Source organism: Miniopterus natalensis, chromosome 4 (genome assembly GCF_054644295.1).
Source record: "Miniopterus natalensis isolate mMinNat1 chromosome 4, mMinNat1.hap1, whole genome shotgun sequence".
NCBI classification, from domain to species: domain Eukaryota; kingdom Metazoa; phylum Chordata; class Mammalia; order Chiroptera; family Miniopteridae; genus Miniopterus; species Miniopterus natalensis.
The window spans coordinates 86,618,045-86,906,402 of record NC_142084.1 but is presented as its reverse complement, the minus strand read 5'-3'; the positions used below and the strand labels follow the sequence as shown (position 1 = coordinate 86,906,402).

The window sequence follows — 288,358 nt, the reverse complement described above, 5'->3', positions numbered from 1 at the left end:
TCCTTTAGGAGAAACTCTCCTGCCCAGAGCCCTTCAAGAGTCCCCTCCTCAGACTGGCCTCCTCCCAGAGGCCCCGTGTCCCTGCCACACTGAACCAGCAGCATCAACAGTGTCCTCTCTATGTCAACCCAAGGCTGATCCTAGCACTGTCTGAAGTGTTTTCTCTCCCATTATCCGTTTCTGCAGGCCCGTCCGGCCACACAGTTCTCCTCTGATTTATTCTGTTATCTGGTGACTCTCAGCTGCCAACTCCTCATGCCCTCCACACCTTCAGAACATCGCCACTGCCCTCGTCCTAACACGTCGCATGCACCACACACCCGTTTCTTCCCAGATGTCTGGCTTCCCTCCAGCCCCTGGCAGGGACGCCAACCTCACTGATCTTCTAACCCTTCTACATTAGGGTTACCCTCTGTTTTAAACAACATAAAACTAACAATGTAACAATGTACATTTCAAAAAGGTAGAAAGTGAAAACTAAAAGCCCATACAGCTCGCAATTCGGAAAGGCAACCCCTTCAACAAGATGTTGCGTCCTTTTGGAAATTTCCTGTATATATATTTGTATGTCTCTATCTTTTTTTAACTCAAGGACAATCATACTTTACATTCCATGCTGCTACTTGCCTTTTTTGCTCTGTGTATCTTGGCCATCTTTCCATATCTGCATACACAGACCTACTTTGTTCTTATGACGGTGTCTTAGTGTGTCATTGTACCAATAAATCAGGATTTCTTTCACTAGTTTGGGGTCATCTTTGAAGCTACTCTGCCTCCATCAGATATTCAGCAAATTCCCCAAGAAGTTACTTCTTTCTCTGCAAATCCCTCCATTCTGCCCTATTTTTTTTTTTTTTTAATATGTGTTTATTGATTTCAGAGAAAGGAAGGGAGAGAGAGTTAGAAACATCAGTGATGAGAGAGTCATCAATCCGCTGTCTCTTGCACGCCCCCTACTGGGGATCGAGCCCCAAACCCGGGCATGTGCCCTGACCGGGTATCAAACAGTGGACTCCTGGTTCATGGGCGGGCTCTCTACTGCTGAGCCACACCGACCAGGCGTTTCTGCCCTATCTTGCTATCCCTTCTCATTTTCATCTACTGAGTGGACACAGACCACCAGACCTTCTCCACAGTCCCAGTCTCTGATGCTTTCTACTCCCCAATGTTCACCATGGGGTAGCAGAGGGTGTACACTCACAGATTCCCGCACCCCCCCTCAGGTCAAAGGCCTGCCAACCTGCCTTGGCCTTCGTGAGATGAGCTCCTGTAGAAATTTGATTTCTGGTCATTAAGTTCTAGTCTATGTGGACTTTTGAAAGAAATTCTGTGCTGAATCTTTTTTCAAGGAAATAATTCTCCCTTGGATGTGTGCATTTCTGTAGATGGCTTATTTACAGAGTTGCCCTGGTCAGGTTTAAGTACATGTCCTGTGCCCAAGCAGAGGGGCCATGGTAGAGGGTAGGGAGCCCTGGGCCCCGAGTCAGTAGGCCTGAGTTTCATTCCAGCTCCGACCTGGGAAAAAGGACTGACTTCATTTTTATTTACGAGCCCTGTTTTCTCTTTTGCCACATGGGGATGATAGCATCAGCATCTTAGAATTGTGGGGAGATTAACGGAGAGGGTGAACATCAAAGCTTTGAAACAAGAACACACAGTCCACACAGAGAACACACACACGGGGAGTCCCCTCCTCCTCTGGACCAGGGGCTGCACACCACCCGGGCTGTGCTTTTTAATCTCCCATCACATCTCTCCTGTTCTCACGCATTATTATTACTTTTTAAAATATCTTTATTGATTTCAGAGAGAGGAAGGGAGAGAGAGAAACATCAATAATGAGAGTCATTGATCAACTACCTCCTGCACGCCCCCTGCTGGGGATCGAGCCCACAACCCAGGCATGTGCCCTGACTGGGAATCGAACCGAGATCTCCTGGATCCTAGGTTGATGCACAACTGCTGAGCCACACCCGGCCAGGCCTCACACATTATTATTATATCAGAATAACACTGCAGTTGCTGGGTGCTTCCTGAGGGCTGGTTACTACATTAGCTCATTTAATATTATCATTACTCTATAAGGGAGGGACAGGCAATCAAAGCACTCAGGGAGGCATTCCTAAAGACCTCATATAACTCAAATTCCTGATATAATTCAAAACGCACCTGCCGAAGGAACGATGGCAGTATTTCTGTTCATGGATTCGAAAAGGGCTCTCACATGGCTACCGCATAAACACAGTCTGCAATTTATAACTCCTGCTGCCTTGCAAGGTTCTTCACAAGCTCTCACACATAAAGGGAAACCATAAATATGTTTCTATCATGCTATTTCAAATTCAAGTGATTCAAATATCACCATACAGTTTTCTCCCATTTTACAGACAAGGAAACTGAGGCTCAGAGATAACTTAGCAGAGGTCAAATAGCTAGAAAATGACTCCTAACCATCTCTTAACCACCAGATCAGCTCTGTGCTTCTTGAAAACCAGTCCTATGTTAGATCTTTAGAGTTACTCCAAATGTCTGTCAGGGCCTGGCCAGAAGTGGCTCCATGGATATCAGCAAGCCCAGGGAAGTCAAAGAAAACCTAGCCCTTTTTCCCCAACCCTTCAGAGTTCAGATTTTGTTCCCCTGCCTCAGTTCCCAGATCCTCAAATGTGGTGCCTCTGTGCCATTCTGAGGAATCGCCTAGCCCCGTTTCCTTCCCCTGCCTTCAGCACGGTCCTGGCTGCCCTTGAGAGAGAGCCTGTGTCAAAGAGAAAGAAGGGGCAGGACTTACTTCCTCTCCTGGCCACACAGGTATGCCAGGCTGGGTCCTCATTATGACCAGACACTGTGCCCTATATAAGCGACAACCACAGCTTTTCATTCCAGCATCCAGCCTCAAAGGCAGTAAAAATAGGTGACACCATTGATTGGGCATCCTTGCCAAGCTGTGGTGCCAAGTTCCAGCACACATGTCCCACGGGCCTTCTGTCACTTGAAGAGCTAAGCACTATCCCATCGACTCACCTGCCTTTATTATTCACCTGCATTATGTATGGATCGTGGTCACACCAGGTGGCTCATAGGTGTGTGGGGCCAAGACAGGGACCCCCACAACGTCCCCCAGTGTGGAATGGCTGGGCAGGAATGAAGGCCAAGCTTCCCTACAACGCTCTTTTGATAGCAACCTACAGAAACAATTCAAACTAGCTTAAGTGAAAAAGGAGAGTTTCTTCTAAGACTATAGGGCCTGCACCTGAAATGCCACAGGACTCATGGAGGGAGGTCAAGACTGGTTTTCATTAGTTCTGCCGCAGCTGGTGGTAATGACAAGGTTAAACAAGGTCTGAATTTTTGTATCAAGCTTTACTTCCAACATCCATTATGTTGCTTGATTTTCAGAAAGACAAGAAATAATGAAATAACAGTAGGTGATGCTTCTTACCATGTGCAACCCGCATTCTAGGAGCATTATGGAACCTTCTAAGGTAGACACCGCTGCCGTCGCCCCCAGGAGAGAACAAGGCTGAGGGAAAGAAGACAAGTAATTTGTAAAGGGCTGCACTGCTAGTTCGTGGGATTGCAACCCAAGCAGCTGCGCTTAGAGCCAATGCAGTAGCCGCACGTGGCTAGGGAGCACGTGAAATGTGGCCAGTCTGCATTAAGATGCGCTACAAGTGTGTAAAACACACACCGGGTTTCTAAGACTTAGTGCCAGTTAAAAAATGCGAAATACCGCATTAATAATTTTTCTATTGATTAAATGTTGAAATGGTGATGTTTGAGATATATTAGTCTAACCTACACATATTATTAAAATTAATTACACCTGCTTTTTTTTAAAAAAACAAAAACATTTTAACGTGGCAATAAGGCCATTTAAAATGATATGTGGCATTATGTCACATGTCTGTTGGACAGCACTGTTCAAACATGGTCCCCAGCCCTCTGGCCTGCTGTTTGGTGGCTGGTCCTCAGGGGAAGCTGGATACAGGCTCCTAAACAGCCTCAGGCCTCCTTACCTCCCCTCACATCTGGCACATCAGCTGCATTCTTCCCTCTCACTGCAGCGCTGGGCAGGTCCGGAGCTTGATGACTCTGGCCTCAGACACCCCAAAGCCTGACTCTGGACCGCACTGCACAAGCAGCTGAGGTCCAACGTGAAGCCCAGGGCCCAAAGGATGGGCTCGACGTCACTGCATCACGTGCCACGTTCTCTGGTTTCTTAGGATTTGGGGCATTAATGCAGTGGCCACCAGGCTGACTCCCCGTGTGCTCTCGGGAGTACCCCTGAGACAGACCCCGAGAGATCCTGGCTGCTGAGACCTCACCAGGTCATGGTTTGGCCGCGGGCCTCTTTTTCTAGACTGAGCCAGAAAAAGGGGGTGGAAAGAGAGAAAAGAGACCAGATATTTTCTGGGGCCGTTTGACAAGTAGGTCCCATGACTTTTAATGGTCTGTATTTTGACTCTGGATGCTGGAGTTTTCCAAATGGGCATTGACCTGGAGATCCCAAGAAAGGGGACCGTGGGATGAGCGCTGTGTGAGTCCCTGCAGCCGGCGCCTCTCTCCTCCAGTCGGTGTCTCAGCTCTTCAGAGAAGCTGGAGAGGGCTGTTTCCAATTTGCTTCCTGGAATTCAGGGAGGGCGAGGTGTGTTTCTCATTATAGAATTTGCACTCCCATTAAAGCCAATTTTTAAGGCATTTCATCTGCAAGCAAGCCCCGCCCCATTGCAACCACGGCCCTTCCGTTTTAAGTCCAAGCACTGGAAGGTTTGCCCAGTTGGGTCAGATTCAGGTGCCCTCCCCCACCCAGAACTAGGCCTCCCCATGAAATACTCCGGGAGCCCCTAGTGTGAGATCAGGACTGCGTGCTGTTAGCTCAGCTGCAGTTGGCAGCAATTACAATTTTAAACAAGGCTCTAACTTTTGTATCACGTTTTGCTTTCAACATCCATTATCTTGTTGGATTCTCAGAGCAGCGCTGTGAGGCAGAGGGGGTGAGTGTTATTATCTCCACTTTGTAGGTGGGGAGATGGAAGCTCCGATAAAGGAAATGATTTTTCTACAGTCACATGACCAGTGGGTTGCAGAGCTAGGACTGGGGCCCAGTCTTCTGAATCCCAGTCCAGTCATCTCATTGGGTTTCCCTCAGCAGCCAAGTGTGGCTTTGTCATCCGCACATTTACTGAAACCCTTTTGATCCTGTTGCTCTTTTATTGTAAGTGACCATTTCATTCAAGGCTGGAACAACTGTGAGTTGAGCACTTGCTAGACTCCGGTGACATCACACAGAGCAAGATGGGCAGGATCTCTGCTTTCCTGGACCTTCATCTCCAGGGGAAAGACATAGACAGTTAACAGGTCAAGAAGCAAAGAAATATAGAACCACAACTTGAGCCCTATGCTTAGAAAGGAAGGCCAGGGTGGTCTGAGCAAATAAGCAGGGTAGGCGGGCTCGTTTAGATCCTGTGCTGGGGCAGGACTCTCGGAGGAGAGGTTATTAGACTTGAGGCTTGAAGGAGGAGGCAGGCAGCTATTGGAGGGCTTTGGATGGAGGAGACTAGCATCAGGGGGCATTTTAGGCAGAGTTCTCTCCAGCCGCCGAGCGTTTACTGTGTCTCTCACTGGGCGAGAAACCCTGAGGACATTGTCTCACTATGCCTACACACACCACGAGGCAGGTATACTATTATTTCTACCGGATAGTTGAGGACACTTCCTGGCTGGGTTTCTCATGTCTCTTAAAAACCGCCCCTACCTATCAGTGCGCCACAGCCTGATCACCAACAGGTCAAATTTATTTGTACGTGATTTATGTCCTCTGATCTCCAAGATGAGATTATTCAGAACTCAGGCCTAGCAGTCTTGCTCAAGGCCCACACAAGTGTCCCCTGAGTTTCTACTGGCAGACCATGTTCAGGTAGAGTCAGCCAGAGACAGATGTCCCCATTCTGGCCTTTCTCACATCACAATCTGGGTGGAGGGCCCTTGGGAAGGAATTGGGGGGCATTTCCTGAGGGTGGGAGGAAGAGGGAGGAGAAAGGCTGCTTCCCTGACAGTCCTGGCTGGGGCCCTTTAGCCCCTAATGTTTCCCTAGAACATGTGTATTTATGAATCATTAGCTACTTAACTGAAAGATGAGTTAAGAGACTGGGCAGATTAAAACCAGACTGAAGGACTTTATCCAAGTTTAGCACCTCATGATTCTGTGTTTGGGGTTTAATCGTCCAACACTTTTTTCCCTTTAGCAGGCAGACTGTCTTGCAGCCTCCTGCAGTCAACTCACTCCAGAAAGGACAATGTGAGAACTAAGATAATTTTTTAAAGTTGAGGAAGGACCAATAGGCCGCTGCCTTGTTTTCCCTTTGCTGTGGATGTTCTCTAGGGGAGACTCTGAGTCCCAAATACTCGTTAATCAAGCAAGTACTTCTTTTTCTTTTTTTCTCCTTTTTTTCAATCCTCACCTGAGGATATTTTTTTCCATTGCTTCTTAGAGAGAGTAGAAAGGAGAGAGGGAGAGAGAGAGAGACATCAATCCGACAGAGACACATCTATTGGTCACCTTCTGCATGGGCCCCGACCAGGGCGGATATGAGCCTACAACAGAAGCTCATCCCCTTGGCAGAATCGAATCCAGGGCCCTTCAGTCCGCGGGCCCGCGCTCTAACCGCTGAGCAACCTGGCTAGGGCAAAGCAAGTATTTCTTGAACACCCATTATGTGCAAGAAAGTTGGAAGCCCCAGGGGTATAGCAGGTTAGCTGCGGTCCCCTCTCCCAAGGGGCTTCCGTTTTAATGGGAGGCACGGGGGAAATGCAACAGGCCCAGTAAGCAGGCAAGCAGGCAAATACCGTGAATAGGGGTGAGCTTGTAGAGCTGGAAAGACAAGCAAGGAGCTGGGGTCCAAAGGGAGAGCTGTGAGGAAGGCCTCGGAAGAAGTGACATTTAAGCTGAAACAGGATAAAAAGCCAGCCTGCCAAAGGGCGGGGCCCCTGGGTTTCAGAAAGAGGGGCAGCCTGGAGCTTGGTCTGAAGGAGAAGGGATGTCTGGAGGCGCAGTGAGAGGTGGGGGGAGCCGGGGTTGGGTGGTGGTAGAGGGGAGCCAGGTCATTTGGGGCCTTGTGGGCCACATCGCCAGGGGGTCTGATATTTGCAGCCAGTGGAGCAAGATCAGCCAGGAAGTGATGTGGCTGAGTTGTGCTTTTAAAAGATCCCTCTGGCTCCAGCTCGGAGAGTGCGTGCGTGGGGAGCGAGGGACCAGGGAGGAGGCTCTTGCCAGGTCCAAGCAAGAAATGAGCTGATGGCCTCCGGATGGGCTCTGTGCACCCTGGTCTTTTGCTTCAGCCCCTGAAAACACCCCATTAACACTCCAAAGAGGCTGATGGTGGGGAGTCAGAGCCCAGGAGGCTGCCTTCCCTCCCCCATCATCTTGGCTAAGCCAAGCGCAGGCCTCTTAAAGAACAGGAGGTTTTCTTCAAGCATCGATTTACTCGAGTATCCTGAGGAGAAAACGCATCACTCTTACATTTTCAAAGTCTCTGTGTGTAGTGTGTGTGTGGATGTGTGTAAAATGACAAAATACACAATATCAAAGAAACCTCTGTTGCTCTGTGTAGTTTTGCCACACACTTCAGGTCCCTCCTGTAATTTGGGACATTTGGGAGGAAAAATGAAAGAAACCCTGATATAATGGAAAGCATTTGGGCATGAGGGTCAGCCAAACCCAAGTTCAAATATAACTTCGGCCGCAAACTAGTTATGTAAACATGAGCGAACTAGCCTCTCTGAGCTTCAGTTTCCTCTTCTATAAAACAGGAAACCAATATCGGGAGAAGGGAGCAAGGTGCAGTGAATGAAGTGTGGTCTGCAGAGCCCTCGGACACGGGTTCGAATGCTGTTCCCACTGCTCCGACTATGTGACTTTGGGTAAATCGTTTGACTTCTTAGAGCCTCTGTGTCTCCCTCTGAAAAATGGAACAATGAGTTTTCCACCTTCATAGGATGTATTGTAAACTTCAAATAAAAGAATTCAAGTAAAGAGCGTCACACAGTGCCTGGGAAATTGTAGGTGTCCAGCAAAGTCAGTTTGCCTCTGTCTCTGTTTCCCTGTCAGTCACTGAAGAGGTCAGAGGAGACCAATCCTTGGGGCTTCCCCAAGTCTGGAATTCTGAATTTATTTAAAAGACCATGGAAGAGTTAAGCTGTCTGGATTCCTCAGGCCATGGCGCCCACCCCAGGTTTTCTCAGCACTTTGGTATAGAAAGTAGACTGGGGGAGGGGGGGCAACCCGGAGGGTGAGTGCACAGGCTGGGAGCAAGGCTATTTGGAGCCTTGTTTTCCTTGGAGGTGTCCTGGGGCCAAGGAGCCTCTCCTCTCCCTCCCTCTAGGTTTGGAACCAGAATCTAGTCATCCAGTCTTTATTTCCAAAACAGTTCCTGGCTCCGGCTGCGGGAACCTCCAGCTGCAGCTCTGAGAAATCCCTTGTTCCTTGTGTGTTCTAGAGCCCTGCTTCTCCGCCCTGACACTGGGCCTGCCCTGGGCGAGCTGTCACTGAGGCTGTCCCTGCTGTTCAGAGAGGCTGGTGCCGGCAGGCATGGGCTGGAGAGCAGGCCCGCCTCCCTCTTGGCCAGCGTGTGTGGCTGAGAGCGGAGGTCAGAGAGAGAGGGGATGGGTAACTGACGCCCATGGTTCCCCTCTCCCCTGCCTGTCTTCATCTAGTTGTTCACTGGACCCTCACCTGCCTGGGAAACTCACTTCCACTGCTTCCTTCCTCTCTCTCCCTCAACCAAAACTGTAACTTCCCAAACCAGTGCAAACCTGCTTGAAGAATTCGGTTTCTCTTCTGGGAGCCCAGATGTCACTGGGCCATAAGTCCTGCTGCTCCAGAGGACAATGGTGTGATGATGAGTGTGTCACCCCAAGACCCCTCCAAAGTATATCCTGGGCCCATGACTCAGCTCATCCAAATATATACTCAAGATCTGATGACAGTGTCCAGCTACTTGTATGTGAGGTAGGAGAAAGCAGGAGCGAGGAATAGAATTGCACCTCTCCCAGCTGCGTCCTCCCCCCGGATGCCTTTCTGACTGACCACCAGTCAGCTCAATGGCCGGACTCCCCTGCTCACAGCTCTCTTGCCTCCTACAGGTGACCACCATGATCCCCTGGGTGTTCTTGGCCTGTGCGCTCCCCTGTGCAGCCGACCCTCTGCTTGGTGCCTTCGTCCGCAGGGATTTCCAGAAGGGCTCCCCTCAACTTGTCTGCAGCCTACCTGGCCCCCAGGGCCCACCCGGCCCCCCAGGAGCCCCAGGGCCCTCGGGAATGGTGGGAAGGATGGGCTTTCCTGGCAAAGATGGCCAGGATGGCCAGGATGGGGACCGGGGGGACAGCGGAGAGGAAGGTAAGAGGTCCAGTGACTGCCCCTCCTGTTCCCACCTGGGGTTAATAGCATCTGGCACAGATGGGGTTTATGAAGTTACAAAAACTAGTGTTAATCCCATCTCATTATCAACCAAATTTATGTCTCTTTTAAAAAGAGCAGTGTATTCTGAAAAAAAAAAGTGAATATTAAATGTTGTGTTCCTTCCCCAGCTGCACCATTGACTTGCTGAGTGACTTTGGGCAAGTTTCCTGAAATACTATTCAGACCTCTTTTGGTTGCAAGTGGTAGAAACCCAGTTTATAGCCCGAAATGGAATTTATTGGCTCATGCAATTGGGAAGCCCAAGAGTTAAGCTTCAGGAATGACTGGATCCAGGCACTCAAATATTGTCACGGCTCTGCTTCTCTCTGTGTGTTGGTTTTGTTCTCACGAAGGCTGCAAGTTCTGAAATGGCAACTGGTAGGCTCAAGGCTTCTTCTTCATGGTTTGACCCATAGAGCAAATCTCAGGATGACTGATCCTCCATGATCACATGTCCATCCTGGATCAATCCCTTTGACCATGGAGGTGAGGTACCACCATTTGCCAGAACTGGGTCTTGTGCCCACCCCTGGGTGTGTGTGATTGGGTGGTGAGGGCAGTTGGTCACTGGGATTGACAGCCTCACTGGGATCACATGAGGTAGTGAAGGTCAGTTCCCAAAGGATGCCAGGTAGCCAGCAAACACGTTGGATACCGTCTACAGGCCCTCTCAGCCTTGACTTCACTTACATCTCTGAACTCTCACCCCAGTAACCAAATACTTTCCAGCGTCAGCAGAACCCAAAAATGTATGTTTTAAGCAGGAGGGAAATCATAACTTTTATTTGTATGGCATTTTAACACTGACAAAGCATTATCCCATTTCCTGCCAACAGTGGTAGATTCGGGTCTGGGCATGTGCTCCACACAGGACCAGCCAGAGTTTTCCCTGACTCTCACCTTAGGAGTCCTAGGGGAGGACAGATATATCTGCTGTTGACTCCCCCCTCTTGATCAAGAGCTGTGGGGATGGAGGTCTGGGGCTGCTTTGGGCCATCTCTCCTGCCATGTAGTGAATCTTTGCTGAGAATTAATCCAACACACCAAGGAATGTGATGTTGAGAGATGGAAAGCCCTGACATGTAACCAGGACAAAGCCCGGTCACCCTGGGACCAGTCCTAGTACAGGAAGACCACCAACCACCTCCCCTGACACACATGCATAACTTTATCTCCACGAAGGTCTTGAAACGTGAAGTCATCTCTTCCTGAAATTTCTCAAACAAGTAATCAAGAAGGAAGCACATCACATAACATGTGGTAGAAACTTCCCGGTAGGCTTCCTTATTTGTCTTCCCCAAACACCTTAAATCCAAAACAACTCTGCCTTTACTTCTGCTCACTCAGCCCCTTCTCCCATCCGTTTGTTTTCATTTTCTTAAAGAACAGCTTTGTGACCTTTCTTGGTTTTGTTTTTCCCCCTGTTCCTTTTATTTATTTACTTACTTATTTTTAAAGATTTTTAATTGATTTTAGAGAGAGGGAAAGGGAGAGGGAAGGAGAGAGAGAGAGAGAAACATCAATGCGAGAGCAAAACATCCATCAGCTGCCTCCTGCAAGCCCCCCACTGGCCAGCAGGCCCTCAACCCCGGACACGTGCCCTGGCCTGGAATCGAACCGGCCACCCTTTAGCGCATGTGATGACGCCCAACCAACTTACAGCTTGAGTTACACACAAATACACTGTCATTGCAATAGACTCAAACAATGCAAATACAGCAACAGTCCTCCTTAATTCCTACCCCCTTCTTGTCTTGCCCTCACCCTCCAGAGGTAAACACTGATAACTGGTTAAATATGAATCTTCCCTGGCCCTTTTCTACATACTTACATCGTGTATAATAATACCAGGCACTGCCAGGCACTTAGTATAAGCCATCTGTTCCTGAAAACTAAATGTTCAGTGAGAAGATACTATTAGGGAATCTATTTCCTTACTTACTTAGGAAACATTAAAATATATTACACTTTAACCCAAAACTCTAAAACACAGTAAAATGCCTACATATATACATATAAGAAGCAAAGTATCTTGTTAGGGTATAAAATACCTACATTACTTTCTGATCATCCAATTTTTAGTGGTTAACAAAGAGCTGACTTGTGTACAGTGATGCTAGAATGTTCTTTAGCACCAACAACCTTCAGAAGCAGGCTCCTTCATTGGCATTCAATAGGCTTTTCAAAATATCTACACCCAGTTCTACCGGTCAACCAATTGTACCAGTTGTACAATTGTGTTTGGATGTGACTCAGCTCTTTACCCTTAATATGTTTTGTTTAAAATGTTGTGTTAGCCCTGGCCAATGTGGCTTAGTTGGGTGAGCACTATCCCATGCACCAAAAGGTCGCCGGTTCGATTCTCGATCAGGGCACATAGTTGGTTGCTGGTTTAATCCCCAGTTGGAGCATGTACAGGAAGCAACTACCCAATGTTTCTCTCTCTCCCTCTCCTTTCCTCTCTCTCTAAAATCAATTTTTTTAAAAAGATAAAATGTTGTATTGAGTTTAGGAGACATGACTATAAATATTTTCTATATAATCATTGGCCAAAAATATTGTATTGAGAGAAATGCACATTTTGTGAAATGTGGTATTAAAAACCAAGAGGCATTCTACAGGAAATGTTCTGCAGGGCATGCCTAGTGTATTTAGCTCATGCTCACTATGGGCCAGGTGCTCTTCTATGCACTTAGATGAGCAGAAACAGCATTGTGGTTTCCTTTGAACAACAACAAAAAAAAAAGCAAAAAAATGGTTCTACCACCTTCTCTTTCCTCTTAACAGGATATTTTGGAGAAGTTTTCATATAGTACACATAAATCTGCCTCATTTTTAAAAAACTCCTGCATAGAATTTCATAATCTTTAATCCTTTCCCCTTGGATGGGCAGTTAGTTGTCCCCAGTGTTTGCTATTGCAAGCCATGCTGTGCTAAACACCCTTGCACACATGGGCAGGGATCTGGGAATCTCACTAAGATCAGTGTTTTGAGGTCAAGAGGCTTCTTCCAGTTCTCTTCTCAACCCTTGACCAGCACAGCCCTTCAAAGGACTGTTCGAGCAAACAAACCAGACTCTTCTTAGAAGGCAAGAAGAGAAAAGGCTATGAGTTGTTACGTTAGTTTTGCCCCGATCCACAGTGATTCTGGAAGGTAAGTATCACCATTCCCAGTTTCCAGATAGGACTGGGACACGTGCCCCGGGTTACAGCCCCAGGATTTGCACCCATTTCCAGGTAGCTCCAAAGCCCTCTGGTTCTTCCTATTACCCAAAGGCCTGTGTTCCAAAGATGGAAAGCCAAGGCCCACAGGTCTGCCCATTTCTCTGAGGCGCCCTTCATAACACCAGCTGCTCTGTCTTCCAGGTCCACCGGGCCGAACAGGCAATCGAGGAAAGCCAGGACCAAAGGGCAAAGCCGGGGCCATTGGGCAGGCTGGCCCTCGTGGCCCCAAAGGGGTGAGTGGTGCCCCAGGGAAGCATGGCACGCCGGGCAAGAAGGGGCCCAAGGGCAAGAAGGGGGAGCCCGGCCTCCCGGGCCCCTGCAGCTGCGGCAGTGGCCACGCCAAGTCGGCCTTCTCCGTGGCGGTGACCAAGAGCTACCCCCGGGAGCGGCTGCCCATCAAGTTTGACAAGATCCTGATGAACGAGGGCGGTCACTACAACGCATCCAGCGGCAAGTTCGTCTGCAGCGTGCCCGGCATCTACTACTTCACCTACGACATCACGTTGGCCAACAAGCACCTGGCCATCGGCCTGGTGCACAACGGCCAGTACCGCATCCGGACCTTCGACGCCAACACGGGCAACCACGACGTGGCCTCGGGCTCCACCATCCTGGCTCTCAAGCAAGGTGACGAGGTCTGGCTGCAGATCTTCTACTCGGAGCAGAACGGGCTCTTCTACGACCCTTACTGGACCGACAGCCTCTTCACAGGCTTTCTCATCTACGCCGACCAGGGCGACCCCAATGAGGTGTAGACAGGCCGCACTGGGTCTCCAGGGGCAGAACCCACTCCTGGACTTGGGCCTGCAGGGCGAGACCCCTAAGCTGTCTGCTGGGGCTGGGGGTCAGGAGCTTCTGGACTCAGGCCAACCTCCTCTGCCCCCTTTCCCTCCATCATTAAATCCAAGCTTTTTTTAATTCATCCTTCCATTTATCTAATTATTATTTTTTTTTAGTACCTACTGTGTGACAGGAGCTGTGCTACAGGCTGGAAGGTACCGCAGTGAATAAGACAGACAGAGGCTCTGGCCTCATGGGGCTCCCATTCTAGCGGAGATACAATGTGCAAATAAACAAATAATGTAATTATTGAGCCAGGGTGGAAATGCACACGCCATGGTCAAAAGTAATCGGAATAACAGGAGACAGGGAAGAGGTGGAAGTTTTTTTGGATTCCATCCTTTTAGGTTTACTTATACTCAGTAAAGTCTACACATCTTAATGGACAGCTCAATGGATTTTTACTTACATGCAGAGTTTGTAACCTCTGTGTAGATTAGGAACAGAGTATTTCCAGCCCCCCAACTACCCAAGGCTCTCTTAAGTCCCTTCCAAGTCAGTCCCAGAAAGAGGTTCATTTTTAAGCTGAGCACTGAAGCAGAAGAGGGAGCCATGCAGAGGGCTGGGGGAAGGGGTCTCCTGGCAGAAGGAGCTGCAAGTGGAAAGGCCTAGACATTGGAGAGATCTTGGCATAGCTGAGGAACTGACTGAAGGCCAGAGGGTTGCAGAGAAGTAACAAAGGAGCCGGGAGGCATGAGGTGCGAGGCTGGAAGATTATACAGAACCTCATAGGTTGTGGCAGAGTTCATTCCCTCAAGAAAGCTTGTCAGGATGCAAGAGTGAGCATGACATTAATATAGAAATAACCTTTTAAAAAAAATTTTTTTTATTGATTTTTAGAGAGACGGGGGAGAGAGAGACACATCGATGTGAGAACAACAAAACATCCATCTACCTCCTGCACACCCACTACTGGGGATCAAGCCTGTACTCCGGGCATGTGCCCAGACCAGGAATTAAACCAGTGACCTTTGGTGCATAGGATGGTGCCCAACCAACTGAGCTACACCAGCCAGGGCAATGTAGGGATAACCTTGAATCTGCTCCGTGCTTGAGTCAAGTCCATCTCACATTTAAGCACCTTATTGTTAGTTACAAATCATCTGCAGGCCCACTTCTCAATCAGTGAGATACACCAGGACGTCCCCAGGTAAGAAACCCAGGAAGGGGTCTGGGGCCCAAACAGATTAATGCGTAGGTCAGTCGGGGTCCTGCCTGGCACCCCTGTGGAGAGGGGCCAGCTTGTGAGTTTGAGCAGGAATCTTTGTGAACAGTTCTTTTTACTTTTCCTTTATTTAACCACTTCCTCTTCCTTCCTCCAGGGATGTAGGCATTTGAAGGCAGTGGACTTAACCCTTTGTAGCCTGGGTAATAAATCCAGCCTGAGCAAGATGAGCAGGACCCCAGAGCTCTGTGGTTGCCACATCTGGGTCTGACCGAAACCCGTGTCTTCTTGTCACCCTACCAGAGAATCCCCAGGGCAGTGGGGACAGTGGGGGGGTAGTCAGCATCCATTGTGGGGGTGGGGCAGATGGAGGCAGAACCTTGCAGGAATCGGGGCCGGGGTCTTCTCTCCCTTGGATGTGGTCCAGTGCCATTGGAGGTGGTGACGGGAGTGCTTGTGGTAGGTGGGCAGAAGCAGGTGACACAGTTCAGGGGGTCTCTCATAACCAGCTGATGGCAAGGAGGAGGGCTGGTTTATCCACTAACACTTCTGAGGGTGATTGCCTCCTTGGTGAACCACTGGAGTCCTCTGGCAAGCAGCTGATGCAGGATGGAGGCCCAAACAAGGAAGGTGTCCCAAGAAGGTGGCCTTTGCAGACACACTGGGGGACCAGCCCCATACTGTGAGCCTCAGCAGACAGGGCCTACCTTTAGGCCTTCACGTTTGCAGGCATTGGTGAAAACCCAGAACCCAATGCATCTTTGTGCAATAACATTGCCCTTGACTCCAGGGTGTTTTCTCATAAGGGATGAACTTTGAAATTCAGCCATTGTCAAAGATAAACTAAGCTCGACACTAGTTAAAGTGGTAAGGTCAGATTTTAATCAGTAATATACTATTGCAACAGTATACAGGGAATATACAATATATAAATTTTAATAATAGGGAAGCACGTATAACGTGAACTCACCTTGTACACAGGTGTCTGGGTGTTTTAAAGGGCAGATGAGGGAATAGGGAGAGGAGGGGAGGGGCACTCTGTAGAGTCAGGGAAGTGAAAACTTACGAAAAACAGGAAGATGGGACATCAGTCCATGTGAAACACACTGTGTTTGCTAACTGGCTCTTATTGAATAGGCTCCTCTCCTCCCACAGAAACTGGGAGACAGATGCTATCTTCAGATGTTGGCTAAAACAAGCAATACATTCTTTGGGCTGGCTTGAGTTTTTTCAGGCAGCCACTTTAAGGGAGGGTTGGGTCATGCCTGGGCTGCAGCCTTGAGCTGTTAGAAACTATGTGTTTGTTCAAGTCTTTATAAGCCAAGGTTGACGGGCCTGGTCAAGAAGAGGGCTCAGAGGAGCCTGGCTAGAGTTTGAGCAAGGAGAGAGTCTTTGTCATGGTCCCCTTTGGAGAAAGCCTAGAGAAGCTGCAGCTCCGGTTATTAAGCTGCACAGAGCACTAGGGCCGCTATCCTGACACACCAGCCAGACCCATGCCCAGCCTCATGGCTCATCGGACAAGTGAGGGCACCGTACATCTGGGAGGGTCTTCAGGGCTGACTGCTAGATGAGGACCATGACCGGGGAAGGCAAATGAGGCATTCACCTACTGAGTGCCAAAAACCTCAGCAATCAATGTAAGTAATATTTTAATGTAATATATATTAATACATTGAAACTAATGCAAAAAAATCTCTGTGATGATCCGGCCAGTGTGCCTCAGTGGTTGAGTGTCGACCTATGAATCAGGAGGTCATGGTTTGATTAATGACCAGGGCACATGCCAAGGATCCCCAGTGGGGGACATGCAGGAGGCAACAGACCAATGACTCTTTCTTATAATTGATGTTTCTATCTTTTTCTCTCTCTCTCTCTTTCTTCCTGTCTCTGAAATCAATAAAAACATATTTTTTTAAAAAATTTCTGTGAACAAACTATTGCAATTTTAAATAAAGAAGAGATCTGACAATGCTGGAATTAAGGCGAGATAAGACCAGCTGAGTCCTGCAGCAGCAGCCAGGCCCTCTTTCATTTCCTGACCGTCATCTTCACTTATTCCACCAGGTGGGGCACATCTACTATACAAACCTTCAGTCCTGAAGCATAGAAACTGAAAGGCATGCCCTGGTCTCTTCTCCAGACTGTTTTCTAGATTCAGAGCCAAAGACAAAAGAGAGAGACAGAGAGAGAGAGAAAGAGAGAGAGAGATTCTGGCCCATTGTTTTATACGACCATGATCTTCTGCTGGGAAAAGAAAAAGAATTACACACAAGAGCTGCACGTCTTCCTAGTACTCTCAGTTAAAGGGATTTTGGACACATTCTAAATTGCAGACATAGCTGGTGTAAGGCAGGAATATAATAGCAGTTGTCAGGGAAACAGAAAGTCTGGGTTCCAGTCCTAGTTCTGCCTTCAGATTCCTTGGGCAGGTTTGGTCAAGTCATTTCTAGACTGGGGGCCTCAGTTTCCCCATCTGTAAAATGAAGGGTTGGATCAGATGATCTCAGAATCCATTTTGGCACTAAACATTTATGTTTCTGTCTCCAAAGCAGAGCCAAGGAGAGAGCCTGGCATTCCTGAAGCATAAATTAAAACAGCTGGGTGAATCGGGCCAGTGTGCTCTGAAACACTGATCTTTGACATCCGGCCCTCTGTCTCCAACTGAAGACTTCCAACAGATTGCTGTTCTTAGGTTTCCTGAGCTAGAATAGAAATCATGACCAACTGCTACTGAACATTAGCCATATGCTGGGTTTGATGTATATTCTTTCTTTTCAGCTTCTTGACACCCCTCCTTTACAGGTGGAGAAATCTGAGTCCTAGAAAGAATGCCAGAGGTCACCTCACTGGGAAATGCATAGCTGGGATTGGAACCAGGCTTCTGAATCCCAAGGCTGCCTTTCAGCTGCACTGGCCAGGCCCTCCCTGCCCTGCTGTGTGCCCCCCACAAGAAGGCAGCCAGAGAAATGAGAAGGGCTCTGATACTGAGGCTCTCCTGAGTGGTAGGGGGTTGGACCCCAAACACTTCCCTCCCACAAAGCAGGATCCAGTCTAGTGGATGTCAGCTCAGCAGACATCTTCTAGGCATCCGTGGGGCAAGGCCGGGGAAGGCACCAGTGGTCCCAGGACAGGTGGGGAGTCAGAATCTCCCAGGGCAGGTGGGGCTGTGAAAGGGGGTGGGACAGCTCCACCTGGGCCACCCCGTCAGCTTCCGGGGTGCAGCCTGTGAGTCTGGCCCTAACAACTCCTCAGCCAGCTCCCAGCTCTAAGTACAGCCAGCTTCCCAATCCCTGGGCTGGGTGAAACCAAAAACAGGAAAGGCTCCGATTCTGCTTTTTTATGGGGGTGGGACATGTATGTGTTCCTTTTTCTTCATCTCCCCCTTTCCTGGTGGCCACAGCTGCCCTCAGGCCCAGGTGGACATGGCAAATGGAGCCCTGAGGGCGCCCTGGAAGGTAAGCTCCCAGGCCCAATTCCTCAACTGGCATCATGGGCTGGAGGGGGAAGGTTGCTCGCTCACCCCCAATAACCTCTCTGAAATTCCCGGTCATTCCCCGGTTCCAGCTTCAGAGACAGAAGCCAGAGGCTTCAAAAGAAATTCTCGGAAAGGGCCCACAGATGGCTACGGGCAAATTTTTCATCTAGTTTATCACTTTGCCTCAGGTTGGCCCTGATTAAAAACAAGAAGGAAGAACTGGTTCCATCACTGGGTTTTATTTTCTTCGCTGCCCTTGTAAGCTTGCAACGGCCAATCACCCCCCCCCCCCCCCCCCCCCCCCCCCCGCAATAAGTGTTTTTCAAGCCGAGGCTGATAATGACCCCAAACGGCCTCCTAGTGTGAAAAGTTCATATGGCACTTGGGGCTCCTTTATCCCTTAAAACTCATTAATGTATGAGCTTAATTACATGGAGATCGAGGGCCTCCGTGGTGAAAGGCTAACTAGGGCATTAAATCCTGAACCACTTTTCAGCTGCCCCATCACTTGGCAGGACTGTATGGGCAAATCGCCCTTGAAAAGCTCCCCAGCCCCTAGTTGGAGTCCGTTCCAGGCGTCCTACAACCACAACCTGTTGGGGGAAGGATGGGCAGGGTCTGGAAGAATCGTCTTCTAGAAGTAACAGAGAAGAGAGAAAAATGGGAGTCCTGAGGGTGCCTGCCCACCCATGCAGGGGGATCCTGGGGTCAAGGACGCCAGTGGCTTCGGGATGCTCTAGAGCAGCAACGTCTCAACTGGTGTGCTGCAAAGATTTTTAAAACATGCAATACCTGACTACTGAGTCAGGGGCACTGACCTCTTTTCCCTCAGATTGTCAAATTGAAAAATGACGCCCGGCTGGCTGTGGCTCAGCAGTTGAGCATCGACCTAGGATCCAGGAGACTGAGGTTCGATTCCCAGTCAGGGCACATGCCCGGGTTGCGGGCTCCATCCCCAGTCGGGGGCATGCAGGAGGCAGCTGATCAATGACTCTCTCATCACTGATGTTTCTATCTCTCTCTCTCTCTTCCTCTCTCTGAAATCAATAAAGATATATTTCTTTTAAAAGAAAAGAAAAAAATGACAAAAAAACAACACAAAAATCGTCCAGTGTGAATGAACGAAGTCTGTCTGACCCCAGAGGCTCCACTCGTAATGACTGCAGCGCCAGAAGCTGCAAGGGACCACAGCCTTCACTGGGGGGGCTAAGAAGCTTGGTACTTTTCCTCCCACTTTCTGTATTCTTCTGGCTGGGCTAATAATCAAATTAACAGAGATAGAGTAACAGGAGAAAATCAAATGTTTACAAACATGCGCATGGGGAATTCACATAAGCATAAAAGTTCCAAAGACAATGAGGCCACATTGGGTATGTAAGACATTTTGGATAAAGGAGAAAAGGAGAGGAATGGGGGGTCGTATATTTCAGAAGTAAAAATGGGTGATTTACTGGTAGTTGAGGAAGAGCTGAACATACATGGCAGGAAAAGTTGCTGGGCAACTCAGAAACAATGGGACACAGGGTGGGGAGGTATGTGGGGGTATCCAGCTAACAGGCCTGGAGTCCTCCTGACTAATGCTAGGGTGGAGATTCTTAAAGCGATCAAGCCAAGGCTCCCTTCCTAAAGCAGGTTTCTCCATCTGAATCTCTTGGGCAGGGAAGTGGGGAGGAGCAAAGGTTCTTTCTGAGTCTTATTTCTTAACAAACAGCTTAAAATCAGTATCCTAAAAAGGCAGCTTCAGGGTGGCAAAACTTTGGTTTCCTTCAGCATGTTAGAATCACTTGGGTGGGTATTAAAATTTGAAGCCACCCCCACAAGAGATTCTGATGCAATGGGCCTAGAGAGCAGCCTGGGCATTGGGGATTTTTAGAAACTCCCCAGGTGAGTCTCTTGTGCAGCCAGGTGGAGACCCACTGGCCCGAGACCCAGACAACCTCCAGGGAGGGCTGCTGTAGCAGAGAGCCATCTCTCCTGCTGGGCTCAGTGACCTCGAGTTCCCTTCCTGCTTGGATAGTCTGTGATTTTATGATTCACCAGTTGTGCTTCCAGAAGCCTTTCCTCAAGGTAACTGGCTTTCTGGAACTGACAGATGAAGGCTGAGGGACCTGGTAACATTGCACTGGCTCTAACGGCTGGGCAGGGAGAGCCAAGTCCTCAAGGCTGTGTTTCTGAGCCCTGCCAGCCACCTTCCTGCTGGCTCAGACCCAGCCTGCAGACAAGTTTCCAGGAGGAAGAGAGTGGTCAGCTGATCCTGGGAGGGCACTGCCAGAGCTGGGTGCTGCTGGCTGTTGGCACCATTACCAGGGACGGATCCACTCCTTTGAGAGCTTCTGGAGCCTTGGAAGGTTGGGGGGGAGGAGGATCCCACCAACCAGCTGCACCTGTGACTCAAGTCACAAACGCTTATCTGACCCTCTCTGAGCCCAATGGCTGCACAACCATGGGAAGTTGGAAAGAGATGGGGAAGCAGTGTGTGAAGACCAAGACCTCAGGTCTGTGGGCTGCTTTCTCCCTGTTCCAGACCCTTCTGGAGCTATTGTCTCATTTACAGACTCAGAATCTGATAGCCTCATGATGACCTCATGTGCCTTCCTCATAACAGAAATAAGAAACTTGGGGGAGGGGGCCAGAGATTTTATGGCTGGTATGAAGTCATGCAGCTTGTGAGTGGCAAGGCCTAAACTATGACTCCAGCCAATTTTGAGGCAGCTTTGTTCTCAGATAACTTTGCAAGAAGTGGGGGCGGAATCAGTACCATCAACCCATTTTACAGATGAGAAATAGGTGCAGAAATGAATCAACCTGCCCAAGGTCCCACTAGTAAACAGAAACCAGAAATTCTTACCGTTGGCCTTTCCTACCACTACACCACAGAGCCCCACTTCTGAGAGGGGCAGGGAGAAGGCAGGTGGGATGGAAATAGTGCCAGCTCACGTGAGTTCTAAGTGAAAAAGTTGCTGTTAGGACCATGGGTTCTCAATTCCTCAGAACTAGAGTGCCAGATAAGCCCAATCCCAGCCCAACTTTTTTCTTTCCTTGACCATTATGTCTCAGTCTCCTCAGTCATTAAACAAGGATAGTAACAGTCCTCACTTACATTCTAATAGAGAGATAAGCAATAACCCAGGAAAGCAGGTAAAATAGCACGCTGGATGGTCCCTGCTACTATGGAGAGGAAATAAATCAGGAAAGAGAATGGGTCACTGGTTGGGGGTGGGTCACAACTTTAGAGAGGTGTTACTGCAAAGATGACATTTAAGTGAAGACCTTGTAGAAGGTGAGATGAAAAAATGAAAAGGCCTGGGACAGCAGCTTACATGGTATATAGGGCCAGGAGGCCAGGAGGCCACCTCAGCTAGAGGCAGAAAAATAATGATGGGCATTATGGACCAGGTATGGCAGTGTAGACCATTGACCTGATGTTGGCTTTTACATGGAGATGGAGCCCCTGGAGCATTTTGAACAGAAGTTCTCCATAAATGACCTTGCATGTAAACAAGAAATAAATGAAGGCTCCAGTACCCCCTGCAGAGGTGCCAATGGGGTGGGCCAAATCTGTCCCAGTTTTAAATAGGTTTCACAGTGATTAACAAAATAAAGGCAATGGTGTGGGAAACAGCTCCAGAGAAATGCACCTCCTTGAACCTAGTTACAAATTATAGATAAGAAATAACCTCACAGAGCAGGATAGGGGTGTTTTCCCTCTTTTTTTCCTGCCGTGCACCAGGCGTTAGCTCTGATGAGGTGACATGGAATCTTGGCAGCACCCCAGACTGAGAATTACAGCCCTTCCCCCGACCCTGCCTCAACCCCAGGTGCACACTCTCCTAAAGGCTTTATGTACATCATCTCATTTTCACTCATTGAGTCCTCACACAATTTTATGAGCTGGGTCCTATCTGCTTCATTACATTTTTAATCAACACCAATAAAAAAGGAAATCTCTCCCATTTTAACTCTTTCCATTTAAAGACAAAAAGCACTACCTTTCAAATGGGTTAACTTTAAGACACTGTCTCAGTACCAGAAATGTTCAAAAGTGAATGATAAAACTAAGGAAATTCAGAGTTATCACATCCATTTTACAGATAAGAAAACTGAGGCTCCTGCAATTAGAAGTATAAAATCAGAGACTTGAACCCATAACCATTTATTTCAGCCACAACTCCCGCATTTTAGTAACTGACAACCCCATGCAGTTAGGTGCTTAGTTCAAAAATGTCAGGATCATTCCCTGAACCACAGTGTTGACACAGAGGGTTTGTCTTAATCCAAAATCAGCGGGACCTTGGCAGACAGAGCCTCCCACCGCAACCCCCATCTGTTGATTTTTTGTTCCATGGCCCAACTTCTGAATTTTGCTGATCTGTTTTAATTTTTAAGATATATGTGACTTTGACATTCTACTTATTAACATCTCTATTTTATGAACATAGAAATAAAATATTTTTCTTAGCCAATCTTTTGAATAATATTGACTCCTAAAGGAACATGGCCATGGCCTTGGGGACCCAGAACACATTGATAAAGCTGAACCATTTGGATATGTGTTTTCGGTTAGTCAACCACAGCGTGCCACTTGGCAAATATGGGTAGCAGATGAAAAGGCACTTTCTGTGTCAGGCACATTTCTGTGTCACTGAAAGCAAGCCAGTGATGATTTGTCAGATGAGAGAAAACCGCCAGATCATTAGGCTCAACTGTTTGGAGAGGTAAGCAAATCTTTTTGTATTTAAATCAAAGGATGTATTTTTTACATGCTATTCATTATAAATTCTTAGAGTTGAAAAGCAGTTATGACTGCAGAAATATGCTTCTTACTTTGTTAAACCTCAGATTCATATATATTTGTTAAGTATTATCTTTGTCTTGGATTTTATTGCTATCTCTTCAAAGCCATCTTTCTCATCCAGCTTAGATTTCATGGTCCAACATTAGGATCACTGCCTTATAAAAATGGCCTTAATGTCCTGACTCTTCTCTTCCCATCATTCTTCCCCAGCAAAACCTTACTCTGGCCAAACCCAACCCTCCCCTTTCTCCGTTCACTCATTCCCAACTGAAAGTTAAGAGATCACACAACTGTGCCAATCAGCCTACAAGTCTCAGATGGCACATAACGTAACCTGGTAATCCTACCGGCTCCCTTCCCAAACTGCCAGCGTTCTCGATGAAAAGTTCCTGAGGTGGGACCCAACATGGTTGGTTCAAGGAGCAGGGTGATTGGTGGAGGGGCAGAGTAGCAAGAGATGACATCAGAGAGGCTGCGGGTGCCCAGATCATACAGACTCTTGTAGGACATTGTTAAGGATTTGGCTCTTATGTTTGGTGAGATGGGGCACCGTGGGAGGGTTTTGAGCAGAGCAATGGCAAAGCCTAACTTAGATTTTAACAGCATCACTCCAGCTACTATTTTGAGAGTACACAGTAAGGGACAAGGGAAAATCATGGAGACAGGAGATGATTACAATTATCCAAGCACGAGATGCTGTGGCTTGGACCCAGGTGGCTGTAGGGAAAGGGGTTAGAAGTGATCTGATTTGGGCTCTCTTTGGAGATAGAGCCAAGAAGGTTTACTGATGATTTGGATGCGGGGTGTGATAATAGTGAAGGGTCAACAAGGACGGACACCAAGGTTTTGGCCTGAGCAACTGGAATTGCCCTTCACTGAGACGGGAAAGACTGCGGGAGGAGCAGGATTGGAGAGCAGGAGTGGGAGGTGAGTAAATGAAGAGCTCGTTGTTGGACGTGCTGAGTTGGAGACGCCTATTGGATATCTCTGTTAGTTTCCCAGGGCTGTTGGAACAAATTACCACAAACTTAAAACAATAGAACTAGATTTTCTCACAGTTTCCAAAGCCAGAAGTTTGAGCTCTGCATGTCAGCAGTGCCATGCTCCCTCTGAAGGCTCTAGGGAAGAATCTGTTCTTTGCTTCTTTCAGCTTCTGGTGGGTGATGGCGTCCTTGACTTGTGGCCACTGCTCCACTTTCTGCCTCCTCGGTCATGTTGCCTCTCTTCTACAGAGGTAGGAGAGAATCAAGGGACTGTTGCTGGAAGCCAAATGTTTTCGTTGATTTTGGCTTCAGTAACAAAGTACCATATAGTGGGTGTCTTATAAACAACAGAAATGTATAGCTCTCAGTTCTGGAGGCTGGACAGTCCAAGATCAAGGTGCCATCAGATTCAGTGTCTGGTGACAACCCACTTCCTGTTGTATACAGCCATCTTCTTGCTGTGTCCTCACCTGGTGGGAGGGACAAGAGAGCTCTCTGGGGCCTCTTTTACAAGGGCACTAATCCTGAATTCATGAGGGCTTCACCCTCATGACCTAATCACCTTCCAAAGGCCCCATCACCAAATACCATCCCAATGGGGATTAAGTTTCAACAAATAAATTTGGGAGGGGGCACAAAATTCAGTCTGTAGCACACCAAAGAGTTCAAGGATGTAGGGGACTTTGTTTTTGATTGGCCTGGGGTCCAGAGGGAAAAATGGCAGGCTTTAGGAGATAGGGTCAGAATAGGGGAGACTGGTGGGCCTGAGGATTTGAGCCTGTGGAATGAGGGGAGGCCTGGGGGACCTGAGCTGGAGGATTCAAGTACCTGAAAGTAGCCTCAAGGCAGATCATGATGGTGAGGCTGTGAGTGTTGGGGAGAGGGAGGGATGGGGTCTTGCCTGGAACATCTTCTTTCCACATTTGATCCCTCAGCAAGTTGATGGGCTCTAGGAAGTGCAGTAATCTAATGGTTAGAGTCTAGACTACGGAGTCGGATGATCTTGCCTCAAATCTCCACTCTCAGTGACCTTAGGTAAGTTACTCAATCTTTATCTCCATTTCTCCATCTGTAAAATGGGGCCAAGAATAGCACCCTCCTTCAAGGGATTTTATGACCAATAAGTGAGTCAATTTATGGAGGATGCCGGAAGAGTGCCCTGCATATAGTAGGCCCTATTTGTGTTTTCCACTCTTTATGAAACATGTCCCAAATCTTCTACTTTCTCTATCTCTGTTGTTCTGACACTAGTCCAAGCCAGCATCATCACCCACAGCCACTGCTGGGTGTTTTGTTTCCACTCCCCACTCTAACTCACTCTTACATATTATTTTGAAACTGCACATCAATCCATGTTACTCCTTTGCTTAAAATCTTCCTGTGAGCTCTCATCCATGGAATTTAGAATAAAGTCCCAAATCATTATTTCTGTAAAAGTCCCTCACCATCTGGCCTTCCTCTTCACCTCATTTACTTACCCACTAAATTCCCAGTTCACTCACCTTTCTCTTTGTTAAGATGCCAAGCACACTCCTGCTTTGGGCCTTTGCACCAGCTGTTCCCTCTATTCTGGATTATTCCTTCCCCTAGGGCTAGTGGTGTCCCCCACTAGAGTGTCAGCTCTTGGTGAGTGGAGACTGCCATTTCTGTTCACCCGAGAGCCCAGCGCGGAGCCTGACAGTACTATCAGTACATATTACTTGAAGGAACTTAATCCTTTCATCAACCTGGGGTAGGTGCTATTATCTTCATTTTTAGATGAGAAATTTAAGACTCAGTCTTCCTTACCTGGGTCATCCAGCTCACTGGTGATACAGCTGGAATATTAACCCAGGCAATCAGACTCTAGACTCAGGCTTTGAACTAAAATAACTTAGTTTATCAGTAGCTATGGCTACTAAGGAATAATATTAGACTCGATCATCAAATTTAGTATTGGGAGTATAATGTTTTCAGGTACTTCTTAGAAATTGCCTTACATGGCATAATGGCTTTCATGTTGTGGTAGAGTGTCATTTTTAGGATTAATAAGAATGAAAAATGGAAATATAGAAGGAGAGGAAAAATAAGATGGCAGTGTAGGTAACAGCTGCACCCGCCGCCTCCCGCAACCACATCAAAATTACAACTAAAATACAGAACCACCGTCACTCGGAGCCTCCTGAGATCTGGCTGAACAGACGCCCCACAGCCAGGGAGCTGAAGAAGCACCGAGACCAGGAGGAGGGGCGGAGACGCGGGCGGATCGGGGCTGAATCCCGGAGACGCAGCCGTGGGCTCACACCCGGCGCTGAGGTTGAAACCCGGGAGGGAATCTCGGCGGCAGAGTTTTCCTGGAGAAGGGAGGGGTCCCAGCCCCACAGCAGGCCCCCAGCCCAGGGCTCCAGGCCGGGAAGAGACGCCCCCACAGCTCTGGGCTGTGAACCCAGAGGGGACTGTCCCTGAGGGTCGCGGAGGCTGCGGGAGCCCCAGCAGCTCCCCTTAAGGGCCCGGCGCGGACTCACTCGGACGCTCCCTCTGAGCCCAGCGCCCGGCAGCAGCCGGAAAGGACCCGGGACACTCGGGGGAACTAACCTGCCTGAGATCCGGGCGAGAGGCGGAGGGCGGCTTCCTCCCGGGCAGAGGGGCTGGCGGAGGCCATGGCTCCTGTGGCGAGTCCTCCCCGCACACAGCCCGCAGGCAGGCGCCATGTTTGAGTCGCCAGCACCTGACTCGAACCCTTGGCCCCGCCCCGTGATTCCCGGAGGCCCCGCCCTCCCCACCTGCAGCTCATCCAGGCCATTTCCAGGGGCTTTTCTGTGCAAGTGGCCTCTCGAGCCCCATGCTTGGGACTTTCCTAAAATCTCTCAAACAAGCAGCAGCTGCCCCATACGGCTTGATAAGCGGCCCCAGGCCTGACACTAGCGGCAGCTGCATTGGCTCATAGCTTGGCCTCTCCTGGGCACCGCCAAGCCCAGCACAAGTAGCAGCCAACTACGGTTTGCTGTGTAGCTCATGCTGGGGGGCCCTGGGCAGGGCCCTGGCACAGGCTGACTTTGCACCTCCCGAGAGGTCCCAGAGACAGTGCACCTGGTGGTCAGACTTGACCACGCTGGATTACAACCCTACAACATCCACGAGTAACACTTAAGGGGCCCACTTGGTGAACACCAAAGCTCCACTGAAGTAAATCCTGCTCCAGAGGAGTGTCTCCAGCACAGCAGCTCTCTGGCTGTAGTTGTATCTGGTCCTCACAGCTGATTGGCCTGGGGGTCAGTTCCTCCCAGGGATGCCAACAGCAATTAAGGCTCAACTACAACAGGACAGTGCACACAGCCCACACAGGGGAGCACCTAGAAGGCCCAGCTCAGGTGACTGGGGAAGCTGAGCCACTGGTCCCTATAGGACACCTACTACACAAAGCCACTCTACAAATTCCAGGAGACATAGCAGCTCTACCTAATACATAGAAACAAACACCTGAAGCAGCCAAAATGTGGAGGCAAAGAAAGATGTCACAAAGGAAAGAACAGAAGAAATCTCTAGAAGAGGAACTAAATGAAATAGATCCAAGCAAGCTAACAGATAGAGAGTTCAGAATTTTGGTTATAAGGATGTTTAAGCAAATGGTTAGGGAAATAACTGAGAAAATTGATAACATAATAAAGTACCAATTTGAAATGAAGGCTACATGAACTGAAATGAAGAATAATTTACAGGGAATCAACAGTAGAGTAGAGGACGCTGAGAATCAAATCAGCAATTTGGAACACGAGGAAACAAAAACACCCAACCAGAAGAGCAAAAAGAAAAAAGAATCCAGAAATATGAAAATAATATAAGGAGCCTCTGGGACAACTTCAAGAGGCCAACATTCGTATTATTGGGGTGCAAGAAGGGGAAGAAACAGACCAAGGAATTGAAAACCTATTTGAAAAAATAATGACAGAAAACTTCCCCTACCTGGGGAAAGATATCGACTTATAAGTCCAGGAAGCACAGAGGGTCCCAAAGAAGAGGAACCCAAAGAGGCCCACAGCAAGACATATCATAATTAAAATGCCAAAGCTTAAAGACAAAGAGAGAACCTTAAAAGCAGCAAGAGAAAAGCAATTAGTTACCTACAAGGGAGCCCCCATACGACTGTCAGCTGATTTCTCAACAGAAACCTTGCAGGCCAGAAGGGAATGGCAAGAAATATTCAAAGTGATGAAAAACATGGAACTACAACCAAGATTGCTCTACCCAGCAAAGCTATCATTTAGAATTGAAGGTCACATAAAGAGCTTCACAGATAAGGAAAAGCTAAAAGAGTTCATCACCACCAGACCAGCACTACAGGAAATGTTGAAGGGTCTTCTTTAAGAAGAAGCTAATGAACAAAATAATCTGATGGACTAAATAGATCCAGAGACATTGACACATGCAATAGATGATCATATTTCAGAGGAAAGAGGGAAGGGGGGTGGAGGATGGGAAGAGATTAACCAAAGAAGTTATATGCATATATGCATAACCCATGGACACAGTCAATAGCGGGGTGAAGGCCTGGGGAGGGGGTGGGAGCGAAGTGGAGGGAGTCAGTTGCGGGGGGAAATGGTATACCTGTAATACTCTCAACAATAAAGATAAATTTAAAAAGTAAAAAAAAAAAGAAAGAAAGAAAGAAAAAGAATGAAAAATGCAAATGGATCAAAAGCCTTCAAGAGTAAAATAAATCCTTGCATCTGGCCAGGCTCAATCTAAGGTTCCTGGAGGAAAATGGAGAGCATGTGCCCATTGAAAGAGAGCCTCTGTAAGATATGTATTGTACACTTGAAACCTATATAATTTTATTAATCAATGTCACTCCAATACATTTAATAAATTAAAAAAATAAACATAGCCTCTATGGTGGCCCACAGTTGGTGCCTTACCGCAAGGGTCAGCAAACCTCTGTGTGTAAAGGTCCTAGGAGTGAATATGCTTATAAGCCATATAATCTCTGTGGCAGCTGCTCGCCTCTGCCATTGTAGCATGAAAGTAGCCACAGAGACTATGTAAACAAATGGACGTGGCCATGTTCCAATAAAACTTTATTTACAATAACAGGTGACAAGCTAGATTTGGCCCACTGTAGTCTGCCTTATAGGAAGGCAGTAGTCCAGATCTCCCGATTCTTCAAGAGAAGATGGAAATCAGGATTTTATGTGAAATTTCTAAATTCTGAAAACATTGTACAGGCCACCAGTTTGCACTCACTAATTTAGTGACTTGCCCTATTGCCTCAGAGGTTCGTATATTGCTGTTCAGGAAATAAAACACCAACAACCATAATACATGTGGCATGTGAAAAATACTATAGCTCAGAAGAGAAAGTTTCCTCTGAACTGGGTGGTAGTTGCTAAAACTTTATAGAGAAGGTGGTGTTAGCTGGGGTTTAAAAGTTAGGTAACGTTTTTCTGTGTAAAATTTACAGCGTGGGAGCATTCTCAGCAAAGGCAGTGGTATGAGCAAAAATATTTGGGGAAGCACAAATATTCATTTTGAAAGAGAGCAGGAGGTGATGGGCTGGAGAGCAGGGAAGGAGGTCAAGGGCTGCCAAGAGAGCTAGGGTCTGGTGCACAGACCTTGAGCAGTGCTCACAGTGCCCCTTAGCAAGGCTGATGTTAGCAATGCCCACTAAAGACTGGAGCCTGGATGCCCAGCCTATGTGACTGGGTGGTTGATGAACCAGGAGGTCATGGTTTGATTCCCTGTCAGGGCACATGCCTGGGTTGCACGATCCCCAGCAGGGGGCGTGCAAGAGGCAGCCGATCAATGACTCTCTCTCATAACTGATGTTTCTGTCTCTCTCTCCCTCTCCGTTCCTCTCTCTGAAATCAATAAAAAAAGGAAAAAGAAAGAAAGAAAGAAAGAAAGAGAGAGAGAGGGAGGGAGGGAGGGAGGGAGGGAGGGAGGGAGGGAGGAAGGAAGGAAGGAAGGAAGGAAGGAAGGAAGGAAGGAAGGAAGGAAGGAAGGAAGGAAGGAAGGAAGAGGAAGGAAAAATTGGAGCCTGGAGGGATCAAAAATGGGAGACCAATTAGGACACCACTATAGACTGAATATGTCTCCACACCCAAAATTTATATGATGGTATTTAGAGGTGGAGCCTTTGGGAGGTAACTGGGTTTGAATGGAGTCATAGGCATAGAGCCCTCATGATGGAAATGGTGCTTTTAAAAAGGTATGAAGGGACCAGAGCTTTCTCTCTCTGCCAAGCAGGGCTACAGCAAGAAGGCTGCTGTCTGAAAACCAGGAGGAGGGCCCTCTCCAAAGACCCGGCCTTGCTTGCACCCTGAGTTCAGACTTCCAGCCTCCAGAACTGTGAGAAATAAATGCTTGTTGTCTAAGTAATCCAGACCATGATAATTTGTTATAGTAGCCTGAGCTAAGACAGAGACTGTTGCAGTAGGCAGTAACAGTTTCCTGCAATGGGCTCTGAGCTCCCAGCCAAATTTTCAGCTCTAGAACTAGAATCATAGGATGCTAGAGCTGAGTGAAAGCTCAGAGGTGTAACCAGAACCCCCTCCCCCCCCCCAACGACAGATGAGGAAGCTGTGATCTGGGAGGAAATGTCTCTTGCCTGTGGCTATACATCAAACTAGGGCAGCGGTGGGCCTGCAACCTGGTTCCCAGGTGCCTTGGATGCACACAAAGGGCTCTGGAAGCACACTCTCTCGGGAAGGAAACGGAGGTGTGACTGCAGGTGTCCTGTAGGTCACAAAAAAACAACATAAAATGTAAAAATGGCAGGAAAAGCATTTGCAACAAATTCAACAAACCAAGTCTTGTTAATTTTAATGTATAACTGCTCCTCCTTTAGCAAAACTCTAACATGCCAACAGAAAGACGGCCAAAGGACAATTTGAGAAGAAATACATATAATCACACTTTTAAAATTCCAAAACGATTTTTTTTTTAATTTTAAAATGAAGTTTTAGTCTTGGAAAGCAAGCACTTTCTAACACTGTGGACAGGAATGTGTTTTGGTAGAACCTTCCAGGAAGTCAATTTATAATTCGGTTCAGAAGCCTTAAAGTGTTCATACCCTTTATCACAACAATTTCGCTTCTCGGAGTGCATCGTAAGGATATAATTGGAGAAGCATGAAGAAAGTATGTTGTCAGGATTTTCATCTCACTGTTGTTTATTATGCACAGAGTAAAACCAGAAACAACGTGAGAGTTGCTAATAGCTCTTGGTTGTATTTTAAAATATCCAATAATAAAAGACTGGTTAACTAAACGATGATTTATCTATATGATAAAATTAGGCAGCCATTACAAATATTTTTGTAAGATATGTTTAAGGTATCTCATGAAAAATGCTTATAAGGTCATTTTGAGCTTAGAAGCGGTAGGATACAAAACAATGTTTTCATATGATTACAATTTGATGATACAGTAGTTTGGGCTCACACCTATTTGGTGCCCTGTGTGAACCAGACATTATAGCATTTGATCTTCATATAACTCTATAAAAGAGGTAGTACTATTAATATCCCCCCTTCGCAAATGAGGAACCTGGCGTAAAGTTACTTGCTGAGGTCATCAACTTGGAAGAAACAAGGCCACGATCGAAGTCTGAGCACTGTCACCAAGAGCCCTGCACAGCCCAGCCTCAGTCTCCCCAGGGTGAATGGCTGCTACCTTAATGCTCAGCTATTCGGCCTTAGGTCTCTGCACACCTGGAAGCTTTGGAAGCCCTTCCTAGAAGTTGGCCTCAAGGTGTCCCGTGGTCTGAGCAAAGCAGAGCCCTGCTGCTGACAGCCAGGACCTCCTGGGCCTGAGGGTAAGGGTCCCATGGGCAGCCCCTGGCAGCCGCATCCGGTTGGTTTTTACTGTCCAGTCTCAGTTTCCTTCCTGTTCATTGTCGGAGGAGGGGAGCAGGCTCAGGGGCTTTGAAGTTAATGGCTGCTTTTATTTCCTCTTCCTGGAGTCTGGGGAGCTCTTAGGGTCTCGCTTCATTGTTCCTCCCAGAGTCCTGGTCAGGCTGGAAGGCTCCTTATCACACACCTATTCCAGAGTTCCCAGAGCAGGGCTGATGCTGAGTGTGGCCACAAGGCCTTAAAACAAGCAAACAAACAAAAGGGCAATACAGGTTTTAAAAATCAGGAGATATCTCGAATTCTTACTTGGAAATTTTAGCAATCTGGCAATAAAGGGCCCCATTTCTGAACCATGAGAGGGGAGCAGAAGTGGCTCCTCACTTTGGCTGCACCCTGAGCTCTCTGGCTGACCACAGCGCTCACCACTCCCTACTGTCCCTGGCACCTTGGCTGGGGTGGCCATTCATCACCAAACATGTGCTCACAGGCACATATGTATTTAGTTCACATAGTAACAGTGGACGTACTGCACAAAACTTATCTGTAACGACCCTATTTCCAAACAAGGTCACATTCTGACATACTGCATGTTAGACTTTCAATATATCTTGATGGAATGACCCAATTCAACACGTAACAGAAGGCAACAGCACTCTAAGAAACAGTTCATGTGGAGCGTTAAACCCAGTGCCAGGCCTTCCTACACACAGGCTGGTGCCACCACCCAGGTCCCACACCATGAAATCGCCCCTGGTAAAGGGAGATTTATTTTTAAAAAATTCTTTTATTTGTTTATTAATTTTGAGAGAGAAAGAGAGACAGACAGACACTGATTTTGTCGTTCCGCTTATTTATGCATTCATTGGTTGATTCTTGTATGTGCACTGACCAGGGATCGAACCCACAACCTTGGTGTATCCAGACAACGCTCCAACCAACTGAGCTACCCAGCCAAGGCTCCTTTTGAGCCTTTTTGATATTATACTTTTCTTTTTTAATTAAAAAAATAAAGCAATATGGGACAACTTTATAAATGTCCTAGGTTTTGAGTTCTATTTGTAAAATGCTCTTTTGTTCTTGCCTGGTCCTTAGACCTAATCAGTGGAGTTATATCTCAAGAATCTCTGGTCAAGGATCATAAAGGGCTGGGCCAATGTTCTCTTGACTGTGTAGAACACACAGGTAGAAACAGTTTAAAAGGGTTGGCTTGGTTGTTGGGTAAAGACCAGGGTGATAAACAAGGCTTATGTCTCGAAGTTTATGGCCCGGATGTCTTCCCTCTGTCCCTGTAAACAGAGCCAGCCTTCATGCCTTTGGTCCTAATGGAGCAATGCAAACCATTAAGACACTAAGGCAAGACTACTCAAAGCACATGCCTCAACTTCCCCCAACAAGCTGAGTGCTTGAAGAATTCACATCACTGACCTCCCTGTCACCTGAGATATACACTGCAGTGTGGTTATACCAGCAAAAGGCTGGAAACCACCTAAATGTCCAGCAGAAGGCTGAATTACACATATCGTGACGGAGCTGGACTCTGGGGCTCTGGGAGAACTGCGCAGCTCTGTGGGCACTGCTGTGCAACAACCAAGAGGAAAGCGCAAGCCGCAGAGGGACATGCACAGTATGCGATCGTTCGCGTAAAAAGAGAAAAGGCGAGAATGTCCAGTTGGTAAATGCATAGGTTGCTTCTGGCAGAAACACCGGGCACTTGGAGGGTAGAATGAGGCCTGGGACTAGGGTGAGAACCTGTCCGTGTCACCATGTATGTCTGTCAGGTGAGAGCTCGAATCACAGGAATAAACAGAAGAATACGGGAAGTTCAAGGGAGCAGTTGATAATATTGGATGGGCTTGTCCTCTGGGGAAGGCTGGAAAGGTCATCTTACACCTGGGAACGTTGTACATGGACGGGGTGGGTGGGTCTTGCTCTAAATCTTTCGTGCCCAAGCTGGGAGCGTCAAAGATTGGGTGATAACTGGCTCACAGTAAGCACTTGATAAAGGTTCGGTTTTCAAGAAATGAATGAAGGAATGAACAAATGATGTTTAGAATCCTTTAAAAATAGTCCCTGGGGAAAAAAGCCCAATGTTTCTGTCTCCCTCTCTTACCTACCAGAACTCCTGGAAACTGAGAACTGAAATTTAGGAAAAGCCGTCTCCAAATTAGTGAATGATAAAGGCCTGTCTTCTTCCAGTGCACCCAGCATAAGAAGATTATTGAGAAAGAAATAATACAGCTATGAAAAAAACAAAAACAAAACAATATCGTGAGTTATGTGATTCAGTGGAAGCCCACACTAGTCAAGTATATCATGTGATTATTTTCAAATAACATTTATTCTTTTTTTCTGATGATGAAAGTAATACATGTTTCTTGCAGAGAGATTAGAAAACACAGATATGCCAGAATGACAAGTAAAATAAAATTTCCCGTAATCCTACCACTCTAATTACAGTTAATATTTTTATGAATATTCTCCAGTTTCTTTTGTGTGTGAATGTAGTATAATTGGGATCATACTCTAACCATTTTCACTTACTATATTGTGAACATTTTCCCAAGTCATTCTTCATTCTCTTAAAAAATGCTTTTTTTTAAAGAGCTAAATCATTATTTAACCAGGTGCTGCTCTAATGGTTCACTATAATAAAAAAAGCACTATGATGAAGCCCCTGTAAATAAATCTTTGTACTCATCTTTTTATCTTCTTAAACCTCCAGATGAGGACTAGTTGGAGCAAATGATACATTTTTTGAGTTATATTGTTTTTCAGAAAGATATTAATCTACATTCACAAGAACATTGTATATTTGTCAACCCTGCAAATTATGTTTTTAGAAATTCTTGACAAAGATGTACCCCACTCTTTCTAATGAAAACTTTTAATGTCTTTGCTAGTGAGTATGAGCATTTTAAAAATATTTGTGTGAGCCCAGCTGGGCGTGGCTCAGCAGTTGAGCGTCAACCTAGGATCCAGGCGATCAGGGTTCGATTCCTGGTCAGGGCACATGCCCAGGTTGTGGGCTTGATCAATGACTCTCTCATCATTGAGAGAAGGTGGCTACACTGGGATGATTCACGCCCTGGGCGGGATGGAGTGGGATGGCGTGAAATTCCGTCACATTACTCAGAGCAGTGAGCAATTTAAAACTTATAAATTGTTTATTTCTGGGATTTTCCATATAATATTTTCATATCGTGGGTCACTGAAACTGTGGAAAGCAAAACCGTGGGTAAGGGGGGACTGCTGTATTGGGATCCACAAAGCGGAGGCCCCACCCGTGTCACAAATCTAAACCTGTCAGCCTGAACTTAGGGGAAACACTTGCCAAGGAAACCTAACATACACCAATCAGGATCCTCCAGCTCAGCTTTAGCTAGCTTTCCTTACCCCAGAAAATAGGACCTGCTCGCCTTACAAGGAAAGCCCAGCCTCCTAGCCAGTCGAGCGTTGCCTCTTTTAACATCCCATTAAACTGGCTTTTGCCCCAGGTCCTGCCTGTGGAGGGCTCCGTTGCTTGTGAGGCACGATGCTCCTCCAAACCATAGCTTGTTTTCCTTTGTATAAAGCACATTAAAATCTTCCTAAATTGTTTTAGTTTTGTCATTTGACAGCGTCCGATATTGATTTTGGTGCTGGTTTAAATAAATTCTTAGTTGTGTGTTTTCCTCCCAAATTGTTTTCCCCAGCCTAACTTATTGAAGAATTCATCCTTTCCCCAAGAAAGTGAAATGCCACATTTATCATACAGTTCATTTTAAATATGTTGTATATGTTTCTAAGCTTTCAATTATTCCACTGATGCTTAATCATCTAGTCTTGTATCAACGCCACACTGTTTCAGTGATAGCTTTGCAATACGTTTTAAGATTTGGTAATATAGGTCTATCCCCCCATTTTAAAAATATCTTAGCTTTTTTCACAGCCTTCCATTCGAGTGTTAGAAAGTTATGTCATCCCTTCCCCATCCACCCACCACCATCAGAATTTTATTAAAAGAGTTAATTTCAGAGAAGTTGGTAATTTCACCTTCTACTTCTTCAAGCCTTTTTTATGTTGTGACCTTTATAATTTCTTCATCAGGAGTCTGCACTTTATAGTGGGTTCATTCCTAGGTATTTCACACTTTTACAAGAGTTCATAATCTTACTTTTTTTTTTCTTTTTTTCTTTTTTTTCTTAAATGAAACTGTTAAAGCTCCCATTGAAGCTTATCAAAGCTGACTTTAAAAATGTTTCCAGATGGGTATTTGCTTGCAGGAAACCAGTCCGAACTAAAGGCCCTTTAGCAGCAGCTCTTTATGGAGTGTTTGGGTTTTACACTCCGAATGGCGATTATCCCATTACACGAGTTGTCTTTCTTAGCGATAGCTATCTCCGGCAGGTCGGTGCAATTTTTATTCCCATTTTACACACGAGGGTTCCCAGGCTTGGAGAGCGCGAGGAACTTGGCAGGAATCGGCCAGCTGGCAGGTGGATTTGAAACAGGTCTGTGACTCTCCGAGAGTATCACGAAAAACAATCGGCCAGAGGACGCCAAGGCTGTGCCACCCGACGTGCTGACTCAAAGGAGCCTTTTTTGTAGAAAACAATCAACTAAGTTAAAAAGACAATGCTTTCCACCCACCGGACCCTCCCCAAAGGCTTCTTCCTGCCCTGTGCGGGGTCGATCTGTACTTTGCGGTAGCACAATAAATACCAGCTGCTTTACTGAGCCTCCTTTGGAGTTAGGGACTCGTGCGTAATCAGGGCGGCCTTTCCGAGCTTTCAGGAGAACTGTCCGTGTGGAAATCGACCTCCCCGTCGCAGGACAGGCTCCACAAAAAAAAAAAAAAAAAGAACAAAAAAAAAAAAAAAAAGAAAAGAAAGGAAGGAAGGAAGGAAAGAGACAGAGAAAGTAAGAAAAGCAGCAAAGAACAGGTGGAAGCCGCGCACGCGGAAGACAACTTTCGGGGGCATTCTGCCTGCGCGTTTCACGCGTGGTGCGCGCAGGTGGCGCCGGGTCCCTGCGCTCCCCAAGCTCCCCGCGTAGACCCGCAGGGTGCCCAGGAGGCCACGGGGAGTCTCCGCCAAGGTGAGGGGAAGCTTTCAACCCAGGCGGGGGAGGAGGGCGGGCAGGAAGCGGAGCCAGAGCCGGCGAAAGAAAGACTCCAATTCCCAGCCCCCCGCCCCGCGGGGTGCGGGGGCTGGCAGCGCATGCGCGAGGCCCGGCCCCCAATTCCCCTAGCGAGCTAGGGAGGCCCCCGGCGGCCCGGAGGCTGCGAGCCGCGGCGGGACCCGAGCGCACGCAGGGGCGCGGCGGCGCGGGGGCGAGCGGGGCTGCGGAGGCGGCCGTCGAGAGCCGGGAGCGCGGGGAGCGCGGGGCGCGAGGGCTCAGCCGCGTGCGGGCACCCGAGGGCCCGCCGCCTCGGCCCTGGGAGGGGCCCGGCGCCCGCAACACTCCCCGCCCGGAGAGGGATGCGTGAGTTTCGCCCGGGCTCGAGGGCAGGATGTGGGAGCAGGACAAAGGCTGGGCGGCGGGGGAGGAGTTGGGAACTGCGAGCCGGTGGCCGCCGCCGGAGCCCCCGCCTCGGGCGAGCTAGCGGAGTCGGCAACTTTCCCTGCAACTTTTGCAAAAGGGGAGGTAAAAATTCTGCAAGTTGTTGCACAGCTCCAGGTCTCCCCCCCCCCCCAGGTCCCACGAACGGAGGGGAGGGGACACCGCAACCTTCCCCGGACGGGAGATGACCGCCAGCTCTGCCGAGGTGGGCAGGAGGGGGCTCGGGGCCGGGGGCGAGCGAGGATAGGGGTGCCGGGGTCGGAGCGGGGGGCGCGCTTCGGCCGCTGAGGGGCCCGTGTCCACGCAGGGGGCGCCCTGAGAGCCCGGTAGCCTCGGATCGCGGCGCTGCGGACGCGGTGATGGATGAGCCCTGGTGGGAAGGGCGCGTCGCCTCGGACGTCCACTGCGCGCTGCGCGAGAAGGTCAGTCCCTCCCCGGCCCGCAGCTCCGGGCTGAGTCCCGTCCCTTTCGCTCTCGGCTGTTTGCTCGGGTCGCCCCCGGGAGAACTGGGAGCTCTCGGTGCCTTCCTTCGCTCCTGCCCAGAGCCTTCTCCCGGAGAGTCCGGGGAGAAACGAGATGGGAGAGCTTAAGTTGTTGGTTTTTTCTAATTAGGCGCCCAGAGCTCCCCGCCAGCGAAACCGAGTCGCTCTACTCTTTAAGGTGGTATTTCCCGTAATATTGTCACACGAGGCTATTTTAAAAGGTGGATGAATGGGCTTAAACATTTTAATGTGCAATTTAAAAACGTACCTAGCAAGTTTTGCATAGGATGAACGATGCTGATTTCCCTCCCATTTACTGTCACGATGTAGCAGTTCTTGCAGGGGCCGGGTGGACAGGGCAAAGGGTGGGAAAATGGGGGACATCTGTAATAATGTCAACAATAAAAAAAAATTTTTTAAAGAAATATAATCCCAAAAAAAGAAAGTTAGTAAAAGTAGTGATTCAATATAAAGAAATATTAGATCAGGTATCATAGTTATACCCCCCTCCCATATCTCTAGGATGGCGCTGAATAAACTTTAAGAAATACTAATCTCAATGAGAGGCTATAAATCTTAGGGGATGTGAGGCGAAAACAAAACACTCCCCTGCCAGTTTGCCTCCGGTGGCAGAAGGGGGGGAGCTGAAATGTGATCCCTGGACTCCCCTCTCCTCAAAGGCAGAAGGGGCACTGACTGGGTGGAAAGTCCAGGTGGGCTGGAGGCATGGCCTGTGTGTCTTGCCTGCCGCCCCTGGGATGAAACTGGGACGCGTGGTTTGGGGAACAGGTGTGAAATAGAGCCTATGGCTTCCTAGGGCTACCATGACAAAGTAGCACAAATGAGGGCTTAAAACAGTGGGAATATGTTCTCTCACAGTTCTGGAGGCTACAAGTCCAATGGCCAGGCCATTCTAATCCTCAGCATTTTTTTTTGCTTTGTGGATGTATCACTGTAGTGTCTGAATGTCCTGTCTGTCTGTGTCTTTGTTTTCTCTGCTTAGGACACTAGTCATTGAAATAGGGTCTACTTTAAACCAGCATGAACTCGTCTTAAATTTAGTTAATTACTATACATCTGAAAAGACCTTATTTCCAAATAAGGTCACATTCTGAGTTTCCAAGTAGACATGACTTTGGGGGATACTACTCAACCCAGTACAGGGAGGGAGAGGTCTTCTCAGTGGGGTATCTGAGTCCCTACACAGACAGGTCCCACATCCAGTGCATTTGCACCCAGTGGCCATGGAATTCTGCTTAAAAAGTCACCAGCTGTTCAGGGTCTTTTCCTCATTTGGAAGTAGCTGTCTTTCAGCCAAGTTGTTTTTTCTTTTGTTCTGTACCTACTGGTCCATGTCTGTCTTGCGTTGCTTGTCCAGGCTATAACTTTCCTTTGCATCCCTTGGTCTTCTCCCTGGAGCTGAGGGGTCAAGGTGCAGCCTATTCTGGGCCTCTGGAGAAGAAATCGGGTCTCGGTGGTTTAATTAAAGAGCGGGGCAGTGGGATGGTAGACCAGGCAGTCTTGGTCTTTTTCTGGAGGTGGTGGCTAAATGGATTAGTGAGGGCTGCCGTGGAAATCGGATGTCCTTGCTTAGCATGGGCTCAGGTGGTTTTCAGTTCTGCTCATAGCTTGGGAGGAATGACTTTGACCTTATTTGCCCCTTTCCAGCAGGGCAGATTTCTAAGAACAGTATAAACTCAACCAACTCAGTTATCTGAGAATCTTTTATATGTAAGTGAGTGTTCTTATCTCTCTTCTAGCCACTCAAAGGAGCAGGGCAGGCAGATCCCATTAATTGTGCCTCACCCATGCCATAGTGCCAGATTAGTTCACTACCTCGAGGGGGGACAGGTTTGTTCAGGTTTTACAGGTTAGAAATAGAAAACTCACTCAGGGGTTGATGGTCAGGGTCACCTGTGATTTGAAGCTGGTCTTAGAGGGTAAATCCTTTGGTTGTTATGTCTTGCCTCCCCAGTATATTAACTGTTTCTCTCCTTTATTTCTTCTCCCTCTTCAAAAAGAAGATGCTTCTCGGGAAAAATTGACTTGATGGAGAGAAAAGTGAAGACCAGGGTAACTCAGTAGCCACACTAGCTTCACCTTTCTTAAGGAATGAGGGCTGGCCCTTTATTTTCCCCAGAGTAATTTTTTTATTAAACATGTACTCTAATAACACATTTCTAACACTGTGGAACAAGTTTACAAGTGCCCGGTGCACAGCAGACACTCACTGTTTGCTGAAAGTGGCCAGATGAGTACAGAGCATGTTTCCTTATTTGCTGTTGAATTGTTGTCCTGCAACCATGAGCTGTTCACCTCTCTCGACTGTGGCAGGAAGTGAGGCTGGGATCACGGAGATAGTGGGAACCCCACTTTGTGGGGTAGACATTCCAATATAACATTATACTACAGTGCGTGAAATGTATCCTTGTGGAAACGCACCTTGGTGTTGGATGCACACTAGGAATGGTGGTAAAACTGAGCTGCTCATTTAACCTCTCCAAACCTCTTTAAACCTGGCCCCCATCACTCATTCTTCTAAATAGCCGGAACTTAAGTTGTGTCACTTGCTTAAAGACCTTCAGCTGTCATCACATGGTACCTACAATAAAATTCCCAGCCCTTACCACCACCTGGAATACCACACACAGTTGGGCCCTGGTCTGCTCTCCTACCTTGTCTCCCACCTGCTCCCACACTAACCCCCTTTCTCTTCCTTGAGTAAGTCGAGCTCATTCGTGTCTCAGGGCCTTTGCACGGCTGTTCCCTGTATTTGGAGTCCACTTTTCTCTATTTCTGTTCCTCTGTGTCAGCCTATCAGATCATCCTGTTTTGTTTTCTTTATAGCATTTGCCAGCATCTGGAATTATTTTCTGTTTATTACCTTTCCCCCAGAATATCTGCCCCACAAGAATAGGCCTTGTTCAGTGCCTTATTCAGTGCCTAGAACAGAGCCTCCCCAGTGCGGAATGATGAAATAATGACTCTACCTTCGTTTCCGAGTCTGTAAACTGGAGAGAATGTTTTACAGGCTGTTAGGAGTAAGTGAGAGAACCTAACAGCTGTGTGAGAAGCGTGGCGGGGACATGACAGGTGTCTTTCCACTTACAAGCGAGGCATCTGAGGCCAGCAGCCCCTTTCACGTGCATGGTCAGGGTAAGCTTGGGGTTTGTGACCACCCTCTGAGGGGTTCACAGTTGTGACAGGCAGCCCTTATAAGAAAGACATTGTTATTCCATTGGACCATTATGGGCTTGCAGTGGGATTGAGGGTGGGAAAAGCAGCAATTTGCCAAAAGTTATACACTTGCTGAGATCTGGAACCAGGAGCTAGACCCCATCAGCAAGATCTAACCAGCCCTGATCAGGCGCCCTGACTGGCGAGGAGAGAATGTAACCCTTCCTCCACCCATACCCCTCTGGAGAAACCTCTCCCTGTCCTGCCTCTCAGGCTGCCTGTATCCCATGCTCAGCCTTAAACTTCGCCTTCGAGCATCCTTCCTGGCCCTGTTGCTTCCACTGGAGCATATGTAGAACCCCTCCTTTGACTCTCCCCCTTCTGTCCTTTCTGCTGGGGCTGGGGGTGCCAGCCAGGACAGGGGAGTCAGTTTTCTTGCCTGTCCCACCTGTGCCCTTGGACTTCTGCATTTCACATGAGGGGAGGAGCGGATCATCAGGCCGGTCGTGACAGTGAGGCTGTCGGTGATGATTTTTTGGTAAGAAGGTATGTGCCCTCGCGAATACTCAGATTAAAACCAAGAGCCACCTTTTTTATTCCCCCTGGAAAAATGCACACACCAGAGTTTAAAATGAATCGAGTCTCGAGTCCAACAACAGGTTGAGGGCCACCTTCCTTGTCCTTCAAGCCTCTCCCCTCCACCACGGCTCCTGGCCCCAACCTCATGCTCATTTTTCTCACGGTGCTTGTCACCCTGTGTAGTAACTTGTCCTGCCCACTTGACTGTGAGCTCCTTGCAGCCCTGAGGGGTGTCTCGACATTCCCAGACCAGAGTCGGGTGTGGAGAGGGGCCCAGGGGTGTCCACTGCCTCACCCGCTGCAGGTACAGCATTGGGAGAGCCCAGAAGGGAAGGACCAGGCTCAGATGGACCCTCCTGGGGCACATCGAATGGATGTGCAGGAGCGCTTCTCAGGGATCCTAGTCAGGTCTTTGGCACGTGCCAGGGGATGCCCCTGTCCTGGCTGGGCAGTGTGTGTGAATGGCTATGATGCTGGCTGTGGTGCCAGGCGCAAGACCAGGTGGGGGCTGCCTCCCTACTCTCTACAGACTTGCATCTTCTCCTCCCGGATAATTCAGGGGGAGGAGAGGAATAGGGGAAGGGGTTAGAAGTGGAATTCCCAAGAGCAGATTTACTGGCATGAACCAAAGTCCAGTGTAAGGATCTTAGAACAAGAACTACCGGTTGAGCCCAGATCACCCTCCCCCAGATTTCTTCCAGGAGGTTCTGCTTTTCTCCTGGAATTTTATCTCCTAATGAGCAGCAGAATAGATAGAATTTGGTCTGTTCTTTTGTTTTATGTCCGTCTGACATATAATTTTCACACTCTGATTAGTAGGAAGTGGTTATGTTAGGAAACAAAGAAAACGTTTAAGGACCCTCATGCTGTGATTTAAGGCTTCTTGAGGATGTGGAAGACTTTCTGCATAGGGGGATTTGGGGATGCTTCAGGGATGGGGGAAATCCTACCCTCCCAAAGCCATGTGACAAGTCCTACGTGGCATGACCTGGTAGGTTTATCTTCCTGGGCCACGGCCGCCTCCTCCCTCAGGTGTTTGCCTTCTCTCAGGACTGGAGCCACGGAAGACCTTTGGGGTCTTCTCGCCCTGCCCCAGATTTGAGATCTGCAGAGATGAATGCGCTTTTCCTACTCCTATAACGTAATTCCTTTCACACCTAGAGAACTTGAACCCTCTGAGACCACATTTCTTAAACCAGTGGACGTATAAAGGACATTTTTACTGACTTGTGACTGGACTTAGTCTTCACCCGAGGATATTTTTTCCTTTGCTTTTCAGAGAGCGTGGAAGGGGGAGAGAGAGAAGAGACATCGGTGTGAAAGAGACACATTGATTGGTTGCCTCCTGTTCTCTCTAACCGGGGCCAGGGATCGAGCCTGCAACCAAGGCACGTGCCCTTGACTGGAATCGAGCCCAGGACCCTTCTGTCTGCTGGTGGATGATCTAACCACTGAGCCAAACCGGCCAGGGCTATGACTGAATTCATACAAAGATCTTCCATAACACCACCAACAAAAAGCGACGTTGAGTGATGATAATGTGAGTGACCGCTGTTTATTGAGCATTTACTGTGTTTCAGGAAATGTGCCAAGCACAGGAATATATATTATCTCACTCGCCCTCGGTGCTGGACTTGACCCTGACTTATAGGTGGGGAACTTCAAGACTGAGAGGGTGTGAGTTTGAATGTACATTTATTTAAAAGAACATCCATTTAAGCAGAGAAGAGAAGCACAAGGCAGGGAACAACCGAGGCTCTGCCATTTGCGACACTGTAGGTCTGTATTTTAGTTTGTGTTACAAGGGTCCTACTAGAGCTAGGATCTCCCAAAACCGTCCTGGGAAGCTGCCAGCTGTGGGCTCTGGCCTTGCCGTGGGCATTGGGGAGGGCTGATTGCACGGCTTCCCTTAATTGGTCCTGGTGGGTCCTGGTGCCTCACCTGTGTGCGGTGTGTCTCACCTTGAAGTGATTTGGCCTTTGCTGTCGCCTGTCCCTGGGGTGGACGTGGTGGGCTGTTCTCACCTGCCAGAGTAAGAGGGACATCTCGGGGCCTCCCTTTGTTGCCTGAACTATTAACAGCTGGATGTGGTAGAATCTCATTCCAGCGCCATCCCTTGCCCCTGAGTAAAACCATGTCATTTTCTAGTGGCCTCTGAAGCATGCACAACCTTTATTTCTCCCAACATTAACATTTCTTCTCCTCCGCTTAAATGCCTTGAATTTCTTCCTTGTAAGGCTGAACATCTGTCTCCTTATAGAAGGTGGTGACCCAGGTCCACACTCAGCTATTTGCCTGGGTCACCCTGCATTGATTTTTCTATTCCCTTCCCCTCCTTTTGGATTTCTGCACCCCTAGGGGCAGTTTTTTGCAAATCATGAGACACGCCCAGCTCTACCCTATAAGAAAGCATTCCAGACACTGGCGACGGCACGTGTCTGCCGAGCTGAGTTCCAGGAATGTGTCATTCAGGCTTTGCAAACCCAAATCCTGGCTTTCACAAGCCCTTGCCTACTGACAGGGCTGCCTTATGCTCGTGGTGCTCAAGTGACCCTAAGCAACTGGCCCTCCAGGGCCCCTGGAGGTGAGGGTGAGGCTTAGTATAAGGAGGCGTTTCTTGCTGTCCAGCCTACAGAGGTGATCTGGGCTCTCCCCGGAGGTGGATAGAGAGGATAGGAGATTGGTAAGAAATTGGGTTGGGGGGCTGGAAGAGATGTCGGTCAGGGTGGTGTTCAGCTTGGAGACTCCCCGACCCCCATGCCTCACCTGTATTCTGTAGGAAGCTGGAGACAGAGCTGAATCAGAACTCGGCGCCCTGTCTCGAGTCCTCCAGGACTTAGAATACCAAAACGCCCGCGACACTCAGCCCAGACTTGGTCTCAGTGCTTCTTACCTATAGAAGAAGCACGTGACCTGGGAGCCTTCCTTTCATCTGCACACAGGGACAGTGCCCCGTGCTCCACCCTCCTCCAGGTGTCCCAGGAGAAAGGGGGTGTAGGAGCACTCGTCAGCCTCCGGGGCCTCTGAGTTGTGATGTGGGGAAGGGGCTTGGCGGGCACTCTGGTTGGCTGGGGGAACCTGTGCTAAGTGAGGGCAGGACATTAAAGGCTTCAAGCTGGCCCTGTGCCCTTGCCCTTGCCTTGTTCTTTGTCTTCCTAAACCACACAGCACCTTGGGTAAAGGGAGTGCAGCCAGCCATTCTCTACTGTGTCTGAGCACCTGGCAGGAGGCAGTGCCACTGTGATTCTGCTCTTTTCTCTCTTTTTCTTTCCCTTTTTATAAGTTACTATACACACATACATGACAGTGTTTTCTTCCTGGTTTGTTTAGGAAACTGCAAAAGTAAGTACCAGCAAACAGAAGAAAGTAAAATTCCCCCCACGGTCCCACCACTTAGAAGTGATCTCTGCTGGCATTTTGGTATAAGCTCTTTTGTGTGTATCATCACAATACATTTTAATTTTGGGTATTTATTTATTTATTTATTTATTTTAGTAAAACTGGAAAGTATCTTGCTCAGAACACTGTGTATTTACAGTATAACTTAAGTTTAACTGTATGTACTAAGTAGCTTTCTATGTCAGTAACTATTCTGTAGTATCATGGGTAATGTTTGAATGTGTGGATACACTATGATCCCACGAACTCATCTGCTTGTTGGATATTTAAGTGGAGCTGCTTATTATTTTAAATTGAAGTATAATCTATATATAGTGCAATGTGCAGATCTTAAGTATGCATACAGTTTAGAGTGTACAGTGAGTTTTGACAAATGTATACACTCTTGTAACTACCACCATAATCAAGATAGAGAACCTTACCATCAGATGGCTTTTATAGTAGATTTCTTCAGTCGTGGTTCAGATAAGGCCCATGCATTCCATTCTTAAAAACTTACTCTTAAGTCTTTTATACTCTAATAATCTTCCTGCCTCCCATCCCCTTAAAACACTTTTTTTTTTATCCATTGATTTTTGGAGAAAACGGGTCATTTGTCCTGATGAAGGTCCCCTACCCTTGATTTGGCCTATTATTTCTTCATGGTGCTGTTTAACTTGAGTTCACTAGTAGCAGTTGGTTTATATACATCCGTACTCTGTGGGCTTTTAGCCTGCTTGTTCTCTAGCTGACAGCTCAAGCATCACTTCCTCAGAGGTGCCTTCTCTGAGTCCCAGACAAGGTCAGGGCTGGGCCCCTGGTTATATGTTCTCAGACCACTCTGGGTTATTCCCTTAGCACTCAGCACAATTTTTAATTACTCACTTATAAATGCGATTGTTTCATTTGGATCCAGCTTCCCAGGCCTGTGAGGGGCAGGCCGGCAGGCCTGTGTCTCCGCAGGCCTAAGCATCTGCTGCAGGCAAGCCCCCCCCCCAAGTATGTACACATCACGGACGCCTTATCTGAGGTCTGTGCGTTACAGCCCACACATCACTTTCCCGGACCTCACTGTTGAAATAGTCTTGCGTGTGGGGTAGGTAGCATGGCTGCCAATAACCCCATCTTTCTGGTAGAGAAACGGCCTCCAAGGGCACAAGGACTTGGCCAGGGTCCCCCTGTTAAGTGGGAGAGCTGGAGCCTTAAAACTTTGCAATGTGCTGTCCCGAGTCTGACTTTGGACAAGCAGGGGACTTGCAGCCAGCCTTGAAGTCGGTGATGGTGTAACATGAACTTCCCCTTCAGCAGGCCGGCGCTCTGAGCGGCTACCGAGGAGGTGAGAAGGCCCGTGGGGGGTGGGGGGTGTTAGGCTGTTGACTCGGAGCTGAAATCTCTTGTTGGTCTCTCCTTTTGTGTTAACTTTCTGTTTTGAAATAATTTCAAACTTACGGAAGAGCGGCCAGCCCGGTACACAGTTGTGAACATTTTAAAACATTTGCCTTACCGTTCTTTCCCCCCATATTTCCCCCTGGAACCGAGTTGCAGACATACCCCATTTTACCTTAATACTTCAGGGTTCATTTTTGCATGGTTACTCTTAAGTCGAGCCATGAATCGGCTTTGGGGGGAATTTTTGTCAAACCACTACCAACATCTTCCCAGGTGTCAGGAGGCCTTTTTTGGAAGGAGGGAGTCAGCATTCTGGTCGTGACAATCCCTCTGTTTCTCTGCCTCTCCGCCTTCATTTCTTACTCCTGCTGGTCCTCAGACCACGTTTTGCTCCCTCCTGACAGTAAGTGTTGTGAGCCAGGGCTTATCCAGCCAGTGTCTCCTCAATTTTCAGTCAGTTTCTAATCAATCCAGCCCACATCCCTGTTCATGGAGCAGCACCGACAGCTTCGACATTCTACTTCTGACCTGTTAGAAGGAACAAGGGGAGGACTTGGGGGACAGCGTTTAGAAAGTCTGCAGTCGTGTACAGTAATGTCCTAGGCCTTCACACTCACTCACTGACTTGCCCAGAGCAACTTTCAGTCCTGCGAGCTCCACTCATGGTAAGTACACTCTACAGGTGTACATTTTTAATCCTGTATGCCGTATTTTTTCTGTATCTTTTCTGTATTTAGCTATGTTTAGATACTCAGATACTTATCAGTGTGTTACAGTTGCCTCCAGTGTTCAGTACAGTAACATGCTGTACAGACTTGTAGCCTAGAGCAATAGGCTGTACATATAGTCTAGGTGCATAATAAGAAATGGAATGATTTTTTATGCCATCTAGGTTTGTGTAAGTGCTCTGTATGACATTCACACTGACGAAATCACCTAAGAACGCGTTTCCCAGAACGTACCCTGTCATTAAGCGATGCGCGACTATAAGTGGTGAACAGAACCGAGTTCTCTACCTACACGGAGCTTATAGTCGAGCGTCAGCTGTAAAGCACAGACAGGTGCCCAGCTCCGTGCCCAGGAAGCCTGGTGCAGTAAACCAGCAAGCAGGGAATGTAGTAGGTTCCTCGGACTCCCTCAAGCTGGGTGGTTTAAAACAAAGTTTATTCTGTCACAGTTCTGGGGGCTAGAAGTTCAAAGTCAGTGCCATGCTCCCTTCAAAGGCTCTGGGGGAGGGTCCTTCCTTGCCTCTTTTAGCATGTGGTGGTTGCTGGCAATCTGTGGCATTCCTTGGCTTGTAGCTGCGTCACTCCGTTCTTCATGTGGCCACCTTTCTGTGTCACCTTTGCCTCGTCTTTCCTCTGTATGTCTGCATCTCTGTTTTCTCTTTTTATAGGGACACCAGTCATTGCATTAGGGCCCAAGCTAATCCATTAGGCCCTCATTTTAACTTGATTGTGTCTGTAAAGATCCTGTTTCCAAATAGGATGACATTCTTAGGTTCAGGGTAGACGTGAGCGTTCTTGGTGGGGAGGCACTATCCAATTCAGTACGGGGGTGGGGGAGGCTTCCGTTTTTTTTCAGTAAATTCCCAGGAGACTCCAGTGCCTGTGGTCAACTTACTGCAGTTAAAGGAATCCGGGACCACGGATCAGCAGGGGAAAGGAGTCCCAGCTGGAGCAACTAGTGGGTAGTGGTGGTGGTTGCTTTACTGACCTGTTTTGGGCTGCATATTAGCATCAGGGTGCCCAGGAGAAGCCATCAGAAGGAATCTGGAAATTGGGGATGGGAGTCGGAAGTGTGGGATAAAGGGCTTATGAGGCCACAGCTTAGGAATGGTGACCCAGGAGGAAAGGAGGGAAGATCCAAGGGGTGGACCTGTTCTAGAAAAACAGCATGGAAGGGGCATATGGAAGGTGACCCCTGCCCTAGACAACAGAAGGCATGGGAGAGAATGAGGGGCCCGCCTGGCCGAGGAGTTGCGGATGGGGTCATATTAGGGTGTTGCTGAAGTAAAGGGTGGGGAGGGTTATAAAAAGGCCACAAGTGTTGTCCATGGAGGTATTGGAAGGGCTCAGTGGCGTGGGTGGGAGGGGGACCACAGTGGGGTGGGCAGACACGTCTTTGGCCACAGTTGGATGCCTGGCAGAGCCTCTGGCTCCTGGGAATGAGGAGGTGTGTCTGGAGCCAGCCCCCCATGCCATTTTCTGAGTTTGGGGGGCTGGTGAGAGATTTGGTTGGTGGCCGGGGATGACCTTTCTCTGTCTACTGAAAGGAAGCTACAGGCCGGACGTCAGCAGGAAGGGATGTCCCTGGCATTTTTGGCTTTCTGTTGAAATAGTAGCCCACACAGATGTCGATTCTTTACTGAAAATGCCTCTTCGGGTTTATGAAGCAACAGGGCGCAGAAGGGAAGGGGAGTGATCCTCTGGCCTCGAAGGGCCTCCCAGGTCAGCCTCCTGTAGCCTCTGAACAACCAACCTACCCCCTCCCCTTTCTTTTTCCCTTTCAGTTTGCAAGTCTCCACTTCCTGTTGGTCACCTCGGTTACCCCATGGTGTGTCTTCATGTCTTGCTACGCTTTGTTCTCAGGCAGACTCAACCCCGGCAGCTGTTTCCCAAGCAGCTGGCCCAGTGCCTGGAGGCCCAGCCTCCCTCGGGAGGCAGTGGTGGGCAGCAGTGAGGATGAGCATGGCTATGGTGGGATGCGCAGAGGCGAGCAGAGTGGTTTTCTTTTGGTGGCTGGTATGGGAGAGCAGCTCAGCTCTGCTCTGCACCTTGGGCCGTTTATAAAGTGGTTGTCACGCTCAAAGCAGGGTCACACCCCTGGCCCGGCCAGCTTCTCTGATGTCCAAGTCCAGGATTTGCCACCAGCCTGCAATGTGACCTTGGCCATTGCACTTCTGTGCCTTGGTTTCCTCGATACTGGTGCTACTGCTACTTGGGCCCACCTTGAAAGGGTGTGCGTTGGGGTGGAGAGCCCAAATTGAGTCACAGCTGTGAGGGGTGATAGTTCCATGAGAGGGAAAAGTGTGTGTATTTGTGTGTGAGTGCGCACGCACGCAGAGAAACAAGACTGGAAGGGCAGATACCAAAACATGTACATACTCTTATCTCCTTCTGGTGGGATTGCTGGTGATTTTAATGTTCTTCATACTCATCTGTATTTTCTAAAATTTCTATAGTGATCAGACATTTTATAATTGGTTCACTATAACATTATTTTAGAAGGAAAAAACAAACCTAAACTATCGTGTGTGTTAAGAGCACAGAGTCAAACCCAGATTTAGATCCATCATTTATTAACCTGGTGCCTTTAAGAAGGTTGCTTAGCCTCTCTGAACCGTCCTTGTCAGGGATACTGGAAGGCTGACAATCCCCACGTCGTGGGCCTGTTGGAAGATGAGAAGACAAAATGCATGAAACACTGTGTCTGGCAAATATATATATATATACACACACACACACACACACACACACTTTCAGATTATGCAGATATATAAAGCAGAAGGTTATATAAGGTTTCATCATAATGAGCAATTCCAAATACTCATGAAGACCAGAGGGGAGGTACAGGAAGCTCAGGGAGCTGAATTCCAAGGGAAGGAGAAAGCTTTGTCCTTGCCTTGAGATGACATGTGCCTCAGTCTACCCAATAGAATCAGAGGATTATTAAGGAGGAAGCAGGTCAGTGTTTACAGAGACTTGGGAGCTTCCAAAATTATAAATACATATATTTTATATATATATATATACACACACACACATATATATATGTATATATACAATTACACATAAAAGAGAGGGCAGCCGTGAGGGATTTAACCTTGGGCCCAGTCCCTGGACACCAGCCCCCCAACAGGGCCCTCAGTACTGGGATGCCTGGGGCTTCGGGGAACTGGCATCTCCAGCCTCTCCTGCCTCTCCTCGGTTCCTGCTGTGTGGAAATTCTTACCAGGGCAGTTCTGCGGGTGGAAGCTGTGGTTTTTACTCAGAGAGCTTTTCCGTGAATCTCTCAGTTTTAGAATCATTGAATTATCAGACTTTGAGCCAGGGATTTTCGCGAGTTTCATCATGCAGATGCCCTGGGGCTCAATTTTCCCCAATGCACCAGTACCCAGCTGCCAGCACCGTAATGCACCGTTTTCCAGAACAGACTCTCTGGGATGTTCTTACTCTGTCCTCCAAAAGGGGTGTGGTGGTCATTGTCTGTGGATGGATAAATTTAACCTAGAGTTCCTCAAAACTCTGTAAGTCTTTTTTCCTGAACAAATGTTTCAGGACCTCTAATGGGCTAATATATGTTTCTTTTTAGGAAGGAGCGATGTAGTATGCAGTGTTTCCCAAACTAATGGCCCACAGAACCCTTTTCTTTACAGAGTGTATCTTGGGACTGGAGTTTCCCAATAGAACATACATTGGGAAATGTTCCGTTTTAAATGACTGAGTATAGAGTTCATAATTCATAATTCTTGAAGCTCCCAGTCCTCTGTAAACACTGACCTGTTTCTTCCTTAGTGATTCTCTGATGCTATTGGGTAGACTGAGGCACATGCCACCCCAAGGCAAGGACAAGCTTTCTCCTTCCCCTGGAATTCAGCTCCCTGAGCTTCCTGTACCTCCCTTCTGGTCTTCATGAGTATTCAGAATGGCTCACTATGATTATTAGTTTTATTCAACCTAAGATTAGGAGCAAATCATTTTTTCTTACCTTTTCAGGTATTTGCCATTCCCCAAATTTGGAGGCTTTGGTAATTATTGAGCATTTCTTTTGTGGCAGGTATTGAGGTCACAGAGATGAACAAAATAAACCTAGTCCCTGCTCTTGTGATGTTTATTGTCAAGGGGTGAAGAACAGTAAAGCAGATGGATGGATGGATGGATGGATGGATGGATGGATGGATGGATGGATGGATGGATGATGGATGGATGGAGGATGGATAGGTGGATGGATGAAAAATCCTTGATGCTTGGGGAGTGTCTGATAAGGGCATGACCAGGAAACACTCTTTTCAGAAGTGACTTTTTTTTTTTTTTAATATATCTTTATTGATTTCAGAGAGAGGAAGAGAGAGGGGGAGAGAGAGAGAGAAACATCAATGATGAGAAAGTCATTGATCGGCTGCCTCCTGCATGCCGCGCACTGGGGATCGAGCCTGCAACCCGGGCATGTGCCCTGACTGGGAATCGAACCTTGATCTCCTGGATCCTAGGTCAATGCTCAGTCGCTGAGCCACGCCCAGCCAGGCCCAGAAGTGACTTTTAAGCTGAAGGAAGAGTGGGTTAATAGTGAGGTAATTAGAAAATAACACAGTGCAGGACACCAAGGGTTAAAATGGAGACTTCCCTTCCTCCCCTAATATGACTAACCAGGGGTGACTGGCTGAACTTTTACAGTGCACGTGACCTTTAAACTCTGAGGTTAGCCTCAAAAGGCCAGCAGAGCCCATGTGTGAAGAGCATACGCTGAATTTTTTTCCCCTATCTGTTCTACAGCAGTGACAGGCCAGGGTCCTTGCCCAGCAGTCGTAGCTGTGGACTCGGGGTCTTTTTAACTGCACTTGGGCTGGCCTGGCCCATACTCCCAGGCACATCTGAGCCCAGCACAGTTGTGGAGTGTTTGCCACCTCTGCCAAGGTCAGACTGCACGGGGAGGGTCAGTGGAGAGGAGACACTCATCTGGTATCTTTGGAAGCAGGTCCAGGCAGCCCCACCCCCTCTGTCTGTAGCTGGGTTTGGGGTTTCATGTGGGTCATGATTCACTTGTCCTTTCTCAGAATGCTTTCCCTCTCAGACCACCCTCTTTCTTCTCTGGAACTCCCAGGAAGAGATCTTGGAGAGCAATAAGAGTGGTTTCTAAAGGACTCTAGCCTGTCTTGACTCCCACCACCTTCCTTTCCCCCAGAATGGCTCCTCTGGTCCCTGGAATGCCAGGCTTTCCCTCTTAGGGGGACAGTTTCCCCCACTCTGTTGGTTACCCCAGGGGAAGATGCAGGGCTAGGTAAGGGACACCTGGCGGGGGAGAGGGCATAGCAGGCCACAGACAGAGGGAGGATCCCCCAGTTGGTGTTTACTCCAGTCACACCTGTGTTCATCACGCAAGGACACTCCACTCAGATATTCAGCAGCCCGAACTGTGTGCCGGTGCGAGGATACAGCCAGGCCCTGGCGAGAGGAGGGGAGGTCACATTCTGGGGAGTGGGGAGGACAGTTAATAAACAAGCAAACACTTCAGTCAACAGTAATTGCTTACTATGGGACCATATAGGGTGCTGATGAGTGGCCTGAACAGAGACCCAGAGGAAGAGAAACGGCCCAGATGTCTAAAATGGGGGTCTGGTGAAGTCATGGCACAGCCTCGCAGTGAAACGCTAGGCAGCTGTTGAAAATGTCATTCTGATGTGTCTGAATTGGACATGGGACACCTTCGTAGTTTAAGACCCCATCTTGTAAACGTTTGCCCAGAGAAACATCTGAGGAATCCACATAAAACTTAATAGTACTTCTCTCTGCATGAGGGACTATAAATGGTATTTGTTATTTACTAGTTTTGAAAATTTGCCAGTGAACACATAATTTAGAATTGGTAAAAAGAAAAAAATTAAATTATATACTCAGTAAAATTAATAAAATAGTCACAAATAAGTTATATTAAAACAAAGTTAATACAAAAAAATAAGAAAAAGACTACTTCTGGGTGAGACCTAGGCATCTTGTGAGGATAACATGGGATATTCAACACAGTGCTGGCATGGGGATGTTATTAAAGGGTTAATCTTGTGACAGTGACGATGTGGGGTTGAAGGGAATCTCAGGGATACATTCTGAGTTGGGCCTTAATACAGTGCTTATCTAGTCCCTCTCTGTTTTTTTCCTTTCGAACAGAAACACAGTAATTGAAATAATAAAGAGGTTATACAGTGAATGTTTTTTTTAAAAATCCAGACATTGTTGAAAAGCATGAAAGTAAAAATCACATGAGGTCCCAGTGCTCTGAGATAACCAACGTTAACATTCCAGCGCATATCTAATAGTTTTTTCTAGCCTATTATTATTTTTAAAAATGAAGTAAACAACTGAGATAACAAAAGCAGGTTGTTGTAAGATGGACCCCCCCCCCCCCCCAAACTCCATCAAGGCCATCTGTCCCTATGCCCTGCCTGGTCATCTCACCTGAGAGCACATGCTCTCCTATGTGACTCAGGTGATAAAGGGCCAGCAGCCTGAGAGGGAAGTCTGGAAGCCTCTGTCTGCCCCTCCACCCCTCTTCATCTGTACCTTCCCCAAAGCCTTTCTGCTGGCCACACTGAAGCTGTCCCTGCTGAGAGGAAGGTCACCTGCCTAGAGGAAGGTCACCCTGCCTGGCCGGTTCCTGCCTCCTTTCCGCCCACTGGCTGCTGAGTGCCTGCCAAGTGCCTGCCTAATCCTGGAGAGCTTTACAGGCCGCCCGCCTGCTTGGGCTGCTCTTTTGTTTCTGGAATCCAGGCTGCTCAGCAGAAGGGGCTGCTTCATGCACCAGACACTGTGGCCTTCAAGCTGACTCGGGTCAAGAGTGCTTTGGGGGGAATGCGGCTCCTTAGAGCAAAGCCCTTGTCATGAATGCCTTTCCCCTAATTGGGTTAGGGAAGTAATCAGCCGAACTCTCCAACGAAACGGGGCCAGCACGCTGGCGTCCTACATTGTTGTTCATTTGCCAAAGAATCGCCCCCTAAGCACCAGAAAGAAGCCGAGGCTCAGAGCTCCGGATTCTATTTGGCTTGGGAGCTCTGTGGAGGGGATAGGCAGGGTTCCTGTCCTGCAAAGGTCTCCAGGCCCAGCTCTACACCCTCAGGTAGAAAGGTTGGTTCCACTGTACAAAGGGGGTCCCTCTGAGAGCCCAACAGAGGCAAAAAGCTTACCTCATGTGAGGTTGTATTGCCCAGCTTGCGGGAAAGGCCACTAATGCTTGCTGAGTGCTCCCAAATACTTCACATTTATGGCAGCATGACCCCCATTTTTCAGATGAGGACACTGGGATTTAGAATCCACTTGCCTGACTCCAGTATCTGCCAAGCTGCTCCCCCATGTGTTGGGGGAGGAATGTATTTGGTACAAGAAGCGATGTCCTGTATTCCTTTTTTTCTTTTAGTAGACTTCGTTTTTTAAGCAGTTTTAGGTTCACAGCAGTATTGAGCAGAAGTTAGAGATTTCCCATACACCCCTGCCCCCACACCTACAAAGCTCCCCCCATTATCACCGTCCCCCACCAGAGTGGTACCTGTTACAATCGATGAACCTATGTTGACACATCACTGTTACCCAAAGTCCATAGTTTACATTAGGGTTCGCTGTTGCTGTTGTACATTCTGTGGGCCTGGACAAATGACATGTACCCACCATTATAGTATCATTCAGGGAGGTATCACTCCCTAAAATCCCTCTGTGCTCTGCCTGTTTACCCTCCCTCTCTAACCCCTGGCAACCACGGATATTTTTACTGTCTCCATAGTTTCTCCCTTCTAGAATGTCCTAGTCGGGATCACAGTGTATGTAACCTTTTCGGATTGGCTTCTTTCACTTGGGAACATGCATTTACGTTTCCTTTATGCCTTTTCATGGCTATTCATTCTTTTTTCCTTGTGCCAGTATTTTCTGAGCACCTGCTTCTGTGCCAGGCACATCCCGGGCACTGGGCAAGTGGCGTAGGCAGCACAAGCATGGCCCCCGCGCCCCGGAGCTGGAGTGTAGCAGGGAGAGACAAATAAGTAACTGAATACTTGACCACGGAGACCCGCGTGCTAAGAGGGAGAACGAGGGGCTCTGATTTGGAAGATGAGGGGTCGAAAAGCCTCTCTTAGGAAGGACGTTTACTCCAGCACCTGAGGGACGAGCGGAACCGGGGATGAAGTGCATCACAGGCGGCTGCCTGGCTCTCAGAATCCTGCTTATCTTTGAGACGAGCCTTTTCCAGGAAGCCCTACCTGCTGACTCCCTGATGTGCATTGTCGCCCCTTCCAGGGGCCCATAACTTTTCCTTTTATGCACCAGTGGCTTCCTGTGAGAATCTGCTCAAGCCAGTGGACCCTTTTCCCGGGAGGTGTACGGAGGGAAGACCGACAGTGTGTTGCTTTGAGGTCTGTTCTCCCAGTTGGCACAAAGGGAAATCCAGAAGGAGTTAAGCCCGGCTGAGTTGAGCAGGGAGGGGCGTCAGGATGTTGCGTGTCTTGACGTATGTTTTGGGGCTTTGAACTGTCTTCATGAGGACAGTGCAGCTGGGCCAAAGTTCACTTGGCTAATTTCCAGTAGCTGCCGGGACAGAGCCCAGGGATCTGTGATTGTGTTGCTTCTTGTCAAGAGCCTTAAAGTCTTAGGGCTTAGAGGAAATACGCCAGCAGCCTGCAAGCTAGTGGGGGCTGCTGGACGGTGGGGAGGTAGACCGTTGTTATAGGGAGCTGCAGCCCCACATTGGTGGCTGCTACTAGCTGTCTGGCTGTAACCCAGGAGGAGCCTGGGGGAGAGATCATCATGCGTGGCCACTCTGTCCTTATGGATGCCCTGCTCTGAACCCTTCAGTGGCTCCCTATTGCCCTCAGGACAGAACAGATATCTTAGCAGGACTGACAAGCTGGGGCCCTGCCCACTCTCCTGGCCAGCTTGGTCCAGGCATGCCCCAGCCGTCTGGTTGTTAAAGCACTCTAGATTCCCAGATGGGACGCCTGTGTGGCTTTGCAGGTGCTGTTTGTCCTGCTGAGCATTCTTTCCTTCCTGCATCTTCAACAGTCAAGTCTTAGACGTCCTTCCAAAACTTGGCTAGATAGAGCTCTTTTCCTTGAAGTCCCCCCTGACTCGCCGCTCTCTACAGTTCGCCACGCCTTCCTCAGTGGGCCCAGGGCACTCTGTACTCACCACTGCACGGCAGTCCTCCTTTCCTCCCTTCCTCCCCTCCCTCCTTTCATTTCCTCACCAGTAGTTATTAGGTACCTGGGCACCTGGCTGTGGCTTAGTCACACTAGGGTGATGGGAAACCAAGGATGAGACCCCCACCCTCAAGGAGTTTAAAGTCCCATGTTGCCGAATAAACTTACAAATAATGAAGATGAAGAACACACAAGGGAGTCAACCCACGGAAGGAGAGAAAATGTTTGGAAATCATGTATTGATCAGAAGTTAAGCTGGGGGTAAAAGCTCTTCTCCAGGATAAAAAAATAAATGAATGAATAAATAAAAGGTTGAGGGGAAAAAAAGATACACCAAAAGGCTTCCAGCCTCAGATCTGTCACTAGTTAAGGAAAGCCTGCAGGAGGAGGGGAGTGTTGCTCTAAGACTATTTCAGACTCTGGTTCTTCCTATGCAAACATAAGGAGAGGAACTAATTTATTCAGGCTCTGAGCACTTTTCCATAGCAAAGCTCTGGGGCTCCCGAAAAAGCTGTGCCCTGGCCTCAGGCTCTCTGGGGGAGGCAGCCAGAAGAGGAAAGATCTCACCCAGCATGATATCTCAACCCCAGCTTCTCTTTCCCAGGGCAGACCTCCCAGCCCTCAGAGGACATAGGGGACTCCCACAGTGGTCAAAGCTTTCCTTCTTAGGATTGATCAGTTTGAAATTCTGTAATTGTCTTACTTGGTCACCATCTCTCCTGCTGCGCCCTAAATGCCTTGCGAGTGAGTGGATGGTGTGTCCATGTTATTTTCTCCTAACAGCTTTACTGAGATATTCACATACCATAAAAATCACCCTTTTAAAGTATACAGTTCAGGGCTTTTTTGTGTATGAGTATTTGGGAGTTCTTTGTACTATTATTTTAACAACTGTTTTACATTGAATTTTTATTCATTTATTTTTATTTTTTTTAAATATATCTTTATTGATTTCCGAGAGAGGAAAGGAGAGGGAGATAGAAACATTAATAATGAGAGATTCATTGATCAGCTGCCTCCTGCATGCCCCCAACTGGGGATCTGAGCCCGCAACCCGGGCATGTGCCCTGACTGGGAATCGAACCCCAATTGTCTGGATCCCAGGTCAACGCTCAACTGCTGAGCCACGCCCTTCCAGGCTACATTGAATTTTTAAAAAGTTGTGTCACAGTCCCAGCCGCAGAGGGAATTAAGCCTTGGACCCTGAGAGATAACTGTGCTGGGTGCTTCATGTCCATCTTTCATTTTACCCTCAGCTGCTGAGGAGGAAACGGATGAAGGCAGGTGGCCAGGGGGCACACCTTGGATGTGTGTCTCCTACATTCTGTGTATATCCAATAGTCAGCCTTTTCCTGGGAATGAAGCCGATTGTCCCCTTCACCTGCCCCTGTCATCGTGACGTTCCCTGACACTTTCTGAGCCTGAGCTCGGTGAGGGTGCACGGGACATGGTCCAGGAGTTTCTGGAATAGAGGGGCTGCCATCCTGGGACCCCAAGGAAAGTGAACAGCATAGGTATGGAGGGAATCGGTGCCCCCTTACCATCCAGCAGGCAGGCTCCCACCTCTTGCCTTTCTGGGGCATCCGAGGCTCTCGGGAGGCGGCCCTGACCCCCCTTCTGCCCTGCCTGTTCCAGGAACTGAAGCTGCCTGCCTTCCGAGCCCACTCCCCGCTCCTGAAGAGCCGCAGGTTCTTTGTGGACATCCTGACCCTGCTGAGCAGCCACTGCCAGCTCTGCCCCGCGGCCCGGCACCTGGCCGTCTACCTGCTGGACCACTTTCTGGATCGCTATAACATCACCACCTCCAAGCAGCTGTACGCCGTGGCCGTCTCCTGCCTCCTGCTCGCAAGTACGTGGAAACCGCCTCCTCCCCGAGGCTGCCGCCTCCCCCGGGAGCCTGGGTGCCCCCAGATCTTTGTCCATTTCCACGTCTGCACGTCTTCTGTGCTCATCCTTAACTGAGTGGGAACTAATATTATTAGTAATAATCAGCATTTTCTTTAGCATCTGTAATGTACCAGGCTAAGTAAGTGATAAGGATTTTAGCATCTTGAACTTTTAAAAAAAAAATTTTTTTTTAATCCTCCCTCAAAGATACTGGGTTTTTATTGATTTTAGAGAGAAAGGAAGGAGAGAGAGAAACGTGGATCAGTTGTCTCCTGTATGTGCTTCAACTGGGGATCGAACCCACAACCTTTTGGTGTACAGGATGGCGCTCCAGCCAACCGAGCCACCGGGCCAGGGCATTGCATCATGGACTTTTAATTAACACCCACTTCCCCACTAAACAGTGAGTTTCAGGGAGGGAAAGGAGCCTGAAACATAGTCAGACTTTAAAAAAATATATGGGATAAATGAAATGAGTGGAGCGAGAGTTTCTTTAGAGCTGGGCTTCCACACTTCACCTCGTTGCCATTACTGCAGGGAAGCGGAGTGTCCCACAGTGGCCAGCGGCCAGCATGACATTTCCTCACATTTAGTATTTTCTCCTTAAAATCCATTCAGATGTTACAGTCTCCACCACCATAGGTTATTGTCCTGTTTTATTTTATGGGCACCGCTCCCACCCTCGAGTCCTGGTGATGCTATAAGAAGACGGCACCCCTTTTCTCCCATGGCTTTGTCTGCTCCTGGCACACTGCCACCAACCCCCACAGGCACAATCACCCAGTTCCAGAAGCTTTAGGTTTTTCAAAATTCTGTCTTGTTTTCCACGCTGGCACCTTCCACCTGCTGTTATTTATAATTGCTCTGGCCGCTTTGGGTTCGCAGCCTCGCAATTTGTGATTTTCTCTACCTGGAGCCAGCTGGATTTCCCGTGTTGCAGAGAGGAGCCAGCCTGGCCGAGCCCACCCTGTTTGCTACCTCAAAGCCTCAAATCAACATGCAGCTCTCTTTGGTCTTGGGAAGAGGTGCGGGGCGTGCGAGACATCCCTGTCAGTGGAGGGCAGAATGGGCATCGCATTTCAGGCGGCCAGGAGAGGCCTGCGCCGTGGCCTTTGGCCTGCCGTTGTCTGTGATCTGTGAGCTGCGTCGAGGCTTGCCGGGGGCAGGGGACTTAGATTTCCATGGGGCCACTCAGGCTGTCCCCCAGTGTCTGTCTGGGGAGCTGGGACATGAGGCACACACTGGAGACTCCTTTGTGCTGCTGGGGCTGTGGCCGAGGGAGGGGGCCCAGCAGACAGAGAGGCAGACGCCCCCACCCACATGTCTGAGGGCAGCAGCCAGCCTCGGGTGGCAGGACGGGAGTTTTCAGGACACCTGCCATATGCTCAGAGGCCCAAGGAAAGAAAAGTTTCCATGACAGCCTGAAATCCTGTTCAGTCCTCCCTCCCCTCCCCCCAGGCGCACTGTCAGCCACAGGGGGGTCACCTTGCCTCAGGACGTTTGAAGTTCTGTGAATTCTATACCAGATAATTCCCAGAGAGAGAAGAGCCACAGGGCTGCTTGCTTGCCCCACTGTCAGTTCTTAGGTTTTGAGAGCTGCTTTCCAGACAGGGGCCTTTGCACAGATGGAACCTTTTCACGCATATACAGGCTCTTCTGCCCGCATAAAACGGGTCAGTCCAGGACCCATATCTACACACCTGTGGAAGGAGGTGGAAGAAAAAACAGCCTATAGGTTGTTCCGTGGTGGACCAGTGGCAAAGCCACCCATTGTCACGTCCGAGTTAATTGTTTGGGTTTCCTACTTAACCCAGGACAGGCTAAAAATAGTCTAGCTATATATATACTATAAATTGAGGAGACCCACTCTCCTCGAATCTTTCGTCTGATACAGCACCCCTCCCCCAACTGCCTTTTTGTTGTTGTTTACTTAAAAAGATAATTTGAAAATATGGAAACCCCACAACTTTCAGGTGAGTTGACTGAGACGATGTGACATCATCCTCAGTCATTCTGGCGACAGCAGCTTCGTTGCTTACCCGGTCTTTTTCTACATACCCAGCCCTGTGCCAGTCACTTTACACACACATCACATGGAATCCACAAGTAGCCTATGTGGTCGTGCTGTCATCTCCTCATTCTATAGGTTCAGAGAGGTTGAGTAACTTGCCCAAGGCCACACAGCTCAGAGTTTGATTTTTATTATCTGTCATTGAGGTAAAATTCATACTGCAACATAGAATAAAATTCATCATTTTAAGGTGTAAATTCCGTAGCATTTAGTACATTCACGCTGTTGTGCAGCTGTCACCTCTGTCTAGTTTTAGAACATGTTCATCACCCCAAAGGGAACCCAGTCCCTGGAAACTGCTCATCTGTTTCCTGTCCACACGGATTTGCCTGTCCTGGATATTTCATATAAAAGGCGTCATAGAATATGTGGCCTTTTGTGTCTGGCGTCTTTCCCTGGATGTTTTCAAGGTTATCCGTACTATAGCATGTACAGTACTTCATTCCTTGTAGTGGCAGAGTGCGGTCCATTTTATGGATGCACAGCCTTTGTTTGTTTATTTGTCTGTTGATGAACATTGGGTTATTTTCACCTCCGAGCTATTACATGATTAGTGCCGCTGTGGACGTTTAGGTACCAGTCTTATTTGAACGCCTGTTTTCGCTTCTTTCAGTGAAAGTGCTCATTGGAAGTACAGGTCAGATGGTAATTCCGTGTTGAACTTTCCAAGTGAACCTGGAGTTTTGGTTTTTTGCCTGGCGGTTGCTCCTCAGAGGTGGGTGGGTGTTGCGTCCTTAGGCCCAGGGCATGAAGCAGCAAGAAGAAATTCAGTGGGAGAAAGCCAGAGGACATGAGGCGGGCCCAGTGGCCTTTTTGCTAGGGTAGTGTGGCCTTAAATGTAAGAAATTATTGTTATGATATAAGAAGTGGGAGGTATATTTTTATTGTAAAAAATTCAAAAGATAGAGAACTAACTTAGTGTAAAAAATCAGTTTCCTTTCGAACCAGTAGTCCCATTCCCATAGTTGGTTGTGCATTCTTCCAGACCGAGATATACTTATATGTTTTCATAATTGGGAAAATCTATCTTCATTTACTAGGGTGGGAGGGGATGAATCATAGATTTACACCCATAGAAACTGCCCAGTAAACAAAACTGCCAGATTCCCTCCCTTCCTCCTGTTTCTCATTCTTTCTTTTTCTCTCCATCTGTTGCCCATCCCAGTCTTCAGAGATGGCTTCTGGGAACAGCAGGCTCTCGTGTCTTCTTCCAGAATTGATCTAGTGTATTTTCTAGCAATGTTCTGAGCATATACCAACACACAGTCAGGCCTCGTGATTGGAAGATTCGGTACCTGCGAATTCACCTGCTCAGTGAAATTTATTTGTAACCTCAAAATCAGTACTCAGAGAGCTTCTGCGGTCATTCACGGACATGCTCAGAGCGGCCAAAGCCGTGAGCCATCCTGCACTCGTGTTCGCAGCTGAGATGAAACAAGGCAACACCCTGCCGTCTCATCTCAGCTCTCATAGTCTGTTTAATGCCATGTGGTCTCGTTTTTCCACTTGTTGGTGATTTTGCTCTTTTAAATAGTCCCCAATCATAGTGCTGAGCTGCTGTCTGGAGGTCCTGAGTGCAAGAAGGCTGTGGTGTGCCGTTGGGAGAAAATATGTATGTTTGATAAGCTTCGTTCAGGCATGAGTTACAGTATTCTTGGCTGAGTTTCATAATAATGAATCAACACTGTGTTATACAGAAATACACAATACAAGGTTATGTAGTGATAATTGCTATACATAATATGGTAACTGTCCTTTGTGCTATATTTGCACACTTAAGTGAGTATGTCTGTGAGATAGAGTCCCAGAGGTGGAATTGTTTGGGTCAAGGGTGTGTGCATTTAAGATTTTGATAGCTAGCACTGAATTGCCTTGCTGATGTTTCAATAAAACCGACACTGATGAGATATCTTTTTTCTTAAATCGAACTTAATTTGCAGGAGATTTGGAACCACACCCTCCACCTAAACAACAGACTATCAGAAGAAGAGCCATGTCCCTTCCGCATCCTGGTCCCTCTCCAGTGTCCGTGGGTGGCTTTTCTTCTGTGCTCCCCTCGGGGAGTGTATTTGCATTCTGCCTTTCTGCTCTGTCCTGTCCAGGATATCCAGGCAAAGAATCAGTTCCCAGACCAATGGCTTTGAAGGATCCTAAAGCCAGAAATTATTAGCCACGTCTCATAGGACAGGGACCAGTAAAAGCCATTGCCTGCTGGGTGCTTGTGCTCTGGGCCTCAGAGATTCTCAGAGAGGTCTGTCTTTTTCCCAGTAAACCACCCTCACCACCCCAGCACTCCCCCTGCACCCCTCCTTTTCCCCTCCCCCCTGCTTTGATCATTTGGCAACTTGCTTCTGAGAAGCAGCTTTGACGGCAGGGCAGGGGCACAGGATGGGGTCACCCAATGGAGATTTTGGAAACTTGAAAGCAGTCTTAATCCCTCTTGGTAGAAAGGATGAAGGATGGCGCTGCCTTCCTTCCCTGGGGAGGTTAAGCCCTCCAGCCCTCCATGCTGGGGGTGCTGAAGGTACCTCCGGGGCACTAATTGTAAGCAGCACCTGCAAAGGGATAGTTTTTCAGGGGTGAATTTTGGATAGAGCATGAGATTTCCTTGCAGGATTAAACCCAAATCTGCAAGGAAATGTGGCTGCCCCCGTGCAGGAGATAATTGAACAGCTTCTTGCGTCCCATGCAAGAGTGCCCGCCCAGGAGGAACACGACATTTCCTCCCGGCCGTGGTTTCTTGTTTCTGAAGTCAGGAGAGGGCTTATGTTGGATGTGTGCACGTAATGTGACAGTTGTTGATTGTATTCCTCTGAAATCTGATGCAACATTGGTGGGGCACCTGCTCATCCGTGGCCTCTTGGTGGTGGCTGCCCAGCACAGGGCGGACTGGAAAAGGTGGCCTGTCACGTGAGGGCCACGCTGCACAAATTCAGCCTCGGGCCCCGGGTTACAGCACAGTGAGGGAGGACATGGTGATTTTCCAATTCCTGTTTCCATCTCTGCAGACTAGCAGGCTTAGAGCTCTTGAGGAGGCAAGGAGGGATTTTGTGTGAGTGCCTGTCAGACAGCTGGCTGGGCTGGAAACTCAGAAATTGTACAGTTTGTCTTAGCAAGTCTGCTGCCCAGACCTGTTTGTCCAGGGCCTGGGATTCTGGGCTCTTGGTATTTTTGTGTGGGGGGGGATGGGGATCTTAACTTGCATGAGTTAATGGAACATGCAGTGTTCAGGAACCCTTGACCCCACACAGGTAAATCATTCAAAAACATTTATTCGACCTCTGCTATATGCCAGACACTGTGTTCAGCCCCGGGCAGACGGTGGTGAATGAAAGGAATGTATACAATCTTTGTCGTTGAAGAGAATTCATTTCACACATGTATACCTACTATGCGCTGAGCCTGCAGACAGTGGAGCACATCGCAGACCAAGTCCCAGTCCCAAAGAAGCAGCCTTCAATCCATGCATTGCCAGCAGGTCTCTGGGTCCGTGCCAAGAATAAGCAAATTTCCCTTCTAAGAAAAACCCAAGTGTCCTTCCTGTTAGGAGAACAGCCTGGCTCAGCCAGTTAGCGGGAAAAGGACCGGGACGTTGACGTCAGGCACCCTGTCTGCGCTTCCTGCTACATGCAGTGTGGCTGCTGGAGCTGGGTGTTTCTCTTTCATTTCTTTTTATTTGCTTTAACCTTGACCCCTGTCTGTGGTGAATACTTATATCTTGCAGTACCGTCTCCCCTTTATGGCCAGGATTGCATTATACCGCTTCTCCTGCTATTGCTGATGCAGAAGAGGACACTAGGGTCCCTATTCATTAGGTCCTTTGTTCCCTGGGAGAATGACCTGGAGGGTTTTCCAGATTATAGCCGGTCCTTGCCTAGCCTAAGAGACTCCGCAGCGGGGAGGGGTCACTCCCCAGATCGCAGCAGCCTACCCTTCGCTGGGCACCTGCTGCCTGGTCGGCATTGGCCGTGATAGTACCAGCAAGGCAGCTTCGGCTGGTGTTAAAACCACTGTTGGACCCGAAGGAAGTGCGCCAGCCTGCTACACCCCTGGGTGGTGAGATGATTGTTTTTATGGTAGTGTGTTTGCCTGAATTTTCGAAGTTGTCTTCAAGGAGCCTGCCTCTCCCTAAGTTGTTGTTTTAATTATAAGCATGTCAGTGTCTAGACAGGAAGTCTCTTCTTTGTCACTGACATGTTGGGTTTCTGGAACTCTTCTAGGAAAGTTTGAGACCTCCTGACCCTTGGGCACTTATGAAGCAGATTTATGCCGGGACAGTCTCGGACTAGGGCAGACCTAACGTTCTGCAACCTTCTTTGGCAGTCACGCTGCCAGTTCTGGCTTCTAGGGTCCTATCAGTGGTGTCTTGTTTTCTGAGAAGTTTGAACTGTTTTTTCCTCAGTGGGAGAGTAATATTTATTTCTTGTGGAAATTGGAATATAGAAAAAAATATAAAGAATAAATTAAAAATTAGTTGCAAACTCAGTACGTGTGTGTGTGTGGGTGTGTGTGTGTGTGTGTAAAATCAAAATTTGAGGGAGAACAGATTCTGGCCCCAGCGATCATGGGATGGCTAATATTTAATGAGTGTTTATATGCTAGGCAGTTCTTTGCATGGATTTACTCATTTAATCCTCAAAACAATTTCATGTAGTAGGTAGTATTGTTTTCGCCAGTTGATAGAGGAGGAAACTGGAGCCCAGTAAGTTAGGTAACTGGCCCCAGGGTACTGAGCTAGGATGGGGACCCAGGTAGCCGTCCCTGAGTCTTTGTTCTCAGCCACTGCACCACAGTGGCCTTTGTCCTGCAGCATATCACTTCCTTCTGTGGCTGCACCAGGAGCACTCGGGCCAGCGATAGAGAGGTTGCTGGGAGACCCCCGGCTCTGCTTTCTGAGCCACATGTTCACTGACCTGGATGAAAACTTCAGCCCTCGGGACTGGGTCTCATGTCTGGAAGCAGCTTCCCATCTAGCCTTGACAGGAGATTGCCTCTCCTCTTCTTTTTTCCTGCTCCCAGCAGAGGTTGGAACAAAGGACCCAGGACCCGTGATGCCCACGCCTTTGGCACTGTGCACGCAGAAGGACTCGATTTCTGCTCTTCTGGGAGCCGTGGCCCCATCAGGCCTGGTCCAGAGCATCACCGGCAGTGACTTTTGTTACAGGAGACAACTCCGTCCTCTGCACAAAGCCCTTGCTCGACCCTGGCGCTGGATGCCAGCCCTTTATATAACAAGTGGTCCCTGCCCACAGCCCCTGCTTTCATTTTTATTTATTTATTTACTTATTTCTTATTCCTCACTCAAGGATATGCTTATAGAGAGAGGGGAAGTGGGGGAGAGAGATAGAGAGAACATCCATTGCTTGCCCTTTGTACGTGCCCCAACCAGGTACGGAACCTACACCCTAGGTCTGCTCCCTGCCTGGGAGCCAAACCTGCAACCTTTCCATACATGGGACGGCGCTCCAGCCAACTGAGCCACACCATCCAGGGCCCACAGCCCCTCCTTTTAGACAGTCAGTGAACTTATTTGGGTCCCCTGTAAAGCGGAGCACAGAGGAGCCAGGGATTTGCCGGGGCCACTGTGTGAAGTCATCGCACCAGTTGCTCCATCCTGAGACAGGGAAGTCCTCACAGCCAGAAGGGAAGCCAGCATGTGTGACCCAGCTGGCTGAGTGCCACCTCTGGCCTTGGAAGCATATTACAGTTCCCTCCTGAAGGGGAAAATGGCCTGCAACCTCATCTCTGCCTCTGTTTCCACAGTTGTACTCAGGAACTGATTCAGCCTGTCAGAAATGTGTTCATTCATTCATTCATTCATTCATTCAGTATCTGTCGAGGACTACTCCGGTCCCAGAGACTAGAGATGCAGCCTCCAACGGATCAACCTTACCCTTAAGAGGAGCAAGGCACAGGGAGGGAGCTTTTTCTTTCTTTTTTGTTAATCATCGCCCAAGGATATTTTTCCCATTGATTTTTTTTTTTTAGAGTGTAAGGGAGGGGGAGAGACAGAGAGAGAAACATCAATGTGAGAGGGACATCGATTGATTGCCTCCCGTACCTGCCCCAACCAAGGCCATGGATCAAGCCTGCAATGCACATACATGCCCTATACCAGAATCGAACCTGTGGCCCTTTAGTCCGTGGGCCAGTGCTCTAACCACTGAGCCAAACCGGCTAGCATGGGAGCTTTTTCTTTTGTTTCCTGAGGAGGACAGGGAGCTGAGCCTGGGAAGGTATCAGATCTACCCAGTGGGCCCCTGAAGCCCAGGTATGGCTGGGATTGGAGGCTTGTTTCTCCAGGTCACTCCATAATTTCCAGATCCCTGGCATACCCAGAGATCTTGGTTGTGCCTGCAGCAGGTGTTTTAAAGGCAGAATGGGGGGATGCTCCCTGCTCCCCACCCCTATGGTCTTCACAGCTTCCTCCCTTCCCTGAAGACCACCGTAAAAATGCTGTCTTATAGCTGGAGGGTTTGCTTGCTCTGTCCCTGGCTTTCCCTCTCACATCAAATCCTATCTGGAAACTGAACTGTCATTGTGCCTGTGACTGCAGTTGCTCAGTTGGTCCTGAATCCAGCAGAGGTTTATAAAGCAGAGCTAGTTCCAGTGTCTGCTGAGCACTGAGCACCCTTCTCAGCACGCTGAGCGCTCATGTCATCCTCACCACAATTCTGTCTCCTCCTCTTCACATTGCAAGGCCACAGAGGTGGAAACTTGCCCCAGACCACACAGCGGGTGAGTGGCCGAGCCCCCTAGAACCCAGGATGGTCATCCTCAGTGCGCTCTGCCCCTCTGCTGCATCGAGGAGTAAAACAGCCTTTTAGAGGGTGCTGGCCTCGGAGCACTTTCTTGGCTTTTCTGTCAAATTGCTCAAAATCTGTCTCCTGGTTCCTCAGGAAGACACTTGTCTGCTGGACATAATTGTAATGCCCTGTTTGGGAATGAGTAGGGAGCACCCTTCTGGCCTCCATTAACTACAAAAAGCCAGAGTAGTTGTTTCTTTAAAATGAAAAAGCTGACCCAGGCAGAGTTAGAGTGATCCTTTACTATAGAAAGTATTCCAGTACAGCCCTGGCTGGTGTGGCTCACCCAGTTGGTCGGGTGCCATCCTGTGCACTGAAAGATTGCTGATTCAGTTCCCGGTCAGGGCACATACCTGGGTTGTGGGCCCAATCCGCAGTAGGGGGCATGCAGGAGACAGCAGATGGATGTTTCTTTCTCCCCCCCTCCCTTCGTCTCTCTCTAAAAATCAATAAAAATGTAAAATAAAAGTATACCAGTACAGTACAGACTCTTCAACTTCAGTTCTATCATTGGAAGAAAACTAAGTCCTGTTGATCATATAGCCCCTTAGTGAGCAGGCTCTGGAATTGAATGAATTCATAGCATGAGCAAAGGGGAAGATGAAGACCAGAGTATTTGTGGAGAGCGGGCAGTTAGGTGGGGAGGGGCTGCAACTGGCCTGACCTCTCGTCCTCGGGAATTCTCACACCCAAATAGATATACTCCTTATGGAGAGACTGGGATTTCAGGGATCCTCGTGATTCTATTAGAGATTTATTACTTACGGTTTAGAAAGCTCTGGACTTCTGGAGCCATTTATTTATTCACTAAAAAAACAAAAACCAAAAAAACCCCACGCAGCTCTTTAAGTATCAACTTTATGCCAGATGCTGTGCTAGGTGAAGGGGCTCTGTAATGTTCTACAAGGCAGATGTGGTCCCACCCTCACGGCGCACACAGCCAGACTTCTCTTTTTATTTTATCGCTGGATAATGGCGGCACCTCCACCTTTCTGAGCTTCTGGTTAATGTGGAAAACACTGCCAGCCTCCCGGGGTGGTTGTTACCACAATGAACAGAGTGTACTTGTGTAGGGCATAACAAACAAGTCCTCTGAGGCTTCCCCTCCCCGGGGGCTGCCTGGGGTTTCAGATGCCTGCAGGGCTGCGGTGGGGCCAGGCCTGCAGCCCTGCCCTCTGGAGCTCACGTCCTGGTGCGGGGATTCTCTGCCTCTTGCTAACCAGCAGTGTGACCTGGGAAAGGCTTTGGACCCCACACTCCCCTTTACCTCCTTCTCTGAACCTTGGAAACACCACCAGGAGGGTGAAAGTCGAGGTCACAGTACAGGGGAAGGAGGCTAGAGCCACTGTAGCATCCACTCTGGGTGTCCTGCAGAGCCTGGCCTGTAGCTTTGCCTGTTTTTAAAAGCATTGTGTGTTTTTAGGAAAGAAGAATAGGCAGCTGTTGCTTTAAAAGCTGGTTCTCTTGGGCCTCGTCTCTGAGCCTAGGTTTAGCTCCTGATTGGGCAGCAGGTAGCCCTGAATAAGTCCATCAATGGGCACCTTGCCAGCATGTTGGGGGATTACCTATAGAAGCAGCCTGTCTGCTGGAGAGCTGAGCCTGGGCGTCAGAAATGGGGCAACACTGACTTTTTATAGAGTCCTGTGCTGCGTACCATTGTAAGAGTTTTCTAAATGCAGGGCAAATATGGGTGATGGTTAGGGCTGGGTAATGCATTCATTGGGCTTCCTTATAACATTTTCTCTCTTTTTCTTTTGCTGTATTTAAAATTTTCCAACATAAAGCCTTTTTTTGTTTGTCTCGTTTAAGCAGTTCAAAGCATTGTTTCTCTTGGCCCTAATTCAGAAAAGTTAGGAATACTGTTTGGTCTGAAAAAGGCTTGATCGCTAGGATAGTAGGCGGAAAAAGAAAAGCCGGTCTTTAGAGTGGTCAATTCAGAGAGACAGAGAGTAGAATGGTGGTTGCCAGGGTGGGGGAGGGCGAAGGGAGGGATTGTTTCATGGGTATACGGTTTCGGTTTTGCCAGATGAAAAGAGCTCTGGAGATTGATTGCACAACAGTGTAAATGTACTTAATGCCACTGAACTATATAGTTAAAAATGGTTAAAAGCCAGTCTATGCATATCCCTCCTCAGCTTGCTGGATGGACAGTGCCTTGCCACCATGGCCTAGTGTGTGGTCAGGAGTTTAGGTCCACTAGTTGTGTGACCTGCCAAGAATCGCCCGGGCTCTCTGTGCACCAGCCGCTGGGCGCGATGCGAGCAGTGGTTCAGCTGGGTGAACAGAGGGTCTGAAAAGGCGTCATTTGCAGGTTTCACCATCACTACCAGCCACCAACACATGGGGCTCCCAGGAGTGTGCCTGGGCTTCCAGATCCAGGGTGAGTGCTTTAATAGGGTTAGGATTTTTTTTAATCTTAAAAGTATGTTGATAGGGCCCTGGCTGGGTGGCTCAGTTGGTTGGAGCATCCTCCCATGCACCAAAAGGTTATGGGTTCGGTTCTCAGTCCGGGCACATTCCTAGGTTGCAGGTTCAATCCCAGGTCTGAGTGTGTAGGGGAGGCATCCGATCGATATTTCTCACACCAATGTTTCTCTCTCTCTCCCTTCCTCTCTCTCTAAAAATCAATTTAAAAAGCATATCCTCCAGTGAGGATTTTAAAAAATGTTGATAGGGCTCTGACTGTTCAAATGTGGGGCCATGTGAACATCCAAAAAGAAAACTGTAGATGGAATGATACAATTGTTAAAAAAAATTTTTTTCAACCTCAGTGTAATTTATTCAGGAAATTACGGATCATCTGTGGATGTCAAACCACTGTAGGTTTTTGGAAAACAGGATATTCATAGAATCTCAAGGTGACACCTCACAGATTGCTTATTAATTTCACAAGAAAATGGTACCTTTAAAATGGAGAGATCACCAAACCATCAAACATAGCATCACTATTGCTGGGACAAACTGGCATTATGTAATTCCTGATGTGATCCAGTAAGAAGCACAAACATCAAAACCTCACCTCTATAGTTTTTCTTGCCCAAACTGTTTGATCATGAGGAAGCAATCAGACAGTCCAGAAGGTCAGTCTTTAGTCTTTTTTTTTTTTTTTTTTTTACAAGACAGCTGGCCTGGATTCATCCAAAGAATCAGTGTCATGAAAAACAAAGAGAGAATGGGACTAAAGAGACATAACAGGCACCTTATGTGAGCCTTGATGAATCCCGTATCTTAAAAAAAACAAAAAAACATTTTTCAGGACCCTTGCAGAAAGTCAGATATGGATTGAATATTAGAAAATGTTATTGCATTAATGCTGATGTTCTTAGGATTACTAATAGCATTATGATTATGTATGAAAATGACCTCGGGATAGATGCTGAAGTGTCGAGGGGGTCATGTCACATTTGCAATTTAACTAGAAATGATCGAGCAGAGCCAATAGTTACATAAACACTTGCACACGTGTGCGCATACACACACACACACACACACACACACCCCAAACATGGGTCAGGCAATTAGTGAATCTGGGTGAAGGGTCATCTCAATTCATTCATCTTTTCTGTGGACTTGAAAATTTTTCAAATAATCGAACAACTTGAAGAGAATCCGTGGCTCTTGTCTGACTTGGAAAGACTCGGACCTCTGTCCCCCATGCCTCCCGGGAGACTTGCCTGAAAACTTCCAGGCATCTGTTGTCTGTGTCATTTGTCTTGTCGATAAAGAGCAGGCAGCTGAGTGGCGGGGCTTGGTGGTGGCAGCGCTGAGGACAAAGGACTGGCCCCACTCACGGTCATGGGAGGAGGGGAGGAAATGTCTGCCAGGCACGTGCAACACCAGGAAACTCATAAAATCTTTTCTGGCTGTGAAATGTTTTGTGCTGGAGAATAGTTGCCAAGCGGGGGGTGGCTGGCCAGGGGCTGTGAGGTCGCTCCTAAGTGTGGAGCTGAGTTCTCCGAGCGTTTTCTCTGAGTCTCTGGGGATCTGAACAGGACCCACCTGGGAGGATCCAGTGTGTGTCCAGCACAGAGCACAGTGCCCGGCCTGGCATAGGGCTCCATGCAGCAATGTGTGCGGGGCACTAAGCTCATCCCATTTTGCCTGGCCATCCTTTCTCCACCTGGGGCACATTCCTAGGTGGGAAATGAGGGCCTTTGGAGTTTAGTGCCAGTACGTTCAGAGCCAGCCCCCTGAGGATTCAGACCCCCCTCTGCCTGGCTCTGGCCTGTAGCATGGTGGGTCCCCAAGAAGCAGCAGGTGAAGTCAGACTCCTCGGTAACCATGGCGCCTTCCATTTCAGGGTAATCCTCTTGGGCCTGGTGGCTGGGGAGCAAGCAGAGCTCTGAAAAGGTTGAAAAGCACCAAAGGCAGGGGGGAAACTAATCTGATTGAGCACATCTGCCAGTCGGAATAGATCGCTGGCTGCCAGCGATGCCATGAAAGGGTCTTAGTGCCACCCCTAGCACAGCGCACGTTTCTGCCAAGACTATGACCTTCCCCGTGCCACCTTCTGCTCCTGGGAAGAAAAGAGCTCCAGTTCAGTACAAGGTTCAGGAAAACCTTGACAATTTTGCAAAAAACATATATATTGTTTCTTTTTAAATATCACAAAGACTACATGAGCGTAGAAAAAAGGTAGGGAATACAGATCATCAGAGATCATCAGAGGACAATTCAAATGGCCTAAAATGTCACTATCCAGAGACAACTATTCCTTTTCTCAATGAATATTCATTGGGCACCTTTTATGTGCCAGGGACTGTGCTGGGACCTGGGGGCACAGCAGCAAATGGGCGGGACGTGGTTCCTCTCCTCCTGGGGTTCAGACCTGCTGTCCAGGAATATTAATACTCAATATTAAACAAGCAATCTGAGTGTGAGAAGTGCCCTGGTGAGACATCCAGTGGCCTCTGAACTGAGCTCTGGAGGTCACATGGTAAGGTGTAACCTGCTCGGGGGGGAAACACTCCCCGCTGGAGGAGGGTCAGAGTTCCATGTGGCTGGATCCTGTGCCTGAGAATGGAGGGCATGGGGTTCAGCCAGGCCCCACCCCAGGATTTCAGCTGTACCAGAGGCTCTCTTCCCCCTTGGGCAGCGTTGACCTTGGCCTTCGCTTACCTGAGTTGCCCCTGCGTGTACGACAAGGGGAGGTGAGTGTTAGATAGATAGGCTCTGGAAGGAGATGGGGCTGGGGGCGTAGGCTGTTGGGAACAGTCAGCAGTTGGCTCCGCTCCTCGCCATGCTGTATATACATTTCCACCCTCTCAGCTCCTCCTGTCAAAGACCAGGTTCATGTCATGCCACCTTCGTCCACTTGTGAGTGTTGTCAGGATCGCCGAGAATATGGGCACACGGGCTTTCCAGAGTCAGTGTTTCGTTTCTGTGACATCTCTTGAGCCTTCCTGAGGACTGTGTCGTATCTGCTGTAGGGCAGCCTGGGGTGGTTGCCTCCTGATCTCCCCTGGGAAGCAGGAAAGCCTGATGAGAACTGGGTCATGAGCGCTGGCGGTCGTGCACAGGTGTGTGGCCACATTGTCGTCTGTTCCCTTCATCGGCACAGACACGTGCTCTGAGCACAGCTGCCTCCTCTGACACTCTCTCAGCAGCTGCCTTGCACCCAGTGGGGTGGGACTTGGAAGCCACACATGACACAGGGTCACCATCTGATGTGGGATTGGGCAGTACAAGGCACTGGTCAAGAAAGGTTTCCAAGGGGCAGTGACTCAAGGTGGGGAACAGGGTGAGGTTAGCTGAGTGAAGTGGGGAAGGAGAAGGGCCCTCTAGACAGAGGGGCTGTGTAGACAAAGCTTGCAGGCAAGGAGAGCAACGGTGCCTTCAGAGGATTGCAGTGACAGCCCCAGCCAGCTGTGCGCGGTTTCCCCAGAGTGAGGGGTGTAAGGCTGGGAGGTCCCCAGCGGCCCCACCTGCAGGGCCTCCCACAGTGGAGGCTGCCACTTCCCACCCACGGCCCCGGCACCTTTACCCTCAGTGAGCCCGACCCCCAGCTGCCGCCAGCTGCTTCTCTGTCCTGAGGATGACCGCCAAGGGTTGGCGTGTCGGTGCCTTGGTTCCCTTGACCAAGGCTCTTGTTCTATGTTGTTTCTCAGAATTCCTCACAGGGATAGGCTCCCGTAGTCCACAGCGGTGACACGCTTGATAAAGTACCCTTTGGGGTTTTCTTCCCTTTCCCGTCTTCTCCCACCCACCAGTCTTTCCTAGGCTCACCCCTCAAGCACTCTGTTTTAGGGACGACCCAAATTAAAAACCCACTGATGCAGCTTACAGTCAAAACTGAGGATAATAGGGAGCTGTTGAAGGGCTTTTCCACATCTGTGGGGGACAGATTTGCAGGGTCATTCTGACTGCGACCTGAGCCTCTGAGCAGTCCTGGGGTGAATTAGTCATGACCAGATGGGAGAGCCCACTTCGTTCCTCGGGCCCTCGCCGTTGTTGCTGACTGCTGTGGGAGGCCGCCTGTGTTCCTCAGGCTGGTCTGAACATTTGGTGTGCATTTTGTAATTGTATCTGACAAAAGCCTTATGAGGTCTAGGTTCCATTTTATAGATGACAGAACTGAGGCTCAGAGAGGGTGGCATACCTGTGCATGATCACACAGCTGGAAGTGATGGCTTGGGGATTCGAGCTGGGTGTGACAGATCCAGTGTAGACTCTCATACTCCCTCAGCAGCGGGCCTTTTGGCTTTCTGTACTCCCTGCCAAGACCTTCCAGGCACGTTAAGGTGGACCTTTACTGAATTCCTGGATGCAGGCGACTGCTGTCTCTCAGTAACCTCTGTCTGCTTCTCCCACAGGTAAATTCGAGGACAGGGAAGACCACGTACCCAAGTTGGAGCAGATAAACAGCACGAGGATCCTGAGCAGCCAGAACTTCACCCTCAGCAAGAAGGAGCTCCTGAGCACGGAGCTGCTGCTCCTGGAGGCCTTCAGCTGGAACCTCTGCCTGCCCACGCCCGCCCACTTCCTAGACTACTACCTCCTGGCCTCCGTCAGCCAGAAGGACCAGCACTGCCACAGCTGGCCCACCACCTGCCCCCGAAAGACCAAAGAGTGCCTCAAGGAATACGCCCACTACTTCCTAGAGGTCACCCTGCAAGGTGGGGCCTGGTGTCAGGACCTGTCACCCCTTCCCCACCCACCCAGGGGCCAGGACTGGGTGGCACCAAGAGGCATGTGTGCCCATCCAGGGAGTCCTTACTGACTGGAGCCCATCCACCCAAATCACTCCCACTTTGCAAGGGATAAACAAAAAAGAAACAAGGATCCACCCAGTGTGTTTGTTACCAATCATGTGTAAAAGAGAAATAGCTGCTTAGTACGGGCCACTGGTATTCTACAAACTTAACTGGTCACCTGGTAATGTTTCTTATGGTAACCTGCAACTTGCAGATGATCTAAATAGGACAGATTTGCAGGTAGGTCAGTCTGAAAGAGCTGTCATCTCACAGATGGGTGGGGGAGGTGGTTATGTTACATCTGCTTTAGTGGTTAAGTTACCCTGTTTAGGGACTTCTGTTTGAATCTCCCTTCCCAGTGTCTTAAAAATCTAGATGTTAGGTAAAATACCAGGTCAGAAATACAGTTCGTACAACCACCCAGTACCCCACCACAACCCAAAATTGGTCATGTGGCACCTTATTTTAGTGCTTTGCATACATTATCTCATTTGAACCTCCCAACAAGTCCACATAAAGTCTCAAGATATCTTAGTGGAACAATTAGCATTTCTCAGATCGTTTCACAGGGTCTACATAGATGAAAGCATCACATTGTTCACCTTATTTACATGTACAATTTGTATTTGTTCATCTCACTTCAGTTAGGCCAATTTGAGTGAAATCAAACGGCTCTAGTCATTCATTCGTCTATTCATTTATTTGACAAATTTTTATTGAGTGCCTACTGTGGTCCAGACTTTGTTGCTGTTAACAGGTAGCCTTTGAAATGGCATATCATTCACCCTTAATAACCAAAGAAAGGACAAATATCTTGTAGCCCATCAGCAAACACCTTGCAGAAGCCATTGATCATGTTTTGAAAATCACTGCTTTAGGCTGACATAAGAAATCCTAGACTGAGAGCCAGAGTGTTTAAGATTTTCATGGTGGTCCCTCTTTTTCATCATGAGCTTGGGGGGATAGGGGGACGCAGCAACAAACAGCCTTGAACCTAATCATTTATCTACCGATTCTAGGGGGCACAAGGCAGGCAGGGCACCGGGTCTCCAGGCGAGGCTTTGTGATGCTGACTGCCTCTGATTCTCTTTCAGATCATATTTTCTACAAATTCCAGCCTTCCGTGGTCGCTGCCGCCTGCGTTGGGGCCTCTAGAATTTGCCTTCAGCTTTCTCCCTACTGGACCAGAGACCTGCAGAGGATCTCAAACTACTCCCTGGAACATCTCAGCACATGCATCGAAATCCTGCTGGTGTAAGTTCCCCTCCAAGCCTTCCATGGTTCTGAAATATTGAGGTTCCACTTGTCTTGATGTCCAATTCAGGCGATTTCCTGAAGTCTGAGCCTTATGGTGGGTTCCCCAGCTAGTGTCTCACGTAACATGGACCATGGTGCCTCCTGATAGAATTGAAGTTTGGGGAGTTGGTCCTTCTTATTTTGGGTTGTATCAGTCATTCTTATGGATGATCACATTGAGGGACTATCATTGTAAGTTGCTTTCTCCAATGTGGCTACAAAGTAGAGTGGCTTAACATAAGAAGCCACAGCCTTCTTGCAGGGATCCCTGGGAATCTCGGGGAGAAAACGTTCAGTGTGTCAGAGAAGATGCTTAAAGGCATCATAGACCCAACACCTTCTTGCAGGGATCCCTGGGAATCTCGGGGAGAAAACGTTCAGTGTGTCAGAGAAGATGCTTAAAGGCATCATAGACCCAACACCATGAAACTGACATCAGAGGTGGAAGAGCTCAGTGGTGACCTCAGGGAAGAAGACAGGACAGAAAGATCCTACCTGGCTGTACACAGTCCCTTTTCCTCTTGACAGGTGGCAGCATCTCCTAGATGCTCTGCCCCACTGAACATGTGGCTGGGTCCCTAAAGAGTCACCTCTTGGCCTCCTGATGTGGAAGGCAAAGCTGGAGGCAGTGAGCACAGACTGGGCAAGGTCCAGCAGGAACAGCACACAGATCCCACCTAGCAAGGCAGATAGAGGTGCTCTTAGCTGTCTGCTTTTAACCTCTGAGTCTCACCCCGGTCCTTCCCTTTCAGAGCTTATGACAATGTCCTCAAGGATGCCGTCGCAGTCAAGAGCCAGGCCTTGGCGATGGTGCCCGGCACATCCCCAGCCCCCACCCAAATGCTGTTTCAGCCACCTGCCTACCCCACCCTTGGCCAGCCGACACCTGTGGCCCTGGCACAGTTCCAGACCCCCGTGCAGGACTTGTGTTTAGCCTATCGGGACTCACTGCAGGCCCATTGTTCGGGGAGCCTGCTCTCAGGGGGCACTGGCTCATCTCTCCACTCCCCGTACCCCTCCCTCCAGCCCCTGGACGTGTGCCCTGTGCCCCTCCCCACGTCCCTCAGCATGCAGATGGCCCTCTCAGCTGAGCCCAGGCACTGCCTTGCCACCACCTACAGAAGCAGCTACTTCAGTGGGAGCCACACATTCCCCACGGGCTGTTTCGACAGATAAGGCCCCGTTGGGCCACCCAGGAAGGCCTTGGAGACCCAGGCAGAGGAAGAAGACACTAACGAGGGGAACTCAGCAGAGCACGGCGACTGGGAGGCCATCTCCGCAGAGCCTCAGCCCTGGACTAGAGAGGGTCTGTGCTCTTTTTAAATAAAACGGACCCAGAGCAAAACAGTCAATGAGATACCTCACCCAAGAGCATTCCCCTGAAAAACATCTTCCACATGTGCCTGGGGTGCAAGGGGATGGCTCCACAGCCGTCCCCTGGAGCAGGGGCCCAGAGAATCAAGAAACTCCTGGAAAGAGGCCAGGAGTCTGGGAGCTGGATGCAGACACGGGTCCACGAGCGTGTCTGGTGTTTAGCATTGAAGACTCCTTTGTTCTCTGCCGATGGCAGCTACGCCACCGAAGAAGGGCAGCCTGACGCGTTCTCAGGACCCCAGCGGGTGCTTCTGTCCCCCTGGCCCCATGCAGGGGCCTGTGTGTGTGTGACGCCTGGGCGTCTGCCTTCTGAGGCACGGTGCTCGGCTCTCTTGCCTCTAATGTCGAACCTAAAACCTTACTCACCCTTTTAGACATTTCACATGCTGCTGCTTCCCGAAGTGACCTAGCTTTCTGTTCAGCAAGAAGTCTTGTTTACACACTGTATCAGGGATTTTGTGATACTTGAAAATTCCTTAGGAGGAAATGGATGTTGACTACCACCACTGCCGGTCCCACGCGCGGGCCGTTGCCTTGACCCCTGCTTGTGACCGACCTGTGGGTGATGGCAGAGCTCCCTTTTCAAAAGCATATGGTTGGGGAGAGCCACTTGCCAGTCTCTCGGTTCCAGGAGATTCCACACCTCGGATGCTGAGTTCACCTGTAGAACTTATATAACCACCCAGAGGCAAAAGGTTGAAAGGTAGAAAAAGGTTTAAAACCAACATCCCCACCTCCCTCTACCTGCTTCTAGTACATGAGGTTAAACCAGCCTCGGCTTTGAGTTTGGCTAATAGCAAAGGGTAATAACGTGGAATGTGTGCTTAATGCCAGCTGGATTTGGGGAGTGGGGGTGCGTATGACACCACCAGACCAAAGGCCAGTGTTGGGGTATCTGCAGCAAGGGGCGCTCAGGACCACTCTGGTGGCATGTGCAATATGTTTTTATTCTGACTCGCGGCTTGTGCTCAGCATGGGTTTTTGTTTGTTTGTTTGGGGTCAGGGGGCGTGTTGTTCACCCAATAGAACTGGGAGGTGCAAAGAAGCACGGAAACATTTGTTTGTTTGTTTTTTAAGAAGAAACCATGTTGGTTTTATTACTCACTTGCCCGTCCAGGAGACTGGCAGGTGGCTACCGGGACAGTGGCGTGCTGCTGAGTCGGGTCCGAAGGTAATGTTCTGAGCAGGACAAAGCCTCCACGTGCAAACGGAGTAAGAAGAGACTAGACGTGGGTCTGGTGCTGCCACTTTGTCACACTCGCATGGGAAGCTGCACGTTCGTTTGTTTTTCTCTTTTCCTTTGGCCAACCTATTTATGTGCGACTGGTTTGGATTCCAAGTTATTGTGTTTGTTTTCTGTGGCTGGGGGCTTGTGAGGGGGCCCCCGGAAAAAGGTGTCCCGCAATAAACATGTCACCTGCCCTAGGTCTCTGAGTTCTGTTCCTAGTCTTTCAGCCAGCTGTACCTGACTCCCTTCCACACACACGCACACACACACACACACACACGCACACGTGTCATTCATGCTGAGCTTGTGGGGGATGGGCAACAGCAGAACTGGCTGCTATGGAGCTGGGCCTGGCCCTCTGGGTTGGAGCTGGGCCTCCCTGGGGACTTGGGCAGCCGAAGTGAGTAAGGCTTGACATCCCAGCTCTTCCACTGAATCGAGGTTCTCCAGAGGAACAGAATTCATTATATATATAGCAAGTGGGATTTATTTTAAGGAATTGGCTCAACCTTGCAAATGCCTGGGTTCGTCAGAGTCAAGGTTGTGCTTCGTCACGTCCTCCTGGTTCCAAGTCCATCTGTCCAAAGCCACCTGTTCTCACATCTGAATTCTCTTCTCTTTTGTCTTGGTGATTCTCAGAAGGGCTCATTTTTGCTCCCCACGGGACATGTGGCAATGTCTAGAGATATTTTTGGTTGTCACAGTTGGGGGAGGGATGTGGTTGGCATTTAGCAAGTAGCAGCCAGGGATGCTATTCAACGTCTTACAATGCACAGGAAAGCCTCCACAGTAAAGAATTATCTGGCCCAAAATGACTATAATGCCAAGGTTAAGAGACCTCAACTCACATGTCACCTCCCAAAGAGGTCTCTTGTAATACCCCCTAATTACACTATCATTTTATTTTCTAAACAGCTTTTAAAAGCTTCTGAAATGATCTTGTTAATTTGTGTACTTGATTTGATGATGTGTCCTTAGCTATCTCCCCCCAGTAGGATATACAGAATATCATTGCCTGGTGATGGTGGCACTAATAGCAACTGGCATTACTGAGCATTTACTGTGTATAAAGCACCATACTAAGGACTTTGCGGGCATTTCCTATAATCATCCTAGTAACCCTACAAGGTTGGAACTTTATTAGCTGTGTTTTACAGATTGGAAAATGGGGCAAGGAGAGGTTATTTGCCTAAGGACAGCAGCGGTGAAGGAAGGAGCCATAATTCAAGCCCAGGCCGTCTGGAGCTGCCCTGCCACCCCATGGTGCCTTGGGTTTTGAATGAGTGAAGGACTCCATAGCCATCCTGCTCACCTGGTGGGAAGACATGACAGAATAATGGATATGGGTTCATAAAAGAGCTGCCTGGCGTTAGTGCTCCTGGTTTACAGAGTGGCCGGTGCCCTCTCAGAGTGTGCTCACCAGCAGAAGTACAGAAACAGAGCTGCTTGCATGTCTGCCTCAGGCTAGCGTGATCTACAGCTCAATCCGTCTGCCCCCAATAAGCTCTGACCTGGGAGGGTTCTCTGAGCCCCATCTGGGAAGGTAGAGATCTGGAACCAGCTTGAGGCTCCCCTAGAGCATCCCCTGGGAAACACCTCCCCTCTAGGTTGGCTCTGGGAACCTCTGGCACCAAGTACCTGGAAAGAACCTCACAAGCCCTCATTTCCTCATTCTCTGTTCTGCAGGGAAGACCTTGTGACTTGAATTTCAGCACAAAGGCCATAGCATTTGACAGGAGTCTCAAGTCCAAATGCCCACCAGGACCAGACAGGTAACATAAGTGAATCCAGCTGGTGGTGGGGACTGTTGAAACCAGTGTCCAGCTAGCAGCTACGGCTTCTACTCAGCTCTGGCAAGTAAGACCTTTCAGGGATGTTAAGCTCTGTGTTGCTGAACCTTCAGATTTACAGAAAAACTGGAAATCTCTATACTTTGTAGGAAATCGACTAATTTTTCAGTTAATTTAAAAATTAAAAATCATTTTAACACAAGAGAAGACTAATATAACGCATTGTAGATTAGAGTGGTTCTTGGGCTGGGCGCTTGCAGCATCTAGTACTACTAGACAAGAACATTGGGCCTGAGAAATGGAAGGTCTGAGCTTGTCTGCTCTTAGCTAGATGACCTTGAGAAATGCCACCTTCTCCACTCTGAACCTGTCTCATTTGTCAGGAAGGTTACCAGCCTTCACTTCAGGTTTATGGTAAGAAAGCATGGAATATACGATATCATTATTCAACAGTGAGTTCTATGAGGAATATTGTGAATAAATAGGCTCCTCCCTTTGGGGGCTCAGGTGAACCTCTGAGTTTTACAGGAAGGGCTCAAGTGGTCAGGCTTCTGCTGGGCCAGCTCTGACCCAGCCCCTGCCCTTGCCAGAGACACAACAGACAGGATGTACAGGGAGCCAGGCCACCTGCTACTCCATAGCTATGTGGACCTGGGCAGGTAATTTCCCTTTTCTAGGCCTCAGTTTTTCTACCTGCAAATTGGAAGGGTTGGGACTGGAACAGACTCTAAGGTCGTGCCTGGCTAGGAAGCACTTCATAGTGATAACAGTGATAGCTCCCTGGTCTTTGTACCTAAAGAGTTTGGTTCAGCATGTCTAGGGTAGGACTTGGGCTATCCTTTTAACAGGATCCCCAGGAGATGCACATGCACAACCAGGTTTGGACAGTTCTCCCTGCTCTAAAAGCTCTGACCTATGTGTGCTCATCCTTCCACAGAACCAACCAAGAAGGGCCCTTAATAGCTGTTTACTGAGCACTTACTATGTTCCAGACCCTATACTTGACACTTCCTTCGTGCTCTCTTACTCCCCCTACTCTTAATTTGTCCTCACAACACCACCATGAGCTAGTTAACACCATTTTCCAGATGTGGATGCTGAGGTTCAGGGAGGCTCAAGGTCTCACCGTGGGCAAGTGATGGGAGTAAGTTTCACACTTAGATATGCCTGACAGAGGAGCCACGTGGCCTCCAGTGCTTCGTCACCCCTAGATGAGCCGTACACACCTGCACCAAGGTCCAGTCACTCAGGATTTCACTGCGTGGCCCCCTTACCCCGCCTTCCCCTGCGCACACTCACGTCTTACTGTCCGTGGACAGCAGGCGGGTGGTGGAGTGCCACCTGGTGGTGGTCTGTAAAGAAGCTTTGGGAAGCTCCCGTTTCACTAGATGAGCTTGTCAGGAGGGATGTGGTTGCCCCTGCAGAGTGGAAGAGATGCATCCCAAGGTCAGGGTGAAGGTCATGAAGAACCTGGGTAAAGGGCACCTGAACTGAGTGGGGAGTCACTACAGAGCCTTGAACAGCACAGCAAAATGATGAAGCTCCTCTAATTGTGGAAGCCGCTAGCATGGATTTTTACGCTTTATCGTTGCAACTCTTCTGTGACCCAAGGGAAGGTCTGATTGGTCCATTTTTCACATGGATAAGATAGGACTCTGAGCAACCCAGCGGCTTGCCCACGTGCCTCACAAGTTTATGGAAGAGGCGTTCCTAAGCCTTTCATCCCAAGCTTGAGAACGGTGGTGGTGATAATGGAGGTGATGGTGGTCTCGGTGGCAGCAGCTACTATTTAGTGAGTTTGTAGCATGACAACTCTATTAGGTAAGTAGCTGTTATCCCCATTTACAGGTGAGGAAACAGGCTTAAAGAAATGGATGAACTTACCCAAAGCTTCTGGGTGGTAGAAGAGGAATTCGAACCCTAGCAGTGTGACTCCAGAGTCGAACCTCTTAACCACTGTCCCGTCTACTGACTGAGGAAGCCTCTCTGCCAAGATGTGAGCAAAGTGGACAATTTAGCTCACCTTACTCCATTTCGCCTCATGAGCTGGACTGAGAAACTAGCCTCCATCGGCCAGTGATACCCAACCGCTCATAGCTCTCAGAGACTCACTCTCTGCTGTGTGACCTCAGGTGAATTTCTTTCCCTCTCTGAGCCTCAGTTGCTTATCTGTGAAATAGAGTTTAAACTATTTCACAGCTCTGAGGTCCTGCTATTCCATGAGTCTGAATCTATAACAACACCAATTTAAGAATTTCTTTCCTTCCAATAATTTGAATTTATTTTTGAATCCATTTCCAAAGTAAAAACAATCTCTCTCTCTCTCTCTTTCTCTCTCTCTCTCTCTCTCTCAATTTTTAGCCCAATTATGGTTAACTCACTGTTATTTACAGACTTGTTATCCGAGGTCATTATGAGTAATTATTCAGTCTGGAGGGGAAACAGCAACACTGCTAGTTTAATTTAATGCTTACCTAGTTCACTTAATTAGCAATAAGTCTTGGCAAAATGATGGAATTCAGGGGTCTTGGCTTGGTGGGTGGGGGAGGCTGAGTGCTGTTCTTGGCAAGATAAACGAGCTTCAGGGCAGACTGAGGGAGGAGGCGAGGAGTGAACTGCCAGTGGGGTAGGCAGTGCCCTCTGTCCAGGCCGAGGTTGGCCCCCTGGAGTAAAATGCTGTAGATTACACAGGCTGCAGGGGCCTTAGGTCAGGTAGCACTTACGAAGCACCTGCTGTGTGCACAGACCCTTATTTCTTGTGCCCCATGTGTGGGACTTGTATATTCAAGGTAATTTAGATAATTCACCTCTTACAGTTAGTACAATAGTTCCTTATACGCAGTTTCACTTTCCGAAGTTTTGGTTAGCCCGTGGTCAACCGAGGTCAGAAAATAATGAATGAAAAATTCCAGGAATAAACAATTCATGTTTTAAATTGCGGGCCATCTGAGCAGCACGATGAGATCTGGCGCATCCCGCTGGCTGCCGTGGACGTGACTCTCCCCCCGCCCGGCACCTGGCCCTGCAGGCGCCCCGCTGCTCATGTGCCAGCGTAGCCGGCAGGAGCCATCCTGGTCATCAGGTTGTCCCGGCATCGCAGCGCCTGTGTTCAAGTCATCTTTATTTTACTCCAAAATGGAGCCAAAGTTCAAGAATACTGGTGCTGGCAATGTGGACACGCGTCAGAGAAGCTGCAAGCGCTTGTTATGTATTGTCGGTCACCTCATCTGTCACGTCGGGGGCGTAATGTCATCTCACATTATCACCAGAAAGGTCAGTCCAGTCCACAAGGAGATATTTTGAGAGAGGGAAAGAGCCCCTATTCACCTAACTTGTATCACAGTATATTGTTACAATTGTCCTATTTTATTAGTATTAATCTCTTAGTATGCCTAATTTATAAGTTAAACTTTATGTACAGGAAAAAGCGATGTATTTAGGTTCGGTGTTATCGGCGGTTTCAGGCATCCGCTGGGGGTCTTGGGACGTATTCCGGCAGATAAGGAGGGGCGACTGTAATTCTCCCCTTGTCAGTAGCCTTGCAGTAATTGGCATTGGTCAGGGGAGAGTTTCCCACTCGATGCTACTGTAACTTGACATCTCTCTCACCGTTTTCACAGAGGGAGGTCTCGGGCTCAGGGCTTAGGGCAGGCAACAGAATCGAGCTTGAAGCCAACATTGTTCACTTTCAACTTTTTTAATAGTTTTCTTTATGGCAAATGATGTTGGCTTTTCATGTTTAGAAGTGATGTAAAGTTTTCACTGTAGTAAAAATAAGTGAATTGTTGTACAGAAAAATATGGGCTAAAAAGAGGTCAAGGTGGTACCCAGATGTGGCAACTCTCCCAGGGGATGGGAGAGGAAAAAAGTCCCATTCAGTGCTCTGGGTTAGGGATTATCTTGCCGAGGGGGCCAGCAGGCCTCCCTTTCCCACTCCCAAGCCCTGGGCAGACGTAGTAACCAAGCAGGGATGTCTGCTAAATCTGAATGCTGCCTCAGAATCCTTCCTGACTCAGTGCTCCAGGAACCTACCAGGGAATCAGAGTGACCCTCTGACCACCTTTGCCAGCCACAGCCTCTCTCTGTTTCTCCCAGGCCCCCCTGCCCAAATATTATTCCAAACCATCACACCCAGTCTCTTCCTGCCACTCTCATTGCCCCTTTGCCACCTCATGGGCTATCATTTTTCCTCAGTCCTTCATTGACCCTCCTGGCTCCCCTTTGTGCCAGTAGGTAAACTGAGGCCCAAAGGAACAACTCCATAGGAAATTAGCGGCAGAGCCAGGGACATGCTGAAACACCTTCCCAGCTAAGCCCCACTTGTCCGTCCAATGTCTGTGCAGCCTGGGAGCCCAGCAGCAGGGGGCCTTTCAGGGAAATGACATTCCTACTCACCACCACCCCCACACCAATTCTGATATGCTTGTCCTGTGGCCCATCCCAGAGTCAGTGTGTCACCCCTCCCAGATGACATTTGTCCCTTTAAAGGATGATCTTCACCCACACAGTGGGGGTGGCAAAGTGGGGTGTGGGGTCCACAGAAGTGAGCCCACAGAAGTGTGCCCACTGTGCTTCTTGAGCACCACCTTTGGCTTCTTGCAGGGCCTCAGGAGAACTCAGTCCACACGCAAGGTTCCCTCTGCCATGACACAGATCCACAGGGATCTTGGGACCAAGGTTTAGCCTATGAAACCATCCTCACCCAGCCAGAAACTGCCCCCACGACACCAGAAAACAAAGACAAAAAGGTTCTGTAGTGAGCAGAATGTCTACTATTGAATCAGCTTTATTGGTGGCTCTGTAGCCCCCCAGGAGCCCCGCCTGCTTGCTCAGGCCAGCCTCTTGCTCACACGCTCATAGGTCACGCCTCCAATGGTGGAGATCTGAAAGAAGCAACAGAACAGAGGAAGTCAATGCAGGGACCCCAAGGTGACCATGGGGCACAGCTGATGGAAGACCAGCCTCCAATCCCAGCCCTGAGTAGAAATGAATCAGTTGCACCACTTCTCTGGGCCTCAGTTTCCCAATTTGTTGCACAAATCACTGCACAGACTCAATGTAGCGAAAGTGCTAAGCAGTGATGACTCTGCATGATAACATTCCACCTGTCTGTACATTTCAGTTCACCAGGCCAGGCACTGCCCTTGTATTACCCCACTGAATCCTCCCAACAACACTATGAGGTTGTCCCCATTGTACACATGAAAAAACCGAAGTTTAGAGGAGTCATGTAACCCCTCTGAGGTCAAGAGGCCACACTCAACCTCTGCACCATTTGGTACTTATGGGACTCCAGAGTCACAAATCCTAGCTCCGTCATAAAAGCTACGTCCCCTCCAGCTAATCACTTATCTTCCCCATGCCTCAGTCTCCTCACCTGTAAAATGGAAATAAAAATCCCTGCCTTCCACGGTTATTGTGAAGATCAAATGAGAGCACAGGGCCTGGCACCCAGGACATTCTTATAAAGCCAGCTGCCCAGAGGCCCACCTCTCAGGGGCCATGGCTGGGGGCAGAAAAACACTCCAGTCCACCCTGGATCCAGCAAAACACTCACCTCCACCAGCTTGCCATCCACAATCTCCGAAGTCTGGTGATAGTTGGGGAAATCCACCACCACCTTCCCGCCCTCCATCTGCACGGTGGCCTGGAAAGGAAGCATAACACTGAGTGTGAGTCGGCAGCAGCCCCCAAATGCAGGCCAGCCCCTCAGGGATGCAGGGGCCTGCCTGCGGCCCCAGCAATCCTTTCTAGGAATTAATATGCCTAGTAGGTACACAGTTACATAAACTAAAGATGCAGATCACCTGCACAACTAACTCAACCTTGCTGTGCCTCAGTTGTGCATCACTATACATACTTCATAGAGTTACTGTGAGGAGTAAGTGATCCACTAGGACATGCGAAGTGCTTAGAACAGCGCCAGGCACATGGTGAGCCTCCTTGTTCACCACGGGGTTAGTTGTGATCATCATTAAGATGATGATGATGTCATCCAAGGGTGTTTATTGCAGATTGTGACTGTGAACAACCTAAGTATCCAACCTAGGTTACCCACCGGTAAATAAATACCTATGGGTGAGGGAGTGTTAATAAATAACAGCATTTCCATACTATAGGCTACCGTTAAAAAGAGTAAGACAAGTCAATATGTGGACATGGGAAGACGTCAGGAGAGATGGTTAAATTTTTAAAAGACCCAAGTGGCAGAATATAGATATTATGACTACTCATTCCCTGCATTGGCAGCTTGAAGAACAAAGTACTCATGGTCATGGCTGGGGGCTCTGGAGGGGACCCAGAATGGGTAGAAGACCTGAGGGACCAGTCTGGGTAGGATGGGAACAAACAGCCACCTTTCACTTCTTTGCTACCTCAAACTGCAGTTTCAAACCCAGATGAGTCTGATTCTAGGGCCTGGGCTGTTAATCTCTAGGCTGCCCTGGGCGGCGGCATAAACAGTGGGCATGCCCTCTGGAGCCAGGCTGCCTGGGTGTGAAAGCCTGTCCCTGCTGTGTGATCCCAGCAAGCTACTTAATCCCATGGCTCAGACCAACTCCCCCATCCGTAAATCGGGGTAATAATTGTAGCGACCTCATAGGATTAACTGCAGTAACGTGTGAAGTGTTCAGCAAGTATCGCATCTATTAAGCTCGTCAAATGTTAACAATTTTTATTATCATCATTGTATTATTTATTATTGATGGTAGCATTAAAACCCAGGAGTGGTTAAATTGCCAAGGAACTCAAGCTCTGACTGCTGCAGGCTAGACTAGAGAAAGACAGGTCAGGTTGGGGAGCAGCCTCAGGGGACAGATTGGAGACCCAGAAGTTAGGCAGAGGCCTGGGGAAAGAGGGAAGGGTGGCCAGTGGCCTCTCACCTTGAACTTCTTGCCCCCCATGGTCTCCATGTCGCACTCCTTGCCAATGGTGAATTTGTTGGTCATGGAGTGACCACTGGGGTAGTGTTGGGACCAGGTGAAGTTCTGCCCGTCCTGCTGGACCTCTGTGACAATCTTAAAGTTCCGGCCTTTTTCAATTGCATCGCTGGGGAGCCCTGGCCCAGGGGGACAAGCAAAGAGCCATGTAAGAGCTGCTTACAACCTGTGGCTTTGGGAAGGAGCTCCCCTCCACTGCGGCAGGCTACTCTGATGGTTAAAAGCACACATTTCAGTTCTACCATGAGCCATGGAGCTTGGGCAAGTACCTCTCCAAGCCTCAGTTGTTTCCATCCACAAAATAGGGATCATAAGGCACATTTCACAAAGCTGGTGCAAGGATTAAAGCATGTGTCTTTTAAAGCTCCTGCCATACATTTGACACTCAATAAATAACAGCTGTTCTTCTGATAGTAACATAAATATAAGAGAAACTTGCCAGGTTCACAAAGTTCTAGAATGAAGGGGACTTTCAAGACTGTCTCCTACGGCTCTTATTTCACAGATTAGGAAATGAAGACCCACTGCAGGAAAGGGGCCTCCCAGCATCTCAGTGGAGATCCTGGGCAGCACCAGGTCTAGAACTGAGACTGGATCCCTGCTAATTCCACACTAGACTGTTGCAGGGGAGGCCAAGTCACCGTTCCTTCAGGACCATTAGCAATAATTGACTCAGAAGGGCTTTCGCCTCCCTAAGGCCCCAGGGCTCACGAGACTGCTCTTGGGGCCTCTCTGCCACCAGGGTGAGGGCACCGATGCCTGGAGCTGTCCTCCAACTCCTGACCGTTGCACAGCCTCAGACTTAGATAGAGCATCACGATTTCTGCAGGATTGTCAAGTTCACCAACTCATTGGTTCTCGACAACCAGCGTTGCAAATCCAGCAGTGAGAGGTGTGGAGTCTTTGATCTCTCTGCCCATAGAGTCTAACACAGTAAGAGGCCTTTGTTTGTTGAATGACTGAATGAAGAAGTAGCTTATCAAACCTAGTCTCAATGCTAACTCCTTGGTCACCTCTTACAAGGCAGGGTGTGGTGACATCACTCAGCATCTCATCATAAGGCCCTGGATCCTAATATCCTCCGCCAGAGATTTCCAGTGACCTTGGGCAAGAGCTGAGGTGCCCCATCAGTAACATCCAGTTGGCCCTTGCATATTGTACATGTTCAATCAATGTGTGAATGAATATGCCAATCAACTCTCTACTTCACCAATTTCTAGCTGTGTGACCTTGGACTAGTGACTCAACTTCTCTGGACCTCAAGTTTTCTATCAGTAAAACTGGAGATACTAATATTTCAAGTGTTTTAAAGACAAACAGTCTTTGTGGGTCCTATTAGCCCGAGAGCCTGGGACAGAGTAGTGCTCAACAAATGAGGGAGGGCCCAGCGGGGCATGGCGAAGCGGCTGAGCATCAACCTAGGATCCAGGAGATCAGGGCTCGATTCCCAGTCAGGGCACATGCCCGGGCTGCGGGCTGCAGCCAATCGATGACTCTCATCATTGATGTTTCTATCTCTCTCTCCCTCTCCCTTCCTCTCTCTGAAGTCAATAAAGATATATTTAAAAATAATAATAATAAATGAGGGAGGGAATGAATGACTAAATGAAGTCCTGTCCCACTTTAGCACATGAATTCGAGTTCCCAGCCCAGGGCAGATTGCTACAGCCCAGCCCAGCCCAGCCCAGGGAAGGTGTACCTAGGGCCCCACTCACCAAGACGCTTCATGAACTCGTCATAATTCTTCTCGCTCTCAATCTCGTACCTGCCGTTGAAGGCCATGCTGCGGGAGATCTGGAGGCCGGGAGCAAGGAGAGGAGGAAGGTCCGTGGTGCTGAGGGGCTGGTGCCCCAGCTTATAAACCCTCCCAGATGCCCAGGCTCAACCCCTAAGTCACCCCACGTCTCCCTCCTGCCCGAGGAGGAAGTGTTTGATGTTTTATGATGTGGGCAAGGCCTGGAGGAGCAGAGCCCCGAGGTTATTCACCCAGGGGCGCGCTGGCTGCAGTCCCATTGCCGTTCCCGACAGGGCCAGAGTCAGCACTGCTCGGGCTTGAGGTGTCCTCCGCTCTGCCCATCCCTCCCTCCATCCGTCCATACCCTGCCCTCCTTCCATGCTCAGCGCCCCTCAGTTATTCTTTCACCTTCCTCGACCAAAGTGCAGGGAGCACCTCCCGCATAGGCCAACATTGAGGAAACGCTGATTGAAACATGGACCCTTCCCAAGAGAGCTTCTGGTCTGGTCCAGAGACAGGGCACACGCCTGCAAAAACTCCCTTGACACAGGATGCCATGGGTCCTGAGGGAAGTGCAGATGTGTGGTCTGGGGCATGGGGAAGGAACAACCATGTCCAGGTGGCTGGTGCATCTTTGTGTAGAAGGCACTGATACAGGCCTTGAAGGAGCACTAGGATTTGGATGTTAGAACAAGCAGTAGGATTAAAGGAGGCTAAGAACATAGGAGAACAACATTCCAGGATAAGGGAACAGTGTGACAAAGGTGGAAGGGGCCTGGATGGAAGGAAACAATGAGTTTGGCTACAGCAAAGAACACTTGAATAGATATAAGAAGGGTGCAGAGAATGCAAGCAGCGAAAAGCACCAGCTCATGGACCCAGGGAGCCAAACTGGGCAAGGGGTACCAGGGTGCTTGAAGACCCACTATGTGAGAGGCACTGGCTAGGAGCTTCATGAACTCTACTTTGTTCGAGCTTCACAGCTGGGAGGGCTAGGAGTTAGACCCCCGACTTCTGGTTCCTGTTCTGCCTTCTGGCACCAGTTCACACGTGGGGACTCCAATCTCCTCAGTGATAACTCCCATCCTGCCTGTCTCATGGTACTGTCCTCTGGACCCAGCAGATTGAGGATGCAAAGTCTGAAGCACTCTGTGAAGGCTCTCATCCTTCTTATTAATTAAGAACATTTTGCAAGTCCATCCCTTTTTCCAGAGTCAGCTCTTCATGAATCCCCATCATTTCTATCCAAAGCAGAATTCACCACAGTTGGTAACCCCCAGAGCTGGGACTCAGTGGTTCCTAAACTGATGAAAACAACTTTGCCACATTTTGCCAGTCTTCAGTCTCCAATCTTGGAATTTCCTATGCCAGCCAGGGGTCTTATCTTAAAAACACACACACAAAAAAAAACATACACACATTAAACCATCCCATACACACACACGCCATCATCATCATCATCATCATCATCATGGATTTTCTGATGCTAGATTATATAAATTAAAATTTCATAATTCTAGAATTGTGCACCTGAAACCTGTATAATTTTTTTAACCTGTATAATTGAGTATCACCTCAATAAATTAAATAAAAAGGGAAAAATAAAAATTAAAAATTTTTTATAATTCAGAGCAACTGACAGTCCTGGCAGAGATAGCCCTTGATAATAGTTTGGTATCTGTCCTAAACTTTTTTTTTTTTTTTCAAAAAGTCATCATTTATTTCTTGACCAGTCACGGCACTCTTGGTTCTTTATGTTATACTTATTTATTTATTTATTATTATTATTTGGTTTTTTACTTTTTAAATTTATCTTTATTGTTGAGAGTATTACAGGTATACCATTTCCCCCCCCCCCAAATTGATCCCCTCCACTTCCCTTCCATCCCCTTCCCAGGCCTTCACCCCCTTATTAACTGTGTCCATGGGTTATACATATAACTTCTTTGGTTAATCTCTTCCCACCCTCCACCCCCCTTCCCTCTTTCCTCTGAAATATGATCGTCTGTTACATGTGTCAATGTCTCTGGATCTATTTAGTTCATCAGATTCTTTTGTTCATTAGCTTCTTGTTAAAGAAGACCCTTCAACATTTCCTGTAGTGCTGGTCTGGTGGTGATGAACTCCTTTAGCTTTTCCTTGTCTGAGAAGCTCTTTATCTGACCTTCAATTCTAAATGATAGCTTTGCTGGGTAGAGCAATCTTGGTTGTAGTTCCATGTTTTTCATCACTTTGAATATTTCTTGCCACTCCCTTCTGGCCTGCAAGGTTTCTGTTGAGAAATCAGCTGACAGTCATACGGGTGCTCCCTTGTAGGTAACTAATTGCTTTTCTCTTGCTGCTTTTAAGATTCTCTCTTTGTCTTTAAGCTTTGGCATTTTAATGATGATGTGTGTTGCTGTGGGCCTCTTTGGGTTCCTCTTGTTTGGGACCCTGTGTGCTTCCTGGACTTGTAAGTCGATTTCTTTCCCCAGGTAGGGGAAGTTTTCTGTAATTATTTTTTCAAATAGGTTTTCAATTCCTTGGTCTCTTTCTTCCCCTTCTGGCACCCCAATAATACGAATGTTGGCCTCTTGAAGTTGTCCCAGAGGCTCCTTATACTATTTTCATATTTCTGGATTCTTTTTTCTTTTTGCTCTTCTGGTTGGGTGTTTTTTGTTTCCTCATGTTCCAAATTACTGATTTGATTCTCAGCGTCCTCTGCTCTGCTGTTGATTTCCTGTAAATTATTCTTCATTTCAGTTCGTGTAGCCTTCATTTCAAATTGGTACTTTATTATGTTATCGATTTTCTCAGTTATTTCCCTAACAGCCTGCTTAAACATCCTTATAACCAAAATTCTGAACTCTCTATCTGTTAGCTTGCTTGGATCTATTTCATTAGTTCCTCTTCTACAGATTTCTCCTGTTCTTCCTTTGTGACATGTTTCTTTGCCTCCGCATTTTGGCTGCTTCCAGGTGTTTGTTTCTATGTATTAGGTAGAGCTGCTGTGTCTCCTGGAATTTGTAGAGTGGCTTTGTGTAGTAGATGTCCTGTAGGGTCCAGTGGCTCAGCCTCCCCAGTGTCCTGAGCTGGGCCTTCTAGGTGCTCCCCTGTGTGGGCTGTGTGCACTGTCCTGTTATAGTTGAGCCTTGGTTGCTGTTGGCGTCCCTGGGAGGAACTGACCCCAGGCCAATCAGCTGTGAGGACCAGCTGCAACTACAGCCAAAGAGCTGCTGTGCTGGAGACACCCTTATGGATCAGGATTTACTTCAGTGGAGCTTTGGTGTTCACCAAATGCACCCCTTGAGTGTCACTCATGGATGTGGTAGGGTTGTAATCCAGCGTGGTTGAGTCTGATCACCACGTGCACTGTCTCTGGGGCCTCCAGGGAGGTGCACAGCCAGCCTCTGCCAGTGCCTTGCCCAGGGCCACCCACCATGAGCTACATAGCAAACCGTAGTTGGCTGCTACTTGTGCTGGGCTTGGAGGTGCCCAGGAGAGGCCAAGCTATGAGCCAATGCAGCTGCCACTAGTGCCAGGCCTGGGGCCACTTGTATGGGGCAGCTGCTGCTTGTTTGAGAGATTTTAGGAAAGTCCTAAGCATGAGGCTCGAGAGGCCACTTGCACAGAAAAGCCCCTGGAAATGGCCCGGATGAGCTGCAGGTGGGGAGGGCGGGGCCTCCGGGAATCACGGGGCGGGGCCAAAGGTGCGAGTCAGGTGCTGGCGACTCAAACATGGCGCCTGCCTGCGGGCTGTGTGCGGGGAGGACTCGCCACAGGAGCCATGGCCTCCGCCAGCCCCTCTGCCCGGGAGGAAGCCGCCCTCCGCCTCTCGCCCGGATCTCAGGCAGGTTAGTTCCCCCGAGTGTCCCGGGTCCTTTCCGGCTGCTCCCGGCGCTGGGCTCAGAGGGAGCGTCCGGGTGAGTCCGCGCCGGGCCCTTAAGAGGAGCTGCTGGGGCTCCCGCAGCCTCCGCGACCCTCAGGGACCGTCCCCGCTGGTTTCACAGCCCAGAGTTGTGGGGACGTCTCTTCCCAGCCTGGAGCCCTGGGCTGGGGGCCTGCTGGGGGGCTGGGACCCTTCCCTCCTCCGGGAAACCCCCGCCGAGGAGATTCCCTTCCGGGTTTACCCCGAGGCACTGGGTCTGGGCCGAGGCCACGTCTCCGTGATTCAGCCCGGATCCGACCGCTGTCTCCGCCCCTCCTACTGGTCTCGGTGCTTCTTCAGCTCCCTGGCTGTGGGGCTTCTGTTCAGCCAGATTTCAGGAGGCTCTGAGTGATGGTGGTTCTGTATTTTAGTTGTAATTTTTATGTGGTTGCGGGAGGCGGCGGGAGGCGGCGGGTGCAGCTGTTACGCCACCATCTTGTTGTTCCTCCTTTTTTTAATATATCTTTATTGATTTCAGAGAGAGGAAGGGAGAGGAAGAGAGAGAAATAGAAACATCAATGATGAGAGAGTCATTGATTGGCTGCCTCCTGCATGCCCTCTACGGGGATCGATCCTGAAACCCAGGCATGTGCCCTGATGAGGAATCGAACCGTGACCTCCTGGATTCTAGATCAATGCTCAACCACTGAGCCGTGCCCGGCCAGGCTGTCCTAGACTTTTAAACTAAACATATACATATTCTTTCTTATATAAATGAGATTATATATCTTATAACCTCTTTTTATGTAATGTCTATACCATTACATAAATGTATATCACATCCTTCTTAATAGCTCCAGAGTATTTTATTGAATGTATGTTTCATAACTTATATAGCTATTGCTTGGATTTTTAGGTTGTTTCCAATCATTTTCTACTATAAATAACTCTGAGATAAAGGGTTTTTGTATCTAAAATGTTTATCTATTACTCTACTGACTTTCTGAAAGGTTTTAACAGTTTATATTCCCACCTACAGCATATGAGCATTTCCCCTCATTGATAATAATGATGAAATAGCAATGACAATAATAGCTAACATTTATTGAGTGTTTAGTATGCATTGGGCACGATGCTGAGTGTTTGTTTTACATGGATTATCTCATTTAATCTTCAAAACAACTCTATGAAGTAGGTACAATTATTGTACCCATTTTGCCAAGGAGGAAACCAAGGTTCAGAGAAGTTAAGTAACTTGCTCAAAGTCACAGAGCCTCTGTGTGTAGTTCATATTTACTACTGAAACAACTTTCAACATCATCTAAGGACATTTCCAAAACTTCTCCATAATTCCATTACCTATCTACCTGTTGTTTTGAATTAGTATTTATTGTAGCATTAATTTAGCTCTTCACAAAGTGTCTCTTATCTCCCAATTAGATTGTGATCCCTTCAAGGAGAGAGGCATATTTCACACTTCATTATGGATATGTACCTGGCAGGTACTGGGATGCTGTTGATTTTGTTTTATTTGTTCAGATCAGTCTGGAATAGACTGTGAGGCTGTGTTCCTCCAAGTGTGGTCTTCATCGCACACTGCTGAGGGTGCAGGGGGGAGGGGTGGGTTTGTGAAAAATGGAAAAATGGAAATCCCTGGGCCCTGACCCAGAAACTCTGATTTGGTAGGTCTGGGTGGGGCCATGGAGCCTGCATTTAACAAGTTCCCCGGTGGTTGTGATGCAGTTACCTTGAGAGTCTCCAGGCAAGGGGACATTAGCAAGAGCTGGCCAAATGGACCAGATGGCCTCTTCAGGCCCCCCATTTAACACCCTTTTCATTGACTTTCTTTTTGCACAGCCCGAACTGTTTTCTCTTTAGTAGCTACTCATCCAAGGTCAGAGTCAATGGCAGATGGGAGTGGTGGGGGTGTGGAAAGGACAACATTGGCACCAGAACACCTGAGTCAGCTCCTCTCCGCTTCATTGGAGTTGATGCGTGCATCCAACCCCCGGCCTTCCTCCTACCCACACCCAGTCTCTCTCCCTCTCAACTGGGGTTCCCCTATTAATTTAGGCACTCATTGAGAGCCTTCCAAGAAGGGTAAATGAACTCACAGTAGGTTTTATGGGGCAATTGAACCAATAGAGCAACTATACCCCAATGGAGATAAAGAAATGCCCCAAGGCTAGTGCCCATGGGCCACCCACTTCTCCCCTGCACTCTGACTCCTGCCTCAAATTGGCCACCATTATTCTGAGAGTAACTAATGAAGGGGGTGGGAAATGCAGGTGCTTGCGTCCAGGACTGGAGGGGAAGCCCTAGGCCTCCTTCCAACTTCCTAACCTGGGCAGCTTCCAGGGCCTTGCATGGAGTACATGATCCATCAAACCCCTTTCCTATTTTTTCCTCAACCAAGAATCTGAAATACTAATTGAAGTTTATCCTAGAATCTCAAGGCTAAGTGGAACCTCTGAGGGCAATTTATTCCATGATGATTCTCCCCACTCTATCAGAGGCTGAATTCAGTGTTCTCTTGGAAAGTCCAGTCCGCACTTTGTTTATCCACCATTAGAAATTAGAAAACAGAGACTCTGAGGCCAGGCTGCCTGGATTTGAATCCCAGCTCTGCCAATTCCTGTGTGACCTTGGGCAAGTTATCTATCTTCATGTATCTCAGTTTTCTCATCTGCAAAATGAGCATAATAATGGTGCCTACCTTAAAGGGTTGTTATGAGTATGAAATTAGTTAATTTTTGTAAAGCACTTTTTTCAGAGCTTGGCACAAATTATGCAGGAGTGTGTTAAGTGTCCAAGGTCACAACCTTGTCATTGATGAAGATTGGGTTTGAATTCAGCTCTCCCTGCCCTGAAGTGGTGCTTGCTGCCACTGTAATGAAAAACAATGCCAGTCTCTGGCTCTAATGCCAGAGTTATAACCCATTCATTCATTCAGTATCTATTTACTTAGCACCAGGCTATGTGTTAGGAATGGAGATACACAGTAGAAGACAGTCCCCACCCACTGGATGAAACTCCCAACCTCACCACTCATCCCCCTTCTCCCAGTTCACCCCCTACTCTTAGCCTCACTCCCTTTCCCATCCAGTCCATGGATGCATCACTTCTTCTTTCAGGATCCTCAATGTTCTTTGGCCACCTTGGCCTCCCAGGTTGCATCCTTGGACATAAAAATTTTTTTTTAATTTTTTCACCTCCCAGCTTCAGGACTGCTGACTACAACCACAAGAAAAGGCACAGGAGGGGAATGAGACCACTACAAATTCATGGTCCTCCCTTAGCCATGTTTTAAACAGCTCTGTAGTCTTTCCCCTCATCACTGAGTGGTCCCCAACCCCATCCCCATAGCAACTAGTCATTAAGTCTCCTACATCATTCCCACCCTAGCTCTAGCCATCCCTTTAACAGCCATAGAGTAATCCACTGTACAGATATATTGCAACTGTTTAACCAGTTCCCTATTGTTGGACAGTAAGTTTAAGTAGGAAAAATTACACTCACAAATGGAAAACACCACAATGTGGAGAAAACAAACAAAAGTATTAATGAAAACCATTACTAACCTGAATAGTGTTATTTGAGGAGAGTGGTATGGGCTGAAGTTCCTGTGGATGTTCATGGGTCTAACAGTGGAGGGCGGTGACCTTCAATGCTTCTCCATCCTTATACCCTCCACTTAAGACTCAAATTCTCGGTCGGCCAATTACCAGAAAGGTCACTTAACCTCTGTGCTTGAGGTCCCTTGTTGGCACAATGGGGCTAACAATTAAACCCACCTCCTAGGGACTTAGGAGGATTGGATAACTCATACAAGAAGGTACTTAGATGTAAAGTGCAGCATAGGAACTATAGTTAATAATATTGTAATGATTATGTATGGTGTCAGTTGGGTACTAGAAATATCAGGGAAACACTTTGTAAAGTATATGATTGCCTGACCACCATGCTGTACAGATGAAACTAATAGAAAATAATATTGAATGTAAACTGTAATTGAAAAAATTTAAGCCCTGGCTAGGTAGTTCAATTGGTTAGAGTGTTGTCCTGATAGCCACAGTTGTGGTCTCCGGTCAGGGCACATACCAGAAGCAAACAATGAATGAGTAAGCAAGTGGAACAACAAATTGATGTTTCTCTCTCTCTCCCTTCATCTCTCTTAAAAATAAAAAAATTAAAATTCAATAAAATAATTTTTTTAAAAAAACTTTTAAAATTTTAAAAAGAATAATGCATCCTAGCCAGTCTGGCTCAGTGGTTAGAGCATCAACCCGCGGCCTGAAGAGTCCCGGTTCAATTCTGGCCAAGGGCACATACCTCAGTTTCAGGCTTCATCCCCGGCCCTGGTACAGGCTGATGCGGGAGGCAACCAATCAATGTGTCTCTCTCACATCAATGTTTCTCTCTCTCTTTCTCTTCCTTCCACTCTGAAAAGCAATGGAAAAAATATCCTCAAACTCAAGTATCAGATACTGTGTTGAACAAGATAAGCTTAAATATACATCAAATATCGTATTTGTTACTTATTTCAATTATGTTAAAATAAGCATGTTATCTAATGTTAAAAAAAAAAAAAAAAAAGATTGATTACCAAAAAAAACGGTAGTACTTAAAAAGGGGCCTGGCACCTAGCACATATTCAATAAATGTTAGCTAATAAAAAAGAACCAAACCAAGAGCCTAGCCAGGCGTGGCTCAGTGGTTGAGCATAGACCTAGGATATAGGAGATCGAGGTTCGATTCCCGGTCAGGGCACATGCCCAGGTTGTGGGCTCGATCCCCGGTCGGGGGCTTGCAGGAGGCAGCCGATCAATGATTCTTATCATTGATGTTTCTCTGTCCCTCTCCCTTACTCTCTGAAATCAATAAAGATATATTTAAAAAGAACCAGGAGAGGAAGTCCATTTGGCCTTGCTAGGGATGTGTATCAACTCCTGCTATCAACTCCTGGGGTTGGGTGGAGGGTTTTGACTGACAGTCCAGGAGGACCCATGTGCAGCAGGGGAAGTAGCTGCTAGTCCAAGGAACATGGAAGGAACATGAAAGTGTTTCCAGAGGAAGGCAGGCAAGAGCTGTAAGTCCTCTATATGATTCCTCAGCTCCCCAGGGCTGGAAAGGAAGATTACCCAACCCCCATGTCCACCAGTCAAATCCTGGCTGGGGCCATCTCCAGGAGGAAGGGTGGGAGGCAGCTCCAACAACATTCAAGCAACCGGACCTCCAAACTTAACAACTAGAGCAACCCATGACTCTTGAAAAATCTTGCTTCAGGCCAAAGCCAGATGCCAAAAGGTCTTCATCCAGTTGCTTGTGCAGTTTTTCATTCTGTTTTTCTGCCGCTGGCTACCTGTGATTAATTCCCGCGGCAGCCACAGGAATCACTCCTAATGAATTTCTAATGAACTCATTTGGTGTTAATGTGGTGTGTAATTCCGCAGGACACTCATTATAATTTAGCCTTATTAAGTCTCTAGTTATTGGGAACCACTATTGCTCTAAGCTCATAAGCAGGAGCAAAGTAATTATCCAGAGCAGGCAGTTAAATTATGGAGAGCGTCAGCCATTCAGAGAAGGCCCAGAAGAGACTGTCCCTGTTTTTTCTCCTTGGAGTGTACAGAAGGGAACCGGTTGTGCAGTTCTTTGAGCTGAGGCTCAAGTGCCCTCCCTGGCTTTATATGCTGTAATGTCAGAGCTGTGCAGGCTGCCGCCCATGTGGTGGGATTGTAAAGGCCCCTCCGAAGGTGGCTCTGCCCCCAAATAGTCCACTCCACTTGCCTACTGCTTGGGTCTAAATTTACACTATAGGGAGGTATTCCTTTGCTTTGGAGACACTGTGACAGGTTAAAAGTTGACCTATACCACACCTTAGAGTTCACAAAGCAGTCACAGATAAGTTATCTCATCTGATTATCACAGCATCCCAACTCTGACAGATAAGGAGACTGAGGTTCACAGAGGTGAAGTGACTTGCCCAAGGTCACTGGGTGCCAGAACTGAGAATAGAACTCATATCTCACGGCCCTAGGCAGGTAGCTCAGTTGGTTAGAGCATCATCCTGATACACCAAGGTTGTGGGTTCCATCTCCTGTCAGGGCACATACAAGAGTCAATCAATAAATGCATGAATAAGTGAAACAAGTTGATGTTTCTATCTCTCTCTAAAATCAATCAATAAATAAAAATTTTTAAAATTATAATTTTATCACTCAGCTATAACTATTGTTTAACAGTTGGTATATATATCCTTTCAGACATTATTATATGCACATATAGGTATGCATACAAACATGTTATTCACAGTGGGATCATACCATATGTGCTATTTTGGAAATAGTTTTTTATTAAACTTAGAAATTGCTGAAAGGTGAATTTATATCAAAAGATCTATAAAAGCTAATTGAACAAGAATATCCTTGATAATAACTCTGGGTCATGGAAAGAGACAATTAGCAAATAAAACCCAAATAACTTCACGCACAAGCCAGAAAGGAAGTGTGCTTATTGCTATCTTATCTCTTGTTTATCAATTTGATTTAGGTATGATAAAACCTGTGGAAGGAAGATTAAGGGCCTAAGGGCAAAGTCACTGGGCACCACGTGTCAGGAAGAGCGGATGGGCCGTGGGAGCTTAGAGGTAAGCCCACGGGCTGATGTGGCCTTGTCCACCTCCCCAGCCTCATTTTCTGTCTCGCTCGCACTCCCTGCTGTAGGCTCATTACCATCGGATCCTTCACCCTCACTCCTGTTCGGCACCTTCTTGCCTGCTCACATGCTTTTCTCTCTACCCAGAATGCCCAGCAGTGTAAATGGTGAAAATACACTTTCATGTAATGTCCAATTCCATTGTTTGCCTATAAGGAAAACAAAAAGAGCTCCTTGGAGGACAGACTGGGCTTTGTCTCAATGTGGAAGGTGAGGAAAGTTTTCTTTCCCCCTCGAGGGCAGAAACAAACTTATCATAGCCCGGAATTAATTAACCGACCTCCTGCCTCCTGGGCCCTGGTCTGCTCTGCAGAACTATCAGTCCCAGTGAGGTGCTGTCTGGCCTCTGCCAGCAGCTTCTCACCTGCATGCAGCCAAGCAGCCCCTCAGAGTGTGTGTGTGTGGGGGGGTGTTGGAGGGGTATGTGTATTGTGGCTGTTCAGACATGGGCAGGAATGGCTGAATTCATTGTTGACTGTGATGTGACCAGTATAGGTGTCTCTGTGCCTCTTGTACAAAAATACACCTTGCCCAGGTACACTTATGTCTGTGGTGTTGTACATAGGAATTGCATGCATGAGTGAAAAAGTATAGATATGTATCCCTCTATCTGCATATGTACAAGGATGTATGCTTTCTCAGCTTTTAAGGGGACAGAGATTACCAAGGTTGGTTTAGACTAACCAAGATCACCCTCCTGGAGCTGTAGATAACAGCAGCCTTTCATCTGACAGAGTTCTGTCAGAAAAGAAGACAAGTGGAAATGGGTGTTGGGTAGAGAGTCAGTAGTACCTACTGCAAAGGTATGTGCAGGTATAGAGTGCTTACTTATAAGTGTACATGAGTTTGTATATATATGAACATCAGTGAGTATATAATATGTATGGCTGTTTCGATGACCTATTATTGTATAACAAACCATTCCAAAACATAGTGGCTTAAGAGAACAAAGTTGTATCATTTCCCAGGATTCTGTGGATCAGGAATTCGGGCAGGGTGTGTGTCTAAGTGGTCATCTGCTCCATGTGGCGGCATCTGAGGTCACTCACTAGGCTCAGCTGAGCTGGAAGGTCCAAGAAGGCTTTCCTGGCATGTGAGACATGGCACTGCTCCTCTGCAAGGCTCCCTCTCCCTGTATATGACTGGCCTGGGCTTTCTCACAGCACCATGGTCTCAGGATGGCTGGACATTTTACATGACAGCTGACTTCCAGCAAGGAGGAAGCAAAGGCTGCCAGTCCTTTTAAAACCTGGATTCAGAAATCTCAGAATGCAACTTCTGCCACAAATATTCAAGAGGAGGGAGACAGAATTTACCTTTTGATAGGTGGAGCAGCGTGCAAGTGCAGAGAAGAAAGGGACCCAAGCCAGCCGTCTTTGGAAATGACCTGCCACAGCAGGAGTGTGTATTGTGCATGAGGGTGGGTGTGTCTGAGTGTGTGCCTTTTTGTTTGTATGTGTGTATTAAGGAGTATGGTAGCCCGGCCAAGCGTGACTCAGCGGTTAAGCATCAACCTGGGATCCAAGGGATTGGGGTTCGATTCCCGGTCAGGGCACATGCCCGAGTTGCGGGCTCGATCCCCAGTCGGGGGCGTGCAGGAGGCAGCCGATCAATGACTCTCTCATCATTGATGTTTCTATCTCTCTCTCTCCCTTTCCTTCCTCTCTCTAAAATCAATAAAGATATATTAAAAAAAAAAAAAAAAAAAAGGGAGTATGGTATGTGTATGTGGCGGTGTGTATGTAAGTGTGCGCTTGTCAGTTTACACGTGTGTGCCTGTTTATGTGCATATACTCACATGCAGGTGGGCAAGTATGTATGGAGGGGCGTGCATATGCATATGAGGAGATGTGTACAGGTGTGACTGCCCACCTGAGCCAGGGTCTTGTGCACACGTGCGTGCATAGTTGGGAAAGTTGATGGAGTTGGCCTGCCCTTGCTGTGGCCTTCTTGGGAAGATATACTGAGAGCAAAAACCCAGGCCAAGGTAACAATCTAATCATTACTGGGACCTTGTTCTTGACTGGGAGACCTTGGGTCCCAAGCCAAGCAGAAGACTCAGCCCTTATCACAGCCACAGTGCTGGCAGTGGAGGAGACCCTCCACTTTTTTTTTTTTAATTCCCCAGGAGCCTGGAGCCCCAAACAGCCAATGGAAAAGCTTATCTGTTACACCCCCTCCTTCCACCGGCCCCACCCTAGCCCCACCCCAGGGGCAGTAAACCTCCGGACAGGATTTCGGAGAGACCAGGAAGTTCAAGGCTGCACGGAGGGTGAGGCTTCCTGCCTCAGGAGGCCCTGAACCCTTGGCTGCTGCTACACTCTCCACGGAGCTGCCAGGAAGAAAAATAAGCTGGCAGGGGTGGGAAGCAGGCAGAAAAGACATGGCTGTGCTGTCACTGCCCATCCTCTCTACAGAACTCCATTCGGTCCCACTGTGAGCTCTGAGGCAAGGGCTCCGAGGGTCATTTTAGAGATGAGGGAAAGGATCTTGGGAGAGGGAGAGAGACTTCCCCACAGTCACACCTTTATAAAGAGCAGAGGTGGGATTTGAACTCCAGTCTGCCTGACTCCAGAGCCCACACTCAGTCCCCGTCACCAAACAGGAGCACAGATGTTGAGACAGTTGAAGGAGGTAAATAACTGCTCGACCTACAATACATGACCTTGTCAAAGAAAAGCACAGTTCAGGGTCAATGGGAGGTGCAGGTATTTTGCTGGAATTACTTTTCTCACAGCCCATGAGATCATCTTTCAGCATCGATTGAAGCCATTTGAGGGCTACTCCTGGCTGTGAGAATAAAGGTCAAAGCCAAGCTCCTGACTGCAGCTCATAAAGCCCCGAACGGTTGGTTGCTGCCCATCACCCTTGTCTTCGCTTCAGCCACACGGGCCTTCCCTTTATTCCTTCAGGATATGTACACAAATATACACATGCCCCTCTCTGCCTCGGGCCTTTGTACTGGCTCTTCCCTCTGCTTGGCCTGCTCTCAGCTGATATGTTGCTTCTTCCCTTAAGAAAAAGTTGCCCAGCCAGCGTGGCTCAGTGGATGAGCATCAGTCTATGATCCAGGAGATCATGGTTCAATTCTGGGTCAGGGCACATGCCAGGGTTGCAGGCTCGATCCCCAATAGGGGACGTGCAGGTGGCAGCCAATCAATGACTCTCTCATCATTGATGTTTCTATCTCTCTCTCTCTGAAGTCAATAAAGACATATTTAAAAAAGAAAAAAGAAGTTTGTTTTGTTCATTTGCGTTTAGGTCTGATAATGGTGTTTTGATGATATTTTTCTTAAGAGTCCTTATTTTTAAAAAATTCCTACTGAAGTGTTTACAAGTGAAATATTAAGGTATCTGGGATTTGTTTCAAAATAATTGGGTAAAGGTGAAGTGGAGGAGTGGACAGGGCGGACATGAAACGGGATGGCCGCACCGAGCATTGTGGGAGCTGGGTGATGGGCGCTTAGGGCTTATTATAACATTCTCTCTTGCTTGGTGTGTGTTTGAATTCTCCATAAGAAATTTTAAGCAGTTGTTTAAGAATTAAGTGGGGGAAAAGTCACTTCCTCAGAAAAGCCTTTCCAACCCTGGAAGCTAGGTCAGGTCCCCTTTTTTATGCTGCCTGTCACTTCTCCTTCAGGGCACTTATAGGAATGGCAGTGACGTCGTTGGGTAGTGGTATGTTCACAATATCTGTCCCCTTGTCCCCCCACCCCCACCACCCACCATAGACAGCAGAAAGTAGAGTCTCTGCCTAAATCCCTGCTCCCATCCCAGAGCACGTGTGGTGAACAAATATATGAAAAGTGAATCAATGCGTGTAAATGAGTGAATGAGTTCAGAGAAAGCTCACTGAGGCCTATACAGAGCAGTATCCATCCCAGCAGGTAGGACCGCCAGCCAGGCCAGGCCCGCCCCGCCCAGCCCTCCTCTGATTTCCAGGCCAGGTGCGTGACCTGGAGCGCCCTCTGCTGGCGAGTTCTGCAGCCTGGCCTGGGGAGGCACAGGAAGGGCTGGGCCCAGGGGACAATGGGCTGTTCCTTTCTCCCCGCTATCATCTCTAGGGCCTGCCACTACTCCCAGGGATGTCCTTTCTTGGAGGGAAGCCAGCTTAATAATAATAACAAGGAGACACTCACAAAGAGACTGTTGAAAGCAGGAAAAGGGCTCTTGAAACCATGATCTGTCCATCATTAGAGTCACAGGAGAGGTATAAGAAATCCCGAAAGTGTCCTCCGGACCCTGACATCCTTGCACTTGCCCCCAGATGACCTCTTTGAACCTTCACAGAACTGTCCACATCAGCCCCTGCCTCCCCATCACCATGTCCTCTGCCAGCCAGCCTTGCCACAGAGCTTATAATGAGACACAGAGCATAATGTGGAAAGGGCTCTGGAGACCATGTAACTGTTCACTCCTTTGTCTAGTCAATAAATGATTATTGAGCACCTACTATGTGCCAGACACATGGGCCCTGAGGATGTGGAAATTAATGATAGACTTCTAGGAATTGAGACTACAGCAAGGAGAGACAGACAACAAGGAAACAAGGTAATTTGAATGTTCAAAAGTGCTGTGAAGACTGCACCATAGGACGATGTACCAGTGTTTGAGGAAGTAATTTTCAAACAGGGTGGGCAGAAAGTCCCATCTGATAAAGGAACATCTGTGTAGACACATTAATGCTAAAGACACAAGACTGGGGATAGTGGGCAGAGGACCTTCAGGTAAAAGATGGGGGTTGGGGACCACATACACTGCTTGAAGTCCATGCCAAGGGATTAGATTTGATAAAGAGGACCAGGGAGGTCACTGGAGGGCTTTGAGCATGAATATGGCATGATTTGATTTGCATTTATTTATTTATTTTGAAACAATTTTTTAAAAATCTATTAGAGAGAGAGAAACATGGATGTATGAGGAAAACATCTATCAGTTGCGTCCTGGGCACAATTACCCTCAACCAACTGAGCCACACTGGCCAGGGTGGGATTCAGACTAAATGCCTACACCTTCACCACTTCCTCTCTAGTGAAGGGATTTCACAGGGTGTGCCGTTGTGAGCAATGGGACATTTTACTTCAAATGAAGTCTTACTGGGAAGTCCACTGTGTAGGAGATGAAGTAGGACTTCCTAAGGTTGAAGCAGGGTGGGAGAGTGTCCAAGATCCCCCGCAGCCCCCACTCCCATCCTCCCTCTGGAGCCTCCAAGGCTGTCTCTGCGCCCTGGCAGGGCCGCTGAGGAGGGTTGCACAGGTTGTGCACTGCCAAACTACAGGGACGCCATTCCCTTGGGCCACCTCGGGTTGCTAAGAGGGCTAAGGCAGAGTACCTTGAGGGCAGGGTGACAAAAAGGTTTCCTCTTGAGCAGGAATGTGCACATCTTAGCAGACAAGGTACCATGAATAATGGATAAGGTCTGGAGCGGGAAGGGGGTGGCTTCGAAAGCCTTCCCTGTCCTAAAATATGGGAAATGGGAAATTGAATTTGACTGGGAGATATCTTGCCCTTCCCCACTCTTTGCAACTCAGTAACGACTCAAAAATGGAGCTGTCAGGCCACATTGAAAATAAGACTTGAGGTCCTCTACACACCAGCCCAGGAGAGCCTCTGGGAATTAGGGAACCGGCTGTGCTTCTTTCTCAGCGCTCCATCAAGGTTCCCTTTTGGGTCTTCCTGCCCTTTACCTCAACCTAATGTTACCTGGATTCATATGTCTGGGCAGATAAAAACTACAGATGATACTTTTACTGTCTTTACAACACTCTTGGGGAAGGTTTGGAGCTATAACTAGCAGAATGAGCCAAGTTGAGGATGACCCTTCTCCAGGTCCATTCTTGAGCCAGATCCTTTCCCCTGAGAGCCTGGGCCAACCACCCCTCCTACTATACCCCAACCTCCTTCATTCAAGCCAGGAGGGCCTGCAGAGACCCTGTAATGTGGGATGGCCAGCACTGTCTTTTTTCTTTGCAGAGGGTACCCCAGCTGCCCTGGAGCCTGGAAATCTTCCAGTCTGGGATGAATCATCCTGGCCCACATCCCCTCTGCCTTCACCCCATTATTGCCTTTGCCCCAACCCAGCTGCAGAGCAAGGACACTAATGCCAGAGCCAATACTCTCCCTTCCAGCAGGGAGTGGGTGCCATGGCTCCAGAGGCCTGGAGACTCAGGCTGCAGGCATGAATTTCCCTTGGGGCATGTACCACAAAGAGGAGAGCAGCCCAGGGGAGAGGTATGAGAGAAAGAGAGATGCATCAGTGTGTACACGTTTATACTCCTGAAATATGTACCATCATCAACCTATCTAAGAAAATAAATTAAAGAGACAGAATCAGTTTGGGACTTGGCACTAGAGCCCTTATTGGAGGAAGAGGCGGCAATGCCAGCTGCAAACACAAAGAATGGGTTGTAACTATACAGAGGGGCTCTTGTCCTGGCCTCAAAAAGATGAAATTCTGCCTTCCCAGGAAAGCCTCTGCCCATGTGTTTATGCACTCAGAAAACAAATATTTCTTGAGCTCCTACTTTGTGCTGGGCACTGGCCAAGCAAGGTCTTTGCTTCCCTGGAACAAATGGCACTATGGAGTGGGATGGGTGGGGTGTGGAGGCACAGACTGGGAAACTGGCCGACAATACAAAGTGATAATAAGTGCTGGTGAAACCAGACACAGTGGGGCTGGGCTGCCTGTCGCTACTTCAGCCAATGAAGCAGGCAAGGTTGAATCGTATGTGAGCGTTTTATTCCATTATTGCCAGCAAAATGGGTGAGCAGAGGGATTCGTCCACATAAAATCTTCTTTAACCAACCCCCAATAAGCCAGTTCCTTATGTTGGGTAGAAGGACAGAGATCACATGTGGAAGTGGGCACAGGGAATAAGAATGGGAATAATGGGTATAATGGTCATAATGGGTACAGGTCACAGGAAATGCAAATGTGGGCTGGGGGTTTGCAGATCGGTGGGGCGCCTCCGGGACTCCTTTGTTTCTGCAACAAGGTTGTTAATCTTTCCCTGATGATAGGCAGTTAAGGAGAATGGCTCGCATTCCAAGGTCAACTCCCATGTCCGGGGCATACAACTCCCAGCCAGGTTAGAAAGTGCTTTGTCTAATTAGAACAGAACAATCACAGTTAACAGAACATGATTAATATTTCTTATAACTATAGCTAACAATCACTGTCAACAGAACACAATATTTCCACCACCAACACTAAGACTGGACTCTTCTAAAGACATACCATCAAGGTGGGGCATGAGGAATCAGGGAAGGCTTCCTGGAGGAAGTGATGTGGAAACTGGGGTCTGAAGAATGAATGAAAGCCTGAGGGTTGGGGGTGCAGTAGAGGGCAGTGTTCAGTGTTTCAGGCAGAGGTCGTCCCTGGTGAGAGGCCCAGCTCCAGGACACAGAGTACCGACGTTTCTTACAGGATTCAGAAGCATGTAGCATTTTCTCCAGCTACTTTTGATCCCAGGCAGCTTTCAGCAAAACCTGGGTACCCGTACCTTGTCTGGCTTTACTGTGTGTGCACATGTCTCTGCCTGTGGGGCCTGTGAGTTGCTCAGCCCAAGAGTTGGCATGTCTCTGTGGCTGCCCCACTGGCTGGCACAGGGCCAGGGAGATGGTAGGGCTCAATGTCTGCTGGATGGTTGTGTTACAAGTTCATCCAGACACAATGAGTCATTAGCTCATCAGATATTTGTTGAGCACCTACTGTGTGTCAGACAGGGCTGAGCACTGGGGATTTAGGAGAGAGCAAGCAAACGAGGTTCCTGCTGGAATGGAGTTGGCATTCCACTGGGGGAGACACAGTGTGGGCAGAATGTCAGATAGGATGACAGCTGGAAAGAGAATGAAACAGGCTTGTGATAAGAGGGTAGGAGGAGGTAGGGGTGGCCATGGGAGCCTGCTGAGGATGTGTCACCGGGGCCATCTCCCATGTGAAGACCTGCAGGAAGTGTCAAAGCTCAGGTGAGGACAGGAAACATGGCACCCTGGAGAGATGGAGGAACTGAGAAAGCCACTGAGGCTGGAATGCTGGGAATGAGGGCTAGTAGGGGGCCAGGGAGAGATGGGCTGAGTGGCACAGAACCCTGTGGGCAGGGGAAGGTTTTGGATTTTATTCCGAGTCAACTAGGAAGCCTTCCAATATTCTAAGCAGGGGTGTGGCACGGGCTGATCTGCACTTCTAAAAAATCATTGTAGCCCCAAACAACGAGTGCTATGGCTCTCCCCCCTCCTCCAAATGGATAGATTCAGATTATATTTTCAAGGATTAATCAAAACAACTGGCCAGCATATTGGACATGGGTTCAAGGAAAGGAGGAGTCCTACAGGGTTCCTACATTTGGGGCCTATGCACCCAGTTACTCTGTTTCCTCATCGGCAAAATACTGACATAAGTCGGCATGGTTGTGGGATGAGTCAGACAACAGATGAAGCCACTGTCTGAATGACATTGTTCTACGTGTTGTAGCTGGTATGCATTCCCAGCAGAAGTGTGCGTGTGTGTGTGTGTGCGTGCGTGTCCACAGTGGGGGTAAGATTGAAAAATGGCACCATCCCCTCTCCCACTCAATCCCTTCCAGGTAACATTTGTGTTACTGTACTTCTCCCTTACCCTCCAACCCAGCCCTGAATATTGAAGAGGAAGGAAAAGGTCCTTGGGTTTTTAAACAACTCTTTTTCCAAATAACTTCTATCAGCCACAGTCAAAGAACCATCCATTCATATAGTCATTCAACTAACCTTTATTAAGCATTCCCATGTGCCTGGTACTTTAAGTGCTTTATACATTAATTATATATTTTATATCCATTTAATCTTTATAAAAACTCTATGCAGTGATGTTATTATCTATTTTCCAGGTGAGGAAACTGAGGCACAGGGTAAAAAGGACAGCAGCCTGTTCTCTGCAGGACCTTAAGACCAGTAAGACCTAAAATCCAAGCCAGGAAGTCCAGCCACGCTCTGGACAGAACCCCCCGGGTGCCCCTTAGGCATCTTACACTCAACAGCTCAAGGGAACTTGTCTCTCTTCCCGGGACTTCTCTTCCCTGGCTCTTCATTCCCCCAACCCCCGCCTGGCCATTTGCCTTTTTTTCTAGCCCCTCACTCCCAGATCTAATCAATCACCAAAACCTTCCTTATCTTTGGAAACTCCACCAAGCCAGCCTCCAGCCATTTACCCCCATCCTTTCTGCTTTCTAAATGCAAATCTTTTCCTGCAGTGGTTCCCAGTGGTCTCAGATCAAGGATGAAGTCCATGCTCCAACCATTTCTTGACTCTCCAGTTCTGCCTCTGCTTCTCTCCATCGGTGGCTGGTGTTGGGGTTCAGAACTATTCACCCCAAGATGTGCTTCTGTGGTATGTGGATTGTTTGGAGCTAAGGGTAATTTTAGCTTCAGGCTCAGGAGAAACTTCTGCCCCTCCCTTTAACCACCTAGAAGAATTTGAATTAGAGGCCTTGCCCATAATAAGAAATTACCAGGGATAACAGGATAACATTTTTGGCCCACCTATAGGGCAGGGCAAACTTCTGTTTACTAAGTATCTGCTCTTCTTATCAGCCAGCAACGGCCCTTTGAAGCCCCTGAGTCACCTTACCTCATTCCTAGCTCAGAAAGTCTTGTATGCCCATGTCCCCTTCTGTCTCTGAACTTCTCGTGCATGTGGGGTCTCTGACTCTCTCACGTATGCAGGGTTCCCAAATGTATGTATATATTAAACATGGTTATTTTCTCTTGCTAATCTATCTCATGTCTGTTGGATTATCAGACCCTCCAGAAGAACCTTGAGGGTAGAAGAGAGTTTGTTCCTCCCCCACACTGGAATTGGAACTCTCTCACACCTCTGGGCGGTGCTTCTTTGGCCTATAAGACTCAGCTTGGCCTTCTCTGCCCCCTAGAACTAGGTCATGCTCATCCCTACCCTATTAGAATTGCTTGTCTTTCTGTCTTGGCCCCCAAGTAGAACATAAACTGCAGGGGTGCGAAGATCCTACAGTCTTGTAAGCAAGGGCCTGGCAGACACGGCAGGCACTCAGTATTCTATCTGTGGAATTAGTGAATGAATAGATGGACAAGAAGGAAGGTCAGTTTGGATGCCAAGCATAGAGGTAGGCATGTTACATAGTTGTCACAGCATGGGGTCCTTATACTCACAGTGGAATGGTTGAGAGCCTTGGTTTTGGAGTGAGATAAACAAGGGTTGGCATCTTATTTCTGACAACATTTTATGTGAGACATTAGGTGGGTTACTTGGACTCACTGGGCCCTGGGTTTTCCACCTGTAAAATAGGATGACTATATCGTCTTCAAGTGGATAAAATATAGAGCATGACCTATGCGAAGGACTCTGTAGGAAATACGTCTGTAGAAAGTACGCATTTATCAAATAGGGGTTCTGCCTGGTTTTGCTGCTCAGCAGGATGACGGGATGACAAAGATAAAGATTTGGTGACCAGGCTGCCTGGGTCCAAATCTTGACTCTTCTATCTATTATCTGTGTGATTTTGGGCAAATTACTCAACAACTCTGAACCTCAGTTTTGCTATGTAAATTCGGGTTATAGTACCTACCTCCCAGGGTTGCCTTGAAAATAAGATAATGCATTGCAAGCAACACTCTGTGCAGAGGATTAAAACTGTCTGGAACAATCTGAGCTGTAGCCATAGGGAGAGTCCTACCTGTTCCAGTGCCCTTTCCTCTATCACACAAGCCAGTATACAGACTTAATGTAAAAACAAAATAGAACAAAAGAAAACGTAAGGTAATGCATGTAAAGCCGTTAGCAGTACCCAGTATAGTTGGCTGTATTTTTAGCCATAGCTCCTGAAACACACTTGAGTCCGTAAAGTGGTCTGATGGGCAGGAACCCTGGGTTCCCTGAGTGACTCAGAGATGAATTCCTTTTCTCTGCTGTTCACTTGTCACATCTGTTCAAAGGGTCAGCTCAGGGGCTCCACTGAGCTCCGAATCACCCTCCTCTGAGTCCTGCCTGCTCTTTGTCATCCCTGACCTACCTGCCACCTTCTCTAAGGAAGCCCACTTTCCAAGGAGAGAGGAGAGACTCCTTTTCTGTCTCTCCGACTCTTCTCCCTCGGGCCTCGTCAGAGCCGACTTCCTTCCGGACTCATCCCTTTGGGGGTCCCTGTGCTTCCTGCTTCCAGTGGGTGCTAATGGGTTAATCAGAGACAGTAATGGAACTGACAGGAACTCTGTGTTAGCTCCCTAATGGGTCGCCCATCTGCCCTCCCCCCCAACTCAATGCCTTCACCCTGGTAAAAGGCACCTGGGGATTTCCTGTCAGCTCCAATCTGCTGGTTGCTGACATCTTCAAAGGCAGAAGGCTGGGCAGGGAAGGAGGTGGATTGACAGAAGTGGGGACAGGGTGGGAAAGGCACTGAACCATCAGTCAGGACATCAGGGCTCTCATCCCAGTTCTGCTACTGACTTGCTGTGTGAGCTTGCACAAATCCATTCCCCTCTCTGGACCTCAGTTTCCTTGTTAGTAGCATGTATTATCTAAGTACTTACATGTATTATCTGAATGAATCTCACAGTGGCAACCCTAAGAGCGAAGCTGCAGCATAGAGAGGTGACGTGACCTGACCTGCCCAAGGTCACCCAGCTAGACAGCCATGAAAGCCTGGATTTAAACCAGCCTGCCTTCCTCCCCTAAGATCACACTAGCAATTATAGCAAAGTGCTGATCCCCACAGCCAACCCTCATTTTGCATGAATGAATGAGTGGATGGATGCACAGATTATAAACACCTGCACTGAGTGTCATGGCTGAATGACAGACATTCCCAGCTTTAAAAAGTTCACCGTCTTCACCTCCTTGTGTGTCTGTTGTGAAGTGGGAAAGAAGGAAGCATTCTTATTGACAAAGGGACCGTTGTGTGCCAGGTACTGTACTAATGGCCTATGTGGTTATCGGCTCTACCCAGAGTGCCACCAGGTCAGCCCACATGGGCAGTGGGGGGACCCCAGGGAGCATCCTGGTAGCTGTGGGCTTTCCCCCGGGGGGCTCTGCTGTCTGGTGAGAGCATGTCTCTGGCTGGCTGCCCACCGCTTGCCAGCCAGAGCTTCTAAGCTCATCAATCACACCATGAACTCTGTCAGGCCACGTCTCAGAGGAAGACAAGTCAGCTAAGATGGAACAGACCCAGGCTCAGGAGGGAATCGAAGACACTGGGGGTGGAGGGAAGGCCCAGAAAGACAGCAGCGACTGGATCGATGCCCCCTCCACATAAGGAGGGTCGATTGAAGGGAGGAGGCAGGGGCAGGGTTCCCACTGGAAAAGCAGTGGGGTGAGGAGAAGTGGAGACAATGGCTGGTGTGGGCGGGGGTGTTTTCCCACTGCAACGGAAATTCAGCCTCCCCTGGTGCCCGGGCTGCTCCCGCAGCCCCAGGGAACAGCCTGACAGCTCTGGGAAGGCCGACAGCTCATGGCAGCTGATTCATCACTAGCTCAGCAGCCCTCCTGCAGTGCTCAGCTCCCCGTGGCCTGGCTTCCCAGCACCCCTGCCTCCCCGCCACTGCCGGCAGGTCGGGTAGCAGGAGAGGCTGGGCATTCATCCTCACACTGCCTCTCCTCTCTCAGGTCTGAGCCTCTTGGGACTGGAATGTGAGCTGTGCCCCCAGAGAGGTTCTACTGGAAGTCGAGATGTCTGAGCCAAAGCCTCCTTAGAGATCTTCTAGTCCAGAGAGGCAAATTGGCTGCTTTTGTTTTGCTTCTCAGTCGGGGGGGGGGGGGGGGGGGGGGGGGGGCGGGGATTGCTTCTCGGCCTTTTGGCTAAGATCAAGTGTAGGAAAAAAAAGAAAGAAAAGAATTAGTTGCCAACATTAGAACAGGAATAGATTGCACATAAAAATCTGATTTCTGGCTTCTCTTTAAAAATACGAAGATCTGGCTATTCTGAGCTGGCTTTCCCAGAGCTGAGCTGAGGCTGCTCCAGACAGAGCCCACTACACCCGCCTCGGCCCTCCATGTTGCTGCACAGGCTTTGAGTTTTCCACGTCACTTGTTCCAAACCCCTCACTGGGAAAACTGAGGCCCACAGTGATTAAGGAATGAGAGTGGGTCCCAGGAGTGCCAGTTAGCCTGCGACTGAGAGACCTCCTGGTTTCATACTCCAGGGCTGCCTCTTAAGAGCTCTGTGACCTTGGGTAAGTAACCAAAGAACCCTTCAGAGCTTCAGTTTTCTCACCTGTGAAATGGACATAATGTCCGTGCACCGTGTGATGAATAAAGTAGATATTGCACATTACACATTTAGCACCATCAAGGAAGGTACTCTTAATTTTGGCTAGGTAATACATGTGATAATATATTTTTTCCACTTAATATTCACACCCACATATGCACACACACAAAATTACCCCAAAACTTAATGGCTTAAAACAACAATGTGTTATTGTCTCTTTCAGGTTTCTGTGTTGACTTTGTTCATATAGGTGGTCCTCACCTGGGGCACCTGGTGTTGTGGTCAGATGACAGCTGAAGGTAGAGTCATTTGCATGTTTGACTGGGGCTGAAATTCCAAGAAGGCTCACTCACATGGCTGATATATGACATTAGCTGTCAGCTGTAGCGCAGATGGGACCAAAGATCACAGTGCCTACATGGGTGGGGTCCCTGGTGTGGCTTGGGCTTCTCCCAGCATGGTGGCTGGGATCTGAGAGAGTGTCCGCAGAGCAAGCAATCCAAGAAGCAAGATGTAACTGTAGCTGCAAGACCTTTTATGACTTAGACTTAAAGGTCACATAATGTCACTTGCACCATTCTTTAGTGGTCTAAGCACATGCAAACCTGCTCAGATCAATCAGGAGGGGACATAGAACCCACCTCTCAAAGAATTTGAGGCCATGCTTTATTTTTTTTATTTATTTATTTATTTATTTATTTATTTATTTATTTATTTATTTATTTTTTAAATATGTTTTTATTGATTTCAGAGAGGGGAAGGGAGAGGGAGAGAGAAACATCAATGATGAGAGAAAGTCATTGATTGGCAGCCTCCTGCACACCCCCTACTGGGGATCACAACCCAGGCATGTGGCCTGACCAGGAATCGAACCCTGACTTCCTGGTTCATAGGTCAATGCTCAACCACTGAGCCAGGCAAGCCTGGCTGGGACCGTGTTTTAAAACCACCAAAACATATAGGTAAACTGAAAAGTGTCTCCTTTCCACTCCATTCCCCTGGAGCTGAATTATCCTCCTGGCAGCAACCACTCCTAATCAATTTCCTGTGTATCTTCCCAGAGGGAGTCCACACATACATGGGGTGAGAGTTTCACATATACAGGTATCACTACCCTCTTACTCAGGTTATCCCCACACTATTCCAGCATCAGAAAAAATGGATTCTGATAGCCTCTTGGATGAACTATTTGCTACTAAACTCTTGTTATTTGCTCTCTGAAATGCAGGAGTCAAAGATTTCAATAAATGTAGCATCTCTTACTTTCTGAACTCTCGCTATCGGAACTCAGAAACAAAATAGATTTGGATAGCAAGAGATGCTTGTGTAATATGCATAAAACATCGCTTTCCCCCCCAAAATGTGAGCATACTGGACACACTGTTCTGTCCCTTACATTTTTCACTTTATTTATCTTGAAGATCAGCTTGTTTCAGCACATACAGATGGGTCTCATTCCTTGTAAGAGCACAGAGCATTCCACTGTTCAAATACACCATAATTTGTTTAGTCAAATAACCTCCTATTGCCCACTTGTTTTGTTTTTCCAGTTAGTCTTCTGCTAATTGCAGCGCATACTGCAGTGAATATCCCTGTCCGGAAATATTTATGCACTTGTGTAAGATTATCTGTGTGATAAATTCCTAGAGGCAGAATTTGGGATCAAAGGGAAGGTTTCCCAAGACAATCTCTACTACATCCTGGCAGGACAGGCTCAGACTCCACGTCTTCTCTTGTGCTCTGGCCTGGATCTAGCCCTTGCTCATGCCGTCACCTGTGGGATCCTGCCTGCTTCCAGAGCAGCAGGAGGCAGCTGCTTCCCAGTTGCTCACCGAGGTCATATTGGGGCCTGCAGGGTAGAGGAGATTAAGGGAACTCTGCAGGGACCCAGATGAGATGATAGCCTTTGTGAAAAGAAGATGCGGGGAACTAGGGGACACCTCATCCCACTTATTTGCCTTCTGATTTTTAGCAGCATCTGCATCTGTTTCTCTCAGACCCCAAAGCAGTTGCTGGGGAGCTTCAGGCTGTTCCTACTCACTTTAGAGAGAAAAACAGAGCTTGCTTCTTGTGGCAGATCTGCACCAAGCTGGGCTAAGCTATCTGTAGAAGCTTCCAGATGTGCAAAGACCAAGAGGAGGAGGCACCATCAGGAGCCCCAATTGCCCTTCCCTGGTTTTCAGGTATCACAGGATGCCCATAGCTGCTGGGTTCTACTCCTGTGCTGGACACACATTGAACCAGGAATCAGGGACCTAAATCCTGGGCCTTGCTGTGTGTGTCTTCCATTTCCATTTATAGCACAATTGTCCCTGTGTGCCCTGCATTTTGATGAGGAGACTGTATAGCACTGTGGGTGTGCAGGTCATGTACTTTTTGCCTTTAGATCTACTCCCTACCCTTCCCCCACTGGGCTCAGCATCTAGGGAGCTGAACTACATTTCCCAGACTCCCTTGCCCACTGGCTCTTATTAAGTTTGGCCAATGGGAGGTACTGACAGATTAGAGATGGGGTGGGGAGAAGACAGGATGTAGCCCCCCCAACCCCCCCACACCAACAATTCTGCAGTCTCACCACACACACACACACACACACACACACATCAACAATTCTGCAGTCTCACCACTGCCACTACCACCACTACCATCACCACCCCCACACACACCCCAACAATTCTGCAGTCTCTGGCAGGATGGCCTCTTCTCTACCCCTTCCTCCAGTGTCCTAGCTCTCACCAGGTGGCCATGGCTCTCAGACAGCAGTCACATCATCGCTTCCATTATCCCTTCAGCCCTGGGGAAATAGTGACTTTCTACAGTTGTTAATCTCTAGGTTTCACCCCCTTTCCCTGGTTTTCATCTCTTCTGGCGCCTCTCTGGCTAGTTGCCCACAGTAAATTCCTTCTCTCTGGTGTAGGTTTTGAGTTCCTGCCTGGACCACACTGATGTGGGTGACAATGTGGACTCAGGTGGGAATGCCTGGATGCAAATCCCAGCACTACCACTTACTATCTTAAGACCCTGGGCCACTTACTAACCTCTCTGTGCTTCAGTTCTTCAGTCTGTAAAGGCAGAATAAGGGCACCACACCTACCTCCTTGGCTTATTGGGAAAGTTAATTGGACTAATAGTTTGTAAAGTGCTTTGAATAATGCCCAGAACATATTAAGCACAATATTAATATTAGGTTTATGTTTTCCCACTTAATTTTTGCAACTCCTCTGAAAAACAGGGGCTGTTAGTATCCTGGCTTTATGGACAAGGAGATGGAAACCCAGAAACATAAAGTGACCGGAGTCACTCAGCTGTAGTGATGGGATTCAGGCTCTGTCGTGGGACTCCAGTTTATGTCCGCTCTACCTTGCAGCCAACGCAAGTGACATTCAGCGGGCAGGCTGGGGACCTTGGTGGGGCTGCTGCAGCTTCCATGCTGGCTGGAGGAACTGAGTGCTTTGGCCTGTCCATCACCACATTCCTTATCCCCCATCCAGCCCATTCTTGCAAATGGGAAGCCAAGGCAGCCAGCAGGCTGCTCCCCAGGTTGGAACGAAGGGGGTGAGAGTGTTTCCTGGGAGAGAAAATGATGGTGGGGGAAGGAGCATAAGACCATGTTCACCCTCTGCATTGGACCCATCATTCATTGAGCTCTTCCTGTGGTGGCACATACTGTGCTCAGAGCTTTACAAGCCAAGCGACTTAAGATTCCTATAGCTGCCTGTAAAGGAAACCCAACTAATTGGCCTGGGGAAAATGCTAATGATTTAGCTCATGGAACTAGGAAGTCCAGGAATGGATTTGGCTTCAAGCAATGCATGATGATATCTTCATCATCATCATCATCATCACCATCATCATCTTGGTTCTATTTCCTTGTAAGAAATGACTGCATCCTCAGATGGACAGGCTCATCTCAGACTCGTGTTTTTCCAGCTCAGTTACTCCAGGGAGGAGAGAGCCTTTCCCAAGGCAGACTCTGGTTGACCTGTTGGAGTCTTGAGCTCATCCTAGAGACCAATTGCTGTTGCCAAGAAGGGGATATCATGATTGTCTGGGCATGTTCAGTGTCACATCCCTGTGGCCAGGAAGAGGCCCAGGCCCTGTGACTGAAAGTCTCAACAGAGCCCATAGAACGGTGTGGATCGCAAAGAAAGGAATGCTATGCAGACAATATAAAAAGAAAGAGGAAAGGAATGAATTCATGACTCTGTCAACATATATGCATTACTTTATTTAACCTGTGCTAATATTGGCTTCCTTTTGCAGAGAAGGAGGCCGATGGAGGCTGACCATTAAGAAGGTCACACTTAATGGTCCAGCCAGGATTAGGACCCAGGATTGCCTGACTCCAAAAGTACCTACTTTATCCATGGTAGTGCCTGTTCTCACTGGCCCTGCAGAGCTCAAGGACACACACGGGGAAGGGGGGAATCCAGGAGGAACCAGGAATGGGAGAGAAGATAGAAGACTTTTCCCTGCGCCCTGGATTCACTGGCCTACAGTCATCTCCAATAGGAAGGTCCAAGGTTTCTCTGTGGGTAGGGAGCTCACCAGTATATTGTGCTCAAGGGCTCTGCCATACCCCCTTGACTGAGGACCCTGGCTGGGGATCCTCCAGCTCGTTTTCTCCTCTGTGAGCATGAGTCAGGCTTTTCCCTGGCCTCAGGTTCAGGGCTGAGCTGTGTTGCTTGCTATTTGTGTTTTTGTACACACGAGAAGCAGTCCTCCTCAAAGCCAGCTTGTCAAACATGGCCCAGACACCCTGTTCCCTGATGAGGGTCCCTGCACCTCTCCCCAGCCGCTTCCTCTGACAGGCCACAGCCTCTCCCATCGCCTGGTGTTTGTGTCTCCTTTTGCCTGTGTGGACAGCATTTCCTCTACTCTCTTTCTGGCTGACTCCTCATTTTGTGGACTCCAGCTCAGGGGGTCACTTCCCTTAGGAAGCTTGTATGACATACCTGTTCTCCCCTGGTCTAGAGGCCCCCTTTTCTAGCAGAGCATAACCACATTCTAGTAAAATTCTTTTCACTGGTCTCTTCCTCACCAAATCTTAAGATCTCTGAGGACAAGAACTTCATTTCTGCCCAGCCGAGCACGGCTCAGGGGTTGAGCGTCGACCTAGGATCCAGGAGATTGGGGTTCGATTCCCGGTCAGGGCACATGCCTGGGTTACGGGCTGCAGCCGATCAATGACTCTCATCACTGACGTTTCTGAACACAGTTGGTGCTCCATAAATGTGTGTGCAATTAACAAATGAATGAATGAAGGGCACCGCTGGGACCTGGGACATTCTGTTTTGCAGGCTAAGACAGCAACCAAGACTGCTTAGGGTGTATGTTGTGGATGCAGACAGGGCAGGAATACAGCCAGGATCCTTGAGGCTACATGGGCAAATCCCTCTGATTTCAGAGGCCCAGGTCATTGCTGGCTTCTCTATGCCTTATAAAAAGTAAAGTAGAGTTTAGTTCTTAGGTAAATTATACAATAAATCAAAGACTTATGTGGAATATTGGAGTCATGGAAGCTGATGTCAGAAGGGGAATTTTTTACTTATATAACTGAGGTCAGGGAGGAGAAGCTTTTCCTCTGCTCTCTCAGGTTCTGTTAATTCGGGGCCTGCAGATTAGCAACAAAAAGGACAAATTTAATTACATTCATACAGGAGTTTACAGAAAAAATGTGACTCAATAAGGTGGTTAGAATTGGGGGTTTATATACCATCTTAAAAGGGGAAGGGGAGGAGGGAGAAGGGCATTTAAAGGAAAACAAATGACTTTTATGAAAGCTAATTGGGCTCTTAGGAGAAGAGATGGGAGATATGATAGTTTTATGGCAATATCTGTCTAGGCTGGTGATTCTAGTCTCTAGTCAATCTTCCCACGTTGTTCCCCAGGGAGGGCATTTATGACAGTTGAGTTCTTTTGGTACTCTATGCTTTTAGGCAGATAGGAGATATCAGGAACTCAAATGCCTTCTGCTTAAAATAATTTTTATGCCAATGTGCATATTCTGACCCCTTCACCGAAAGTCCAGGGATTTAACACTTCATCAGTTAAAGCTGGATCCAGGGGCTCAATGCATTTTGCCAAGTTTCAGGCCTCTCTCTCTCATACACATCAGTTAACGGGTCAATCTGTTCCCCTCTCTCTCCCTCCCTTTCCATGTTGTCTTCTTCTGTGATGGCTCCTCCCATAACATGGCCAGATGGTCTCCAGCCCCTCCAGATGTACATCAAGCCAATTGCTGGCAATTTCTCTTTTCCCAAGAGTTCTAGCAAAATTCCTTGGGTTTGGTCTCATTGGACCCAGCAGGGGCAGAAACTGGCTGATGTACCCACCCTGGAGCCAGGAGGGTAGAAAGGTCAGGTGAGCCTCACCCAAACTGCGTGGACTGAGAGTGGAGGAGGGTGGTTTCCAGAAGGATAACTAGGGCGCTGCTAACAGAAGGAGCGCAGTGGATTCCAGGCAAGGGAAAAACCACAGATGTCCTTTATACAGAGAGCCATCTACAGTACGAGAAAAGCTGAATCATAGAGTTGTGTGATCACAGCCTCAGGAGTTTGGAACAGAAAGATTCCTTAGAAGTGGGCTCATGCAGCCCTTTATGTGGTAGCTGTTTGCCTGGTGCACTGAGGAGGCCCATCATGTCCCCGACTAATGCCTGAGTCCTGGGCAGACTGAGGGATCCTGGCCAGGGTCTCCCTGGTGTTCCCTCTCTCTCCTCACTGCTCTTCTGCTGGAAGATTCTGGGTCACAGCTGCCCACGAGGGACCCTGTTTATGTTCCTTCCCAGTGAGCTCTGGGCTCTGGCCATCTGCCAGGCTGGCGGTCAGCCACATCGTCCATGGGCTATACACTCCCTCCTTGACACAGAGGCCCAGTCAGAAATACATCCGGGGCTCTTGGGGAACTAAAAGCAAGCCAGGGAGCAGGGAGCAGCCAAGTCTGAGGCTGGGGCTCAGAGCCCTCCTCTGGCCTAGGATGCTGAGCATTCCTTTCCCTCCTCTCCCTCCACCAGCCCTGGGAGCCAGGGCCCCTCCTCTCCAACCACAAACCAGAGCATTCTGTTCAGACCTGCTCACACACTGCTGAGGCCTGGGGCCATTGTGTTTCTCCCGAGTGAAAGCTAGAAGCTGGAGGAAAGAATGGTTAACCCAAACAAAGCCTTACAGCATGAAAAAGCCAGGCCTTTCCCTCTCCACCACCTTCTGCTGAAACTGCAGAAGCTCAGAGGCTCAGCAGAGGCTGAGCCAGGACTCAGAGAGGTTTCCCTGCGGTTCCTGCCATCCTTCCTTTCTTCCTGTTCTCCTTTCCGTTTTACTTCTCCATCCACAGAACGTTCCAGTAGAAAGAGAGCTTTAAAAATACCTCCTCCAGAGATTGCAGACTGGCAGCTCACTGCTCAGAACATGTTGTATTTGGCCCTCCCACGGTTTAAGAAAAATTTGAGCCAACATTTTAAAAACTGGGAGATTTCACATAAAAATTCATATGTCCAACTTCTTTAGAAAGCTTGGAAGATCTCTTAACACCGGGCTTGTATGTCCACATGGCACCAATTGTGATGCCGAGCAGACAAAGAGGAGGCATCCCACAGCTGCTCCTGTGGACAGGGAGTGGGTTGCACTCCCCCCTTGTCCCTTCCACCGAGAGCAAGTGCCAGTTGCCATTTTCCTTCACCCTTGGCATTGTTGTTTTTATTACTTTAGATAGTTTGCCTCTATGGTGCCTTCAGAAATCGGGAATGAGAGCCTGAGAGGGTGGCATGTTTTAAGGAAATCAGAAGAGAACCTACCTCTTCGTAGAAGAAATGAATAGTCCTCGATGTTTCTATCATTAGCTTGGCCCCAGTGAGCATTTGGGTTTACAACCCCAATCTAATCAACCCCCCTAGTTTTGCAGAAGGATTCATCTGGGCCCAGAAAGGTACAGTCCAGTCTCAGGTATTCTCACCTGCACTACTTGGATGGGGAGGATGCTTGAGGCTCTCTCCAGCAACACCTGCCCTCAGCAGAGACGAAGACATCCTCTCTGAAGCAGCATGGCCCTAGTCTCGGTGCCTCTCACTTTAAGAAGGAGCCTGTGCTGAGGAGACAGCAGAGAATGAGAGGTCTGGGCCCCTCCCTTCCCCTCCCCAGAAGCCTTCCAGGAAGGAGGGATGGGATGGGCTGGACCGCTCACTGCCTGTCATCTGAAGAACTGTCTGGGAGCTGAGAGCTGACTTGTTCTCTGAGGCTTCAGGCTCTGTGCAGTGCCTCTGAGAGCAGGCGTCTCACGAGAGGGAAAAAGTCTCTATTGAGTCTTGCTGTTTGAAGAATGAGCTGCCTGGGGAGGTAGGAAGCTCCCACTTTTAGAGATGGTCAAGCAAGACTGAAGGCCACTGCTGGAGATGTTGTAGGAAATTAAGAGGTAGAGTGTCTGGGCTGAGTTGAGATGACCTTTCAGAGGTTCTCTGGCAAATATCTGAGGCTTTTTGAACCCTAAAATTACAGAGTTATGTGCCTGAGAGAGTATTTATGGCTTTTATTCAGATTCACAAAGGAGCAGCTGAGCCTACAAAAAGGTATTAAGCAAGCGGGTAGGTAGTCAGCACAGGATTGCTTGTGGCCGGGGTTCAGTGTCTTGCTCCATTTACCAGTCCTGCCCTCCCAGTGACTGCTCTCTCAACCTCTCTCTGCTTCTGTTTCTGCATTTGCAAGACAAGAATAATAACGGTAGCTACTTTGTGGTCTTGTTTTTAAAGGTTAAGGGAACCTTGTGTTTCTCCCACTGAACTGCGAACATCTTGAGGGCAAGGACCATGTCTAATTCATCTTGATATTCCCAGCACCCAGCTCAGTGCCTGGCTCTCGACTGAATGCAATAAAGGTTTGTCGGATGAATGAATAAGTGAAATATAAACTATACATCTCACCTTACAAATAATGACATTTTTTAAATCCTCACCTGAGGATCTTTTTTTCATTGCTTTTCAGAGAGAGTGGAAGGAAGAGAGAGAGAGAAACATCGATGTGAGAGAGACACATCGATTGGTTACCTCCTACATGTACCCCAACCAGGGTGGGGGATCGAGCCTGCAACCAAGGTTCATGCCCTGGGTCAGGCTTGAACCAGGGACCCTTCAGTTTGTGGGCCGATGCTCTAACCACTGAACTAAACCAGCTAGGACCAAATACTGACCTTTGAGGAGAAGAATCCATATGTGGGTCCTTAGTTGCCCAGAAGGGCTTGCACTTGGTAGATATTTCTATTAACATCCACATTTACATATCCCTTATTATTATTGTTCGCCATCACCACACACTGACAGATGGGTTGCTAAGGGAAACACAAGTGTTTGGGGGTACCCTAACTTTTGAAGTTGAGGATAAAGCGGCAGCATGGGGTAGTGGGCCTAGGACAATGCTGACCAGTAGAACTTTCCACAGTGATGAAACTGTTCTAAAGGAGGCAATTTCCCCCAGGTCATTCTAGCTCCTGAGCTCCCAGTAATGACTTTTTTTGCACCTACATCATAATTCACTTTCTCCTCTGCCCCATCCTACTTCCCTGTCTTCCCATAGCTGTTGGTTCTGAAAGTATCTCCAGTAATTTCCTGCATGCAAACCTCTCAGTCTACTTCCCAGAGAGCCCAGGTCTCAAACGGCACAGTGATAGGGGGTGTGGTGTTTGTGGAGGAATCGGTGATATTTGGGCCATGAATTTGCCATCTAGGGTCTAGAGAAATTATAAACCAGCTTTCCCCATAATGGCCCCTGGTACCTACACTGAGAGATGAAAAACAGCCCAGCCACAGCCCTGCTTCTAGGTACCAGGTTCCCGCCTGCACCCACACCTGGTGACGCTGTCCTTAGGCAGCCGCTGAGCACGAGCACCGAGGGAAAGCCCACACTTCACTAATCCCCGACGGTTCTCTCAAGCTCCTCTCATGCTCCAAAGACTGCCAAGTGTGCTCTGAGTTCCCTGGCGTGACAGCAGGCCCCAGGGAGCTTTGGAAGGGCGGAGAACAATCTAACATCGCCAGAAGAGACAGCCTGTGGAGGAGGGGACTCTAGGCAGCACCAGTCAGAAGACTTGTGAGGGCTTCTCTGCTGTGTGGGAAGGAGAGGATAGCACTAGCAAGATAGAAGACCAGTCCCTTGGTGTACACATTTGCTGGGTGTGTCTATGTTCCATGTGCAAGCAATAGGTACCTTGTAAGTATTACCTAATTTAAATATTTTACTTAATTGATTTCAGAGAGAAGAAGGGAGAGGGAGAGAGGGATAGAAACATCAATGATGAGAGTCATTGATCGGCTGCCTCCTGCACGCCCCCTACTGGGATCGAGCCCGCAACCCGGGCATGTGCCCTGACCGGTAATTGAACCACGATCTCCTGGATCCTAGATTGATGCTCAACCGTTGAGCCATGCCTGCCGGGCAATATTACCTAGTTTAATTTGTACAACCCCTTATGTGTCAGGAACTCTGATCTTGTTTTCAAAGAGAACTCACCCAAGATTGCATAACTAGTAAGTGGAACTGCTGGGACTCAAACCCAGGACTCTCTGATTCTGAAGCCTGTGTTCCTTTCCTACCACTCCCATACTGGCCTCCTGCTGTGATTGCAAACCTAGAGGCTCAAACGCATCAGAATATCAGAGCTGGACCGGCCCTTTAGAAGCAACCCAGATCAGGCACATGGCTAGTAGCTGCTAAGCTATGTGCCAACACTGATCCATTGGTGTACATGATTAGAATATTGTGTTGAGAAGGACTCTGAGGCTGATTCTCAAGAGCACCATGATCAATTAGTGGCGTCTGCCATGACAGGACTACGTGTGGTTGAATGTAGTTCTGGTCTTAGTCATCCCAGAACTGGTCTGACCCCCTCACTTCACAAACGGAGAAACTAAGATCCACAAAAGTGATGAGACTTAAGTAACATACAGGTTAGGTCGGTGGCAGAACCAGGACCAGAATTTGAGCAATGTATTCTTCCCATTGTCTCCTGAAGTCAGTCTGCCTTTTGTGTCTCTCCCTCAGATCCTGGCATAGGGGCTGCTTGCTGTACTTAAGCTCAGAAATACCCACTTTGGGTGGCATTCAAATTGGTGGTGAGCCCTTAGGAGTCACTGGTCTCCGAGCCACCTAGTGCTATCTGATCACTGGACTGGGATTAGAGTCCTCATAGGGAAAGCCATGAGCTCATAAAGAAACTCAAAGAACTGTTCTGCACCACCCAAGTCTGGACCCCAGGGCCCACTGGAATTGTTGAACTGGGACCACGGCCTAACCAACTATCGGTTTCACTCTCTGGGGCTCCATTTCTCATTTGTCAACCAGGTTTATGTAAGATATAGGGAAACTCTCAGGGGCTTGAACAAAACCAGTGTGTTTAGTCTGTGGCACCCTCTTTGAGAAAATATTTGTTGTATATTCCGGTTTTCTCTCTAACTGTTGAATGATTTGTACTTCACTGTTCCAATGGGAAACAATTTTTGCTACCCCCTCCCTCCCACAGACAGAGGAAGGGAAAGATGCCACGAAGACTTTTCACAAATCAGATAGGCACTGACTTGAGCAAGGAAACAGTAGTCAGTCAGAAAAAGCATTGGTTGAAGCTGAGTTGGCAATGGAATGAGTTCTTATCACAGTGTCTGTAGAAGCACAAAGGATGTTTGCATGAATGAATGAGTGAATGACTGACTTACTGACTCAATTAAAGGCCACCACCTCAAACAAGCTTTGCTTGGCAACACTATTTAAAGTAGCTAACGTCCCCCTTCGACCCAGTCACTTTCTGTCTTAAAACACCCATTTCATTTGTTTACAGCTGGTGCCACTATCTGAGATGATCTCTCTACAATCTATTTGTTTATATTCTGCCTCCCTTTATTCGAATGTTAGCCTTGTGAAGGCCGGAAACTACTGTATCCTCATTGAACAGAATGGTGGCTGGCACATGGTTGGACTTCATAAATACTTAATGAATGACTGACTGAATGAGGCACTGAGTCCCTGAGAAGCCATGTGGTAATACAGGTCTTATTATTAATGTTTATTATAACAGCTTTATTGAGATATAATTCAAATACCAGTCATTCATTTAAAGTATATGGTTCAGTGCTTTTTAGTATATGCAGAGTTGAGCAACCATGACCAAAGTCAATTTTAGAATACTTTCATCACCCCAAAAAGAAACCTCTACCCATTAGCAGTCACTAACCATTTCTCCCCCACTCCCCCTGGCCCTAGGCAACCACTATTCTACTCTCTGTCTCTATAGACTTGCCTATTTTGGACATTTCCTATAAGTGGAATTGTACAATATGTGATCCTTTGGGACTGGCTTTTTTTCAGTTAGCATATGCCAGGTTATAGCATGTATCAGTACTTTATTTCTTTTTATTGCCAATTAATATTCTATGCCAGATGAACCTGGTTGAGGTGGCTTTGGCGGCAGTCATGGTGGTGGTAGATAGGGTGGCAGTGGTGGTGGCTGTAATGGATTTGGTAATAATGGGAGCAATTTTGGAAGTGGTGGAAGCTACAATGATTTTTTTAAAAAATATATCTTTATTGATTTCAGAGAGAGGAAGGGAGAGGACGAGAGAGAGATAGAAACATCAATGATGAAAGTCATTGATTGGGTGCCTCCTGCACGCCCCCTACTGGGGATGGAGCCTGCAACCCTGGGAATGTGTCCTGACGAGGAATCGAAACCTTGATCTCCTGCATCATAGGTCAATGCTCAACCGCTGAGCCATGCAGGCCAGGTGCTTACAATGAATTTGACAAATAAAAATTAATCCTCAAATTTTGGACCCATGAAAGGTCCCAGGGGCAGAAGCTCTGTCCCCATTCTCAGGATAAATTTTTTCCTATTGACTCTTTCCTTTTTGGCTTCCCCATGTGTCCACCCGCTTTAGCCACCTCAGGGAATTGAGTGCCAGGCCTAACAAGTCTGTATCCTAGCTACCTTGGAGAAAGGAAAGGACCTTGATGAGAGAGGAGCTAGAAATAGCAGGGGGTAGGCACATGTGAGCAGAGGCCACAGCTGTCTTTGTATCCCAGCTGGAGAATGTTCCTAGGAAAAAGCTAGAGCTTTATTAGAATTGTCTTTAGGCTGAGATGTCAGAAAGACAGGGACTTACTAAAGAAAGGAAGCAAATGTGTTGAACACCTGCTGCCAGGTGTGATGCATCATGGCAAGTGGTTTCATGTACATTAGGTCATCCAATCTTCATAATATTCTTGAGGGTAGAAATTATTAACCCACATAGCAGATGGAAGAACTGGGGACCAGTGGGTGAGTGAAGGGACCAGAATGTAATCTCAAGACTGCCTCCAAAGTCTGTTCTTTCCCAGGGTACCTGGCATCTCTGAGGGCTGGTGCTCTGGCCACATTGCCTGGATACACTGATCAGCCCTATCTGGTCAGGCATTAGCTCTAGTCTCCAGCAGATGAATTGTGGGTGTGGCTGTACCACAGGCTATTAATTAAACCATCAATCTAGACTTTCAAACTTGGAGTTCCACTGCCTGGGTTTGAATCTGGGCTTTGCCAGGTTCAAGGATATACCAATAGCTTGGTATATTTGAGCCTTTTAAGTGTAAGTGACCACTTGGTGTTTCTATGCCTCAGTTTGCTCATCTGTGAAATGGGGATTAGAGTGTAGCAAGAATGAAGTGAGTGAATATATATGAAGTGCTCAGCACAGTCACTGACCCATCGATGGAGGTCTATAAGGATTAGGTATTATTTATTGAGTGCCTACTACATGCTAGGCCTGGGGCTTAGGTTTGGAGATAAGCAAAACAAGGCCTGGTATTTGTTCTTTTTGGCCTAGTGCAAGAGGAAACAAGTAAATAATCACACAAATAAATAGAAAAGGCTATGTGAGGGACACACAGTTTCTATGACTGGGTAAGAAACTATGATCTGAAAGATGAATGGGTAGATGCTAAAGAGACAAGGAGGAGGGAGCAGCGCTCCAGGCTGAGTGAAAGGCAAGTTCCCTGAGCTCAGAAGATACTAGATCACCTGGTTTGAGACCTATTCTGTTAGAATCCGCTGAGCCTGTGTGCCAGTTTCCACTGCTTCAAGGGCAAAGTCACATCTTCAAAGTTGATTATTGGACCAAAGCCTTCACAAAGACCATGAGTGGTTCTATCTGAGATTCTTGCGGGGTAGTAATAAAGTATGATTACTACTGGCAAGTAAGTGGTTAAAGAGTGAGTTTTAAGTTAAGACTGACCTGAGCCTAAGTCTTCAACTTTTGGTAGATTTCAGGTAACCTGTGGAGACTTCAAAACATCCCAGGGCCACACTCTGGGAAGTCTCAAGTTGGTGGCCTTATGTGGGTCTGATAATTTCCATTTTCTCATGTTTAGTGAGTAACGAAAACCCCAGAGTTCTCACTTTGAATCCTGGCTCCACTACCTACCATCTGGGTGAATTTGGGCAAGTTTTCTAACCTCTCTGAGACTCAATTTCTTTAATGAGAATAATAATATCTACCCAAAGGGCTATCATGAAGATGAATGATATGAGTCCTTGGCATGTAGAAAACATTCCAAACATGGTAGTTATTTTTATTAGTATTTTTGGCTACCAATGGAATGAATATTCTTTTGTTAAGTTTGGCAATGGGAATGATTTATTTTGGGAATTCTGATCCATTGCAGGCTGCCAATGGTTCTTATACCAGTTGCCAGGTAGATCAGAGCTATTTTCTTCTTTTTAAAAATATATCTTTCTTTATTATTATTATTATTATTATTACTTTAATATATCTTTATTGATTTCAGAGAGAGGAAGGGAGAGGAAGAGAGAGAGAAATAGAAACACCAATGATGAGAGTCATTGATCGGCTGCCTCCTGCACGCCCCCTGCTGGGGACCGAGCCTGCAACCCAGGCACATGCCCTGACCTGGAATCGAACCTTGATCTCCTGGATCCTAGGTCGATGCTCAACTGCTGAGTCACGCCTGGCTGGGCATCAGAGCTATTTTCAAATTAAGTCCGTGTCCTTCCTTTCTCAATTTCTCTTCTTTGAACTACTGATTCTAAGTGAACTTAACAGCACTTTGGCCTTAGGGGAATGTCAAGGTAGGAATGAATTAATTTCTTTTACAAATCTTTGCCCTACTGACTGCCGGAGACTGTTCTAGCTGCAGGGGTGAGGACAACTTGGGGGAGGGGAACCACAGTGACAACAATTACATATGTAAGTAGAGAAGTAAATAAGATATATCATTTGATATAGTGATTAGTGATGAAAAGAAAATGAAACAGGTAAAGGGGTAGGTAGGAAAGGGGGAGGTGCAGAGTCTGTATACATTATGACCCTTCCTTCAAATTAGTCACATTCGGCTGCTTTACTCTTATTCCAAAGATGTTGATACTGTTCACTATGATTTTCCTTCTCTTGGAATAGCTTTCAGAGACAGAGCTCGTACTTCTGAGAGCACGTACTCTTTAAAGTAACCAACATTGCCCAGCCGGGGTGGCTCAGGGGTTGAGCATCAACCTATGATACAGGAGATCAGGGTTCGATTTCTGGTCAGGGCACAAGCCCGGTTGCCGGCTTGATCCTCAGTAGGGGGCATGCAGGAGGAGCTGATCAATGTCTCTCTCATCATTGATGTTTCTATCTCCTTTTCCCTTCCTCTCTCTGAAATCAATAAAGACATATTTAAAAAAAAAAAAGAAAAAAATTAAGGTCCTTGTAAATATTATCAAATTGTTTTCAAAAGGTAAATATCAAATTGCAGAGGTCTGACTGAAAATGCTCATCTAATCACTCCTTGACTCTTATTTGCTATTATCATTTTTTAATCTCTACAAGTTTGCTGGGGAAGCCATGGCCTCTCATTTTTGTTTTAATTGAACCAAAGCTTTCATAAAGACCATGACTGGTTCCACCACTTACTAGTTATGATGTGACCTTGAGCAGACAGTTCTAAGCTTTGGAGTCTGACAGTCCAGATGTGGGGTCTTGGCTCAGCCATTACCAGCTGTGTGACCTTGGGCAAGTTACTTCACTTCTCTTAGCCTCAGTTTTCTTGTACGTATGATGAACAAGATGGACCTCCGAGGTTGCTTGAGGAATAAATGATACCATGTTTGCAAAAGCACCTAGCAAGTAATAGTCATTGTAGTCACAAAGCCCAAAATGACTAAAAGGCTTAGTTATCATGGCCTCCCCTTATACTTGTGGCTTTAAAATGCCAGCTTCCCTAATGCCTGCAAATCTGCAACTTCAGGGTTGGAATTTGGAATTGGAGAAGGTGATTGCTGAGCAGATTTCCTCCCAGCTTTAGAAGTCAAGCAGCTCTCCCTAAGGGCTGAGCTCTGAAAGCTCAAAGCCCAGAGGTGGACAAGTCAGAAATCAATTGTAACTCAGGCATGGGGAGCTCGGTTCTAAATCCTGTCAGGTGGAAAAGGGGCTGACTTGGAGCAGCAACCCTGGTCCCCCAGGGCCTCAGGCGCTTCCTGGAAGGATACAGATGAAGCCGTCAGCGAGGAGGAGGCAGGAAGCCCAACTACGGCCTGGCCTTCACTGGATGTGGGGCACCAGGGCCTTCTCTGTGGGCTCAGTTTAGCAGTCAGAGCTTCCTGACATTTCCCATCAGAAGGGAAAATGAGAAGGGCTGGTTAGATAGAAATCCCTCTTCCATATTCACGCAGGATGGAGGCAAATGTGTTTGATTTCTTTTTAAGTACTCCTGTCACTTCAACTGTAATTACCCTTTCCCAAATTCAAGTAAAGACTGGGGCGGGAAAGGATATGAATCTATAATGAGATTCTGAAAAAACACAAAACTCAAAACTCATCTAATTTATAGCCAAATGCAAACTGCACTCACTTCCTGGGACAATTATGGGGAAGTAGAAGTGATGGAAAACGGGCTTTAGAGTTTACCAGTATGGGGGGGCATCAGAAATAAGCCACCCCAAGATGTGCCTCAGCGGTATTCAGATTACTTTGAGCTAAAGGCAGTTTTAACTTCAGGCTCAAGAGAAACTCCTGCCCCTCCCTTTAACTACCTAGAAGAACTTGAATCAGGAGCCTTGCTCACAATAAGAGATTATCAGAGATAAAATTTCTGACCTAACTACATGGCAAACTTTTATTTACTGAACACCTGCTATCTTATTACCCTGCAATAACTCTCTGAAGCCCCCAAGGTGCATTACCTCATCCCTAGCTGAGGATGTCTTCTATCTCAATTCCCCTTTCTGTCTCTGAACCTCTCCTGCATGTGGGGTCTCTGAAGTTCTCATGTATGTGGAGTTCCCATACACATGTATGTATTAAATTTGGTTGTTTTCTCTTGCTAACCTGTCTCATGTCTATTTTATTATTAGTCAGAAGAACCTTGTAGGGTAGAGGAAATTTTGTCCCTCCCCTTCACCAGATGTGGGTTCCAAAACTACAGCCTCCATGTATTAGCCAAATGGTTCTCAGAGCCTCAGTCTCCTCATCTGTTAAATAGGGATACAATGGTACCTGCCTCATGGGTCCTACAAAACCAAATGAGAGCCCAGCTGGTGTGGCTCAGCGGCTGAGCATCAGCCTAGGATCCAGGAGATCGAGGTTCGATTCCCAGTCAGGGCACATGCCCAGGTTGCGGGCTCAATCCCTGGTGATTGTGAGTGGGGGCATGCAGGAGGCAGCTGATCAATGATGACTCTCTCATCATTGATGTTTCTATCTCTCTCTCCCTCTCCCTTCCTCTCTCTCTCTGAAATCAATAAAGATATATTTAAAACAAAACCAAACCGAATGAGATAAAGCAAAGTAATAAGCTCTTAAGAAATGCCAGCTGTTTTTATTGGGAGACAGCTGTGAGGGGCAATGTACCATTTTACTTAGTTGAAATGTTCAATTTTGTTAGTATTAAAAACAGACTTTCTTTTACGAAATCATGATAGTACCTAATAATAGTGGTTTCTGGCAACCTTACCTGGCAAAATGAAGGGTTGGCATCCCTAAGCTTGTCCTCCTGGAGTAAAACGTAGATAATACCTTCCAGACAATATTGTTGTGAGATGCCCTACGCAGGTTGGCTGAGCTGGAATTGGAGTTTTCTGTGCCAGCTCAGTCTTGTATATATAACGGGAGCCACATGCATAACTGAAAATTTTCTGGTAGCCATATTTAAAGCATCAAAGCAAATGGGTAAAATTAATTCTAATAATGTATTTTATTTAAAATATTCCAACATGTAATCAGTGTAAGTGATCAATGAGATCTTTTATAATATTTTTCTTCCACTAAGTCCTTAAGATCTGGTATGTATTTTATACTTACAACACGTCTCAGTGTGGACAAGGTGTGCTTCATGTGTTCAATAACCACATGAGGCTGGAGGCCAATGTGTTGGGCACAGCTCTAGAGGGTACAGCAGCAAAGCTATAGAGAGATACCAATTACAACACTTCCCCTCTTTACCCTTGTCTGGTTCTTTTAAAAATGCAAAATCAAGCTATGAAAGCATCTTTCAAATTCACTTTCCTCTCTTTGGAATGTCTTTTTTTTTTTTCCCCCCCCAAGTACTCAGTTCCTAGGCTGACACAAAGGAAGGCCTTGGGCTCTGGGTGAGCCTGGAATGGAAGTGGGATGTAGATTTTCTTTTTTGTCGATGACCAGCAGTTCTAGTAGGAGAATACTTTCTAATTTGGGAGTAATAGAAACCACTTATTAAGTGTGTCAGGCACAATGCTCAGTGATTTACATGCATTACTTTACTTAACCCTCACAATGACCCCAAGAAATAGGTTCTATTATTATGCTCTTTTTACAAATGGCTACTCAGAGAAGTTAAGTAACTTGTCCAAAGTCACACAGCAGGGAAACAGGCAGGACTAGATCTCACTGAATCTGAAGTCATTGCCAATACTAATGAGCGATTATGCCATTCTTTATCATTAGAAAGTTGCAGAGTAGGCCTCAAGTTCTCCTCTGACTCCCAGTGGTTCATTCAACCACTCTCTGAAGCTGCTGGTTTCTCAGTTTAAAGTCACTTTGCAGAGTAATTTTGAGAATTAAATGAGCTAACTTTACTTGCAAATCTGTACCGGAAACGGAAGAGTTTTGTCTCACTACAGGAGCTCTAGTTCACTAGGGGCTCACGGTCTGATCACCGTAAATCTCGGTAGTCTTCAGTGGCAGTCCCAGAAGTGCGACCCCGGTGCTTGGCACCAAAGGCCAGTAAGTTAGAAAATCTGGGATGAGGCTAGTGGGCCCTGCATGCTCCTGTATGACGGGGCGCAGTGAGCACTGCGCAGGGAGTCAGGGCGCTCCTGTTCCACTCAGGGCTGCCCCTCAGAGGGGCTGAGCAACCTTGGGCAAGTCCCCTCTCCTAAACTGAGGGCCCAGGGCCAGAGAAATCGGAATCCCTTCCTAGCTCTGAGCTTTCCCTCTGCCCCGCAGGGGCCGCCCCACCCTCACCCACCGCACACACAAACACGCGCGGTTTTGACGCGTGTCAGCCGCGTCTGCAGATGCGCGCGGTGCTCTGCTCCCCAGCGGGCGGAGAGCGCAGAGGTGGCCTTATTGTGAATGAACATCGAGCAAAAAGCAAGCGCGCTGAGCCTTCAGAGAGAAGTCACTATGGTGACCAAAGCAGAGAGGGCGAGCGAGGGCTCCAAGAGCCCCCCAAGGTCTCCCGCCTTTCATTCCGGAGCCCTGCGCGCCTCCCCGAACAGCGAGCTCTGCTGAGTGAAGTGCCTCAAGGTCAAGGGAACAAAGGGAGACCGACGGCTAAATTGGCTTGTCTGTTCCCTTCTTTGTCAGCGCCCACAGACCTGGGTGGAGTGGGCCGAGTGGGAGAATTTCGGATTTGGATAGAGGAGTCAACTCAGAGAAGGGGGTCCCTTCTAGAAGTTCAGGGGCAGTAGCACTGGGGGGGGGGGGGGGGCGGGAGCGCGCTGCTCCTAACGCCGAGCCACCGAGACAGCCAAGCCCCGGGCCTGCGCTGCAGCAGGAGGGCTCCTTATGAATCATGCAGAGTCCTTGGAGAACTCTTCTGGGACTCGCCGCTCGCCTTCCCCCAGCAAACACACCACAGCAACAAAGATGCGACTCAAAGGAGAATGGAAACAGCAGGCTGGTGGAGCCTCCTGCCCCTCCTCCCCAGCAGATGCCCCGCACCCCAGGCCGGCCTGGGGCTCTCTGCACACCTGCCCATGTTTGGAAATCCCCCTGGTACATACAAGACCACCCAGGCACCGTCTTATTCACTTGTGTATGTATTTATTTGATGATGAAGTAAGAATTTCAACATTTCCCCCTTAGAAATACACGTTCATTGTAGAAGAGTAAAAAAATTAGGAAAAGTGGGACGTGCAGATGGGCAAAAAGAAAAGAAAACCCCGTGATCCAAACTCCTGGAAGTAACGATAGGCTTACTGAGCCATTTGTTTATGAGGTCTACGTTTTTGAAGGCCTACTGCATGCCTAGCACTGTGCTCCCTGTGAGAGGAGCAATAATGGAGAGAGGCCCAAACACGGGGTTTTTTCTAGGTAGAGGTATACATGCATTCCTTTCTAAAAAAAAAAAAAATCTCTGCTTTTTAAAAAAATATATAAAAAATAAATAAATAAATAAATATATAGTTTTATTGATTTTAGAGAGAGAGGAAGGGAGAGGGAGAGAGAGAACCACCAATGATGAGAGTCATTGATTGGCTGCCTCCTGCACGCCCCCCGCTGGGGATCAAGCCTGCAACCCCTGGGCATGCACCCTGACATGGAATCAAACCTCCATCTCCTGGATGGTAGGTTGATGCTCAACTGCTGGGACACGCTGGCTGGGCTACTCTCTTTGAGTTTTTAGCCAGCAAACTATAGTACAACTACAGAGCTTGAGATCAAAGTTCACTTGTGACAGTGAGGATGTTTTTGAACAGTCAGCTGGATTCCTTTATCCCTGCCATTCATCTACCCACCCATCTACCCGTCCATTCCTTCAACAATCCGTCCAATCAATCAACTATCCATCTGCTATGCTCTGAATGTTTGTGTCCCTCCAAAATTTCTATGTTGAAATCCTAACCCCTAAGGTGATAGTATTAGGAAGTGGGGCCTTTGGGAGGTGATAAGGTCCTGAAGGCAGGGCCCTCATGAATGAGATTAATGCCCTTCAAAAAGTGACCTAAGAAAGCTCCCTTGCCTGTTTCTACCACGTGAGTATACAAAGAGAAGTCTGCAGCTTGGAAGAGGGCCTCCATCTGACTATGCTGGTGCCCTGATCTTGTACTTCCAGCCCCCAGAACTCTAAGAAATAAATTTCTGTTGTTAATAATCCACCATGTTTGTGGTATTTTGTTCTAGCAGCCTAAACAGACTAAGACACCATCCATTCATCCAACTGTCCATCCAGCCGCAAATACCATGTAGCTATCCATTCCACAAATACTGAGGGCCTCCTCTATGCTGATTCTATGCCAGGAGGAGGCTGAACACAGAAGTGACCAGGATACAACAATACTTATGAAAGCTGGGTTCCCACTAGATGTGGAACTCCCTGAGGGCAGTATCTCTTGTTTTTGTATCTGTAGTGAATAAAATATGATTTGGCTCCGGTCTTCCTTCCTTTTCAATCGTATCTCACCCACTTATCTTCTTGCTGTTCCTCTTCAATGACATTGGTCTCCTTTCTCTTCTGGAAGAGACATCTTTTGCCTCAGGATTTTTGTAATTGCTGTTCCTTTTGACCCAAATATTTATCAAGCAATGCCAATAGCTGGCGCCTTCTTATCCTGTGCATCTTGGCTAAAATGTCTTATCCTCAGAGATGCATTTTCTGACCATCTTATCTAAAGTAGACACTCTCTTCTCCCCAGTTACCCCCATCACCTCACCCTATTTATTTATTTTAAGGCATTGTTCACAATCTGTAATCAGACTATTTATCCCTTACTTATTTTCTAATTTTCTAACCAGAAAAATAAGTCCTAGGAGGCCAAGTATTAAGTCTTTCATGTTTTTTTTCCTTGCATGGCTTCTGCCTCCCTATTTCCATAACCTACATGTAGTAGGCCTTCAGTATTTATTTTTTGAATAAATGGATGAAAAAAATTCATGACCAGATCTTTCCAGTATTAGGAAGCTTGAAGAGTTGTAGAAAACAGACCTTGAAAGATAGAGTAGAAAAGAACAGGGAGGCCCTTGAAAGACAAGCAGAAGAGGGTACACTTGATGGGAGAGCAGGGAGCTAGTAGAAGCTCTTGAGATGCAGAATGAAAAAATGATTTAGGAGGGTAACTTGGTATGCCCAATCTGCCATAAATCCTGAATTTTAAATAATTCCCTGCTGTGTCTTGCAGTGAATCACTACAAGAGGTAATCAGGTCCTAGGACCTGAACTGTATTTTTCTCCTTGTGTTTAATTGATAATGCTGAACTATAGATGAAATGATCACGGTGAAAACCCTGTAAGGTAGGGTCCATGCCTGTTTCCTGCAGGCATCAGGCCTGCAAGAGATAAACTGTTCAGTCAATGAGTGCGTAAAACAATCATGCACTTAGAAAGACCTGGGTTGTACAGGATTTGCTACTAGCCATCGGTGTGACCTTTAAGAAGATCCTTAACCTGGCTAAGGTCAGTTTCCTTATCTGCAAAACAGAAAGAAGACTTAACTCACAGGATTTTAAATGAGAGCTTACGAGAAGGTCTTTGGCACAGAGTGGACCTCAGTAAATTCATTTCTTACTCTTACTCTGGAGATGCTGAACATGCCCCAACAGGGATTTCCTACTGGCCTTTTCCCAACAGCCCCGTGGCTTGAAACAGTCAGAGCATATGGTGATATTTACTTTTTGCTATTTTCAGTCTTTCCGACATGGAGCCAGAATTGTGACTCTGCAGCTTGCTAGCTGAGTGACCTTGGGCACCCTCTCTGTGCCTCAATTTCTTTATCTACAAAATAGGTATAATAATAGTACCTGCCTCTTAAGAATATTAAGGATTACATGAGATGGTATACTGTGTGTCTGTACTAGTGCCTGGTACAGTGTAGGTTCTTAAATGGTAGCTGGAATTCTTTAGAATTTTATTTTTGACTCTCCTTCCTACGGGCGGCTTTTCTCCTCTCCCTTCTGTAGGCATTCTCAGCGCCTGCAGTCTCTTCTGGAGAGAACACTGGTGACTCTGAAATCTGAGAGAAATGGATTCAGTAGCTTCTTCCAGACAAGCAAACCAAGACCCTAAAGTAGGAATAGAGAAGTAGGAGCGCTATGACACTGAGGAGAGGCACTTTTTGTACCTGTACCGGCTGCACCCATTTTCCAGTGGTTTTGAGAACAGGCGGTGCTGGCGTGGGAGCCCAGCAGTGCCTCAAGACTGCTTTCTGGAGCCTTCATTAGATTAATCTATTGTGCTTTTCATTAGCATTTTCCTGGAAAGTGAAGTCAAGGAAAACACTCCTTGTGGGGCTGCAGTAGCTACCGCGAGGTTATAGAGGATGTTTTGCACATCATTTTATGCCCAGCACCTAGCACAGTGCCTAGCTTAGCAGGGACTCAAAAAGTGTTTGTAGAATTATTTTCAAACTTTAGTTGTCCTTCCCAAGGAAACTCGCCGTGCCCACATGCGGCCAGAAGCAGGTCGGCGCCTAGAAATAACATTTATTCTAAGGACCTCCGCGCAGGGATTCTTGGGAAGCAGTTTCCCTCCGTCAACTGGTTGTTGCTCCGCCCCCTCGGTCGCCTTTGAAAGGACTGGCGCGCCACGTGATTCCCTCCTTTCTCCCGCCTCTGAAAGCCTCAGCTTTTTGACTTTCCCCGCCCACTTTGAGCCCGCCCCTCCACCACGATTCGACAGTTGACAACTCACCCGGCCAATGAGAAGTTCCTACTCTGCATGGGAAGGATGGACTGACTAGATAATAGACGGCGGATCTGGCCAATGGGTTATCACAAGTGAGGGAGGAGTGTAGGACGGAACCAATGGCGCGGTGCCAATAACGAGCATCAGTGAAAGGGCGGGACGAACGTGTTCGCTGGAGGGAGGGGAAGGCCCAGGGAACCAAGCAGCGCTGCCGCCACCGCCGCTGCAACCGGAGTTGGAGGAGGGAGAAGCCAGGAAGAAAATGGCGGCTGTGGCTGCAGAGGCGGCAGCGACTGCATCGTCCCCCGGGGAGGGGGGCGCCGGCGAGGCCGAGCCGGAGATGGAGCCCATCCCCGGCAGCGAGGCCGGTACTGACACCCTCCCGGTCACGGCCACTGAAGCATCTGTGCCGGACGGCGAGGCCGACGGGCAGCAGTCCTCTCCTCAGGCCGACGAGCCGCCGCTCTCGCCGCCGCGGGAGCTCGCCCGCAGCCCGGAGGCGGCGAGGCCGGAGCTGGAGGCTGAGGAGAAGCTGCCCGCCCGGGTAGTGGAGCCGGCGGCAGCCGCGCCTCAGGAAGGGCCTGACCTTCCACCTTCCCCTGCACCGCCGCCCGAGCAGCCTGCGGCTCCTCAGGAGCTCCAGGAGCCGCCGCTGCCTCAGCCCGCAACCCCGGCGCTCGTGCCGCCGGCGGGCGGGGACTCGGCGGTGTCGCAACTCATCCCCGGCTCGGAGGTGCGGGTCACGCTGGACCACATCATCGAGGACGCCCTCGTCGTGTCGTTCCGCCTTGGGGAGAAGCTCTTCTCCGGGGTCCTTATGGATCTGTCCAAAAGGTACCGCGCCCACCCCCAGCGCGCGCCCTGGGCGCCCCTGTCCGCTGGGTCCCCAGGGAGGGTGTGAGCCAGGGCGGCCTCTTCACCCCCGCCGGCCGCCTCCCCGCCGCCCCCACCGCCCTCGGGTCCCGCGTGGCGCGCGCTCCGAGTGGGGCAGGCGCGCGAGGCCGGGAGAGGGCGGTCCCTGCCCTAGGTGAGCGCCCGCCAGGGCAGGTGTGCGGCCAGGTGAGGGGCGCGGGGGCGCGGGGGCAGCGCGGGCGGGGGTCCCGCGGCTCCCACCCCTCGCCCCTGGTCTCGCTCCGCGCAGCCCAGCCACGCTAGGGCGGGGTGGGGGTGGGCTTTAATGCAGAAGGCCAAGGGTTTTTGCTGAGCACGGGGTGCTGGGCGGGGGAGATCGCGTGTGAGGCACTTGTGTTCTCAAATGAACGCATAACTTTTAACAAGGTTGGAGAAAGGGGTGTGCGCATTGGGGTTCCCAAAAGATTACCTGTCATTGTTTATAGGGGAAGAACATTTATTTAAAATGAGCCTTTTGACGGTTATTCTTACTGTTAGAACTAATTCTCCTTAGGTAATCGTTCAACAGGAAACACATTTGGCTAATTATGATGATAGTTTGAAGGAAAGTCTAAAGACGAGAACGGATTTTTTAAAAACCTTGGATATCAAGATGGTGTGGTATAAGCGTTCGAATACTGATCTCTAATACTGTAGATATAGTTTAAATTTATGTATTAAGGACAAAAAGGTTGAGTTCACCCGCAGACCTTTGACTTAGCCAGCACATTTTCATCCTTTGATTTGAAATGTTTATGAGCGTTGCGTTAAATAGATAGAGAAGGTAGCCTAAGTGTAGAGTTAACCTTTTTACTCTTCTTTTGCAGATATGAAGTGCAGACTCCCATTCACTGCTCTCCATTCTGTTTCCTGCAACAGCACACACTCTGATGGTATCTCACCTGTTTGGAAATGGCTTATTTTAGTATGTTTTACTTTTAACTCCTTACCTTCGCATCAAGGAGCAAGAGACCTTTCCCATTTGGGGAAAAAAATCTATTTAAAATACGTTTCGAAGCATGATGTTTGGGGCTAAAAATGAGGAACCTTTACAATTATTTCTTCACGTTGTTTAATCTCAATTTTTTTTAAGTTTTTTAAATTTTGACTTGGGACTTTTGCAGTACGGTTTTCATAGTTAGGAAGCAGAATAAGACTAGCGTGCTTTCTACTGATGAATTTAATAGCGAAAAAGAGTCAGTAGTGTGTATGCTATTGAATCAAACAGAAGTGAAGGCTGGTGATTGTGTGAGAATCTGGATTTCAAATCTGCAAAAGGAAGGTGCAGAAAGGTAAGTTGTTTCTGGAAATGGAATGGGTAGTGCTCTCCTGTTCTGAAGTGCTCATTGTGTTGGCGTTTTACATTTTAAAAAATTTTCTTTGGTAGAGAATTGCAATTTATTTTTTGAGTTTTGGTTTATTTTGCTAATTAGTGCTTCTTATAAACACCAGTTTCTTTTGTTGGGGAAGCTATTTTTATTATTAATCTTTTCCATTTTAATGTTTTGAAGTGAAATTTCAAAACATTAAAATGTAAAAGGTTAATATTAAAGTATTTTTTTAAGCCATTAAGAAGGACATCAACTTTTCATTCAACAATTATTTATTGAGCCACATCTGTGTGTAAGACACCCTCCCAGGTTTTCCTCATGCATTGCACTTCACAGGTGTTGCTTTTTTTTTCTTCTTACAAACTGAAGGCAAAACCCTCCAGCAGCCACACTGCCTAGGGCGATTTTGTACCTTCAGGTGCACTTTTGGGGTTAGCTAATGATCCAGTAGATACCCTTTGTAGACTCCCAAGACCATACTATAGTCATCAGTTGCTTTAAAAATAGTTTGTATTCTATTTGAATTGGCCACTGAGTTTAACCTTTAGGTAAAAATAAGAGCTTCCTATTAAGTGCCTAGTATGTATTAGGCATTGTACCACATACTTTATTTAGTCTTTATAACTCTTGTGGTATTTTCATTTATATAGGAGGAAACTGAGGTTCATTTAATTTGGCCAGTCATTTAGCTTACAAATGGCAAAGTAAGGATTCAAATATAGGTTGATCTGAATCTAAAAAGCCTATACTATTTTCATGTTAAACAGTCGGGCTGGCAAATTTTCTTTTAAGTAGTAACTAAAGAATTGCATATTTCTGAAATTTAGTGCTTATCTTGATTTCAGTACCAGTATGGGGTAATCCAGAGGATATGGGTGTTAGAGCCAAGCAGACTCTTTAGCAGGTTAATAGCCTTTGGAGCAGTCTGCCTGGAGACTTCCCATTTGTTTAGCTGTATATTGGAATGCAGAGTAAGTGCTGAAGTTTTGGTTCTTGCCTGTTCAGTGAGATAGTCAAGAAAAAATTAACATTTGGGAGACTAAGTGCATTAGTGTATGTGTTCTTCAGTCTAAAAAAGGGCCAGTTATTGCTTTTATTAGTTATTTTATTCTAATATGCACAGTACAGAAATGCCTTTTAAAGTTGGAAGAGTTATTTACCATGTAGAAAGCATTTGATGCTAGAGTACAGGATTTCATATACGTGTGGATTGATCCAGAGTCTCCTTTTTGGCATTTGACATTCTTCCCTTTCCTTTCATTGTATTATTATTTTTTGCCTCATTTTTAGAGTTAGCTGCTTGAAGAACACATTTTTGAGGAGAATGTTTTTATGGAAAAAAGAAGCAGGACACATGTAACTAAAAAACTGAAAGAAAAGACAGTGGTACTAAATAGTAGATCCATCTGGACAGTGTCAGTGTACTTGGCTTCTAGTACTGGCCTCCAATTAACATTGTGACTTTGGGCAAATCTGTGCCTCTCTGCGCCCCAGTCTCTAGTTCTTCTGAGGCTAATTCATTTTGACTTTTGGCCATTCACTTAAGCACAGACAAGCAAACAAACTTTATGCCTCAGTTTATTTATATGTGTAAAGGGAATAGAGTGACCAGTTGGTCTGGTTTTCCTGTCTCATCCTGATTGTTACTTCCTCCTTTTGTTCTTCAATGTATTGGCTTTGGCCAATAAATGATCCTAAAAGTGAGGGTATTTGAATATCTGGTTAAAACAGATTTTTCAAAAAAAATATGTTTTATTGGTTTCAGAGAGAGTTGAGGTGGGGAGAGAGAGAAAAAGAAAAAGATCAACGATGAGAGAGCCATTGATCTAGCCTCCTGTTCCCTTCCTGCTGGGGATTGAACTGGCAACTCAGGCATGTGCCCTGACCAGAATCAAACAGTTACCTCCTGGGTCCTAGGTCGAGGCTCAACCGCTGAGCCATGCCAGCTGGCAGGTTAAAACAGATTTTATGTATCATATAGTATTTATTTGAAACTGAATGTCTTTAAGGTGAGCCATTCATTCTCTGGTTTACTCTAGGCTCCCCCACTATTTTATACCAGCCTTCTTAGGTAGTTTAAATGACCTGCCTACTCCTGAATTCATTAGCAATGTCTAATGACAATAGTGTAATACTAGCAGATAAAAATAATCAACCCACAAATTTAATTTAGTTTTCCTATTCCCTTTTCTTCCTTAACGTTATACTTTTGAAATTTTGACATAGGTACATTTGTTTCTTCATTTAGCATTATATAATCATACCTTCAAGTTGTTAAACCATCTTAATGATTTATTTTACACAGAATAATAAATCAGTGGTTTTTGCTTAATTTTTTATTATGAGAAGTGAACATCCATGTATGTATTACCCTTGTTTTGACATTTATCAACCGTTAGCCAAACTTGTGTTACCATATGTTCACCTCCACTGGATTATTTTGAAGCAAATCCTAAACATATCACTTGACCATAAATATTTCAGTATAGAGCTCCAAAAAGATAAGGACTTTAAAAACCGAAACTGTACTGCAATTACCACACCTAAAATAACAGCAATTCCTTTACATCATATGTCCGGCTAGGGTTAAAATTTCACAGATCTGTGTCAAAATTAACAGCTCAGTCAGCATCTGTTTTAATTAGGATCTAAGTAAAGTTTATATACTGCAATTGGTTGGTAAGTTTCATAAGGTTTTTCATCTGCAGTTCTCCCATTACTTTATTTCCTTGCAGTTTGTTAAACCATAGTTTGGTAGAATTTTCCACATTCTGGATTTTTTCCTATTGCATCCCCTTGCATGGGTTTCCATAATGTTTTTAAATAGTTCTTTTCCCTCAGGAGCAAACTGTGAAGGGACAACTATAGTCCTGTGAGGGCCTCTTTCGAAAACCTTATTTTGAGTCACTAAAAATAATATGGATATCTCTTGCTTGCAGAAAAACTTTTAGACCTATCCCTTAAATATACCTCCAACTTCAGTAATTCCAAACACAGAAAAAATTAACCAGTCAAGGTTATCTGCAAAGGCAAGAGTTTTCTCAGCCTTCTCAATCCATACCTGAAGGATAGTATTTCCTGGGACCTATGGTTTCTTTATACACAGACGGATCATTTAAATTGTTTAGTACTGTTCTCCATGTCTTAAAACATAATTATAAAGCTACTTTGAAATCCTGAAAAATCTTTCTTAATTCCATTTTTTGGACCTGATATAAATTAAGGAAGGAATCATGAAGTAAATGCTAATGCTTAAAAATCCTTGTGCATTTATAATTTTATGGTACATGCTTATTAAAAGTTGTAGTTAGTTGTATTTCAGAATTTATCTTTTATAAATGCTGACTTTGTGTGTGTGTATGTGGGATACTGTTGCATTAAAAAGAATTGAGGTAATTTCTTTAGAAAACTTCAGATTTCACCAAGTTCCTTAATGCAGTTTGTAGAAAATTTACCTGTTTTTTAAGAAAATATAAACCAAGACAATGATTTTTTTTCTTTACAGAGACCATGAAACGTATGGTGCAATAGCCCTACTTTTGGTGGGAAAAATATACAGCCATTCTGGTGAAGCAGTGAGTAGTGGTATCAGTAGCTTACACTAAGCATCCAGGTTGAGCGTTTAGGCCCTCAAGTAGTTTGCTTGAATGATTGTGTTGGGTTGCACATATTTAAAACAAATATTTCTGCCCACCCGGGGTGGCTCTGCCGTTGAGCACCAACCTGTGATCCAGGAGATTAAGGTTTGATTCCCAATCAGGGCACATGCCTGGGTTTTGGTCTTGTTCCCCAGCAGGGGGCATGCAGGAGGCAGCCCATCAATGATGTTTCTCTCTCTCCCTCACCCTTCCTCTCTGAAATCAATATTTATTTAAAAATAAATAAAACAAATATTTCTTAGTGATTATTCTGCTCAATGTCCCAAGGTGTTGATAAAGGCCTCACACAGTAAAATAGCATAGAGGAAAGTGCTGATCACTTTCTGACCCAGACAGCTGTAGGACACCCACTACCATACTAGTATATATGTATATATGTGTGTGTGTATATATATATATATATATATATATATATATATATACACACACACACACATACTATATTGAGAGTGAGCTCTTCCATTGCATGTTGGACTGAAATGATTTTTTTTGGAAGTGATTAGTTGTTGGACATTAAAAACCCAGTTTGAATCTGAGTGTAAAGAATCCTCTACGTCATATTAAATTTTATAACTAAATTTTAAACTAGATAACTAGATGTGTTATATACAAACTATGCTAGGCATGTTTTATTGGACTTGGGATTTCTAATGAGGTTAATTTTCAGCCTTTTTTGTGTAAATGAGACCATACTTCACTGTGTACTGTGTTCTCGATGCAACTAGGTTTAATCTTAAGATCAGTTTTTCTGTGTGGGGCTTTTAAAGAGGTTTTGTAGTATGTGCTCACCTTCTCTGTTATGGCTGACTTATTTTCACATTAATAAAAAAATGAAAAGTCCGTAGTGGTTATTTGTGCCTGTAAAGTGTATCTTTATTTCTTTATATTTATTGGCCCTGTTCTTAAATTCCCGAATGGATATAGGCACACATTACCAGAAGAACAGAGCTTGCTCTAGTGGCAGATCTTGCAAGAAATTGAGTGGAAGTTAAGTTATATTCTGGGTGGATTTAATATAGAATGTTTTTGCTAAACAGTTTTTTTGGGCAGTGGGCCTCAAAAGAAATGTGCGTAAGATTTCTGAGCTCCTCTCCACCACTGCTTTTTTCAAAAAAATTATCTTTATTGTTGAAAGTATAACAGATGTCCCCCTTTTTTTCCTCTCCATTGATCTCCTCCACCCAATATCTGCCCCACCCCCAGGCCTTCCCCATACTATTGTCTGTGCACTTTGCATTTTTAACCTTGTGATTCTGGTGCTGGTGATTCTCAGACTGTATTTGGAGATAATTGATTTTTTAGGGGGTGAGGGGTTGTTGTGCCAAAATAGTAGAATGATAAATTTGTTAAACCTGTTTAAAAGTTACTGGTTAATTTCAAATGGATGTAATTACAAAGAAGCAATACATGTGGGGATGGGCCACTTGGGTGGCAGATATAGATCCTTATTACAGCACTGGTAATTAAACTTGCAAGAAGTTTCTTAAATCTGGTTGACCACTAGAAATTTCGGTAGACTATAATTTTCACCTGTTTCCCTTTAGACCAATTTATATCACTTTACTGCAGAAGAGTGTTTTTTAGCTTTTGAAATTTGCACCTCCTATAATACTTGATTTCACTTTTCTGCATATTCCCAACATCTAAGAAGGCTGCCAAGCTTTACTTTCTGTAATTAATAATAGCTACTATGTATTTCACCCTTTTTTTAATCCTCACCCAAGGATATGTTTTCATTGATTTTAGAGAGGAACAGAGAGAAAGAGAAAGGGAGGGAGGGGAGGGGGAGAGAGAAACCAGAACATCGATGTGAGAGAGAAACATTGGCTGGCTGCCTTCCATACATGCCTGACCAGGGATTGAACCCGCAGTATAGATACATGCCCTGACCTGGAATCGAACTCGAAAACTTTTGGTGTACAGCACAGATGACACTCCAGCCAAATGAACCACCCTGTCAGGGCTGTATTTCCCACTGTTAATGCATGCGCTGTGCCAAACACTTTGTATACATTGTTTCATTTTACTCTGGAACATCCAATGAAGTGAATTCTAATCCCATTTCACAGATAAAGACACTGAGGCTCCCGGAGATTTAAGTAAATTGCTTAAATTTAAGTGGCAGATACTAGGTATATTGACAATGTTTTCTTTTTTTTTTTCTTTTTAAAATATATCTTGATTTCAGAGAGAGGAAAGGAGAGGGATAGAGAGATAGAAACATCAATGATGAGAGAGTCATTGATCAGCTGCCTCCTGCACGCCCCCGACCGGGAATCGAGCCTGCAACCCGGGCATGTGCCCTGACCAGGAACCGAACCCTGATCACCTGGATCCCAGGTCGATGCTCAACCGCTGAGCCTCGCCCGGCTGGGCGACAATGTTTTTCTGAATGATAGACAGTTCTCTAAGATTTTAAAACAACCCTGTTCTAATATAGTTAACTATATTTTATCACCATTTTAGCTTATGATTTTGGTGGGGCTGTTACCTTGGTAGGTAGAAATGATAGAGCTCTCCGTTCTTCACACAACCAACCAGGCAACTGCTGCTGCTGCTCTGAAAATGTGAATTGCTGTTCAGTTCAATTTAGTGACCTCTTTGGGCATTTTAGAAATGAGGATTTCTTGTTCATGTATGGTCCTGGGTCTTAAGTTAGGTATCATTTGTTTTGCCTTGGTTGGCCAGGCCCTGGCAACAATGGAGTCCACTTGTTGAAAGGAGTCAGATTTGGAGCTCCTAAGAGCACGAGATCAGCATTTAAGTGCTGGATGATTGAATTGGAAAAGGATTTTAAAGACTAAAACACAATAAGTTGCCGGACTACCTGTTTATGGTAAAATAGGACTGTGAAATAAATTAATTGATTACATTTCTTTTTAAATGTATTTCTCCATCTGTTGAGAAATACTTAGACTTCTGTGTGGTGGACCCTACTGTACATAACAAAAGAAATGTTGAAAATACATAGAAATCATAATGGAAACAGAAAACTTAAAACTGCTTATGGTGTCTTAGAGCCAGGATCAAGGGAATTCTGTTCAAGTATTTGAAAACTGTGATGAGTATTTACATTAATAATTAAAAAGGTCCTTTACAGCAGTGTTCATTTTCTGGGAAAATGTCAAGTATGTTGCTCTAAGTAGTGTACAAAACTGAGTCAAGATGTGTCTGCTTGTAAAAATATTTTGCTACTTTGTGGCTGTTGTTATTTTTTTGGATGGTTATTTTAAAAAGAATTTAGTAGTATAATTGAACACTATACAAATGTTACTATTTTTTGCTTTCCAAAAGACTGAGGCATGTGTTTTCTCTATAGTTTCCATTTTTATTTTCAAACCTAGTTATCAAGGTAAGTTTTTTAAGAGGATTGTTAGAAGGTACATGACTGGGAGCTTGAAATCTAAATAATTAGTGTTTAACCTCTTTTCTTCCACCTTCAAAAACTATATGTGATTTTTTAAGGGACTGAGTACATTTTTATGGTAGAGAGATGTTTTTATAAGACTTTAATGCCGTCCCCTTCCCCACTCATTAATTTACAAAGATCTTTCCTCGTATTCTTGTTCATAATTGGTGTATGCTTTGTTTTTATGTTGCTAACATCATCCTCCCTTCTCACCTATTTGGATACCCATAGTCCTTGCAGATTGCCCTTGTATTAAGAACATCATTCATTTACTTAATAAAACCTAATACATTTTAATTTTAATATAGTTCCTATGTATTCTGTCTGCTTACTGTGTACTAGGCCCTACGGTAAGCAATTATGTATATTCTTTAATCTTGATGACAGTTCTATCAAGTTACTTAACTGCAGTTTGAAAATCCTAAAGCTCTGAAAAGTGAACTTTTTGTTACTTTTTTGGTGGCAAAAACCTATCATAACCTGAAATTATGTGAGGCTATTAGATCTATTTGTCCATTTAGTGTGAATGTTTTTTTCATTTCACTAGTGAAATAATAATATGCTTAATAATAGGGTGCTTATTACCAGGAAAATCATGAATTCTGAAGCCGGTCAACATCCATGGGATTCAGAAAAAAACATGTGGACAGCTGCCCTGCTCCCTTAGTGGGGAAGCTGGTGGAGGAGAGGGTGAAGGGAGGTGGTTGTTCAGAACTTGACTTTGGGATAACTGCTTGGATTTATATCCTGGCTCTGCTGTTTACTAGCTGTGTGGTCTGGGGAAGATCACTTACCCTCTCTGTTCTTAGTTCCTTCAACTATAAAATGGGGGTAGTAATAGCACTTTAATAGGGTGATTGTGATGATTATCAATTACTGTAAATGAGTATATATTTAAAATAGTGTGTTCCACATGGTGCTGTATAAGTGTTAATTATTATGAAGTGTTAAGTGGTAGAACTAGGATGAATGTGACAACAGCTAGTATAGTCACTTAATATGGGTTCACTTGAATAGCCAACCAACCTAGATCCTGTTGCATTGTGGGCTACCGTGTAATTTGCATCTTTAAAGTATCATGAAAGAGTCTGTAGAAACTTCAGGTAATACTGGCAAAGCATAACTTTCCTCTTTAATAAGGAAGCATGAAGTTTATATTTTACTAGGGATGAGATAACTAGGAATTGCTTGCAAATGGAGGGTGGGAGATGTTTCTCAGTCTTTTTCCCCCACTAACCCCTGGGGCACATGGCTTTGTGAGGAAATTTTGGGTTTTGTTGTGAAGAGAAAAATAGTCTCACTAGGGAAATTGAATTCTTTACGTCTCTCTGCTTCTTGTATGCTTTTAAAACCTAACAGAAAAGGACTCTTGAGAATGACATTCCAAAGTTAGGGAAAGGAAATCCTTTTTGTGCTCTTCGTACTTATTAAATGATGGGACCAGACTAGTATGTATAGCTGAGCTTAAGTTTTTAGCAGTGATTTGGACACTTTGAACCCTTTCACTGAACTCGCCTTGCTGAGACTAGTGTTCTCCGTCCACCACACCTACCTAACCTTGTAGCAGCCTCCTCTCTGCCAGGTGGCTTACCTGTGTTTCATTGCTTATTCAAACCCCTGAATCCTTGTCTGTCTCCTACAGAGGAGGGAATCATGCTGCTAACTGGTGGCTCCTGGGCTACATCTGATACCTCTGTTGACTTTCAACCACCTGCTCAGTGTTTTATTTTATTAAACCAAGTTAATTGGTTACCAACATTCAAAAATGGGTAACCATTCTTCACCATTTCTTATTTCATTTCCTAATCAGCTTCGGCCCTTCTAGGCGTATCATTTCCTGCAAATCTCACTGCTTGATGGCGATTCCGCAGTGCTTTCTTTCCCCCTGAAGTCTGTAGCCTCTTGGCAGTGACTAGAGCATTCTAGTCTTACCTACTGAATTTGGGTCCTAAGGCTGGGACCTAGTTTTTTTACCCTGACTATAATTAGCGTACTTGTACTTAAATGTAGATTTTGTTTACACTGGTATTTGAGGTGGGTTTTGTGGATTTTTGCTTAAAATATTAAATATTAAATGTTTTGGTGGAATTGAGGTAAACTAAATTTAAGATTATACTTTTTAAAAAATTTGTTTTTTAAATTTTCTATTTTGAAATTAGTTCAAATATACACTCCATCTAGATTCACTAATTTTTAACATTTTGCTACATTTGTTTTATCATTCTTCATAGAAACATTTTTCCTTGAACTCTGAAAGTAGGTTATGTACATCCTCCTCCTTTACCCCTTAATACTTGAGCATTTATTTCCTAAGATCAAAGATATTCTTGTATGTAACCATAATATAGTTTTCAAATCCAAGAAGTATTGATATAGTACTTTTATCTAATTTGCAGCCCATATTTCATTCATTTGCCAATTTTTCCAATAATGTCCTTTAAAGATTTTTTTCCCTCCAGTAGATGATCTAGTTGCAATATATGCAATATAAAACAGAGCCTATGTAATAGGGACTCTTCTTCACTTGAGGTTTGTCTGATATTTGCTCAAGAGGATTCAGTTCAGGCAGTGTTGTTTCAGGGTACCTCATCTGCAGGCACACAATAGCTGTTTTCTTATTGGTGATGCTCACTTGGGTTCTCGCTCAGGTCAGGGTGTTGTCCTATCATTCCCCAGTGTAGTTACTATAATTTTTTTTTAATGGATGCTCAATATATCACAGCTGTTTTTCTTTTTAAATACATCGTTATAGGTTTCAGAGAGAGGAAGGGAAGGGGGAGAGATAGAGAGGAATATCAATGATGAGTCGTTGATCAGCTGCCTCCTGCTCCTGGGGGTGAGCTCGCAACTCGGGCATGTCCCCTGACCCGGAATCGAACCTCGATCTCCTGGATCATAGGTCAATGCTCAACCACTGGGCCACGCCCGCCTGGGCGTTAGAATAATTTTTTGGCACTAATTGCTTTACTACCATGAAAATACACTGCTTCTCATCAAAGCTTCCCCTCTACATATCAGGGAGATGAAAAATTTAAAAAAATTTTAATTGTGGTAAACACATAAAATGTACAATTTTAACCATTTTTAACTTTATAGTAAATGTTAAGTACATTAATATTGTTGTGAAACACATCTCCAGAACTTTTTCTTGCAAAACTAGAACTATACCCATTAAACAGCTCCCTGCTTTCTCCTCCCTCCAGCCCCTGGCGACTGTCATTCTACTTTTCTCATTCTATGACTTTGACTACTTTAGATACTCTAAGTGGAATGATACAGTGTCTGTTTTTTTGTGACAAGACTTATTTCACTTAGCATAATGTTTTCAACATTCATTCGTGTTGTATCATGTGATAGGACTTACTCTTTAAGGCTGAATAATGCATATATATGTACCATATTTGGCTTACCCATTTGTCCCTCAGTGGACACTGGGACTGTTTCTACCTTTTTGGCTATTGTGAATAGTGCTGCTATGAACATTGGTGTGCAAATAATCTCTTTGAGACCCTGTTTTCAATTATTTTGGATATTTACCCAGGAGTTGGGTGTGCTGGCTCATATTTTTAATTTTTTGAGGCATAGATGTACCTTTTTCTTTTGTAAAATTTTCTGTTACATATGACTGACTTGAATTTCATTTGTGCTGAAGTTCACTTGGACACAACCAATCTCAGATGAAATGTGGACCAAAATAAGCTTGCTTCACAGTTTTTCCTCCTTTATGGTTTAACTTCTTGCTAATTTAAGGAGAGGTAGTTTCTGAAAACCTCTACTTGAAATGAAATAAATCTGGATATTATTTGTTAAGTTAATTGAATATAAATTTTTTTCTTACTGTAGGTTCTTTAAGAGAAAAGAATTTTGGAAGGGAAAGTTTTCTTTTTGTCCTCTGTTGATCTCTTTAGTGGAGAGAGGTTTGGTCCAGCCAGAACACTGGAGGCCTGTCTCAATGACCCTCCTGAACTTTTTTCCCTGAGCATTGAATTCCCCAAGACCTCTGTTTGCGCACCTAAAGTTTATAGTGCCTTAGTTTTTTGTTGCTTTTAGTGTATAATATTTTTAAAAAGAATCTCCTGCAGTTGGAGCTTGGCTGCAGTCAGAATTGGAGGAAAGTATGAGAATCATTGTGCACTATTAAACTGTTGTAAACAAGAAGGAAGACTATAACCCTAGGTCAGAGATGAGTTGCAAGTTAATGCTGATGAACACTATAGCAGCATTTAAAAAATACTTTCAGAATACGAGTAGGAATTATAATTTGCCTGGTTTTTTAAAGAATTGAGTAGTTTATGACATTTTTAGTTTTGGTCGAGGTATTCCTTTGGAAAGAGAATTTGGATGATGGTTATGAGCTTCATTCCAAGAAGTGATGCATATATTTAGGTATAGGATTGATTGCTAATGCTAGAAATCTTGAGTGAATACCACAATTTTGTAAAGCTTATCACTGGGCAAATAAAGCCTTCATTTAGTCAAAGCTAGAATCAATACAATTCATATATCTAAAGTGGAACCTAAATAATAGAAAACATTCTCCTACTTCCTGTAATAGCCACATTTTGAATTCTGGCTTCAATACTCTACATACACATTTGTTTCACCTTTACATAAGCTGAGGATTCTTTTTCATAGTGATTTTTCTCTTGCCTTGACACAAAATAACTGTTAAGCCCAAGTGTTCTTCCTCCTCAAAATTTTGGCACTCGTTACTCCTAAATTATTAAGAAGATAGCTACACTTAAAACTTTATATAGGTTCAAAGGAAGTTGCAAAGATCGCACAGAGAAGTTTTTTGTACAATTCATCTGGTTTTCCCCAGAAACTTTAAAAAAGAAAAAATATCTTTATTGATTTCATAGACAGGAAAGGAGAGGGGGAGAGAGAGAGAGAGATGGAAACATAAATGATGAGAGTCATTGATTGGCTGCCTCCCGCACTCCCCCAACGGGATCGAGCCCACAACCCAGGCATGTGCCCTGACCAGGAATCGAACCCCTATCACTTGGATCCTAGGTCGATGCTCAACCACTGAGCCATGCCCAGCTGGGCCAGAAACAATTTTTTTTAATGCCATAATGCCTGAATATTTTTCCTTTAACATTTTTGGGTAGTGGTTAAAGAAGACTGAAAATGGGTAGGTGTAGACTAGGTCACTAAAATATTAATAAATATTTTCATGCTGTACAAAGAAGGGGTGGAGAAAAGAGGAGAAATACTTTGTGTCTTATTACTCAATTCCTGGAATATCTGTAAAACGTTCTTGTAAAAAAGCTCAGGCAAGGGATTTTAATCAGCCTTCTTCCTCACCATTATCATTAAAATCTTCCTCTGCTGAGGTTCCCCCTTTGAGCATTCATATGGAACATAAATGTCTTCACCTTAGAAGAAACTAAAGCAAAAAGTATTTGTTAAAAATTAAGATCCTGGTTCCAACTTATGAGAGTCTTGGCCTTGGGTCGTGGAGGCAGGCTTAGGCATCTTCATTTTCAAACACTACAGAGTATTATGTTGCAGATTTTCACAGACTACACTTGAGAAATTAGATTCAAGGATTTTAAGAATTTCTTTTTTTAAATTTTTATTTATTGATTTTAGAGAGAGAGAAAGATTGACTTGTTCCACTTATTGATGCATTAATTGGTTGGTTCTTGTATGTGCCCTGACTGGGGTTCGAACCACAACTTTGGCATATCAGAATGATGCTCTAACCAACTGAGCACCCAGCTAGGGCATACGGTTATAGTTTCATAGGTTAGTAGCTTTCAAACTTTTGAGCATAGTTACAAATACATTTTACATGCATGTGAATCCATATATACACATATATGTGAAACAGATTCATTATTGTTACATATATGTACACTGATTTTAAAATTTATTTCAGTCACAGCTGCAATCCTTGAGATTGATTTCACAACCATCACCACCCTCAGTTTGAAACACGGCCATGGTATTAAGTGTTGTCCGTATAGGGCTGACAGCATGATTGCTGAGATGTGCAGCAGGATATTGATAACCCTTTCCCCTAAAAGTGATTTATCTTCCCTTCCTTTGAGGAAATGTTATTCTTTAAAACTGTTTTTCTGCTTTTCCCAGTCATCCACCACCCAGAATTACCAGTTTGTACTTATTTTTTTCCTTTTTCTTTTGGTGCTAGCAATTCCATTACACAATTAAGCGATCACTATGTTATTAAAAACATTTAAGGCTTATATTTTATCTGCTTAAGAGGGAAAAGCAAGGGGGAAAAAATCAACCCAGCTGAGAAATTAATGTTCTTATTAAACTCCATGAGGGTAAACGGTTCAGATTCCATAGCTTATTTGATATAAATAACTTTAATAATTGGCTGGGTCATCGTCTGAGATTGATGATTATAAATTAAAGAGATAGAAAGGATCCCAAAATCCAGAATCATTAATTGGAAATAAGGTCAGATTATATGAAGTAAATTTTAGCCAAGAAAAATGGCTAACATTTATTAACCTGAATCCTTAAGGTAGGAAATAGTGTTAACCCATTTACACATGTGAAAACTGAACTTAGAGAGGTTTAGTAACACCTGAGGATACAAGGTTAGTAAGAGACAGCTGTGAAACTTTATGACAAACGGTGACCTGGTTATGGTTTAGTTATTCCTAAAAAAGGGAAGGAAATTTGTTGATTGTTCAGCTATGGAAACATCATGTGAAACTGTAATGAGAAAATGATGGCTTTTTAAAATTATTATTTTAAAAAAATTATTGATTTTAGAAAGGAGAAGGGGGAGGGAGAGAGAGAAAAAGAGAGACAGATACATCGATTTTTGTTGTTCCACTTATTTGTGCATTTATTGGTTGATTTTTGTATGTGTCCTGACTGGGGATTGAACCCCACAACTTTGGCATATTGGGACAGTGCTCTAACCAATGGAGCTACCTGGCCAGGGTAAAGTGATGGCTTCTTATGAGCTAGAAACTTCTGTTTTTTTTAAAAATATATCCCCATTGATTTTCAGAGAGAAGAAGGGAGAGGTAGAGAGAGAGAAACATCAATGAAGAGAGGAGTCATTGACTGGCTGCCTCCTGCACACCTCGCACTGGGGATCGAGTTTGCAACCCAGGTTTGTGCCCTGACTGGGAATCGAACCGGGATCTCCTGGATCCTAGGTTGATGCTCAACCGCTGAGCCACGCCCGGCTGGGCCAAACTTTTGTTAATACAAATAGTGGTCGTACCTCAGATAAGTTGTATTGTTTTATGTAGCTCTACATTGAAACATAAAAATTACCTCTCCTCTGTCCTGTCATCTTGAAAAAGTATTACTGAGCACCTATATATAAGAAAAGGCTAAATGCTCAAAGTGTCTTGCAGTTAAGTAGTCAGGAAGCAAACACTTAGGTACAGCTGCTTTGCTAGAATAAAAAGCCACTTAATTCAAAGTTTGATAATAGTCAGAAGGGTGTCCTTCCTTTGTGGACTAGCCCAGACCCAAACTTGTCCCATCTTAGGTAAAAAAACAACAACTTTCCTCTTCCTTTGTGGTTTCTAAGTATTTGCTTTAAGTTGTTGGTTTGTGATAACCAAGCTAATAAGACTTTAAGAAGAAAACTATGTGTTAGATCCAGATGTCCTGGTGGTGGTGGCTCTTCCTATATCCTTCCCTGATTTTAGCTGTGTCTGAATTAATGTGTCTGTAGCCTAGTCATAAGTTACCTAATGTCAAGAATTCTTCCAGCCCAGCCGGGTGTGGCTCAGCGGCTGAACACCAAAATAGGATTTCGGAGATCGAGGTTCGATTCCCGGTCAGGACTCATGCCCGGGTTGCGGGGCTTGATCCCCAGTCAGGGGTGTGGAGGAGGCATCCGATTAATGACAACTGTCTCATCATTGATATTTCAACTCTCTCTTCCCCTCTCCCTTCCTCTCTCTGAAATCAATAAAGATATATTTAAAAAATAAAAAGATACATTAAAAAAAAAAAATTCTGCCTGGCCGGGCGTGGCTCAGCGGTTGAGCGTCGACTTAGGATCCAGGCGATTGGGGTTCGATTCCCGGTCAGGGCACATGCCCAGGTTGCGGGCTCGATCAATGACTCTCTTATCATTGATGTTTCTCTCTCTCTCTCCCTCTCTCCTTTCTTCTCTCTGAAATCAATAAAGATATATTAAAAAAAAAAAGAATTCTTCCCAACAAAGGTATACTGAACCTTTTGGGGGGCATAAGGACATTTTAGAGAATATGAGAACCAAAGACTCGTTCTCCAGGATAACAGACATATACAAAACATTTGCATCCAATGTCAGTTTCTGCCTGACTATACCTGCAGCTACTCCCTGGGTTCTGAGCACCTCTGCATTAAAGGATTGGCATTATAATTGTATTGTGTTTAATGTTGTTTGACTCAAATAGTGTTTAAAATTAACATGTTAACATGTATATGATGAAATTATTTGGTAGTGTGACTTATTTTTATGTGCAGGAATCTTGAGTATAGCGGGTTTAGTTTAAGGGTTGGTTTTTGGTGTTTAGCGCAGGCAGATTAAGCCAGTTATTTCTAATTCTATATAAGAAACAAGGTTATTGACCCTGTTTTATTAGAAACTGAGAATAGTATAAAGATTTGTGTTCCATGCCATTGCTTTGCAAACTGGGTCTGGACCTGTACGGAGTTCTGAAATCCATTTGATGCATCAAATAAATAGACAAGAGTAGAAAAAATTATCATTATGTATTATATAAGGTTAAGTATTTAGTGAAACTTTTGCTTAAGTGTGTGCATTTATATATGTATAGATGCAAGCACGTATATATAAATAAGCATTTTTGGATACAGGGTGGGGCAAAAGTATGCTTACAGTTTGTATGGAAAATGTAATAATTAATAAATAATACAAGAATAAACTATAAGTAAATTTTTCATGTACAAGTTGCCCTACCCTGTATTTTGTAATGTGTGATGTGATTTTTAAAAGTTAGAAGTCCATAGCTCTGAATCTGTCTGCTTTTGAGGAACTTTGATTATCTGAATTTCTAGTACTTTTGTGGGGAAGTGGTGTGATGAAAGGCTTAAGAGTTGGGATGCAAGAGTAAAGGGGCAACTATTTTTGAAACTTTAGTGGTTAATAAAGTAGAGATGTGATTTTACTGATTCAATATTTTTTGGGGAGCTAAGGCTGAATTTGTTTTGTGAAGCCTTTGAAAGCTAATCAGAGGAAGATATGTATATTACAAATTTATAAATGCGTTATGTGTTTAGATGTGTTATGTGTATAGTCCAGTGAATGAAAAACAGATGTTAATATTAAGGTGTCTGGTATCCTTTGTCATTCAAGACCAGGAAGGTCTATTCTAAATAAGTTCAGCTATTCTGGCATTGCTTAGAGCGACTATTTGAGTATTTCTGTTGTAACCTAAAATGTGGGACCTATAAAATATGGAGGGCTTTGGGATTTTTGTGGGGAGGTGGTTGGTGGGTTTTTGTTCATTAATATGAAATAATTTTCAGGAAAGGTCATGCAAATAAATATTAGGTATTGTTTAAGAAATTGTATTATAGCCATTAATAGCTTCCTTTTTCTTTCATTTCTTTCAAAGGTTTGGGCCCCATGGGATCCCAGTGACAGTATTTCCCAAAAGGGAATATAAGGATAAACCTGAAGCCATGCAGCTCCAAAGTAATACATTCCAAGAAGGGACAGAAGTCAAGTGTGAGGTGAATGGTGCTGTTCCCAATGACCCTTCTCCTGTCCCGCCACCCGAGCCGAGCTTGGCTGAAAGCCTGTGGACTTCCAAACCACCACCACTCTTCCATGAAGGAGCACCTTACCCTCCCCCTTTGTTTATCAGGGACACATATAACCAATCAATACCTCAGCCACCTCCTCGGAAAATTAAACGACCCAAACGAAAAATGTACAGGGAAGAACCTACTTCAATAATGAATGCTATTAAACTACGACCCAGGCAAGTTCTGTGTGACAAATGTAAAAACAGTGTTGTTGCTGAAAAAAAGGAAATTAGAAAAGGTAGTAGTGCAAGTGACTCTTCTAAATATGAAGATAGAAAACGGAGAAATGAAAGCGTAACTACTGTGAACAAAAAACTCAAAACTGACCATAAAGTGGATGGGAAAAACCATAATGAAAGCCAGAGAAGAAATGCTGTGGTTAAGGTTTCAAATATTCCTCACAGCAGAGGCAGAGTAGTCAAAGTTTCTGCTCAGGCGAATACATCGAAAGCTCAGTTAAGTACTAAAAAAGTGCTCCAGAGTAAGAACATGGATCATGCAAAAGCTCGGGAAGTGTTGAAAATTGCCAAAGAAAAGGCACAAAAGAAGCAAAGTGAAACCTCTGCGTCCAAAAATGCACATTCAAAAGTCCATTTCACACGTCGGTATCAGAATCCTAGCTCAGGTTCCCTTCCACCCCGGGTTCGTTTAAAACCACAAAGGTACAGGAATGAAGAAAATGACTCTTCTCTGAAGACGGGACTTGAGAAAATGCGGAGTGGCAAGTTGGCACCCAAGCCCCAGTCTCGTTGCACCTCTACCCGCTCAGCAGGTGAGGCCCCTTCAGAAAATCAGAGTCCCTCAAAAGGCCCTGAAGAGGCCAGCAGTGAGGTTCAGGACACAAATGAAGTGCTTGTGCCTGGTGAGCAGGATGAACCACAGACACTGGGCAAAAAGGGCTGCAAAAGCAATATCTCTGTTTACATGACCCTAAATCAAAAGAAATCTGACTCTTCCAGTGCTTCAGTGTGTAGCATTGATAGCACAGATGATTTGAAATCCTCCAACTCTGAGTGTAGTTCTGAAAGCTTTGATTTTCCTCCAGGCAGTATGCATGCACCTTCCACTTCTTCCACCTCCTCCTCTTCAAAGGAAGAGAAAAAGCTCAGTAATTCCTTGAAAATGAAAGTCTTTTCCAAAAACGTCTCTAAATGCGTCACACCAGATGGCAGGACCATATGTGTAGGGGACATTGTTTGGGCCAAGATATACGGCTTCCCATGGTGGCCGGCCCGTGTTCTTACTATAACTGTGAGCCGGAAAGATAGCGGCCTCTTAGTTCGACAGGAGGCCCGTATTTCATGGTTCGGTTCTCCAACAACATCTTTCCTTGCTCTTTCGCAACTGTCCCCCTTTTTAGAAAACTTCCAGTCACGCTTTAATAAGAAGAGAAAGGGCCTGTATCGCAAGGCTATCACAGAGGCAGCTAAGGCTGCCAAGCAGCTGACCCCCGAAGTGCGGGCTCTGTTGACACAATTTGAAACGTGAACATGGACAGTAAGGTAGGCAAGAACCATTGGAAGGCGCCACAGATTTTCTAGTCTAGTTAGGAGTAACTTCTACGAAATAGCCTGGCCAAGTTGGAGAGAGAAATTGCACTCAGTTGGCTGCTCTTTTAAAATAAAACTTAACTTATAGCCATTTTAGACTGAGAAGCTAAACTGAATAAGCAATCGATTTTGTCTTTAAGGAAGTGAGATTTTAGCGGTAGTTTTTGTTTTGAAGTCTAAAACCACCCCAAGGCACAGGAGCCATAGCCTCAACTGAAAATGAATTTTTGCAGGGACTATTACTTGCCATTTGTACCTAGTACTGTGTGTATGTGTGTATATACATACGTACGTGTGTATATACATACATACTATATATAAATATATAGCCTGTCACTATGTGACACAGGTTGCATACTGGGGATTGCAGGAAGGGCTGGTGAGCTGGGGGGAATTGTGTGGCTATTTAATGACTACTTGTGTTTTAATTAATGAACACTTAACCTTTCTATGTGCATAGTGACACAAGAGCTTGATACTTAGGTGTTTGACAAACTGAGATGCTGTCTATTCAGTTGCGGACTGGGGAAATAGCCCAGTATTTGGGGTTAAGACCGCCAGGGCTGGCTAGGTTTGAGTCATCACTCTCTCCTTTATTCAGTGGGGATTTAACAAAAGCTTTCAAACTTCTGGTTTGGGAGTTCAGATAGGTTTGTCTTTGGATATGTAAATAGTTGGTTGCTAAATTTGGTCAGATTTCTCCTGACTGGCTGTTCCTAAATTCTTAGGATACGTCCTGATGAATTACACTTTGTGAATTAATTGTCATACGTGTAATTGTTGCATTTTGGATGTACCTAATTTGATAATTAAAAAAAAAAAATTTCCGTTTAAGGTATCTGTTTGCAGGTCAGAAAATGAGAAAATGTAATTGTGTAATGCTCTGAAATGTAAAAAAACAAGCTGTAAATAAAATCGACTAAATCCAAATTATTTGTGTGTGTTTCTCAAAAAGCTTTGAAAAATTTCAAGATGGTAGAAAATTCTTTGTAACTGTGCAGAGGAGGTAAAAAACAAACTTATTTCCTTATTTGCCCTATCAGAATATAATATCTGAGCATAGATAATCTTAAAATGAGGTTTTGTAATATAGAGGTCTGATATGCTTCTAGATTTGAGACCTTTCTGCCAGTTTTTCATAAATGTATGGGTTTTAATTTTTCATTTCTAGCCTTAATATTTCATCACATAACTTCATTTTTTATTTTTGGGTAATTACAATCAGTCTCTTCGCTTTGGTCCTCTGCCTCAGGTATCGTTACTTTTGGGGCCAGTAATTTAGCTCATGATATGTCCCTAAGACTTGATTTCTTATTTGCCATTTTTAAGCTTTGTATTGTTGAAAAATATATCAGATTGCCTATAAAGGCAAGTTTATCCCAAGATTAAATTGCTTTCATACTTTTTGTATCTAATTTTTAAATTTGATATTATTTCAATTTGACACTTTTGGAAACGACATTTTTAAAGAGCAGCTTTTTGTGGATTTCTAAGTAATCCAACTTAAAATAGCTAAGTAACTATGGAATTAATAATGAAAAGATTAATGGAGATTTTAAATCAATAGTCTTCTTTCAGCTTCCTTAAAGTTATGGACTTCTATGATTTATGTACTGATTTCTGCAAAAGAAAGTAGAATTTCTTCTGGGGAACTCAGTCAATGCTTTTTGATTATAATAAACACACAATTGAAAAAACAAGATGTTTCACTTGAATAGAACATATTCTTTCCTGCAAACAGAAACAGCTATTAAAAATTTTTTTTTGATAACAGGTTGACAACGTGATTGAGGAGTTTTAAGGAAGTATCATAAAAGATTTTCCAAGTAATTGCTTCAGATTAGTGAATTTGTTCAGATACTTTTGAAAGTTTCATTATCTAAGGTTTAGATTTAAATGAGGGAGCAAAAAGTCACCTAAAATACGTAATTCCAAGGCTTCCTGTAATGATCCAGGTGAGTTTCATCTTACTGTGGTTTTGACAGTGATTGCTAATATAGTCCAGTGCTTTGGCAAATGTGCTTTTGTGGCATAAACCAAATTTGATTGGTTTCAGAAGCCATAGGGAAAAAGAAAACAGTCATCATTGTTGAGTACAAAAATAACACTCAATTTTATGTAGTCCATATCTTTGAGGAAAAGGTTTGAAGCATAATCACAAATGTCCATGATCTCCAATCATGCCAAATGGTCCCTCCATTATAAACTGGCAGTCTGGCATATTTCATCTGAAGTTTCAATAGGGAAACAAGTTTTAACAAACTTCTGAACACTAAGCCAATAGTTTCATATTAATGTTCTGTTCAAATAGAAATTTAAGCAGCTAGATAAATTTGCAGATGGAATTGGGTAACTGTAACCTTTTTTTTCTTTTATATTTCTCTTTAAAATGAAAAAATGAGGCATTTACTTGTATAGCGATAACCAAATTGATAACATTCCCCCTTGCATAGAGAAAACTAGGCTTGGGCCAGATCTCCGGTGGTCTAAGAAAAGTGGCTAAGACAAAGGATTAGCAAGGGGAGAAACCAAGTGAAGTAAGACCTGTAAAAGCCAAAGATGAATTTATTTCTAGAAATTCTCAGAAATTTAGTGTCAGATCATTTTTCTTTTAGTTTTCTAGGATTTATAGGCCAGAAAGCTGACTTCATTTGGAAAGAATATCTGTTCAACTCATTTATAGAAGTGGAACCAGATACCTAAAAGATGAAGTAAAGTAGAATTCAATAGTCTGAAGTCTGCACGACTCAAAAGTGTGTCCTGATGTGGCTTTGATGGGGAAAATCTATAAAGAGTAATTTTAGATTAGTACTAAGTAGAATAGGAATATAGATATGAAGGACTGCAGGCAGAGAATACGGAACTGTTACTAAAATCAACTATACATTAGTGGGTGAGTTTCTAATTTATAAAATACTGAGTTGCACCTCTGTGAGCAGATTGTACTTAATAGTGGTTTTGTGGAAGGAAAGATACACATTTACATTTCCTTGATAGACTTACATCCTTGATAAAGAATAACTGAATTGGGATTTGGAAATACCTTAAGAAATCTATATGGACCTAAAATTAGCTTCATTTTAAATTGTGAATTTTTTTATGGGTGTGCTGCATTGGTTCACTTTTGTTAAGTATTCGTAGCAGAGAAGAGACTGGCAAGTGTCCAGAAAAGTTGGTAATGTTTTGATTGAGGATGTTGTTTCACTTTGGGCCGGTGATGGCCTCCAATAGGGAATTTGCAGGGATAATGAAGACCCTTTTTTGAAATGGGGAAAATTTAGGGTTGGCCTTGGGATTGATTTTATTAAGATGGTTGCTATTGAAATGCCTGATGCAGGGAATTCAGAAGTGGAACAAGAGGCTGGTGCCATGTCTATTGCCAGGAGAAAAACAGCTAAGCTGCATTAATTACTTTTGCCTAGTTCTGACTTAGTTAATAGGCTCTTCATATTCTATATGTATAGTTTGTGTATACTTACTGTATTTCTTCAACAAAGTGAATAGAATTAAAAATGAAAGCTTTAGCAATTAATGTTATACTATTTTGAATAAAAGAATAGGAAGTTTAAAGTCGATGATTTAGATGGTCGATGTCAGTTTTCCCGGATGTCCTGGTGTCTTTATCATGGATAGTTGACACTAAGATCAGACGAGAAACAGTTCAACTTTTAAAGAAAAAAAATCTTTCCTCAAGTAAGCAACTTAACATTTATAGACTCAAGGATTTTTTTTTCCCCTTTCGATTTTAGGTGGAAATTTTCTTAATAGAACACTACTTGTGGATTTTTTTGATATTTTATACTGTTAAATATACCTAACATCAAATTTACTGTTTTAACCGTTACTTAAGTGTACAGTTCTATGGCATTAAGCACACTCACATTGTGCAGCCATCACTACCATCCATCTTTAATTTGGTGTTTGATAGAAATTTTTAAAATTTGAGATGTCGTTCTAGGTTTTTGGAAATTAACAGGAATGTTTTTCTTGGTCAGACACTGACTAACATGCCACTGCAGGGTGGCTGCCAGGATTCTTCCTAATCAGCCTGTAGCTCCGTACAGGGCTTAGTGGTGCTTCCACTTTTAGGAACTGGAACTGCCTCTTAGTAAAATTTTTAGGTGAATTAGTGTAACTGCATTTACCTATTACATATATATATATATTTTAAATATATCTTTATTGATTTCAGACAGAGGAAAGGAGAGGGGGAGAGAGAGAGGTAGAAACATCAATGATGAGAGAGTCATTGATCGAGCCCACAACCTGGGCATGTGCCCTGACTGGGAATCGAACCCAGATCGCCTGGATCCTAGGTCGACGCTCAACCACTGAGCCACACCCGGCCGGGCCTATTACATATTCTTAAAAGTAGGTTTTTAGGTTAAAACCATCTCCTCTCAGTGACAAAATCAATTGTTTTGATCAAATTTATAAATATGGAAACCATTTAAATTATTTGTTATAAAATTAGTTTCCAAAACTTATTTACATAACATCACACTTTGCCCTATTTTCAAATTTATGTCCTTTCCATATTTAAGAATATATATATATATTGATTTCAGAGAGAGGAAGGGAGAGGGAGAGAGAGAGAGAAACATCAATGATGAGAGAGTCACTGATCGGCTGCTTCCTGCATGCCCGACTGGGGATCGAGCCCGGCAACCGGGGCATGTGCCCTGACCAGGAATCAAACCACGATCTGGATCGTAGGTCAATGCTCAACCGCTGAGCCACGCCCAGCCAGGCTGTCCTTCCCATTTTTTATGTCAGTGCAACTAATGGAAAACAAACATGCCTGACACTTAAGAACTATTAACGTACAAGATCTTGTGTATTACACTTTGGTAGGACATATGAGTTTTTATATTGTCTTTAAGTCCATCTTCAGATGAATTGAATAAAATTTTAATGCATCTAATTAGTCTCTGAAAAAAAATAATGGCCGGACTCAAATTTTTCTTATAGATTTCTATGTTCTGGCACAAATTAAAGATTTGTTGCGGGGAGGTGTAACGCAAAAGAAGAAACTGTAGACTCAAATGATTAGGATTTATCAAAGTACTGAATTTGTGAGTCAAATTCTCATTTTCCAACTGAGTAAGATGTTTGTGGTATACGCTAACTTATGGGCCTTCTGTTGGACACTTGTTTGTAAAACAATTTCTTAAAACTGATGTTGGAAACAGGCCAGTTAAAAAATACCTGGTCTTAAAACTTGGTTTAAACATGAATTAAGTATTCACTTTTCCTTGTATCATAAGAATGAGACAGTTGACCTCCTTTTATTGCCTTAGAAATCTGAGTCTTAACCAGAAGTCATGATTTAAAACTTAAAATTTTCTTCTATCCTATAGTCAGTGTTTAGAAGGAAAACCAGATATTCCATAGCTAAAGTGTTAGGCTGTTTTCCTTTCACACTTTTTTCCTTTTCACACAAACTAAAAAATTTGTAATTATAATGCATATCAAGTTTTAGCAAGGGCTTTAAAAATATTTAAGATAATTTTGTAATCCTGTATCCTTTAGTTCTCTCCAACACACAGATTCACTTAAAAGCTGTTGGAAAAGCCCAGAAGGAACATTTTCACACCCCACCCCTTCAACCCCCTCTTGGTAAAGCAGAATTTGTTGCTTGCTTGGGGAAAACATGTTGTAGAAATGTGGGGTCATCCTGTTGGGTGTAAACAATAGAAATGGAGACTTATGAGCAGATGACTTGACAGTTATACAGGTGAGTTGGAGTGTTCATTAACATTTTGGCACCCATTGTGCTTGATATCAGGGTTTTATTGAGCAAAGTCAGCCTCATCCACTTTTCAGACACATAGTTGAAAGTACAGGCTCTTGAGCCAGGTTTCCTAGATTCAAAGGCCAACTTGGGTCTGTCACAAGCTGTGTGAACTTAGGCAGGTTACTCAGTCATCATCTTTGAAATAGGGAAAATAATAGTACTTCCTCATAAGGTAGTTCCTTATTAAAGCAATAAAGTTCTGGCAGAAGACCTGTCCTATGTAAATACTTGCTATCATTACTACAACCACCACTTACTGTGCATGGCATAGAAATTCCATTCAGGTAGCTTTTGATATCCTTTTGTAACATACTCAGTATAAATGAAAAAAAAGTTACAGCAACATATAAATTACACTAATAACATCATCCTCCATAAATAAGTAGGTATGAATTATTTCCAGCATGTGTGTGGAGGGCAGCTGGGTTGGAGGTCATGGGATTATGGTGAAGGGAGAAGTGCATTAACATTTCACCGGTTGCCCCATTCATTCACATATTGCTTAAATCCCAGGAGTCTGTTACTAGCAGATATCTACTCTCCCTTACGCCAGACACAGCGCCTGACAGCAGAAATGAGTCTTGTCAATGATGAACAGTGATTCTTGTTCAGACACTGATGTACTAACGACCAGTCACCATTTCAGGAGCCTGGCATGTCCCACCACGTTTCAGAGAAGTGTGAGGAGTGTCTCTGCTGGTGGAGCTCAGTGGATTAGAGGTCCCCCTGAGAGCTTTCCAAAGGTATTGGAGCCACAGAGCTACCCGTCAGCTCTTGGTAGTGTTAACTAGCTGATCTGTACAGATGCTGTGTTCCTCTGGGACCCTGGTGTGTTAGTGTTTTAATGATATCCTGCTGAATGGTGAAACGTGGACATTAATTTGAACATTTCCTTTCATTTTTTATTGCTATTGGTGTGATTGAGTAGGAGATGGTTTCCCCTTTCTAGGAGGGAAATACTTCACATTCCAAGCCTTGATCTGTGTGCGTTGTGGCCACATTTTCAAGAGGGTAGTTTTTATTCATGGCTCATTTCTGCGATGCTGTTGATTACAAACCTGTGATTTTCCTCCACAGTTTAGCTTTAAGCAGGGGACCTGGCTGGGAGTAGCACATCTAGGTGTGACTCTTGGCATGCTGGGAAGAACTCTGCGCAGCAGTTTGTCTAAAACCCTGGGGAAATAACTGGTTAGAAAAAGAGTACTAAAGCTAGAAGCCAGAATGTATTGTTGATGCTTTTCCTGCTTGCTCATGTTGCAGCATACTACGTTGTATTAAGAAAAAATTTATGTTGAGTGTTCAGCAAGATGATAGGTACATGTATATAATCTTAATTCTTTAGTTTTTCATTCTGGGCTTTCTTCTAAGAGCGTACTTCCTCTACTTCTTTCTTGTACTCTAAAAGGGAGACCGAGTGTTTACTTACCCTGTTCTGAGTTGTTCTTTTATATCTTTGCTGCCTCCCAGGAATAGTTGCCATAGTTGCACGTAAGCTTTGTCTTAATGGACAAAATAATTCCAGTGGAACCGCTTTCATGAGGATGTCCCTCCAGTTACTGTATCATCGTCAGGGCTCCCTGACTTTTCCTGATGGATCTTTCAGGTGTGATCAATTTCTAAAGAACCTTGAGACCCCAAAAGCACTGAGGGAGGAGAAACTTTGTATTCAACATCAGCATGAAAGACGCATGAACCAGTCTCTGGACCGGGGCGGGGGTGGGGTGAGGATGGAACTGGAGGAGAGTAATGCACAGGGAAAGGTGGTCCTTCTTGGATACAGCTTCTTGACGCCTCTTGCCTAGAATCGAAAAGGTGGTTCTTCAGAATGACTGTTGAAACCTAACAGGTTTACTTGTGGAGGGAGAGGTTCAAAAGATAAATTCTCTTGTGCATTCAGATTCCTTCTTGGTGTGATTGCTGTTGGGTTATAGTAGCATATTAAGTTTTCCTGTGATCAAAAGGATAAATAACCTCATTGTTAAGCCTCAGTTAAGGAAATTCTTCTTGGTTAAAATTCAAAATTGTGTGTATAGATCAGGTGTATAAAACTAGTCCTTTTCAATGTCAGAAAAGCCTTTTTAAAAGTTTGATTATATGTTATTGCTTCTGACTTAACTTAGCATTTAACATTATCCAACTCAGTGACGCCAGAGTTAATGATAGTGATATGATAGATGAACTATTTGTTTATACTTAAAGTAGGGAATAAAGCAGACTAGCAGATATGTTATAAAATAAGGCTTGAAGTAGCCATTTTTCATTCGAATTATGCTTAGTATTTGAAGTCTCTGTTCTGAACGTGCCTAAGTGAGAAAACTTATCTTGTCAAACTTGTTTCAAGCAGATATTAACTGGGGAATTCAGGTCCTGAATAGTGTGCACAGGTGGTCATTGGCATTAGAGGAGGGATTCAGGCACGTTTTGGTCATCCTGCAAAACTGTCTCGTTACTGTTGTAATGCGATAGATGGTGACTTCAGCCCTTGTTGAATACTAAGATCAGGACTATACCAATACTAGGCTATAGTTAGCATTAGGTTAGGTTAGTAAATGTTTTTGTCAGGAACATCAAATGCTTTGTGAGTTAGCACTGGAGGGCAGCATCTTGGTTGTGCCTGAAGGCAGTTTGCTGAATTGACTTGAGCTGGAGAGTGCCCTCTCCTGGCCAAGGCTGGTGTGTACACACTTCAAGTCTTCCTTAGTTTAGAAAGAACCAAAGCTTCCCGTTTTGTGAAGCCTGCAAGTTATATAGAATAATATGAAAATTCAACTGAATTTTGGTCTTATTAAAATTTTTTTAAGTGGATTAAAAAGAACTCGAATGACTTCTCTACTTTTGTTAACTTGGTTTTTTCTACCATAGGTCTCAACAAATGGCAGCTATTACATCAGACAGTGACGAATCCTGCTGCTCCCTTACAGTGTCTGACAGACCACTGTGGATTCAGACTGGGAGCATTGAAGTTAACAGTGAGACGGGCAGGTCTGTCTGTGTTCAGCCCTGCCACAAAGTGAAGAGGGCACCATGTCATCACTTGATCATTTCCAAAGTAGATGAGGCTAGATGTAAAAGAATTCATTAGTTCTTTTTCCTTAGTTTTCATTGGTAGCTGCGTATTCCTCATGTAGGTGATCATTTTAATGAGTGAAAATAACTTTTCATTTGATATTACCTGCTGTGCTAAAAAAGGAGAGCCAGCCTCCTTCGAGCTTCCATGAATTGAGAGGAATTTTTCCTTTGGTGGTAGAGAAGTTGGGTGTCAGATTATAGAATTATCTCAAATAGCAATTGAGCCTCCCTGGATGGTCAAGTAGTGGATTTCTTTACCTTTTCACTATCTCAATCTATCTTTGTCACTTTTATATTCATTACTTTAACTTCTTAGTCACTTCTTCTTAATGTATATGGAAAAATACGTATGTTCATACATATTCTTAGTGAATTAACCTCAAAACCATTGTCATGTACAAAACAAAGAGGGTGGCAAGTGTTTGGAAATGTAGCTGTAATCTATTTCAGCATGTTTTTGAAAACCTGCTTAGATAATGCCTGAAAGGTTTACTTTGGGCTCTTATATAGAAGGGAAGGTTTAGGGAGTCTCTGGTGCTGCATTTGAATTTGTGATCTTTTTTTGCTTCCCTGAATTAAGGCTATTCAACCCTCTGGCGTTTGCAGCTAGTGAAGAGCTGTAATTGAGCTGCATCATTTCATGTAAGCTGTAATTTGCAAGCTGGGTCAGAATGGCACATTTTGGATCAGAGGATCAGAGGTTGAGGCTGGGATATTTTGGAATCTTACCTGTACAGGGGTGGCACTACCCTTGCAGTGATCTCTTGAGGGAATAGTTTCTTTAGTTTTCTACACCTCTCATATGAATAGTAAGACCTGCTTCAATCCTTGGCTTTCCTGCCAAGTTGTACAGGCCTCAGTCAGGTTGAAGCCAAGTAGGACTGTCATAAATAGACGGAATGGAAATGTACATGGGTTTGGCTAGTTACTATTTTTCTCCTTAAATTTATAAAATGAGGATATTTACTAACAAGTTCCAAGTCTAAATTTATTAGTATTATATTACTATAATATCCTAGTTTTCAAAAATAAATACTTTCCTTAGCTGAATGTGAAACTTTAAGTGTTAATCATTCTGGTTCTCCAGAGGCAAGGACTATACTCAGCCTTCCACTGGGATGTGTGCTGTGTTTACGGCTAGAAGTAATTTTTCATTGCTGGAGAAGAGGCGCGATAGAATACCGTGACGTTTATTTCTAGGCCTTGACCCAGTAAGTGAACGTGGCATGGCAACAAGTGGAAATTAACAGAGTTCTAGTAAAGAATGGGAAAGATGCCTACTATGAAGGGAAGTGAAATATTGGGACGGATGGGGATGATTTTTTTGTTTTTCCTTTTTGCATTCTGTATTTGTTATTCCACTGAAAGTACCATATCTTTGGTTTAAAAATACATTTGACCAAAAAAACTCATTGTTCTCTCCACGGATCACCTCCTGGAAATCAAAACTCTTACTGATACTTGGGTTCCCAGGGATTGTGGAGGATTTCAATGGGGTTCTTTCCACTTCTTGGTATTAAAGGGAGGTTGGGATGTTAGGCATTCTGGTCATGCTCTTTGGCAGTAATTTTCATAAGCCTAGTCCTTTTTATTTTTTAAAAATGTACCTACTGATTTCAGAGAGAAGGAGAGTTGAAACATCAATGATGAGTCATTGATCGGCTGCCTCCTGTACATGCCCCACTGGGGATCAAGCCCACAACCCAGGCCACGTGCCCTGACCGGGAATCGAACTGCAATCTCCTGGATCATAGGTTGATGCTAAACCACTGAGCCACACCCGCCGGGCAAGCCTTGTCCTTTCTGAATTTTCTGCTTAGAGTCCTGGTTTTTGTAGGAGGTCTGCTGCAAATGCCTCTGCTGATGCTTGCTGACTTAAGGGAGACTGGTCTAACCAGTGTGTGTAAGTTGTCTTCCAGGACAAAATGGTGCTCTTGATGCCTCTGATGTGCTGTGTTTACCTCTGGGGAGGCACCCCCTACCCTCATCTTTTTTGCTCTTTGCACATGTGTGGACAGTGTGATCTGCAGCTGATTTTTATATAGCCAGGTTTTATACATGAACTTGCTTCTGAAGCCTGTTACATGTCACAGGTAGCCTGTGCTAAACGCAGGCTGCTGGTGCTTCACAGCAGCCCACAGCAGCCGACTCACAAAGCTTAGTATTGTAACCTGTGAAATGGCAGTGTAAAGAACAAAGCTAAAATTTCCTTTCTTTAAAAATTTTCAAGTGCAGATTGTGTGAAGATGACAACCATTTTATTTGTGTTGGAATTTGTCCAGATACACTTTCAGAAAGAACATGAATGCTTCTGCTGGCTTAGTTTCAGTAAGTTGTTTCCTCAAAAAAAAAAAAAAAAAAAAAAAGGTCAAGTTTAACTGATTTAAAAGAAAAAGTCAGGTGTGATCCCACAATGTATATAGAGCTTAATTTAAACAAAGGACCCTCTCCTTTTCTCATATAATTACTTGTGCTTAACTGCATTTTCTTCCTTCTCTTTACTATATTTCAGCACAAAGACATTAGCAGGCTGCTGGTTTCGTGGACCTGTACCACAATGACACAGAGAACACCAGAGCACCAGGATTGAATGAAATTGGAGACTCAGATTTTTAAAGCTGCACTAAGAAGTAAATGTTCAGGCAGCAGTTAAAACCAACAGTCTCTAAAGGGGCACCTGCAGATTATGCTATATTAAACTGAAGAAAAGGTATTAGGGGAATATTTTCTAAAATATAAACTATCGCAATAAATAATGCATGAGACGAGAAAAGTGATGTGAAATACGCACACGAAGAATCACTGACAGTAACTTCCTTTGATTGTGAAGCTCTTATCAGTACAGTTTGGACAGGCCTGAACGGCATGGGATGATGGCAGAAATGTTGCATTATCTTTCGTACTAAAACTTTGTGCTTTCTCCAAGGTTTATGTTACTCAGTTCAGTATGAGCAAAGGTATTTCTAAAATGACTCGCCTATGAAACTGCAATGGTCACATATGCTGAGACCAATGTTCCCTTCAGGGTGCCAGTGGAAACGACAGGAAAGATTTAACATCGTGCTAAAAGGATGGCAAGGTACCCCCACCCTGAAATTATGACCTTTTCTTTCCTTGATAAAGCAGGGCTGTATTACCTTGAATATATGTTTGCTTGTTAGGACATATTAAGATATATTTATTTGCCACCAGTATTTAACATTTTGTGCACATTTTCATAACTACATTCTTTTAAATTCTGAGTCAGCATAGAGCGGCTAGTATTGATCTTGGAGTGAAAATGTATACTCTGAGAGCTAGGTCTTAAATCTACTGAGCTGGAAAGGCTTTTTACTCTTCCTATCTGTACTGATTATATCTAGATCTGAAAAGGTGACAAATCTGAATTCTGATGTGGCCCTCTCTCCACAGAGAGCCCCTGCTTCCGTCTAAGTGCAAGAAATTCTTACAGGTGGGACTTGCCCCTGGGGAACAAGCAGCAGGAACAGGCCCAAAAAGGTGGTGTCAAGCTTTTCATGAATAGAGCATGAATTGTTATTAATGCTCGTAATGTTTTTATCTTTGGAAAATACGTATTATAAAAAGAAACCTTGATTTTTCTTTTTTAATGAGTGGAGAAGACAATGAGAAAACCAGATTGACCTGTTAGTACTACATTTTTAAGGCATTTTATATTTGATGATGCCGTACTTTTAATAAAAAAACTGAAGTTTTTTAGTGGCAATACTGATTTATTTTTTAAACTAGAAAGATAATCCTTATTGATTACTTAATACAAAAAAGGGAAGGAAAATGCCAAAAAAGTTCATTTGAAGCTACATAACAGATAACTGAGCATTTGGCTTAAGTGTTCAAACTTTATTTCATAATCTTACTGTGTAGGTTTGGGATTACTTAACTCCGTACTCAGGATTAACAAAAGGTTCTGGGTGCAAGTTTTAGAACATTTAATATACCTGACTAAGGATTTGCTTTATAACTCAAGAAGAAAAGGTAGGCAGTTTTGTTTCTGTGAGTTTAATGCAAATCCTAATTACACTGAAAGTAAAAGGTTTGCCTGCATTCTAAAATTATCTTTTTGGAAAAGTATTTATCATGAAGTCATTACACATGTGATGAAATCTGAAAAAGTCAGCTCAGGAACGGTGCCAGCAGGGAGTCTAAAGATTACCTGTCTCAGTGGCACCCAAGTCTGTCCATCCTGTCCTTCAGCTGTATTACCACCAGCAGTACCTTTCAGGTTCCCTTTAAGAACCAGACAACTCCCAAGCCACATGGGCTATATAATCAAGAACTTTAAGCTTTAGCATTACTTATGCAAGAGTGATGGAAATGACCAAGGAGTAATATAACGGCAAAAGAATTGAGATCAGGTTTTAAGTATCTATTTTTTCCTCATGACAAATTCTTAAAGGTGTTCTGTTATAAACCAGATTTTCGTTTTTTAAAAAATGAAACTTGGTGGTATTTAAAATCTAGACATACCATGTTGCTGTTTCACTTTCATTGCTTTAGTTGCTTAATATTTAAGCTTTGCTTCATGCTACCTTTGTCTGTATTTCATATCTTCAGAAGCCTATTTCATCTTGTAGACTTGAATGACAAAAATTGTTTCTCATCTGAAGTATGCTGAGACATAAATGTTAAAAGAATGTTGTGTAACATTTATCCAATAAAGTCTTGATATTTTTAAAAATTTAGTTATTTAAAAAACTATTTGCTTTTCAGGAGTTAGGTTTTAAAGGTTATTATTTTAACTATTAAAATTCAACCACTGGTTGTCCTTTAGGGAGCTGTTTTAAGTAGCACAGCTTCCTGAGGAGACCTATAGGTTCTGAGTCACTGGGAGATTTTTATGGGACTTCTTTATGTCTAGGGCTGGAGGAATGCAAATCATTAGGACCCTGTGCACAAACACTTGTTTTCTGCTGGAAACTAATAACATACCCTTCAGAGTTGGATGTGATTAAACAAACATCTACTGGTGGGTTTTTTGTTTGTTTAAGGAGTCCTGCCCTTATGGATAATTGGCTGCTTCTTTAAAAGCCCAGCACATCCAATGCAAAAGTGAGGTCAAGTGTTTGACCAGAAACACTCAGTTGTCAGGAAAAAATTAGCCTCTTAAAACTTACCAAACTGTTGAGGTTTTTCAACACTGACCCAAAAACTTAGGTCAGTATATTTTTTTCCAGAGTATACATGGAGTCTTTACTTGCAAACATGCTCCCATTTCAGCTTATCTAAAGGAGTATAGAAAGGAGGCCACTGGAACCTTGCTCTGGTAATAGCGTTTCTTCCTCAAGTTTCCTACTAATGATAAGGGAGCTACCAGGGAAGGTAAACAAGCCATGAGCTCAGTATCTGGAAGGCCTACAGGAGATATCCCCCCCCCCCCCCCGGGGGGCAGGAAATGGGTGATGAAACCCGTGGATACACTTAGGATCTTTTTGGTGCTATCTTCAGATAAGAAAATGTAAGTTCAGATTCATGCCCTGGAATCACGCGTGGACTGTACCAGCATCTCCCTTTGGGCATGGTGGGTATGTCAATGCAAATATGCACCGTAGCTAGCAGCTGTTTTACTGCTTTTATACCTGGTAGCTTATTCCTCTTTCAAGTAATGTGCCCCCCTCAGTGCTCTGAATAGAGCATATTGGTTTTTAAGCCTACTTTTCTCTAGTGATGACTGTCTTGCCAAATCTCTAATTATTCACAATGAAATTTCATGGCCTAACAACTCCTTTGCTTAGAAATCAAGAAGGTAATGAACCTGGGATGAAAAGAAGATACAACTCCAGGAATACTGTGCCAGAAGAAGAGCTGGCCAAACACATTGGCTAGGACAGTGTCCTTAAGAGTTAAGAGTACTTCTGGAGTTAGCCCTTTCATCACTGCCTTGTGAGGCCGTGAGTAGAAGCTTCTGATGTAAAGGAGGGACACTGATATTCAACTACTGCACTAGTCCAAGGTAGAGGCACGGGCTCTAATCGTAGTTTTATCCACGATCTTCCTGACAGAAGAACCATGCACTGGCCACAGTGTGGTGTGGAAAATAGTCGTCTCACTCAACAAGCTCTTCAGTTCCTACTTAGTCAAGGCCCAGAACATGGGAGACAAGGGGATTTTCCTTGAAATATCCTATAATCTTTTTTGCTTCTGAATTCTAAGCCTAGCCCCTAACTCCCGTGGATCCTGAGTCTAAGGTAGAAACCTGTGCCCTAAGGAAGGTGTACTGGATCAGCATCGTGAAGAAGTGGAGGGGGACCTGATGTGTCAAGGCCCCAGAAGAGCACAGCCAGAGTTTCAGTAAGACAGAACCACCTTCCAGAACACAATGAGGGCAATCCCTCACATGTTTAAACACAGCTGCTTTAACATCGGTAGAAGATGATGGGCTGGAAAAGCTTTTGCAGCAGAAGCTGAGGCTGTAATTCCAGACTCTGATGCCAACTCCGCCAATGGCAGAATCTAATCCAATCCAAGTGTTCCACAGCCACAGGAAGTTATCAGGCCTTTCCTTCCAGTTGACTTCATGAGGCAGAGCTGCAAACAGCATACTCTTTAGCAGCCCCATAGGAGTTCCCATCGGGGTAGGCATATTTTTTAAGCAAGCCAGAAACTAGTAGCTACGACTGAGGCCACAAATTGTTAGCTGTGGGCTTCCTTGGCAGTGGGGCAACAAGCCCTGCTTTAGCTACGGGGGAAATGTGAGCTTCCAGTTTCCCCTCCAGCGAAAGGAAAAAGAAGGTAGGGCGTTCTATTTCTAGTTCTGGCTGACAGAACTCCATTCCTGTATGATGGAGCCTATTACTAGCTGGTGGATGTCAGAGGATTGGAAAATTAGAAGATAACTGAATATTTTTGTTGTAGAATATTTTAGACATTTATAGAGTTATAGCAGTATAACAAATCCTATGTACCCACCCCTAACGTCAGCAATTACCAACTTACAGCTAAGAAGGTGGAAATTAAGAAAAAAAAAATCTTTATTGATTTCAGAGGGAGGAAGGGGGGGTGAGAGAAACATCAATGGTGAGAGAGTCATTGATCGGCTGCCTCCTGCATGCCCCCAACTGGGGATCGAGCCTGCAACTTGGGCATGCGCCCTGACCAAGAATCTAACTGTGAATCTAACCATGGTCTCCTGAATCCTAGGTCAATGCTCAACTGCTAAGCCATGCCCGGCCAGGCAAGACTGAAATTTTTTTTTCCTTTGAAATAATGAGGGTGATCTCACTAGTTTTCATAAAGTAATTTTATAACTAGTTTCGTTTGCCCCTTTAGGGGTTGTAAGCAGTTCTGATGCTCTGTGGCAGGGGTGGGGAACCTTTTTTCTGCCAAAGGACATCTGGATATTTTTAACATTCGCAGGCCATACAAAATTATCAACCTGGAAAATGGCTATGAGAAAAGCTCCTAGATTTATGGAATTTTGAGTCCCGCTTGTGGTTGCCATGGGAGGGCCAGACCAAGTGTTTTTGCGGTCCCTATACGGCCCATGGGCCAGACGTTCCCCACCCCATGCTCTGGTTATTTTAACCACACCTGGGCTGGCTGGTAGTAAGTAATTCATTTCTCATTCTCAGTCTAGTGTAGGCTCAGGGCAGCTCTCCTACAACACAGGAAGTGACTAGAAATGATCACTTCCCTCCTGTACAGCTCTTAATTGTGCAGTTCCCTGAAGGAACAGGTTTTCCAGCCACCTCTGGTAGAATGTGTATTTACTTTTTAAAAGGATCTGTAACTGTCTTGGGGCAGAGGGCAGGCTGAAAGGGACATGTCACTGAAACTGCTCCGTGAAGATTTTTCTAAGGTGGCTGATGTGTGCCAGGTACACCATATACACCATATATACTTCCCGTATTAGAGAAGTACGGGAGCGGTGAGGTAGGGAGGTGAAAGGGAAGTGATCACAAAAGGCAACAGGAGCAGCAGCTGGGCTGGCAGCCACCTCAGCTGCAGGTACACAGGCTGCATCCTTGAGACTGCTGCAGCTCTAGGCTTTCCCCTTCAAGGGCAAGCTTAAGATAACTGAGGGAAAGGGACAGGCCCTCAAATCACTGATTTTCTGTTAGCATCTCAAATTTGCACTAGGTCTTGGAGGATTATTGGACTCTTCCCTTTAAAGATCTTTCTCAAGAAGATATAAGCAACCAATTAACTTGCACGGCTGTTTCAATTTTCCAGCCTTCCCCTCGACATTACAAGTTTTTCTAAACCAGTTTGTAAAAGATAAGATTTGTAGGTCGGCTAAGCTCTGGGGATCAGACAACCCCTGCACATACATCTTCAGTCAGGTTTACATTTAATACCTGCCTGCTCCCCATCCCAGGAGTCTTCAAATAGTAAAGTGCATCCAAAAAGTCCCTGTGCTTGCTCTTCTGAATCAGTCTGGATTCTAGCTTGAGCGCTGTGTGAACTGTATCTCAGCAATGGTCTAGAAGTCAGGTCAGAGACCCAAGGACCACCAGAAATAATCGCCAGGCCTAGCAACAGGTCCTGGGGTGGTACCCTACCTTCAGCTACACAGAATATTTTCAGAAATACGCTTGCCATTTATGAATTAAACATTTGTGCCTCTGACACTTGTGCAACTCTGAAGGTCTTGTCATTTTACTGACGTGCAGGTGTGGGCCCAGGACTGCGATGTTCAGGTCATTAGCTGGTGGGTTTGGCCACTCCCCAGCCTCCACATCACCTGGTGTAATATTCTTTATTCCTGTAAGCACAATAACTTGTAAAGCCATAGGATATTTGGGGGAGGGGAGATGGAGCAAGAGGATGGAAGAAACCCAGCTGCAGTGCTTGTGATGGAAGGAAACTTGCAGAAAGTCAGCTCTTAGAAAAAGAGGTTGGATTTCAGGAATAGAATTTAACCATAGCTCTGGGCCATGGTGTGAAGACAATGGACTAACCCTACAGTGCATCTATCTACACAGAAACCACCAGCTGGATGTGAATGTGTTATAGGAATACTCCCAGCTTCCCGGGTAAGCCTTGTGCAGAGGCTTTTCCAGTGGATGGAAAAGCTGCTCATGGGAATATTGGAAAGGTGGTTAAGAGACTGCTGACATACAAAGGACACAAGATTCAGTGGAAATGTGACCTGGGAGAAAGTGGGGAAGCTGAAACCAGACAAGCTGGGGATTTTTGAAAGTCTCAAGACAAATCCTTGCAAATATCCAAGGTGCAAAAATGAAAATTTTAAAAACAGAATACATGCTTACAAGCCAGGTGTAATGCTCAGTATCTGAGGACATTCTACATGGCTACACAGGAGGGGCTCCCTTGGCTTTAAGGGGCTCTTGTCTTTTTAAGCTGCGATTACTGAATTCACTATTCAGAAATCCTAGCTGAGCCCTCCAAAGTGGCCAGACTGCACACCTATCCATACAAAAACACCAGTGCAGAAAGTTAACCGGAACCACAGAAACCTAAGCTGACATTTGAATCACTTGCTGGATCTTAAATTTTTGAGGAAGATTGACTAGTCACTACTTATCTTGAGATAACAGATAATGGTTAGTAGCAAAGGGGGCATTTTAAAACAGATACTAAACCAAGAGCATAGAATCTGAACACCTGGATAGAGATGGTTGTTCACACTGAGACTACTTGAGGAATGTCTTTTCATACTAATTTACTAAGTTTCTAGTAGAACAGGTGCTGGTGCTATTTTGAAATACAAACATTGCCCTTACCTTCTGGGAGCTCTGGTCTACTCATGGAGGCAGGTAGGGAATAGATCATAGTATTAAGAAACAAATAACATTTCTTTGAGTCTTCAAAAATATTCTAAATGGAGATCCAAAATTACTTTCATCCACTGCGATATTGTTGAAATAAGAATACATACAATGTCACAGTGCAATTAACTGGCCCACTCACCAGAGGCATTTAATGTGGGCCCCGTTTGGCATCCTATAAGATTTCAGGAGGGAGGAGGGGAGAGGCCTAAGAAGCAACTCCTGTCCCCCCAGGATGGTAGCATCTTGAGGGCTGTTTCTAGGCAAACAAGTCTATTTCCTGTTCCTTGGTGTTCAGCTAGTCCTTCAGGAATCTCTCTCAGCCACTGAGCTCAAGTCAAATCTGATGAAGCGGTTCTCAAAATATAATCTGTTTCTGAATATTTTCATAGTAATATTAAGGATTATTTGCCTTTTTCACTGTCATTCTGTCACAAGTATGCAGAATTTCCCAGACTATGTGATGTGATATTGTAACAAACAGTACAGATGCCAGTGAGACTCTTCTATCAAGCCTCACATGAAAGAAATTGGCAAATATGTAGAATGAGGTCACTCTTATTAAAATGTACTTTTGTTTTAGAAGATTTTTCTAAAAATTTTATATTAACATGAAATGTGTTTAATTTAAAGAATTAAATATTTAAGAAATTTCTCAGTTTTAATTTCTAATGTGGTAAATATAAACAGATTGAATCCACATAAGCCAAAAAGCTCTTTAAATGTTTTTGAATGGGACAGGGTCCTGAGATCAACAGGTCTGATGAGAACCCCTCCAGCCCAACAGGCCACACGGGAAGCACGGCTGACGCTACACCACACCGCTCACATTTCTGAACACACGCGGGATCTCACACACCTTTCTGGGAAAATTAGATGCCAGATTTACCATAAAGAGAGCAAACCAAAATTAGCTGTATTTCCCCCCCTCCCCTAGTAAATTCTATGAAGAATTTCACCTCAATCTGGGAGATAAGCAAACCAGAGTCAATACAGCGCACCATTCCACCATCTATAGAGCAAGTCTAAGGGGCTCTGAGGAACAGATCCAAGAACCACCGCAATCCTCACCCTGCGGAGTAGGACCACTGCATGTCACAGAATTACACATGTACTTCATTTTTGAGATGAAATGCACATCTTGCCTTTGACACTCAAACCAGAACAACTGAAAGCTTTTCACCAGCATCGGCTAATGAGTACCAAAAAACACACATGAGAAAACAAAAGAAAACACACCTACCTTTGAAACCTCTGGGTTCGTGTAGTCTAAAAGAACACGGTTTTGTTCTGGGATTCACACACCACCACTTCCGAATCAAGCAATTTTAGTTGGAATTAAGATGAGGGCTTGGTCAAAACAAAAATGATTTTATAAGTATCTGCACAAACCTGGGGAGGCCGTTTCTGAATTCTAGTACCTGGCAGAATGGTCCACTCTTCAAGATGGTAACTAAGACTCTGGGCATATTTGTGAAATCCAGTAACAGTAACATTGCTTGAAACCAACACTGCTCCCAGAGCCAGAAAAGGCTTCTGCTTCAGCTGTTGTTACGGGGATAAAATTCACAACCCAGCTCAGACCATCACAGAAAGCGTTTATTACCACAGAGGAAATCAGAAGCCCATGCCCGGCAGCCTGGGCAGTGTGTGATCGGGAGAGGGGACAGCAGGCGGGACCCCCATCAGTCATGTTTGGGCAGTCTCCAACCGGCAGGTTTGCTCGGTCCAGGAGAGCTGGTGTCTGGGCTTTATGTTTGTATGTCTCAGGGAGGTCAGCCTTAACAGGCTTCCTCCTGGACAAAACAAAGGACAGAACCAGGGACAACAGCTGCACAGACACCACCTTAAAATGGAAATCAAATCAGGCTCATTACATCAGGAAGTGCATTTCACCCGGATCATGAAACACTAGGTAAGGGAGCATCGGGCTCTAGTGGATTAGCCTGTCTTTGAGATAAGATGCTTTTAGAACTTAAACACTGGCAGGGCCTTTCCCCTTGCTAACAGCAAGCAGCACACAATTTACTAGCCAGCTTTAAAAGCTACCGTTATCTTTGTTATCTGTTGTTATTTGGATTTTGAACAAAATTGATGGAGTAGGAGCCAGTAGAGGAATCCTGTTTGATCTGGAAATTTTCTGTGGAGAGTCCGAAAGGTCGGAGAACCAAGTTCCCAAGATCTTTTAATTTACCTGCAATGTAAAAGCAAAAACTCAAATAAATAGAGGAATAAACAGAAGCAAGAAGATCCCCAGCTGAGCACGCCTTACTATCAGATTAGAAAATATGAAGAGTATCTCTTGGTAGTTACAGAAACTCCTGCTTTTAAGACGATGAAACCTCAGTCCCCACCTCCCCTCAGGAGTGCAGCCACTTTGGTGCCACCCACCCAGGAGCCTGTGCTGGCTCCTGGGAGAGCAAAGCTTCTGTCCAAACTGGCCAGGCCCACCAAAGGACACAGGCTCGGGGATGAGTGGTGGCCGAATCCCATGCTGCTCCCAGGGAATGAAGGCACCTTGCCAAGCCCTGAGGAAAGAGGTCCCTCCAAGTCTGTTCTCCCTGGGTGAGCAACAGCCACTTGCTGAATCTAACTTCACTTAGCAGTTTCTACTGAACCTGGATTCAAACTCAAGAGCCTGCTTTTCTACATACAGCCTCAACTTCCACACAGAACTCATCACTTTGTGGAAAACGGGAGATCACGTTCATTTGCACAGGCCCATCAACCACAACAGTCCAGTCTCGTCTCTCCAAGTTTCAGGCTTTAGGAACCACTGTTGAATTCCTGTCCTAAAGACATAACTGAGACATGTGCTGTAACCAAGGGTTTTTATGCTGATTCTACATACAAGAAAGTTATATAGAGAATTTGTCAAAAGTTGGAGTTTCTAGGACATTTGAGAGATTTGTAGGGGTTTATGGGGCAAAGGGATGGAGTATCAGACCAGAAGTGTGGGAAAATGCTGGCGAGGATGAGTCAAGTTTCAACCCTTTCTAAACTGTTCTAATTTTTCTTGTAGGTCTTCTGCTTCCAATGGAGATGAGAATGGGGGTAAAAGGGAAAGAAACCCCCAACCACCAGAGGTACAGGGTCCTCCTACCTTACCCGTTAGCAGCTTTGTCCCTCTGAGGTCTCCCACCTTGAAGTAAAGCCCAGGTAAAAAATTTAAAGATGCGTGGCCTTCAAATGTCTAGGCCTGTTAATAACTCATGGAAAGAACTTATGGTCTCAGTCTAAGATTCATCCTGCTGAAGCTCACCATATTCTGAAAAAGCTCCAGGAATGCAGGGCGACCACCCTCCAGGCAGGCTTCCCAAACTTAAACCTACAACACACATTCTCAGTGCTGCTGTTTAAGGAACGTCACTGGTGCAAACGACATCCCACATACAGGGGACAGCAGAGCATGGCCTTGGGTAGGCTGATGCAGAGGTAGGAGCCACAACAAGCAGAGAAAGGACAGGGCATCCTCAGGAAAGTGTCACCCAGAACTCTGGCAGTCTGTCTTGGGGTTGAGGGGAGGACAGGGAGGAAATGAACATTTAAAGAAGCCAAATAAAATGTCACTGCTGGCATAATCCGTGGCTCTCCTGACACGGAGTTTGCATCTCGGGAGTCCCAGGAGGGCAGCTCCACTTGGAGGAGCCTCTGAGGGCCACCACCTGGGTGGAGGGTTCACTGCAGGCAGGCAAGAGTGAGCAGTGTGTCCAGGGGATGGAAAGGTAGATGGGAGGGTGCATGGCATCAGGTTTAGGTTCTCACAAGCCCAGCCCAGCGTCTATGGTCCTTATGCCACAGGGAAGGCCATTGATGGTTTGAGAACTGAGCTTGTTAATGCCGCAACAAAGTGAAGAATGAACCAGAATAGGAGAGCCTGCAGGTGGGTCGGACAGAAAGGCAGTGTAACACTGGAAAGAGGCCATTTAGTCACTGACCAAACATCTGAACGTCTACGGTGTTGGGTAAAGCAGCCTGGAAATCAGGGTGGGGTCTGGGGAACATAAGGGAACAGCACAAAGCTTTCTGGAGGACCAAGTTTTTAGTGTCTGAAAAGTTCACATTTTGCTGTTTACGATGATGGCAGAGGAGCACCTTCAGTAAAGATCATGCTCCTAAACACAGCTGCACAATCACACTCATGAATCTTCCTGCTGCTGTTTCAAGTCAGGTTGGACACTCAGACTAAAGCAGCTTCCTTGTGCCTAAGACAGGATCATTTGCCAAACTGGCCTACCTGCCACACGTTCCTTGCCAAACTGGCCTATCTGCCACACGTTCCACTGGCAGCCAAATTCTACCCCCATCTCACCATCCGAGCCGTAACCAATTAGGTTTCCATATTACCACCTGTAGGAAATCTGGCACCGTCACTCAGCCTGAAAGTGTCCAAGTCTCATGTATTACATGAGATCCCATGGCAGTGAAGAGTCCAAAACTTGGGCTCAAGACAGGCATGTTTACAACCAGAGATCAATGCTTGTCACTGGATCCAGTTCTGATGAACATTAATTTTGGTGCCTCCAAGCAACACCAGATTATGATAACTCAATCATCTCACTTTGCATAATTTCTCTCTGACCATGCAGTGATCAGTTTACCCCGAGGAGAGCCAGGAATGCCCTTTGTTTTCACCTCTTAAGATCACTAGGGTTTGATACCGACATTAACAAAATAAAAGATAATCATATGATCGTATCAACAAATGCAGAAAAGCATTTGACAAGATACAACACCCATTTACAATTAAAACAATAAAATGGGTACAGAATGAAAAGTACCTCAACATAATAAAGGCCATACACAACAACCCTCAGCTAAAGTCACAATCAATGTTGAAAGGACTGCCAAAGGAGAGGGATTCTCCGGAGAGAAGCCGAAGGAGCACAGCAATTAGATCAAACAAAAAGCAGGGCACTGGAAACTGAAACTGCTGTTTCCCACTGACGGACGGCAGCAGGATGGGCTGAGGTGCCCGTGCGGCCGGAGCACCAGCCCCGCACGGACACAGTCTATACTGTTGGGCAGGGTGGCATGAAGAGAAATGTGAAAACAAGACTCTGGATCTCCTACCCACACATTCGGCTTCAGCAGTTTTAGGAGACTAACAATTCTGTCTTTCTTGTGATGCCTGCTTGGTAAGGAAGCTGATTCTAGGAACCTCTACTGCACGCAGACCAGGGGAGCATATAACACACAGGAAAACCCCAGGGGAACATGCTGAATCCTCGCAACGACAAGTGACTTCTAATTCCACATCTACCTCTTGAATGTGGCATTACACAAGGTGATCTTCTCAATTCAGTTTATAAGGGTGCGCACCGTAGGATGCTAGGGGCCAGGAGTGAACATCCGAGTGACTTCAGAAATCAGGAGACCAGGAATATGAGGTGGAAGGTGGTCATGGTACATGATGACCAACAGGCCCACGGCTGTGCCCGAGCGGCCGGGCAGGGGAGCAGCAGAGGCCAGTGAAAGGAAGGATTACTAGGGCAGTGTCCTAGCCTGTGTCTCTGGTTCCTTTGGGGGAACAAATGAGTTTCATGTCATGGCTCTAGGCTCTCGGCCAGGACGGGCACCTGGCAGCTCTTGGTTAGGGTGGGAAGAACAGCAGCTCACGGAATGGCTGGAACACAATCTGTCCATCTATTAGGTCATACCTCACCCCAGGACCTGGGTGGTGTCCCTACCCACTCAGTAAATTGTGACGACTTACAGTAGGCTCACTGGATTTCTCCAGTGGCATCCTGTCCAAATAAACACAAGAACTGAAACCTAGCAAGGAGCAGCTGGCCAGAGCTGAGTCCAAGTCTAGTGAGTCAGAGAGCACACATTCAGAAATGTCTCCTATTTTTTCTCTGCGGCAGCTAGAGCACAAGGAGGGAAACATAACACTCAGTGACAGGCCTGCTTCTGCCCAGCGGGGAGCTCTCCGCGCAGCTGCTGACTGCCACCCTCCCCGCCTCGCTGCGGTGGCCATGCCCTACTCAGCCTTTGATTCCTGTCCCTAGTGGCCTCTACACTGTCCTTCAGTCATCAATCACACCTCCCAACAGCAGATCAACTCGAGTGTGCACCATAAATACCCACAGGGGTTAAAACGCAGGGTGCTGGGCTGGAAAATAGGCATTTTGGACAAGTTGTCAAGTGAGGCTGGTCGGCACTGTATTTTGAGAACCAGCTTCAAAAGATAACTTGCTTTTGCAGCTGGCCAGTGGAATGTTGATCAGAAGCCTGGTATTAAAAACTAATTGAAGACACCCATTTCTGGTGATTAGAGGGATACGGCTGCCTGGGAGGAGTGTCCTTCTTAGATGTGAAAGGTAGCCCATTACTTTCTGGAGAAAGCAGATGGCTTTCTTCAACACACTAAGATGACAGGAAATCAAGGAAGAACCACAAACATACATAGATTCTTAGTAATTCTACTTGTTTGAGATTTCATGGCTGGGCCCAGATATAGGATAAAACAATTTGCAAATGATGGCAAAAGTCTTTATCCTGCAGATTTTTTTTAAATGCCTAGAACTTAAAAAAAAAAAAGGTTTTATTGATTTTAGAGAGAGGAAGGGAGAGGGAGAGAAACATCGATCTGCCTCCTGCATGCCTCCTACTGGGCACTGATCAAGCCCACAACCCTGGGCATTTGCCTCAACTGGGAATATAACAGGTGACCTCTTGGTGCATGTGACGATGGTCTACCAACTAAGCCACACTGGCTGGGCCCACAGTCTTTCCTATTTGTAATCAAGACTTGTTCAGAGACCTACGTTAGTATCGTCTGGCCTCCCAGCAGAGCTGCCCAGATGAACGGCTCACCTCACCCCCGCTGGTGGATGGACCCTCACCCCGGGAAGGCACTCTTCTCCCTGACCAATCTCAACAGCCACACTTCCGAGATGCTCCCGAGGGCAGGGTGATACACTAAGCATTTGTCCTTGGAATCCTACAGTTGAGCAGGAGCTTCGGAGATTCTGAAAATGTCTCACTGGTTTTCCTTTGAAAAATTTTTTTACTATTTACCTATCTATGTGAGCAAAAATTAATATTGTGAAATAGAAACAAGGAAATAAATTAGATACATAGATACTCATAAGGCTGTGCCTGCCATCGAAATCCTTGATTTCAAATATTTGTTACACTTGCCTGATTGAATATTCTGATTATAAATGACATACATTTCAATTTATACAAATAAAATACTTCTAGTTTTCTAACTGTGGTTTCAGATACAATTCTTTTAAAAACCAAAGAGGATCTATTATTTTTACACCAGTTGCCAAAACAAGCTGAGTATTTGGGGAGCTCTGTTCAGGATACCTGTTCCCACTCATCACGCCATCGTCCACACCCCTTAGGTCCAATCAGACCTCCCGTTCCTTAGCTTTCATGGCCAGGAGGCTAATACTCCCAGATGAAAGGACAAAAGCAAACACTCCAGTTGCAGGCTGCTTTCCTCAAACCTGAAGCCAATGATCGTCCTGTGCTCAGCAAGGGCTGTGGCACTGGAACTGATGGCCACCCTGGTCTCCACTCCTGTTCTGATGATATTTATACATGATAGGCTAGGAAGGGAGGGCAATTATGTTCTACCCATTCCAAATTTCAATCAGGACTGTCTTCCCAAGGAGGGGAGTATATAGGTCTTCTTTCTATCCAAAGGAAGTCAAGTTACAGAAAAAAAAGAAAACCTGAATAAAAGCTCATTTTGTTAAATAATTACAGAACTTCGTAAATACCAATGACAACACCGAGCGGTTTTAAAAATCTTTAATTGCCAGTCCTCCAGCAGAAGCTACCAATCCCACAGAAACTAGCACTAAAAATCGTGCCAAGTCCACTGCAAAAAGCTTGCTCTACTTCTAAGGAAGTGACATATTTTGTGCTCAAAGAGACTACTCTCCAAGGATCTCCCGGCACATGAACCACAGCCATGTCATCCGTAATGAGGGGAATAATACCAGAAGCTCTTGGGCTGAGAGTCCACGCACAGGGCAATCTCTCCCCTCCAGGCTCTCCTATGGCAGGTAACACCCAGAAGCAATACTTTATTCATGATCCTTATATCCATTAAGAAAACAGACTCTGGCTATTCAAATGTACCAACCAATCAACATCTTACTTACCAAGCAACTTAAATTGTTTAAGTCCGATGAAAGCTTCCATTATGGAAGCAACCGAAGGAATGAGTTCAATTTGCATATTTCACATGAATGGAACAATATAAGTAAAACCCAAAGCCATGGAGACAGGAAACTCCAGCTTAGAATTTACAGTGACAGGGACACATGGAAGTTTTGATTCCAGCTGCAGCTGATGACACAGTAGGGTTCAATTTGCACCCATCCCTTTATGGCTTCATACTGGCTCAAAAACAGAGACAATGCCCAAAGACCAATGCCTAAGTGTCATTCCATGTCTGCTACGGTCATCCCTAAAGTCATCTCTCTCAGCATGAACTCCAGCTCAGCTAAATGCAAATACGTTCCCCCCCCCCACTAAGATAAAGCATTATTGTTAGGAGAGAAGATGCTCTTTTTTGATGAAAGAGAACCTCCAAAATAATTTTTTCTGCTCAAACATGGTGTAAAGTGTAATTAAATGTGTAAATTATGGAGAATCTTTTTGGGGAAAACTGGGGGAGGCTCTAGAAATTGCCAGAGTCTAAAGCAGCTCTCCTTGGAGTCTGAGTCCAGCCAGCAGGGTCAGAGGGCTGTGCATCGTCTAGGCTAATGGTTTCTTCTCAATCAACTCTGCTACTAGAGTGAACCATGGCAAAATGTGTTCTCCTTCTCTGGATCCTGATGCCTATAGGTCATAAATGGCCAGGCTCAATTTACTGTAAATGACTTTTCCTTTAGGCCCATGTGATTGCAATATATTAAATGTAGTTCACATGACATGTAGAAACTATTCATAATGAAGATCCTATACTCGATCTTGAGTGGGGAAGGATCAGGTACGTTATAAGCAGAATACGCTGGGCAGGTCTCTGGCCAGGAGCCGTCCCTCTCCTTAGTCAAGCAGACTGTTTATGAGAGCAATTCTCTCATTCCAACTATAAAATGGTCTGGCTAACAAAAGAAGCAACGAAAACACGGATCAGAAGAACCCATTTACCCTACCCTCCACCCACAGCCTTTCCTCCCTCGGTATTTATTCCTAATTAATTCCTGCCCTCTCCCATTTTCTCAAAGAGACACAATGCATTTTAGAAAAAGGAATTCCCTTGGTTCTGCCCCTGTACTAGCTGGCAGTGACTGCACCCTCATGAAGTAAAGCCTTAAGCTGTTTACCCAGTGAAGAAACTCAACTGTTTTCGCGACACTAGGGATCTGAAATACAGTTTGGTGGTATCCCAGGTTGGGAACTGAACTGTGTTTGCATTCTTGAAGGCAGGGAAATTTTCCAAGAAAAATAAATGGTAGTTTGGTTTTTAAAAAGCTGACATCCTCTGTAAACCACAGTGCTCCTTCTGGAGTCAAAAAAGCTAAAGAGCTCACTAGCCCCACGGAACTGCTGCCCACAACAAACGAAGGGCCCAGAAGCCATCTCTAACTGCTGTGTTTCCCTGAGTGAGTAAAAATACTGTTGTCCCCACCCCCACTATTTATGGTCAAGGAAAGTAAGGGAAGCAAACTTACCTAACATTTCTTCCTTCAGTCTTTCATTTCGTTCTTCGATTTGCTTGGGTAATCTCTGAGGGGAGAGGAGGAGAAATGGGTTAGTAAGAAATCCCTGAGTTAGTTTGAATTTGAGAAACAGTAAAACTAATGTGAAAGTGAGATAAGGTTAAGTACAGATGTGTGACTTTAAAGAAGGAAACGAGTCTTTGTGGTTGAGCTACATGAATAGTTTTGCTTGGTTCACTGCTCTGTGCCCAGTTCTTGGCAACAGTGGCCCAAGGAAGACCCCAATAAAAATTTGAATAAATATATACACAAAAAACTGTTTGAAAGGATACCTACCAGAAGTTTAAAGTGCTGTGTGTACTTAGGCGGTGGGATTATGGGTGATCCTTATATTTTTAAATTTTTTGCTCATTCATATTTTTTACCTTGAAGTCCTTTCTTTATAGAATCTAATTTATTGAGAAAGGGTAAGATCGATACTGGATGTTCCTAAAGGATCACCTAGCTCAGTGTTTTTCAACCCTGACACTACTGGCATTTTAGACTAGGCAATTCTTTGTTGTGGGGGCTGACTTGTGCACTGTAGGATGCTGAGAGCATCCTGGCCTCTACCCACCTAGATGTCAATAGTCCCCTCCCAGTCATCACAGTGTCTCCAGATGCCGTCAAATGTCCCTGAGAACCAGTAGAGAATCACTGATCTAGATCAGGGTTTCCTATGGCCGCCTTGAGGTCTGTAATTGGTCCCAATTACTCTGGGATTCCAGTAATAACTCAGTTATAATAATTCAAAAGAAAATAAATTCTTTATGCATATAATAATTAGTATAAAAGGCTTCCTTTCACAGAAGGCTTAAAACCGATATGACCAGGATAAAGGCTACCAAGAATCTGGCCAGGGTTTTCTGTTTTTTTGTTTGTTTGTTTTTAAATATATCTTTATTGATTTCAGAGAGAGGAAGGGAGAGGGAGACAGAAACATCAATGATGAGAGAGTCATTGTTCGGTTGCCTCATGCACACCGGACTGGGGATGGAGCCCGCAACCTGGGCATGTGCCCTGACTGGGAACTGAACCTCGATCTCCTGGATCCTAGGTTGATGCTCAACCACTGAGCCACGCCCAGCCGGGCTTGGCCAAGGTTTTAAGTATTTCCTTTCTTCATGTTGAATTTAGTTAATCTTACCACCATTCAGAGGTACGTTAAAATTCAAATAAACGATTAAAACCGGTTTCAAATTGCTTATGCATTTTAATTATCCAAACCAGGCTGTCAACAGTTCTCAGGTTTGCTGGGTGAAATACTCATTCCAAGAGGTAAGTAGGAAATCCTGCAGAGCAGTGCGGAGCGGAAACATAAGCAAGTGAAAGAATCGGTGGAAGGCAGGAGGGAGTGTGTGGCTGGCTGTGAACTGGGACTGCAGCAGATGCAGTTCAAGAAGAATCCCCAATATACCCACATCCTCCCATTCACTTTTAAGAGGTCTGATTTTTATCTAGTCAAATCTTCCCATTTTTAAATGCTGGTAAGTGGCCTCAATTAAAAAACAAACAAAAAGCTGGCTTAAACAACACGTCTGCAGTTCTTCACCTCCCGTCTGCTGCACACTGGGGCTCAGGACAGACCTCTCCACCCGAATGGCTCTGAAGAGTCTGGCAGTGAAGAAAGCTGTTTAGCTAAAGCCAGGGTTTCTCTAGCTGATTGGAACATCCATTATTTGGGGGAAATAACATATGCACATCCAGTTCAGTAGAACGTCTTTAGAACATACATTGCTCTGTGCACTACGGACAATCAAAGGGGGAATGCAGTAACATTTAGCTAATGTACAACTGACATATAAATATTTAGAGGCAAAAGGACTACAGTGTTGGAGATAAGACTCACTTTGGTCTGACCTGTACAAGTACCATGGGCTAGATTTTCCTAGTCCAATGATGAAATAAAATTGTCAACCCTAGAGATGAAAGGTTTACAGACAACATAGAGTGTAATGATACATGGAGCGTAAATGATACATGGTCACAGTGGGTTGGTGGCCACCACTTCCAAGTTCTATATATTGTGATAACCTCCTCAAAAGTACAGAAATGGAATGCAGTTGTGTCCCGAGGATGATTTAAGATTCACTGAGTAGCAACATAAGGAAAAGAAGACTGAGGTTTACCATACAAGCTTTTCTTGCTTGGTGTACTGATGGGTCTTTTTCTAGAATGGATTTATAGTCTTCCAGGGCTTCGTCAAGCTTGTCAGTGCTCTCGTACAACTCTGCTCTCCTCAGCAGGGCCCTGACGTAGCTGGGGTTTAGCTGGATGGCTGTAAAAGGAGAAGAGATCACTGTCACCATGAAGGAAAGGGGCCTGTACATCCTTGGCTGCATCAAGTTTCTTTATTAACCATCCTCCAGGGTCTAAAGGAAGAGTCATTTGTCAAAGACTATACCTGGGGCGAGCAAGCTTTGTAAAGGCTTTAGGCTTTGCAGAGTAGACGGTCCCTGTCACAATTACTCAACCCTGCTATTGCAGCATGAAAGCAACCAGACAGTGGCTGAACAAACAAGGATGGCGTGTTCCCAAAAACCTTTACTTATGGACGCTGAGACTGGAGCTTCACATAATTTTCATGTGTCACGAAATACTATTTCTCTTTTGATTTTATGTCCAACCACTGAAAAACTGTAAAAACCACTCTTGGCTCATGGGCTATACAAAAGAAGGTGGGGGGCTGGCCTGGGCTGTGGCTGTCGTTCAACAAGCCCTGACACCACCCCAAGTCCTTGTCTTCACCTGCTGATCCTTCAGTTCAGAATAGGCTGGACACAGAATCCCAGTGTCTGGTAAGAGAGAGATTTAAAGAGCTGAGAGAAAACAGTCTAGTGGTAGACTCTGCTATCATTCTTATTTTTCTATGCCCCAACTACTGAGGTTATGCCTTGATTACTGAGGTTACATTTTTGGCTAAATGCTCACTGTTCCTTCAAACTTCTGCTCCAGCACTTTCAGGCATAATATTCTTTCCTTTATCCAATAACCACTGCCTTTCTAATAATCCTCTGCCCATGTTTTGGTGTGTGTATGGGGACTGGGGAGGCAACAGAGCCTGTCCTGGGTACCTTAGCTAGGCAATGCCCACCAAGAAGAGAGGTCAACTTTGCAGTGAGATACAGGGCTCCAGACCACAGGGAAGAGCTGAAGATATAAACTGTAGCATATAGATGGTATTTAAAGTTTCCTAACTGGATGAGAAAATACAGGGAGACAATACAGAGAAAAAAAGAAGGGGGCCTTATGTAGGACAAAGATCTAGGAGTTCCGAAATGTTGAGGTTGTCAGAGAAGCTAGCAAAACAGAAGAAACAGTGAAGGAAACAGAAAAAAAAATGCGGAATGATACACCGTACAAATGCCTTCTGGAGGCCAAGCAAGGTGAGCAAGAGAAGCAACTACTAACCCAGGCAAGATGAAGCGGCTGGTGACCTTTCCAATGGGTGTGGGCGAGGAGAGACTGGGAGAAGGCAACCAGACAGCAAGTGCAGGCCATTCTCTCAATGAAGAGGACCAGAGAGACGGCACAGGAGTCGCGGGGGGAAACTGGTGCAGGAGGAGGTTTTCTGAGAACCCAAACTCTTAACATTCCAACTTTATATGCTGCTAACCTCCCCTCAGCCAGTACATCATAGTCTTTAAAGTATCCCCAATTACATCATAATATCCATAGAAAACACGCTCCAGCGATGTCTACTACTACATCTTTTAAAAAACTGAACCCCTAATTAACATTTTAACCCAGATGCTGCCCCCTTCTCAACTAGCAAATAGCTTCCAATAATGCAAATATGTACTGAAGAGAAGGAACTTTTCCTACAATGACTTAAAATCAACAAATCACTCTAACGTGATTTTTCCCCAATCCACGTAAAGAAAATCAACTTAACCTTTACTTATGCCAAGGCTGAAAACCTTAAGGCAAGAGGCCCACATGACTAGTGGTAACGAGCTCCAATATGACCCCAGAAATAAACATTAAGTCCTTTGCCAAGATGGTTTATGACCAGAGTGGGAGTGTGTGTGTTGGGGGGCACTCCTTAATACAAATAAGCCACACTGGTGTCAATGTGTTCTGCGTATGGGAACAATGCATGTAGCCCATAAAGACTACGTAAGTACCTGGATATGGGTTTAACCAAATTCAAACACAAATCTGGAAAACACTTTCTTCCCCTTTGGGCTACAGCTGGAAATGAACTGTGGCCTAGTGTATGCCCTGCTAACCAAGCTTATAAGGCATTTTCTCATCATTTGGTTACACAGAAAGGAACTCTGAGAATCAGCAGCTTGTTCCTAATTTAAACTTTTCAAACCCACACATTGCATACAGATTAAGATTAAACGCCTTCTTCCAAATGAAACAGTACATTCAGAATTAGTTCTAGCCCAAGATAGTAATAGATGAGTAGTTAGCTAGATTCTAATGTAATAATAGTTTCATTCAGATACTATATAGAAATAGCAAATATAAAGCAAGCCCCAGTAGAGAGAGTGATAAATTAATGAAAAGAAAAAATAGCCTGGCCGGGCGTGGCTCAGTGGTTGCGCGTCAACCTAGGATCCAGGTGATCAGGGTTCGATTCCTGGTCGGGGCACATGACCAGGTTGTGGGCTCAATCAATGACTCTCTCATCACTGATGTTTCTATCTCTCTCTCCCCCTCTCCTTTCCTCTCTCTGAAACCAATAAAGATATATTAAAAAAAGAAAAAATTGAAGAGGGAACTCATGCTTAGTTAGTATGCGAGTTGGACGAGACAACATAAGGTTCTTTCTAACCTTACAGTTTCTGGAAGAAATTATTATCCAAAGAGAGGAAAACAAACAAAAAAATACAAATTACAAAGAGTAACAATTAGCTAGAAAAACTTATGAGTAGTAAGATGCAAGGAAAAGTGATAATGTGTGTTCTCCACACCAACCTACCAAGGTAGCTTTGAATGGTTAGAAAGGCAAGAAAAACTGTGTGGCCCATCAAGAAAGTTCTGAAAACCAAACAATAGTGATCCTATGTCTGGGTGTCTCTATAAGTTGGTGGGATGAGAAGACCTTGACAGAATTCAGATAACAGACAGCAAAGTCTTGATTCAGTGTGTGGAACCTGGAAGGGGCATTAAAGTGATGGCAAGTAGGTTTGGAAGAATTATTACACCTGAAGAGAGTTCCGATTCCCAAACAGAAGCTGTCCTTCACCATGACTCATCCCCCTTAACTCCCAAATGCACAGATCCAGATGCCAAAAAGCAGCTGAGATCTTCAATTTCAATTTCAAAGTAAAGCAATTTGGACAATATAGGAAGTAAATTCTGTCCCACCAGATTATGCTGTCGAGGTAGCTTTGAATTTTTCTTTACATATTTTAAGACAGGATAAACTGACTGAACCACCCATTCAAGAGCATGCTTACACTAAGGTGACTACTACGTAACACCTCTAAGGCGGCTAAACCATAAAGCTTCTTCTTTAAAGACCTCAGAGAAAGGGGACATGTACAGGTGCCTGTCTCTGTTGATCTAGCTGAAGTGATGCTCTTGTATGTTAACATGTAACGAGACCAAAAAGCTGTACCTTTGCTGCAGTCACTGATGGCCATCTCTTTCTTGTCCTAAAAGGAAATATAACATTAATATGTGTCACCCTAGTTCTGTCTTAACAGCCCAAAGGCTCAATGACAAAGCTGATCATTAATAACTGCTTATGGAGATGCACAATGCTCTTCAAAGAAATCACAGAAAAACATACAACTTACTTCCAAACTAAAGACAGCTCTGACTTGAAAGTGTTCTGCCAAGAAAATATTCAAGTAGCTTCTTCCTAAAGTATCTTTAAAGGTTGTTGTCACTTATCTATTCGATTTGCAAGATGCTTTATGTCAGAATGCTGACACTGAGAAAACTTTGTGATCAATAAACAGGGCAAATAACTAACATGAATAACTGAATTAACCCTCCTCTCTGGCTATCTGACCCAAAGTGATATCTTCCATAGAGTATACAGATGGTACTTCTATAGTAACACAGCGTGGCTCGTCATGTGGTCTCAGTTATAAACCTTAATTTATCCACTGATGAAACAAAAATACACAACCACCTCCCAAATAAGATATCTCACTGATTAAACATGCTGACTCTAGAAGCAGGGCACAGAGGAAAGAACACTGATGTCGAAAGAACTAGATTCTAGTTCCAACTGACACTACCTGCTGTTTAGCTCTTCCAACTCTAAAATGTCTCTTTTCCTCAAAGTAGTTTCCTACAATATTACAGAAATATTAGTTCAAATAAATGTTCAATACTGCCATAGTGGCTAATATAGTAAATACTATTTTTCAGAATATTTTAGAGCAATGCCTACCAAACTAAATTATAGGATTTAATCAAAAATAGTCCCAGGATGGCCCTAGCCGGTTTGGCTCAGTGGTTAGAGTGTCGGCCTGAGGACTGAAGGATCCTGGGTTCGATTCCGGCCAAGGGTTCATCCCTTGGACACAGGCTCCATCCCTGTCCTTGGTTGGGGTGTGTGTGCGGGAGACACCAGTCCGCGTGTCTCTCTCACATAGATGTTTCTCTCTTCCTCCCCCAGCCCTCTCCCCCTTCTACTCTCTCTGAAGAGCAATGAAAAAAATATCCTCGGTGAAGATGAAAAACCAAGACAGTTCCTGGATGGAGACTGAAGGCTGAATGGGTGCAGGGCGTCCTTTGGGGCCATGGAAACGTTTGGGAGCCAGATGGCGATGGTTGCACAACATTTATAAATGTATTTAATGGCACTACGTTGTATGCTTTAAAATGATTAAAACAGTCAATTTTATGTCAGGTATCTTTTATCCACAGTAAACACAGAAGGTTCCAGAGTGGTCTGGGAAACACTAACTATATTATATCTCTTCCAATGTTCATCAGAGCTATTCACATATTAAAACCCCTAAAGTCCTGTAGTGAAGAAATCTGTCACTTTGTGTAAGCCAGTATTTCCCCAATATATGAGCTTTCTATAAATCTAAGACTCACAATGTCATAGTTTAAGTTTCTGAAGCAGGAGTGACTCTACAACTTAAGTGCACGTCTGTCTGATGGTCTTCTTTGTGTCCCTAAGAACCTATCGTTAAGCTGCAGCGCATCTTATGCACAATCGGTCTCTGCAGATCAAGGAATTGTGGCGTTTTACTGCAGGCTCAAAATCTACTAACACCTCCGGGGACCCAGGTGTTGTCTGCTGTGTGTGGAAAAAATCCCAACTTCTTTATCACTCTTTCAGAACTCATATCAGTCTGTATACATATATAAAACAATGTAAACAACATAGAAGGACGGCAGTTTTAGAGTGTGTGGGGGGAAATGAACCAAAGAACTTAAATGCATATATGCATGACCTATGGACACAGACAAGTGTGGGGAAGGCCTGGAGGACAGGGGTGGATGCCGGGTGCAGGGGATCAGTGGGGGGAGAAAAGGGGACATCTGTAAAACTTTCAACAATAAAGATAAATAACAATAAAATAAAGACAGTCCATTAATAAATGGCAAAAAAAAAAAAAAAATTAGAATCTACTTTTTCAGGGCTCTGCCTGCTTTTGGGGAGGCAGGCATACAGCTGAAACTCTGTCCTCACACAACTGCTTCCTCTCTCTCCAAACAGGAAATGCAAAGCTTGGCAGGGGCACAGTCAGGGATGCTAAGCCTGCAAACCTGCCTTTCAGAAATTCTCCTTAGAGCAGTGAACCCATCACCTCTGGGAATAAACCCAGAATGTGGCCCTTAATTGTCACAAAACATTAATCCTGGACATTTTCAAGTTTCAAAGTTTTGAATCTTCTTAAAAATATAAAAGAGAGCAACTTAAAAGAACAAAACAAACAACCCAGCCCACTAGCAAACCTGCCCTTTATAAAGGAAATGGTCACAGAGCTATTTTGTTGTTGCACTCTCCTCAGATGTGACAAAGACCGCACGCTGCCCTAAGTCAGAACCAGTCGTTTCCACCAGCCCAACCCTAGCAATATCAATAACCTGGCAACCTGGAAACAAAGAACCCTACTCCCAGGAGCCAGATGGGATGGTGCACTTCCTCTGACACCGAAGGTGCCCTTGGTTCCATTTAGCATGACAACTTCCGGTCTGAGAACACGGCAAGATGTCTCCAAGAAGCAAAAGCAAAAGATGAGAATTTTCCAAACTAAGTGTAAAAACTGTTAGGTGTGAATTCCAACTGATATAGAATATACGAATGAGTATTGCTTTAAATACACTGAACTGTTTTACTTTCCCAAATACAAGATATCTGTTTACATATTCTAGAGTTATTTCTTCTCCAATGCCACATGAATCACCCTCAAAATACTTCACTTTGGAGACTGAATCCAATAATAAAACATACAAGTTCTGGTTTAAAAAAACACCTTCCTGCATGTCTAAGCCTTCAAACACCAACCATCCTCCCCTGCCCCTTTTTTAAAACCTGGTTATCCAAAGAGACTTCGGTAAAGCACTAGAGAATTTCAGGCAACACCAATGAGAAAGTGACACAGATACCTGATCTAAATAAAGGACCACTTCACCCAATCTAGGGCCTGCTTCGTGGCTGCTTAAATAACCTACCCTTTGCACTTTGGACAAAAGTAGCCATAGTTAAGTGTATTGCTTTTTCAAAACTCTCATCATTTCAATCCAGCAAAATCTACTATGTTAACTAAATAGGAAATCAGTGAAATCAGTCAGAAATCTAACTTTTAATGCCAATGTGGTACAAGACAAATATACTGTACTCTTCTCTATTCTATATTCCCCCTACTACCCCAGGTTCTCAGTCCTTTGGAAATGCAAAGTGCTTCTGAACTTTCCCTGACACCTATTTTGCATTTAAGGGCATCGCTCATCCCAACTGGTGGACATTCCTCCCCATGTCCATACTCTCAACAGAGAAATGAGAATCTCAGGAAGAAGTATCCTGAAATCCAGAGTTTTCATCAGTGTTTCCTCTTGGGTCTTTATCTAGAATTCCAGAGGCCTCAAACGAGTGCTGGAGCTATTCCAGGCCACACGCTGCTAAGGTCTGTGCTTCATTAACCTTCCCCAAGTTTGTTATAAAGAAGGCTGGCAAAGTTTCTACCAAAGTGTCCACCCACACACTTTAATGAGGAATGTTAGCAGTAATCTGACTCAAGTTTTTCAAAATATGCTTGTATCTTTCCTGTAACCTTTATATCAGGGAAATATATAAACAGGAAAAGGGAGGCACCAACGTTAGGGCCCTATGCTAGTTTCTAGAGAGAAGCTATCCTACAAAAACACTGCAAATTCACGTGCTTCTTAAAACGAAAAGGCCAATGTTACATACCTGTTTCATCCTTGCAGCAGCTCTATTTGAAAACAGAATAGACCTGTCTTTCTGGAAGTAGGATGGGCACATCTGAAGGGCTTGGCTATAAGAACTTTCAGCTTCTATGTAATCTGAGAAGATAAAAGGTGAGATTATGATTTTATTCCTGATATGACTGTACTCTTCTCTATTCCACAGGATCTCGGAGTATACAGCTCTCCAGTCATAGGACAGAGGTCTCCAACAGAACGTCTAAATGCCCAGCTCCCATTAAGCTTATCAATTTAATAAGGAGTTTTGAGAGGGGGTTTGGGAACTGGACAGACAAAAGAGACTGAAGTCTGGGATTAATGGCCTGTTGACCAAAGACCCTAAAAGAGAACATGGTGATAAATTTATATATTCATCGCCACACAGAATGATGGACAGGGTCCTAAAGGAAAATTGCCTAGTCATGTCTTTCTCAGGTTGGAAATAGTAAATACTAAAATACAAAGAGATACGTTTTCAAAATCAGAACCATTAGTTCCTTTTGAACAAAAGAGGTGATGACTGATTAAACCAGGATAAAAGAAAAAAAATTTTAACCTAAACATAACTAGGGAAATATGTTCCCACTCCTAGATTCTTAAAGCACCTACCCTTTAAGATGTGACAACGGCTATCATAAGATCAGTTTCCCAAAATTATCCGAATGAGCGGACTTATTCTGAAGCATAGAGAAAATCCAAAAGGATGTGAAGAGCACCTCTCTGCTTACATCAACCAAAAAAAGAGGCACATGAAAGAGCAGCCCAGGTACCGCAGAGCTCCTCGTGGGCCCTGCTGGAACCCGCGGGCTGGCTTTTATAGTGCTGTTGCAAAGTGAGGAATGGGGCCCTGGTTTTACAGCAGTGCAGCAAAGAGCCTTTTAACATTCCAGGTTAGAGATTTCCAAAGCCACAGCTGAAGAGTTTTCCTCCCAGTTTCTGGATTTATAGAGAGTGGATTACAGAAAAGAAGAACTATGCCTGTGCCAAGAGACACATGATAACTGGTCGCTGTCAGCTGAGAACGATTTGAACCTGGTAAAAAACAAAATTCCAAGTGCCAGGAGGCAGGCTGCATTGTGAGCAGTTTATTTGCTAGTTGTTTCCAAATGTTCTTTGGGGGTTTCTCCACAGACTCTACGAAAGAAAGAGTGAAGGTGAGAAGGCATCAGGGCTGAAGTGGTTCTCTTACCTCCTTTCTTAAACTGCTCATTTCCCTCCTCCTTCAGTCTAGTGCTCTCTTCTCTTCTTTTCTAAAAGAGACCAGAGAATGACAGACATAATTGTCACAATGTTATTTTAAGTGAACGAAATGGTCGGCTTTCTTTACAAAGCAGGTTAACAGGCAGCAACTTGACTTTTGAGAACTGGGTCAGTTCTATCTAAATCTCCAACAGATACAGAGAAAAACACATAACCATCTGGCTAATCGCCAACACATTACTGACTGTGTTTAAAATGCAAACCCTAGGTTTCCTATGTTTCTGTTTTTTGTACAGAATGGTAATTCAGATATCATTTAATTTCTATTTACTCAGACTGAAACTAAACAACATACTCACTGGTATATACACCACTGTAAATTCAAATTCTGTATGTGCTGCTTATTAATCGTATGATCTTGGAAAACTTCCAGATCTTTCTCAGTCTTATTTTCTTCATCTGAGAAATGAGGCTTTAACACTTTTATGGATCAATACAATAAAATACATAAAGCTCCCAATACAGTGCCTAGCAAATAAGGGCTCACTAAATATGAGCTAAGATTCTTCTGTAAAATAAGTAATTTAAAACTTATTTAGCTACAAACTGTGGTTTGTGTCACAGAGACACAGGTATTACGGCAGAGTGCATTGTGGGGGATGTGCCTCGCCTGCAGGGTCAGGGCAGCATGCTGCCAGCAGCTTAACACAAGGAAATTTGAAGAGATTCCAATAAATGAATCTCCCTTTTCTTAGCTTCTTCAAACAACTCAGAAATTCACACAGATGCCCGAGCACCCATCAAACTCAAAGGCCAAGTGAAGGTTACTCTGGAGAGCAACGATTGCACATGACGTGCTTTCAGCCTGAACATCAGTGCACACAAGCAAAACCACAGAAGTCACCCCGCCTGCCACCTTTGGACACTGTGGGTTTTTTTAAATAAATAAAAAAAAAAACCCAAAACAAACAAACAAAAAAACCAAAAAGGGAGAAAATACAGTTAGTAGGGTATTTCACGCACAGGAGAAGCCTGGAGCCTAAACCACTGATACTCTTAACATTAGGAACCAAAGTAAAAATATGTCTCTGGAGATTTGTAAATATGCTGTTGGGTGCTTCCTAAACACCTAATTATTATACTCCCGATGAAACAGAGCACTTGATGAATCTCAATAAAGAAATGAAAAGCTGGGTAGGGAATAAACTAAATCTAATTTTTATAGTAGCTACTAAGTGCCAGATGCACAGCAGATACAATGACAATTCATTTTAAGATATAACATATCTGAAGGGCTATTCTAAGGGAGTAGAGAAAAAAATAAAATGGGAGGTGGTGGTGGGACTCAAATATAAGAATGTGGCCACATTTACCTACTACTACCCAGGAGGGAGGTGCTTGGATTATAATGTTCTCTACTGTATTGCGTAGCATTTTTGGATGCAAGCAAAGACTATCTTAGGCAAAAAGTTTTAAGGGGGGAGGTTTACTGAAGAGATAGTGGGGGCTCATAGAATCCATGAGAGGCCTAAAATACAAGCTTAGAAAACAGGCAGATATCAAGGCAGCTCTGTTAAGTCAAGAAGCAAGAAGACACTAAGTGTCTTTTAGTGGAAAAGTCTGGCGAAGACAGGCTTGTAATAGGAGCAAATGAGTCCTAACCATTCCCCCCTCTTTGCTACACCTAGATTCAAAGTCTTGATCAGAAGCATCAAATGAGCCAAGTGTAGTTCACATGCCTTGGCTGTCAGAGAGCGGATTGAGGGACATGGGTACAGTCACTTAACAAGATTACAATACAAAAAAATTCCTCCAAGTATAAAGGGGGGGTCGGATGCATAAGCCAAGAAAACCCCGTAATAAATCTAGTTAAGAGTTATTTCAACCTCAAATAGCCAAAGCAACCCTGAGAAAGAACAAAACTGGAGGTATCATGCTGTCTGATTTCAAACTCTATTACAAAGCTATAATAATTAAAACAGTATGGTACTGGCATAAAAAACACATACATTGGTCAAGGGAACAGAATAGAGCCCAGAAATAAACCCAGGCATACATGGTCAATTAATTTATGACAAAAGAACCAAGAATGTACAATGGGGGAAGGACAGTATTTTCAATGGTGCTGGGAAAACTGGACAGCCACACGTGAAAGAATGAAACAGAACCACCATCTTATACCATACACAGAAATTAACTCAAAATGCACTAAAGGGAGAAATGGGGGACACATCTATAATACTCTCAACAATTTAAAAAATGCACTAAAGATCTGAATGTTATACCTAAACCCATAAAACTCCTAGAAGGAAATAGAAGTAAGCTCCTTAACTAAAAAGTCTTGGTGTTGATTTTCTGAGTCTGAAACCAAAAGCAAAGGCAACGAAGGTCAAAATAAGTGAGTGGGATCACATCAAACTAAAAAGCTTTTGCAGAGCAAATGAAACCATCAACAAAATGAAAAAGCAACCTACTGAATGGGTATCCACAAATATCTACAAATCATGTATCAGATAAGGGGTTGACATCCAAAATATATTGGAAAAACTCATACAACTTAATGGCAAAAAACAAAAACCCAATGAAGAAATTGGCAGATGACCTGGACAGACATTTTTCTAAGGCAGACATACATATGGCCAACAGATACATGAAAAAGATGTCCAACATCATTAAGTTATTAGGGAAAAGCAAATAAAAACCACAATGAGATTCACCTCACATCTGTTAGGATGGCTATTATCAAAAGGACCAATAACAAGGCTGGAGAGGATGTGGAGAAAAAAGGGGCCCTCATTCACTGCTGGCGGTGTAAACTGGTGCAGCCACTGTGGAAACAGTATGGGGGTTCTTAAAAAATTAAGACTAGAGCTACAATACGAGCCAGCAAGCTTCTGTGTATCTACTACCCACATTTGAAAACACTCATAAAGATATATGTACCCCTATGTTCACTGCAACACTTACAATAGCCAAGACATGGAAACGACCCAGATGCCCACTGCTGTGTGACTGGGTGGAGAAGATGCGGTGCATACAGACAATGGAATACCACTCGGCCATAAAGAAGATGAAACACTGCCATTTGCAACAGCCCGAAAGACAAAAATTGTATGACTACTCACGTAGGATACAAAACAAAAAGCAACAAATGAGCAAACAAAACAAAAACGAACTCATTCTTACACAAAACAATGATGGTTACCAGAGGGGAAGGAGGTAGGGGGAGGGGAGAGTGCGTAAAGAGGACCAAATATATGACAAGGGACGAAAACTACACTTTTGGGGGTAAGCATGCAAAAGTACATAAATGTTGCCCTGGCCAGTGAGCTCCGTGGTTAGAGCGTGCCCACACTCACCGAAGAGTCATGGGTTCGATTCCTGACCTCAGTCCGGGCATATGTGGGAGGCAACCAATCGATGTGTCTTTCTCACATTGAGATGTTTCTTTCTCTCCCCCTCTCCCTCTATCTAAAAAGCAATGGAAAAATATCCTCCGGTGAGGATAAAATAAATTTTAAAAGGAAGAGAATGTATAGATATTGAATTATAATGCTGTGCATCTGAAATATAACATTTACATAATATTTTTAACCAATGTTATCCCAATAAATTTAAAAATTACAAAACAATTTCAGTTAAGGTAAAAATAAAATACTATAAATATTAGTGATTCATTTCATTAACTTTAAATTCACACACCATGCATCGCTGTCCAATAAAGTTCTAATAGCGAAATGAAAAGTTGGTTTCACATTAGAAAATATATCAATGCAAGGTAACATGTTACTAAGTTAAAAGAGAAAATTATATGATTTTCATGAATAAATACATCACAGGTCTTAAAGGCTTTTAATATATTTTAAAATGTTATTTCAAAAACAAAAATTCTTGCCAGGCAGGCGTGGCTCAGCAGTTGAGCATCGACCTAGAATCCAGGAGATCGCGGTTTGATTCCCGGTCAGGGCACATGCCCAGGTTGTGGGCTCCATCCCCGGTTGGGGGCGTGCAGGAGGCAGCTGATCAATGACTCTTTCATCACTGAAGTTTCTCTCTCTCTCTCCCCCCTTCTCTCAAATCAATAAAGATGTATTTTAAAAAGTTGGGGGAAATGCAAGTTTCTCATGCCCCTCCCCTGGAAAAAAAGTGCATCATGAAATTATAGGACTTTTTAAAAAAAACAAACCAAACCAAAACAAAAATTCTTTACAGGTCAACTCATCAATAGAGTTTAATGTCCATCCTTTAACAAATTCCAATCTCCTCTACTTTAATCTCAAGCCACTTTTTTAATCTAAATCTGTTCTCCAGTGCCAAGTCATCAGGAATGTTCTGACCACAGATGAATCACTCAGCCTACAAGGCCAGCTCCTGGGAAGTGTGTGTTAGCATGTGTGTAAGAGTTTAATTAATCATTCTTTAGTAAATTTAGAACATTAAGACCCCACTGGGCAAAGCCTAGATCCAAGGTACACGCAGAAGGAATTACTGATAGAGGGCCAACCTGAGCAGCCAGCCCAAGAAAAGTGCATAGTGTCTTTATAACTGGGACTAAAAGTTGAACTGGCAAAGAAAAGGGCTCCAGAACATCTTTCTAAGGCCAATTATTCTTGGGAAGGCATTTTATTTTTTTGACTGATCAATCACAACTTGGTGACCCATTAAGCAATAAACACTGGAAAGGAGCTGCTGGCTTCCACAGATTGTGTAAAGTGAGGATTAATGCAATTATCGATATCGTGCTGAACATCTCCTTGGAAACAGCTAAAAATAGCACTCTGAAGAGAAAGCTGCACTATCTCCCAGCTGTGCCAAGAGGCTAACTTGATCCCAGTACAAAGACAAGAGTTTATTCTGCTGCTGGAACAGTCTTTCTCCAAAGGATGGCACGCACACTGTGTAATGATACTGGAATCCAAGGACAGATTTTATAGTGTGCAAGTCCTACTTAACATGCTAAGTGCCAGAAGCAGTCACAGAAATGACTGCTACTCTGCAGCATTATCAGGTGCAGATCTGTCCAGGCTCCGGTCTAATGTGGTTGGGAGCCTATCACAGGCCTCAACAATGCCTTTTAACACATTCCAGAGCCTCACAGGGAAACATCTGCTCTAGAATTCTATCTCCATAACAGCGGGAACCCAAGAACTTTACAGGGCTCTTTACCCTTCACTGAAAACTCAGGGGAAACAGTGACATCATTCCGCATTGTAAAACCAGCGTAGGAACCATCAAGGAAATACCCAAACAGACGCTGCCCTCGATAAATGGAGTTTATTTCAACAGTTATTACCACAACTGCAAACTTCAGCCTGGTATTCAGAGTTCACCGTAACATACACCAGTACAGCATTTCACTGCTTAAAATTTGCTGTCACACACATTAGCTCATAAGAGGTGGGCACGATGGTATTTAACTATCCATTTTACAGGTAAGCGAATCAAGATTCAGAAATCTATCCTGTATACATCAAACTTCCACTCCGACCTGCTCAACCCCATCTCCTGCTACTACCCCACGCAAGTCCTCTCTTCTACAGAGTCTGACTTCTTTGTTGTCTCTCAAAACTCACCATGCTCAGTCTTCATTCCATCCTTTTGCTTATGCTTATGTTTCTCGTCCACCATCTTCCTCCCAACCGTCCAAACCAAATTTTCCCCCTTTCAAAGTCTAGCACAAACCCTATCTCCTCTCAAGGGCCACCTTTCACTTCCTTCCCACATGACTGCCTGGATCCTAGGTCGACACTCAACCGCTGAGCCACCCCGGCCGGGCATAGTTAGATTATGGAGGCAAAGATGACTTTCAAAAATGGTGCTGGGACAACCTGGTCATTTGGAAAAGGGTAAAATTAGAGCTGTATGTCACAGCACACACAAGAATAAACTCCAAGCGGACTGGAGGTCTAAATGTAAAAAGTGAAACCATACAAGTACTAGGAAAAAACACAGGTTAATTCCACTTTAAACTCGGTGTGAGGAAACAGCTTTCTAACTGGCTCAAAACCTAGCGAGGATGCCAAGTGATACAACTTTAAATCTTGGTGGAACCTGGCAAAAACGTCAGAAGGTGCTGCTCCATTTCTGTACCAACCATAAAGCCCCCGCTCTCGACCAGAGGCCCTCTCAATGCAGTGGCTGACTCGGAATGTCCTCTACACTTAGGTCGGCGAATGCAACAAAAGCATACTTGACTTGTAGCTTACAAGTGAAAACGCCTTCTATCATTATTCAGTGACAAAAGCTTACATTAAATATGTTTAAAAATATTCTCTTAAATAATTCTGCAGTGAGCATGTATTTAATAGACAACAGGGAGAAAGCCAAGAAAGAGGTTCACATCAGCAATTTCCATATTGCAAATCTATCAGCAGCTCTCTGCTGCCCTCCTGCAGCTTTGTAAAGTAATTGCTACAAAATAAAACAAGTCCAGCATGGTCACCAGAGATCAATCACATCTGGGTAAAAAGGAGACTTAAAAAAGGCACCTACTTGCGAAAGAGCTGGAAAAGGGAGGCACATCCTGTGCAAACCCCCTGAACCTGCCCCCAAAGCCCCCTTTTCCCTGATTTCTTAGTGAGCCAAAGCAGCCCAGCCTAGGCCATTTCCCCAGCCCTTCCTTGTTTCACTGTCCCCAGCTTTAATAAACATCCTCTAAAATTCACCTGGACTTGTGCTGTGAACCTTTTCCTGCATGAAGTCAATAACCCACACACCACCAGCTGGTCCTAGGCAACCTGGTTCAGGGCCAGGTCCCCTTTCTGGTAACAGAAACATGGAAATCAAAAGAATCAAGTAACATAGGATTTAGGAAAAAAAGAGAAAGATAAAGGATGGGTATAAAACTTCTGTTCTAACCAATACTTCAATAATGGTTCCTTGTTAAAAAATAAACAGCCTTAGAGGAAAGAACAATCCTTTACTTTTTCAGAGCCTAAGGAAAATGTTTTAAAATCCAGATACCATGTGCTTTGGATGCATGTTCACCAAGTAAGGCTTTTGTATCCCTTACTTAAGTGGATCTATGTATGTATCTACTATGTGTAAATGAACTCCATGTGGAAACAACGGCACCAGGGAGCAAACCCATGAAAATGACTAAATCTGCATTTTGCTTCCAGATAAAAAAAGGTTTTTCATTTTCAGGCAAGAATTACATCACCAGGACCCTGAGAGACTCCAAGTTCCTCCATCTTCACCAAATCTGGAAGGGCATCACCGGCCATCCAGGAGCTGAAGCCAAGGATTCCTTCTCACTTCTGCCCTCCCAACAGAATCCACCCAGCCTCCCAAATGTCTTGTTAACTCTACTTCCCAAATGTGTCTTGAAATCACTCACTTCTGTCCACTTGATCCACAGTTCAGGCTACTACCATCTTGCCCAGGCTATGCATTAGGCCCTAATGGTCTCAATATCCCCACCCTTTATTTTCTGCACAACCACCAGAGCACTCTTAGTAAAATGTAAATGATGTCCATCTCCTCTGGCTTAAAACTACCCATCTGTTTCCTATTGCACTTGGAACAAGCTTGAAATTCCTTACCACCGCTCATGAAGTGTTCTGTGACCAGACCCTCACTTCACTACCTCACCCTCTTCCTGAGTCACTGCTCCGGATACTGGCCTCGCCCTTTCATTGCCTGCATGCCAAGGGTACACCAAGCTTGTAGTTACCTCAGAGCTGGCATGTTTAACACATCTTTCCCCTGTTCCCTCCGAGTCTTGGCTGAAATGCCACTTCCCCAGAGAGGCCGGCCTTCATCTGGAGCAGTCTTCCCCATCCCCCCGACCCTCCCACCCTCACCACTTCATCTTATCTTTTGCATACCTCCCAAGTAGAATACACTTACGAGTGAAAAGAAACTGTCTTAGTCACCACTGTGCCCTTCCAGGTCTCAAAGTCTGGCATGTGGAAGAAACGCGAGTATTTCTTGAACAAGTGAATGAGATAAAAATCTCTAACTTGTAAGACCAATTACTGGCCCTCACGGAAAGATAACCATACTGTTCATTCAACAGCTATTTAACGAAGAAAGACTATGTGCAAGGCCCCATGACTGTGGTCCTCAAACTTTTAGTGTGCATAAGAATTACCCAGGGAACTCCACTGAGGTCTAAGGATTCCAATGTGACAAGTAGTCCGTAAAAGGTGACTCTCTTGCAGGATCAATACCACCACAATATATTCTATAGGTCCCAATACTATAAGCATCTTTGTGTCATAATATTATACAATAATTCCCATCTCCTAGCAGATCTGTCCTTCACCTCAGCCAAGCCTTCCAGAATCTCCTCAAATGTCAGCTAAAATCCCAGTCCTCTGGGCTGTCGTATCTACATTTAGGTTTCCACAAAGTTAAGATTTGTTGCTGAAACGAACACACACGCACACAGCGCTTTCCTTAAGAGACTTTGCCTGTTTTTACCAAATCTTAACTGCCCTTCTCTTCCTTAATTCCTCTTGGTTTATGAGTTCTGCTGATTGGCACTCTTAAGTGTGGATTATCTTCTCAGCCACAGGGCAAGTTAAGTCAGCTTGAATAACATACTTAGGCTGCTAAGAGTTTCATGCTCCAACGACTGAGCAAGCCAGAGCCTCAGATTTTGGCTACTGATACTGATTCTGCCCAAAGGGAAACCTTTAGCAATACGTAGATCTTATGATAGCACTTCTTTCCCAAATCCTCAAAGGTCAGCTTTACGTGCTTTTGGTAAAAAATCCATCTTGGTTGTCAAGAATCAATTTTTATTTATATTCTGAAAATGGAATTACTTCTATTGTTTACAAATATAACACATGCTTACTATAAAAAAGCAAACAGTACAAAACTATATTACAACAAACTCCCTCCAAATCAGACCCCTCAAAGCTACCCATTTTTCATAATTTGGTGTTTATTCTTCCAAACTTTCATGTATAAACATATTTTCACATAGATCTTTAACTAAAATGAACCGTCACTGTTCTATAACCTAACACCTATGTATCTCTGCCCTCAGTACTCATGCTGAACTTCTATGACCAGATGTATGGGCATTTCTCCCAACTCCAACTCTATGAGGACCACCAGCTGGTGTCCTACAGTTTAACTCAACTCTGACACTACACACCTGGAAATAGCATCAGATCCCACAGGTTAAGGGGCCCAGCCCCACAAGACTGGCCCCAGTCTACCCCCACTTTAGAAGCCAACTCTAAGACCAGGCTTTCACCTCTGCTTTTGACCTATTGGAGGTTCCCACGACCTAATCCTCAGGTTCAATTTATTTGCTAGAGTGGCTCACAGAACTCTGGAAAACAATTTCCTTACTAGACAACTGGTTTATTATATAGGATATACCCCAAGAACAGTCAGAACAGATACATAAAGTAAGACATGTGCGATGGGGAACATACATGCCCCTGGATGTGTCATCCTTCTAGCACCTCCATGTGTTTATCAACTCAGTTCTCTAAACCCCATCCTTTTGGATTTTTAAGGGAGGCTTCACTATGTAAGAATGACTGACCAAGACATGGGTCATCAGTGATGAACTCAACCTCTAGCCCCTCGCCCCTCTCCCCTCTCAAGAGGTGGGGCTGAAAGCTCCAACTGACAGCCAGACTTCATCCTTAGGGCTTTCCAAAAGTTACCTGGTTAACATTAACTTAGGTGTGGTTGAAAGGGGCTTGTTACGAATAAAATACACCTTTACTTCTCATCACTTAGGAAATTCCAAGGGTTTTAGGTATCCTGTGTCAAGAACTTGACAAACACCAACTATATATTTCTTATTACAAATCATATTATCACTTAATTCATTTAACATTACATTATGGGCATTTTTCCATGTCATTTCTAAGATTTAGCTCCTTTTTAATAACTTCATTGTACACTACTGCATAAATATGCCAAAAATATTTAAAACAATATCCTCTATTTAATATTATTTCTAGTTTTCAAAAATTATGATGCTGCAACACATATTTTTATATACATCTGTGCATGTCTCTAATAACTTCCTTAAACGACTAGAAGAGAATCAGAGGTTTAAAGCTATGCTGTCCTGTAAGGTACTCAATAACCACATGTGACTATTTTAATTAACTGGAATAAAAAATTTAAAAATCCTATTTCTCAGCTATACTAGCCACATTCCAAGTGCTCAACAGCCAGATGACTGTTAAAATGTGGTAGCCAATGGCTAGTGACTACCGTATTGGACAGTGTAAATACAGAACATTCCTGTCACTGCTAAAGGTTCTATTGATAGCCCTGGTCTAAAGAAAAGTTCATATAAAACTTGACACCTGTATCCCATAAAAATGATGTAGCAATGTAAACTCCCAGCATGAGTTTCTATATCCTCTTGTCAGCATCAGACTGATGTTCTGGTCTGATAGATGAGACATAATGTTTCATTTACATTTGCATTATTAAAGTCTTTTCACATTTTTGGGCCATTTGTGCTTACTTTTCTTGTTGTTGAATTATCTGAACTTTGTCCATTTTAAGAGTCAAATTTAAAGGTATCCTATTCCCAATTACCTATAAACCCTAAGCATATGTGCAGCAAAGAGACCTTTCTTCAACTGTTTTGCTGGTTTCCTAATAATAATTTCACAAAGACATTTACCAAAACAGCATAAAAATAGCTAACAGAGTAGTACCATAGTGGAGTTAATGGTTTACATTTCTATAAAATAACGGCTATCACTGTAACATTACTTTTAGGAGATATAACAATATAACAATAAAATTTCAAATTAAGCTATGCAAAAATATGGGGTGATATATAAAATATATATAAATATATTATATTTATACTGAAAGTCTAGAATAGGAAAAACCAACCCATGGGATAGGAATGAGAATAGTGGTTCCCTGGGTTGGTAGGGGTTGGGAGGAGGAATGAATGGTCAAGCATACAAAGGTAGTTCCTAGCATAATGGAAATGTTCTCTCTTGATAGGGTGTGTTACATACAGCTGTCAAAACTCAATGACTTGCACACAATAGAACATAAACAGTTTCACTATATGTAAATTATACTTAAATTTTTAAAGGTTTAAAAAGTATTGTGCTATTTAGAATATACAATTGACAGCCCTAGCCGGTTTTACTCAGTGGTTAGAGCGTTGCCACGGAAGGGTCCTGGGTTTGATTCCGAGCCAAGGGCATGCACCTCGGTTGCCGGCTTAACCCCTGGCCCCCGAGGTCGGGGCATGTGTGGGAGGCAACCAATCGATGTGTCTCTCTCACATCGATGTTTCTCTCTCTCTCTCTCTCTCTCTCTCAGAAAAGCGATGGAAAAAATATCCTTGGGTGAGGATTAAAAATAAATAAATGAAAGAATATACAATTGATAGGCAATAAACGTAATTTTAAATATTTCTAGAACTTAAAATGTGATTTCCTGGCCAGGAAACACAAAAAGTTTTGCAAATTTTGCAGACTACGTATAAAATCAGAGCCAAACCACTCAACTGTCAAGCAGGTGACACTGTAGAAAATTCACTGTAATACCAGGGCAAAACATATTAAGGCATCAGAAAATTGCTACCATTTTTAACAAACATTTCTCTAAAAAGTCTGCACCAGTGATATGAAAGCTGAACCAAACATTCACTTTCTGGAAAACCATTTCCCTAATGTTATCAAACAGCACTTGATTTACTTTTCCGAGCCATTCCTGCTGAGGTAGTTTATGATCTTGGCTCATTTTTGCCCTTTATCATTCTCTTCTGGTGGCACACACTAATACAAAAGCTAGCACGCGTATGTTAAAGCCAAAAGATTGAATAATGACAAGTGCCTAAGGAGAGACCAAGAGAAGATGCTCCTCCCATCTCATGCTACCACCCCACTCCCACTGTCACTGCTCATTTATTATCTTGGCCCACTACCAATCAATCAACCTGTTCAGCGAGAGAGCTCTTCAGGGCTAAACTACAAGTCTTGTTCAAGTTCTTTGCATACAAGCTCAAATATCATGGTAACTTTTCAAACGACCTTGTTTATGAGATCAGAAGGATATGTGGAGGACACCAGGACTTCTGTCTCCAAAAGTGAAAGCTCGCCCAGTTAAGGATGGGGCGCAGAGGCAGGAAGGTGTATATTTTATTAGTATATTGGCCTTGTAGGGGGACAGCTGATTTTGTTATTAAATTCTAGATTATATTTTCTTTGGCTTTGGAATCAAACATATCTGGGTTTGAGAGTCAGTTACGCCATTTATGAGACACATGATCTTGGGCAAGTTACTTTATCACTCTGAATTCTGTTCTCTTATGAGGAATGCTAACAGTATACATTTCATAAGGCGTGTTGTGAAGATCAAATGTAAACACAAGTAACATTTTAAGCTCAGTGGCTGGCACATACTAGGTGCTTAACAAATTATAGCTACTATCATTCTGCATACACAATTCTGTTCCTTGAGAACGCTACGTAAATGATACAAGCCCCAGTCACTCCCCTCTGTAACCAAACTATCACCAGGACATTCAGGCAGTCATTTTTTTTTTGCTAACAAGGGACTAATATAAACAGGCAGCATTCCACAATTCTAAAGTCTAACAATGTCCATTACAAGAATTTCAAGAGCCAACCATAGATAAGTTTGCAAAAAAGCTAAAAGGTACATTTACAGGTTAGAAAAGAATTACACAAGATGAATATAAAAAATCAAAGTTCAAAGAAAAAGAAATGGAAATTTTTTGCTATGCAGACACTCTATGCTTTCCCATCCTGCTACTGATTTATTGCAGATGCATCACTACTAATGCAATCAAGACACAGACAGGTAAGTTAATCTTAACCACAGGTGATGCGGTTTATGACACAGTGTCGGCCACATTTATTCACTTTAAAAAAGCAGTTTACGTGGCAGATCATGTGCAATAAATAAAATACTTACCTGTTTCTCTTCCTCTGGCATGTCTTTTTCCAGTTCTAGTAGGTATTCTTCATCCAGTTCAGAGGAATTCACATCATCAGGTTTGTTCTCAACCTTGGCCACTCCTGGTTCCTCCTCAAATGAGGTGCTGCAGTCATGAAAGTGCTCCTCTTCTCCCTGGTCCTCCTGGGGATGGGCCTCAACATCCTCAAGCAGCTTGCTCTGGGGCTGGTGATCTTTGGGATTAGAAACTGAAGGACTAGCACATTCTGCTTCCTGGGGATCAGTAACTTTCAAACCATTGAACAGGTCCTCTGGAACCCTACAGTTTTCTGACTTCTCCCCCATGCTGAATCAGCCAGGAAGGTGAAGCTGGTTCTGGGAAAAGAGAAAACATATTTGGCAAAGTTGCTTATATTAAAAAAACAATCCTATCCAATCTAAACAAACTTCTCCATCAAAGCTCAAAATACACCCTAACTTCCTTTCACTAGCATTCATTATATATAAGTAGATTATCACGAGCCCATAGATAATGCCACACGTCATTTTAACTGATAACCCTTTCAGAACTTCTTATAAGCAACAAAAGAGACCGATTTTAATGTGACTCTTCCACTTTCCACTGCTCGAATATCCTGGGAACAGCAAAAAATAGGCAGAAGCTAAAACAATGGCAAGATAAATGAAGTGACCCAAAGCTTTATTTAGAACGAACAGCCAAGTCCTACATAAAATGCACCGTCTTTCCAGCACCCCACACGAAGGTCAAGAATACGTTCCTGGTGGAACTCAAAATGCAATCCGTGCCCAGTGATCATCAACTTCACCCCAACCCATCAGATGGGGCCCCTGAAGATTACAGTGGCAGGGGAACCCTGGCGCGGGTGGTCCAAATCAGGATCCCCGTGGGGGTCAAAATCAGGCACTAAGAGTGGTTCTCAGCCCTGGCTGCACAAGATAACAGCTGGGATGCGTGAGCCCAGATCTTATACTCCACAGATTCTGATTAATTGGTTTGACGTTGGGCTAGAGCATCTGTATTTTGAAAAAAGGCGTCTCAGGTGATTCTAATGTGCAGCCAACTGAGAACCGCTATGGGAGAAGCTGAGTCAGACGGTCACAGCCCCACCCCTGCGGTCGCAGTCAAGTCGCTCCAACGACCCTTGCGTAGCGACAAGAGCCTGAATTCGCACAGGCTCGTCCCAAGCAAACTTAAAACAGCAATATCTTAATAGGGTGACTTCGCCTCCACGGCAATGTTTTCGTCTCTCCCCGCTCCCGCGTCTACAGGAAGAACGCAGGAGTTTGAGGCCCCAGGAGTCAGACGAGCCCCCCAGCACTTCCCAACGATTCGCCCGCCGGCCGCGACCCTCACCGCCGACTAGAAAGACCCAGGGGCTTACTCACCGCTTCGCAGGTCCTCCCTGCTTCACCTTCCCAGCCTCCGAGATCCTCTACTTCCGCTCAGCAAGTACATTTCCGTCGGCGCCGACCAATGGCGTCGCTGTTGGCGGAGCATTCTGGGAAGTGTAGTGGACCGGCGCTGTGTGACGTCATTGTACGGACTGAAAGAAGAGTGGCGGTGGCCATCTTGGGTTACGGCCAGACTCCGCGTTTTAGCACAGAGGAGAAAAGGAAAAGACAGCGGCTGTCTCTGCTCCATAATCCTTCGCTCTGGCCTCTCTCCTCCCGGCAGCGTAAAGAGGAATCCTGAAGCCTGAACCTTGTCCAAAAACAGTTCTCCCTCTGACGGTCTTCAGAGTGTGCCTTTCAACGGGTCTACCGCTAACGCAGAACATTTTTCATGCTACTAAGTTGTTTGCCCTTTCCACACTCCCCGCGTGAATGCACAGGGGAGTTTTCCTGAATTCTCCACTGTTTTCACTACCTATGTTTTGTTTTGGAAAATACTTATAAAAAGCTTATTTAAGTTAGCATATAATGGGTGTCGTGTTACCTTAAATTTTTTTTAGCATTTATTAACTCATTTAAGTTCTGATCTCTAATGCAGTAGATATTGATAGGCATAACCCACATGAACAAAAGCTTTTCGTGGTCCTCAGTAATAGTTAAGCGTGAAGAGGTCTTGGAACCAAACGCCAACTGTTGCCCTGCAGATGCCATTCACGAAAAGTTCACGGCCGGGCGGGCGTGGCTCAGCGGCTGAGCATCGCCCTGGGATCCGGGCGATGGGGGCTCCATTCCCCGTCAGGGCGCGTGCTCGGCTGCGCGCTGGGCCCCCAGCAGGGGGCGTGCGGGAGGCAGCCGGTCAATGACTCCTGGATATTTCTCTCTCTTCCTCTCTCTGAAATCAAGAAAGATATATATATAAAAAAAGAAGAAATGTTGATTAGCCCCCAGGCATTGTGCTGGGAATTAAGACGTCCCTCAGGGTGGTCAGCCGGGCAGCAGCAACCGCAGCAGAGCGCCCTTAGCTTCTGTAATCCGCAGAGCCTGCTGCAGAGAGCCGGAGGGGCTCCTTCAGGAAGGAACGCAAACGTGTCTCTTTTATTTATGTCTAAATGAGGTAATTCATACAGTTCTATTTTTGTGTAAGTCAAAAGCTTTAACATACTAAAAGGAAACCTTAAAAATGTAGCAAAAATTTTTGAAACTTTTAAATATTTCTTAATTTTTAAAAATAGCAGGAACTTCACAGATGTAAGTGGTTAGGCCTCTTATGACCTATAAGAAGTCCTGTTGATTAAATTCTGGTGAGTTTTGGAGCAAAATAAATAAAATAAGCTTGAGTTACAATGTCAGCTTTTTTACTTTACTGGCTGTTCAGCTTTGGCCGATAATTCTAGTAGCTAACATTTATTGATTGTATGCTTAGGAGGTGCCGCATGCTGTGAAAAATGCTTTAGGTGGGTTATTTGATTATTTGAATTCTAATTCTGCTTCTGCCACTTGACTAGCTGTGTGACTTTGGGGCAAATTACTTAATGCTTCTAAATTTTAATACATAAATTGGGATGGGTAACTATTAAGTTTACTGGGAGAAAGAAATGATATCATCTAGAAGACAAGGAGCACAGGGCATGGCACACAGTGTTTAATGAATGTCAGATATAATAATGTGACAGGTCTTCTGACAGGAGCTGAGAACAGGAAACGAAAAGGAGACAGAGTCCCTGACATCCCACATCCCCAGGAGCTCATGAGCGGGTGGGAAGGAAGATGAAGGCACTACTGAGGTAATGGAAAGACACTTTTTCTTTCTACACCACGAAGAACCAACAGCCGCTGGCCTAGTTCCCTAACAAGACACAGGCATTCCTAGGAGATATTGCAGGTTCGGTTTCAGGCCACGGCAATAAAGCGAATCATTACTTTTTGCTGGTGGAGGGTCTTGCCTTCATTTGTGAGAAAACACAGCCTCTGTGAAGCACAGTAACAGGAGGTGTGCCTGCATCTGAGTTAGGCTGTTGAAAGAGGCTGTTCATTCAGAGAGGAAAACAGGAGAGGCTGAAGGCCTCAGGAACATATCAGGAGATTTTGGGGAATGTTTATGTTATCTGGAAATGATTCAGATAGTCAAAGAGTACTCAGGATTAAGTTTAATGTATAAGCCTTTTATTTATGTTTATTTAAATGACTTGCTTTTTTGGATTAGACATTAAATGGCTGACCAACATCTCGAGTTTTTTCCTTGTTGACGAATTTCGTAACAGAGGTAACATTGAGCTTATTTGATTAGTAAACCCAGGTAGAGAAAGTTGTACATTTGCATGACACTCAATATTGATAACAAATAAGACATGACTGTTTTTATTAAACTTTAACCAACTTTTATCAAAGATTATCCCAGGTCATGTTGTTATAGCTCGGAAACATAGTAAAAGCTCGGAAAATTCCAGGACAAGCGGACTAGGGAAACAGAGAGTTAAACAGCAGTCTGTGGCCACCTAGTAAATCCTATCTTCCCGAAACCAAGGACACTTAAGGTTTGCACTTCTCCTCCCCAGCCAGAGGGTAAATAGCTTAAATCACACTATTCAGGGAGACAGAGAACAGAAATCCATTTGCCAACCACACCCAAGGACAAATGAAGCTAAGAGAATACACCTCAGTTTGGTACAGCTGCATAACGCTGATGAGTATTCTGTTGAGGTCCTTCCCTAAGACCTCCCCTAAAGGGCCAGCCTTTAAAACCCCTGAAAATATAGGTCCCCAGGCAAGCTCTCCGCAGCCCCTAGGGTGGCACGCCAGCACCATCCAGTCTCCCCTCCGAGAGGACCCCATGAGGCTTGCAACCAGGGGAGCAATGGGCAGCGGCAGCTCGTCCCCAGCTTACCCCCGAACCTGTCTCCAAGGCCCCTTCTCTCTGGCTTCTCAGTGCGCGAAGGCAGCCCAGCCTGGGCTCTCCTGTTATTTCTGTGCACCTTTCTTGTTTCACTGTCCTAAGTATATTTTTGCTGCGGCCAATAAATTCCTTCTTACTTTGCTACACTTTGTCTCTTGACTGAAATCTTTCCCTCAAGAGATAAGAACCCCTCGAGGTTTTCATCATCTCCCCAGTAACAATGTGAACTTGAAAACATTTAGGTTAATTCCTACATTTCTCAGAGTATACTTAATTTATATAGTGCTTGTTTGTCTTTAAAACAATGGAATAGAGCTTTTTACAAATTAATTTTGGTAATACCATCCGGAGGTAGAAAAATGTCACATATCTATCTATATTATACATAGACATATATAAATGGACAGACAGACACAAACAGATCTTTCAAATTTTTTAGCCATGTCTCAAACTCAATAGAATAGTTAGATCCAAATTGTGTTTCTGGCAGACGGGCCAAGTTAAGGTTACCTGCTCAGATGGCCAGAGTCTCTTACTGAAGATATTTATTTACATGCTTTTAGAGTAGGGATCCTTTTAAAGCTGTTTTTGGTGTCATTTTGTATCTAAAAAGCTTCTGAATACCAAATAATGCATTCCATTGTCTCCCAGAAGTTTGAGATCCTCTCTCTTCAAGGGTGTTCCTTAAGATGGACTTATCTAAAACCCAGTTTCCCCAGAATGGCCACTACAATTCCAAATATCCAAAAGTTCATCCATTTTCCCCAAAAGGCACAGGAGTCTGGTCCAAGGACAAGGTGAAACCTATCTTGCTTTTGGATTCCCTAAAACATCTTAGCTATGAGGGGCCCTGTTTTCCAACAGCTATTCCAAAGTGCTGAGAATTGTGTGTTTTCCCCTCTTTTGAAGAGGATGGGTGACTTGCCTAGAAACTTCCACAGAAACAGATACCAGAAAACAAAACAGAAACAGAAAGCAAGTGTGCACAATACAGTTGGAGAGCTCAGAAGGCAGAGGGAGGGGAGCTCAGATCCAAGAAACACCCCCACATATAGTAACCTTAGCTGCAAGAAGGAGAAGTGGCCTTTGAAGGTGATCTATATCTCTAAAAACGTATATGGATATATGCTTGGCAGGAAAACTCAGCGGTCTTTCAGTGTCAAGCAAATGGCTCAGAGCCTGGTTAAAGATGAGGCCTTTGATGCTGGTGACGGATGGATGAAGGTACCATGCAAAGAGGAGACTGAGAGTCTCGGAGGCAGTCCTCCAGAAGGCTGCCAAGGCAAGCACCCTGCACTCGCTAACCTGATTGCCCAGCCCCCCTCTACCCCCACAACCTTGGTCATTTGGGCCAAGAAAGGAAATTTGTGCCCGAACCACAAACGGAATGACTGAGCTAGCACATTTTCCCCCCTGGGACTCATCAACTGCACCAAACAATATATTGAGTTAGGAAACATCCTTCCGACCTTCGCTTTTCTATATTAAATGTCCATGCCTATTTTGAAGCATAAAGCACTGAGTTCATGATGTACAAACCTTTGCAAGTTCAGGCAGTGGGCCAATTTGGGTCCAGCAGGTGGCAAGGGCAGGGTACAGAAGGAAAAGGGGAGGCTGGGTGTCAAGCACGGTGCTGAACATCTTCATCTGTCATTCTCCTCGCTGAATCCTCCCAGGCTCCCTTTGAATGGGGAGAACACCTTTTCCCTCCAAAAAGGAGACTGGTTTCTTCGTTGGTCTCTGATCAGGTCAAAGCAGAGGCAGTGAATATTTGGGGAGCTAAGTAACCTATAAATTCCTCAGCGAGCAGCCAAGCCCAGGATTCGGATCTCAGCACGGAGGTCTCCTCTCTGGGGGCTTGACTGTTAAGAGGACGCCTCTAACCACCCCCCACAGCTCCCATTATTTATTCTCTCCCACAGAAATCTGTTTCATGAACCATGGCACTTGATTATTTCCCAATTATTATACTCACCTCTTATTTGTGTGCTTTTTTTCCTGCTAGAAAGTAGAGTTTTAGAACAAGAGTTGGAACGCGTTTTCTGTAAGGGGCTAGGTAGTGAATATTTTAGGATCTGGGGGCCATGCGGTCTCTGCTGCAACTGCTGGACTGCTGTTGTCAGGTGAAAGCAGCCATAGACACCATGTAAACAAATAAGTGTTCCAATAAAACTTTATTTACAAAAAACAGACATCAGGCTGGACTTGCCCAGTGGGCTGTAGTTTGCCAACCCGTTTTAGAGCAAAGATTGTGGCATCAGATGAGCAGAGACTGAACCTCAGCTCAGCCCCTGACTAGTCCATAAAGTTTCAGAACAAGCTCCTTCCGCTCAATAAACTTCTGATTCCCTGTAACATGGGATAGAAACAGTATTTTTCTTCTGGGTGATTGGGAAGCATAAATGAATTAATATATGTAAAATACTTAGGACAGAGCCTCTCTTTCAAAGATTTGAATGTTAGAACATTAGCTTTAAGTTTCACTAGGGCAGGGGCCATTTATATCCCAAGTGCTTGACACAATGCCTTGCAAAGGTAGATACTCAAGAAACACTTGTCAGCAAGTGAACGAATGAATGAATGAGCGAGTGATCTTTTACTAGTCCCAAGATATAAAAATCAGGGTTTATTTGTTGTTGTTTTAAAAAATATAAAAGTAGGCTTTACTTGTTCTTTTTCAGTAGCATTAACATTTCCCCTAAGCCTAATTTTTAGCTGGGTTCTCTATACAGCTCAGATCCCAGCATCAGACTGAAATTCTCTCAAAGCCAGAAAAAGGGGGAGCTTCCATTGCACAGAACATCCTCTCCAACAAAAACATCCCGAGCATTTCCATAAATCATGGGGGAAACTGATCAAAATACCAGCTTGTTTCGGAGCCATCTTTCCTGGCCAAGCTGACCAGCTGTGTCTTTGAGTTCAAGACCAAAAGCATTCTGTAACATGCCAAACATCATTTGAGGTTCTTTCTAAAACATAATTGAACAAATAAGATATTTGTAGATCTTTACTTTGCTATTTAAAAAATTCATGATGGCCACCTCAGCAGACTTCTTAGATGAATAAATATTAGATAAGTACTCATGGATATTTTAGAGACACAGATTATGAAATAGGAAACCAACTTCCCTGTCATTTGTCCGATTATCCCTGTGTTTAGAGACGGCAGAGAAAATGACTTGTTGATCTATGACTTTTTTAAACCATGGTATATTGGCTCAAGTTTTTCAGAGGGCATAAGACAATTGAAGCTATACGACCCACTGGTGAAATCTCATTTCATCTCGTGTTCTTAAGTAGGTTCACCCAGGTGCACTTAAGGTGCATTTTCCTCTTTATTATTGAATTTTGCGCTAGCTCAATCCCAACACCAATATTTGCTGGTGTCAGCAAATATGTGGCTGTGTAGCGGGACATTTATCCAGAAGTAATAGAAAAACATCAGCATTTCTGGGAAATAGGGCTAAAGTTGAATAATTTAATAACATTCAGCATTTGCTTAGCACTTCAGAAGCTGGCCCCATGTAACCGAATATGCATATGCTCTGCAACTGAGTGTGCTTACTGTGGATTACTTTGGTTCTCCTAGCAGCTCTGAGCTAGACAAAGCATGCATATTCCCATTTTACAGAAGAGAAAACTGAGGAAACAGAGAGCTGAAGGGACTTGTTCAGGATGACAGTGAGAGCTAGTGGCAGAGTTTCATTTACAGCCAGAGGGGCAAAGAGACGTCCTAGCCCAGGAGGTAATCGCATTTGTTTCACGGGCTCCTTTGTCAGGCCACGAAGCCTATGGGTCCCTTTTCAGAAAAATGTTTTTTTAGTGCATAAAACAAAACACACAAGATTAGGAAGAAAATAAATTCTATTGCAAAAAGTTACTGAAATATTTAAAAATATTTTTGTGACATAAATCACAGTTTTGAGATATATGTACCTATAATCACATTAAATATGGTAGGTGTAATAACTGCCATAGTTTTGAGGTAGTGAGAATAAAACATTATTTTAACATATCTCAACGACTATAATACCCTGTAAAAAATCTGTGATTTCTTTTGGTGAAAAAGTCACAGGTTCTGCTAAGATTCTGTGGTCTGTTGCCTACAATCATAATAGAAGGAAATGCTCAATTTTAACTAGAGGTTGGCAAAAACAAGAATATAATATAATATTTATCCCCCCATCCAAACTCATGACCCTTCCCCTTGACCTCCGAGGCCCCCTAGGGGTCTGGAGACCCGGAGCGAAGGACTCATCTAGTCCAAGTCCTCATAAAACAAAGGAGAAAACTGAGGGCCAGAGAGGGAAAGCGACTTAAACTGGAACCCCGGGGTTGAAAAGACCTTCCTTCAAGGCTGTGAGGAAAAAAAATCGATGCAATAATCTTAGTAACGCTTAGCACAGTCAGGCCTGCACGGCCACCTGGCAGGACACTGACCGCACTCGTGGCAGAAACACAGCTAGGGCTTTCTGGAAATCTCCTTAAAAGGGGGACAGAGTCAGCTGTATGTGCCTTAGCTCTTGGCCCTCTCCCCCTCCTGCCGGGAAGAGGGACCTCACCGCCACATTAGCAGGAGAACATCAGAGGAGACACGGGCTGCTCCCGACCCTGTGGAGCGGCCACTGCCCCGGGCAGCCCACCTCCGGGCTTCTCAGGTGAGAAACCAAAGCCTCTGACCCGTCCCAGCCACCGCTACTGGCGTCTGCCATGTGAGCCACACTCCCGCCTTGACACACCCAGCTCCTCGGGGTGCCAGCCCCTCTGAGCCTCTCAGGCCTGAGGGCACCATTTAAGGTTTCTTGGCAAAGATCTGTGGACACAAAGGAGGGAACGCCGCGCCCCACGTGAAAAGGCACATGTTGGCATATCCCTGTTTCGGCGCATTGCTGTTCAGGGCGCTGCCTCCCACACTGGCTCCCAGCTTCAAAGTCCACCCCCCCCTGCAAAATCCCCCCCCTCCCGCCCCCAGCCCTCTGGGGCTGCAGCTCCGGTGCACAGGCCTCCCGGGCCACTCAGCCCGGAGTGAGTGCTTACCATGCCTCACGGAAAGGAACAGTTTATGAAAATGCTGACAAAACACCTAATAATTAGTGGCTGACAACCACAGGCATGGAGGCAATTAGGAGGTTTACATAAATCCAGGGACTGAAGCAGCCTCTCACTTACTCCTCAGGTTTCCTGCGCGAGCCCTGGAGGTGTGGGCTCTGCCACGGTGCTGACCTCACGGGGAGACGCGGGATGGGAAGCGAGTGGAGAGGTTGTGGGGGCTGCAAAGCGCCCCCCTCCCTGCTCCAGTGACCACTGTGCTGGACCTTCTGCCATCAGAGCTGGGGACCCATGGGGGTGCAGAGCATGTGTAAGCCCAGGAGCCTAGGGGGTCAAAGGGTAAAGAGGCAGTGGAGGTTCCTAAAGACACATCTGGCCTACAGTCTGGCGCTATTTCCCCACCGGGCCCTTTTCTTTCCCTTAGCGCTGATGGACTGGGGACCACTTGGCACGCTAATACCTGCAACGTAGGCTTCCTGGGTGCCTAGGAGTGAGGCCCGTGATCTCAACACTCAGGGCTGCGTTGCCTGTTTAGATGTACTGGGCAGGCTAAAATTTGTCACCCCCTTTCAATTAATATCCTTTTATTGTCGTCTTTTTAAAAAAAATACCATTCTAAAACTTCAGGTAGAAGAATAGGACTAACTCGACACCGAGCACCACTCCCCAGAAATTATATTAACAGTGTGCAGTGTATCCTTCCAGAAGATTCCCACACCCTGACTGTTATGGACTGAACTACTGCATCCCCCCCAAAACCATGTGTTAAACCCCTAACCCCCAGTGTGACTATTTGGAGATCAAGGCTACCAGGAAGGAGGGCTAAAGAAGATAAGGGTGGGGCCCTAATCTAACACGACTGATGTCCTTATAAGAAAAGAGCCACCAGGGATACACACTCACAGAGAAAAGGCCATGTGAGGACACAGTGCAAGCCAAGGAGAGAGGCCTTGTAGAAACCAACCCTGCTGACATCCTGATCTTAGCCTTCCAGAGCTGTGAGAGAATAAATGTCTGTCTCTAAGCGACCCGGCCTGTGGTATTTTGCTATGGCAGCCGGAGCTGCTAATACGCTGACTTAATTCTAGAAGTACACGAGCGGGATCATTTCTCAGAATATTACATTGTGCTCTTAACCTCTCCGTTTTTCCCCTTGCTCCTTTTACCAAGCAAGTAGTCAGCTTTTGCAATTCCTTGGCTCAGGGGTGGCCAACGTGCCCCCCTCTGGAGGGTGGGTGGGATTCAGGAGGAAGGGAGGCTGACCAGGCATTCTGCTGTTGTCCGGCCATCACTTCGCCTGCTGGGAACCCTGAGATGGAGTCAGCAGATCCCCGGTCACCCTCAGGGTCAGCTCGAGAGGCCGTGCACCAGAAGCCAGCTTCTGTCTCCTCAGTTTAATTTCCAAACTGTAGGCCTCTCTGGCTCGCCCCCCTTGCTCCACTGCGTGACACAGTGACAGGGTGGGGGTGCACCGGGGTGGGTACAATATGAGTTCTTAGCCAGAACTTGTCCACAGCCTGTAATTTCTCAAGGTTTGATGGGCTACAGTTTCCAAGCAGTAACAGCAGTAATTGAACAGCGCACTTCAGTCATTAGCATATTCACATCGTGGTTTTTGCTATTTCTGTGGTCCTCTATTATTGACATAAATTTTAAAATAATTTCATTCCTTTCCACTTAATAATAATGATATTAAAAGGAAAATTTTATGTCATCTGCATAATACCAGTGCCACTTGCTCTAAAGGGAAGTTTTCAGTAAAAGTAAACAAGATGAAAATAAAATAGTAAAATTAAATTTGAGCTCTGAGCCTAAGCCTGCTATCTCTTTACTTAAATATATATATGAGAGAGGGAGACTGGCGACTGTTAGAGACTTACTAGCACCAAACTGAGACTTTCAACGTGATATACATCAGAGGGAGTAGAAGGGACTAAGCAGAGAGTACATTCTCATTTTATGGTTCCATATTATTGCCTGTTTAGGTTTTACTTAAATCATCCCACAGGCAGGCAGAGTGCAAAATACACTACCTGAGCAGTTAGGGCATCTTAAAAAATTAGGATCAGAGGGGCATAACGAGATCACCTTCCTCCTTGCGTAGATGAAGGAACTAGGGGCCCCAGGGGGCGATGAGGACATGCTAACTTTAAATGTTTACTGTGGTAAACTTTTACTGATAGTGACATCGGGCACATCCACAGTGTTGTGCAGCTGTCACCACTATCTCGCTCCAGAGCACTGTCTTCACGCCAAAAGGAAAGCCTGTAGCTATGATCACCCGCTCCCCTCTGCTGCCTCCGCTCCGTCCTGGAAACCGCTAACCCGCTTTTTGTCCCTATGGCCTTGTGACTCTAGATATTTCACGTAGGTGGACTCATGCGATACGGCCTTTCGTGTCTGGCTTCTTTCATTTAACGTGATGTTTTCGAGGTTCACCGATGTTGCAGCGTATATCAGCACTTCCTTTCTCTCTTATGGCCGAACAGTATTTCGTTGTATAGAAATAGCACGTTTTGTTCATCCATTCGTTAGTTGATAGACATTTCGGCTGTTTCCACCTTTTGGCCACTGTAAACAGTGCTGCTATGAACATTCATGTGCAAGTTTTTGTTTGAGTCTCTCTTTTCAGTTCTTTGGGGCCGATACCTAGGAGTGGAATTAATGGGTCAAATGGTCATTCTAGGGTTAACTTATTGAGGAACTGCCAATCTGTTTTCCATAAGGGCTGTACCATTTTACACTCCCACCCCCAACGTATAAGGTTTCCAATTTCTCCATATCATTGCCAACACTTGAATTTTCCGTTTTTTGTTTTTATTTTGTTTCATTTTCATTGTTTTAAATTACAGTCATCTCAGTGAGGAGGCTAATCTAACTTGGATGGAACACTAACTCTCCATTTCTTCTCTAACCCAGAAGCCAGATTAATTTTCCCAAAATGCACATCTGATCACATTAACCCCCTTTTTGCTCCTAGTTTCTTAGGTGAAAACAAAGATACAACCAAGACCCCACATGGCCTCGGCCCTGCCAGCCTTTTGATCAGCACCATCGCACCGGCCTCTCGGAAAGCATCCTTTTGCCAGAGCCACTGCATAGGCCGTTCCCTCTCCTGCAGTGCTCCCTTCCCACCCCTTCAAAGCTCAGCTCAAGCTTCATTCCCTTCATTCAAAGCCACCGCTTAAGGCCGCCCCCTCCAACTAAGCTACAGGCCTGGTTATCAGCTCTCAGAGCACAGTGAATCTCTCCCCCATGACTCTTACCCCTGTCTGCAGTTGTTCATTTACTCATGTCGTTATCTGAGTCTGTGGGGAGCTCCACCTTCTCTGTTTGCAGAACAGAGCCCGCCCGTGAAGCCTTAGAAGCTGCTTGAACCTAGAGCCACTGTCCCCTCCCTTCTCCATTTAGTGCTCGCCACAAGGCCCACACTGATTCTTCCTGTCTCTGCATTTCTTAGCTCAAAGACCAACTGTTCCTCCCCACAGGCCTCCGGGAGCAAACGGAGTCATCTGCTGGGTTTGCTTTCTTCTTAAATTAAAAGATTACTTTAGGACAATAAAAAGCATGAACTATAAAATTAAAAAATGTGATAAACTGCACGTCATCAAAATGAAATATGCCTGTTCTACAAAAGACATTTTTAAAGAAATGAAAAGACAAGACATAAACTGGGAGAAAGTATTTGCAAAACACATGCATGTTAAAAGAATCAGACCTTAAATAAAGAACTCTTACAGCTCAATAAGAAGATTAAAAAAGCAATAAAAAGTGACCAAAGGGTTTGGAAACATGACCACAGACGATGCACAGAAGGCAAAGAAGCACATAAAAAAATGTTCAATGTTATTAGTCATTAAGGAAATGCAAATGAAAGCCACAAGACAGACTATGCATCTACTAGAATGACTAAACTTAAAAAGACTCACACCACCAGATGTTGGTGAGGATGTGGAGCTACTAGAAACCTCATGCAGTGTTGGTAGAAATGCAAAATGGTACAGCAAATCTGGGAAACAGTTCGGTAGTTTTTATACAATTAAACATACACTTACCATACAACTAAAAAATCTCACTCCTAGGTATTTACCGAAGAGAAAGAAAAACATACATGTGTTGGCACACAAAACCCTGTAGGCAAATGTTTGCAGTAGCTTTATCTATATTATCCTAAAACCGAAAACAGCCCCGTATTCATGAAACAGGGAATAAACAAAGTGTGGTTTATCCATATAAAGGACTAACACTCGCCAATGAAAAGGAATGGATTACTGACACATGCAGCGACTCGGGCAGATCTCAGAGCATCCCGCAAACTGGACACCACCCGGTATGGCAGGCTGCACAGAGAAGGGCTTCCTTCTGTGATACTGGGGAAAGGATAGGAAGCTCAGTGGTTGCTGGGACTGGGGGCGGGGGCTGGCTGCACGCGGGCATTAGAGAACTTTTCAGGGTGATGAAAATGTCCTGTATCTTGACTGTGGTGCTGGTTCCATGACTGCTGAAACGAGCACCCCTTTCTGCATCTTTAACATCAGCAATGCGGCATCTTCAAATGTTTTTCTTTCTGTCCTTCTGCGTCTGCTGTCACATCACCTCTGGCTGTCTCTGACTCCTGTGTCCCTGACTACAATGACCGTGTGATTAGGTCAGGTCCGCTGGGATAGCCCAGGATAACCTCGTCTCTATTTAGATCTTTAACATGACCACAGCTGCAAAGTCGCTCTTGCCAGAAAACGTAACATTTACACGTCTAGGGCTTAGGAGGTGGGCGTATTTGAAGGTCATTATTCAGCCTACTACAGGGAAGTTCATGCGAGGTCCAAGAGGAGAAGTAGCCTGTCTGCTTGGTCACCGCCTGCCACCGCGTTACCTGGCCCCCGGCCCCCAGATCATAAAATAGTAGTTAGACGCACGAAAGCTGCGCCGCACTCTTCCGGAAAACCGTACAGAGGCGCTACCTTCTGCGTTAACTGGTTAAGGGGCTCCCAGATCCCCCGGAGCCGACACATAACGCCAAGCTACACATCCCTACCCGGATTTCTAGAGCGTCGGGCTGCAGCCGCAACACCAGTCGGGGCTCGGAGGAAGCGGCAGGGCAGCGCCGGCTCAACGCCAAGCAGCTCGGCCGCTTCCCGCCCCGTCGCCGCGGCGCGCTGGCAGCAGGGGGCGCCCGCGCCCGCCTCCAGGCCGAGTGCGCCCCCGCGGAGCGCGCAGGGAGGGGGCGCCGAGCGGGCCGGGCACGGCCGAGTCTCGGGCACGGTCGGCCCGTCCCCGCGCTTCCCGAGCGAGGGCGCCACGCTGCGGGAGGCAGGGCGCAGCCCCCGAAGCTGCGTCTTCGCCGCCGCGCGCAGCTGGAGACTCCCCGGCGCCTGCCCGCTGAGCCCGCGGGGGAGACCCGCGCCCCCGGCGCGCAGTGCGCCCCGCCCGGGACCGGCGACCAGAGCCTCCGGCGGAGGAAGGAAACGGAAACCGAGCGCAGGCTGTGCGGCAGCCTGCCGGGGAGCAGTGAAAGCGCCCGGCGGGATTTAAAGGCGTGGAAACGACTGCTGTTTGATTTCTGGAAGCAGGCTCCCCGAGTCTCCCACAGCACCGGCCTTTTGCCCCGAGGCCCGACGCCTTCCTCGGCGGAGGCGGGGCGAGGACACGACGGTCTGAGACGGAGGGTCGGGGGGGTCGGAGGAGAGGCTTCTGCCCGAGGCCGGTCCGGGCTGCGGGCCGCGGGGGGCCTCAGTCACGCTCGCGGGCTGTCAGGCCCCGCGGAGGAAGCGGCTCTTCCGACGCGGTGTCTAGCGAAGCGGGCGCCTGTCGGGGACCCAGGGGAGGGAAAGCCGGTCCTTCCGCTGACGGGGTGCACGCCCGAGCACAGTGCTTCTCAGAGGCGGCCTCGACCCCCTGCGGATCGGGAGGGCGGGAAGGAAGGAGGCTTCACCTCTCCCTGCTCTGCGGGAGCTCGTGAGGGCGCCGCGGCTGCGGGGGCTGCGCGCCCCGCACACCCGGCTGAGTCAGCCCGCGCACGACGCGGCTCAGCGCCGAGTCACCCTTCAGGTGGGGATCCCGGGGACATTTGGGTAGAGGGACCACATGGTATTCTGTGCTGTTCCTTCATGTTTCTACCCCCCACCCCCATCACTGTCCCTTCATTCAAGCAGGCAGCAGGCTTTGTGCTTAAAAGCTTCAGGTGAGGCTTATCCATAGAGGGGATTCAGACGTTGCAAGCTTTCCTGGCTTTTGTTTCCTAAAAGTCCAAGACCAGAAGGGGGGGGGGGGCGGGAAGTGAGGAGGAAGAGGGTCCTTGAAGAAGCAAGGTGAGAGGCGCTTCCTCCCACACGCAGAGGTTGCTCCAGGCTGGCAGCGTGTGGAGCAAGGTCGGGGGGCTGTCTGATTCAAATCCTGCCTCTTCCGCCTGGAAGTCACATCATCTTAGACTAGTTACTTAAACTTCTCTAAGCCTGAAAGTGAGTCAGTACTAATGCCTCCCCTTCATTGATGTGCCCTAACATTATGACTTAAGTCCCAAGGTTCTGAGATATTGCTACTTGTTATGACCTGAGTTGTGCCCTCCAATGTCCCAAATTCGTATGTTGAAGTCCTAGACCCCCAGTACTTCAGAATGTGACTGTATTTGGAGTCAGGATCTTTAAGGAGGTAAGTAATATAAAATGAGGTCATCAGGGTGGGCCCTAATCCAATATGATTGCTGTCCTCATAAGAAGAGGACATTTGGACACAGGCACACACACAGGAAAGACTGTGTGAGGTCACACACCGAAGACGTCCATCTATCAGCCAAGGAAGGAGGCCTCAGAAGAAATCCGCCCTGCCAACACCCTGATCTGGGACTTGTAGCCTCCAGAACTGTGCAAAAACAAATTTCTGTTGTTTAAGCCACTCAGTCTGGATGTGTTAATTAGTTTGAGTGTAGTAACCCCATTTCACAATGTATATGTATATCAAAACATCATGTTGTAACCTTAAATATATACAGATTTTACTTATCAATTATACCCCAGTAAAGCTGGGGAAAAACAAACCACAAAGCACATCCCTTCCTGGCCCAATTTTCTATTTTTTCCTGTCATGCCCTCTATCTACTTTGCAAGTCAAGGCCAGAAGGTGCCAGACCTCAAATCTTGCCCAGCATTTTACTGGCTCTGTCGAGAGAGAATGAACACTTGTTGGGTACCAGTTACGTGACAGGGGTAACAGTTAAGAGAGGGTATTCCAGTTTCCTAAACTTTATATATCAAAGTAAAGAACTGAATAATGAATATATCTGCTAATAGCTACTGTTTCTCGGATGTTGTCCAAGTGACTGGAATGGTGGTGTTTTACCTTCATGACCTCATTTGATCTTCCCAGTGTCCCTATGAAGTGGGTACTAGTATCTAACAGTTAAGGAAACTGAGGCTTAGACCCACGTCATGAGTTGCCCGAGGTCACACAGCTACTCAGTGGCAGAGGTGGGATCTGAGCCCAGATCTGGAGGATTAATTATCATCCCTCCTTGCTGAACCACTTACCTCTTTGATTGGCAGATGTCTCTCTGTGCCTGCCTCAGTAGCGACAAATCACTCAGCAGAGTTTGGGTGGCTGGAGAGAACAGAACAGGGCTGCTTTGCCGCCAGCTAGAGTTCAGAGTAGAGAGGACCTGTTTGCCCAAGGGCTCTTGATGAACTTCGGGCCCTCCCTGGACATGATCACAGGGAGGTGACCTGGAGAGGTCTGCACAATGCAGGCTCTGGCTGGGGGTATACCTGGAGCCCAGCACTTTTGGGGGATGTGAGCCACTGCCAAGTGGAAGGAGGCAGGAGGCTGCTACTGCCTCCCTGTGCTGCCTTGGGTGGCCTCCAAATACCAATGCGTGAGGTCATCAGAACTGAGTGGCTCAGGAAATGCCTTTGGTGCCTGTGGCTTCAGATATCCAAGGTCCAAATTATAACTTGCATCTGCCGAGTGACTTACAGTTCAGTGTTTATACCACAGTGATCTCATAGAATCCTTTTCACTTCCTGGTGGGCTGTGATGATCATATCCATTTGACAGATGGGGAAACAGACCAGACAGAATAAGCAAGGTGAATTGCTCAAGGACACAGAGTGCGGACCTGAACCCGGTCCCAGTGACTCCCAGTCCTACTCACTTGCACTAGACCAGCAGTTATCAAACCTCACTGTGTCGAGTCCTAGGGTGCTTGGGCAGGCCAGAGGCAAGGACTGAGGAGCAGGTGGAGGAAGAGGAGGCAGCCAAGGGGGGAGGCTCTGTCTTCCTCGCCCCACTTCACTCTGGCCCACACCTACATCAGGATTCTGTGTAAGGCTGGTTTGAAAGATCTGTGCTGCTAACAAAATATTTTCAGAGGACTACCCCAAACTGTTCTTCTTCCCTGGGAACTGGATTCAGGCTCCTTTTTCCCTAGGACCTTTTCTCTACAGGGGCAAGAAGACACCTGCTCTCTGTTGGATGATATACTCACCCCAGGATAGCAGTGCAAGGCACTGGAAAAGGTACTGCACAGGGAGGCAGCAGACCGGGGTCTACTTTAATGTGATGAGGTCAAGTTATTCACCTCAGTCTCCCCTCTGTAAAGATGAAGGGCTTGGCCTAGATAATTCTGAAAATCCAGTTCAGCTCAAATAACCTGAGCTATCAGACTTAATCAGATCTTAAACAGGGGTGAGTCACTTGAAATCATATGAAAATGTAAATTTCTTTTTGTATGTGAATTTTTCTGGAAGTATATCTGTAGCTTTCTCCAGAGTCTTAAAAAGGATTGTGATATAGAACCTCTAGCTTCCCAGGACTTTTTTGGGCAGAACTGCTGGGAAATTGTCTTTTTTTGGGAGGGGGGGTGGTGTCAAGTTGTAAGAATGATATGAGAAAGCTATTTGCAGAAAGGAAACAAGGGTAACATATAAAGATAAGCAGAGCTAGATAAAAGAGTAAGAGCCTGTGTGTAAACTAAGTTTTGTCCAAGCCCCTAGATCTAGCCATGCCTGATATCCCTCACATTTTTCAGCTACATGAACAACTGTCTCTCCTCCCTCAAAGCATTTTCTGCTTCAATCACCTATAGAATAAAATATAGATGTGTTAATATTATTGGAAGAGGCTCTTGCCATTTGAAAAATTATGAGGCTCAACTTAGAAAAAGGAAAGCAGCCAAGAAAAAGGGATTGAGGTGGAGATGTTCCTCTTATGCCTTTTCTGAATTGTAGATAAGAAAAATGCTCCCTGTTTTGTTTCCCATCCTTTATCTTTTAGCAAACTAGAGGCTTTTAGAGGTAGAAACGACCTTGGAATCAATCCCATCATTACACAGATGGGAAACCAAACCCTGGGGAGGGGGCGTGACTGTCTCAAGGTCATAAGGTAGTCGGCAGCGGCCTGATACCGGAACTGAGGTTACCTTCTCTGAGGTATGACCTACCTCTGCGTGACTTTCCTGTGTTTCCTCCCCAGGAAGGCTGGCCACTTAGAAGAGCTTAGGAGGGATCTTGTGTCCACGTGTTGCTTGACCACACGGATCCATATCTTATCCAGAAAATTCTGCAGTCTGGATTTTTTTCAGGTTCTGTGGGCATAGGCAAACAATGGAGTGTCTGGCCTAGGGTTTTTGGGGAGAGGTGAAGGGAATCAGCCTATTTCTCTGCCTGGGTTCCATCCTCTCTCAGGTGACAGACACACCTAGGGTCCTGGCCAGGGAGCCCCAGCTAGGATTGGGGTCCTAGAGGTCAGGGCCAGGCCCAGACATTGCCCAGTGCTGCCCACACAGGTGGATTTAGACACTGCTGAGTCAAAAGCAGGCAAGCAGGATTTAGGGGACAAGTCCAAGGAGTCACTTGCAGCCACAGGGTCAGATGTGTTTAGCTCTGGGGGGCAGTAATGGCAAAGGCAGAAATGGATCCCGGGGCAGGGGAGGGGGGAGGAGGGGCCACCACAACTATCAGGACGGAGGAGGCAGGGACTGGGACAAACCTGAAGGGCAAGAGGAGGGAAGGGGAAGGAGACACCAGCTACCGCACCCCGATTACAAACTACTCACAGACGCACAGGAGAAATGACTTTTAATGTCCGACTTTGTTTCCAACCCCGCCAAAGTGCCAGCGTTCAGTGTAGTACAAAGAGGGGCTTGAGAGGTATGAAGTCACGAGACAGACAGGCGCCGGCTGCCTCCTGGGCGCGCACTAGCTCTGGCCCACACACGCACACATGCAGACCACACGGACACCGCACAGACACACGCACGTGTACCCACGGTTAAATACATGTACAGAGGGACTCGTTTATATATATACACACAGAGAGAGAGACGGAATCCCGGCCGGCGTCGGGTCCTCCAGGATCTCAGCATGCTCGGCCCAGCTCTCCGCGCTGTACCTGGCACCCATGCCCCTGCCAGAAAAGCAGCTGCCCCTCTCCCCGCCCCTCCCACCCCCCTCCCGTTTCCCCTGGGCCCGGGTCTTCCAGGCGCCCACAGCCCCTCCCCCTCCGCGCCCTCCCCCACCAGGATTTCCTTCCCGGGAAAGGAAGCTGTGCGCGGGGCCCTACAACGGCCCGGGCGCCAGGGGCATGTTGGTTTTGAAGCCGGGCAGCCCGTTGGCCACGTCGGCCGCGGCCTCGGAGCCCCCGTTGCTGGAGCCCCCGTCGGTCCCGGGGCTCTCGGGCTCGGCCAGGAGCTTGAAGGTGAAGAGCGGGCCCGAGTCGCGGCGGCCGTAGTGGCCCGCGGGCTCGGGCAGGCTCAGGAGCGCGCCGGGCGCCTTCCACTCCTGGAAGGCGCACAGCTCGACGGGCGGCGGCGCGCCGCGGCCCAGGCAGCCGGGGCTGGGCGAGGCCGAGGGCAGGGTCCGCTGGCTGCCGCTCAGGCAGCTGCCGCAGTCGTCCAGCGAGTCCTTGCGCGACTGCGAGCGCTCCAGCGAGCCGCCGCGCGCCCACGGCCGGTAGGTGTGCGCGCAGCTGCCCAGGCGGCGGCGGCGGCGCGCGCGGCACTCGCAGCCGAGGATGCGCAGGAAGGCGCGCTTGAACTCCTTGCTGGAGCACGGGTAGATGATGGGGTTGAGGCAGCTGTTGAAGTAGCCCAGCCAGAACACCACCTTGAACACGGTGTCGGGGGGCTTCAGGGCGGAGAACAGGGAGCCTGCAGGGGAGGGAGGGGGGGCGCGGGCAGAAAGACAGACAGCAGCTGGTGAGTAGAGGCGCCCTCTCCGCCGCGGGCTCCCCCGAGCGCCGCCCGCCCGCAGGACACTGCCAGGCCCTGCCCGGGGCCACCCCTCGTCCGGGACGCGCTGCTTTCGGCCGGAGTGAGCGAAGCCTACAGTCACCTTAGCGCCAGCCCCGGCAGCGGCCCCGGGGCCCGCGGAAGCGCTCCCGTCCCAGCGGAGCAACTCAGCCCGCACCGCTCGGTGTCCTCGGGCGGCGCCTCCAGTTCCCCCTCGGCGCTACTGCCGATCACCCCCATTGCGCACCCCGCCCCCCCCTCCGGGTCCCAGGCACTGTGCTGGCCTTTCACCTGCACGACTTTATCCGGCACAAAACACGAAGTGGACGCTCCTTTATTTCCATGGCAAATGTGAGATATATTACAGACCTAAATTCCAAAGGTAAAACTTTAAAGGGAAAAGGAGACAATAAAAAAGATGATCTTTTTGATCTGGGGATGAAGAAAAAACGACCCAACACCTCAAAAGGGTGGGAGAAGATATTTACAACCTCTAAGATAGTCACGGGGTTGGTGGTTAGAATATATAAGGACCCCTGCAAATCATCAAGAAAAAGACAGCATTCCCAGTAGGAACACGGACAAAGAAAATGAAGAGGAAATTTACAAAATAGGAAACCTGAGGGCTAATGAGCACAGGTAAAGATGCTCAAAATATTAGACAGTTAAATAGATTAAAATGAAAACCACAAACAGATGTGATTTATATCCGTTAGGCTGGCAAAAGTTAGGAAGCTGGGCAGTGCCAAGTGTGGGCAGGACTGTGGGGACCCGGGGAGCTTCTTGCATGGCTGGTAGGGGCAGAGGCCATGAAGACCCGGAGAAGACTGGAACACCATGTGGTCCAATTAAGTATACAACACCTCCTAACCTAGCAATTCTGCTCCAGGGCATAGATCTCAAATAATTTTTATATCTGTCCATGAGGGACATGTTTGATCATGCTCAGGGCAGTGTTGTGTGTGGTGACAGGGAGCTGGAGGAAACCTGGGTGTCCCTCGCTGGGAATTATGGAATGGTAGAGTGGGTGGGTGCACAGCATGGAGATACTATGTAGCACTTAGAGGCCCCGGCTGACAAATTCATATCACAACAGGGAAAGGTCTTAAATACATCATTCTTTGTGAAAAAAGTAGGAAACAATGAGATTTATAACATAATACTATTTAAGTAACACCCGAAACACCACCACACATTGTGCAAAAATACTTTCGATTAAAAATCCCCACACCATGTTAAACACAAAATGAATGCCTAAATGGGGAGGCAGAGGGAAATGGGAACGAGGAATTCTGTGATGATGAGGTGGTATGAATCGAGAAACATGATTAACTCATCCCTCTGTGAGGTCCAAAAACATTTTATGGTAATATTATGTTAAAAACAATTTCCATTTTAAATGCAAGGCAACTGAGACTTGGAGAGGTTAAGTGGTTTGCTCCAGGTCACACAGCATGTTTGTAATATAACCGGGATCTTTAACTAAATTCTGTCAGAATACAAATATGTGTGTGTGTGTTATAAAATATGTCTTTATTGACTTCAGAGAGAGGAAGGGAGAGGGGGAGAGAGATAGAAACATCAGTGAGGGAGAGACTCATCGATCGGCTGCCTCCTGCACGCCCCCTACTGGGGATCAAGCTCACAACCCGGGCATGTGCCCTGACCGGGAATCGAACCTCAGTCTCCTGGTTCAGGGGTCCACGCTCAAGCACGGAGTCACGCCGGCCGGGCTCCAAATATACTTTATATCCTGGCCCAGTCATCACCCTCCTCCAGGAACTCTGCTGCTATTAACCTTACCACCTCAGACAGACTTCTTTACCCTCTGCCCCACAGAACACGGACAACCAGATCTCATTCTCCTATTTCCCTGCTGCGCCTGAGTGTCGTAGCCGTCCCAGGGCTGGCTGAGGGCTTGTTCATGACCCAGACATTAAATTCCTCCTGGGCAGGAACCACATCTTCATTTCCTTTCTTTTCCTCTGCAGATTTTTATACTTTTATTACAAAAGTGACACATAAAGGAACAGGCAGAGGGCAGAGAATTTTTAGGGCTGCACAACTACTCCATATGATGCTGTCATGGTGGATACATGTCATTGTACATTTGTCCAAACCCATTAAATGTACAACAGCAAGAGGGAACCCCAATGTAAACTGTGGCCTTGCCCGGCCGGGCGTGGCTCAGCAGCTGAGCGTCGACCTAGGATCCAGGGGATCGGGGTTCAATTCCCGGTCAGGGCACATGCCCGGGTTGCGGGCTCAATCAATGACTCTCTCTCTGAAATCATTGATGTTTCTCTCTCTCTCCCTCTCCTTTCCTCTCTCTGAAATCAATAAAGATATACTTAAAAATAAATAAATAAATAAACGGTGGCCTTTGGGTGACAGTGACGTGCCCATGTAGGTTCATCAGCTGTAACAAATAAACCACTCTGGTGGGGATGTTGATAATGGGGGGGGGGGGGGGTTGCTGTACACGTGGTGGCAGGGGCATATGGGAAATCTCAGTACCTTCCTATCAATTTGGGTGTGAACCTGAAATTGCTCTTAAAAACAAAGCCTATTAAGAAAACCTCACTTACTTAAAATAAAAAAGCAATACATGCTGAATTTAGAAAAAGTTACACATTACAAAAAAGTAAAAAAAAAAAAAAATAGAGTGAAAATTCTTTCTCCGTTCAAGTAGAAGGGGCCAACTTTAATAGTTTTGTTTGTATCCTTTTAGGATGTTTTTAAATGGAGTCATACACATACTTTCCCCAAGTTGCTTTCTTTGCTAAGAATATAAGACATTTTCCCAAGTCAGGACGTAGCGGTGCGATACCACCCCCCACCTCCCTCCCTGCCGTTGCATTACATCCGCCTGTCTGGATAGATAGTAGTTTACTTAACCCTTTCCTAAGGATAGTCAAATGGGCGATTTCCAGCTTTTGGCTTTAAAAACTGCAATCATAGAAAGCCTCATGCATTTTGCTTTTGGCACATTTGAGTGTTTCCGTAGAATAAATTCGTACCTGAGGAATCACCAGGTCAGTTCCCCATTCAAGCGCTGACAACCAGCTCGGCTACCTTCTGCCCTGGTGGCAGCAGTTCACCCTCCCATTGGCTGTACGTGAATACCAGGTGCCTGCCACCGAATCACCTCTGCATTCACACTAACCAAACAATTATTATTTCTGTAAATCACTGCGGTGGAAACCTCACTCCAGGAAACCTGTGTGTGAGACCTCCGTTTGGTAACTTGATGTATCATTTTGGGTAAGTTGCTTTCCCTCTCCGGGCCTCAGTGTCCCTCCTTCATGTGAGTGGTTTGATCTGGATCCTCTCTGGCCTCAGTCTGTGAAGTCTGAGGTAGAAGCCCTGCCCATCCCTGCAGGGGTGTGCCAGCTTCTCTAGACTCACCACACAGGGGCAGTGTAGGTCAGGGACTGGACAGCCTGGTGCCTGGGATTCCTTGCATGTTTCAGCACAGTAGCTCCTGGGAGTAGGGGCCCTGTTTGCCACACTGGCCTGCCCTGGTGGGAGCCAAGAAGCCTAGTTAACTAAGGAAGGTGCTGAGCCTCTTTGGCATGAAAGACGATGTGTGGCAGGGATCTTTCCCCCTGGGCATCCAAACAGACCTTTGGGGGGCCATGAAGCTGCCAGGAGATGGGAGTAAATATCAACAGGATATGAGGGTTCTTGGAAGCCTGCTCCCTGCTGGAAGTCAGCTGTGCTGGGCTCTGTGACATGGCCACAAACTCATTGCATGTCCCTGAGCCTGGCTCCACTTCTCTTGCTTATGAAATGGTCCCACACTCCTTGCCCTGTGTCTCAGAATCATGACTTGCACAAGCTCAGTGAGGATAGGTGACTTGCTCACGGTCACTCAGCTGGTGAATGGCAGAATAACCATCAGAACCTGTTCAAGTTGTCTTTCATTTGGTTCCACAAACACTTATTGGGGCATTGGGGGTTAGTGGCTACGGTCCTGTTCAGATGTCACAGGTAGTAGATCTGGCTCCCCAGCTGTGTGGCCTTGGAGAAGCTACCGGAGCTGGTGAGGCTCAGTTTCCTGGGAAATAGGGATGGTGACAGTTCTTGTGTGCATGGATGAGATGAGCTTAGGCTTGGTTAGTGCCTGGCCTATTGAGAGCACTCAAGTGCAGCTATTCTGACTGCTTAACATACAACTACTATTACTGCTGCCGGCGCTGCCGGCACCGCCAGCATTCGCGCTACAAAGACGAGGAAGGAGGCAAAGAGGATGAGATCTGTGCTGACCACGTGTCGGGACTCTCAGCTCACTGCTCTTTTCCTCCAGGCCCAAGGATGGGCCCCAGCTGGTTCCTGAACCAGCTGAAATTGTATGTGACATTCACGCATTTTTCCGGGGGAGAATCCACAGCTGTCATCATGGGCTTGAAGGAGTCAGCAACCCTCCTGTGGTTAAGCCTCACTCATCTCAAGTCTATGGTTTCCTAAGCATCAGTCACTCTACCCCTGGACCACCTGTTTTTACTGCCTTTCTTTAAGTCAGCTCACTTTTAGAATCTAAATTAAAATAAAAAATTTAAGGAAGCTTTTATCAGTATTTTAAAACCTGCATCATTTGCTATACATAGAATGCCAGGGTAGACAAAAATAAGATCACTCCAGACAGCGGTGGGTCCGAGGTCTGTTCTCTGTCAAAAAGGGAGATTAGCTGCGGCTGAAGGGTGTTGAAGACTTGCTGGCCCTAAACTGAGAGGAATTCCTCTTTGAGGAGCTGAGAGGATTGAGAGAGAAGTGAACCTGGAATAACCCAGCCCCTGGCACATAGTAGGGGGCTAAATAAATATTTGCGCAGTGACTGACTGATGACTGAGTATGTGATTCGCAGACTCTGGTGCCATGTCTAGCTGTCATTTCAAGCTATTCTGCAGCAGTGTAGGCACAACCCTGGTAAACCGAGTGCCAGAGGCCCAATGGCGCCATTCTGATGCCTCCTGTAGCCTCTTACTGAGGCTTTTAAAGCAGATCAAATGAGACAACACTTCTGAAAGGGCTTGGAGGGGTTGGAAGCTGAACACCTGGATGGGATGAGGAGGGGGTGGGGTTTGAGGGGGACGGATAAAGCCACAAGCAGATGGTGCACCTGGGCCTTGCCTGCTTTAAGGCGATTTAGAGGGATCGTGGAGTTGAGGATCAAAAGCTAAGGCCAAGCAGATTGGCACAGGGAGAAGCATTTCTTGGCTGGATGTGGTCCCAGTGTCATCCTAAAGGTGCCATTCAACAAATCTGAACATGAACACAGGTCTCTGTGAACCTTCACTCTTCAAAACCACGGGGCACGTTTGTGGAATGGAAGCCACCGATTAACAAGGGTACTCTGTGCCAGCCACTGGGCTAAATGCTTAACCATCGTTTTCCAGTTACTCCTTCAACAGACACTGTTCCCAAGGCAGCATGGCATGACCGTGCCCTCTCTAGGGGGCGCCAGTCCACACAGAAGTCTACAGCAGTCCTTGGTGACTGTGCCCAACTTGCATGTGTCTGCTGGAGGCCAAGACTATTCACTTTGGGAGAAAAGGAAGGTAAGCTGCTCAAGGTCGCTGAGCTAGTGAGTGACAGAGTTAGAATTTGTTAGTAAGGCAGCCTCTTAATCTCTACCCATACAGCTCATGGGAAAGCACAAAATGTATGTTGACATGTACAAAGGCTGGAAGGATATACATGGAAGGAAACCAACGATTTTGTCCTTAGGTGCTGGAATTATGGGAGAATTTTCCTTTTCTGTGTTTTTCAGTGTTTTCCTAAATTTTCTCCATAAACATGAATTACTTTTGTAATTCGGAAATATCCAATGAATATTGTTTAAAATATAAAAAACTGCCCTGGCCAGTGTGGCTCAGTTGTTTGGGCACTGTCCGGTGCACTGAAAGGTTGCTGGCTTGATTCCTGATCAGGGCACATGCCCCGGTTGTGGGCTGGATCCCAGGCAGCGGGTGTGCAGGAGGCAGCAGATCGATGTTTCGCTCTCACATCGATGTTTTCTCTCTCTCCCTCCCCTTTCCTCTTTCTCTCTAAAAATCAATAAACTATTATTTTTTTTTTTTTAGAAAAGGAAAAGCAACAGAGGCACAGATGGAGGGCCATAATGCCCAAGGTTCTACACAGGTAAGAGAGGGTTTGAAATAAGATCTTTTGTTGCTAAGCTCAGCATCTTCCGTTAGTTTCTGCTGTGCCTGTGGACCCCCTTACTGTGGGGCAGAAAGGGGGCCCTTTTAATTCTTTATGTATACGTACATCCAAAGGCCTTTATTAAATCCTGGATGAAGGAATGACCAATGGGAGGGCTTGGAGACTGTAGCGAGGCACGAAGACCTGATGCATCATTTATCTGGTCTGCCCAGGGTTGGGTGGTTCGTAGCATCCCTCTGGACTCTGACCTTCTGGGACTTTAGGCTCATAAATTTGGTTTGATTTATTTCATAGTCAACTTCAGATAATCTGATGGCTTCAGGGAAGCCAGTGAGCGGCAAAACTGTTTTGATCAACTTGTAAATAGAGTGGAGCTCTTTTGTAATGTGTCTCTTTAAAAAACAAAAAGCTTTTATTAATTTTAGGGAGAGAAGAAGGGAGAGAAACATTGATCAGTTGCACGCACCCCCAGACAGGGGACCGAACCCGCAGGCATATGCCCTGACTAGGAATCAAACTGGTGACCTTTTGGTGCATGGATGACCCTCAACCAACAGAGCCAGGCCAGCCAAGGCCAGTGTGTCTCTGCTTAGGAGCACTTGGCTATACCTACAGCCAAGCCATGTTTCCCCAGTCGGGCTCAATAAAAATGTGAAAAATTTAAAATAGTTACTGGTTCTTTCAGCACCAGCTTTGTCAGGGAGGTTTCCTTGGATTTGGAAATTCCCTTCAAGGTTTTTCCATTTTCATTGGCCACTTAACCCTGGAATGAGATCATAAAATTGTCCAACAAATACAGTATCTTTGGGGCCAAAAGATCAAGTCAAGTTTTAAAGCAAATGCTGAAAACAATAATCACCAGAGCCACCATTTACAATGAACTAGGAACTATGTCTACAACATTCGCTCACACAATCCTTCCAGCAGCCCTGCTTTATTGTGTCTTACTCCACAGATGAGGAAATTGTGGTTTAAGAGATTAGCAAAGTCACATGTCTAGTAAGAGGTAGAGCTAGGATTAAAATCCAGCTCTGAAGTCTGGCTTCTTACTCGTTGTTTAATATTAAGAAAAACAAGCTTCTATTTATTTCCTTAAGCACCAGGTAATTTCTCCCTCAACTGGGAACAATCTCTCTCTTTGCTGAATTGCCACAGCACTTTATCCGAACCTAAAATGTGGCATTTACCGCTTTCTACCTTGAATTACAGTTGCTTAGGGCTATGCCTCATGCCCCCTGATTAGACTGTGAGCTGAGCACATGACCTCCCCTTCGTGTGTTGTGTTCATAGTAGGTGCTGAACAAATGGCTGTGGGATGACCCCTTACTCGTACTTTGTCTTCCTCTTCTTTATTTATTTAAATCGTAGCACAGGCCAGTGGCCAACTCAGTTCCCATCTCCTTCCTGAAACCTTTCCTCACTGCTCCAGGCCTCTTCTCCTTTGTTTCCCACTAAAACAGAGTCCATAGCACACGGGTTAACATGAACGGTTATTGTAAGGGTTGTGCTGCTTGACTTTTTAGGCAGGCAGTGTCACAGCTCCTGAGAGATGGGGGCCTGTGACCTAAATTTCATATGGTCAGTGCCATCAATTACCCCCTAATTGATTGACCCCTTCCACCTTCCAGAAGGGAGGCAACCTCCTGGCTTAGGCCGAGTAGAGAGCAGATGGGGTGGAGTGGTGTCTGCAGCACTTAAGGATCCAATTTTGATGCCACACTGAGCATATTCCATGCTTTGGCTTCACTGAAAATAGCAATTTCCCCATAGAACACTCTTAGAGATTGAGCATTGATGGGACCTCCGTGAAGGAAGCTGTAAAACGTTATAGAGGAGCATAAAAGATATGCATAAAGGAGAGACATGGCTTCCTAGTATAGGAAGTCTCTATCCAACATAACTTCATTTCTTCCAAAATTAATTTGGAAAATGAAGACAATCTCATTAAAAGACTAACAGGAGGTGGTGTTTTCTTTGTTTTGTTTTTTTTTTTGGTTTGTTTTTGTTGTTGTTTGGAGGGTGAAGCTAAATGATCCAAAGTTAAACATAAGGAAAAATATGGAATATGAAAGAATCACCATGAAAAAACAGCCAGGTCAATTAAAATAAATAAGAGGAATGGTGGGGATGGTATTAAGAAGATGGCTTGACCCACCCCTACAGATATTAAAACCTATCATAAAATCACAGTAATTAAAAAAATGCTAGAGCAGGGAGTGCAAGAAGAAGCAACTAGACCAATGAAATTATACACTTTATAAGGAGAACCACATATTCATGAGACTTTTATATGCTATTTCGATGTTTGTGGGGGGAAAAGGGATTGTTCTATAAACAGTGTTGGAACAACAGGCTAGCCATTTAGAAAAAAATAAAGGTGGAGTTCTATTTTATTTCTTACAGCAAAATAAGCCCAGATGAATCCAAGATTTTGAGTATAAAAATTATTAAGATATTAGAAGGTATAAGTGAATATTTCTATAATTTTGAAAGAGGAAAGACCTTTTTAAGCATGCCAGTTCAGGGTCTGCAAAAAGAAGCATTGGTGAGTTTGCCTAGATATTTCTGTAAGGTCTCAAACTTCAAAAACAAAGTTAAAAGGAGAATTGAGAGAAATATTTGTAGTTCAAACAACAGAAAAGGAATAATATTTCTAACACATAAAGCTCTGTTTCAAATCAAGAAGAGAAAAACAACTTAATAGAAAACAAAGCAAATAATATGGATAAGCAAATAAGTACAATGGACAGCCAATGAATGAATAAAAAACACGCTAAAATTCCTTTAGAAAATAAATAATGCCAATGAAAAAGTGGCACAATATTACAGGTCTATTAGTTTGGAATATATTTTAAAAATGACTTGAGATACTAAAAAATTAAAATTGAGACTACCCAGATATTGGAATTAGAAGGTGGTATAAATGTTCATTAACTTAATGGGGGGAAAAATCATAACTAAAGTGAAATGTGTTGGGTAGGGGTGGTCGTAGCTGTCCAGAGAACGGCCTGTATGATACTGAAGAGTTGAGAAGAAACTGGCCAGGCAGAGAGGTTGCAGGGGAGGCTGTTCCAGGCAGAGGATCAGAATGTGCAAAGTTTTCTATGTGTAAAAGAGCTTCATGTGTTCCTGGGAGTGAGGGAAGTCAAACTATAAAGGTGTGATGGGGAATATGGCACCAAAATAAATAAATAAATAAAAAATTGCTTGTGCTCAATTTGGCAAAGGTGTGGGAAAACAGACATTTTCATACATTCTGGGTAGGGGTAGAAAATTGGTTTTATCTAATAAAATGAAAATGCGCACAGCTTTTGATTTAAGTTTCCCACATCTAGGTATTTACCCTACAGAAGTACTCTTAAAAGGGAGCAAAGGTAAAAACACAAGGAACTACAGTGATGTTCCCTCCAAACGGGCAATAACCTAAATTCCAATATAGGGGATTGTGAAATAAACCACGCAGCATTCCCTCAATGAAACACCATCCATACATCTATTAAAACAGTAAGTGATTGCATGTGGAATGATGTCCATGACAGGATTAAGTAGAAAGAAGCAAATTTCAGGAGACAATGGCTTGTAATCTGATTTTTATAAGAAACATTGTGTGTGTGTGAATGTATGTGTAAGTATGTTCATAGAAAAAAAATTACCAAACTGTTCATAGTGGTTAGCTCTGAAGGATGACTTTATGGCAAGATTTTTACTTTGTATTTGAAATTGTTTTTGCAATGAACAATCATTGCTTTTGTAATGAGAGAGAGAGAGGGAGAGAGAAGTGAGACTCTAGGGAGAAAAGAACCAGTATAGGCTAGTAGCTGGTCGACCTTTAGGCCAGGATCACCACCTTTACTGGGCCCTTGTTTCCTCAAGTATGAAACAAGAGGGCATTAGCCACTAGGACCCCTCCTTCTCAGACTGTGAGCTTTGGATTCACCCCATTGTGGAGGTAGAACGGGAATGAGGGAGAAGATACAGATACACCTGCAGTCAGAGTGTCTTTGAGCCTAGACCTGGAACAAACATCCACATATCACTTGATCTTTCCCTCTGAGAGCAGATGAACCTGCTGGTTGGCAGAGAGGCCTGGTGTCTCTGGATGAAAGGCTTTGTGAGAGAACAGGGACAATTACTGGCCTTGGAGAATCAGACAGTAAAACGCCACTTAGGCCATTAGGCTCTGCTCAGTGCCTTTCATCCCCTCTCCTGGCAGTGGGCCCCTGACTTCCCTGACTCATCCCTCTGTTCCATCCTTTGGTTGGTGTTAATTAAATGTTTCCCTATATCCAAACTGGTTGGCCAGGTTCAGGTTGACCTGGGACCCCTGGACAGCTCTGTGTCTTCTTTCCACTTGTCTGGCCTAGTCTGGGGCATACTCCTACCCGAGGGGGCCACACCGGGGGTCATGCCCTTCTTGTCACTTGCAGTCCTCAGATGTTCTGGGCCACAGAGTGAGAGACGCCAGCCGCCTCTCTCTAGGGTGTCTTGTCTTCTCACTAGAGCCCTCTCCTGCCTTTCTGAGCCCTCAGAGCCAGGAGCCTGGCTGGTATCTTGAATAATGTATGATGAAATGATGAGTCTTTGCTGCTGCATACGTGCTGCTCTCTAGATTTTTGCAAAGCGGGACTTTCTCCAGCTTCTTAGTCCAGGTCCACAGAATGACTCTGAAATTTCTGCCCTTTCTCACAGCTTGGGGGCATCTCACCCACTAGGGAACTTTCCAAGTGGAAGTGCCTGGAGGACAATTCAGCACTCAACTGAGAGACAGCCTGTGGGACAGAGAGCTGGCTGGGTTTGCTGCGGCCACAGGAGAACGTTCAGTGTCACTGCCTGTGCTGTTTATGTGTGTGTAGCTCACACGTCAGCTGGGGTCCTTCCAGTTCTTTGAAAGCTAGGTCCCTAGTTCTTTGATCCCTTTCCACAACCCTGGGGAGTCTGAAGCCCTCCAGCGGGAGTCTCTAGAGTGGGGCAGGGGACTCCCTTCATTCCTGCCTCTCTTTCGCTGCCGTCCCTTCCCGCTCTGTTTCTAGCACCTTGAGGCAATGATCCCTCCTTGCCCTCTCCCATCTCAGCTCCTCTCTTCCCAGGTTGCTCCAAAGTTCCAAATTCTTATTGTGGTTTTTACGGTGAGCGCTTTTGTTCTCTCTCCGGCAGCTTTGGCATCGGCCTTGTCAAGGGCAGCCAGTGGGAGAGAGATGGGGCTGGGGATGGGGAGAGATGGGTTTCACTTTCCACCTTCAACTCTAATTAAGACATTTCCCCAAAGAAAACCTAGATTTTCAGAAAATGCCCATTTTATGGATGAAAAGAACTATGGCTCAGAGCGATTAAGGAAACTGCTTCAAGATGACAATGCTGGGGTCAGGATTCAATTTCTGGCCTGACCTCAGAGCACCAGATGTTTCCGCTATCCCCGTGCTGGTTCCCACAGACTGACAACCTGCTACTTCCCCAGAACATTCAGTGTGCGGCTGCCTAGAAGGAAACCAGGGTGTGCTGGTTACATGTAGGGACGGAGAGAGGTGAGTGGGAGGTAGTTGTGGGGGGGGAAGTAGTTGAGGAAAGAGGTGCTATTTGACTTTGCTACTTTCAGAGAACTTCCCTGCAAAAGCAACTCCACCTTCACATATTTTGAGAGACAGGAGCTGGACAGGCCGGGAACAGCACCCTGGCCCCTTGTGGGGTGAGGGTGCAATGGGGCAAGTGTATTGCAGAGAGCTGGTAGCGTATTTTGTTCTTTGGAGAGGAGGCCTGACTTCCTACAGTGTCCTAATCACAAGGGAGGTGGAGCATGCATGCTGACTCCCCCAATAGTTAGAAATGGATTCAACCTTTCCATGGACACAGACAACAGAGTGGAGATGGCCAGAGGGAAGGAGGGTGGGGGCTGAGTGGAGGGGGGCAAAGGGGGAGGACACATCTGTAACAGTGTCAATAATAAAAATAACGAAAGAAAAAAATACAAAATAAAATAATGGAAAAAAACCAATATGGTGTTTTCAAAGAAAATATGGAAGATGGTAGTGATCTGAATTTAACAGCAATGACGACAGCAATAACAATAGCAGTTACTGTCAACTGAGAACTTATAGGTGTCAAGTGCTGTACCTAACTCCCCACATGCATTATCTCATTCAGTGCCCAAAACAATGAACTCTATGTGGACGATACAGTTATGCCCCCCATTTTACAGACGTTGAAACTGAGGCTTAGAAGAGGAGTGATTTGCTTAGAGTCACAGAGCTATTAAGGAGTAGAGTCTCATTAGAGCCCACGGGCTATCCCCTGCCCATCTTCTGCTGTTTTCACCTTGCGAGGCGGACCACTGAGAAATGAAAGACTAAAAGACGGGTTTAAAAAGTGGAGCAAATTCCACAGGGGAGGGCAGGGTGCGGGGGAAAAGAAGAGCTGGGCTTGGGTGTGAATATAGTTTTCAGATGACTCATCTTCCCAGCCAAATCTGGGAGGAACTGTAATTATTTAGAATTGAAAAGTCATCCTTCTGCCATCTCCTGGCCTCGTGAGGGTAAGTCCTGGACACTGGAGAAGGCAGTGGGGGAGGAGGGAGGAGAAGGAATGTTTAACAGAGATTCTTCCATCATCTGCAGACGGGTAGAGCCAAGAAGAAAAGTGAGAGGACGGGGCAAAGGGTAAGTTTTCATAGGATGGAGAAAAACAGAGGTCAAAAGATAGATTTAAGGCAGGTGATAAAAGGACAGGACAGCCCCTTTCCTATCACCACTCCTACGTTTCCAAAAAGGATGTGGTAGCCGTATGCAAAATGTGACCCTTATGAAGGTGGCCCTGGATGGGTAGCGAGACCAGGGCAACTGAGGTTCCAGCCAGGGAGCTGCCTGCATTCTTCTGTGTCTCTCGGTGGTCTGGCAGTCCTGGTCTGTCCATCCAGGTGCAGCTACACGCTGCACTGGGTCACCCAAAAGGACAATTCACTTTAGTGTGCTAATTGCTCTGTGCACCTCCCTCTTTGCAGGCTGGGACTAGATGCTCTACCCCCATTCTGAAAATGTCACTGGGCCTCAATGGATCATTATGAAAAACGGCCCCATTACTCTCAGAAGCATGTGCTCACGCCAAGGAGGGCTCCCAGAAAAACCTGCTTGGCGCAGCAGCATTCACAGCAAGGAAGGCCCTGGATCTCAGGCTGCCCTAGTCCAGTGCTTGTGACAGGAGGGGGTGGATAGGGTTGGTGGAGGCTTGACTGGTCTGGGACAAAGCTTTCCTAATCATAAAGGAGCAGGGAGCAAGGGGAGATCATGAAAAACACTGGAGTGCCAAGAGGTGTGTTTGGCAGGAGGATCCCAGACTCGCTCTTTAGCGGCTGGTCAAGCGAACAAACGGAGGCAGGTCGGTGCCGGCAGGTCCGTCTGCTCTGAGGTCTTGCTGGGTTGGTAGAGGACGGCATGACCTAAGGAGAGAGTCTTGACCTGGGTACCTCCTCCCCACATGGCAAATGCTCCATTATAGTCCCTGGGCATTTTATTCCAGCCTCTTCTGAGCTGGTTCCTTATGCTGCAGGATTGTTTGAAAGAGAAGTCTGGTCAGACCAGCATTTTACTGGGTTTATGAGTCCCGTTTTTAGTTTCAGGTTCAATGTTGTTGATGTGTCCATCCTCTGGCAAGCACAGGAGTACTTAATGGTGTCTGTGGACCCCTGAGAAATAAAGGGTCATTTGGTGTGCATATGTGTAGCTGTTTCATAGCTTCCATCAGATTCTCAAAGGGGCCCACGTACCAAAAAAAGGTTAAGAAGCATTCTTTGAAAGAAAATCAATGTTTCGATCAGGAACAGGGTTGCATGCATGATCTAAAGAGTGTGAATAAGCTATGAGAATTCTGGGCTTCATTTCTCTGATGAGCAATAAAAGTTAATAGTGCCCCCTGTTGGTGGTGATGTAAGCAAATGGGCAGTCACAGCTTGATTGTGGGAGTATAAACTGGGACACTTTCTGAAGTAGTATGACTCAGAGACCTTACCCTGAAATTACAGTTCTAAGAATTTATTGTAATGGTTAAAGGTGTTGGCTCTGGAGTCATTATTTATGTCATTGTGGGCAATCTACTTAAGCTTTCTAGGTCTCAGTTTCCTCATCTGTAAAATGGAGGTAATATTATTTATCCATAGGATTCTTGGGAGGGTTAAACTAGATAATGTATGTAAGACATTTGGAACAGTGCCTGAGACACAATACACACTAAATAAATGTTAGTTATGAGTTAGATATAAGGGTTTTGTTGCCACATGACTTAATCATAACTAAAAATTAGAAATAGCCCCAAACATCTTACATAAGTGATTGGTTTAATGGCCCATATAACTCAATCATTAAAGATTAAATTAGTTAATATTGGAAAAATGTTCATAATATATCAAAAGACAGCACAGTATGTATGATATCATCCCATAGAAAAATGGCCAAAGAAATGTGCATTAAATATTTCAGTGGTTATGTTTGAGGGATGGCTTTTTATGACCTTCTTTTTGATTCTCTGTATCTTCTAAATTTCCTACAACAACCACATATAACTTGTAGCAATAAGACAAAGCCAACCCAATAAAAGTTAGTTTTTTTAAAAAAGGGTGACTAATCTGAATTGAGAAACACTCTGAGGCTCTGAGTAACCATCTCTCTGAAGGTTCCCCTCTGCATGTCTAAAAGGAAAGCGGTACCTTCTGTCCTTCTTGAGATAAAGGGAAACAAACAAAAGGGTGAGGGCCGAAGTGCTTTGCGAAGGGTATAGCACCTGGCAGGCGCAGAGAAGCGGGGTTCTTAACCTCACGAGACAGCCCGTGTTGCAATGCAGGAGGCCCAGCTATCCGACATTGGAAACCTGCCCGCAGTCCTGGGGAACTCGGTATGGACAGGGGATGAAAGGAACAGCGACTGTCAGCTACAAAAATCGGTCTGCAGTCAGGGTCCCAGGTTTAATCTCTGTGAGACTGATGGACAAGTGTGGCCATGCTTACTAATTAGGCAGCGGCAATGTAACTGATCAAATCAATTCCCTCCGTGACGCAAAGCCAAAGCACCCAGGGAGGGACAGCTCGGGCTCGGAAGGGCTTCCAGAAAGCCGGGGAACATGAATCACTCCCCCAGAGATGTTAACATGGTTAATCTAGATTGCTTTGCTAATTGCTGGTTCTTTTCTCAGTAACCGATAACATGGTGATGCAATGTGGCTCCCGTGTCCCTTGCATGGCCAGACTCCTGGGTTGGGTGATTTAAATTGTGCTCATTCATGTCTTTCCTGGATTTACAGCAAGCATTAAGCTCCATCAGGCTTGCAGAGCCATTGCTTTCTGGAAAGAAGCAAAGTTATAGCCAGGTGCCCTATTTCATTTATGAATAGCTTTGCCGTTAATTTGAAAGTCAGTGTATTAAAAAAGAATGTAGAAGGGAAGCCATTAGAAGAAATGCGGCTTATTGCAGCAGCCAAATGTTGAGACCAACATTTTCAACGCACTTAGTATAGATCAAAGGGAGAAAAGCACGAGAGAGGCTGCTTTCATTGAGGGAAATGAGCAGGAGATACAGGGGCAGACAGTGCTGGTTCCAAGTTCAGCTCTTGTCACTTCCGAGCTGAGAACTTGGGCCAATTATTTTATCTTTTCGAGCCTTGGATTTCTTATTTGTACATTGGAGAGAATGCTACCACCATTAAAGGGTTGTCAAGATTAAATCAGATAACATACTAAAACACCTAGCTCAGGGCCAGGGACATAATAAATGCTCAGTAAACATTAGTTCTCTGCCAGTGTCTTGCCCCCTGAAAAAAGCCCTGACATCATGTTGTTATTCTGTGCCACTGGATTTCTAGACTGTACTTCCAGACAAAGCATTATAGTCTTTCCAGAATTTGCACCATATGTCAAGTCTGAAAAAAGCATATTCGATACTATTCTATAATCTTTAATGCGAAGATCCTGTTGCTTTCATTACACGCATTGCGGAATGCAAAGCTCGCATCTTCTTGGCTGGTGGTGTAAGAGCATCTCTGATTGCAGAGGGCATGTGACTTTCAGTTTAGAAAAAGGGGTCATGGGTTAAGCCAGACGGAGCAAAATTATTTACAGAATGTCATTCTGGCAAGACACACTGGGACTCTAGAGACTGACTAGAGGGGGCATGAGGGGAGCGTTGGGGGGTGGGTGTGTAATCTTTTCTTTCTTGTTCCAGGGGCTGCTTACAGGGATGTGTTCACTTTGTGAAAACTGATAGGGCCTTCCCCTTATGATTGGTACACTTTTCTGAACGAAAATCGTGTTTTAATAAAAAGTTTAAAGGGAAATAAGGGGCACACACTTTGCACACACACATGTTCAGTAGGATGGGACAAGGCCTGAAGATGTTTCATGTCAACTTGTTCAGAAAGGTGGTGAGTTCTCCGTAAATCCTAGACCGTACTCTTCCCTGAATGGTCTAGATTTTTCTATGTAAGAACAGAGTGCAACCCCAAGCCCCCATCACCTCTCTGCTGGACCACTGCTACAGCCTCCCGAGTGGCCTCCTTGACTCCACTCTAGCCTCTACAATCCATTCTCTGTTTACCCACACAGGTCTTTAAAGAACGTAAATCAGGTTCTATTATTTCCCTTTCCAAAGCCCTCCAGTGACTTCGTATTACACTCAGTGAAATCTCTACACTCTTCATCCTGACCTACAAGGCTGCACACAATGTCCAAGCTATCTTTCTTTCTGACATCACCTGTCACCTTGCTTCACTCCAGCACTCCTCCTGCCATTCTTCCTGCTCAGCCATGCCAAGTACAACCCTGCACCAGGGCCCTTTGCATTCGCTGCTTTGCTGCCTGCAGTGCTTTTACCCCAGGTCCCTGCATGGCTGGCTCCTTCTAGGCACTCAAGCTTCAGTCTGTGGTCTTCAGGAACCCTCCCCTCTCAGCATTGTTGTGCTTTTCCACGGTCTTCACCACCCGGTCCCTCTCTAGCACACCGCCTCGTTTAATTACTTCTATAGTATTTAGAATGATTTGATGGCATATTGTCCATGTATATAGGTACCACTTGTTCCTTGCCCACCCCCCAAGACTGAAAGCTTTACGAAGGTGGAAACTTTGCTTCTGTTTTGTTCACTCTTGTGTCAGCAGTGCCTAAAAAATGCCCAACACGTCATAGGTACTTAATAGATGTCTGGCTGTGTGATCTTTATAAGTCTCTCAATCTCTGAACTTCAATTTCCATATCTGTAAAATTAGACTGATTACAAGCCTCTCCTCCCCACCCCCACACCCCCAGGGTTGTTGCAAAGGTTACGGGAGATGACAGATGTGAGGCATTGACACGGTGCCCAGCACATTGTACAAAAGGTGGCTATGCTCCCTGGGTGCCAAATGCAAGGCTTTGTTCATCTTATACCAACCAGAGGCCTCTGGCTCATTCATCATGAGCAGGCGATCATGTTTTATTATGACAAAATTGTAACGCGGTGTGTCGAGAGACCAGGCCTCCCCACATTATCCTGATGTGTCTTTGGCTAAGTGTTAGACCTTCTCTGCGTGGTATAATTATTGACTGGTTAACAGAGACCTTGTGCTACTTCGATCATTCTTCAAAAGGCAGGGCAGATGGAATCTGTATCTAGAATGGGCAGCCAGCAGGACACCACACCACAGTGGGACATGCAAGACACAAGACACAGGAGCAGGGCCCTCAGGCCAGGAGGCGGCGGCTAGCGAGACAGCTGCCTGCAAGGCTCCCGCTGGAACGAACGGGCCACTTGTTCCTGGGGCATCCTGAGCAAACCTGTGTCTTTAGGGGCACCTTGTTAGGAAACCTGCTCGAAAGGCTCGGAGGGAACAGGGCCTGTCTGCTTTAGGAAGTTCACAGAGGTAGAGTCATCTCGGAAGGGTGTCAGTGTAAATAAACGAGCAAATCTTGGGAAAGAACCCCGCTGAAGGATAAGTAGCTGACTTGAAAGGAAGAGGGAACCCAGAAAAATAGAAGTGGGGAGCGAGAGTCAGAGAGAGAGAACGGGAGCCAACTGTGGCCGTCAGCCAGTCACCCGGGTAATAATACACCGGTTGGAAAGAAATCATCACAGATTTTAGCTACAAAATGAGAAGTGTTCCATTGTGTTCCTTTGCATTTTACCTTTTATTTTATTCTTCTTGTGATCTGGGGAAGAAAAGATTGGAAAAAAAAAAGAGGGAAAAATCAAATGAAAAGCAAATCTCTTCTTTTTTCTTACCCCTGGGAACAAAATTCCCCTAAGTAGGTCACAGGCAGTGTCCCCAGTCATCTCAGCAGAGGACAGGCTACAGGAAGCATAAAAGAATTTCCAGGAGTTACCTGGATAGATCTGGTTTGTGGGAGGTGATGACAGGTGACACAGGCAGGAAGTCATCCAACTAACAACTTTTAATCAGGTCGGAGCAAGGGAGTTAGGGACCTTCAGGTCTGGGGTCTTTTAGCCAGGTTTTCCGAGGAAAGAGCCCCGTGGGGGTAGTTGCAGCCCTACAGGGTTCGGGGCTAGGCAAGTTGAAGTTTGTTTTCCGTAGGAGACGATAGGAGCACTGTTAACAAAGTATCTGATTACCTTTAGGTAGTTTATCTTTCAGACTTGCTCTTTAGTCTAGTTCTCTTCGTCTCCTACAGAGATTCACTCACTGTATGCTTTTATTTTAATAAAGAGCTTTAAAAATTATTTGTTAATCACACATTGTGTACACTTTTTCAGGGATGTGTTTGGAAAATTGACACTTTGTGTATCTCCTCTGTGCTTCCAGCTCACTCGGTTTTAGGGAACTGTCCCTATTGTTTTGTTTCTTCCTACAAAAGCAAACTGTGTTCACTACAGAGAAGCATGGGCAGAAAATAATGAACACAGGTACTGTTCTAATATCTTGTGTGTATGTGTGTGTGCGTGTGTTGTGTGTGTACACAAAATTGATTTCTATTTCAGTTTTGGGGACAGAAGCAGAAATGAAATTGGAACCAATCATGTTCCTTCCTCACAGTTCCTCCTCATAGTTCCTATGATGATGTTTTGGCACTGAGTTCTCACTGTGTGCCAGGCCTGTGCGAGGTAAGACCTTGTCTCCTGGGGGGGATGGGCATCAAAAGTCCCTTCCAGTCCAGTGGGACAGCCTTCTGATGGGGATGGAGGGAGGGTAGAGCAAGCACAGGAGAGGAGTAGCCTTTGCCTGGGGAGCCGTGGGAGGCTGCAAAGGGGAAATGACCCTTGCACTGGATATTTGAATTGGGAGAATTCATGATGCAGAGAAGAGGGTGAGGGGGCTGCAGGCAGAGGGAACAGTGTGTGCAAAGGCTTAGGACATGAACGAGCCAGGTGTGCTCAGGAAAGGGAGACTGCTCCTGTGTGGGTCACGTGTGTGGCTTATATGCTTTCCTGCCATTTAATTCTCCTAGTAGCCTGATAAGTAAGATGTCACCCCCATTTTATAGGCAGAAAGTGGAAGCTGAGAGAGATTCAGTAATTTGCCCAAGGTTGCACTGCGCATCAGGGTCAGAGCCCTGGGATTCCAGTTTGCTGAGCACAAAGCTCAGGTGTGAGGGATAAGGTAGGTTGAAGCCCATTTGTGAAGAGACTTTCCTGCCACGTGCAGGAATTCAGAAGTTGCCCTGCGGGAAGTTGGGCGGGATCCTGAGGTGACCAGATTTGTGTTTTAGGAAGGTCATTATGGCAGCAATGCCAAGACAGGTTTGGAGAGAGCTCAAACCACACTGTAAACAGGTCAGCAGTTTACCTGGGACTGAACCACTCTACACACACACACACACACACACACACGGCTTCAAAGACAAGAGCCTCTGGGACTTGAGCACTTTTTGTTTCTCTCTTTCCCCAAATGAAAATCCATCCAGCAGCTCGAGTTATGGTTTATTCCAGGCCACAGTGAAGACTGGGGGAAGGGGACACTGCTCTTTGCTGGGGGATCTTAGATAAGTCACTTTCTCATGGCCCGTTTCCTCTTTTATCAAATGAAATTTGTGGAATGTTCATCTCTAAATGCCCTTTCCATCTTTAAGACTGGCTGGCTCCTAAGACCAGTAGGAACTATTAAGGTATTCCACTCTGGCCACACACCATGATTTTGGGGGAGCTAAGATAGTCATGGACTGGCTGCCCCCCAAGTTTAGAGCCTCTCACCATTTCCTGCACGAAGCCAGGGACCTGGCTCTCCAGGCATCACTGAAGACAGGACAGTATCCTCTTTTGTTTTCAGGCTACGCCAGTGGCAGCAAGTAACTTAATTAGGACCTCAGAGCAGCTTGCCCAGTGAAAGCTAATTTAATTAGGGTCTTATTAGTTGTTATAACTATTTTTTAATGAAGCTTTATTACATTCAAGTACGCAGATCACAAACAATTGTATTAAATGTTGGCAAACGACCCGTTAGTGTTTGATTTCACTGCTTTTTTGCATTGCTCCCAGATACTGTGATATTCAAATGTTTGTAATTCATGTTTTTTTCCTCTTTAAAGCCAGGTGCAACCTTGAAGGCATGTATTTCTTCCTTAAATCTCATTTTCCATTTCTCTGGGATTCCTGCCCACTGGAGTTGTGCTGGAGCGGTATGAAGGGAGGGGAAAGGCTCCCCATTGGCCGTTCATATTCCTCTATCTTCCCACCATTAATCACTCCCAATCCGCACAATTCTGAGGACTAAGGGCCCCTGGTTGAAATGTCAATGGTATTTTGGAAGCAAACACAGAAAGCCATTATTATGAATTAAAACCTTGGTGAGGAGTAGCTCATTATATTAGCTACTATTATGGCCAATAAATGAGACTTCAAGAGAATCAATCCTGGATTGAGCAGTTTTGACAGTTGGTGTGTAGAGGAAATGGGAAGAACCTAAAAGTTAACTAGTTTCTGCTACGCACCAGACACTGGGAGAGATATTTTCATGTTTGTTACCCCATTTCATGCTCTAGGCAACCTTGATATAAATGTATTATTATAACTTATTTACAGATATGAAACAGGAGCACAGAGAGGTTGAGTCAGCTGCAAAGTCACACAGCCAGGAAGAGGGACAGTGGTGATTTGAAGTCCCAGGACTTCAGGCAAAGGCTAGGAGAGGGTTGCAGTGTCGGAAGCCTTAGCCTCTAGGGGGCAGTATTAGGACACTGGTGGTTACACACCCAGAGGGGACTACCTGTGGGAAGGTGAATCCCGGGGCAGGTGACGGAAGGGCACTGAGAAACCTGGCAGGGCTCACAGTTTGGCCCCAGCAGGGCTGACCTGTTTGTGGTCTGTCTCTCTTTGTCATCCATGGGCAGTGTGACGTGATCCTTACGAGGACTGCATCGGCATCAGGCTGACCCAGACTTAGATCCTGGTCCCGTTTTCCGCAGGTATAGCCCTAGGCAAGCCGGTCAAGCTCTCTCAGCTGTGATGTTCCCACCTGGGAAGAGGGATAATGGTCTCTCTCTCTCATATTCTGGTTGGAAAGCTAAAGGGTACCAGTCAAGCATTCAGCCTCAGCAGAGCGCAGGCAAGTAGGGGCTCCTACCCTCTGAGCCAGTACTGGTGAGCTGCACGGCGTCAGCGGGAGGGCCACGGGCAACAGGAGACGGGCCACAGGGATGCGGGGTCTGGTCTTGTTGGGTAAATGGTTCTTAGACTTGAATTTGCATCAGAATCAGATTTAGGGCTTGGGAGAACCCAGACTGCCTGGGGTGCACCCCAGTTTCTGATTCAGTAGGTCTGGGGTGGAGCCCAAGAATTTGTCATCTCTAACAAGCTCCTGGGCAATTTTGATGCTGCTGAGTTGGGGACCATAGTTGGAGACCCACTGGATAAGGGCACTCGTAGTGGGTGCCCTCTGGCCACCACGGACAGTGGCTTCGACCTCTGAGACGGCCATGAGCAGAACACTCAGTCCACCGAGCCTGGGGTGATTCAGAGAAGCAGGGCTCTGGCCTCTCTCCTTTTCCCCACTTTCCACCCTGCTTCTGTGATTTCTTGAGCCTTTCCACGCAAACAGGGGCCAAAAATGTTCACTTAATTACGATGCCTTATTTATTTTTTGCCATGCCAGTCCCTGGGCCTGCTTAGGTTGAAGGGATATTTGTGGTTTAGATGAACCAATTTTGTGGCTGAAAGTGCTGATACGATTCGTCCTTCACAGAGAGCAAGGAGGGTTGGGCTCTGAGTAACAGCTCCCAATTAATCTAACAGCCTGAAATTTTACATTTTTAATAAGTTTATCACTGATTTAATGAATAGGATAGATATTCTCCGAGATGCAGAATCAACAGTGCCTGCCTTCCATCTTTTTTTTTTTTTTTTAACCAGAGGCAACTCACTGGATACTAGTGAGATAATAACATATGTGAAAGTGTCTAGCATTATGTCTTATAAATAAAAAAATTATATTTTGTTATGCTTATGGGACAAAATTTTTGAGCTCTTATGAAATAGTGACCACACGCTTTACATTAGAGTTCCCCTACTTCGGTGCCATTGACATCTTGAGCCAGATAATTCTTTGTTGTGCGGGGCTGCCCTCTGCACTGTAGGATGTTCAGCTGTGTCTCTGGTTTCTCCCACTAAATGCTAGTAGCACACCCCAGATGTGACAATCAAAACTGTCTCCTGACATTGCCAAATGTCCCCTGGCGGGGTGTGTGTGTGTGTGTGTGTGTCACACCTGGCTGATAACCATTGCTTTACATGAGTAATCTTATTTCACTCTCACAGTTACCCAGTGAAGTATGATTTGTCCCATTGCAGAGAGGTAGACAAGGAAGAAAGGCAGGTTGAGCAATCTGCCAAGACCACAGCTAGTAGGGGAGCAGGATCAGGATTTGAACTCAGGGCTGACATAACCCAGGGCCTCAGTCTTGACCACTCTTCTCCTTGTTTCTGAGAGTCCACACTTAAGAAGGTATGGAGGAGAGAGTCCATTTAATCACATGCATCCTGCTGGTTGCCTCTGAGGAGAGGGATGACTGAGGAGAGAAGTGGGGCTTTAGATGTATTTGGAACATTTTATTTCTTAGAAGGAAGAAAAGATATGTGGCAAATTTAGGCACATATCAACATTTGTAAAATCTGGATGGAGGAATCTTTGGTCTCTTAAATTATTTTTTGGGTTTTTTTTGAAATGACAGAGATATAATTAAATACCAAAATAATTTTAAGAAGGAGAAACAATAGATTCAATGACATGGAAGCACAGGTGAGACTGACGAATGTCAGAGGGAGGGAGGAGGGTGGGTGGATGGGGAGAGAGTAACCAAAGAATTTATATGCATATATGCACGACTCAAGGACACGGACAATGGTGGGAGGGGGACTGGAGAGGGGGGTGGGACAGGGTGGAATGGGTCATTGGGGAGATAAAGGGAATTTGTAATATTTTAAATAAAAATTAAAAAAATAAAAATAAAAAGAAGAAATATGAGTAGAAATGTAGGTTAAAGTCTTCTGATACTTTCTGAGCATGTGACCATCACACTCAGCACTCTTAGTTTTTTTTTATTTTTGTCTTTCTTAACAGAGGGACCCCCTAACCTTTTAATGAGAAGGAATTGGTCCAATTTTTATTTCCCCAAAAGATATAGCCCATTCATAGAATTAGTCATAATCACGATATCAGATACTTATCAAATATCACTTCTGAAGTCAATAGTATTTTAGAGGCTTCACATACATTAACAGTGGATGTTTATGAAATATTTAGTTGCATTTGGCACCTGGCTGAGTCCCATTTTCTTATTTACTCCCCACTATGATCCTATGAGCAGATGATTTCAGCCCCATTTTACAGATTAATTAACTGAGGCTTAGAGAGATGAACTGCAGAGCCAGGACTTCGGCCCTGGGTTTGTCTGATTTCTAGGCCCCTGTTCTTTCTAGTACTCTAAGCTGCCACTCACACAGGAGTCATGAAGGGCTAACAAGGATGTCCCAGAGGAGGGAAGGTGCCAGCCTCTTCACTGGATAGGGGGTGGATGGCAGTGACAGAGACAGGTGGCAGCAAAGGCTTTTCTGGTCAGGTTTTGAGAATCTCTGTTTGATCCCAGGCCCCTGGTTTAGCATCGACTTGATCTCCAGACCCAGTGGCAGTGGGTCAAAGTTCACCCCGTTCCTGCCTTGTCCTAGATGTTGGTTCCAACACCTCTAGATTTAGTACAGTCTGAAAATAACTCTGCCTTTCCTTCCAGGGCAGCCATTCAAGGTCAGCATTAAATTATGCCCCTGACAGACTAGGGCCCGTTGACTATCTCTTGAAAAGCCGCCTTCCCTGGCAGGATCTGCTCAATGGGCCATCTCCCTGCTTCTTGAACAGTGGTGCTCAATTCAATTTTTAATTCGTGAGGCTGGCATCTTCCAGAGCCAATTTAAAATTTTCAACTAAAACATGGTGCAGTTGCCATGCCCTTGTCTAAATATAGGCCGTGCACTGCGTTCCCTGGATCCGCACAGGCCCCCACGGTGGGGTGGGGCAAGCTTGGATGCCGAAAGGAATCCTTACTTATGAACTCATCCTCTGAATGCCGCAAACTCACTGTTTTCCAGCGTTTTCTTTTACATTGTTATGGTTTTCAATTGGGACGTCAGCCTCCGAGGCTTGAACCACTGGTGTGGACCGTGGTGGGCCTGGCAGCCCTGAGGAAGATCAAATGCGTTTGCACACCGTGGGTGACTGCTTTTTGTTCTCAGATCCAGGGTAAAATACACACATTCCGAGGCTGCTGCCTGCTCCGGCTCCCCTGATGGACACGGTGTTATATTCCAAGAGGGCAGTTTGCTAGCCTTGAACTTGGGAAGCTGACACCAAATCAGGTGGAAGATTTTGAAGCTTCCCAGCCATCTTACCATGTCTGAGGGGAAGGTGACTTGTCATGCAGATGCCTGAAACGTCTCGGGCCTCAGGCAATGAGGAGCTGTCAGTATAAACAGCGGTTCTTCCCCTATGCCGAGGCATGCTTATTGGAGTGTGAATTGCTACACCCTTCCCAGAGGGCTATTTGACAATATATATCTGATCTAGCCATTCAAAATGGACTTTAAGGAGATCCTAAGGGGCGGGTGCATGAAAATGTTAAAAATGTGTAAGAATATCTGTCACAGCTGAAAACTCAAAACAAATGTGCATCAAGAGGCGATGGATCATCTTAAACATATGGAAAGATGCTTAACCTCATTCACAAACATTTCACCCATCAAGTTGGCAAAGATTAAAAGTTTGACGACACATTCCCAGTGAATGTGTGGGCACTCTCAAATGTTCGTTATAGAAATGCAAATCTCTATGGAGGACATTTTGGCAATATTTATAAAAATAAAAAAGTTAACTCAGAATAGTCCTCTTCCAGAATTTTATCTTACAGATAATATAAGAAATGAGGTATGTACAAAAATGCTTGCAATGGAATACTATGCAGCTGTAAAAAAAGATCTCTTATCCTTTGGATAGCATGGTGGGACTTGGAGAGTACTATGCTAAATGAAATAAGCCAGTCAGAGAAAGACAAGTATCACATTATCTCACTTATATGTGGAAGCTAATGAACAAAATAAACTGACGAACAAAATAGATCCAGAGACATGGAAGCATGCAACAGACTGATGAATCTCAGAGGGAAGGGGAGAGGCACGGGTGGGAAGAGATTAACTAAAGAATTTATATACATATATGCATAACCCATGGACAATAGTGTGGTGAAGGCCTGGGATAGGGGTGGGAGCGGGTTGAGGGGTCAATGGGGGGAAAAAGGGGACATCTGTAATTCTTTCAACAATAAAGATAAATTTAAAAAAACATTTGCTCCAGTATAACAAATAATTTGAAACAACATGAGTATCTTTCAAAAAAGATCTATTTGAAAAAATTACAATGGGATACTATGCAGCTATTAAAAATAATGAGGTTGCTCTATTTATATTGAAAAGATTGTCAAGATACATTATGTAGTGAAAAACGCAAGGTGCAAAATAGTGTTTATAGTGTTATCGCCATTAAACAAGAACATATAAATATATTTTTGTATGCATAGAATACCTCTGAAAGGATATGCAAGAAGCTGGTAATAGTAGTTGTCTCTCAGTGGGGGTGATATTGGATGGCTGGGGGCCAATGAAGTGAGAGGGACATTCCTTTCATTCTACACTTGGGTCTTGTGGATATGATACCTTGTGTATGTCTCACCTATTTACATAAATGGGTTGTAATAAGTGGTTTGGTTAAGCACATTATGATTCCTTCTATCATGGAATGCAAGGCAGCATTAAAAAGATGTGAAAAAGAAACGAAAAAGAAAAGATTCGGATTTATTGAAATGTCAAGAAACTCACACTTGATGCTTAGTTATAGAAACACTAGGTGATCCGGTTTATGTATATGCACACACACGGAAAATTCTGGAAAGTTCCATAGGAAAATATTAAACATGGTTATATAAATGGTAGGATTATGGGTGACTTTTCCTTTCTATTTTATAGTTTGCTGTTGTGTGTGAATTATTTTTTTGCTACCAAGAGAGAAGATTCTTCTCATTAAAAATATAAATCAACAAACAATATGTTTTTGAACTGGGGGAATAGGCAGGGCTGTACCCAGCAGAAGAAGGTGTCACAGTAATTTATAGTGAGCTGGTGATCACATAGCAGGACATATGTGTGTGTGTTTTAATCAATTAAAATTATATTACATGTATGTCAAGATTAAAAATGACTATGGACAAATAATCTTTTCTTTTTTGGTCACTGATTTTTTTCCTTCTAAAATGATAAAAATGTAATAGTCCCCATTATAATTCTATTGAAACTCAATTTATATCCTTTCACATTTTCTTAGTCACAAATAGAATATTTGCTCATCGTAACACGTGAAATAATGCAGAGGTAAATAGAAAAAGTTAATTTACCCCTGCTCACTCCATTTTACCCCCTAAGGTGACTAAGTTAATAGCTTTTAAGAATGGATTGATTACATATTACTCTATGACTTACTTTTTTAGCATAAATATCATGAGCAATCCTCCTAAATGACAGCTTAGTAGATATAGATCCAACCTTTGTATTTTAACATTTTACATTTTACAATATTTTAAATCCCTTATTTAGTAAAATTGACTGTATTAAACCTAAAATATCAAATATTCCTTGCCCCAGTGCTTCCATTTCTATGAATTTATCCTGAATACGTGGACACATATATAAAAAAGTATTCATTGCAACATTGTTTATCGTAGTAAAAGGTTAAAAATAGCCTAAGTGCCAATGAACTGGGAAATTGGTATGTAAAATAGAATACTCCATAAAATGGATTACTATACAGCCACAAAAAGGAAAGCAGTAACTAAACATTCTGACAGAGAGCTATGTCCAAGATATGCTGTTGAATGTGAAATGTAACCTTCACTGTAGTGTTTATAAAATACCATTTGTAAAAATAAACAGGGTGTAAACACACACATTCCATACACATACACACTCAAATATATACACACACTTGCATATGCATGTTTACAAATACCTAAATAGAGTATTTCAGGGAGCATACACAAATAATCTGGTAACAGTGTTTGCTTCTGGAGGAAAAAACAGGATGCGGAATGGCAGTGGACCTGGGGTCTGGTGATAGCAGAATTGTTTCTGTTGCTTTTTTTCTTTCTGATTTAAATAAGTGTATGCATTATTTTTTAGTAAAGAAACTAAAATCACTATAAGTAGTCATGCAAAATAGTTACAAAGCACGATGGCATCGTCCTAAGATGTGGCCCTAAGACTGTATTTTTTAAAAAATTTATCTTTATTGTTGAAAGTATTACAGATATCCCCCTCCTTCCAACCCACATCTACCCGCACGCCCCAAGGCCGTCACCACACTATTGTCTTTGTCAAGACTGTATTTTTGCAAATAAAAAAATAGAGAAAACCTCATGGCCTGAAGTACATATTTATAATGTTGGGAGGCAGGGTTCTTATTCTGGGGGTCCATAACTTGGATGGGAAAAATTACCTTTTTAAAAAACAAAACAAAACTAACCTTCAGCTGAAAGTTAGCATTTCCTTTGATAGGAATGTAGGCAACAAGCCACAGTAGGATTAGCAGGATTTTTCACCAACGGAAATCAGATTTATGATATCGCATTACATTGTAGCAGATATCCTGAAATATTTCCACTAGTCACTACTTTAAGATTATAGAAGTTATTTATTTGACCTGCTGCTAGATCTTGTTTATTTAATATGTTAATAACAAATAACACTGTTTTACTCTGTAATAAATTTACCATTTCAACATTATAAATAACTAGTTCAACCTAATTGGTTTTCCTTGAAATCCTATGCCTCTTATTTTAAGTCTGCTGTGCAAAGGGGCTTCACCAGATTGCCAAAGGGGCCCATAGAACCCTTGTCTTAAGGTAGATTCTGAAGGGTTGGGGACACGGAGTCAAAGGGGACACTGTGACGGTGTACCTGCAAGCAGAAAGAGGGGCCCTTCCACTTTCTCTTGCTGCCAGCGGCGATTTATGGCCTGAATATATAAATTGGAGGTGTAAATTTTTTTGTTCCAGCTGGTGGAACGTCCACCAGCTGCCTCCCCGGATCTCTGCCCAGCTCCATGCTGGCGCTGTGATGCCTGTGGCCGGTGCCTGTGAGTGACAGCGAGCCCGGCTTGTCCTTGGTCCCAATTTAACCTCCTGGGGCCGGGCCAGGGTGCTGAGCTCAGCCTCTAAGCGATGCGTGCTAGCCTGACAGGAAACTCTATTTTAAAGAATTTCAAAAAGCGTGCAAAGCCAAGCCCCAAATGCATCCCAACTTCAGGGGAACAAGTCGCTGTGGGCCCACATTATGAAAAAGTTAAATGGGGCTGTGTGAGGAATGGTCCACTTGCATGTGCTAGAACATTCTGTTTCTGAACATTTTGGCCTGTACTGCTTATTGGTGCAACTTTTATAGCACAATTTGTGTGCTCACACCAGAGAGGGGCACTTGAGTGTTCAAAGGGGGCTCAGATGTGCTGAGAGTAGATGTGGTCACGAGTGTGCTGTTGACAGAGTCCTAAGAACACAAGGCCGCCAGCAAGGACTGTCCCCTGGGCTGACTCACGCTCTGTCATGCCAGGAGGGGGGTGATGGACGGGTGAGATGCCCTCCCCCTACAGTCACTCCAGCCTTACAAGTCCTTAAGACACAGCTTGCTTCCTTCTCCTCCCCGCAATTGTTGCCTCAGCCCCCCTTCTTTCTGTCTCCCCTACGTTCCCGAGACACTCATCATTCTGATCACACGATTTGCCTTGTGCTGAAATGGACCCATTCCTTCATTTCCTCCTTTGCTAAGTATATAGGGTCAGCCAGCCACCGACTCAGGTCCCAGCCCGGTCATTCACTCGTGTAACCAGGGTAAATTAACTGAAGGTTAAGAAAGGTCAAACCAACGTTTACGATAACTCCTCTGTTTCCCACAAAACACACACACGTGAAAGTTGCATCTTTTCTCCTTAAATTGATGTTCGTTTCACTCTCCCATTATTAATCTTTCCCTGGACTGTTGTAGTTGTGGGTACCAGGTTCTCTCTCCTCCCCCATCTCAGGCTCCTTTCAATGTGCGGGTGGTGGTTTCAAGGAACGGGACACGTCACTTACCCCTCTAAGCCCATTTCCTTTTAGAAAATGGGAGCAACGCTAATATCTATCTGATGAGCTGTTGGGAGGGTCAAAAGTCAGGCACACACCAAATCACAGCTTCAACTGCTATATTTACTGAGAGTCACCTAGGTACATGTCTCTGGGCTGGGGGACAAGATGTGTCAAACCTGGACTCTGCCCTCCAGAGGTTTGCAGTCAGCTAACTCTGTTAAAGGTGTGCATATCAGTCCTGATCCCCATGGACAAGTGTGACAAGTACCATAGGGTATCAGTGGAGTGACCACTGCCAGGGAAGGGAGTAGGAGCCAGGAAAGACCATGAGAGAGGTGTCCACAGAACTGGGGGTTTACAGGTAGGCAGGATTTGGATATGCAGAGGGTACAGGAAGAGCATTTCCGGCAGAGGGAACAGTATGAACAAAGACACAGGGGAAGGAAAATATGAGCTATATTTGTGAAATGGCAAGTAATTCTATTTGAGTTAAAGTATGCTCGTAATTCTGCCAAACTCACAGTGCTGTGCCTTCACTCATTCTTTTAGTTTTGTGAGCACCCGTGTTAGGCAGAGAGGAAAAATGTGGTCACTGTTTATGAGAAGGTCACAGCTTGGAGAGGAGATGGGAGCCCATCAGCCATGAGGTTGCTAGAGGGAGCCATCCTATGGTGTTTGGGTGTGGACAAGGGGAACCTACTTAGCCTTAGGGGGCTCTCCAAGGCCCTAGGAGGGAGCCCAGTACTGTTTTCTCATGATTATATGATTTTGTAAAGTTCTCAATAGTAAGATCTATTACCTGCATGTGGGTATTAGTATAGGGGCCATGGGCATTTTGGGGAACTAGCTGAGATTTAAGATGTATTTTATTTGGGTTCTGTTGAATACAAGTATATGGTTTGTAGTTTCTCCTTTCTCAATAACTACGTTATCACCAGCCAGAATTAGGGCACGTTGGACAAACAGCTTCTAGAAATTCTCTCGTCCACGATGCTGACTCACCCAGCCTTGTGACCTGGAGAGGTAGGACCAGAGACTGGTCCCTCACAGGAGAGTCCTGTGGTGCTGGGACCACACAGATGTGGGTGGTGGAGGCGAATCCAGGTCTGAAATGTATGCAGCCAGCAACTAAACTGGGAAAAAGTCTTCCAAATTTTATATTTTCCCAAATTTCATAAAAATCTTAAAAATGTTATGTGATATTACCAATAATAATTTGTGAAGCTGAAAAAAGTCTGGAGTATCCATAATAAAAGAGAAATTTTGACTTCTTTTGCCAGGGGAAAGAAGACCCAACTATTTTTATATTCTCTATGTTCTCACCAGGATACGGTGCCTCTTGGTGGCTGAACCTTAGGCAGCCCCTTATCTTTCCTTTGCTCCTTCTCGGAACAGGCTCTGGTTTCCCTAGTTCCTTCTTGGGCTTCCAGGAGCTGGCTCAGAGCTCCACCCCTAGGGTCTCCCTCGTGATGAACAGTTTAGCACTACCCGGTTGCCTACATACAATCCAGGTTCTGTTGCTAATCTGCTGGGTGGCCCGAGGAGTGCCAGGAGACAATTCCAGTGCCCCCTTCTGAAGCCTCTGGAGGGGAGTGAGAGAATGCATAGAAAGCACCCCCAGCCTGGTGCAGCACAGTGAGCCGGCCTAATAAATGGTAGCTGTTAGTATTATTATCGGACGTGGTCGGGAGCACAGTGGCTGTGGGAACACCCTGCAGAAATGGTGGAAAGCAATTTCCCAGTGTGGCCTGGAGGCCATCGGTTATTTTTATGAGCCATACACATACTCAGGTAAAGGCATCTCCTGCATTACAGATCTTAAGAGGCCCATCTGTGATGTCGTCACAGCTCCACACGGCCCGCTGGCTTGGCTGTGGTCTGTTTTGCCCCAGCAGGACTGGGTGCCTCCACAAATGGCTCCTCATCCTGTTGCACCTGACAAGCATGACCTTCACACATCGCCTCTCCGTCCTCTGCGCCCCATGCCCAGTCTCTGAATCTCACGGCAAAGCAAGGCTAACGTTATCCATTCCCTCCTTCCTTTTCTGCTTTCCATCCTGTTTTCCTCCTGCTCTCCTTGATTCTCCCTACAAATATTTACTGTGTCCACCCACCATGGTGTCTCCCATGATTCCAAGGCTTTAGGAGACTAGTAAAATTTCAAAATATATTTTTTGGAGGGGACATAGAGTTACCAACATTTTATTTTGCAAGTAAGACATTAAACACCCACACATACATACACATACACACACACACACAATGACTATCACCACCACTTATTACCATCGTTCCATCAAAAATTATCATAGTTCCATCAAAAAATGCTATTTCAGTGTCCCAAAATAGAAAGGACATAGTTTTTAGAATAAAAGGATAGTCATTTTATATTGAATACATTTGGAAAAACACAAAATTTTTCTAATTTTTTCCTCATTTTGTCATGAGCAGTAAAAATTTTTATCACCCATGGGCACCAGGCGTCAGACAAATGTTTGTGAAGCACTGTAATTACAAAAGGAATGACATAATGAATGTTTATTGAATGGAGTTTGATAGACTACCATTTACTAGCTGTGTGACCTTGGGCAAGTTACCAAACTCCTCTGAACTCTTGTTCCCTCACCTATAAACACAGGGCTGTTGCTCTGCAGAGGGGCTTTGAGAATAGCGCACTCACTACACTGAAGACGCTGCTTCCACAGTGCTCATTTCCCTCCTCTTCTCCAGGAGGCTCTAGTTTAAAGAATTCACCTTCCCTCCTGCCAGCCTTCCTGTCTTCCACCAGGTGGACTGGTCCAAGGGCCTCGGCAGGATGGGGATGCTTCTGGTCATACCAGGGGAGGCTTAATCAAGCTTTCTGGGTTCTCCAGGGGGTGCTAATTCCAGAAGTTCCCAGGTGTGGGGAGGACTGGTGCTGTCGATGCTAACTGCATAAGATTCACCTGCAGGAACTTGTTAGAAATCAAGACTCTCAACCCCATCAGGAGAGATTCTGATACAATAAGTCTGTGGGGAGGGTGGTGTCCAATGGCGTATACTTTTTAAAACAGCCCCCATTGTCTGATGTTTCTGACGAGCAGCTAGGTTAGCTGTTGATCATAGTTCTCTGGCTTTTGTGTTGTGACATTCTGACCACTCAACTCATAAAAATGTCCGGCAGATCCTTCCTAGCATGGTGTCTTATGGGCCCTCATGAATGGGGTTGGAAGAAGATCCTGGGAGGAATTTTCTTGGCTGTGTGTTTCATGCCACCATCTCCTATCTTCCCCATCTCAACAAAAGGTACCTCCCTCACCCGGAAACCTCAGGGTTATTCCAGACACGTTTCTTGCTCTCACTAACCCTGCTGCATCATGACCAACCCATCCCCAAGTCCCTGAACCTGTCCACTTCTCTCCATCTCCAGCTTGGTCTAAGCCACCACCAGTTCTCACTGGGATTGTGGCCTCCTAACTACCCCGTCTCTGGTATGTGTTTTACATGGTGGCCTGATTTGTCTTTTAAAGACATAATTCAGATTCTATCTCGTCTGCTTCAAACCCTTTAGTAGTGGTCAATACAACTTAAGATAAAATCTAAAGTTCTTAATGTGGCTTAAAAGTTCCTGCATGGCCTGGTCTCTGCCCACACCTCCAGCCTGCAGTTGCACCTGCCTCTCCTCTGTTCTCCAGGCTCTTAGTTTCCTACCAGCTCCTGCCTCAGGACTTGCAGTCGTGCCCTTCCTTCTGCCTACACCCCTCTTCTTCTGCCTGGCCCCTTCACTGAGTCAGCTCCTCCAAACCGTTCAGGACTCTCCCTAAATGTCACTCAGGGACCCCTACAGCATACTGATTTCCACTATAGACTTCTAATATCATCTCACCCCCTTTCTTCAAATCACTTATCACAGTTTGCATTCCTGTTTATTTGTATGCATGTGTTTTTCAAATTATCTGTGTTTCATACTAGAACTAAGTCCTGTGAGAACATGGAACATAGCTGTTTCGCTCATCACTGTACCTCTAGCACAATGCCTGGACATAGTAGGCATGCAATAAATACAAACTTACTCAGGGAAATGAACGAATGAATGAATGAATGATTAAAGATGTAGAGCTAGAACCCCAGAGGAAGGGCAAGGCCCCACTTTTTCCTCCTGGCCAGGGTGATGAAAGCCCCAACCTTGAGAAACCCACAGCCGACAGAGCGCAGGAAGTGTGGAGAAAAGCTAGCCCTGGGTTAGGGTGTTGGATGAACTTCCTTGACATTTTATAGGTGCATTTTTTTTCAGGGGTATGTGGGGAGTGGGAGAAAGGTAGGGCTCTATAACAGAAGTACAACAACCAGCTTTGACAGGTGGCTCTGGGGTTCCTGAAGAACATTTGCTATGAGAGTAGGTTGGGACCAGACAGCAAAAATGCCAGACATCTGGGTGCAGTGGAACAGGTATGTGCCTGTTCCAACAGGTCTGGATTCAACTCCTGGTACCATCAGTCACTTGCTGTGTGACCTTGAACAAGAAGACTAGCCTCTCTGAGCTGCCGTAGATTCATCTGCAGAGAGGGAGCAATTACTCTCCCCTGTCAGGGTAGTGGTGAGGATTAATGAGACAATGTCTGCAGAGGGCCTAGCAGAATGTCTGGCTTATAGGCTGTGCTCCATGATAATATGATATCACTTGGCTGTAAGCCTCCTGCAGGCAGGAGCCATGTTTGTTTTTGGCCCAGCAACCCAGCAATTAATACAGTGCCTAGCACTTACCAGATGCTTTAGGAAATCTTTATGAATGCTTTCTTTAATGGCTGAATGTATTTTCCTTCCACAGGGTTTCTCTCTTCCAGGAAGGATTCCCCTGTGTGTGAAAATTTCTCAACCAGCTGCTTTCCTTGTAAGCAACTCAAATCCCTGTGTTTTGAAACCTCTGAGCTGGAGGATTAGTGAGTGTCTGTGGGGAGGCTCTGTCCTGAGTGATCTCTGAGACCCTCACAGGCCCTTGTGCCCTCGTGGGAGGTGAGGATTCATCAGCCCCACTCTGAATGAGAGGACTGGAGAAGCAAGTCAATGGCGAGAGGAATTCCTATTTGGTTCTAGTACTATAGAGAGCACAACTGTTTCTTTGAAATGGACCTTCAATTATTTGGAGGGGAGAGCGGTTAGTTCAATAACGGCTTCCTGGGGCCTTTCAGCATTTTAAAAGATGGAAGATTTGGAGCAAGGCAAGGTTCCAGTGTTTTCTAAACAACGCGCTAAGCCCAGTTACCAGTTGGCTGCCCAGCACTTCCTGCTATTCCCCCCTCACCCTATCCTTCCCCCTCCATGCAATGCACCTCCCTCAATAGCCCAACCACTTCTTAAGATCTTGGCCAGGCCTTCCCTAGGCGGGTGGGAGCCAGCCTTCATTATAATGCCGGGCAGCGGAAGATTCCTTGGACATCTTGCACATGACCCAATGAGTAGAAATGCTGCTATATTATATTCCAATTACTTCCTGCCCCCCCCCCCCCCCCATGGCCTGATTCCAGGAGCTGAATAAAGAGGTCCTTGTTTGGTGGAGTCCATCCCTGCTGCTGAGTAAGTGAGAGCTGGTCCCTGGCCCAACTTGGTCTGAGGCCACAGGGAAAGGGTGGGGAGGAGATAGGGAGGGTGTTACAGGTGGGGAGGGCTCCACAGGAGATATGAGGCCCTGCTCTGCAGGCAGCCCAGCCCTGCTTCCAAAAATAAAAATAAGGGAGGAAGGTAAACAAATGGGGCCCCTAACCAGGACCCTGTAGGGGACATGGTTATTTTCCCTCCTTCCTAAGAGGAATCCCAACCCTCCTCTCCCACGGAGAAGACAAACACAGCTATGAAAATCTCCTGCCATCCAGGCCCCTGGAAGTCTATCACCAATTGGAAGTTACTCCGACCTACACTTGTGTTTGCCAACCACTGTTTCCCCAGATCTGTTTTCTCTCCTTATGAGTAGAAAGCCTTTCATGGAAAATTTAGAATTTGGAACCTTCTTCAGATTCCAAAGGAGTTATTGTTTTACATCACGCTACCTTTATTAGAGTGTTATTTGAACTCAGAGGAAGTAGAAGCCCACATCTTGGGTTTGATTGGATGCTCTTGCTGAATTATTAAGAACACGTTAATTAAGCACCTTCTCTGTCTGAAGCTCTTGTGTACCTTTCAGAGTCCATCCCAAACCCAAAGCCTCATCTGCTAAGGCTTGGGTATCCAGAGGGGGAAGGATGTGGGTGGGGTCGGTTTAGGGACAGCTCACTGGGACATCTCTGGAAGATACTGACATGGATGGTCAGAAAGTTTTCACAGCAAGAAGAGGAGAAACTGTCTCTGAGAGCATCATGGTGGCAAGAGCGTCTCACTTTCTGTGGTGTGGAAGCCAAGGACCTGAGATGATAGGGGGATAAGACCTCAGAAAGGCATCAGGAGAAAGTGGGAAATGAAGAGAGTGAGAGTGAGAAGAAACTGAGGGCGTCCTGCAGAGCAGGGCCAGAGAGAAGCCACACCGTCTTGCACCACCGCCTGGTGGGGAAGGGCTAGGTGTTGCAGCATTTAAAACCACGGCCTCCAGGCGGCTAGAGCCTGAAGGGAGCTGAGAAGTTGTCCCACCGTGGCTCTCAAAGCCTGGTAGGTGGGCCATCTTTTCAGAATCACCTGGTGGGCTGGTTAAACACGGGGACTCATGGGATCCATCAGGTCTACTGAGTCAGATTCTCTGTGGGTTGGGCCTCAGAAGCTAAATGTCTATCAGGTTCCACAGATGATTCTGAACCTTATTATTGAGAGCCCTTGATCTAGTCCAACCCTGTAGTTCTCTGGAAGTGGGCTCTGAAGCCCACAGAGGTAAAGCAACAAGCCTAAAGTCACAGATCTAATTGATGGCAAAGCTCTAATGAAAACTAGATTGCTCCTGACGCCCAGGGCAGTTCTCTTTTCATTTCAACATGCGGGCAGCCTCTTCACCTATTTGGAGCTGTTTCCCTTGCCCCCTGAAGTGAGAACCTGCACCTTTCATTCATCCCTGCATCCTGCTGAGGGCCTGCTCCTTCCTGAGGATACTCTCTCTGGTCATAGGCTTGCAGGCCGGTGGGCAGGAGCTGAAGGAAGAAAGGCCCAAGTCTCTTCTGAGGCTTTAGTAACAGGTGTGAGGTTGGCAAATGAATAGAGTAAGAGAAAACACACAGTTACAACTGAGGGGTAACTGAGGTTGGGTTTGTAGTACTAAGAGCTAACTTTCCTTGATCATTTGCTGTGCACCAGACACAGTGTTAAGTCCTTCCCATGCGTTAGTGTAAACCCCATGGATCAAATTGTAATTAGGCCTATTTTGCAGATGAAGAAACTGAGGCTCAAAGAAGAGTGGTCATTTACCCAAGGTTGCTTAGCTAATGATAAGTGGCCAAATCACTTCCACATACAACCACGATCTTTGCATGGCCCAATGCAGTGTGAACTGTCATCCACTTTAACCCAACAAGCCTGCAAAGGACCCTGGGACCTTGGGAAAGAAAAGAAAGCTTCTCTGCAGAGGGATGTGATCATTCCTGGTGCAGGGAGGGAGTGGACAGAGCTTAACCCTTTCCACTTACACACTGAAAACATTTCTGATGGGCATTAGCTGGCCTTAGAAATGATAATGTGGAGGGTAGGTTAAATAGCTTTTTTCCTCAATTTTTTTAAAACGGAAACTCCTGATGTCAGTTTTTGCTTTCTTTCCATTTGCCTCTCTCTCTTGAAAGCAGTGTGTCTTCAGAATTTTAGGTACTTGAGGAATTTGGCCGTGTAGGGTTCTAAGTGAGCCCCTGGTGTGACTGCAGGTGTGTGTGGTCCATGTCATGTAGCAGCTGTTACGTCTTCTGATACCATGGCACATGACTTTGCCGTGATCACCTCCCTCCATTCATTTTTCTGGAGTGTCTCCCAGAGATAGGAGAAGAAATCAAAGCAGATCAGTGCCTCAGAGAAGGGAACAAGTGTTTCGCAAGACATGTGGATAGCATGTCACACTGTCCTCTAGCTTTGCCTCTTAACCAGACCTCTCCTTCCTTAGAAGAAATCAATCAGGTAGCCTTTTAAACAACTCAGTAGGACCACGGAAGAAAAGGTGGGCATGTTTTTATAGGAGGGGAAGGTCTCAATTTCACCCTAGCAGGATTTGGTGTCTGGCAGCTAATGGTGAGGGATGACTCTAATTTAATTCTGGTCATTTCATAAATTGCCAGAGTTAGGAACATTTTTGGGTAAAAACTGAAAACGTGTGATCCTCAGGTCATCTTCCTTCTCTTTCAAATCTCAGGCTTTAGATAACTTAAAAGCGAGTCGGGGCTGGGTGGCTGTAAAATGCTCTTATTAACTCATAATGAAGGGAGTGCACTGAGGTGACAGCAAGCCGTGGAGGGAGGAGGGGGAGAACGCAGCCTCTGCAAAGCTCTTGAGAGGTGTGGGGCTCTCTGCAAAGCGCCCTGGAAATGCTGAATGAAAACTGCCTTTCTGTGTACGAGCTGCCTCCCTGCTCTCCCAATGCAGCGTCTGCGGTAACTACAAACTACTTTGTATGCTGCATTCGTGACGCTGCCTTAGCCGACACATGATTACTACTGAAACAACGCTGGTGTGATGTCGAGCCCAGTGGCCTTTTTAATGATTAAACTGAGGCTGCTGAATGAGTTATTCCGCATACCAGATTTTCCTCCCGTGGCTCTATTTCAAGTGACTAGTACCTTAGTGTGTTCCACTAACACCTGAGCTGATTCTTAGCCAGCTACCCAATCTGCAAAGCCTTTGCAGAACAAACAATATTCTCCAATCTCCAAACACATACAGACTGCATAAAAAAATAAAACCTACAAAAGAACTTCATGGTAAGCTCATCAATCAGTAAAGCCAAGTTTGGAAAATGCCCGGGGCCCCTCCACTAGTCCCCAACTTACCAAGTGGTAGAGCGATGAAGAAGGGTAGCCAACACAAGATGAACATCCCGACCACTATGCCCAAGGTCTTGGCTGCTTTCTTTTCCCTGGAGAACTTAAAAAGTTTGACAGCTATGGAGCTCCTGGGGTTGTGGCCCTTGGCCTTGGTACTGCTGAGGGTGTCCTCGTGAAAGTTCTTGGAGTGGATCCTCAGGGTCAGCTCCTTGGAGTTCGACATCTCCCTCATGACTCCGGCCTCCAGGTTCTTGGTGGTCCTCTTGGCAACGATGTAGACGCGGCAGTACATGACCAGGATGACGGCCAGAGGGATGTAGAAGGAGCCCAGCGAGGAGAAGAGCGCGTAGAAGGGTTCTTCAGTGACCCCGCATTCCTTGTCATCATTGGGGGCTGGCTCCTTCCACCCAAGGAGAGGCCCGATGGAGATGACTGTGGACAAGACCCACACACTGAGGAGCGCCAAGATGGCTTTCCTTCGGGTGACTAGCGTGGGGTACTGCAGAGAGTGGCGCACCCCAATGTAGCGATCGATGGAGATGGCGCATAGGCTCAGGATGGAGGCGGTGCAGCACAGGACGTCCACGGCGGCCCAGATGTCACAGAAGATCCGGCCCAGCACCCAGTAGCCCAGCACCTCCAGGGCGGCCGAGAAGGGCAGCACGGTGAAGCTCAGCAGCAGGTCAGCGATGGCCAGGTTGACGATGAAGTAGTTGGTGGGTGTCCGAAGGTGACGGTTGCAGGCCACAGACAAGATGACTAAGATGTTGCCCACGATGGCAAAGATGATAAAGGCGCCCAGCACCATGCCCACGGAGATGGCCCTGGTGATGTCCAGCTGGGGCAGTCTGGAGTTGTTGGAGGTCTGGTTGGGGCCAGTGAAGTTGGCATTTTTCAACTCTCCCCAGTGGGCAGGTGCTGATGTGTTGTGGCCGGTGTCCAGGTCGGGATTCATTTTAGAGTCCGCCCTCCATAGCCAGGGGTTGACAGGGCTGGAAGGGCTGCGGGAGGGCTCCTCAGCTGCCCTGAAACTTTGCCGCCCCCGCGGTGGTGGTCTTCCCAGAGGCGCCCTCCTGGCGAGGAGGCATCTCCCCAGCAGCCCGCGGCGCGTCTCCTGCACCGCCGCTCGCTCGCCTGTCAGGGAGGAAAGGGGACGAGCGGCAGCTCCAAGTTAATGGTCCACGTCAGGCGCGGCCGGGCTCGCCGGGAGCCGGGGCGGGGGGGCGCGGGCGGGGGCGCCGGGCTCGGCGGGCCCGCGGCGGGTCTGCGGACAGCCGCGCCTCCGCCCAGCCAGCGCCGAGGAGGGTCTGCTTTCAATGAGCCGCCTCTGGGCTGACTGCACGCCGGTGACATCAGGCGGGGGAGCCCGGCGCCCTGACTCCGCGCGGCACTAGGGGGCAATGCGGGTCCAGCGAAGGCGCCCGCAGCCCCGACGCCGCCACCGGGTCGGCCAGCCGCGCCCCGCCGGCCCGGGGCGAGCCTTGGGGGTGTGGGGTGGCGAGGGTGGGGCGGGGTGCGAGTGGGCAGGAAGAGCGACTTGAGCTTGGGGGGCCCCTACCCCCACCCCGAGGTGGCCCGCTGGGATTGCTTTCCCTCCTATTCACTCTTCATTTTAAAAAGTGGGGTGGGGGTGCTTACCTCTAATAGGTGGGCTCTGGAGTCAACCCCCAGATTTAGGGGGCTATGCAACTTGTGCGGCACCTAAAAGAGGAAGAATTAGCAGGTTAGGCAGGTGGGAGGGACTTGAGTCAGATCTGAGACCAACCCCCATCCTTTACTTCCCCATGAAAATAAAAATAGGGCTTCTCTGCACTCATTCATTCATTCATTCATTCACGCACTTACTCACTCAGACACTCACTCATTCATACAACAGATTGTTAACTAAGTACCCACAGCCCGCCCTGGGTTCTGTTCTAGACGCAGTGGGCATAGCAATTGAACCAAGTAGACAAAGACCCCTGCCCCCCAGGAGCTTACATTCTAGTGGGAGGAGACGGTCTTTAAAAAAAGTAAGCAAATGGTGAGGTGTGTCCTATGCTGACAGATACAACAGAGAAAATTAAGCAAGTAGGGGGGTGGAAATGGAATGGTGTGGGGGAGGGGTGGCATTTGCAATTTTGGATGGGTGCTCAGGATGTCACTGAAACGGCATTTGAGTCAAGACCTAAAAGAAATGAGGAACAAGCTAGTGGGCTATCTGGGGGTGAGGATGGTGGTGGTGGGGGTAAGAGACCTTCAGTCATCGGGGGTAGGGAGTTGGGGAATCTAGATTATTTGTTGATTTCCCCCCCTTCTATCTGTTATCCACATTGGACATTCAGCTATAGGGACACACTCCCAAAGGTGGGCAGATGGTACTTAAAAGAGAAGATATAGACTCAAAAACAATTATCCAATACTCAACGTGTGTCTCAGACAGTGTCCCGAGTACTCTTTGCATATGAAAGAAAAACTGTTCTGATTATCCTTTCCATTTTATGAATGGGACACTAAGCTATAGCAAAGTTTAACTCTGCTCAAGTTCACATAGCCATCAAGCAGAGGAGCTGGGAATTGAACCCAACCATTGGTCTATGCCAAGTTGAACACTTAGCTGCTGTGTCACATCTTTCTCCCAGAAGCAAGGTAGGAGGTGGCTTTTTTCCCCTCCAAATTTATTGAGATATAATTGACATATAACATTGTGTAAATTTAAGGTATATAACATGTTGATTTGATATACTTATAAATTGCAAAATGACTGCCATCATAGTGTTAGCTAACACCTCCATCACGTCACATAATTACCATTTCTTTTTGTGGTGAGAACTTTTAACATCCACTCTCTTAGCAACTTTTGAGTGTACAGTACAGTGTTATTAACTATAATCACCATGCTGTACATTAGATCCCCAGAGCTTATTCATTTTATAACCGGAAGTTTGTACCCTTTGACCAACATCTCCCCATTCCACTTTCCCAACCCCTGGTAACCACCACTCAACTTTTTGTTTCTATGAGTTCAGCTTTTTTAGATTCCACATATAAGTGATATAGAGCATTTGTCTTTTTTTCGGGTCTAATTTATTTTACTTAGCATAATGCCTTGGAGTTTCATCTAGATTGTTGCAAATGGCAGGATTTCCTTCCTTCTCATGGCTGAATATTTCACTGTATATACACCACGTCCTCTTTATCCATCCATCAGCTGATGAACACTTAGGTTGTTTCTGTATCTTGGCTATTGAGAATAATGATGCAATGGACATGGAGTACAGCTACCTCTTTGAGTTCCTGTTTTTATTTGTTTTGGATATATACCCAGAAGTGGGCTTGCTGGGTTATATGGTAATTCTATTTTAAATTTTTTGAGGAACTCCCATACTGTTTTCCATAGTGACGGTGCCAATTTAAACTTGATATAGGGGGTGGATTGATAGTTATAGAAGGAACAGTCTTCCACGTAGTAAATTTGGGGACCCTCAGCTACTAGTGCTTGGAGGGAACCCACATTTATTGAGCTCCTACTGATAGCCAAGCACTTGACTCACTTTCGTTTATTCTTCACAACAATCCTCTGAGAGAAGTATAACCATTCTCCACTGATTGATGAGAAAACCCTGATTCACAGAGAGTTTGTATATGCCGGAGGTCATATGACTAGTAGACATAGGACAGAGCAATGGGCAGTGACAGCTGGAGATTGAAAAGTAAAGCCTGATGCCTTCTCTTACTCCTGTCCACAAGCCTGCCTCTAGAGCTTCCCACCTCTCCCCTTGATAATCACCATAACCTGATATTCAGAGCCAGGGAACCAGAAAGTCACTCAGGGTGATTGGCATTTAAGCTCCTCAACCTAGAGGAAGGTTCTGAATTTCTTTTGATTTTTTAATATATTTTCCTTGGGGTAGGGTAGGTAATTACACACCTCAGGTTTTAATCTTTTCCACCAAAATGCACAGACTCCAAATGCACAAAGCACATAATTTCAAGGGATTCCCTGAGATGAAGATATATGTGGTAGAGACAGGCCTGAAAACAGATTTCTTCTATTTTAATTAAACTGGCTTAAGTTGTTTTTGAATATTTTAAAATAAGAGGTTCACAGATTTATAATGACTTCACTCTTCAAGAGCTATTAGAACACTTTCTCCCCCATTTTCCATTTTGGAGGTGGCCCAGGAGGCAGTGGGAATTGGTATGCTCCCACAGCTAGTCAGGTGCAGAGCTGGCTATCAAACACGGTTTCCCTGGTCCACAGAGCAGTGCTCCTTCCTCTGCCCTAGAGGGAAGCCACACAGGACAGCTACTCATGACTTAAACATTGGGGTGTGAGACTGGGACAACTTGGGCAGCCCTCTCTCTGGGATCTTTATGAAGAGGGGAGATTGTCCTTGGTCCTGGGTGGCTCATGAGCTATCTGTCTGGAGATAGGGGTTGGGCCAGATGGTCTTTTGAAGTCGTCTAGATCCAGGTAATCAGCTTCCCTTGCTGGATAAAGTGGCCCCTGAAGGCCACCTTGCTGTCCTTTCTCCCCTTCATTTACAATGGTGGTAGGAGTGGAGTGTCACACACTCAGTTCCTGCCATTCTCATGTCTTGTCAAGTCTAGGGTGATGGTGCTTCTCTTGAACTGGTTCATTCCCAAGGGGGAGTGGGAAGAGGAAGAGAATGCCTGTAAGTTGGCAGAAGCTGGCAATTAACACAAAGGCAGGGATGTGGGAGAGAAAGAGTGGGACAGAGTGAAGAGCAAGCTCCGAGCCCACGTTTCGATGGTGGTGGCCCATTTCCCACTTCCCTGGGCACTAATCTCACCAGCTATTGAACAGCCAGCAACACACCATTGAATTTACAAAGGCTGTGCCTCCATAATCACAGCAACCAGCTGCAGTGTGAAAACTCAGCCTATCAGACATTTTTCTATGGTGGCAAAAGGCCAGGAAAAGAAAAAAGAGCAAACCTGAGATTCAGAGTTGGTTGATACTTGCTTTGAAAGAGAAAAGTATGTTACCTAGATAAGGACTTATGTCTTGATTCAGGCGTCAGGATGTGGAAGAGATTATTGAGCCACGTCCAGAGGTTCAAAGAGTGTAGATTTCAGGCATGTTGTCATTTACTGGTGTCTTTCACGAAGATGAAACAAACATCCCACCATAAGCCAAACAGGTACTAGCCTTAATAGGAGCCATGTACCAGGACCCCACTAAAGCAACCTTTGCTAATTAATGGTTCTTTCCTTGCTGTTCCTCCCATCCCTTCACCTGCCCTGGCTGATGTTTGACCCATGGAGTTGACCGTTTGTTTAGGTGTCATGAGGATACAGACAATATTTTATTTTCTCGGCACTCCCTGGGGCAAAGCCAAGCACGGAGCTCTGACTCACTCGAGGCTCGGGGAAGAAGAACCTTTTCATTGTCAGTGATTGCATTAGAAACCTCTGCTGCTGCAAGCTCCCATTTCTGGGAGCCCTCTAGGAGAAGCTGCCACTGAGTCTGACCTCTGAGGAGACGGAGGCAATGGGGGATTCGGAGATCGGCCTCGAGGGCCCATGGGAGGAGAGCTCTCATGTGTGATCATGCAGTTCTGCATGCTTCTCCCTCTCGGGCTCTCTCCAGTTTTGCATCCAAGCAGCCATATCCCGGAGCAGCTCTACTCTGTGTAAGGTGCCACGCTAGGCGCTGTGGGAAAATCAAAGATAAATCAAACGGAGCAAACAAGTTAGCCCTGGTCTAGGCACCATGGGCCGCGAGTAGGATGGGAGAGCACCCTTCAGGGAGTACCTCCTATGTGCCAGGCATTGTGCTAGGTACTCCGTGTGCATTTATGCAAATATTCGCAACAATGCAAGGTAGGAATCATCCCCATTTTACAAATGAGGAAACCGAGGCTCAGAGAGGTTCTGTGACATGGCCAAGCCTATTCAGCGAGGAAGCAGCATTGGTATTCAGAGCATTGTTGTCGGGCTCCAAAGCGCACATCCTTCTCTCGGCACCAGGCTGAGATTAAAAAAAAAAGGCAGCAGCAGGCTCAGTGCTCGCCTTGAAGGAAATTACGGCAGAAGATAGAATGTGATCAGGTTCCCGAGCGAGGCAGAGGTCAGGGAGGGGAAGGTCCTGCGAGGACCTCCTCAGGTCAGGCTTCCTGGGCCAGCACCCCGTCTGCTGAGAATTTGAGAACCGACTTGGAGTCTAATCCTGCTTCCCCCGTTTAATAGCTACTAACGTGACCTTGGGCAGGAGAGTAAAGTGATTAAGAGCCTGAACTCTGGCATCCAACAGACCTGGATTTATGTCCCAATTCCACTAGCTGTGTGTCCTTGGGCAAGTCATCTGTCTAACCACTCGGAAATCCACTTGCCTCATCTGTAAAATGAGGATCATAACAGGGTTGTGATCTCATAGGGTCTAGGCAAGGATTAATGCAATAATGTGTGTCACACGCCCAGCACGGAGTAATAGTAATAATATCAGCTAAGGGTTATTAAATGTTGGCCAGGTACTAGGCATTGTGCCCAAAATGCCTTATGGACATTATCAGATTTAATCCTGATAATAATATTATGAAGTGGATGCTACTATTATCAACATTTCTAGGTGAGGAAACTGAGTCTCAGAATGGTTGCCCAAAAGACACAGGGCTAGCAGCTGGCACAGTTGGAATACAAAGTACCCAGTGCATGAGGCTAAAAATGAACAGAGAGTAGGAGGTGGGAGGCATCTGCTCCAGGAGCTATACTGGGGTCTCCAGGGACTTGAAGGGAGGCTGAGAAGCACCCTCTCTCCTGGGCAGGGACACTGGCTTCAGCAGAGGCGTTTCCTCCACCTCCAAAGGCAGCAGGTCAGAGGACCTGGGAACTCCCTCTGAGCAAATCTGCTTTTCCCTCTGGTAATTACAATTTGTCAATCTTTGTTGAGCACGGATTCCCCCGACTCAGACATTCTCGTCACACAGCCCTTCCAGGGAAGGCAGGGAGAGAACTCTGCCCTTTGCAGCAGGCTGGTGAGGATTAACTGCCAAGTCATCTAGCAGCCGAATTTCAAGTCACATGTTTGCAGAGAGCCCTGGTCTCGGGGCTGGGGTGTGGGGGCACAAAGCATGGAGTGTGAAATGTGAAAAACCTGCTAACTCTGGAACTGGGGAAGGGGTCTATTCTCCCTTGGGCCCCAGCAGCTCCTCTGGTGGGTGGGACAAAATAAACAGGTTGCCAACACCAACCGGTGGTACTGCCCAATCGAGGACCAGGGGAGAGTGTGCCATTTTCTTGAATGACTCTGGCTGTCCCTTTATGGCCATGGGATTTGCCCAGGAATCTATGGTGACCCCAAAATTGATCTAGAAAGGGTCTCTAGGTTGTGATCTGGTTGGAAGCTAGGTGTGCAGTAGTGTCTGCACCATGCTCTCCACAAGACAGATGACACTGTCCATATCAAAGACTGAGGGCAGGGAGCTCATGGAGATTTTACTGGCACTAAAGCTCTCCCAAGCTGCCTTTGTATATTGCCACTGCCAGAATGAACTTTCTAATCACACTGTTGAAACCATTAAAGGTTAAGTAAAACATAACAAAACAAAACTTATGGCAATAGGCTCCTTACAGCTGACTTTTCAAGGCTACGCTGCTATAGTTAGGATCATGGACTTGAGAAATGCCAGAATCAGAAGGACCCTAGAGACTGTCTAGTCCAGGGCTCAGCAAACTATAGCCCTTGGAACAAATCCAGCCTTATGCCTTTTTTTTTTTAAATAAAGTTTTATTGGAACACCACGGCCATTCACTTACACATTGTCTATGAGTGCTATTTCATGCTACAATGACAGAGGTGAGTAGCTGCAATGGAGACCCTGGGCCCTGCAAAGCCTAAAATATTTGCTCTCCAACGCTTCGTAGAAACTGGTGACCTTTGGTCTTGTCCATCCCTCTTATTTTACATGTGGGGACACAAAGGCCCAGAAGGGGGGAGGGATTTGCCTGGGATTTTGATTCTACCACGTGACTCTTTTTTGCTGTCACCTGTTTCTGCAGTCTGGAGCAGGCTCTGAATTTGAATCCCAGCTTCAGCTAACCAGATGTATGACCATGGGCAAGTTGAACAAACTATTCCAGATTCCATTTTCTCATCTGAGGCCTGGGGATAATGCATTCTATTTCTTGAGATAATGCACATACTAAATGGTTGTGACAATTAAAGGAGTCTGTAATGCTTAGGCTGGGATCTGGCTCATAACAAACATTCAACCCTAAACAGTGACATTATTATATTGATGTCCTCTGTGATTTTATATGCATTAATCATATCCCTCCCACTCCAGATTTCATAAGGGAAAGGGCTACTCCTTACCCGTGGTTCTTTAACCTTTTCGGTCTAGATCTTACTGAGAACCTACTGCAAGCTGGGGACATAGTGCTTTACTCCACCCTTTTCTTGAATTCCTGACAGGGGCTTCCTCAGTGCTAAATTCCTGGCAGGGCCCCTTGATTAACTGATCTTCATCCTGTGACTTATTTTTGTTTGCTGGGCCTCTATCCTGCTAACTGTATCTGGATGTAACCTCTTTCACTCTTGGGCAACAGAACTAATCCAGTGTTTCCTCATTCATCATGGAGCAGAACTTGAACTGAATAAAGTGAGTGGACACCGGCCTTTCTTGTCCTCTGGAGATTGTGGTCTGAGATGAATAATGGGATTGTGCATCTGAAGATGTGTGGAGAATTGTGCCTGACATTGAACACGGATGCGAGTTAAATAAGGAAACAAGTAAAATACGTGACTTAGGTCTCAAATTTCTCCATCCTTCCTCTTCTGGCTCTCTTGTGGCCCTCTGAACCAAACCATCCAGCCCTTGTGGGGGATTTTCACTTGTGGTGGCCACCAAGTTCAGAAAGGTCTACAGGAAGTGGTGGGAACCTTTTTCCTTGGGGGCATCTAAAAATTGTATCTGGACAAAGAGTTAGAGCCCAGCTTTTGGATAGGACAGACTAGGCCCCTGGGGAGCAAGGCAAGGAAGTGATGTGAATGGGTGACTTCTGCCTTCTCATATATTCTCTGGCAGAGATGACAGGGTAGGACCTTGGATGGGTGTGGGCATGCTTGGGAAATGGTCCGGGGCCCATGGGCATGGCAAAGGAGGGCAGAGGGTGAGAAAGACAGTTTCCCTTGCCCATCTCCTTCACATACTGAGGAATGCTGGGACAGGAAATGCCCTGTGTTTCTCAGCTGTTTAGTGGACACCAAACTGGTAGATTTGGAAGATTGCCTTGGGAGTCCTGAAGAGATGAACGGAGAAGGAAGAGGCTTGTTTTTCCTGCCTCTGGTGAGACTGCCCTGGTAAATGCTCGGGGGTGGAGTTTGGGGAAGATTTTGTGGAAACTTCTAGAAAGGAGCAGCGTGGTATGATGGCGGTGGTTAGCTGCATGGTGTGAGTTACAAGTTCCTGGAGGGGCCTCCAAGTATCTCTTCTGCCTTTTGGAGTGCTAGCCATTAGGAGATAGTCACAGCCCTCTTCCTATGGCCCTGTTTTAATTAACTGTGACTGAGCGCAGGAGTTGTGCTAAGCAAATTCACAGGAAACATCTCATTTAACTCTCCAAACAACACTTGTGGAGGACATTGATGGCTCCAACTTGCCAGTGTGGCAACTGAGGATAAGATTAATTAACATGCCCAAGATTACCCAGAGATGGGATTAGGGCAGAGGCAGTTTGACTCAAAATTGATACTTTTCACCTCCCAAATTACCCACTTGGCTGTAGGCTGACCTCGAAACTAAATAAAACTATAGGAATTTCTGGGCAAACCTTAGTAGGCCAGGGACATGGATTCTGAGATGCAGAAGTTGTTTTGGTTTGTGTGTAAACATGGGCCCTTTTCTGGGGTGAGGTCCAAGGATTACATCTCTCCTCCTAACCCCTCCCTGGGAAATTCAGGTGAGCTCAAGGGCACGTGTCAGGCTGGAATCTCAAGTCTTTCAAGAAGAAGAGTGGAGGACCTGACCCTATAATTGTCTCTAAGGACTGCAAAGGTATTGATCCCATGAAGGTAACCAACCGTTGTCTATCTGAGAGAGAGAGAGATGAGGGGGGGGGAGGGGGGGGGACACGAGAGAGGGGGGAGAGAGAGAGGATACAGACACAAAGGACAGCATGAGAGATGCCAATCACACCTAAGGAAATAGCTTATTAAACATCAGATCAAATTCTAGTTTCTGGCACCTCCTAGCTTGGTGACCTTGGGCAAGTTACTTCATTTATTTAAGCTTCTGTCTGTTTATCTGTTTATCTGTTACATGGATATTTTAATAGTATTTACCCAACTGAGTTGTTGTCCAGATTCAAAGGGACTTTGGCACCTAGAAAGCTCTCAATACATATGTTATCGTTGATATTCTGTGGAATCAAAAAACATACAACAGATTTCTCAGAATCTGGAGTTTTAAGGTACAGATTTTTCTAGTTGACCTCTCAGTGAATCTCCTAACCCTTTTTTTTTTTTAATACTCACCTGAGGATATTTTTCCCATTACTTTTCAGAGAGTGTGGGAGGGAGAGAGAGAGAAACATCGATGTGAGAGAGACACATCCATTGGTTGCTTCCCGCATGCACCCCAACCAGGGCCAAGGATCAAGTCTGCAACTGAGGTACATGCCCTTGGCTGGCATCGAACCCGGGACCCTTCAGTCTGAGGGCAGACACTCTAACCACTGAGCCAAACCAGCTGGGGCTCTTCTAACCCTTTACTTGCCAATTGGTATAACTGATTCCTTTTTTCCCTTGATATAAATATTCCTAAAAAGAAACAGTGGCTGGAAAAATAACAATAGCTACCATTTTGTTGAGAACCCACTGTGTGCTGGGCTTGTATTATAAGCTTTCTGCACACTATCTCGGTTTAACACAAAAATCCTACGTAGGCAGAAGTAATGTATCTGACCTTTGAGATGCAATTTCTGAAATTGCCTCTGCCATACCTAGAAAGCCCAGGCTTGCTAGAAATATTTCTTCATGCAGAGAACTCCTGGCAAGGCTAGAGACAACACCAACATGGGTGTTGGTGGGCTTGGGAGTGAGCTGTGGTGGGCAGTGGGCCCTGTGAGCTCTCTGTGCAGAGGGAGAGGGAAACACTTGGTCCAGCAGGCAGGCGCTGGGTTCCCAGCCTATTCTTGTTGGTCACTGGTACAATTAGCGTCAACAGGAATTTTCCTTGGGAATCAGACCAAAGAGGCTCACAGACTATAAACCATCACATCAGAGGCTGACCGTTCATGCCCAAGAAAGGCAGGGAAGGAAGGGGGCACATGAGAACCTCCACCTCTCCCTAATGCTGCCAAGGGGTCCAGATTGATGGGGAGGGGAAGAAGAGATGGAGGGAGAGGGCAAAGAACAGGCGCCAGTGAATACATATTTTCAATTAAATTCCAAGGGCTGAGTGGAGGAGTGAAAAGAATAAAGTATTCAGTCTGGAGGGTTTTTTCCTCAAGTCAAGCTGGGAAACTCATCCCTGAAACAGCAAAACCAGCTCTAGGTGTGAAAGTTCAGTCCTCTGTTGTCGCCTGAAGACTTTGGAATGTTCCTTTGCTCCGTCTGGGAGACTGCTCACTTTACCCCTTCTTAGTGCTGCTCCCAGGAGCCTAGGAATTTAGGAGGAAGGAAACAGGGAGCCAGTGAGCAGACCAAGTTTTGCCTACACAGCCAGAGACACTCAAACTTCTCTGGGCATGAGTCACCTAGAGGGGGCCTTAAAATTCAGATTCCTGGGTCCTGGCCACATTAGGTCTGAAGTGAGGTCCAGCAATTTATATTTTTCAGTGTCACCCAATGATTCTATTGCAGAAGACTGGCAGACCACATTTTGAGGAACATTATTTTACTCCCATTACCCCCATTTTACAGATCGTCAAATGGATTCCCAGAAAGTACAAATGACTTGGCTCAATGTCTCACAGAGAGGGTTCTCGTAGGATCTAGGTCTTAAACCCAGGTTTTCTGCTGACCTGTCCTGATAGCCTTGCCTCGGCTGGACCTGTTAAGAATGACTTTGGCCTCCACTTGCTGTTCCTTAATCCTTGCCAGGGGCCATCCCTTCTCCACAGCTCAAATCGGGGGTCGCTTCCTCAGGGAAGGCTGTCTTGCCCCTTCCTGCCTTAGTCTAGGTGAGGTGCCTTTCTTCTTGCTCTCAGAAAACCGCACCCCTCTCCTTCACCGCGTTCACCTTGGTTTGTGATTACACAGCCTCCATATGATAATTGGATCTATATCTGCGTCCCTCCTTGAACTTCAGGCTCAATGAGAGCAGGGGGTTTCTTTTTGCTCATCCAAAGGCCTAGCACAGTGTGTGATGGATAGATTGTAGGTGCTCAATAAATATTTATTAGATAGTAAGTGAATGAATGAATGAGTGAATGAGTGAATGAAAAGGGCAGGTTGATTTCAGTCTTAGCTGAAAGTCAAAATAAAGCAAAATTTGTGAGACTTTACCTTTCAATGAGCTTTCTCTTTCGAGACATCTTTTTTTTTGAGGGGAGGGAGGTATCTTGTTTTTGTCCTAGCCTGTTTCATCCCAACTACCCATCTATTCCTGAAACCAGAGCATCCTGGAGGCAAAACTGTGTAGGAGGAGGTTTGCTCTCTTTGATTTTGTTTGTCTGTTCATCTTTCCTCTCTACCTTTTCTTCAATCTTTCTGTTATTACGGCAAATTTTATGTTGGGGATTCATTCTCCTCTAAGCAAGCCTCCCTTCAACTCTAACCCTTGCTCAAGGTCCCAGTGCCTTCATGTGGCCTCCAGCCCCCCCTGAATCCTGACCTTTCTAACCTTCTGTTCCTGGTCAAAGTCAACCAGTCCAATGTCCTATATCCTGAAGGCCTGTGAGTGTTAGGACAACTCTTCAAAGTGACGGCTTCCTGCCAACATGGGTCATGACCTCATCTGTTGCCTCATTTCCTCCCCTTTAACTTGAACTAGCCAAAGGTGTGTGCTCCAATGAGCTGGTGAAACCTCTGATATTAGGGTTCATCCTCTATGGAGCTAGGAAGCACTTGCGATGGGAGGAGGGTTGTAATAATCAGCAAATATCTATCGAGCCCTGTGTTAGGGTCTGAGGGACACACAAAGATAAATAAGGAGGGTCTTTTCCTCTCAAGAATCTTTATGGAGGTGTAATGGACTCACATCTAACAACAGTGTGGCCATGAGATAACACTTCTAGAGACTTTGCTGCTTGCCAAACAAATGACAGTAACCACAGTGCTGAGTTTAAATTACATTGTGTGTATAATGCACTTTGTATTAGGCCTGACACACAGTAGGCCCACTCAGTCGTGTTAATTCTTCTTCCCTCTAGTGGAGGGAGAGATTTTTCAGGGCTGGAGTAGGTAAGCTGAGGAGGAGTGCTCTCTTTGTGGTTCTGGGGAGCATGTTCAACTTGTGAGAAACTTTTCTGCTCCATAGAAGCACCCACTTGTATTCAGAATTTATTTCTGCTTGAAAACAATTACTTCTTTTGTATTCAAGTGGGTCCCTGAGGATCTAGCTGAGCCACACTCTTTTACTTGCTGTGTGTACACAGGAGGGAGGCATTCAGAATCAGGGCTTCAAGGGACTGCCCTTCTCTCATTTCACAGATGGGGAAACTGAGTCCAGATAAGTGATGTGACTATGGCCACTAAGAGACAGGACCAGGACTGAAGCCTCTAATGTCTAGCCCAATACCCTAAAAAATAAATATAGTTAATTGAGCTATGTATTATTGACATTATTTAACCACTAAGCAAATAAAAATAGCTTCTTAAAAAATTATCAAAGTAAATTGTGCTTTTTGGTAAAACTATGGAAAGGTATAGAGAACAAAAGGGAAATCACCCTTTATTCTACTATCTAGAGAAAGCATCACTGTAAACGTTTTGGCAAATGTTTTCTAGACTTTACACACTCACACACACATACCTGCAGTCACATACACACATGCACACACACAAGTGCATCTTGTTTGGGCCCCTTGCCTCCATTCAACCTCCCTTGGTACCCACAGCTGCCCCCTGGGCTCCCCACCTCTCAGACCCAGGTTCATTCTCTCCTATGGCTGCAGGGGTGGACTCTAACCCAATCCGAGCCAGCGAGAGCCTGGGACTCCTTTGCCATGAGATTTGAAGACAAGGGGAAATAGGATTTGGAGCAAGGTCTGGAGGCATTGCAGCCATCGTGTGGCCACAGTGAGGGCGCCTGTGGGGAGTGAGGCTGAACAGGGCTGCGTGATATTGTCTGTCCTTCCCACGAGCCCCCACGGGAATTATTCTGACGAGGATGACCCCAGGGCTTTAGAGTAGCTAGGTGCCTATTACTAGTGGATCCAATTCTTAGTAGGACTTTGAGCAAGTCATTTAATCTCTCTGAACCTAGTTTCCTCATCTGAAAGCGGGATATTAGTTGGGAGGTTATAGTGGGATAATATACTACTAGTCCTATCAATCCCGATAATAACGATTAAATTTACAGCTGCGTCTATGAATTGTTTGCTGTGGTCAGGACTTATGCCAACCAGTTTAATAAGTTGTCCAATTTAATCTTCACACCCACAGAGAATGGAAGAGAGATCTGCTATGACTGTGTAAAGGTGAGCTTGAAATGTAGGACCTGGTTCCAGCTGCCCTGATTCCTGTCATAGTCATTTTGCTAACTGATCTCTTTGCCTCTTTGAACGTTTGGTAGAGGGATCTTGGTGCTTTTCAGGTCCTTTTGGCTGGGGGCCACCTTGCCCTCTGTAGGGGACAGGACACTGATTCCAAACTAGAGAATGGGAAGCCCCTGCTGGGCTGTCACCAAGAGGGCTGGGACACTGGCCAGAGCCCTCTCTGCCTGCATGCCCCCTTCCTGGCTGTGGCCCAGTGTTCCCTAGGTAACTGTGGGGGACGCGGCACAGATTTATGACCCTGCTGCTCCTGAGCAAGTACCTGACAGGTTTTGTCCGAGACGGATGGTGTCTGGCTCCCAGATGACTCACTGGGAGGGGAGCAGACACCCGTGGGTGGTGAAGAAGGAAGAAAACCCCTCCCTCTCACCTCCCACAAGCAGAGAGACTGAGAGGAATTTCTCCATCACACAGACTGTTCAAAAGGCAGATATTCAATGCTCCCATATTATGGACGGGGACACTGAGGCCCTATGTCATCCACTCCTTCATTTATTGCATGAACATCCTCTGAGCTTTGTGCCAGGCTGTGTTAGACTGTGCGGAAAATGCAAACACGGGCAAAGCTCAGACTCTCATTAACAGTGCCATTGATTATGCAGTGGAATAAGTCACAGAAGAGGGAACTATCACCAGGGTGGGATTTAAAGTGTGGGGCGGCTCCAGGAGCGAGCATGTCAATCATTTGTGCTCAAATGGGTTCGACTTCACTTCATTCTTTCAGCATCTACTATGTGCCGAGGACAGCTGAGACGAACAAGAAATCCCTAAGGGAGCTTTTAGAAAGGTGTTGGATTTTTCTCAAGATTGATTTTTAAAAAGTTGAATGATACAGAATTGAAATTACATTTTATAGCGGGGTCGTTAGTTCATGCTGGTATTTAGCAAGTCTTTATTTTTAAAGCACCGTTCCTATTGGAATCCATTTGGCCATTTGGTTGGTGCTGGGGGCTGAAGGGGATGCACCAGCTGAGAAGTCCCCTCACTTTTCCCCCTAGGAAGTCGGGCTTGCTGCTCTAAGGCGGAGAAAAGAAATTAAGATTTCACTGGGTCCTTGCAGAGAACGAACTGTCTTTGATCTCCACTTGGGAGCCCTTTGGAGTAACACACATATTTTACATTGTGAATGATTCTACATTAATGTGCCTACTTAAGAGTAATACCAGCTTGTCCATATGTAAGCTTTCCCTTCTGAGTAGTTTCAATAATCCCATTTAAACTATTCTTTTCCCCTCCTCTTTCAATATTGTTCTCAAACCAATGCACATTCATGGGACCATCATGGTGGAATCTAGCACTCATTGTTTGAGAGCAGATATGATTTTTAGAAGCAATCAGTAGTCCTTATGAAGGCACGTAGCCTTCCTTCATCCTTGGCCTGTCTGTCCCAGATCCCTTCCATGACTTCCCTGTGCTGTTCTAAATGGCTGGGCGCCAACCCCCTACCCTCCAGGGCTTGGTGGGGGGGCATGGCAGGAGGGAGAGAAATAGAAATCAGGACATTTCTCTTTCTCCCTCCCCCCTCCAGTCCCCCCTCTCTATTTCTCGGGGGCAATTTATGGTAAAGTTTCACCACTTCCATGGTTCCTGTTCCACCAGAAAGGCCACACACACACACACACACACACTATATATATATATATATAAATAATATATAAAAATCATGTGTGTAATATATACTAATGGCTTGTTATATACCAGCATGAACTTACTATAAAATAAATAAAAAAGAGATTTCACTCACAATAACAACCACATATGTAACACCCAGGAATATCTTTAACAAGAAATGTAAAGGATGGCCCCGGCCAGTGTGGCTCAGCTGGTTGAGTGTTGTCCCATGAACCAAAAGGTCACCGGTTTGATTCCCAGTCAGGGCAGGTGCCCAAGTTTCGGATCCCTAGTAAGGGGCGTGCAGGAGACAGCCAATCGATGTTTCTCTCTCTCTCTCTCTCTCTCTCTCTCTCTCTGCCTCTCTGCCTCTCTTTCTCCCTTCCTCTTTCTCTAAAATCAATTAAAACATATTTAAAAAGAGAACTGTAAAGGACATGTATGGAAAAAGTGATGAGACTTTGGCGAAGAGCATGAAAAAGTACTTAAATAAATGGGAAGCTATGTTGTGCTCCTGGAAGCATTGTGAAGATGTCCGTGCCCCACAGTGGAATCCATTTAAGGCAATTCCATCCAAAATATCAATGGGATTTGGAAGCAACTTAATGAAATGATTCCAAAGCGCTTCTAGAAGAACAAATACTTAAGAATAGCCAAAGATTTAGAAAAAGAAGGGTTATGTGGAGGGAATTGCCTACAGATTAAAATGCTTGATAATGTGAGTGGCCAAGGGTTAGGTTGGCAGATTATAAAAATACTGAAAGCCAGATCCCACTACGCATGAGAACTAGTATGTGACATTTCCACTCTTCACAAATGGGGTCAATTTTGGGTATTTGAAAAAAAATAAAGTTAGACCCTTACTTTTCACCTTGCATAAAAAAGAAATTCCAGATAAATTAGAGATTTAAATGTAAACATCTAAATCATAAATGTGCTAGAAGAAAGGACAGGTGCATAGTTTTAACTTTTTAGGATTCGGGAAATGCTTTTTAATGATGGCATCAACATCAGAAACCACAAGAGAAATAAGTATGAGTATAAATAAAATGTGAAACTTGTGTGGCAAAACCTCCCACATTATCAAAGTTAAAACACAAAGCATATATTGAAAACATATTTTCAACTTACATGAATAATAGGTAATTAATATTCTAGATACTTAAAGAACCCTTCCAGGGCCCTCATGAAAAGATGAATAACATCCACATAAAAATGTGGGAAGGTCAAGAATGGGTAAACCTTAAATAAACTATGTATGAAATCAATAATCATATAAAACTCTATGTAGTAATAATATAAATGAAAATTACATGACCATGCTATCTGGGCTTTACCTATTGGGCAGAGAGAAAGAAGTAAAACTAAGTGTGAAAGTCTGAAAAGGGTGAGGGAAAATGGATCGTCTCACAGTGTTAGTAGGTGTGCAAACTGGCACATTTCTAAAGGGCGTTTGACAGAATGTGTCAGGAGTCTAAAATATGTATGCCATTACCCTGGCAATCCCACTTGCTGGAATTTACCTTAAGAAAACAAGCAAACAAATGTACAAAGATCTGCTCATCACAGTTTTTCTGTAAAAGCAAATTCTCTCTCTCTCACAGCCCCCCTAACTGGAAGCAGGGTAAATGTCTGCCAACAGGAAACTGGTTAACACATTATAGTACATCCTTATGGAAACTGCCATGCAGCCATTTAAATGACAATGATATCAACTCATGACACAGCATATATTCAATGACATCCTGTCCATGAAATATTGAAAGTGAAAAAACCTAGGGCGCCAAACTGTACGAACAGTTACAGTCATTTTTATAATATCTAAGTGTTTAGATGATTAGAAATAGGTAATAAGCATATATTCCATAAATATATTTGCTGGGATTATGTCTGAGTAAGTGGAGGGGTTATAGGTGATTTCAAACTTTTCCTTATTTTCTAAAAGGTTTCTTTTCTTTTATAAACAATAGACACGTAATCAACTGACCCCCCTCTCCTTCCAAAAGTTATTTTGAAAGGGCAAAGTCAATTGGAGCCAAGTCCGTTAGGTAATATAGGAGTCAAGATGGACGGCTTTTCTACTTAGAGGTCCACTAACACTGTACTTATCCGTTTTCCCCCAAACTTTTGGCCCATTTTTTCCCTTCTGCTAGAAATGCTCTTTCCAAAATGCCTTTCTCCTAACGATCCCAATCCTCTCCACCTATGGAAGTCCTACCCAGCCTTCGAGGGTTGGCTAAGTACCTGTGGCCCTCTCCCCGTCCTTGCAGCCACATGGGCTTGTTCCTTCCTCAGTGCTCCTGCAGTGCAGTGGACACAGCTCCAGCACAGTCCCCACCTGCAGCCAGGTGTCACAGTTCCCTGGGAACTTCTTGTCCTGTTCTCCTCCCTTCACAGGGGAATCAAGGTGGAGAACTGCAGGCTGGGACTGAGGTGGGGAAGCCCACCTGAAAGAACGGAAGGCATCTAGTAGGAGGGGGGCTCAGCATGCTCACCACCGTGCAGGTCCAAGTGCAGAAGTTAGGGAAGGGACCAACTCTGGCTGGGTGGACTTAACTGGAGCCAGAGACATGGTACCTATCAGGACCACGTGCTTATGAAGATTCTTGGTTCTAGAAAACTAGCTCCAATTAGCTTAAGAAAAAGACCAGGAATTTATTATGTTAGTTGAGTATAACACTTAATTCAAAACCTGTGTTTGGGCTTCAGTAGCAACTGGACCCAGGGGTTTAAGACATTTTGGATAATGTTTCACAGACCACATCTCATCTTTGTTTCCTTCTTTTTTCTCCACAGGATGAAACACTTTTCTTCTCTGATTCACATGATGAGAAACAAGACCACAAAAGCCCTAATTTTTACAGTTTTAGAATGTAGGCAGCTACAAAAACACCTGGCTCCTTTACACCAGTCTTGTCCTAAAACTCCCACGGAAGGGTTCAGTTAAATCCGAGGGTCAGTAGCTTACATGTGGACCAAGCAGGTGTCACTAGGCAATGGATCTATTATCACCAGCTTGGGTAGGTGACAAGGTCTGGGTCATCAACCTTGGCTGGGGAGAAGGGTCACAGCCTTCTGGGATGGCTTTCATGGTGGCTATACAGACAAGGGGAGGGACAGTTCTCAGAAAGAGGTGCCCCATAGGTATTCACTACAGAGCACATAAGGATCCAAAATAGGATGGAGGAGAGACTGATGGTTTGCCCAGAAAAATCAATTAACATTTGAAGATTAGTTTTATGAGCCAGCAGGAGTGCAATGTTTGGATGAATTAGCCACATGACTTATTTTTTCCTTCTAAATTATAAATGCTTTGAGGTCCTGGACTCTTTTGTTGTTGTTTGCTCATTTCTCAGTGCTCATCATAGTCCCTTACACTTAATAGGTAGTCGATAAAGGTTTGCTGTAATTTTGACCTAGAGTGTTTTAACTGCAGGTTTGCACACTGGATCTGCAGGCCTTCAAATAAGAGTACTGAAGCATTTTTGACATAAAGAAATAAAGCCACAGCCTCCTTCCCCAGGTGACTGCGTTGATGACAACACTCATTTGGAAGTGGAAGTCTTGGAAAGCATGGTATTAACGTCTTTCATTTCCTGGTCCCATTATGAGTGTGTGGGATGCATACTGAGCATCAGGCGTATGTCCCATTTCTACTGGGCTCTTGCCAGTGATCCGAGGTGAGTTTTAGCCAGAGTTAGAGGGTGCAAAATTCACTCTTTGGATCCATAAATGCATACATCTTCAATTAGGATTCTGTGATTGGAGAGTCCACACCACTTAAGCAAAAGGAATTCATGGGTTTATATCAGGGAATACCTGGCTCCAGGGGAAACTTGGTACAGGACTCACTACAACCGGTACACAATTCTCTTTTTATTTTGTTTTTTTGGTAAGAGCTCTATTTTTAATCAGGATTTCCCTTCATGCAACCCAAAATTATTGCCAATACTTCTTGGGCTACATCCTTCCAGGTTCACATCCAGTAGGAGAGATGAAGCTCACCTGTACGTTAGCTTTAGAAAAATTCCTGGACTTGAGTCTTATTGACCCTGTTTGGACTATGGGTTCAACTCTGAACCAGTCACTGTGGCTGTGGGTTTGAGGCACACTGCTCTGCTTAGCTTAGTCATATGCTCATGACTGGAGTAAAATTTAAAAGTTGAGAGTGAGGAAGGCAGCTCCCCCAAATAAAATTGGGCTATGATGTCACAAGAGGCAAAGGAGATGCTGGATGGTAAAATCAACAATTAAGTTCACCACACACACATTTGGCAGGGATTTTGGGAACCCTGTGATCTAAATAGCTCATTTCATAGGCTGTACAACTGAAGCCCAGGGAAGGTAATGAGCTTGCCCAAGGACACATAGCAA

The 288,358-nt window shown here is 45.7% G+C and overlaps 6 protein-coding genes and 1 long non-coding RNA gene across 15 annotated transcripts in view; 3 read left to right on the top strand and 4 right to left on the bottom strand.

The window, feature by feature from the left end:
- Positions 1–13,600, top strand: part of C1QTNF2 (C1q and TNF related 2) — a 14,395-nt gene extending 795 nt beyond the window's left edge. For 2 of the 5 annotated variants that reach the window (XM_087816961.1, XM_016214027.2), the window contains exons 2-3: positions 9,139–9,391; positions 12,820–13,600. In XM_087816961.1, coding sequence (XP_087673087.1) covers positions 9,148–9,391; positions 12,820–13,433 — 858 coding nt within the window. In that variant the 5' untranslated portion in view covers positions 9,139–9,147 and the 3' untranslated portion in view covers positions 13,434–13,600. Of the gene's footprint in view, positions 1–7,303; positions 7,918–8,104; positions 8,696–8,801; positions 9,005–9,138; positions 9,392–12,819 lie in introns of those variants that run through there. The other 3 variants (XM_016214026.2, XM_016214028.2, XR_001603269.2) reach the window with 3 other exon arrangements.
- A 24,036-nt stretch (positions 13,601–37,636) lies between these two features.
- Positions 37,637–78,259, top strand: CCNJL (cyclin J like). The gene is made up of 5 exons (XM_016214016.2): positions 37,637–37,727; positions 57,841–58,054; positions 73,782–74,084; positions 75,257–75,416; positions 76,211–78,259. Exons 1-5 carry the CDS (start codon positions 37,665–37,667, stop codon positions 76,632–76,634), a joined length of 1,164 nt encoding a protein of 387 aa, XP_016069502.1. The 5' UTR covers positions 37,637–37,664; the 3' UTR covers positions 76,635–78,259.
- A 6,420-nt stretch (positions 78,260–84,679) lies between these two features.
- Positions 84,680–88,579, bottom strand: FABP6 (fatty acid binding protein 6). Its single transcript, XM_016213993.2, has 4 exons — positions 88,504–88,579; positions 86,732–86,907; positions 85,408–85,497; positions 84,680–84,733 (listed from the first exon to the last, which is right to left on the bottom strand). The coding sequence occupies exons 1-4, from the start codon at positions 88,568–88,570 to the stop codon at positions 84,680–84,682; spliced, it is 387 nt and encodes a 128-aa protein (XP_016069479.1). The 5' UTR covers positions 88,571–88,579.
- Positions 88,580–136,340: 47,761 nt separating this feature from the next.
- Positions 136,341–170,293, top strand: PWWP2A (PWWP domain containing 2A). 5 transcript variants are annotated; one of them, XM_087816958.1, is made up of 5 exons: positions 136,341–136,954; positions 154,989–155,953; positions 165,391–165,510; positions 167,833–167,925; positions 168,110–170,293. In XM_087816958.1, exons 1-5 carry the CDS (start codon positions 136,383–136,385, stop codon positions 168,121–168,123), a joined length of 1,764 nt encoding a protein of 587 aa, XP_087673084.1. In that variant the 5' UTR covers positions 136,341–136,382; the 3' UTR covers positions 168,124–170,293. The 5 variants fall into 5 exon arrangements, with proteins under 5 accessions (XP_087673084.1, XP_016069485.2, XP_087673085.1 ...); XM_016213999.2 differs by lacking the exon at positions 167,833–167,925; XM_087816959.1 differs by lacking the exons at positions 165,391–165,510; positions 167,833–167,925.
- TTC1 (tetratricopeptide repeat domain 1) lies at positions 167,944–209,891 on the bottom strand. Its single transcript, XM_016213998.2, has 8 exons — positions 209,861–209,891; positions 208,472–208,828; positions 195,561–195,621; positions 194,358–194,470; positions 190,590–190,626; positions 187,144–187,292; positions 184,988–185,042; positions 167,944–177,537 (listed from the first exon to the last, which is right to left on the bottom strand). The coding sequence occupies exons 2-8, from the start codon at positions 208,796–208,798 to the stop codon at positions 177,404–177,406; spliced, it is 876 nt and encodes a 291-aa protein (XP_016069484.2). The 5' UTR covers positions 208,799–208,828; positions 209,861–209,891; the 3' UTR covers positions 167,944–177,403.
- Positions 209,892–219,314: 9,423 nt separating this feature from the next.
- On the bottom strand, positions 219,315–222,933 carry LOC148093403 (uncharacterized). Its single transcript, XR_015714377.1, has 2 exons — positions 222,844–222,933; positions 219,315–220,457 (listed from the first exon to the last, which is right to left on the bottom strand). It is a non-coding gene; the product is annotated as an uncharacterized LOC148093403 (long non-coding RNA).
- A 5,422-nt stretch (positions 222,934–228,355) lies between these two features.
- Positions 228,356–268,664, bottom strand: ADRA1B (adrenoceptor alpha 1B). The gene is made up of 2 exons (XM_087816095.1): positions 267,716–268,664; positions 228,356–228,945 (listed from the first exon to the last, which is right to left on the bottom strand). The coding sequence occupies exons 1-2, from the start codon at positions 268,662–268,664 to the stop codon at positions 228,356–228,358; spliced, it is 1,539 nt and encodes a 512-aa protein (XP_087672221.1).
- Positions 268,665–288,358: the final 19,694 nt, after the last annotated feature.

Excerpts from the sequence above, each read along its gene's own strand:
- CCNJL (XM_016214016.2), top strand. The coding sequence starts at position 37,665 with ATGGATGAGCCCTGGTGGGAAGGGCGCGTCGCCTCGGACGTCCACTGC. Across the intron at positions 37,728-57,840 it reads ACTGCGCGCTGCGCGAGAAG|GAACTGAAGCTGCCTGCCTT; the intron begins GTCAGTCCCTCC and ends TGCCTGTTCCAG. Across the intron at positions 58,055-73,781 it reads CTCCTGCCTCCTGCTCGCAA|GTAAATTCGAGGACAGGGAA; the intron begins GTACGTGGAAAC and ends CTTCTCCCACAG.
- FABP6 (XM_016213993.2), bottom strand. The coding sequence starts at position 88,570 with ATGGCCTTCAACGGCAGGTACGAGATTGAGAGCGAGAAGAATTATGAC. Across the intron at positions 86,908-88,503 it reads CGAGTTCATGAAGCGTCTTG|GGCTCCCCAGCGATGCAATT; the intron begins GTGAGTGGGGCC and ends CCCCTGGGCCAG. Across the intron at positions 85,498-86,731 it reads TGGGGGGCAAGAAGTTCAAG|GCCACCGTGCAGATGGAGGG; the intron begins GTGAGAGGCCAC and ends CTTCCTTTCCAG.
- PWWP2A (XM_087816957.1), top strand. The coding sequence starts at position 136,383 with ATGGCGGCTGTGGCTGCAGAGGCGGCAGCGACTGCATCGTCCCCCGGG. Across the intron at positions 136,955-154,988 it reads CTTATGGATCTGTCCAAAAG|GTTTGGGCCCCATGGGATCC; the intron begins GTACCGCGCCCA and ends TTTCTTTCAAAG.
- TTC1 (XM_016213998.2), bottom strand. The coding sequence starts at position 208,798 with ATGGGGGAGAAGTCAGAAAACTGTAGGGTTCCAGAGGACCTGTTCAAT. Across the intron at positions 185,043-187,143 it reads AAGCAAGAAAAGCTTGTATG|AGATTACCCAAGCAAATCGA; the intron begins GTAAACCTCAGT and ends CTCTCCCCTCAG. Across the intron at positions 177,538-184,987 it reads ACTGAAGGAAGAAATGTTAG|GTAAATTAAAAGATCTTGGG; the intron begins GTAAGTTTGCTT and ends TTTACATTGCAG.
- ADRA1B (XM_087816095.1), bottom strand. The coding sequence starts at position 268,664 with ATGAATCCCGACCTGGACACCGGCCACAACACATCAGCACCTGCCCAC. Across the intron at positions 228,946-267,715 it reads CTTCATCGCTCTACCACTTG|GCTCCCTGTTCTCCGCCCTG; the intron begins GTAAGTTGGGGA and ends CCTCCCCTGCAG.